Below are 239,883 nucleotides of genomic sequence, written 5' to 3'. Positions count from 1 at the left end.
GAAAATGGCTACATGATGTCCTGGTGTGAAGGTCTCCTAAACATCATGTGAATTTTACACAACTCTGTGCTTATGAATATTTATAGTTACTTCACAAGAATTCTTTTTTACTCTACAGAAATCCTTAGCCTTCAAAACCTTCCCAGGGGGGTATACAATGCTTCCAGGGTCATAAATTACAAATAAACTGGATTCACCCTGATTGGAAGTCTGAAGAATTCAGCTGAGTGTAGGATGACATGGAAATGGCAAAGAATGTAATATAATACAAACTCTGACATGTTAACTTTTCATAGATTTTGGACACAAACTAAAAATCAATTGTGCTCACCCCTCCTACTTGCACATGAGGGATAACCCATGAGCTCATGCTGTTGCTGGCAGAAAGAGAGCAAATGACGAGAGCATTTAAAGAATGAAGAAATAGCTGCTGAACCACATAGCATTGGAGCCCCTCCTCACACACACACACACACACACACACACACACAACGCACAAAGACATCCATACAATCGGATGCGTGTGTACATATGAGGCAAGACCGGACCCAACGTGCCCTTTGGCAATGATTGTAGAAGAGATGAATGTGTGTGTTGTATGGAAGTAATGTGTGTGTAGCGGGTAGTCCATCACATGCATTACCACGTTGTTAAAAATGTGACACATTGCATTAAAGGTGCTGTTTGTAAAGTTTATTGCTTATAGTCCTGTAATAATCGTATAAATTATAAGCATACCTCAGAATAAATGTGATTTAATGTGTATTAAAATGGAATGTATCTGATGTATCTGTCATTTTAGACCTTTTCTGGCCCAGAAATTAGCTCCGTCCACTGCCATAAAAGCTCCGCTCAGCGCCAGGGATTAGTAGTTTAAATAGAAGGGATGGGATACATTGGTGGAAGGGAAGACTTGTCAATGTTTTCATTGTATTTCAATAAGAAAAGTATTATATATGGAGCATGTAATGTTTAATGTTTCTAGTACTGTATTAAGCGTATAATTTATAAGCATACCTTTAAAGGACCTTAGAGATTTTTTTTGTGATATTACAATGGAAGGTGTCTGAATAGTGCCTTCATTTTAGATCTTTTCTGGCCCTGAAACTAGCTCCACCCACAGCCAGAACAGCTCTGCTCAGATCTGACACTTCTTCTTCAAAAACCAGCTCACCAGGCATTAGCAGTTTCAATAGAAGGGGTGTGGTTGATCATTTTCATTGTAATTCACCTTTGAAACAGCATGGGGCTCTAGAAATGATAATCAGCTCCTTTAAATTCAGTACACGAGGTCTTTATACATGTTATATCTGCAAATCTGCTGCTGGGTCCTTAAATGTTCTTGATTAGCCAAGGCATGTTTTGTGTCTTCATTAGGGAAGCTTAGCCTCATGCAAACTGCATGTCCAAATCATATGACTCACGTCAAGCTTTGCTGATGTGTATCTCAATCAGGCATGATCATAAAGTTTCTGACACTGTATGACACACTGTGATATACAGGTATGCTGTGGAGCTCACAATTAGCCAGGCAGCCATCATGAAGCGGGATTCACCTTCTTCCTCAGCATAGCTAGCAAACTGAGATAGGAGATGTGTCCCAGAGTTTGAAAACAAATCTGAATTGCTATTCTTGTACCTCACAAACTCTCTTGGGATGATGGTTTCGGCATACAGCATGCACAGTGCTAAACTGGCTATTAGCTTCCATTATCTCATGACTACATTAACATGGTAGCTCCAGTAAACACTAAAGAAGCCATTTTAAGAGACCAGACATGTCCCTGCTGATCAAATCACTTAACGTCGGCCTTCAACATGTTTTACACTCTAATGGGTGACTCTTTCTATCACACACACACACACACACACACACACACACACACTCCACTAAGGTAGTGTCCATTTCAGAAGAATCTGAAGCACTGATGTGTACACTGAACATTTTTCAAGGCTGTTTTGGCTCTCCATCCTCTCCTTCGTTCCTCACAGGTTTTCCAGTTGCTTATTACTTCATTGCTGCAGGATGTCAGCTTACTCTGGGCAAGTGCTCAAAACACACTCCGGAATTTCCTGGAAGTTGGTCATCCTGCCAAGCACAGCACTGGACGAGAACTTTCCAGAAACAGTGACTCTTAATACACATACACACACACACACACACACACACACAGAGATAGAGAGAGAGAGAGAGAGCAACCAGTGACCCTAATACTGCCAGTAGCAAATTCTTAGTGGATTCTTTGCTAATTCTTAGCTAATGGTGGAGCTTGCTAACTAGGTATTGAGCAAACTAGCTTGTTTGCTAAATAAGGAGGTATTTGGCAAAACACAGTACAGTCCAGAATTACTGACATGAAAATGAGCAAAAATTAATATTCAATACAAATGTAATAAGTGATATGAACTCTAGTATAAAGTGACAAATAGTTGCATTTAAACATGCAATTTTTTGTACATTTATTTATTTATTTTTTACAAAATCCTGCTTTCAAATTATCAATACCATTACCATGAATATTGCAACTCTGAAAAGGTCCCGTCCTCCAGGCAGAACGTTTTAAGTTACATTATATTCTTAAGTTTGTGCATTTGAACTTCCGTGTTCAGTTCAGACCACATGTAAAACATTGATTTGTGTTTAACCATTTCTGTGTTTATTTAAAAGTTTATTTGGATCATCTTGTTTAAAATGCTCTATCATTATCCAGGAGCTGAAATATCCTGGTACTTAGCAGAATTGATTGTTATTGACATGTAAAAATGAGGTCCTGATCCACTTTAACTGCTTACGTGTATGTGTGTGTGGTGTGTGTGGTGTGTGTGTGTGTATATATATATATATATATATATACATATATATATATATATATATATGTATATATATATATATATATATATATATATATGTATGTATATATATTTACCTGATTTGTGCAGGTCAAACATTATTTGTTTTTTCCAAAGGTAATGAAGGACAATGGAATTTTACATGTGTGCAACCTCATATTTCTACCTCAGGGAAACAGGATATAGGAACAACAATTCCTGGGGACCAACAGCAAATTAAAAAATAATATATGTTTTTCAAGAATGATAGTTTGTTTCCATTTTATAGCATACACTCCTTAGTTTCATCAATAATTTGTAGCATATACATTTTGAAGAGACAATATTATTATTTAAAGTGTAGCTCTAATGAGAATTTTTTTTGTTAGGATATATTCTCACCTTACACCCAGTGTTTCAGGCTCAGGATCCACCCTGATCAGGATAAAGCGGTTACTGAAGATGAATGAATATGAATGATGATTTTGAGGTGCCAAGGTTAACAGACTTTACATGAGTTAATAAAGTACTGGAACAGCCCTTATAATTATAATGATGATTCACCTACAGTATTGCCAAAGGCGGAAAGAAGCTGATGAGGGTGTGTTAGTACTGGAATGGGTTCATAGTGTGTGTTAGGCCCTATTGCCACCTGGAGGACACTGATGTACATTACAGACTAAAATGTTTGTATTATGGCGCAAGTTTGACGTTGCACGGTTTGGTTATTTTAACTCCATCATCTTAGCACATCTTTGAAAACACTATGCAGTGCAAGGATTGTCCAGGTACAGTCAAAGTTACATTACTGTGACATTACAGTATTTTATTGTTATATCCGAGTGTCCACTGACACTCACTGGCTAACACAATACAGAAACTTGCAATTTACTGTGGAGTTAATTCCCAGTGTAAAGCAATCATACGTGAAAGCAACACCGAAGATGGCAAATGTTTAAATGAATCTGTAACAAATTTCATTCTTCATCAACCACTTGCAGATGATCGTTTAGTTTGTAACGTACATCTCACTTTTAACAGGTTTACATGTTACCATTTTACGTGTTTTACTGGAAACTAGCGCTTTATAAAGATCAAAGCACATAAATTTGATTTGTGATCACAATATATCCATTGTAAAGACATAAAACTATGATTTGTTTTTGTAGGACTGCACTTGTGAACTGAAGTTACAGTCCCAGCTGCAGAGTTACACACCTGTTAACAGAGTTTTATGGAAGGAATGAAGTGTTGCTTTTAAGTACAATTCCTTTTGTCCAGGCGTAAGATCCATAAAGTTTAATCTCAGCAGGGACAAAGAGAAGACACGCAAAAAAAGCATTTTAAAACATCGACATGACATCACGTTTCTACAAAAGTAAAACTTAAGTAATTCAGCATGCTGTCCACATTCAAAACCGACCTCAACTTTCATTTGATCTGAAATACGCTCTTATCCAGAGCAGCAAACACGTCAAGACTACCAGTGGTGTGTCAGATACATGTTTTAAGAGGTGGACGTGACATACAGTACATGGAGCTCGATAGTTCGTACACACCATCTTGGCGGCAGTCTTAACTTTTAGTTAAAAGTACCTCAAGCTGGGAAAGAAAGATACAACGGCTAAATTGCTAACCCTATTTGCATGCAGCTCGACATCACATGATTGCGCACCAAGCGTATGACACAGAGGTAAAAGAAATTAAGATGGCAAAACACCATAACCTAAAAATAGCGCTACATAAATCACTCGCACAAACGGCTGACAGGATTAATATACACACACAATATACAGTACAACTAATGCAGAATTTCATTGTAAAAACAAGTGGGTCCACAAGGGGGCAGTGTGCTACAAACTGCATCAACACCAAAGCACATGCAGTACAGGATTGAACTAAATACCACTCTCTGTGTTATTTAATTATAACTATGTAACGATGTGGGAAAAGTCTAGTTGTAGATTAGCTATTTCCAGTGTGTGTGATTAGCCTGGCTTCAGTTCAGCCTTTTTTATCGCTACAATATATGATTCTTAGAGAAGTAACGGACCAAAATGTGCAACATTTGCTTTGAAAAAATCAACAACTCTGCTAGTGATTCTGATGCAAGTGGTATTTTTCCATCATATCTATGGAAGAATCTGCGCTTAGTAAGTCCCGCTTTAGGCTTTAACAATACAGTTTACGTTGATTAGTGTCTTTATCCCTGGTCTTCATCACTGGCAGTGTTAGAGCGCTCCTGAAACACATAAGCAGGAGATAATGTGAGTGACATTTGAATGCAAGATACTATACTTAAATTTGCAGGTGTTCGATATTCCAGGTTTGTTTAATCAGAAATAAATGGTTTAGCAATATACTTGTTCAGGTCTAAGACTTCCATTTAAAAGAAAACGCACTTAAAAGAAAAAACCACACTGAACAAAACAGAGCGATGCAGCAGAGCTTTAGTCCTTTAGTCTGTTCAGCTTTCTCATCTGTACACTCTGCTCAAAGCCTCCAAAGCTTCAACTTTCATGCTAATACCACTGATGATAATAACAGTGTCATCATGCTTGTCATCTTGTAGATCGCTAACTAGCTGAGTTATGTCTCTGCTGTAACTCATATAGCTGCACTGCAATCTGGAACTTTGAGTCCTACTTTTGCCGTTAGATTTCTTATTAATGTGACTCTGAACGTTGCTAGAAAATGGTGAGTGATTAAAGAAGCTCTTGCTCTTTTGTTTTTAGGAGCTAACAGCGAAACATTACTGCTATCACTTGTGTTTGAGAATGTTGATTTTTTTTTTTTCCTTTTTTTTAAACTCCATTGTAGTCCCCTTGTGACATTAGCGCAACACACAACTGCTAATTTGTCATGAGAATAACTAACATACAGTCTCAACAAACAAATTAGCACCAGAATTGCTAAACACATCACAGATATTTCAATATAAACATATTTAATGTGGTTCTGGGTGGAGTTTTACGTTAACATTTCGTGAAAAGTCTAATTTAAGGAACTTAGCTAAGACACAGTTTAGCTTTGCACTGAAGCTACAAGGGTAATGTAGCAAACAAGTAATGAAAGTCTATGAAAGCCAAAATTTCTAAATATTTACCAACACGCTATAGATGCCGGCCTCAGCCGATATTCTTCAGACATGGTTTAACATAGTCTGATTTACTGTAACCTATAGACTTAACCAAATCTTTACTACGTAGCTGAACACAGCAACATTATGATGGCAGCCATCTTTGTTTTTCTTAAGTAATCCTGTGTCATTCAGTCTCTTAGAATGCAGCCTCCCAAAGTCTGACAACTGAATTTTACCAGAATATACTATAACCCAGCTATTTTACAAATTAATTTATTTAAAACTAAGACTATGTAGCATAACAATGGCATTTGATGCAAGAACATGAAGATTTTAGCATTTCTTTCTAATTCTATTACATGTCAGCTACATTAGCCTCATAGTGCAAAACTAAATAAGCAAACACAAGTCTTGGCTGATGATTTACATTTGGGGTAGAGGGAGTGTTGTATAATGTGTGTAATGTATGTGTGATGTGTGTGACTCACCTCCTCTCGTTCGTCCTCGGTGTCATCATCACTGACGACAGGTTTGGCTCTGGTTCTCCCTCCCCTCCTCCTGCCTTTTCCTCTTTCGGCACTGCGCTCCTTTCGGCCCAGTTTAATTTTTACCTTCACTGAGCGAGCTGCCAATCATCAGACACACAAACACACACACACAAGTCATAGTCACACCTTCTCTTTCTCGGGCACCACAGATCACAGAGGTGCAGCCTCTGGTGTTGGTTGAAAGCTACTCTGGTGTTGGTTGAAAGCTACTGAGAAGCTCGTTTCTACCATTATAGCAACATACACCACATGGCCAAAAGTTCGTGGACACCAGCTCGTCACATTCATATGTGCTTGTTGAACATCCCATTCCAGATTTAGTCCCCCTTTGCTGTTATAATAAACTCCACTCTTCTGGGAAGGCTTTCCACTAGGTTTTGGAGCATGGCTGTGGGGATTTGTGTTCATACAGCTACAAGAGCATTAGTGAGATCAGGCACTCATGTTGGATGAGGAGATCTGAGGTGCAGTCTGTGTTCCAGTTCATCTCAAAGGTGTTCATTGGGATTGAGGTCAGTTCTCTGTGCAGGACACTCGAGTTCTTCCACTCCAACCTTGGCAAACCATATCTTCATGGAGCTCGCTTTGTGCACAAGGGCATTGTCATGCTGGAACAAGTTTGAGTCTCTTAGTTCCAGTGCAGGGAAACTGTAATTCTACATCATACAAAGACATTCTAGATAATTATGTTCTTCCAACTTTGTGGCAACAGTTTTGGAAAGAACCACACATGGGAGTGATGATCAGGTGTCCACAAACTTTTGGACATATAGTGTATAATGTATGCTGGTCGCTGCAATCCACAGCTATCGGCAAATCAGTCACTTCACAAGTGCAGATGAACTTGCAGGCTCTCCATGAAAGAACGTGATCACATGACCAGGGTGCTCTCTATATATTTTAACTCTATGGGTTGTACAGACTGGGATCTCTGGTGGTCAAACAGTGCAAATGCATGAGATTGGAAATGCATAATTAATAGAATTCTGATATCGCACATTTACACGATGCACATCATCACATTTTTGCACTGCGATGTATCATCACGCCCCTAGCTACAATGCAGACTCACACTCAGACTCTGAGCCTTCGTCCTGTTCCTCCTCCTCTTCCTCGCTCTCCTCTCCGTCGCTCTCCTCCTCCTTCTCAATCTTTTGTCGCAGGCTGGTGAACACCGACTGCAGCACAATGGAGTCCTCATAAATCTACACACACATGCACAAACATGTAAAATATACAGCGACACACACACGCAGACGGAAAAAATGAGATGAAGGTTATGAGTAAATATTTGTATCAGTTTACATAATGTGCATGCATGTGTGTGTGGGTGTGTGTGTGTGTGTGTGTGTGTGTGTGGTTTCCCACCAATGAGCCCTCCAGGTTAAAGGTCTGAGCATTCTGACACAGCAGCATCACGTCTCTCTCCAGGTCATTCAGACTGCGATAGCGGTGGCTGCGGATACGCTCCTGCACAACACACACTTTATATCAGCTTTCAAAACACTTAACCATTTGTGTCATATTACTAAACCTAATTCATTATTTCTAGAAGTTTAGATTATAAAATTATAGAAATACACTCTACTTCAACTAAATTCAACTATTAAGAACACAGCCTACCTTAATATTATAGAGTTACATGTTTCTTTACTATAGTTCTAGAGTCCAGGTTTCTAGCCTAAAGCTCTTGAGCTTAAGATTTTAGGTTAAAATTCCTGGGTTTATGTTTCTAGGCTAAACTTTCTGGGCTTAAGATTTTAGCCTACAATTCCTGGGATTAGGTTTCTAAACTAAAGCTGCTGGGCTTAAGCTTCTAGGTTTGCACTACTGGTCTTAATTTTCTAGGCTAAAATACCTAGTCTTAAGTTTCTAGGCTTAAATTCCTGGTTTTAAGCTTTTAAGCTAAATTTTCTGGTCTCATGATTCTAGATTTAAATTCCTGTCTTAATTTTCTAGGCTGAAGTTCCTGGACTTAATTTTCCAGGCTTAAATTTCTGATCTTAAGTTTCTAAGCTTAAGTTCTTGTGTTTAAGTTTCTAGGCTAAAAATCGTGAGATTACATTTCTAGACTAAAATTCCTGGGATTAAGTTTCTAGGCTAAAATTCCTGGGATTACGTTTCCAGACTAAAATTCATGAGATTAACTTTCTAGTCAAAATTTCCTGGTCTTAGATTTCTAGTCTTATATTCCTGAGTTTAGTGTCTAGGCTAAGCTTTCTGGATTTAGGTTTATAGACGTAAATTCCTGAAATATTTCCTGGTAAGAAGTTTCTTGGCTATAGTTGCTTATCTTAAATTCCTGGATTTATATTCCTGGTTTAACTCCTGAGTGTAGGTTTCTAGGCTTCTGGGCCTGAGTGGAAACAAGGCTATAGTTTCTAGTATGTAATTCAATTATATTCCAAAAAAGTATCAGAGTACATATAATCCTAGGTTAACATTATTCTCCAGCATGAAAGTGATGAAATAACACTTATAGAACAATGTAAATGTTAATCCTGAGTGACTGTGTGGTGCGTAGTTAGGAATTAATGCATATGTGTTCATATGTGCAGGTATATGAAGTCACCTTGATCTTGCGGAAGTCGACAGGTCTGCGGATCAGCTCATAGTACTCAGGGAGCTCTTTACGAGACGGAAGCTGGATGAAGACTTCACTCAGCTGCCGGCCATTACTGCTGCGAGACCAGGAAGAGTGTATGGAGAAATATTCAAATATGGCTGACTCAATCATTTACCATCAGGGTGTTTTTACCAACATGAAACTGCTCTATTATATATGAAATTAAAACATGTCTGGACTTCTCTCTTGCTCCACTTTGAGGGGATTTTCTACCAGAACAAATTTCAAAAGTATTTATTTCTGGCCAAACTACAGCTGGTAAGAGACAAGCACAGGTCAAAGAACAGGAATTGACCAGTTTCTCACCTCTCTTTGTATTTAATAACAGCTTCCACAATCTTCTTCATCTTCTTGGTGAGGCTGGGTGGGTTTGGGGTTATCTTCTCTGCTGGAGGTCGTCCACGCTTCTTCTGTCTCTTACTGTCCTCGTCTTTGTCTCTCGCTCCACGTGTCCCTGATGTAGATGGACCAGCATCAAGGTCACGATCACGCTTCCTCTTTCGCGTCGTCTTCTTGTGGCGCACTTCCTCCTCGATCTCGTCCAGTGTGCCTTCTTCTATAGCCTACAAGGAGGAAAAAGTGAAGAGAAAAACAGTGACGAATGAGTTCTTTGCTTTCTAAACTGTAGCAGTTATAACTGATCATTTTAAAAATTTAGCTAGAGTTGCTTCCTTTTTTTTCAGGCACAGTAACCTCTGACCTTGAGCCATTGTTTCTCAGTGAGCGAGTCGCTGTAGTCGACTTCCTTCCTCTGGCGTGAGCCGCGACCGAACATCTTCTCCGCCTCCTCCTCACAGGTGAGCCGCTCGACCTCAGCGTCGTCCTTCATGATCCAAGTGGGAAGCTCATCTTCCTCCATGAGCCGAGGCCTGCGCTTCGGGTTCCGAGCCTCTTCACGACGCCGGTCCAAATCCATACGCTGCACATAGGGTACACTTCTCTAAACTATGCCATTTTTGCAATTTTAAAGGTGTAGCTTGTAACATATACCTATCATAATCATATAATTTTAAAGAGACCATTGGAAAAAATGTTCATTTCATTTCAGACTGTTTGTATTTTTCTGGCCCAGAAATTAGCTCCGCCCACAGCCGGAAGCTCTACTGTGCACATTTTTCTTGTGAAAAATCAACAACTTGCAAGGCAAGGTAGCTTCAACAGTCTGTTGATAAGCAGATGTTATTTAACTACAAATGCATTTTTAGACTTTCTTAATAGACTGACAACTCTTTTCTTTAAAGGAGCATTTTTGAGTCCTCTGCTGCCTTAGAGTTTAATTGTAATTGCAATACAAACACAGACCAGCCTTCCTCCTTCCCCCACCCCTCTGCTGAAATTACAAATGTCTTACAAGTTGCTTTTTATAAAAGACAGGCAGAGCAGAGATTTCTGGGCCAGAAAAATGAACCGAGTCACCTCTTGAAACCCTCTTTGCTCATTTACGATGAAGCTGTAGGTGTATAAAATTACCAACCATCTGAGTGGCACCAGAGGAACAAAAAATAGAAAACAAGGACAGGAGATTCGAGGCATTTTCACTGCTAGTTATATTTTCACTGAGTTCAGAAGTCTAAAATTGATTTGAACTACATGCAATGAGAACCTTCTGATTTCATAAGAGGAAGGCAAACCATAAAGTGATCAAACTCCTCTTCGCTCCTTGCGATCATTTGATTCACAGTTTCATCATCTGGAACTTCGTCCTCCTCCTGAAGAAATAAGGACAGAGAAGAAGAATGAGTGAGAACATTAATCACTCCGGTCACAAAGCGCATGAACTGCACTGACGTATAAGTAGTATGTCAAAAGATGGAATGAAAAATAAGACCAAGAGAGAGAGCGTATAAATATCTGAGACCTCGTCCTGCTCCTCATGCTCCAGGATGGCCTGCAGGAACGCGCGGCGCTCGTGACTGGATGATTTCTGGTCGAACATGCCTGCTTGGATGACCTTTTGGTCCACGTTGAGCTTGTACTTGGCAGCAGCGAGGATTTTCTCTTCTACACTGTTCACGGTGCACAAGCGTAACACCCGCACCTCGTTCTGCTGCCCGATACGATGAGCTCGATCCTGTGCCTGCAGGTCCTACAAGAGGGAATGAGAGAGAAAAAGCGGAAAATTTTATTCATTTAGAGATAAGTATGGTATTCTCAAAAATACTTTCTGTATTCAGGAATTTCCATTCATTAATAATAAAATCCACAGATTATAATGTACAGTTACCTGGACTCCATGTTATGTTATTTAATGTCTTTTAGCAATCGAGGACTCAGTGTTCAGGTCAGTGTATTACCTGGTGAGGATTCCAGTCACTGTCGAAGATGACCACCGTGTCTGCGCTCTGCAGGTTGAGGCCAAGACCCCCTGCCCTGGTGCTCAGCAGGAAGATGAAGTACTGCGACTCAGGATCATTAAATGTCTTCAGGAGCATGCCGCGGTCCTCTGCCTTAGTCGTACCTACATATAAAACACCAAAACAAGAAGAGTTACTCCTGTAAGATCACAGCCAAGGGGAAAACACACTGGGATTTACACACACACACACACACACACACACACACACACACACACACACATATATATATATGATTTCTTCAGGAGAAGGACAGTTCCAAATGATGAAACTGTGAATCAAATGATATATATATATATATATATATATATATATATATATATATATATATATACACGAGATTATAATCTCAATTTTAGATTTTATTATTAATTGTTATTGCAGGATGATCTCATTGAACATGTTGATTTTATGCATTTGTTTATCTTATTGCTTCAATGAATGCCTGTGAGATGTTGTCTTTTTTGATTCATGTGTTGAAATAATTATGTAATTATATTATTATTATTATTATTATTATTTATGAATTATTAAAGAGCATCTCTAAGGCTTATGTGTTAATGGGATTATCTACAGTACGCTATCTCCCAGAGATGCATTCGCCTGGCAGAGATGACGTATAGTCTAAAAGTTATCATGACCTTCAGTGTAAGGGGTTAATGTGATATCTTGGGGGTAAATTTGTTAGACAGCAAAGGTACAATTAAAATAAACCCGTCAGATTAAAATGCATATTAATGTGGTAATGTGGTAAGGGCTGTGCAATTCATTGTACTTTAATCATAATCCATTTTTTCTTGCTCAAATATTGACTGGCTTAATATTTAATATATCTTTATTGCTACTTTTAAATATAATATATAGATTAAATAAATATATATTATTGTGTGGCTTGATTGTTGATGGAGAGAGACAGAGTATGAAATATTACAAAGAGAGAGAGAGACACTGAGGAGACCATGTTCGCAGGTCTAAGTGCTAAATAAATCTAAGGAATTGAATTGTAAATTAGCCAAGAATTCCTACCCTTCGTTACCTTCACACCACTAAAAAGAAAAGGGAAAGACAAAAGAAAGAGAGAGAAGTCGAAAGGGAAGCGGGATTAGCTGCTGCTCGTACCATCCAGACGGAGGTATTTAAAGTTGCGGTATGCGAAATAGTCCTCCATGATAGTCATCAGTGATGTCATCTGGCAGAAGAGCAGAACTTTGTGATTGGTCGCTCGGAGTTTGGGAAGAATCCGGTCCAGAACCTCAAACTTTCCAGAAGCTCGATACAGGTCAGGGCTGGTTAAAGGTCAAAGGTTAAACAAAAAGGTCACTACAAGGCCTAACTCAATTATTACTTTATAATGTTAAATCTACTTAAATCTTCATGAGGTGCTGAGAGACTCACCCTTGTACTATACCACCAGAGAAGCCCAAGTGCTCAGAAAAGGACTCCTGCATTAAGTGAAGTGTAGCATTAACTTTAAAAAAGGCTAATGATTCACAAAGTGCTTTCAGATGTTTAAATATTGAAAATATAAAGACTTTTCAATGTAGAGGTGCTTTGTAAGAACCTGCTCCTAAAGAAGATCTGACTTCACATGTTACAACAGAGAAGCTGCAAACTACTCTTTCTATTTGACATTAAAAAAACAGATTATAGATCATGTTGGTAAACAGAATGATGATTGCTCTAATGCAGGTATAGTATAATGTACCTCAATCTGCTGGAACATGTAGGGATGATTACAGATCTTCCTCAACTGCATGATAGTGTTCATCAGAGTTTTAGTGCCGCCTTTACCCTGAAACACACACACACACACACACGGAAATACTTCATACTTCATACTTTCATAACTCTGATCCAAAACCTGCATTCAGATCCAAAGCAATTGCAGAATCAAGTGATTTATTTTTATACCACAGTGCTACTGAATTCTCAAATCTGATTGGTCTCAAGGTGTTGATTAATTTCTATAATTTCTATAGAAATTAATCTATAATTTCTATAACAGCGGCTCTGACAATAGTGCTGGCTGCAAGGCAAATCACAAGGTGATATTAATGAGTCGTTCTAACACATTATCATTTCTATATAAATGGATCTCAGAAGCGTTTTATTAACTAAATAAAAACATCTAATCGTTAATATGATGAACTTTTCCGTGAGCAGATGTTTATTTCCCATTTTGGAAGGAGTCTCCAATGTCAGTGCTTTATAACAGTCACATACAAAGCCATGGGACAGTCTTCAGGACAGTTGCTTTTTGTTACCCGACAAGCTGCACTTATTTTTTTGTCATAGTCTCTTTTAATAGAAAGAAAAAAGAAACAGACTGTTTATAGCTTTTATCACATAAGTGTTATCACATAAGTGATAACAAGTGAAAACAGATAATCTGTTTTGGAGACGTTCCACAACATTAAATGTAACTATAAACAGATAAAATGTATGTTGTGTCATTCTTTAATAAATTTGTCATTCTCGGCAAATCATTTTGATATAAGAAGAACAAAACATTTCAGGACGTGTTGTTGTTGGTGTCGACTCTGGGTAGTAACAGTAACTCAGCTCAGCTTCGGGCCGCATCACACACACTGTTATTGATCATTTTCCTACAACAGTGCACCACATTGTGTTTTATTCCTTACTTATATATCACTTGCACATATCCTTTTTTATATTATAGATTTCAGATACAAGTTTTCCATCATACTAAGGTCTGAACTAAGGACCTGACTACTTACCTTCTTGTCTTTTTCAGATCCGTCAGTGAGCAGAACCCCTTTGGCCTGCATGTGTCTGTATAGAACCCTCTGCAGCGCTGACATATCACACTTTATCACATATTCCACCTGCAGCAACACACAACGAACCACCAAAAGTTCAGAGTTTTCATCAAAAAGTGCAGTAATAGGATTCCTTTTCTTATACTTGTAAGCGCTTCTTAGCCGATATTAATTTAGGAACCTCACCGTGTGAAGTGATCTAAAGAATGTTATCACATCTATGTGAAATGTTATGACTTTGGATGAACCTGGACAAAATAATTTAAAGAAATAATTTTATTGTGAGTATTAATTTCTATTTTTATGTTTTGTAAGTCCCTTAAAGTTCTGCCCAAATCTGTATACTTTCATTAAAAAGGATGTTGTTTAGCTACGTAATCTCATTTTGTAAAATAGTTCAGCTGTGCCTCTTGTCATCTGGTGTGGAAATGATACTAATTTTTGCCAAGGTTGTCCAACATAGCTGTTTTCAGATCATTACATCATTTGGCTATTTGGTGACTTTTTTTTTTTCATGTTTACAGATTACAGTCAGCTAGTCAGTGTGACATCACTGAGAAACTGAATGAGTCAAGCTTACCGACATGTATTTCACATAAATATTTTTGGGTAAGATTATCCACTTTTGTGTAAAATGTGATTGCTGTGTGTGAGTGTATGTGCTAAAGGCTCTCCTGACCTTCTCGGGTAGCTGAGCTTCCACCTCCTTCTTCAACCTACGTAACAGGAAGGGGCGGAGCACTTTGTGGAGACGGCGAATAATCAGGATGGTCTCCTCTTCGTTCAGGTCCACCTGTGTGTGAGAAATAGGTAGCGAGAGCAAGAAGAAAAAAGTGAGGGGTTTATATTACGATGATTACAAATTCAAGAAATACTAACTTTATTAAACCATGTTTGGTGGCTATGAATAAGTTTTGTTAATATCAGATTGAATGTCTCTTTTTCAGGATCTCAAGACTTTTTAATCTAAAAATTTGTTTACACAGTTCTAAACTGCTAGCTATAAGCTTCCTGTACTTGTTAGCAGTCTTAGACTCGTACATTTCTCGTCCAACTACTTAGTTGTGTAACTTTTGTTTTTTGGAAGAAATATTTAGAAATATTTAACACTATTAGTCACTGCATAATTCCATCTGTGTTATTTCATAGTTTAACAATCTGATAAATTGCCCATGTATTAAAATGGCATAACAACACATTCAAAGGTGAAAAAAATAACATTTAAGTAACTTTTTGTGTGCGCTAGTTGTTCTCGTTGGCTCTAATGAGTTCACATGTCAATCAGACTCTGGAAAGCATTAACCTCAAGCCTTCCACACGTGTACGTTATTGCACGTCAACAATACCGGAGATTAAAAGAGGTGAGATGCACTAAAAAACAAGACATAAAACACAATATGACAGTAAAATGAGTGCAGTTGTGTTTGAGTGTGTGTTAATAATCTTTATTTAAAGAAACCCTTTTCACAAGCTCCATTTGTATGGTTTTGGCATTGGAGGTGTGACTGAGCAGCAGTTATGTAACATAAAACCAACCTAAACTATAATTTAGTTTCTTTCTCAAGAATCTTTCTCATTAGAAAATTATAAAAAACTTTTAAAATAATTGCTTTTTTGTGTTTAAATGGTAGAAATGGGTTTATGCAAATTTAATACCTGCACTTTGGTTGTATTAATTTGTACATGCAGTCTCTGTTCCAAGGAGGCGTTGAGGCTGTAAATCATACTGTGAGTGCTAAATTAATCTATTTGCATAGACTCTTCCCTGTGTTTTTGGACTTTTATGTAGAAATGGCCCAAACTCTATAGTCATTAAAGCAAATATGCAAAATAACATGTCTTGTTTATTTTGCGTGTTTACTTCAATGATTATATAAAAAACGTCCATAAACTCTGTTCGTAAAGCCGTAAACCAGCTTGCATTTTTTTTTTTATTATGTCAGGCCCAGGGTGAATACAGGGAAGACTCAGACCTTCTCTCCAGTCATGGCGAACGGGGCGTTGAACCACTGTTCGAAGGTGCTGCAGCTCTTGAAGATGGTTGGCAGCAGGAAGTTGAGCAGGGCCCACAGCTCAGGCAGCTTGTTCTGCAGCGGCGTCCCCGTCAGCAGGACACGCCTTGGAGCCAGGTAGTGTGTGTTCAGTACCTGAGTCAGCTTACAGTGGTGATTCTTCATCCGGTGGCCCTCATCCACGATCATATACTTCCAGCGAATCTGGAACCACAGTCACAATGCATGTGAACGAGTTCAATGCAATGAGAGAAAACTGAATCAGCCTCTAATCTGGACCTGAATGGAAATTAGATGGACTCTGTCCTTAGTGGCTGTAACCGTGCCACTTCCATACTGTATTTATGCACCTACCTGGTGCCATCCAGGGCCAAATCACATTTGATTACATGTAATGAACAGTGGACTGCGACCGTGCGTCAAATCTGTCCCTTGCTAGTCAAGTGCGCCTATGGAAGAGCACTGAAATGTTTTTTTTTGTTTTTTTAAGAGTGAGGCTGATCAGAATGGGGGTATAACTCAATTTTACTGATCACTAATGAGGCAGAAGTGCATTAAACAACCTCACTATACTCACATGTTTCCTGATAGATGTGATTAATATCAAAATTAATCTAATTGTGTAAGTGTAATGGTGGGAAAAGAACTGAAAGAGTCCTGCAAAACCAGATTTGACCAATCCAGATATATATATGGTAAGAAAGTAGATCACTGATCAGCTGATCTTTATCATAAGTCTATCTGGGCTTTTAGAAATCGCACAGCATGCAGAATCGCAGAATCAGATGTTCCTGTATTACCTTCGCCAGTACTTGCTTGTCTTTAATGATGTACTCGTAGGTGGTGAGAAGAACATTGAATTTGCCACTGCGGAGCTGAGGAACAAACGCCCGTCTGGCTGCGGGAGATCCCTGAGCACATAAATATATTTTCAAATCAGCGTGAAGATGTTTCCATAGTAAGATCCCTATTTTTGTGATCAAAAACAAGGCTTGTGTCCAGCATTTTGTGCATTTGTGTGCCGAGATGCAGGTCCCACTCACCTTGTACGAGACTTTCACTACAGACGGGGCCCATTTGTCAAACTCGTAGACCCAGTTAGAAAGAGTTCTGCCCAGAGCAACACATACTTTACAATCAAGCAAGAAACAGAGAAATAAAGTAAAGTTTTGGAAACAGCATCGTGTCACTCACGAGAGCGGTACAATGATGAGATAGGGCCCGTTGAGGCGTTTGTACTCCATGAGGTAGGTGATGAGCGCGATGGTCTGGATGGTCTTTCCTAAACCCATCTCATCAGCTAGGATTCCATTCAGATTATTATTGTACAGAGACACCAACCACTCCAAACCTTTAATCTGTTAGAAATGAAGAGAATTAAAATTGAATTACAGCTTGGATTATTGCCATTTAGGGAAAAAAGGGTCAAAATTTCAAAATTTTGAAATGTGCAGTTGTATATGAGAACTTGCATACATTAAAAAAAAAACAAATGTGTACAAATATTTTAGCCTAACGTTATAGCTAACTTGCTAGTGACCTCATCTACCAATTTATTTATTATGCAATATATGTATGTATCCAATAGATAGCCTTATCTGAACAAATGTTAGGATTATGTCTTCTGACATTTTTTTTATATTTTGATAATTATTTCCCTTCTGTGTTTGGATTTCTGTTTCCTCCTATATATCATAATATTAATTATTCGAGGTATTATAGAGATTTCTATTCACACTCATTCGGATGTAGATTTTAAACACAGTGTATCATATTAACAGCACTTCCTGTTTTGCTATAATTGTAGTTAGATTAAATTTAAATGTAATTTAAATTAAGAAATAAATAATATTTCTTAATATTTATATTTGTTTTCTGAGTTTTAGATTAACTTCTTCCATTTCAAGTGAGCAGTCAGTTAAACTAACAACTATAACTAAATGATAACCATAACAACTGCATTACAAGTTATTTCCATTTTGTTATGTATGGAGATACATAGTAATCGTCATCCAGTGATAGAGGGTTGATTCCTGAAATGAAAATGAAGGTGGTGAAAGACCAAAAAAGTGACACATCGTGCTTTTACCTGATACTGTTTGAGCTGCCCGTTGACCATCAGGGACGACTGTCTGTCCACCTTTTCAGTGACTGCATGAGCCACTGAGTAGTACGACTGCAGACCGCGTGTGAACGCAGCACCACCATACTCATCATCTACATCCTGCTTAGCATGCCTACAAAATACACAAACACACACACACACACACAAGACTGATTTACGGCTAATCATATTAAATTATACTTAAATCATCCAAGTGCTTTCTTTTCAGGTTGCTCCCATCTAAGGGGTTTCTTACTCAATGATGTGACGAGCGTCCACTTCTGACACATCCTCGCTGTCCGGATCTGGAATCTTCTTCTTCTCTTCCACAGTAGTCTGTGATGGCTGGGGCTGCTCTTCCTCTTCCTCCTTCAGTTAGGAAATATGCAAACCAGCAATCAACATTAGAGCTAAAAGTGTTACAGGAGTCTTAGTGGAACACACTGAACCCAAAGAGTTTTTTCTACCTATTAGGACAAAGTGCTTTATGTGTGAAACTTCTGAAACAGTTCTGTATAGAATTAATGATGATTAATCAAACATTTATAATATTTTACTATATGTATTTGTATATATGAAAGCACATAATCTACTTTTAGTCAACAAACATCAGTCTATCAAAGCAAGAGTTTGGACTAACTGACCCTTCTTGCATGATGCTAGACTCTGAATGAATGAATGTTATTTATCTTCTAAATTTCTAATTGGGTATTTTCAAATTTTCAAGTTTTCTACGTATGTGTCTTAAACGTGAGTAAACGTATGTAAGTTGCTAAGTTTTCAGCAAACACTCAACGGTGCCATCAGAAATTTTGACATTGTCTTCTATATATTGTTCTGAAAACAACAGAATATCCAGAACCGATGTATGTTTCTCTTTCTCAACCTCTAAAGCTCTAGCATTTTAACAAATCTGGTTACGCCTAAAAGTGAAAAGAGAGGAAATTACATTTAAAGATTCGATTCCAATTCTACTGAAAGACACTAACACACCGATTGCCTAAAAGCAAGTGCTGTTTACTGATTTCAATTACATTTAATTATTACATCTGCTTTTATATCTGCCTTTCTTTATAGCCTAGAGTGTTTCTTAAATTGACTCCTTAACCTTTACATACCTTAATCTTAGGCTTAGGCAAGATTAGAAAGTGACTAAAGACATTTCTACATTGTTTGGATGACATACACTTAAGCTTGCTTAAAGATGACATATGTTTTAGACAGAATTTTGGTCAAAAGATATATTTTTGCCATTTTTCTTTTGTCACATATATATATATATATGATGGAGAAACATAAATAATAAACATTATTCCTTGTTTTAAGACAAGCTGAAGATGATGGATCTCAAGTATACATAAAAAATGTACAACTGAAGTGGAAAAAAATCTGAGAAAAATCTGGTTAAAAAAAAACAAAAATGTTCATAAAATACGATCATTGCCTAATCATGATTTCAACCGCATTCGAATATTTAAAAATAGTTGTAGTGAATGTGAATGGACATTTAAAATGGATTTTACCGCTCTACTATAAATAATATATATGTATTACAAGCGCATTTGTGTTTTGTTCTTTTCTTTCTTGTAAAATAATTTTAACGTAATACATAACACCACCACTAGCTGCATCACCTCGTCCTCCTCGGAGCCTGTGTCCTCGCTGTCTGATCTCGGCGCCACCTCATATCTGCAAACAAAAAGAGAGCAACCTTTCAGAACAATGACATCCCTCTATAAACCCAGCTATGTGAGAGAAAACCCTCAGGCCAGGCTATCAGATGCTCACCCAGGATTCATCTCCAGCCAGGTATCCAGCTGTCCCGCTTTGGGAGCGTCCACTCCGCTCAGGATCTTCCCGCTGTCCACATGGATCACCTTCACAGGCAGGTCGCTCATCTGACTCGTCTCGTCCAGCGGCTATGAGAAAAAACAGGTGCACAGATGCTGACGTTTCAATCATGACGTGTAAATTTAACTTCATGCTATAACACAAGAGAAGAATAACATCACAGCAATAAGCAATAAGACCAGATACAAATCAGAGAAAAAAAAAAACTTTTCATACATTATTTCAACTCCTTAAAGTCTCTTCTTATTACGTAATCATTTTTAAAGCATATTATTCAGTAACTACTAATAAATGAATTATTCAATACATGACAATCACTGAATGAGGAACATGATGAGTCATGCTTGGTGTTTAACACCAGCTTGTCCAAATCTTTATATAATTAAATAATTACATCAAACAATTTCATTCAGTTACACAATCTTTCAGAAATTAACGATATTGTATCCATATGTAAAATGTGTACAGTATTTTTAGAAGAACAGCCATCCGCATTAATTCTATTGTTCAATATTCTGGATTTATAATTTAATTCTACTGTTATCAAAGTAATTATTATTCACAGCTCACTAGTGGTAGTTTCTAACACACCGAAACTAAGAACATGGCTGGGTTCTTTTTTGGAAATGAACATTGTAAGCTGTAACATGCGAATCTTTCACATACCTCTCCATCTGGTCCCAAAGCTAGCGGCTGCCCCTCTGCGTTCTCCAGCTTCTTCTTCTTTTTCTTCTTCTTCTTCTTCTCCTTGAGAGCCTGGGCCGCCTTGTGGGCCCGAACCAGCTCGGTCAGGTTGGCCACGTACTCATCAGTCTGCTGCAGCAGGTAGGCCAGCCGCTTATCCTTCTTCTGATCGATCAGCTTCCTGTAACCCTCTTCATCTTCAGCCTGGAGAGTGAAGAAGAAGAAGTTTGTGGGGGATTGTGTTTGAGTATTACTTGGTATATATTAATGCTACTCTGTTGACATATTTGGAGTGTACTCTATGCTCTGTGTGTTTGTGAAAAGGTGTGTATCTTTCTCCTTACCATCAATCTCCTCATCCTCTCCTTCTCGATGCGTTCATTCTCTTTTTTCTGCTCTCGCTCCGTGTTGGCGTGGTACGTGGCCACAGCTTTGGTCAGCTTCTGGATCTTTCCAGTGATAGAGCGATGGTACTCCTTAAAGTCTTTGGCATGCTGGAGGATGCTGTTCAGATATTCCTGAAAGAAAACAAGAAATCAGTACATGGAACTTCGGAGTTCACACTAAACATTTTATGTGTATGTATACGTATATGTATATATACGTATAAGTTATCATTTAGGAAAATACTGTAATTTAATTTTTTGGTAATTCATGTGAACTTATTTTTAGTTATGGATTGAATAAACAATAGTCAGTGCAGGTTAACATTGTAACAAATATTAATTAATACATGTGTTAACGTACTTTGCTACTCTGTTAATGTTACTTATGGTTTATTAATTCTGATGTTTATGGTTTGGTAATGTTAACTAATAAATGTGCAGTAAATAATGTGTTTGCTGCGATTGTTTTGGTTGCTTACCTGGTGTTTCTGCCGACGTTTGCGTTCCTGTTCGATCTTTTGCTGTTTCTCCAGTTTCTCTGTAATGCGAGCCTCTCGCAGGGATTGTCTCTTACTGCGTTTATAAGCCTTCGCATCCAGAGCCGTCTCAAGAGCTGCATCACGCCTCATACACACCACCACCTCTTGACGCAGCTACACCACATGCGCATACACACACACACACACATTTGAATTTCTGTTTAGTTACTACATTAGTAATAATCACAACACAAATAAATAAACTAGTTCATTCTGAACAATGAACTGCCTAAGGCAAACACCTGTCTCTGAAAGTTGAGCAGTCGGAGAGCTTTGAGCTCAATGGTGGCCTTGGTACGCAGGTCTCCAGCTAGTGATCCCGGAAGATTCTCTAGCTCCTGGATACGGTGTGTTATACGTGCTTCAAGCCTGATGAAAAACACCATTTTACAAAAAAAATACATTGACTCTGTTATTGTTCAGATAAATAATGGGCTTTATGTGAATTGTAAAATATAAAAAAAATATATATATACAATGTTAATACTGTATAATAATATAAGAAGCCTGTCCTATACCTGTACTCTCTTTCTTGCAGGATCTCCACAGGGTCCAGGCCGCAGGGTTTCTGCATGGGAGTGATGCGGTTGTGTTTCTGATGCAGCGGGATGGTGGGTGCCGGCTGGGCCGAGTGCCCCGGGTGTCCAGGAGACTGAGTCTGAGGGGGCATGACTGGGGAGGCAGCAGGGGGCACAGAGGGGGGCACCGGAGACGGGCGGCCAGTGGGCTGTGGAGGAATCAGCTTCTGTGGGGCATTAGAAGGTGTGGCTGCGTTCACCATGGGACCTAAAAAGTAATTAGAAGGGCTTTCATATCTTTAGAAATGTTACAGGTCAAGCTTTAAAATTATTTTTGGTTTGCGTAGAGTTCTGAGAATAAGAAAATACAAAATATTAATATTAATGTCATGCTCCAAAAGCAAAAAAAAAAGTTCCAGGTGTTTTGCATGCTATAAAACATGCTATGATTTTTTGAACATTTGTTTTTAAAGTTTTTAAAGTTTGTTTAAAATGTAGTCTAGTAGCTTCCCTAACCAAACCATTAAACATGGCAAGTAAAAAGGGAAAATGTAATCTGAGTTTTCAATACTTAATTACTTTGCTATCTATAATAACTATGTTATTAAATAAAAATAAAGGTGTCTTACCCTCAGGCCAGGTTTTTGGTGGCCCGTTGGCAGGGGGAACAGCATTTGGGCCAGACGGGGGCACGCTGGGACCACTCAACACTGCGGAGCATCCAGAACACACTGAACCTTTACTTAAGTTACCACAGTGGACCGCAGTGAACTAAAATGCTCAGTGCACTTACTATATACTATTATGTTCCTCTAGTATATGTCTAAAATACAGTAAATAAAATAAGCAACTTAAAATGTGTGTCCTATTCAGTGCCTTGCATAACAATTCGCCCCTCTTAAACTTTACCACATTTTGTAGTATTATAACTTGGAACTGAAATGGACTTAATTGGGGTTATATGTCATAACACAAAAGAGCGCATGTGTTATGAGTGGGGGAAAAAATCAATATAGTTAACAAAAATATTTACAAAAAAAAAAGTTTTCACCCCTCATGATTGTGAAACCAGTTACCGTAAACCCCCAGAGTGAAGCATGGTGATGGTAGCATCATGTTTTGAAGATGCTCTTAATTAGCAGTGAATAGGAAACTTGTCATGGTTTAGATGAATTGAGCTAGAGCCAAATACGGGGCAATCCTCGAAGAAATCCTGTTCCAGTCTGCAAGAGACTGGAGAGTGGGGTGGAGGTTCACATAATAACAAGACAATAACCATAAGCTCTAAGTGGTTCAAAACCAAGAATTTAAATGTGTTAGAATGGACCAGTCAAAGGCCAGACATCAACGCGATTGAGAATCAGTGGCAAAGCTTGATAACTGCTGTTCACATAGTCTCCATTCAATCTGACAAAGCTTGAGAAACTTTGCCAAGAAGAATGGGAAAAAATATCAGTGCCAAAATAATATTTTAATTGCAGGTTGTAACATCACAAAATTTGGAAAAGCAAGGGGGAGAATCCTTATGCATGGCACAGTAGTTATTTTAACATTTTAATATTTGAAATTTTGATATTTTAATATTACAGTGTATAGCATCAGAAATTTGCTCACCATGCCCTCGACTGTAGTTGGGTCCCAGAGGTCCTGGACCTGTCCCTGGTCCTCCTCCACCACCAGGTGGCAGACTTGGCATGGCCTGGCCTTGCTGCATGCCTGGCATGGGCCTCTTGCCCTGTACTGCCATCTGTAGGTGGTCGGGAAGAGGCTGTCCGCGTGCCAGCATCTTGTAGGCCATAATTTGTGCCCTAAGCTGGTGCAGCTGGTTTTGGTTAAAGGGTGTCGGGTTGGCGGAGGATCCAGGGGTGTTGCTCTGAGCCCCAGAGCGGCTCGGCTGGGAGTCAGCGCCCTCGAGAGGACTGGAGGAGGTGCAGGAAGAGGAAAGGAGAGGACCGGAGGTAGGAGGGGCTCCGGCCGGGAGAGGACTGGAGACGTGATCCGAGGAGCCCAATGGAGAGGGGTAGCCTTACGGTGCAGCGGAAAGAGACTATTAACTTTTTTTTATAAATAAAATAGATCACAGAAACTGTTTCTTCACTGCAACTCTTTGGTGTATGTTTAGTGACGGTCTAGACTTTCGGTTGGTTCCTTTGTCCAGCTCTTGTTCTAATCGGGTTAGAACAATGACTGCATTTTTCAGATTTTAACCTTTTCATTTCCAGCCAAATTTAGCAATGAAAGAAAGCATAATATTTCTATGACATAAAACAAACAAAATTCCCTATGCTTTCTCTAAAGCCAGAAAGCTCATTGGTGCTCTTCTCTGCACTTAACAGAAGTAATAGTATAGTTAACCCTTTGAACTCTCTGCTTATGGTTATTCAGTTATTCATTTTAAAACCTATTATACAGTAACTACAGTGAAAGTACTTGGAACAGTATGTAGTTACAAGAATTGATGAATATAATAGTGAATTCTCAAATCACTCATCTCACATCATCTCACACAAATATATGGCTTTTACCCTGGGAGTGCTGGTCCATAGGACTCGGTGGAGGCCCCATACCAGCATGTCCACCTGCTCTCATGGACACAGCTTTCATCTGACCAAAACGAGATTCCTCTCCTACGTTCTTCTCGTGCAGACCCTCCAGAGACTGCACAAACACACACACACAGACACACACAAGTGTACATTCATTACACACACTATGTAACATCCTATGAGGTAAGGTAAGCACCATATTTCATCCCAGTGTATGTAAAGACTGTTTAAATGGGATGACAACAAAAACTTACCTGACATGAGTTTTAGCTCTTCTATAAACCCAAATATAATCCGAACACATGTACTGTGGTCTTACTTTGTGCATGGGGTGCATACTGTCCTGCTGTGTGTATCCAGCTGCTCCTTGCTGAGAGACAGAGTGACCAGATGTGGTGGAGGGTCCAGGACTTGGGCCCATCATGCCATGGGAGGATCCAGGTGAGGGTCCAGGCCCCATCATTGGCCCAGGAGAAGGCCCGGGACCAGGGGAAGGGCCTAATGGAGGGTCTGGGGTGGACATCCCTCTGCTTCTTCCTGCCTGTCAGAGAAATATAGGATTTATTATCTAAATGTCAAATCTTTAGGCTGGTTTGTATAAAAAGTAGCTCTGTCACCATTTTACCCAAAGGTTTGCTACTTAATTTTGCTCTAGAGCTACAAGGCTAATATAGCCAAGGTGTTTACTGTTATTCAACACTGCACGTCTAAATCATCACATGCACAGGAAAAGACACCGGTTGGCTATGTAACACCAGTTATACATAAACACTTTCATAAAATAGCAGGATAAGTCTGTATAGGAAAACTAAAATTAAGAAACAAATCAGAACTTTTATTATTATTATTATTTGAATTACTTCCAACAAACTATTCAGCCTTTTCAGTTTGATCCACAACTCCAAGATGGCTGCCATTGCTATTCTTAGCTATGTGACATCTTGTTGCCCATTTTTATTTGAACTCACCATGCTTTGTGGCAGGTATGATCATTTTTGAATCATAGGTACAACAACAAAATTCATACAATTCATTTTTTTTTTTTTTATTAATTTATTTTCAATCTATAATTAGGGTAAAGGGTTATACTTTCAAAGTTGACACTCGATATCACAATATCATTAGAAACAAAAAACAAAGAAAAAATGACAACTTAATTTTCTTCTTCCTATGACCTTCATGAAATTTGTGTGATGTAACTTTCTGTTGAACATGTGACTTGGGGAATATTCCAAATAATTCACAGGAATGAAATGCATTCAGGTAACATATTACTGTCATATTAGTATCACTGCTGAGCTGAAAGTGGTGCAAACAAATAAAATCTGGACAGCAGTATTTAATCATGTGTAGGAGATACAAATCAGGGAGATCTGACAAATCAGTGAGTAACTGCACCTATATGTAGTTCAACCTGGTTAATGGCTGATGCATGAATGGCCAATGCAAGGTAGATGTACATCACAAACTGGCAACCCAGTGTATAACATAATAAACACCAACGTTATGTTATAAATATAATCAATAAATTGAGCGTTGCTGCCTCACAACTCCAGGGTCTCCGGTTCGACCCTGTGCTCGGGTAAGTGTTTGTGCGGAGTTTTGTATGTTCAACCTGTGTCTGTGGGTTCTCCAGTTTCCTCCTACCTAACAAATACAATACAATTAACATATAATAAATTGCTCCTAGGTCTAAATGGGTGTGTGTGTGTGTGTGTGTGTGTGTGTTTGTGGTGCCCTGTGATGGACTGGCGTCCCATTCAAGGTGTATCCCTGCCTTGTGCCCAGTGTTCCTGGGATAGGTTTTGGACTTACCAGTTACTGAATATGAATGAATGAATGAATGAATGAATGAATTAAAAGGCACAAGTCTGTGTAAATATGGTACAAAAGAGTGCAGATAAAATAATAGCCCATACAACAATGATGCAATTATCGTGCGACATCAGGAATGGCAGGTGATGATGATGAAGGTGATGATGGTGATGATGATGATGCTGGGTGTTGCAGCTGGATGAGATTCAGGTTGAAAGGCGTGGGATGTTTGCAGCTGGATTAAAAACCTGACGCGAACATAAGCAACGCTGATCTGAAATGCAGAAGGCAGATCTCTGATCCCACACCTCGACTAGGTTTCATCCAGAGCAGGAGCACAGCCTGCTGAACGAAGATCAGGGTTTAACAGAGAAAATGTCTTCCACCTTGTCCTTTTTCGGCTCGGCATAAAATGGCCAAACAACAAGACAGCAGCGTTGTGCTTCTGTTCGGAGTGAAAGAAGGCGGATGGATATTCATGTAAAATAGACCAGACTTACCGGCGAATTCGGACCTGGAAGTTTAAGAGCAGTCGAGCTGTGGCTGTTGCATGGCTCAAGCAGATGACTGGTTTCTCTCTAATTACCGGAAAGCTTCCTAAGCAGGGATGAGTGATTCGCGAGCGAATCGGCTCCTTTATGAACGACTCTTTTCGACGAGTCGGTTCAGTTTGCAAGCACAACAATTCTAACCATAATAAAAAAAAATCTTTAACTTATAGTGAATTCTTACTAAAACTTAGCTTCAGTCTTAGCTTTATTGAAGCCTTTATTTTTTTCTGGCATAATTTTCACAGAGAACTGACTTCATGTTAAAGAACAATAAAGATCTCACCATAATAATAAATCATTTATTTTAGTTACTTATTGTAAAAGATGGATCTGACATGTTCATTGTTTTATATATTATACACCATTTGCATAGAAATCAAGAGTTTTAATGAAACAAAATTATACAAAACAATCTATGCTATTAATTGATTAATCAGTAATTAATAATAAACTGTACATGTAAACTTTGTGTCTAAATCTTAACACCGTAATGAGCAATAATATAAAAACACTTAAGAAAATTAATTCATTACTATTTTTAACACATTACAGTTCAATTAACACAATTTCACATTTTTATATATTTATTATTTATATTATTTATTATTTATTTATTGTTTTTTATATATATATATATATATATATATATATATATATAGATATATATATATATATATATATATATATATGGATATTATATATAATGAATATTATATTAATGGATATTATATATTACATTATATTAAATTGTATTATTGTGTTTATTTATTATGATTTTTTTTCCAGTGTATATCTCCCAGGATACATTGTATACATTATACACTGTTTAGTGTATATATTTTTATAAGACTAGTGTTTTTTTTTTTTCGACTATACATTTCTGCCGAATTTACAAAAGTTTCAGAAAACACAGATTTTCTTCATACTCGTGTGCCTACGTCGATGAATGTCAATCACCCGTAAATTACCAGGCATGTACACAGGACAGCTGATTTGCATTTGGTGACGCCCACCAAACTCCATAAAAGGCAAAGCTCACAGAGCTGATATGACTAGTAAACAACAAAAAAAAGACTTTCTCTGAGGTAGAAGTGGAAGTTATTTTCACGCACGTCCATTCCAATAAAAAAAACAATGATCATTCCTTATGATGTGGCCACACTTAATTATCTTGTTCCCTTCTGTTGCTAAGTCATGTCCACAATTTAATTAGCTCATTCCCATGAGCTAAATCTCATTCTCACACCTTACGAAGTCACTGCCACAAGATATTTTTATTAATTACGGATGTTACCCGCAGGGTTCTGTACAATTTGGTACAGCACAGGTGTGTTGGAGCAAATATTTTAGATAGACTCTCTGTTCTTTTTTTTTTGTTGTTATGAATGTGTTTTTAAGGGGTACAAACAAAGAGACAGACACTGTGTAGCCATTTTATCAGCTACACCTACCATGTAAGATACAATTACTGAATCTAGGTCAACCGAGTCCGCTGGGTTTGCAAGAATGATACACTACCTTACAGGTTCCCAACCATGGTTGTGGAGTACCCCCTGTCCTGCACACTTTTAGTCTTTTCCAAACACTAATTCAGAGCATCGTTAGCCACAGATAATGCATAACTTTCAGATGTATGTTTTTCACTAAACTGGGTGGGTCATGTGGCATTTGTGTCGAACTAACCCATTTTGGTTTCAAGCAGAAGCCAGTACTGCATACAATCTCATTTTTACAAGGTTTCAAGTAAGAGTGTTATGTTTTTCAGCATAGAATTAGCAAATGCACAAGTTGTTATTATCTAGCATTCATGCTAAAGGCACATGGACATTTATTCATTCACTTATTTCAGACTATAATTTGGGTAGTCAGTAATACACTGTATGGCCAAACGTTTGTGGACACCTGAACAAAACACCCATATTCACATTTTTGAACATCCTATTCAAGATTTAGTCCCCCCTTTTGTTATAATAATTTCCACTCTTTTAGAAAGGCTTTCCACTAGATTTTTGGAGCGTGGCTGTTGGGATTTGTGATCATTCAGCTACAAGAGCATTAATGAGGTCAGGCACTGATGTTGGGTGAGGAGGCTGGGGTGTAGTTGGCATTCCATTTAATCCCAAAGGTGTACAGTGGGGTTGAGGTCAGGGATCTGTGCAGGACACTTGAGTTCTTCCACTCCAGCCTTGGCAAATCACAGGGGCAGTGTTATGCTGGAACAGGTTTGGGTCCCTTAGTTCCAGTGATGGGAAATTGTAATGCTACAGCATAGAAGTCATCCTATACAACTGTGTGCTTCCAACAGTTTAGGGAAAGCCAACATATCAGTGTGATGGTCATGCGTCCACAAACGTTTGGGAAAACGAATGAGAGGTATTTTCTTCTTAATATTATCTTCAAGAAATTCAGATGATGTAACTTCCTGTTGACTATGTGAATTGTGGAATATTCCAAATATTTCATAGAGGTGAATGTTTTCATTTAACAGGGTTGAGTGAATATATTAAAATATACATTTTTCATGACATACTTATGACGACTTGTGGAAAACGTTCTCTCAAATGGATTCATACATTACTTTGAAAATATATTTTGAAGTGTTTTAATGATTATATTTTAAGGTAAAGTGTAGCTATAGTGGGATGGGATGGCATGGGCTGGGGAGGGATGATTTCAAGTTTTATTAATATTTTAAGATACTTATCTGAAATATTCACATAGGTTGTTGTGACACCTATGTTTACCTATGTTTAAATGTCTTTTGTCTTTAAAAAGTCAATTCCCAATCATGGAATTGCTCATACACAGTTTTCTTTCGGCGAAGTAGCATTAGGCTATTTGGGTTAGTTTCTAGTTCCTTATTTTTTAACGTTTATATTAAAATGTTCTGGTTGTTTCTGCGCTGGGGGCACAATGGCTTAGTGGGTAAAATGTTTGCCTCGCACCTCCGTGGTTGGGGGTTAGATTCCTGCCTCCACTCTGTGGGTGCAGAGTTCGCATACTCCCCCTGAGCTTCCGGGGTTTCCTCCGGGTATTCTGGTTTCCTTCCCTAGTCCAAAGACATGAGTAGTAAGATGATTCGCCTCTCTAAAGTGTCCATAGTGTGGGAGTGGTTATGCACCCTGTGTAGGATAAGCAGTACAGAAGATGGATGGATATTTCTGAGTGGTTGTAGCTTGGCGTGTGGCTGTAGCTTGGTGAGTGGTTGTAGTTTGTTGAGTGGCTGTAGCTTGATGAGTGGCTGTAGCTTGGTAAGTGGCTGTGGCTAGGTGAGTGGTTGTAGCTTGCTGAGTGGTTGTAGTTTGGTGAGTGGCTGTGGTTAGGTGAGTGGCTGTAGTTTGGTGAGTGGCTGTAGTTTGCTGAGTGGCTGTAGCTTGGTAAGTGGCTGTAGTTTGGCTGTAGCTTGGTGAGTGGCTGTGGTTAGGTGAGTGGCTGTAGCTTGGTGAGTGGCTGTAGCTTGATGAGTGGCTGTAGCTTGGTAAGTGGCTGTGGCTAGGTGAGTAGCTGTAGTTTGGTGAGTAGCTGTAGCTTGGTGAGTGGCTGTAGCTTGGTGAGTGGCTGTAGCTTGGTGAGTGGCTGAAGTTTGGTGAGTGGCTGTAGTTTGGTGAGTAGCTGTAGCTTGGTGAGTGGCTGTGGTTTGGTGAGTGGCTGAAGTTTGGTGAGTGGCTGTAGCTTGGTGAGTGGCTGTAGTTTGGCTGTAGCTTGATGAGTGGCTGTAGCTTGGTGAGTGGTTGTAGCTTGCTGAGTGGCTGTAGTTTGGTGAGTGGCTGTGGCTAGGTGAGTAGCTGTAGTTTGGTGAGTGGCTGTGGTTTGGTGAGTGGCTGAAGTTTGGTGAGTGGCTGTGGTTTGATGTGTGGCTGAAGTTTGGTGAGTGGCTGTAGTTTGGTGAGTGGCTGTGGTTTGATGTGTGGCTGAAGTTTGGTGAGTGGCTGTAGTTTGGTGAGTGGCTGTGGTTTGATGTGTGGCTGTGGTTAGGTGAGTGGCTGTAGCTTGATGAGTGGCTGAAGTTAGGTGAGTGGTGGTGGTTTGGTGAGTAGCTGTAGTTTGGTGAGTGGCTGTAGCTGGTCAGAGAATAAACCCTGGTTCATTTCGCCTCCACACCAGCAGGGGTCAGGGTTGTATTTGCTTTCTCTGGGCGCTGTCTTAGTAAACACAACAGAGTTCCGGTGAATATCAAATTTCTGCCTCTTCGCCTGGTAACCGATGAATTTCGTCGATAACTTAAACAAATGGACGAGTAGGGTGGATATGGTAAGTGAACATGTTTTGCGACTGTCTAAATGATCAAATAGCATGTTTTTCTCTGATAATAATGTCTTAGCCAAAAAGAATTCCCGTGTCGAGTTAGCGCTCGCTTTGCAAAGCTAGCCATCTTAGCCAGCCAGTCGTTCGCTAGCGTGGATTGTGCACGAGCGAGTTTTTTTCTTCTCCCACCCAATTTCCGAGTAAATCCCGCCTCCTTTGATAAGATTGGCTAATCGAGTCCCGACCACTGCTCTGTGATTGGTTGGTAGTTGATACTCACGGTCGATCCACCAATAGAACGGTTGTTTGTGCTCATAAAAGACTGATCAATCTAGCGCTGGAGGCGGAATTTGTTCGGAATACGAGTGGGAGAGAGAAAAAAAAAGGCTTCTCACGCAATAGACAAGACAATTCTCATTTGGTTGAATGGATACGGCTAGTATGTAGATAGACAACTAAAGTCGGTTTGCGAAGAAAAAAGTTCGTCGAATTCTAGTAAAAATAAGACGAGTTGGCTTATTTGCAGTGTTTTGTCTTCGCGGTGGTGCCCCGAAACCGCGCAGCTGCACAAAATGTCCGTTTTTGTGTAGCTCGCGAGACGTTAGCTGGAGAGTTAGCCCCCCCTGGCTAACGCGGTTAGAGCAATGATGATTCCCACCTCTTGTTTTTAGGACTACGGGAACAAACTGAACCAGGCTCTCTCCTCTAGCACTAAATTTCTGCCCACAGCAGGACTGCGCGGTGCTGGGCCGTTTCAGCACTACGGCCGGCCCCTGGGCCACGGCGTGAAAGTCAAAGAGGAAGACGAGAGTGTGGAGGATTTCTTCCATTTCGGTGAGTCGCTGCGGGTTTAATGATCCGGGCTTCTGCGCAGGTTACACAGCTTTCAGGACTGAGCTGCATGAAGGCACAGGGTTTTACAGATGCAAAACTAAAACTAGACCAAACAGCTGTTTAGAACAAGATGCATTTATTACATCAGGGTTACAAACTTTCTCGTGATCTGGGATCCACTCCATCAGCCAGGGAAGTGATCGACTCATGAGTCAGTACAGATGATTCTCAGCATTTGATTCTCAGCTTTAATGCTATAATTCATGCTGTAAGAGCGCAGGCGCCCTTTCCTCGCTAATAGCAATATAATAATACATTACACTCTACTGTTATGTATTAAATATAAATTGCTATTTCGTATTATCCTTGTTTTTATATTCATTTTTGCATCAAACCCGTTTTTAAGGCCTCCCACGCTGTTATTTAGACATTGAAATCATTATTATTATTGTTTTTTACAACCCGCTTTAATGGAGTTCTATGCAGATTAAATTAACACTGAAATATTTCAAATGATTTCTAACATTTAAAAAATGCATTAAAAAAAAAGGAGAGCGTCACTATTCCTCCTTATTTTCTGTGACCAATGAGCGTGGACGTTGTACCACGTGACCTCACGCACGTATCTGAAGCGCCGCGACTCGACAGAAGAAAGAGGAGAAACAACGTCGGAGAAAGAAAGAAGGCATCTTGAGTCATGGCACCACAAACTAAACTTTTAAGCATTTATAAAATACAATACTCTTATCAAGAACAAAAAGAAACAGTGACAATGAGTGAGGAGTCATGAAGGAAATGTTTACTCGCTTTTATTATTTGTGAATATTCAAGTAGTGATTTTAAAACAAAGGACTGTGAAGGTGGACAAACAGTGGTATTCAGTGATTGGCCGTTGGGATACGGTGGTGATCAGTGATTGGTCGATGGGATACAGTGGTGATCACTGATTGGTCATTGGGAACAATGGTGATCATTGATTGGTTGATGGGATACAGTGGTGATCAGTGATTTGTCGATGGGATGCGGTGGTGATCACTGATTGGTCATTGGGAACAATGGTGATCACTGATTGGTCACAAGCGCAACACAGTCAGGCATTACACACTGACGGTGAGTTGCGTGAACCTGTTCTCTCAACTCTATCAGCAGCTGTGAGCTGGAGAGCCGTATCGAGTTCACGACAGTCACAAACTTCTGCTCAGAAAGTTGCTAGATTTTTGTCGCTAGGCTCATTTTTGAGTTGTTAAAGGGGTCTAAAAGGTCACCAAATCTAGCGACAAAGTCTCTAAACTGGCAACAATGGGAACAAATTTATCCTAAACAAATGTTTAATATTAATATAATTTAATAATCTCAGCTAATATTAATATTAAGTTCTCAGTTACTGAATAAGCGATGACTAAATGTGTGCAATGAATGAATGGGATGAGTGAGTCATGGCTGCCTGGCTTCTCGCTCAACACTTTTTAGCGATGCATTATGCATAGTGTGTGTTTATGAAGACAGATTTTCACCCACAAGGGGCTCCGAGTTGCTCTCAGCAGAAGAACAGAAACAATGACTAATTATTTAACCCATTGTTAATATTGCTTGTATCCTTTTAACACTGGGAGGACACATTCTTAGCACCCTGATATGATTTCATACTAAATCGCAGTAATTTGCTCAGCATTTTGCTTATTGCAGTACAAATGTGCAGTAAATCAGTAATTTGAAATCCAGATGAGCCATCATTCACAAACATCTGCTTGGAAAATGTAACTACCACGATTAGATTACTGTTACAATACATATTCATACTGTTCCTTACTAAATTGGTCAAAGAATCATGAGCCAAAATTGTGATATTGACCTACAATATAAAAAATACGAGTGGAAAATGCTTTTTCTCTCTTTTGCGTGTGTCTCAACATCGATGCATACATGCAGATTGGAACATTATGCATGAAAGAAAGGAACAATGAAACACTTTATGAACAAACAAACTTTCTGGAAGTATCTTTTCCATGCCCATTTTAACAACTTGTGCTTTTAATTACAATAAAGTACAATGATTCCGCTTATCCCATGGTTGAAGTGAGATTTGAGGCATTCTGATATCCAGAAAGGTTTGTAAAGTTTTCCAAAAAAAAAAAAAAAAGTTTAATGCATCATTAGTGACACATTTGACCCCAAAAGAGTTAGTCATTCAAAACTTTTAAAGGCAATAATGTTTTCTATATTAGATAACATTTATTGACAAAGTGGTTTCACAAAACAAACACGTTGTTAGGCAACAGAAAAGTCTTAAAGTTTCAACATTTTTATCATCAAGAAAATAAGATGCTAGTTGGAAAACACAAATATCAGTTGCTTACTGTTTGTTCTGTTGTCTTTTATAGCTCAGCATCTTCAGCAGCAAACAGGCGAGTGTCTCACAGCGTGCTGCGGTGGAGCAAATCCTAAAAGTATACCCCTCACTACCACTCTAAGTACCTCACTTACTGCCTCTCTCACTTCCCCTCTGAATACCCCTCTCAGTAGCCCACCACCCAAACCGAGCAGCCAGCCTTCAGCCGAGCGGCCGTACCACTGTCAGGACTGTGGCAAGTATTTCAGAATCAGCGACATTAAGCGCCATCAGCGAATCCACAGCGGAGAGAGACCATTCCCTTGCTTCCAGTGCGGTAAGAACTTCCCCACGTCGGGCGATCTCAAAAGGCACGAGAGGATCCACACGGGTGAGCGGCCGTACCACTGTCTGCAGTGCGGCAAGAATTTCTCTGACTCGGGTCACCTTAAGCAGCACGAGAGGATGCACACGGGCGAGCGGCCTTACCAGTGCCCGCAGTGCGCCAAGCGCTTCTACAGATCAGGCGACCTCAAGAGGCATCTCCGCATCCACAGCGGCGAGCGGCCTTACAAGTGCCCACAGTGTGAAAAGACCTTCTCCGATTCTGGTCACTTGCGGGGCCACCAGCGCATCCACACGGGAGAGCGGCCTCACCGCTGCACGCTGTGTGAGAAGAGCTTCTTCAGATCGGGAGACCTGAAGCGTCACCACCGGACACACACAGGAGAGAGGCCGTACCAGTGCTACCAGTGCGGGAAGAGCTTCTCCGAATCGGGTCACCTGAAAGAGCACCGGCGGATTCACACCGGAGAAAAACCCTACCACTGCAACCAGTGCGACAAGAGCTTCTCACGCCTGGAGCGACTGAAGGGCCACCAGAGCATCCACACGGGCGAGAGGCCCTTTCACTGCGCCCAGTGCGGCAAGAACTTCTTCAGATCCGGTGAGCTCAAGAGGCACCAGAGGATCCATAATGGAGAGAGGGCATGAAATTGCTTCTTAGAGCATTAGGGCCAGGTTTTTAGGTCTCTGTTTTTTCAGGGTGTTTATTTTATTTTTGCTTTCCTGCTTGTGGCCAATCTGACTGCTAATCTCTTCATGTGGCAGAATAGTTTCTGCTGTGCGAAATGAATAATTCCAGAGGGGCTGTGTTAGTCACCGGGGAGAGAAAGGTTCACACGTACATTTTGGCTATTGAGAAGGAGGTTCGGCTAACAGATTTTAGTTCTTACTCCCAGATAATAACAGAGAGGACATTTACCTGGCCCGTGACATTCCCTCTTAAATAAAAATTCAAGCATTAGGGACTCCTACTAGGATGTTTATTCTATTTTTAAACAAAAATAAAATATTGTAGAGCCTCCCTGCATGTTAAAGGTTCCTTGGATGGCTTACTTAGTGATCCAACCCCTGACCCATTCCAGATCATTTTCTTAAATCACTACCTCCACATATCTTCATTTGCAGTTAAACACAGACAGAGAACAGCCTGTTGAAATATTCCCTGTTACAATCTGCTCTAAGTTTAAAGGAATGATTCAGCAAAAACATATTTGCACATTTATTCCCCTTACCCCAAATGTCACCTGGTGTTGGCTTCTTTAGTTTGGCACTGGACTGTAATGTAGCTAAAGGCTGATTTATACTTGCTGTTAACTGCGCGTACGTGTACGCAAGATGGCCGCTGCGCATATCCTGCGGTCATTTGGCGCATCGCTCGTGCATGTCCTCAGAAATTAATGTGACGCATTCGTGTGGTGCAATACCATTGTAAATAGTGGAGGCAGTATAGCACCATGTGATACTGTCTGCAACTGACTAAACAAACTAGTAGACCATTGTAATGTAGGCTACCGACACTAATGCTTTTCCTATTACAGTTAATGTTTGAATTTTAAAAACCTACCAAAAGGGCTGTTTTGAATACCAGTTTTCTGGATTTTCTAGATTAGCAAATACTTTTCAATGTACGGTGAGGGTTTTTGATTTGAGACGCAGCTCATGACAATAATCACACCCATGACAGAAAGTTTAAAGAGACAGAGTGTTTAACATCACAGTGCATGAAATCACTGAACATTACAGTTCGACTTGGAAACCAGGGATGTTTCGGCTCTGACGTGCCATCAGTTGGACGCCACTTTTAATTCTCCAGATGTAAATCAGATAAGCAAGCAAGACTGTGAACAATGCCGCTCACGTAGCAGCTGCATGTGCGCACGTACGCGTGGGGAAAGTGAAGTATATCTGTGCCTTAACGAGTATTTGAAATCTTCCCTGCTCTTTTACAAAATAATTTTGGTTTCCTCCCCCCCACACAAAAACATACCAGCAACCCTAAATTGCCCCCAGGTGTAAATGTGTGTGTGCATGGTGCCCTACGATGGACTAGTGTCTCATCCAAGGTGTATTCCTGCCTCATGTCCAGGATAGGCTCTGGATCCACCATGGTCCTGACCAGGATGAAATGGTTACTAAAGAGGAATGACTGATCAATTAATTTATTTAAAAATGGGATTATGTTTTGTACTGCTTTGATTGGAGTAAGTACATATAAAAAATTTAGGCCTAAATATATGGGAAAAGATTTTGAGTGAGACTTCTATTGCTTATGAACATTATCTCCACAAAACTAAAGAAGCATATCAGACAAAAAATATGCCTTGTCTAACGGACAACATTTGGAGTAATGGTGGGAAAACTCTGTGAAGTAGATTTTTTTTGTTCTCCCTGAACTATTCCTAGTATCTTTTTCTTTTTTTTTTTTTTTTTCTGCCGCACCAATGGAACTCCATATTTCCAACTCCGTTACAAAGTATGTATTGTACAGTACAATATTTGTATATTGTAGCAAGGTATAACGTCAAGTGAAAGATCCTGTAGAACTGTATATTAAAAAGATGTGTATGCTTACATTCTTTGTATTTGCAATATTTTTTTAATTTTTGCTCTATTTTTTACAAGTTTGTGCTGTATACATTTGTTACGGTGCAGAGACGGTCAACTCAGCATGTGATTTGAACACGTACATGACCCTGACCTGACAATGGACTAGAGCTTTTTGCAAATTGTCTTATCTCTCTCTCTCTTTTTTTTTTTTCTTTTTCTCTTTCTTTTCTCATCTTTGTTGTATCACTGTATGTAACAGCACACAATGAACTTGTGATTGCTTCATGCCACTGTTGTGGCACTGTAAAATGCTACTGTACTCATCATGTAAACAACACATGGGGAAACATTCTTTGTTAGCCATGACGCTCTTGAGTTGTCAGTGTATTAGTTATTAGATTGGTAGAGCTAATAAACAAACAACTCTGAGTATATGCTGAAGGTGTGTACACTGAGTTGCTAGTTGTGTAGGTGTACTAGTCTAGTAACAAATTCACTGGCAACTCGGTGTAAGTTGTCACCACTATGTTGGAAGTAGTGTGTACCAGGTTAGAGTGTAAGACGTCTGTTGTGGAAACACAGTTTATGATTCAGTTACTTAGGATCTGCACTTTTAGGTAATGTATTAATCAAATCTTTTACAAATCATATGAATTAGATTTAGTGTCTTAACTACATTTTTGTTAAAACCATGTTGTTTTCCATACTGATGTCTCTTTTTTTTTTTTTTTTTTTTTTTTTTTTTTTAAAACCATATGTATCTATTTAACCATTGGGTGTGTTTAGTTTTATAGGCTTTGATTCAATCAGAATTATGACCTTCAATTTCTTAAAAAAAAAAAAAAAATCATGATAATAAATAAACTGAAATGCCCAGTATTTCTAAAAAGTAAAAAGACCAAAATATATGGGTACAATGGTAGTATTTAATACGTCTTTCTGATTGAATCCAGGCTGTAGAGTAGGTGTGGGATTTACAAACCCTGGGATGCCTTTTCTTTTGCCTGTGCATGAGTGTTTTCTTTATATGTTAATGTAATTATCCCTTATTTGCACAAAATAAATACATAATCTCTACTCACAGATGTACTTTATATACCCATAAAAAATGTTACTGCAGGTGTTTATTAAGATTTTGTTCTTATTTAACATAAAACACAAGCTAGCATATAAATATAACACTGAGGGAAATGTTAATTTGTGACACTGACTGTAAGACACACACACACACACACACACACACACGTTCTGTCTAGTGGAGTGCTGTCAAACACATCGGTCCAAAATCTCCTATAGGGTGACTGGGTTGATATCTGGTAACTGTGAACGTCCTAGCATATGATTTACCATTCAGAAAACATTCCCCACACCATTACACTACCACCACCAGCCTGAACTGTTAACACAAGGCAGGTTGGGTTCAGTTTGTCCAGTCTGGGTGAGCCTGTGCCCACTGTTGTCTAAGATTCCTGTTCTTGGCTGACAGGAGTGGAACCCAGTGTGGACTTCTGCTGTTTTTGCCCATCTGCTTCAAGGTTCAACATGCTGTGCATTCTAAGATGCTTTCCTGCTCATCAAGAGTGGTTATCTGAGTTACCATTTAGACTTGAGTGAGCCTTGCTGCTGTCAGCTTGAACCTGTCTGGCCGTTCTTCTCTGACCTCTCATCTGCAGAATTGCCAATCCCAGGATGTTTGCACTATTCTGTGTAAACTCCATGAACTGTAGTGTGTGAAAATCCCTGGAGACTAACAGTTTCCAAAATACTCAGACCAGCCCATCTAGCACCAACAACCATGCCATGGTCAAAGTCACTGTCCCTTTAGTTCCTGCTACAGCATACAGAGACATCCTGTACAACTGAGTGCTTCCGACTTTGTGTTAACAGTTTGGGGAAAGGCCCATATTTGGGAGTGATGGTCAGGTGTCCACTTACTTCGGACCGCATAGCATACATCACGACGATGATGTGATGATTTACGACAGCTGCCGACGTGTTTACGACAGAGTTTCCAAGGAGACGTCAGGAGATAATTCTTTATTACTACGCGGTTGGCGCGAGGACCTTCAGGGGTGCACTGTGCGCGAGAGAGAATGGGTGGAAGGTAGAAGGTAGAAGGTATGTGTGTGTTTATAGGCTAGTCAGTAGGCTAACGAGACAAAATAGCATTTAACAAAAGACGTTTATTTTTCATTCGTGAGGAAAATAAGGCTTAATTTCCAGCTATCTGAATAGCAAGATACTATGTGTAACTGTATGCTCTGCTCTCTATTAACGTGCTAAAATAGCTAATACAGTTAGCAGTCTAGCTAGCTAAACAACAGCACACCAGTTTGTGTTTTGTACGCAGCTTGCTAAGGCCCATACACCTTACAAACACCGTCATGTTGGATAAGTTTCACGTATATTTCTTAATATTATTATGAACAAGGTGTTTAATCTCTAGCCACTGGCTTTGGTCTTGTATTCAGCTTATAACTGCGGAACTGTTTTAACGCTAGCTAATATAAATAAGGTTATGGAGCAGAGATTGTGAGTAAGCTAATGTCCTTAACGATACACATCTGAACGTCTCCTCGTCTAATTATCTGGATAAATAGCTTCTTTCCCCTGCTTCTAGTTAGCAGTTAGCAGTAGGTCTCTAGTGGAAGTCAGTTTGGTGTCTTAATTTGTCACCTTCTAACAAAGGTTTGTAATCCAGTTGTGTTCCTGTTCTCAAGGCAAGCATGAGAGAGAAGACTTGTGAAACATCGGTGAGATGTTTGGGAAGGTGGTATGATGGAAGGTTCGGGAAAGGAAAGGGAAATATGTAATGGAAGATCCTTCCCATGGCTCACTCGCACAGACAGCAGGTTTTGGAAACTCACCGACTGCTTCTCTTCCCTCCAGCAAACTACCCCGACTACACACCACCAGGTGAGCTGAGCTGACCTGACCTGAGGAGTGTACTGATCTAACAACAGTCATCTGCAGGAGCTCACAGTACACCTGTTGGTCTGTTTGGCTAGCACCATCTCTTTTCTCCAATCTTCTCATCAGTTCCAAAGCACTGTTGACTTGATTCTCTCGATTCTGATTGGTTGATTAGTTTTCTATAAACAGGAGCTTGGACAGTCCAGGGTGTCCCAAAAGTCTCCATACATAGAGGAAATTAACACTTTTTTTCCCTGCAAAATGTAACTTTATTTACAAAACATCCTCTACATGATTGCCATTTCTTTGTAAACACGCACAGAGTCGTCTCTCCCACTCATGATGATCTCGTGTTAACACATCTGTGTTATGCATGTAACCTGCATGTCCATCTCAACCTTGCGATCCAGCCATGAGAATGATTTCAATACGTTCTTCTTTCATCAAAGGCATTCTTAAAGGCTGAAAAAAAAATATATATATAATATAGTATAAAATTTTGGAAGACTTTTTGCTAAAAAAAAAAAAAAAGAGTGTTAATTTCCTCTGTGTATGGAGATTTCTGGGACACCCTGTAGCTCCACCAGTTCATATTAATGCGTTCATTCTCATGTTATAGTTTCTGTAATAACAGCTTACACATAGATTTCGATAGCTGTTATAATTTAAGGGATAACAAAAATAATTGGATTTGCTCATGTTCCACAACATTAAAACGTAACAATAAATGGACAAAACGTACGATGTTCTTTGATGAATAAAAAATTTTAGGCAAGGACTGACTGTTGAAACTCCTGTTATGTACTCCACTCTATTTACTGCTTATTTAAAACGCTCTGTGCTATTTTTTAATCCCTAGAACAATTACATGGAAGTCCGTAAGCCAGTGTTGGAGCTGAAAGATGTCCCTCCCCCTCCACTCCACAGTGCCTCTCAGCAGCCTCTTGCTCTGGCCCCCCAGCCTGCGCCTCCTCCCTGTCAGCTCCCTGTTTCAGACCCTCAGCTCCCCCAGCAGCCGCTTCCTCAGCCCGGTAGCCCTAAAGTAAGCTTGTGTTCCCGTTGTGAATGCAGCCTGCACATCCAGCCGCACTCTGGCTCACTTGAAGCCAGGGCCCACAGTTTCGGTGATAGTTTTGGTGGCGGCTCTAGCATTAGCAACACCGTTAATGCTAGCACTGGTGGTGGCATTCCTGCACCTTTTCCCCCTGCACAGCTACAGACCCCACAGAGTTTTGGGTTCCGGGTGGCCTCAGTAGCCACGTCTCAGCCCATGGCAGCTCACACACACCCGTCCTGCTGCGGGCGCCTTCACACTTGTTCCTCTGTCTCAGTGGGGTGTCTGCAGTCAAAACACGTGTCTGGCTCTGCACCCATCCACGGGCCCTGCGTGGCCTTATCTGGGTGCTGCCACTGTAACGAGGAGCATCGGGTGGAGCAGCACTACCATTCACACGGTGACACACCCTCCTCTACTCACCTCTGCACTAACCCTTTGTACCTCGAGCACAACACAGTCTGTCAGAAGGGAGCACACTACTGCCATCAGTGTTTAAGAAAGGTTGGTCTCTAGGCAGCAACACAGCTTTACATACTTCAAAGGGGTTGTTGAGTTTATTGCAGTCCTTCAGGAGTTATAGAGCTGATTTATACACATCAAGACTTGCGTACATGGGCACTTGCATAGATGTCTGCTTTCCTACTTGCACATAACAAGAGTTTGTGCTCTAGGGGGCAGCATAGCAAGAAATCAGTATTAACAGAAAAGGGAAAAATGGAAAAAGCCATTTCTGAGCCAAAAACAAAATGTTCCGTATTTCATTCTAGAAATAAATAAACAAGACAACATGGGCGTAACAGTTTCGCAAATTACTATAAACCAAGTAAGTTCTCATCGAAAGCATTTCACAAGTGTTTTCACTTCAGCTAGTGTTTAAATTCACAGTTCCAGCAATCACGGAATGATTGATGCTTTAGATTTTAGTAAGTTGTGTTGCTGTGTTTTTCATCACTTACATTGTGCCTTTACTGTGAGTATGTTAGAAGAAAGAAGAAAGGAAAGTGTATGATCTTGCAGGCTGATTAAATTGGCTATTACAACGAGAGCTAGATCCGGTAGAAAGTCTCCCACTGTACTATGATATCATAATTGTAGTTTTTTTGTAAATAAACCCATTACACTTTAAAAAAAGAAATAATAATAATATAAGGGCTGGGAGAGAACATCCCCAGCCTATAGGAGAAAATAGAAAACTTTGAATGCCATAAAGGGAAAGTTTGTTTAGGCGACTGAGAGCATCAATGTGTCTCTGAGCCCCACAGTTACCCTAAAACCTGCTCTCAACTCTATATCGTGACACAAATATGCAAACATGCTTCAGTGCAGAAGTATAAATCAGCCCTTAGGTGGACCATATTGTTTTGTTCCATGTATCAGTACATCAATTCAAGAGCCATTTGTTATCTGCCAGTGAGAATCTCTAGTTATTGAATGGACATTTAGTACTTAATCCCTATCAACTGCATCGGTAGTGCTTTTGTGTTTACCACAAACAATAACTGCAGCATCTTTAACATTAATGTTGGTTAGACTTTGACCTATTATTGTGACCTATCTATTATTTGAAACGGAACCTGAATAGTTACTTCAGAGACTGTCAGATGAGCTAATGAAGACATTTTGAGGCAATTGTACTGATCATTAAATGGAAGTTAAACCCTAAATATTTAACAGCTTGTTGTACTTGTATGTAACTATGTGTGTTCAAGAAGCTGCACATATGAGGCTGATGTTGATACGAGTGAATTGTTTAGCCCACGCAGGGTTTGGGTGCTGCTGACTCTGAGAAGGTTTGGCCAAACATCCCCCCTCCTCAGCCCTGCTCTGCTACTGTACCTATATGTAATGGCTGCAGAGTTCCTGGAATCTCCAACGATGGCATTCTGCACCCCACCAGCAAAATCAACCAGAAATATGGTCAGTGCACACAGATGCATTTATTATGTTATAAGGCATTAGACAGAGGTTATAAATGATAGGTGGACACGTTAGCTACATTTGCAGCGTTCTTAACTTTTTTGGAAGCACACAGTCGACACGCTGAATAAAAGCAGCGTAGCAGTTTAAGGATTTTCTGTACTTCAAATTTAATGGACTTGCTTTTATATGAAAATTATTTGAAATGCATCAGGTGACCACGTGCATAGTCATACAGCAGGTTCTGTTACTCAGAAGTGGTTTCCTTGTGCGGCAGCTCTAATTGTGTGTGTGTATATTAGGGTCAACTGAAGGTGGCGGGCAGGAGTCCTTGCCCCCAGTGGGTGTGTTTTGGGACATAGAGAACTGTGCTGTGCCCAGTGGGCGTTCAGCTGCCACAGTGGTGCAGCGACTCCGTGAGCGTTTCTTCCAGGGACACCGCGAAGCCGAGTTCATCTGTGTGTGTGACATCAGCAAGGAGAACAAGGCTGTCATTCAGGAGCTCAACAACTGCCAGGTACACAGGAACATGCATGCACACAAGCTCACTAAACATCAGCCATCATTTGCAAACACTTCCGATTTGAGCAAATATATCCATCACGTGCTATCCACCTTATTTTGCAAGGCAGAATTATGTAATAGCATGTATTTTCCCTTTTTGTGCGAGACTTCAGGTTCAATTCAGAAGCACTTGCTTGTAAATATAGTAAAGTAACAAAAGTATTGTAAGTTGCTGTTTATTATTATTATTATTATTATTATTATTATTATTAATTTTGTTCTGTTAAGGAGACCTGTGTGGGGGAAGGCTTGAACAGCTAACTCATGTCTGCAGTCACTCATGTTACCTTAACAGAAACTGTCCATTTCCTCAAAGTACTTGGTTACCCAAGTACATTTACAAATATTTTTGTACTTTAACTCAAGCAGACATATGAATAGAAAACCTCTACATTTTTTCAGGTGCAAGATTTTTTGTGCTTTGTGAGCTATGAACGTAGCTACTATTATATATAGCAAGCTACTATTATGAACAGATGTAGCTAATGTTAATTTCCTCGCTAGCCTCACAGTTATACCTGTAAACATTTAACTTTGTTCATGCGCAGTTGAATTTATCTTTGCATTGATATTCTCGTGACAAGATGCCGCCTCAGAGTTTTCATTGGCGCACCAGAGCCTAAACACTTTCTTGGACACGGATGTTCCTCTGAAGGTTTTCTATCTGAGTGAAGAGCGTGCACGTGCAATCGCTTCAGTGGCTTCTTTATATTCAAATACTGTAACCAATACCGAAGGGCTTCATGCTTTTGGGGAGGCGTCTGGAGATCGTATGGCGTCTCGCATTCACAATTAGGTCTGGTGTGTGGTTTATGCTTAAAACACAACTGCTTTAAGAAAACTTTGCCAGTTATTATGCCAACGCCTGACTGCACAAACAATACCAGTTTTCCATGAATTCATAATTATTAATGTTAACTATGAGACGTGAACTATGAGAAGTGACAGTGCCGGTAGATGCTCTGATGTAAATATAAACTAGTGAGCACAAACCTTGTGTCCTTTAAAATGAAACTTTAAATATACTTGTTCACTTCATTATGTGCTCTCCCATATGAAAGTCTGATATTTTAAATTTCTGTTTTTTGGTTTTCTGTGCACACCTTCTTTCAGCTCAGTTGTTGCATGCTGTATTTTTACTAGGTATTGTGACAGGTCTATTTTTTTTCTTTTTACAGATTGCTTGATAAATGTCCTTAGGTTTTATTTTTTATGTATATTGATTTTTTTTTTTTTTTTTTTTAATTTTTTTTTTTTACTGTCTATCCTTCTCACAGGTCACTGTTGCTCACATAAATGCCACAGCCAAAAATGCTGCTGATGACAAACTCCGACAGAGTCTGAGGCGCTTTGCTGAAACACACACTGCTCCTGCCACAGTCATCGTAGTTTCTTGTGAGTTTATAACATAAAATTAGTTCTATTGACTTCTGTTGCTTTCATGAAGATGTTGAAAACTAGGTGTGTGCACTGGTAATCGAATACCTAGTTAAGTGTTTGCGGTGCCACTATTCCAATACTGAAATCACTGTTCAGGTATTCATTATGCCCATATGAATTCAGTAAGAAAATATGAAAAAGGAAAGCTGCCTTTGATAGTACTTTGATGCAGAGAGCAGCATTGTCATGATTGGCATCTTGGGAGTGGGCAGCCAGATATGAAGTTCACGGGAGAGATAATACTTTTCCCATAACATCCAGTGCAACTCTATTTGTCTTAAATGACACAACCATGGACACAAATCAGGTTTGCAAATCAGGCCCATTTTCAAGACAATTCCTTTCAGTTTTTCCACTTGTTCTGTAAATCTGTATGAACCTTAAGATTATTATAAACATGCATTGCCACAGCGATCACATGATCATATTAAATTTATTAATCCAGTGCGGTTTTCAGACATGCTTCCTACACACAAATATGACAGTGATTATTGTCTTGTAAACTGTTAAAGTTGGAACTGTCACAAAGTTTGGATTATCCCCAAAGTGGTTAAATGAATATCTGTTACAGATATCTGAATTATAAAATTAGGCAAAAGACACTCTAGGCAGTGGCTTAATTAATAAATTGTCCTTGCTAGTCACATGCACTTGGCTAATAGCATGGTGCATTTAATTAGATGAAGAAACATTACAGTGCCTGTGAGCTACTGTCATTTGATTTCCTTTTTTCACTCATACCCTTGTCGATTTGTAGCTGATGTGAACTTTGCCAGTGAGCTGAGTGACCTGCGTCATCGCCATGGCTTCCAGGTCATTCTGGTGCACAAGACTCAAGCCTCACCTGCTCTGCTGCAGCACGCACACCTGCACGTCCTATTCGAGGACTTTGTCTCGGAATTGCCTCCCAGGATGCTAATCAAATCGCAGGTATTTATCTTTTCATCTTAACCCTGGGGCAGGAATATTTAGTCAGCTAAAAACATTTGCAAAGTCTCATAAGAAGATATATATTTTATTTTTATTCATTGGCCAGATGTTACTAGAGATACATTATGCCTATATTTTATGAATTCTAGCCTACTCTGGCCTTTGTTAAACTTATGGCCCTCTGTACAGGAGTGCAGCCTTGCCCCAAGCTACAGCCATGACGTGCTACTCCTGACAATGTATTGGATTAAATACAGGCTGTAGGTTGTGTACAATTATTTGCATTTTTTTTTATTCAAGCTTGGCGTAGATAAAGAAATCAAACCAAAAATTCCTTATACATCTCAAAGCCAGTAACTAACCCAGTAGAAGAGTCCCAGACAACCCAGAGTGCTCCCTCTTTCTTTGCTCCCCCAGCCCTGTTTCAACCTCCTCTTTGTGCACAACCTCCCCACGCACCGCGACTCCAAGTCCGTCAGTAGCAGGCTTCAACGCCTGTCCAATAACTGTGGTGGGAAAGTGCTGGGCGTGTCAGGTGGCACCGCTGTGCTCCGATTTGCCAGTGCAGAGGCAGCTGAGCGCGCCCGCAAGCGCATGGAGAACGAGGACGTCCTAGGCAACCGCATCACTGTGTCATTTTCCCCTGATGGGCTACAGGAGGAGGAGGTGGAGCGGTCTCGGCCTGCTGCCTCTTCCTCCTTTTCTAGTGCCCTGTTCCTCCCTGTGGAGAAGCCGCGGTCACCACGTCGCCCCAGGCGGGCATTGCGAGCCTCTCAAAGTGGCAGAGACGCTGGGGTAAATGTTCCAGAAAGACCTTACAGCCCTAGGAAAGTGGGTCATGCTTCTTCCTGCAGCCCAGTGTTGAAGTCCCTTTCCCAGGTCAGCGGTGTAACCGTGCCTTGTGCCTCCATTCTCCCTTCATCCTTCAGCCGTTAAGATGCTTACACCAAGCCTGCTTTCCAGCTTAATAAAATTCTGAGCCCATGTGTCCAAGATTCTCCAACAAACCAAAGATTCTCACAGAGAATGTTCCTCACAATTTGGCGTGTCAGTTCGTACTCACCAGGCGAAAGCCAAGTTCCAACAATCAGCTTGCAAGTTATCAGATGTGTGTTTGGAGAATGTTGAGACAGTGTGCCAGGGTTTAACAAGTCTGTGCTTACCCCATTTGCTCATAAATCCAATCCTATCTGCCTACCTACAGCTCCCAGAAGACCCTTCTGTCCCTGCTGTTGCCTTGCTGCAAAAACCGTAACATGGAGGACTGATTTATCTTCATGTGACATATCATGGATTAAACTATAGTTTTGCATGAGTTAAGATTTCTTTAACTGCTTTTTGTCCTTTCCATTATCATTCATATCTTTGCTCATCTACTCAACTTTATTTTTATGTCTTTTGCTTTGTAGCTCCATTTACTTCCATCCATTTTGCAGAGCATACTATTGCAGGAAATTCTAACTCCAGTTAAACTGATTACTGCTTTACCTTTATGCCCATTATGCATTTTATTGTTTTAGGAGCTAAGAATCATCTCTAAATTCTAGTGTTTTTTAAATTGGTTGGGACAGAACTTTACATCTTTACATCATTACTTTTTGTTAGAAAGTTTTGGAGTTCGACTTTCTTGCAACAGGACTGAAACATGGCAGCTACCTTCTTTTTCCTTCATCAGTAATATTTACCGTTTGTGAGAGATTCATGTATTACTTTACTTAAACCCAGGACGTGAGTGGTATGGAGTCTAAGCCCAGGACAGGTTTCCCTCTGGAGAAAGTCCGTGCTGCATCTGCATCTCCACAGAGCAATGGCCTCACCTCTCAGCTGCAGCCTGCTAAACCAGCCTTCCCTGCAGAGCTTCCACAACGGGGCCGCAGGTACTTCTCTTACCCCTTCCTCTTATGTTAAAAATGGCATATTTGACTTTTATCTGTATTGGATCCGCATCTCTAGTTCACTGTGAAAGCTGCACCTTGTGCTGCCCTTTTGAGTTTAGCACCAGCCCTGATCCTGAGCCCATAATAAAGGACTTTAAGAGCATTTAGATGGAGGGCTTTTGCAACATTAATATTGCAACATTTAATATGTAAAAATATCCTACCCATGGTACATTTAGATCTCTAGCAAAATTTACCCCCAAGGTCATGGATACAGATTAAACATTAATTTACCTTGCTGCTATAAGGTTTATAATCACTCAGCTTTTGTTTTGTGTTTTTACCTTGTTGGTTGCAATTGATAATTTGGCAAAAATACCAAAAAAATGTAATTAAAAAGATTATATTTTAAGGTGAAAAAGATGTATGTGTTAAGATAATTCAGGTAAAATTATTAAAAATTGAGTGACTCAGCCTCAGCATTCATAAATTGTATTATTCCTGTGATGACCTCAGTTGCTCATAATCAGGATGCATGAAAAGGGTCCCTTGAATGTCCCTGTAGCTTGGATATTGCAGCACATGAATGTGCCTGGCGGGTCGTGGATATTCGTGGTAAGGGCTTTGAAAATAAGCTGGTGATGTAAGAGTCAGGTTTTGTGTGCATAGGAGAGACTCATGCAGCCTGCGCAGTACTACAGATTCTCCAGCAGAGTCATTTCAGGTGAGCACTCCATCAGCTTTCAGCAAACTCAACCTACACACTTCCTTCAGCCCGCTGATGTTCTCCCAGGGATCCTGGTCCTCAAGGTTTGTGTCTTTGGCAAAACATGCACAATATGAGCTCAATTGTCCAGATACTTATCCACATGCAGGTAATCAGTGCTACTACACATCTCTCTTTCAGGAGTGCATCTCCGTGTCTGTCTAACCGTTCTTCACCGCTGAGTGTTCCCTCTCGTAGCCCATGTCCTGACTCTCAGCCTGAGCCCTTCTGCGACGGTGCAGACATCCAGGTAGCCAACCTTGACTACAGGATGTCCAGGAAAGAGCTGCAGCAGATTCTGCTCGACACCTTCGCCAAGCATGGCAGGGTGAGAGAACATGCAAATCCTTCTCTATCCTCCTATAGCATATACATTTCAAAGCCTGATATCGAATACTACTCGATTTTCCATAATATTTACGTATTCAATGGTAAAAACATCACATTCTATTTTTAATTTTAGTACATGATCATTCTGTTTATTGCCATGTATTTTCCATGTTTGCCCTTCAGGTGAAAAGTGTTGAGCTCAGTCCTCACACAGACTACCAGCTCAAAGCTAAGGTACAGATGGGTTCTCTGCAGCAGGCTATAGGAGCCGTCAGTATTCTTCACCGCTACAAGATTGGCAATAAGCGTATTCATGTCTCCCTCATCACTGGTGCAAATAACAAATCACTCACCTGCCTCAGGTACTGAACTCTAACATGCGGCAAGCATTAATCATTACAGTACAGGTTTATATCTCCACTGCTTTTATTTGCAGTGAGCACACGGGACGTTATTGACGTAATTCTCTGTTTCCCTTTCATACAGCTCAGAGATAATCAGTATTCTTCAGGATTCCCCAGCTAACTGTCTTCCACTCTTCAAATTCACTGAAATTTATGAGAAGAAGTGAGTCACTTTATATAGACAGTACATGTGTACACTGATTGCTCTGGGTTTTTTGAGGTGTTGGTATTAAAAAAAAAAAAGTCATTAATTGTTTAAAACATGATTGTATGAGAATGCTAAATGACCATGTTCAGTTAGTTAATTACTTTAAGTCATTCATTACATTACATTTTTTTAAATTTCAAATTATTTAAAATATAGAATAACTTAATGGATAGTTTTCCTTGGTGAGGATGGGTTCAAAAGTTCAAAAATTGCCTTTGTGGTGAAAGAATTAATTGAAGTAGATTTATTCTAAACAATTCACTACATTTTAAAATGTATATTTTACAAAACCATGTCACAGTTTTTGGCCCCCCTCTGCATTTAGTACTTTGTGCAACATAACAGTAGAGTCTTCTCCTATAATGCTTGATGAGAGAGGAGGGTACAAAGCTAGCTATATGTAACTGTTACATCAACTGAACAGCTACCATTAAACACATTGCTATCAATCTTTTAACACTGCAGTTTCTGCTGCTAGATAATCCTTAGATTGCTCAGGAAAAAAAGAGTTTGAACAGTAGATGCTTTACAGGCAAATTACAGTTTTCCAGCAGACTGCATAATTAATCATGTATTTATTGTGATTATGTGATTATGATTTTGACTCAATCATTTGCCCATACTTGACTAACTGTGCTTTTGGTTAGTTTATCTATAATTAACTAATTGTTGTGCAGTTGAGTAGCAGTAGTTTAATCATTTGTGGTCTGGGTGTGTTAACCTGTTGTGCAGGTTTGGCCGTAAACTGGTGGTGAGTGATCTCTACAGATTGCCAGAGGTAGTGGCTGTGCGTGAACAGGGTGGAGGACGCTTGGTATGTCTTCTCTCCAGCAGCCTACCTAGACATAGTCCCCTGGGCTCCTCTCAGTCCCATGACGGCTCCTCCACCAGCGGCAGTCCTGTGGTGTTTGAGGAGCTCGAGTACCACGAGCCTGTCTGCAAACGTCACTACACACAGCAAGATTTCAGGTAGGACCATTAAAAACAGGACTACAAGTATGTGTTTGCAGCATGGATCGTGGTAATAAAATGCATGGCATGTTTTCTGGAAATCAGTCCTACCTGTCATTTATCTTAGTCTTTATGTCCATGTGTGTAGTGAGGCAGATTACGACCCTGACACATACAAGATCCCTTTTGTTGTGGTGTCTCTGAAAGCCTTGTCTGCTCATGTGCACAGTCTGCTGCAGTCTCATGAGGGTACCATCCCCTTGCTCAGGTAACGCGCCTGCCCTCATTCACATGCTAGATACAGATGCTAAGTCGAGTATTTTTAATGCTGAGGGAAAAATGGACATCATTTTGTTTGAGTGTGAATTACATGATATTTTCAATCAGTTTCCCAGAATGTTATGCGTCAGAGTTCAGTCCGTTGACAGTGGCCGAAGAAGGGAAGCTGGAGGGTAGTGTTCCACTGGAACACCTCATTACCTGTATACCAGGCATCACCATTGTAACTGCACAGAACGGCTTCAAGGTCATCAAGTGGATCCACAACAAACCCCCGCCACCTAATGCAGGTACACACATATGACTGAGTGACATGAGGGAGAAGCATCTGGCTGAAGTTTATTACATTACTATTGAGTCAAAACATTAACTCGGGTCTCGGTGCCCTTTCAGGTAATCTGCTCTTTGAGGTAATAGTTATAAATGATTGTCATTTAGTGACATTTAAGTTACTACTGATGGTGCTTTATGAGAATGATGGATTGGGTGCATCTATCAGATCACAGTAGGCTGACGCTGTAAGTTTATATTAGATGAAAAATTGTAAGAGTTTGTGCACACTGCATGCGGCATGAATATCACCCTCCTCTCCCAGTGCCTTGAGCTAGCAGCTTGACATGCCTACAGCCCGCAGTGCTTCTTAGGTAAGGCGTGTCTCTCTACAACAAGGTTTACAAATGAAATTTTTAATTGTTAAATTATGGTCAAGGCAACAAACAGCAAATGCTGGTGCAGTTTGCCAAGGGCACTGATAGTTTTGGGTAACCTTCTGCCAGATGACCTTTTTTCTATTTTGTTTTATTTTTTTCACCTTTTCAGTCATGCAGATTCATGGTCATACATTATAAATAACTTTTCTTGTATGCATTTTTGGGAGAAACATATGGCAGATGGAATTATCTACCCAGACCATCACTCGCAGCTAGGCAACATCACCTTGCTTGCTAGTTCTGCTTTGCATAATGTTGAATCCAGCTCAACTTATTTTGCCACACTTGCTGTTCCACATTCCCTTGCTCTTTTTTCCCTTTGAAAATGAATGGGCACAAAATGTCGGATAGAATTGTTTAAATAGGTCTTCAGTTCCAGTACACCGAAGGAACCAAGACCATTATGTAAAAGAACAGGAGTTACCCAAATGGATCCAACAGTTTATTAACTAACTGTTCATTGCATGTGAAGCGCAGTTTCAAGCCTGTTGCGTGTGGGGGTTTTTCTCTTCTCTTTGTGAGCATCATTCCACTAGAAGTGTAAACAAAACAAGCATGTCCATTGTGTTTTGGCTGTGTGCAAACAAAAGCAAGGTGGAAACTTTTCTGCTTTCCTGGTCGTGATATAAAACACAGACTAGTTGGCTAAATGCACATTTTAAAATTCTGGGTAAGGTGGTCTCATTCAGTAAAGCTAGCTTTTGACCAAACAGCTATGTTAAGTAAGTTCCATTCCAATTTTTTCTGGTCCACAGAAAAATACCTACAGGATTGTTGTCAAGGTGGAATTCAAAAACAGCCACCTTCAATCAGCATCTCTAGGAGCACATCCCAAATTATTGTTCTAAAAGAAAGAGGGACATATGCAATGACCTTTTGTTATAACGTTTTCCTTTCTTTCTTTTTTGCGGGCATGGATTTGCACAGACCCGTGGCTACAGCGCTGTAAGAGCCCAGTAGGAAATCCACAGCTGATCCAGTTCAGTCGAGAAATCATAGACCTGATGAAAAACCAGCCCTGCTGCCTGATGCCCATCACTAAATTTATCCCTGCCTACCACCATCACTTTGCCAAACAATGCCGAGTCTCTGATTATGGCTACTCCAAACTGCTGGAGCTGCTGGAGGCTGTACCACACGTACTGCAGGTTGGAGTTTTGTAATACTGTCGTTGATTTTTTGCATATGTGTTTTGGGTTATTAGTGCTTTTTTTTTCATCGATTTATGCAGGATTATTTAAGAAAGTAACACCAGAAGAACCAGAGTTTAAGTGAAATAGTGATTTGTTTTATTTTTTATTATTATTTTTTAATTATATAACTACAGTACTCTTTTCTGGACTACATAACATTTGTTGGACAAAATTGAGCCAAGTATGCATCATACATAGAAACAGTCGATGCATGAAATGAAAGCACATGCTTAAATAACTATCACCCAGCTGTAGCCTAGTGGAAAATAGACATGGTGCTATTTTAGGTAAAGTTTGTGTGTATATGACTCTGTAGTTATCTTCCAAATAAAAATGCCTGGTACTCTAAAGTGTCTTGTCCAACAAAGCTGCATTTATATGGGATATGTATTAGACATAAACTCGTGTTTGCCAGGACCATAAGCATTGTCTTTTCCGCTGCAGATCCTGGGCCTGGGCTCTAAGCGGTTGCTGACCCTCACACACAGGGCGCAGGTGAAGCGTTTCACTCAGGACCTGCTCAAACTGCTCAAGTTTCAGGCGAGCAAGCAGGTCATCATCAGGGACTTCATGCAGGCCTACCACTGGTCAGTCACCTGCACGATTCTCTAATCTCTTTTCTGTCTTAGACGTAATTAGTATGCACACTGAGATACACCGGTGCTACTTGTATTGATCTGATACTGCTCTGTAATTATGTTTATTATTCCCACTTCATAATTTATCAGCATCATAATTTATTGCTTGGAGGTAGGTGTATGCTGATGTAATGGTGTAGTTCTTAACACCTGCTGTGAAAATGCCAGCAGTTGCTAGTACCACTGCTAGGGATTTCTGCAATAAAGCATCACTTGCCAGTTGCCAGTGTTAATGGTGAACTGAGCAGTCAGGTTATTAATTCATTCCTTCACTTCTGTGAGAACATTCAGAATGTGAAAAGAACACAACTACTCAGATGGGTTTGCTTCACTTCTACTATTTTCTCCTAGAATAATAATGAAGACGTTAACATTATGAAATAACACACATCATGATATGCAGTGACCAAACAAATATTTTTTAATCTGTATTAAAAACTCCTATAAAGTTTCCAACCCGTTGTAAAGGGGTTGTCTGCTTCCCAGTGAAAGATCATAGAGTAATCAATACAAGAAAGGTAACAACTAAATTCCTCTCACATGTATTAGTTTGTCTGCTTATTAAAAATGATGTGTGTGTCCGTGGTGACAGGTGTTTCTCCAGAGACTGGCGAGTGGTTGACTACGGAATGTGTGACTTGATGGATCTGCTGACTGAGATTCCTGACACGACCATCACCATCACACAGCAGGAATCTGACACGGTCATATCCGTACCTAAGAGAGGTGAAGATTCTCAGCATGTACCCACATTTCTTCAAAGAGCCTAGAGTTTTTAAATGTGTTACAAAAGTTAAACTAAAAGCTTATTAATAAGACTTAAACTTCTACGCACTTCAATTCTTTTTAATATTCTTTTTAATATTACAGACTTCTGCAAGAGTTGGATCACCTCCCTTTTATACAAACAACCTTTTTAAACTAAATTATGCAATAATTGGATTGTGCAGTAGACTGCTGAGCAAAATTGTAACTGTTTTCCATGTTTTGTTTCTTAGAGCGGACCGCAGAGGAGATGGAGCGCACCAGACAGTTTGGGAAGGAGGTAGTGGATCTGCTGCGGCACCAACCACACTTCCGCATGCCCTTCAGCAAGTTCATCCCCACTTATCACCACCACTTCGGCCGCCAGTGCAAGCTCACCTACTATGGGTTCTCCAAGCTCATGGAGCTGTTCGAAGCCATTCCTGATGTCCTTCAGGTGAGTGCTGATCAACCTGCCATCGCAGCTCCACATCTCAGCTTTGCATCCGTTAGCCATCTGTTAGATGGCTTGTTCATAATGTTGCTCAGACTTGATTGTTTTAGTTAAATAATTTTTTGCCTGACATGATTTACATTCAAATATGCAACATTTCAGTTAGTAAAATTGCAAATACAGTTTTAAGGAATTGGACTGTGCTAGTTATACATCATGAACCATTTCACAGATTGTAGAGAAGAACAGGTTCAGAAAAGGTGAAGCTATATGTGTTTTAAATAATAAACAAGAGTCAGTGATTGGTGAGCAAAGTGTTGTGACATTCTGTGACTTAAACCGGCATACCTAGAGTTGCATTTCTTCAGCCTCTGATCTTTGGGCCTGTGTGCAGGTGTTAGAATGTGGTGAGGAGAAGGTACTGGCTCTGACTGAGGTGGAGCGAGTAAAGGCTCTGGCAGCTCAGCTGGTGAAGCTCTTGCGTGCTCAGAGAGACTGCACACTACCTGTTAGCCAGCTGCTGGCTGAGTACAGCAAGACTTTCGGTTACGGCCTCCGCCTACAGGATTACGATGCCAGTACACTGCCTGCCCTTCTCGCCAAACTCTGCCATGTGGTCAAGGTAAGCAACTTGGCAGCAGGTGATATTTCAGCACAGCATCAACAGTATTCATAGTTGCCCACAGACAAGTAGGTTCAAGAAAAAGAAAAAACTATTTCTTACTGACTTTTGCAAAACCCACATTTTCATTTGGTATTGTAGCTATGTTTAATACACTTCACAGCGATATGTCGCACCTCAATGCTGTAATTATAGTGTAAGCTACTACTTTTTAGCCTAGTCAGTTAGGTTTCTGGGCAACCAAAGCATCAGAGTCTGGGCAGTAAACTGGAGCTTTCACATGCCAAATTTATGATTTGTCCACCCCTGATTTTAATATTCAGAATATGCATTATTTTTTTTTACATTTTAAACGTGTGTTGTAATGCTTCACTTTTCCTTCCTGCTAATATGGCCTGTTCATTGGCCTGTTCATTTACTTTTTTTTTAATACCTTAACAAAGGTAGTAGATGGAGCTGAAGAAAAAGAGGTCCAGCTTATCAACAGAAAATCACTACGTGCACTTACGTCCCAGTTGCTGGCTGTAATGATGTCACTTCCTGATGAGCACAACTGGCTGGGAGTAGAGGCACTGCAGAAGCAGTACGAGTCGATGTACGATCAGCAACTCAACCCCTGCGAATACGGCTTCGTCTCGCTTACTGAGCTGCTTAAGAGCCTGCCTTACCTAGTGGAGGTGTGTATGTGTGGTTGTGAGGGAGAACCTGCCACTGGAGTACTAACATATTAACATGTTAACATATTAAACCTATTCAGGTCTGAATATTCTATTAAAACCATTTCACTGCATTTATAGGTCATCTGATCTATTTGTGTGCTTGAAGCAATGAATCTTGACAGGAAATATTAGGATGTCTAGTACATACAATTGATAATTTGATCATTCTCTGTACAGTTGTATGAAGGTGAGGAGGAGGATGATAAGGCCAAAGATCGAGTAAGGTTAACTCAGCTGTACCAGTTTGCCCGAAAAGTCCGAGCCCTCCTGCACACCTACCACTATAACCAGATCTTCCTGTCTGAGTTTTGGGGTGCCTTCAGCAAGTACACGGGCCGCGAGTTCCAGCCTCGTGACTACGGCTACACCAGTCTGGATGAGCTCCTGGCTGCTATACCACAAGTCAGTTTTCAAATGTTTCCTTCTATTTTAAGAACATCTGAATGTTTAATACAGAATACTCTCTAGGGGAAACGGTAGGAAAGGAAGGCAATGAGTTTCCTGTTTAGTGTTTTCCTTAAACTCAAAATGCTAAAGTTAAATATTTTTCATTTAACTATGTCATTGAGAGAGCTGCTGCTTTGATGCTGCAGATTTAACGCATCACATTACAGCTTGTACTTCTAACTGACTGACTGGTAGCCAGTATATTTGGGTACAAAGCTGACTCTGTGCTGCTTTTTCCCATATCGACACAAAAGCACTCTGTGCAGCACCTTTTCCTACTCTAAAAGTGCTCTCTGTTTAAACTAAACATTATGTAGCTGTCCACTAAAAGGATGGAAGCAACATTGATTGGAAATATTTTTTTTTCTCCTTCATTACGGACAGCACATGAAGCCACCCAGCATACTTAATGGCAGGGGAAACAGTGCGTGCATGGGGGATGATATTGATAGTGCTGTTTAGATTTTCCACCCATTTATTTCTATTTATAGTTAAATTTTTTCTACAGGTTGTCTGGATCAAAGGCCATGGACACAAGAAGATTATAGTCCTAAGGAATGATATGAAAGGTGAGGGAACATCATTATACACACTGTATGAACGCCTTATTAAGGGCTTTGTTACCTACTGGCACAGCATACCTGAGATTCTGTAAAGATTGCCCAGGTGATGAGATTATCATTTTATAAACCACTAACAAGGAAGGCATCAAGAAAAATTTGTGAAAAGATCTAGATTTCCTACACGATGAATACAAATTTGTATGTGCTAAAATAATTTTATGGTTAAGTTCATACCTGCTTCATCATTAGTGAAAGGCTTACCAGTCAATTACTAGCATATGCTCCTAGATCACTTGAGTTTCAGCTGTACCTCTAATGGAATAATGTTCACCTGGACTCATGTATCGAGTGTGTTGCTGCTATTTCTGCCTTTCATTAATGTGTGTGCGTCATCAGCCCGTGGCAGCCCTGCCAACACAGAGAGCCCTCAGCTCGAGGAGGCCCGAGAGAGCCAGAGCCCTGCCAGCACACACAGCCCAGGTAAACACACACACAGACAAAAAAGTGCTGCATCAATAAATTGTACATAGCTGATGTGCGGCAGCATCTTGCTCAGGATCAGGTGATTATGGTGATACTGAAATGCAGATGACATGAGGTACAATACACTATGTGTACACAATAACTACAACTACACAATATGTGCTGGTGTGAAAGGAAATAACTCCCTATACCCTTTGGTGCATGTATTCACCATAACAATAAAAAAAACAGGCTTGCAGCAAAAAATTTGCTCTAAATTGCTGTAAAATAGTATGTCTATAATAGTACACCACCTACCATGATCAGTCTCTGTAGTGGCATACTGTTTTAGTGTGGGAGTATGGTGGTTGAGGCATTGAGATTTCTAGTTTGCTTGCTTGTTTTTGTACTCTTGCACTAAACAGCCAGTCAGAGGACTCTCACCACTAGCTTCTATTTAGCATGCTTAGTTGTTGCTGACTAATCCCAGCAGGGCTAATAAAGACAGTGGTTGATTGCTCAACAGTGACTGCCAGCTTTGTTAAGACCCTAAGATTAAAAAATAAAGTTGTGTTAAAGGACAACTAAACTTTATTCTTCCTGGCCTCAGGTGGCAGTACTGCTGAGGCGGAGCTGCTGTGTCTGAACTCCGGTTCTCCCGTGGACCTGCTGTGTGGGCCGGTTCCCTCCTGCCTGCCTTCCCCTCAGCTACATCCTGACCCTGTTCTGCTCCAGCAGAGAGACCTCATCCGCTTCGAGGAGCACTTGCACAGCCAGCCCACAGGAGGCACCAGAGAGGATCAGCCCGTCCACGACCGCCAGCCTCAAGCAGCCCTGCCGCGCACTGAGCCCCGCACAGCTTCAGATGAGGTGAACGAAACGGAGGAAACATCAGTGTCCAGTGTAGGTGAAGTTCCCACCAGTAGTGTTGAAAAAAACACAGAATGTCAGAGTGGGAATGCTGAATCTAACGATACACTGGACTCGGTGGTTACCAAGCCCTCGCAACCTCCCAACCTCAAACCATTGGCCACAGAAAGCCCCAGCAAAAGAACCTACCGGAATAAAATAAAACTTGCAGCTAATTTTTCCTTCTCCCCAAACCCCTCAGTCTAAGGTTACTCGTTAATCAGATCAAGCTCTGGGAAGTCGCAGTATTTTATTTAATTTTTTTGCTCTCTCTGTTCAAATAACTTGAAAAAGGCTTTATAATCATCCAGTGAAATAAATCTTTGTAACTCTACAGAGCTGTGGCTGTGAAGGATTTGATCTGACTAACAGTAGCCTGAAGGTTCGTACCTCTCCCTGTGCTTCTTCTGCTTCTGTCTCTTAAAATGTTCAATGCACTTGCTCATCATTAGTTGGCTATATTCACAGCCTTTGTTTAGTTTACAATCCCATTTTCCATGTTGGTTTAAATCCTGAGTATTTCAATATTCTGAATTTTTATGTTCTACTGAAAAATCACGTCTTCTAGAATATGTTTAAGGAAACATGAGTTTATATAAAACAAAAGCGTACCTCCAAGTTAGCTGTAACTAAGGCAGCTTCCGTCCTTTCAGAATATTATTTCCTCTTGTTCTGTGCTGTTTTGAGAATCATGGTTTTCACTAAATGAAATTATTAGTCGCATTTGAAGTCCTCTGACCGACCCTGCTCTTTATGCACAGTATATTATAACAAATACAAAGGAGACATCATCTCCTATTTATACACAGGATGATTTTAAATAATATTAAGTTATTGAAGGAGGGCATTGATTATATTAATTATAATAATCTTTAACCCAGAATGATGCAAATTCCTTTGTATTTGTAGTATTTCTGTAATTATTTGTATACTTTAGAACTCTTGAGAGTTTAATATCTAAACTTGTGTTTTTCTGTAAGGTTTTGAGTAGATTTCTGGTCCATGCTTTAGTGCACATGTTTAACAGCCTGAGTTTTAATGGCATTTTGTTTGACATCTTAACAGTGCAGTTGGTTTCACTTTGTTGGAGATTAGAAGATGGGCAGGTGTCAGTCTGGATGTTTGAGCTAGGTACAGGACATGCATGCAGGATAAAGTCGAGGTTGTGTTACGGAGCTCTTTTCTAGCTTGAAGCGCGCCATTCGACAGCTGATGTCGACAGTAAAAGTTGAGTTGGCGCGCACACAACTCCGCGGTTCTACTGCTGGAGTTCAAGCAGAAGCTCCATTTCAGTTTTAGCCACGTATGCAGCTTTTGCTTTATTTCGATTGTTTGGGGATTTTTGTGTGTGGAATTTTATATGCACGTAGTGCATAGATAATTTCCTGTGTGATGTGATATAGAAGCTGTAGAGTTTTAATCTGTTTGCTTCCTGCATTTTCACGGCGGTTCATGATGGCAAGAGCCAAGGTTGTTTTCTTTAACCTTGATCAGTTTCTTTGGATCGGTTGACAGTCTGTGCTTATTCTTAATGCAAGACTTCAGCATGTGTGATTTATAGATGGGTTTTAAGGCACTGGAGTCGAGGATGGGAACTGCTCAGAGTGAAACACCATGGTATCAGGGGGACACACACAGGCCCTCTGATTTTTCTGTGGACCGAGCCGGGCTTTTTACAATGGCTTGTATCAGCCTTGGCACCATGGGAGACGAAGCGAGAGAGAGAGCTGCTAGAGCATTCCCTCCTGCACTCCCTTAGCATATTGTTGTTTGTAAATTTCTTTTCTGTTGTCTTGTTTAGTGTGTTTCTTGGGACTGAAGACTTATCCTGCATCTGTTTGTGCTGTCTGGGTTATCCCAGGACAAAAAACCTAGACTGATCATCTGACGAGCTGCCATTAGGATCTGTATTTGTGCAGAGAGAACCATGTTTTGGGAGAATCTCCCTGTAAAATGGCTTCCTGTTTTTATTGTGAATATACGCGATTCATTTTGAAAATGTGACGATATCTGGGCTCTGGCCTCAAACCTGACGGTCATCAAAATGACTGCTGTTTTAGTTTAAAGAGGTCCTGCTGTAAGTTTAATGCCAGTCGAGTCCAGTCTTAGTCAAGTTTACAGCTCATGTTCCTAATTTCCTGACTCGCCATCAGTGTGGCTGCATTACGTCCCAAATTATTTACTTTCATCCCAGATTAAAAGAGCTGTTTTTTTTTTCTTTTCTTTAAAGATTATCAAAGGCCTGATATTTATTTAATGGAGGGAACGTTCGAGCTGAGTCACACTGGCTGTAATGAGTCCTAATTTTGCTGCTACACTTTCAGTTTGCCGTTTTGGGGAGATAATTTGGTTACAGCTAACTCGGAGGACAAATCCGGAACATCTTGTTTGTTGCGCTACAATGAGAAACTAATCTTGTTTGCCTATGCACGTTTGCATAGTTTTGATTTATTAAGTATCATTCTGCTGGGGGTGTAATGTTAACGAAGTTAAATGTACAAGGCAGTTATGAGCATTTAGTTGAGCAGCGGCTCTTTTCCAGCATGGAGTGTTTTGGTTTATGTGGTTAGGGGTCAGTTATGTGTTTTTACATATTGACCTGGAGCAAGTGCAAAGGTATTAGATGTGCTGGATTTATCCTGATTCCATCCTAATATATCCAACCAGTGATGTTAAATGTTCTTGTCAGAAATCCAGCAAGTAATTACACTAATTTGGGAGATGCTCTTTGGTGAAATGATGCGCAGATTCAAGACGACTGTACAGTTATTCTCTCATCAGAAGCAGAATGTTGTCACGTTATCCCGAAACTCTGTGTCGTGCCCCCTTTTGGTTCTTTCCGATGTAATTGAGTTGCATGTTCTTTAATGTATTGTACCTTCTGCCTCTGCTCACTTGGTCACTCTCACCCCCATCATTAAGCCATTATAACATTCACTTTTATGTGAAGTGCCCAAAATATTTCTGTTAATAAATTTCACAAGCATCAGTTCTGACTCTGACGTTTTACTTGTTAATCCTGGAGGGTATTAAAAATTTCCACCCAATATTATGGCTGTGTAACTGTATAAACACTCCTTTTCAACCCCATACAATCATAAAGAACAAGAAAAAAACTTGGCCTGCTCAGTCTTGTTTGTTAATGTAGCAGCTGCAGTTATATGGATGGATCAAATCCAAACTTGCCTTTCTTTAAAATTAGAGACTTTTGTTTTATGCCAGCTAGCTTGTTTAGAGATATTCTCCAACATTTGCTAAATATATAAGGAATAAAACCCTTCTGCAGTGTGCTGTTATAGGAAAATAATGGTGTGATGTGGCCCAGTGTGAAGTGGAGTTCCTGTTACCTCCCTGAAGTGGATTATGTTCCAATAACATGTCCTGAAGCATATTTCTGTTATACCACAGAATTTTGCTAACAATTACATTTGTTTTCATTTGTTTCAGAAGAAAAGCAAAAAGCCAAACTGAAAGTTATATTCAGGTGAAGTAATGTGCCATGGGTCTTTCAGAGATTGACACAATTCTATAAACAAATTCTCTAAATGAATCTTATATAATATATAAGATATGTATATAATCTCAGTATGCACTGTTTACATCTTCAGTTATTTGTCGTAATCGTAGCATGTTTTAAGGGACACGAACGCAGAATAATAGTTTGACATTTATTCTAGTAGCATGCTCCATTTCTGTTGGTACAAAAATGTTTATTCCATGCGCAACAAGACTCGAATAACAATATCCAGAAAGATGCTTTTATTGGAACATGTATTTACAAATAATGTTTAAGTGCTTGTATTTATTCACACTTTACATAAAGACCTTCATAACAAACCACTGCAAATCTCAGGAACGTTTCTACTGTGGTTTTCTGTAACAGTCCTGAAATTTGCAGTCTGATCTTTTGTGACGGAAAAGCTCACAAACACTAAATGTGTACGATGAGTACGGCAACAACATGAAGAACTTGCAAGCAAGAAAATAACACATTAACACCCTGTGTTTATGTGAAAGTGTTCTGTTCACAGGCAAGGGAACTAAATCTGACATGGTCGTTGCTTGGGTCCACTCAAGATTCAAGATGTGTAAAGAACCACAGCAATTACATGAGAGAAAGATTTGCAGTAGTCTTGAGTTTCTTGGGTAATTTGTAGCAGTAAAAGTAGTACAGTGGGTGTGTTAATTTTTCAAATCAAATGCACAGTACTCCTGATCTTAAAGTGAAAACGTCCGTGGGTCTGTCCGTGGGTCTGTCCGTGCTGGTTACTGACTTCTAACACGAGTAATGTCCTGTCTCAGAACCAGTGTGTATTTTGCTTGTAGAGCTCTTCTAGGCAAACATGCAAATTAGCATAAATCTTTGTACGGGGACAGCTGATTAAAGTGAAGGACTAAATTATAGAATCATTAAGAATCCCCTGTTGAACGTCCTTCATAGTCTGATGTAGCTCTGTCTGTCTCTCTCTCTCTCTCTCTCTCTCTCATGCATCACACTCGTGAATACCTTTGTGTGCATACAATTTTTATGACCACATGCACTGATACTGCTTGAGATTTTCTCCGAGCACTGTTCCTGTCTGCTTTGCTTTGATCATGCATCGTGAAAGGCATCCAGATTGCTGTCGTTTCATGGCAAAGTTGGTATCTGAGGAATTTTTTTTTTTTAACAAATAAATAAGCATGGTATTGGTGTAATTTCCAAAACATATTTCATGTGTACATGTATATATCAGGGATGTGATTCATTTTTTTTTTTTTTTTTTTTTTTACGGATTTCTGTATTTTCTGACCTGAGAAGTAGGCTTTGACCCATGTGAATTGCATAAATCCAAATAAATAAATTCATCATGCACGTTGGAGTTGAGACCGCGCCAAACGGAGGCTTCATTCAGGAGGTAATTCGACTTTATCTTCTTGAATCCAGAGAAATAAAAGCTTACAGTTTAGCCTCTGCAGAAAGTCCAGACACTATACTGGAGTTTTTGGGGAATTGAAATGTGTAATCCATAAAAAAAAATAGCCACCGAACATAGATGGATTGGCACTCCTAAAAACATGTAGTGTCAGTTTTATTCATAGTCATTTTCACTTAAATGTGGAAAAACTGACAGCTGAAAAGTGAAAGTGCCACTTGAGGGAAAGTTGAGGGAAAAATCACCAAAATTCTGTGAAACCTTCACATTTTAACATTCGTCATTCATCAGTACGATCTCCATCAAGACAGTGTTATGGACTGTATAAAGACTGAAATCGTGAAATGGCCTTAAACAATTACTAAACAATCTGCAAAATGCTGCGTTTTCACACACGTTTATTTCATGCATGGGTTGCTTCCCACAGCACTGCACACGCTAGCAGCGCCATCTAGCGGCTGTGTGCGGGATACCCTTAGCATCTCAGCTATTTCTGTAAGTTTGGCGAAATAACCCCTTTCCAGCTGTTCCTTCTTTTTTTGTCCTTAGCTGATCACATGCCTGATGATTGGTGAGATCTGAGATTTGGTGTAATGATACACGACCAGGTAAAGAAAATTGTTATGGCCTGTTTGATCAAGCAGTCTGTTCACTTCATCGTCTCTTGCTAAAATTGAAAATACTTGCATAAAAAGACACATACAAACTCCTTAGACTATATACATGTGGACAAAGCTAAAGAATCAACCTGTGTTTCCACTGCGTTCAGAGCCAAACCATTATGTAATCACGTGTGGCTGTCTCCTGCTGCACGGCATAAAAATCACAACCCTTTTACTATGAGAATATACAATGTTTAAGTTTGTATGGTCAAATCCTTTATCCTCTAAAACACAGCACAAAGATATCGTTGTCAAAAAACCATTGGTGAGATGATACATGATTTACTTAAAGAAATTTTTAGCATAATTATGATTAGCTTATGTAACTTCACTTTTGTTGCAGTTGCTAGGAAAACTGTTTTCCCTCCACTGACCATTGATTCATGGTTGTGATTCATGGCAGTAATCTTTAAAAGCTCCACATTGTTCAGATCTGTTCTGTTGTGATGGCCATGCATATAACTTGAGTTGTTGCCATAGCAATGAAAAGCCCCTGCCCCAGAGCTCTGATGCTGAAGATACTGTAACTTCGTTCCAGTCCACCAGCTCTTTAGAGATGAAATGGAGCAGACAATTTTGTGGGGAAAAAGGGCAGTTATGCACTGCATCCAGCTCTGTGTCTGTGAAACACACATTAAAGGATGCCACAGATCCTTATTGAAGTAGATTCTAGAATTCTCTTTAATTCTAGAATTCTACAAGGAGTTCAAGAATTCACCAGAGCTTCAGATCCTTACTGAAGTGGATTCTAGAATTCTCTAAAGTTCTAGAAGGAGTTCCAGAACTCCACAGAGCTTCTAGAACTCCTGTGGCTTTGTGTGACTGGGACATCTCATAATGTTTCAGCCAACACATTTTTCAAATTAGAGCCAAATTACATCATCTGAGGTTTATATACAGCAATAAAACTGCTTTAATGCAGAGAAAATAATTTATTAGATGAGTCATGGCACTTCTAAAATGAACAATGGCACAACATCTGCTACGCAAAGACAAAAAAAAAAATCTATAGCAACCTGATCAACCCCAAATAAGATTATGTCTTCCTGAAACATACTAACTGTAGCATGGAGAGGTTTTACATGATGGCACACTGCGTAGCTCCACAGCAGTCCTTTATGATGGCTACGCTGCTCTTGGTAATGGACGGTTTGTTTGGCGGAGGTTCTGGGGTCGGCTTTTTCACTTTTGGAGGACCTGCGAAGGTACAAGGAGGAAGATGATTCACAAATGCTTACGGACTGTCATCAGTAGCAGATCATCAGTTTTATTTCTTGTATCCAACTATCATTACACCAGGTGAACCACCCATAATCATTCCAACAGTGTCTGCTTATTGTCTCTAAATGCCTTGTTAATTTTAGATTAAACTTAAGCTACATTGTTTTTAACACCTTCAACATTCAAGCAATTAACACATTGGCACTCTGAGAAGGAAAGTCAACTCCTTGGACACTATGCAGCATGGTTATATACAGATTTTGCATTCATTTATCATTCAAGCTCTCCTACCAGCTAACATGCAGTTCTGCAGCCCACTGTGTAAAATTTGCATACTGTAGCTTAAGTTATGCTTATATACACTGTATGGCCAAAAGTTTGTGGACACTTGATCATAACACCCATAGGAGGGTCTATGAATCTGTTGCCACAAGGTTGGAAGCGCACAACTGTTTAGAATGTCTTTGCAGTAGTATTAAGATTTCCTTTCACTGAACTTAAGAGGCCCAAACCTGTTCCAGCATTAATCTCCCATTTCTCTCTCTTGAAGCTAATAGGACAAAAACTCAGCCCATGTTATAATAGCTTTATCTCTGACTGTTATGAAGAGTTGACACCGGAGACTCCTTCCAAAAATGTTAAATAAGTCTCCTCACAGAAAAAGTCACCATATCAACAATTACACTTTTTTTATGAGGAGTATACACAGTATAAGTCCCTGTGTAAGTTGCTACTATAGAAAATGAAAAATGCTTATTAGCAACTGGAAGACATATGTGTGCATTCCACCAGAAAGTGGGATCTCTAGCAGAAAGCATAACCTCACCGGAAATTGATCCTCTGTTGTCGTGTGCAGTTGTCCTTGCCAAAGCCTCTTAATTTTGCAGCCTTTATAATGTCATGTTGTGCTGGATAGCCCCATGAAGAGACCATGTTAATCTCTGGAAAGTGCTTTCCTCAATGTGATTAAACACACAGTGAACACGTAATTGCTCATTTCACCAGAAGGCATGGAAGTGTGGTGAGTGAGGCGCAGCAAGGCTGTGGCCAACCGCTGACTCATTTCAGACCACAGTGATCGTTACAGCATCACTGACCTTTATGGGAATTTGTTAACTTGCTGTGTGGCATGTAAGAGTCTGAAATACAGCTCATGCCACTTGGTAGTAAGGATTTACATTTACAAGAAAGCCCATGGTGCATGACGTGAGATATTCACTGAATGTTTGGGAGATACACCCATTAGAGACCTACATGGCCATCAGACTGTGCAGACAAGAGTTTGGAACTGTAGATCTGCAAGCTGTGCTGGATCATTAGTTGGTCACATGACCATATCTTGTATGTTGGCTTTACCTGTGCTAGGAATTCAATAACCTACCTAAAGCCCCCAGAAGCATCGCTTGTCTGACAAATCCTTTGAAACATCGTCTGTATATGTTCTAAACTTAGCCAATACTTGGATTTGGTGAGAAATGAGCACTTACTGGAGTGCCTTATACTGACAAAAAAGAGCAAATCCTCTTTTCCCACAGGATATAATGGAATCTTTACCACCATGTCAATTTGGACCTTAATAGGAAAACTTGTACCCCTGCTCATTAAACAGCCCCTCATGTGGCCGCATCGCAATACATAAAATCATGCAGGTGATTTTATAGACATCGCCTGGTCCAGCTTGGGTGAGCCTGTGCCCACTGTCGTCTCAGGTTCCTGTTCTTGGCTGACAGGAGTGGAACCTGATGCGGTCTTCTGCTTTTGTAGCCAATCTGCCTCAAGGTTCAACATGTTATGCATTCTGATATGCTTTTCTGCTCAGCACAGTTGTAAAGAGTGGTTATTTGAGTAGTTTTCCTGTCAGCTCAGACCAGTCTGGACATTCTCCTCTGACCTCTCTCATCAACAGAGCATTTTCATCCACAGAACTGCTGCTCACTGGATGCTTTGTGTTTTTCGCACCATTCTGTGTAGAGACTGTTGTGTGTGGAAATCCTAGATAATCAGCAGTTTCTGGAATACTCAAACCATCCCATTTGGCACCACTGACTATGCTATAGTCAGTCATTGAGATCATATTTTTCCCCATTCTGAAGTTTGATGTGAACATTAACTGAAGCTCTTGATCTCTCTCTGCATGACTTTATGCATTGCACTGCTGCCACATGATTGGCTGATTGGATAATTGCATGACAGTGAAAGTGTACTGGTGATTGTATATAACCTGGTGGTAACTCTTATATAGAAGGTAGAATGGGACATAACCTTTCCAGATGCATGCACTCATGTAAAAATTATAGACATGACTGATTCGGATTACTCCACATCCCCATGTAAATCTACAGGGTGTCCCAAAAGTCTTCATACTTAGGGAAAATTAACATTTTTAGCAAAATGTAACTTTATTTACAAAACATCCTCTACATGATCCTCTACATACAAAGTCATCTGTCCCACTCAAGATGAACTCGTGTTAACACATCTGGTGTTATGCATATAAACTGCATGTCCATCGCAGCCCTGAGACAGCTTCCTGATCCGGCCTTGAGAATGATTTCAATACGTCTTCTTTTGTCAAAGGCATTCTTAAAGGCTATCTGAAAAAAATATATAATATAAACTAAGTGAGTTTACTTTACTGAAGTGTGTTAATTTCGCCTGTGTATGGAGACTTTTGGGACACCCTGTAGTCCAGTTTGAATAGGGCTTTAGCTAATGATTTGTCAAGTTATGCTAGACAATACATTCAAAACCTTGCGTTTTTTTTTGTTTTTTGTTTTTTTTTTTGTTTTTGTTTTTTTGTAGTTCTTGTGTTTACAGTGGATTCACAGCCATCTGTCCAGAATGATGCTATCAGCTCTCTAGGTCTCTATGTATCTACAGGAATATGTACAGGTAGATCCCCAAACCCCGACCTTTGGTCTCTGATGCCTAATATCTCACAAGAACAGCAAATGACTGCATAGCTAAAGTTCTGTGTCCATGTTGCTTCATAAAAAATGTCTGTGAGCCCCAGTTAAAGATGAGTAAGTGTGTCGTTGAATCAGGGTCACTCACTCTGTGTGACTCTGGCCAGTTTGTCCAGCGGCATGAGCTTGAGTCTGAGGAACTCGGCCATCTCTTTGTCCTCTTCCTGCTCCCTGCACAGATGGAGAGCATGTTTGTGAGTCACAGATATGAGTAAAAACAGGGAAAGCGGGACAGACTCAGAATATCGGGAGATGGTATATAAAACAAGGATATGACACAAAGAGAGAAAGAGGGAAGGGAGAAGAGAAAATGAGTGAAAGAATGGCAGGAATGAGTCATAAAGCTGCGAGAGCTGTGGCTGGGTCACAGAGGTGTTGATGAGCTCTCACTCCGACGAACACTAATGAGTGTCAAAATTCTCACTGAGACTGAAAAACATTTTCTCTGTGATTCACTAATTAAATAGGAAGCATTAAAATACAATGATGATGGACAGTCTGCCTATTCAGAGCTGTGTTGCAGTTTTTATATTCATGCTACATACACTGTGCTGTGCTACTGACTCGGTTTTAAAGGTGCAGTTTGTGCAGCTTTGTATTGTGTTGTTCTCTAATTTTTTCTCCCATGTATTCATTCCTGTTTTGTCAGATTTTGTCTTGTTTTTAATTTATTAATGGGTATAGGCTCTGTTTTTTTTTTGTTTGTTTGTTTGTTTGTTTGTTTTTTTGGGGGGGGGGTTGTTTTCTGTTTTTATTTTTTATTTTTTTATAAATGTGGTATTTGTAGATGGGATTATGGACTTATACATAATATTTTTACTCTTATTTTCATAATTTTTAGTTTTTCTTATTTTAATTCCTTTTTCTGCTTTTCTTTTCTTTATTTTATTTTTTGTCTCTTTTCCTTTTCTTTCCATCCTCTTTTCCACTTATGAGTGGCTTTAATACTTACTTTTAAAGTAACTTTATATGTATTTAAAAAAACGGATGTTTGTTGATGGGATTATACACATATAGATAATATTTTTATTCTTTTCTCTCCTTTTTTATATTTTAATTAAAATTTATTTTAAATCTGTCTTCTTTTGTTTTCCTTCCTTTTCTTATTAGGAGTGCAAAACAGTCACTTTATATCTATCTATCTATCTATCTATAATTAATAAATATATAACAATTATAATAATTATAAATATTATATAACAGATGCAGTTTTTTTGTTTTTTTTGTTGACTGGCTTTTTTCCCCCCCTTTCTTTTCCTTTTTTTCTTAGGAGTGATTTTAATAGTCCGAAACAAAAACCATAATAATTTATATATATGTATAAAACAGAAAAAACATATCCAGTGTTTTTAATATTTTAAAAGTATTTTTAGAACTATAATAATATCATTTCTAAGACATGAACACTAATGCCACAGCACAGAAAAGCATTTTCCACTGTATTATTTCCAGCATCTTACCTCTTTTCACTATGAATAATTAATAAGCTAGACAGCAAGGCGTTGTGCCTATGACATTTGATCGATGTGCCATGGAAGTGTATCATTCTCAGGTGTAAGAAAGTGATTGGGTTTAACTGAGTGTATGGAGGTCTGGGATGTCCTGTGGTTTAATTAAGGAGGCATTTCTTCTCCACGGGGAACTCTGGGTTTCATCTAGTTCTTTATTTAACTAAACAAATCTTTACATTATTAGTTATGTGGGTCCAATATGCAAATATCAAGCTTTGGTGAATAATCTGGGAACAGTCAGTCTCATAAATATGCAAGACTGGGTATGTCGATACAGACTGGATGTCAGATAACACACTTGTTCATTTCATTTCATCGCACACTCATTCTCTCACACACATAATCAGCTTTGTTGTAAAATAAAAGCTGTACTGTGTGATTCTAGCAGTATTTAGCAAGAGCTTGTTTACTGCTAAAAAAAAGGGGCTTTCAAGTGGTGCAGGGTTATTCAACCCGAAAATATGTAAAGGTCCAGTTTTTAAGATTCCTTGCTTACAAAGTTCTGGCTTACATAAGCGTTTAATATGACTGAATTCCAGCAACAGTTTTCTGAATGTGTTTTGAATGCGATACAGGGACAATAAACACATGCTCTTCTGTTCATTCTATGTTCTTTTCTCCTTTTTTTTTTTTAAACAAGCTATGTCATCAGTTCGCTTATCAGGCAAGGGAAGGTAAATAATTATGAAGTTTTGTGAAAAGTCTCCTCTTTCCTAGGCTAATGTCTCTAGTTCTGTGACTAGTCTCTGACACTGATGGATCTGTTTAACATAATGTCTGATTATCTGACTAGCTAGCTAGCTTACACATTAACAGCAACTATGTGGGCATGCTGTTTTTGTCTATGACAAATTCCTACAGAAAACAAAAAATGGATACGAAACAGTACCCGTCCAGCAGCAGTAAAGTTAGCTCCATCAATCTTTTAACGCTCTTCTCACTTCTCAGCTCTCTCCAGCAGTGAAAATCCACAACGATGATTATTCAGGTCTTCACTCTTAATCATTCCCAATCATCATTGTCAAATTATCAAAAAACATTATCAAAAGTGGACATTTTTATTTTGCTGCCTGACAGCTGTGACTTTTCTTATTAGCATACAACTGTCATCTTCCGGTATGTTTGAATTTCCCAATGAGCGCTGTGAATGCATAAATAATTGATATGCATGCAATGCCTCGGTGTGCTATCGGTTAATAGATTTGGGTTGATAAATGTGCCTGGCTCTGTCACAGAAAGCAAATTATTTCTCATCAGAATGTAAAACAAGCTTAAACTAAATCAAGGGTGTGTGATCTTATCGACAAAGGACCAGTGTGGCTCCTGCTTGGTTAGAACAAAACCCTGCAATTTGAGGATACGCTTACACACCCTTGACCTAAATAAAAATCACACAATGCAGCTTTTCACAATGTTTTGCCAAGAGCCAATTTGTCAGACTCAGGTTTAGTCCAGACCTGGTCTGACTTGCAGTGTAAATAGGGATTGAATCCTCTTTGAAGCCACCAAACACTTTTTTGTTTTATACTGAGTGTGGGCAAGTGCAGAGTGCAAGCTCCTTATTATCTCTGGAACACAACGTGTAGGAGCAGAAGATAGCGGTGTGACAAATCAGCACCTCCAGACACCACTTTTCTCTGCCTTTACTTTTCTCTTTAGTTATTTATTTGATCTCCGTCTTACACACACCTCAATCTCTCCACCTCTGCATCATCCACCAGGAAATCCCTTTTTTCCACCAGCTTATGGATCTTCTGAATCAGCTCCTCCTCCTTCTGCCGGTGCTTCTTACTCTTTTCCTTTTCTGGGTTGAGAGAAAGAGGAACAAAGAAACAAATGGGATCAGCGAATGTAACCATTAAGTCAATTTTGTATTTAGATGAGCAGGGGTACTCCAGCATTATTCTTTTCTTGTAGATTTTCTTTTCTCATAGCTATTATTCAGGATTATCATACCTGTTCTATCTTCATCGCTGTCCTGTTCTCGCAGTTATTCTATTCTCATAGCTACTGTATTATTGTTCTATTGTCGTAGTTATTGTATTCTCATACCTATAATATTCTTGTGGCATTTTTTTTTTTTTTTTTTATTATCCCGTGATTTTCTCTCTAATTTAGTTGTGATTGATAAAGAGAGGACGTAAACCACCTGTCCATCCCTGAGCCAATTTTGCTCTCTTGGACTTCCGGCCACGGATGGCTGTGTATTATCATATCTGTTCTATTCGCATAGCTGTCCTATTCTCGTAGCTATTGTATTCTCTTCGCTGTCCTATTCTCGAAGCTATTGTATTCTCTTCGCTGTCCTATTCTCGTAGCCGTCCTATTCTCGTACCTGTTCTATTCTCATAGTTGTCCTATTCTCTTAGCTGTCCTATTCTCGTACCTGTTCTATTCTCGTAGTTGTCCTATTCTCGTACCTGTTCTAGTCTCGTAGCTTTTGTATTCTCATAGGTGTCCCATATTCATAGCTGTTCTATTCTCGTAGCTGTCCTATTCTCGTAGCTATTGTGTTCTCGTATATATTGTCTTCTCCTAGCTATTGTATTATCGTAATTATTCTATTCTCAGAGCTATTCTGTTCTCGTAGCTGTCTTATTCTCGTAGCTGTCCTATTCTTGTACCTACTTTAATTCTTGTAGCTATTGTAGTCTCATAATATACCTAATCAATCCTGCATGACCAATCAGCTTGTACTATTGGTTTTGCCTTCAGAATTTAGCTTCAGTATATCTGTTTATCCAGGTCATTCATATCTGAGGTTTGTTTATCTTCATTTTTTTTTACCTGAAATGCAAACATACACAAATTGATGGAAGGTGAAGGGCAGAGCGTGTGGAGGACAGGAAGTGCCAGCTCAGCTCTTTTCACACGGAGAGAACACAATCCTGAAAGCATCTCTGAGAAATGAAGGTATGCACACAGATGCTTCTCTCTGTCTTTCTCTGACTCCCTCTCCCTCTTAGACAAACACACAATGACGCAACACACATGGTCCGTATCGACAGACACATAAAACTCTGTGTCACAGAAGCCATAACGCCCACCAGCTGTGCTTGAGAACTGCACCATTCAAACCTGCTACAGCTGTGTATTTCAATCAGTTTCAGGACTAAACCTTTGTGAATGCTCCATAATAACAGTGGTGCTCCCTACCCCATATCCAGCATCAACCCAAACAATGAAATATAAATGACAAGCAACTGTCATATCATGTGATTTAAAATGTGTTATTGAAGGTGAGGGTACAAACCTGGCACTGTCACAATTTTACGCAGCTCCTGCTTCAGGGCCATGATGTCTTTACACAGCTGAATATCATCCATCCTGAAGAAGGAAAAGAAGACTTTCTGAGAAAGAAGTAGGACTGGGCAAGATGATAAAAAGTTGCAATACAGTACATCATGCGAGACACAATGCTCAGTCTCGGCAAGAGTAATGTTATGGAAAAATTTTTGTATCAATCTTCTCTTTTTTATTAATTGTATTTTTTTTCCAAATGAAAGATACATTAATTATTATTATTATTATTATTATTATTATTATTATTATTGGTTTTTAAGTGAGTAGAATTGTTGTATAGTAGCATCCTTTTCAATAATTTTTGCTGCCTGTGGTTACTAATTTTTCCTAAAATGTTAAACCTTTATCATTTCTTCAATGTATTGCAAATTGTAGGCCCAACTACAAAACTACTAAACTTGCTAGTTTTGGCTCATGAACTATCCAGTATAGAGTGGCAGTATGACAATGATGGGAGTAAAATGGTATTGTAATTTTTTTGTTATTATTATTTTAATAATATGCACCGTCAAAGACTGCTCGCTGTATGTCCTCACTTTGATAATGTCAGCAAAGTACGGACTTGGAGGAGGACCTCAAGGCCTCAAGACAGATTGGGACAGGTCCATAATCAGCTCCCTTGTCATGTAGCCCTGATTAATGACAACCTCAGATAAATATTTAAATGTTGTTTTTGCCATCCTTGATCGGTTGATGTCCGGCTTTCTTGGATTATATATCTTGTATTTTGAGCAATTCTACTTTGCTTCCTCTCAGACATGATGCTGAGAACTCATTGGTTCACTGGCAACACACTGGTTAGAATAAAGTTAAATCAAATAAACATAGCAAAATTAAATAAACCCGTTATCCAGACTCAAATATTTTCACTTGTGATGCAAGGACAGAGCACTACATCTCATAGCTGAGAAACTTCATCCGCAGATAAGGACTATGGCTACACAGTCATCCCTTCTCCGGGACGTTTCCATTAGTCTGTTAATAATGCACTTAACTAGCTCTCCGTATATTTTTACATTATAGTAGCTACCAATTTTTAACCCTTTAGGTTTCTGGGCAGAAGCTTTGAAGCATAGACGGATGTTTAGTGCTATTGTTGAACTCATAAAGTCTTGGTCACTATGTCAGAACTTTAACTGCTACTAGTTCACCAGCAATCCTTGAGAGCCAAATAAGAGTCTTGCACAAAAGTGAACTCCAACCATCAGAGCTCTCAGAGCTCTTTTCTTCATTCACTCCTCAAACCAACATCTAATAATGACTGTGGTTGCACAAATGAGTAAAACTGATCAGTAAGAGGAAAGTATCAGTTATGTAGCAATATTCTCACTATGACCAACATGCTGATATCAATAATAAATAATAAAAATAAAAATTCCACAATAAGACTATAATACATAACATGCTGCCAGCTTCTCTACTGTTATGTAATGCTGTTTGTCAGCCGTGGCTGGAGGTCGTGGGTGGACATCAGAGCCGTGACTCACCGCCCAGTCTTATTTCTTATTTAACCTCTGTATTACCAAAGCAATCACACTGGGATTGCTGCTTCTTTTTGGTCTCTTCTTTTTCTCTGTTTGACACTTCCCTTCTTTTTTCCCCTCCTTTTCTTTTCTCCATTCTCCTCGCCTCATCCTGCACTGCAGTGACGGCTACCAGGCGCTTTAATCCACAGCAGTAGATGACTCATCTGCTAGCTATTTCTCTCACTCTTTCTCCACGTAGTTCCTCTATTTCTCTCTGTCTCTTTTTCATGACATTGAGTCTTGACTTCTATCTCTCTATCTTGCTTTTTGTCCTGACATATTTTTCTACCTCTCCTTCTTTGTCTCTTTGCTCCATCTCTTTCATTCTGGTCCTCCATCTCCATCTTTTTTCGTGTGTGTGTCTGTGTGTGTATGGATGGGTGTGTCTGTGTTAGAGCTTTGCAGTGTTTTGTGACGCACTTATGCACTGCCTGCCAAGAAACATTTACTTTGTATCCTCAGGAGTCCCCTAGACACCGCGACCACACCGAAACCCTTCATGTCCCCATAACCCACAGCAGAGCCGCAGTAAACCCAATCATATTAATCTGATGCAATTTAGCCTCATTCTCTGCTCCACAGAAGGAAACAATTAATTGAAGCAGAAGCTCAGACAATTCGTGACCTCAGCATTACAAGGATAGAACCTTATAATACTAAGTCTGATTGGTGGGCAGTTCTACAAAAATATCACAATACATAGATATTTTTTACAATGCACTATGCCTATTTGTGTATATACACTGCTCAAAAAAATTAAAGGAACACTTTGAAAACACATCAGATCTCAATGGGGAAAAATATCATGCTGGATATCTATACTGATATGGACTGGGTAATGTGTTAGGAACGAAAGGATGCCACATCGTTTGATGGAAATGTAAATTGTCAATCTACAGAGGGCTGAATTCAAAGACACCCCGAAAATCAAAGTGAAAAAATGATGCAGCAGGCTAGTCCATTTTGCTGAAATTTCATTGCAGCAGCTCAAAATGGTACTCAGTAGTTTGTATGGCCCCCATGTGCTTGTATGCATGCCTGACAATGTCGGGGCATGCTCCTAATGAGACGACGGATGGTGTCAATGTCAGTGGCCTCCACCTGTAAAACCATTTCTGTTTTGGGGGTTGTCTCATTGTTGCCCATTTAGTGCACCTGTTGTTAATTTCATTAACACCAAAGCAGCTGAAACTGATTAACAACCTCCTCTGCTACTTAACTGACCAGATCAATACCCCAGAAGTTTAATTGACTTGATGCTATACTCTGATTAAAAAGTGTTCCTTTAATTTTTTTGAGCAGTGCGCATATATATATATATATATATATATATATATATATATATATATATATATATATATATATATATATATATATAAACAATATTTAGGGTTGCTAAGAAACCGCCGGTGAAAGTGCGACCTTTTAAAAAACAACCACATCCCACAATACATGACTACAGACTCTGTCACATGATCCTTTAAACAGCCCAGACTTTTAATAGAGCATTGTGCAGTCTTGCTCCTAGTTATTCGAGTGTTGAGTCTGATCATTTGTTTGTTTATTCACTTTGATTTTCGTTTGCCTACGTTGCTCTGCTTGCCTCACTCATTGCTTATTTTTTGATATCAATTTTGGTTTTGCACTTCTGTTTTTGTTTTGTTTTTTTTGTTCTGTGGACTTAACAAACCCCCACATTTACATCCAACTCTGTGCATGATTAGTAACATGCTGTCTGTTTGGAGTTCTTCATGATTTTCCTCCATGTTCTCTGGTTTCCTCCTATCTCCTAAAAACATGTCAGGAGGTGGATTGGCTACTCTAAATCCCCCCTAAATGTGAGTCAGTGCCCTGACGTCCCATCCAGGGTGTGTTCCACCATGACCCTGACCAGGAAAAAGTGCTTACTAAAGACGACTGAATGAATGAAAGAGGATCTACAAAAGAAATTAAATAATGCAGAGAAGCTGGAAAATGAAATAATTCACACTAAATTTGAGTTTGACATCCAGTCAGCTACTCCATTGTGTGGTGTAACAATGGAGTTGGTCACGGTTATAAAAGCAATGCTGTTCATAGCTTTTAGAAAAAACTGTTTTCTGATTTTAGAACACTATTGATATCATACTGTCTGGCCCTAGTCTAAACTAAACAAAGGAAAGTAAAGAAATGCTACATACATCAAACACTAGAGTGTCATGGAACTACAGCACTGCTTAAAGGAACACTCCAGCATTTTTGATCTAATCTTTATCCACCCCATCTGTAGCGTATGTGCAGTTATCACAGACAAACATTTTGCACATCTATTTGCAGTGAGAAAACACAGAAAACTTATAATGAAAGCTTAGCGGCAGGTGTTGAAATATTTGACTGACCGACCTTAAATAAACAATTATACAATGTGAATTCAAAACAACTTTTCCACGTTAACAATAAGTGACCTAGGATAATACAGACTTAACATAAAGCAGTCTTATCAAAGCAGTTCTTCTGAAAATTTTGTGAAAAAATTAAGCCCAAAACATTTGTCACACATAAATACAAATTATTCCTTCTGAAAAAGTAGTCCCTTCTCTGAAGGGGTGAATTAAACATACAGATTACGTGCTTAATATACAAATACCTCTAAGTGAAGAATTTGTGATAGTGTTCTACCAAAATTATGTTTTGTATAAATATTTATCGATTTTTGACTCAAAATTCTTGTTCATTGGACTCGTGATGTGGTGGATAGAGATAATTTATTTAAAAAAATGCATTTTATTTAAAGTAAATGTGATGGCAGCCTTTACAGGCAGGCTTTTTCTGTCACACTCAGTTTAAACCCTGTTGCTCTCAGTTTCTTCACATAACAACAGTCACGATCTTGCCCTTCTTGCTCTTGGCTTGGCTTCTGCAGCAACAGCGCCATGTTTTTTTATTTTAGTTCCAGTTTTGGTTCCTCTCTCCATCTTCCTGCCTTTTTGAAACACAAAGCTTTGTGCTCATTCATTCATTCATCTCAGTAAAACCAATTTTTTTTTCTCCATAATTCAATCGCTGAGATTTGTAAGTATATAGCCTTTAATATACATTATTAGGAACACCTGTATACGTGCTCATTTATGCAGTTATCCAATCAGCCTATCATGTGGCAGCAATGCAATATATAAAATCAGAGGTAGTTCACAGGAGAATGGTCAGATTGCTTCAAGCTGACAGGAACGATGTGTCAACTCAAATAGCCACTCTTTACAGCTGTGGTGAGCAGTAAAGCACATAACAACACACAACTCATGAAACGGTGAGGTGGATGGGCTTCAACAGCAGAACATCAGACCACATCAGATTCTATTCCTGTCAACCAGTAACAGGAATCTGAGGCTGCAGTAGGCCCAGGCTCACCTAGACTTGACAGTCGAGGACTGCAAAAAGACCAGGTGTTGTTTTTCCACTTGAATCTTGTCACTGTTCTCTGACCTCTCTCATCAACAAGGCATTTCTGCCCACAGAACTGCCACTTACTGGATGTGATTTTTGTTTTTCACACCAGTCTGTATAAAGAGACTGTCGTGTGTGAAAATCCCAGGAGATCAGCAGCTTCTGAAATACTCAAACCAGCCTGTCTTGCATGGTCAAAGTCACTGAGATGACTTTTTTTTCTCAATTCTCATTTTTGATGTGAATATTATCTAAAGCTCTTGACCTGCATGTGCACGATTTTATGCACTGCACTGCTGCCACACGATTGGCTGATTGAACAGGTGTAAAACAAGAGTACAGGTGTTCCTAATAAAGTGGATGTTGAGTGTAAGGTGTGACTGTCTTACTGGGTTTAAGTAACATGTATGAAGGTTCCCTTTGTGCTCTGACAGCCTACAGAACTGCTTTCAAAGGTACTGCAATTAATTCCAGTGAGTTTTCTTGTTATTTTTCTTGGGAAGCGCTGGGTTTTGTTTAGGTCTCTCTTTAATGATCTGGGAACATTCAATATCATAAATATGCTAATGGTCTTGAACAGTTGTTCATTTCATTTCACGGCACACACACACTAACTCACAACCATGCATATATACATGTAATCAGCTTTGCAGTACAAACTCGATTGGTAACATGCTGCATAATTAATTCTCATAGAGATTAAGTGTGCTTTTGGGCTAAATTAGGTTGTAAATGGGAATAAATAAATATTCTTTTACCTCACTAATGCATAATTAATGAATAAATAAAATAGGAGTGGCATTAAAATAGCATTAAAACCAAAATATAAATGTCTAATGTTAAACTTAATCTGGGTCTGGAACTAAGCAGCAGTAGTGTATCCATCATGTAGTGAGTTATGTTTGAGGGAAATGACAAAATAACATATCAGCTTTAAATCCTCCGTTAAATTGATTAGTGCACACTGGAGATAAACATCCACACACTCAAGACTCACTCACACACACTTACACACACTCAGAGACAACTAGCAAGCAGGCAGTGATTTGTGTTTCTCACATAAAGCGGAGCTCTGACTCCCTTCTGACGAGCACCTCCCTGAGCCTCTGGATCCTGGCCATCTCAATCTCGATCTCATCCGGAGTCATGGAGCTCTCTGCCATGGACACGTCCATCTGACCTGCAGGAGAACAGAGACACTCAGTGTATCTGTGTCCGAAAGACATGCCACTGACAGTGACAACATGTATGTCCTGTATGGGTGTTTACAAACAACATGGTGTGTATATTCTATCTAAAGATCTTCATCTGATTTACATGTAAGGAATAAAACACTTCAGGAAGCGATGTTATAGGAAAATAATCAACAACAGAGTGGTATGATGCACATGTAAAGTAGAGTTACTGTTACTACCCTCAAGTCGATTGTTTTCCAATAACTGCATGTCCTGTGTTGGAAAACAATCAACAGTCAGTGTTTTATTCTTCTTATACTACATCATTTTGCCAATTATTACAATTAAATATTAATTAAAGAACATCACGTCACATGTTTTATCCATTTATAGTTATGTTTAATGTTGTGGAACGTCCGCAAAAAAAGTTAGTTCTATAATCTGTTGTTCCCTCACCAAACTCTTTTTTCTCTCACATGAAGTTAATAATACAAAAAAACCCTTCCATTCTCAAGTCTTTCCCGTGTCAGAAAATGTAAAATTACAACTTTACCTTGACTGTTACAAAGTGCTAACACTGTAGACTCCTTCCAAAACTGTTAAATAAATGTCTCCTCACAGAGAACTTCACCCTATAAATAATTACACAGCATCCATCATACACGTCCCTGTGTAAATTATTACTATAGAAATGACAGTATTAGAACATGTGCATTAATATAAACCGTCTTGTATCTGGAACTACTAACTGAGCTGCTGTTATAGAAAATTCATCAACACCTTCTGACCAATCAGAATCAAGTTAGTGTTATAAATGTAATCAGTTGTATGATCAGAGTAAGGAACAGCAAATGGAGAAACTCCAAACACCCAGAGAGCAGGATTACAGAGAATTACTGTGTGTGTGTGTGTGTGTGTGTGTGTGTGTGTGTGGGCGTAGAGCAACTTGCTGGCAGATCAACTTTCACACTTCATCATGAATCAGCATGAGTACAGCAGAGTTTTTCACCCTACTGTTTACAAATAATGATGAGGTAAGACAGGTGATGATATCATCACTATACCCATTGCGACTAAGGCCATATGGTCACTACTCTTATTAAAACATACGAAATATTCAGTTATCTCAAACAATTGTAAGACAAGATATTATTAGAGTTCATTCAAACTACCGCAGTCCGCTGATCGAGAAGTCAATCACATCGCCGTAGCAACTAGTGACGCACCGACACCCAGATATCTGGCTGATACTGATAGCATGGTGCATCTAATTCCATCATTTGTGGCTCCACTTACCTACCAGTTCAACACACTTATACACACATACACAGGGGTAAACAATGACTTTCCTCAACCTCCTGTGACAGAAATATATTATTTTCTATATGACAGGTCAATGAAAACTAATACTTGGACTCTAATTTGAAAAATGGATGGAATTTTTTTTTTTTTAAACATTTTCAAACCTGATCACTGCATAGATTAGGTTTGTAAAATTCCAGTAAAGATGCTTTCACGTGTACTTATTTAAGAGTTGGGTTCCCAATCCTTTCACCTGCATGGATCAGAGCATAGCCATATTTCACAGACTAGTGTTTAGAGGGGGTAATGAGGCAGATATTTTTTACACAGGCTGCAAAAGGTTTGGAAACCCCTGTTCTAAAAGACAATGGCTCTACAAAACTCTCAGAGGTGGTTCTAATGAAGCAAAAGCCAGGCATGAAATCCCTTCTTCAGCACATGAAGCATCATGAAAATATCTACAGTCATCTTTGTGCTTGCTAATTCAGCAAAAAACAGGCATTTTTGCAGCTATTTACTGCATTTTAAATAGCTAAGTGGTGCAGCACCGCAAATCCATTACAAAGCCTTTTTTTGGGAGTTTGGGAGTTAATGAGCTGCAATCTTTTCATTACATCCAGGGAGACCACAGTGATTCCCCTTTCATACCAACACTTACAGCAATGCCGATATTACAGATAATTATCCAAGCTTTGAAAGAGTGTGGTATAATTTTATGTTGTTCTTGGCCTTGGCTGTCAGATCAGAAGCCTCTTTACAGCTACAGTTATCTTGTCTCTCAAGGTACTGGAGCAGAAACTTTGTAATTGGCCATAGGGGAGATTTGCGAGGGAGGCATGGTCCTGTATAACTGAAGCTCACAGGAGGAGTAAATTACAGAGAGAGCATGAGAAACCCTGCCAGCATAGCAGCTTTTACAACGGCTGATTGCTTTATAAGCCAGCACGGTTGGGAGACGGAGTGTATCAGTATTATAAGATGCCATTTTTGATAAGAAAATCTTTTTTGCTGCCTTCATTGCTATGGACTGTTGAGAGGGCACATGCTTTTCCAAACTGAATACAAATCAAATGACCACCGGCATGATGTAAACATCTCCCTGGACTGCTGCATGAATATTTAACCACTAGCAATGACTCGCATCAACCATCGCTGACTCACAGCGCGTCAACAATCTCAAACTGCCAGGGGGCGGGGGCTTCTTGTCTCAGACTAAATCATCTGACAACTGGCTATGTGCAGAAGCAGGGAGACTTCACACACACAAACACACACACATTGTTAGAGAAAGCAGCAAGAAGCTCTTATGTAAGATAAAGCCTAAGATAAATTTGTCATATTATAGCATGCTGGCATGCACACCAAATGTAGAGTAGTGACCTTTAGCTCTACTGTATTAGATATCTTTAGTATAAGTAATAAAATTGAGATATTTATCTTCTGGAAAAAACAAATACATAGTCTCAATGGATCTTCATCTCACAGTGAACACTGACTGATCAGACATTCCTGGATGTCCATTGTAGGACTCTCTTGGTGTGATGTCATAAAAAGACATTGTTATTGGTCCATTTTAAATTGGTCCTGCTCTACAGCTTGAAATGAATTTCAGAACTCACCAGTCACTGTGGCTTTTCTGAACAAAATTTGTTTCAGTTTCAGTTCTAGCATTTTATAGTCTGTTTTACCCAGCTCGTTTGTTAAACTCGCTCCTTATCTTTGCAGGAAGATAGCCAAGGTGTGCTCACTTCCTCATTTAGCTCCATAGAGTATTTATATTTTATTATATATTGAGTAGTCAAAAATGGGAACTGCAACAAGCACTAATAGAGGCCCACTGGGGCACGAATAACGCTGCCCCATGTTCTCTTTACGAACATTTTCAGTAGAGGAAGAGCAGTGAACAGGACAATTAATGCCAGGGTTTTTAACTTCAAATAGGGCTATATACTCCATGGCCACCAAGATCTGGTTTTATAGCAAATAATCAGAGTTAAATTGAAAACATTTCCACAAACAAAGGGAAGTTAAAGTGCAGGCAGTGTGTCTATGATGTGCAGAAACATTTCTATTGTAATATACACTTCAAAGATTACAAGATGGAAAGGAAGATTATAGAGTGGATAATGTCTGTATAACAGAAGTGCATGTGCCAATATTTCCCAGGAAATGGCTGAGAAAACAAAAAAAGAAAAATGCATCTACCATTTTCCAATAACCAAATGTTTTGGGCTAGTTTCAGGTCTTTTGTGTGTTTTTTAAATGTAGTTGAGCTGGAAATTTGTTTGAGGTCATGTTGTTATTTATGTCCTGCCACACCAAAATCTATGGTCATGAGCCATTGATGAGTAATTCTTCTGTAAGGCACTCTGTAATAAAAGCTCTGACAAGCCTTCCCCTTCTGTGTTGTTGGAACAAACGAGAAACAATTCATTACTGTACAAGTGTGTGCAATTTTATAGTAGCTGATTTGTATCCAAGCCACTCGCAGTGTATCCAACACTTCTTTCCTTTTTTGTGCTCTCTTCGTCATTCGGTTTTCAATTACCGCATGCTCTCTGTTCCATTACTAATTAAATGTCTTTCTTTACCAATTCCACATTCAGCCTGGCTAGGCTTCTGCAAGTTGTCAACAGATAAATCCAATGGAAATCACAATTTACATATCTAGCTGGGAGATAAACCAGGATAAACCAGTCATGCTGAGTGAATAAACAAATATGGAGTACATAATACACGTAACACACTTTTCCTCTTAAGCAGCAAACACTGAGTGGGACGGTGTTCATTTCAAGCCCTGACCCTAAATATACATCTTGTTTTACTTGATATTAACTGAGTCTATATTGCACAGTGAGGTTATTTCTAGATGCTACCTACTTTTAATAGATTACAATAAGAAGAATTGTATTTTATATTGCTATGTTACATAAAGTACTGAACGCTACAGGCAATCTGAAGCAGATTTCCTTAGCAAATCATTTCTTCTTTGTTAATCTCGTTGAAACTGTGAAAGAAATTATATGCAGATACTAGGATGTATTATTATCACACTGTGAATTTTTCATAACTGAGACCCCCCAACCACACACACACACACATATTCTGTCCTTTTTTTTTCCTTCTCTTTTTCCATCTGTTGCTCGCTGATTAAATGAAGCCACGGTGCATTCCTGGGAAAACAGTTGTTAGTGGCTTACCACTCCCACTCCTCCTTTTTTAATGAAATCCCGCACAAAAGACTGGGAATGTGCCAGCTGCTCTCAGCCGAGCACGCCTTTCTCACAGAGGACAGTTAACAAGGCTCGCTAGATATGCACGACCGGCGCCAACCTGCCAACCTGCAGCTGAGGCTGTTCACACATGCAACATGTTAAATCCATTTCCTGTACTTGAGTGATCTGATAAAGCTCATTCACATTCTGCTTTTATGTATTGTAATGAGGGCCTGAGCTTTAGTTTGGTGGCTGAAGTGCTGATCTCAAGAGCACCATTCAGGCTCTTTCACTGAGTAATTTGTAGTTACTCATTAAATGGGAATTCCGGCATAAAAGTAGTGTTTAATATGTTATCATGTTACGTAGCACAGGAATAAGGTACTTTAGTTATTTCTCTACTTTAATTTGAGTTTAGTTTGCCTCAGCTTGCACTACTAACTGCCACAGTTCTTTCTCCTTATACTCTGCACTGTACAATGGATGGATGACACCATGCCCTTTTTTCCGGGTCCCGTACAGCTGTTTTCAGTGTTTTAATTCCTCAACGGGAACCTTACTTGGCTGATCAAATTGTTCTGACATCCAATATGAATTAAAGACATCTCACACAAGTAAAAATAAACCTTTTTACAGTGCTTGGCTAATTTCGGCTGTGCGTCAATCACGTGAGCAACAAGGAACACAGACTTCCTCCAGTTTCAGCCTTTTTTTAGAGTAGCAGCACTGCTCTAACACTCCGGATTCAGTTCAGGAAGTGTTTTATAATTAGCGGTTCAGGCGTCAGCGATGACGGCCTCAGATGTAAACCAGGTCATAAGAGAATAATCTTCTCTCCCTTAATTAAGTTACAAAAAATGCAACTTGTCATGTTTTTAGTCACATCCGGGAGAACGGGAATTTACAGCGATTCAGCCGTAGTACTTGCTGGTTAGTGTCATGGTGGTTTAAATTAGACTACTAGTTTGTTTATATTTTAGGAAACTTGGACAACTAAATGTGCTAGAAAATGTTGTGGGCAGTTTTTTTTTTTTTTTTTAAAAAAAAAAAAAAAAAGATAACTGTGCAAGAAAGATTAAAAAAAAAAAAACAGTCCCAGAATCAGTACACATATCTATGTAAAAAAAAAAATTCTGGCTTAGACCAAGTCCACATCGGGTTTAACAAACACTAAACAGATTTGTGTCAGAGACACTTCTGTCTATCTTATAAGTGACACTGAATCCAGTCCAAGCACAGAGATGAGCCTTTCTCAAGGGCTTGCACCACAGTCTTGGGATTTGAACCTACATCCTTTTGGTAAACAAGCACTTCTTTTCTGAGCTACCGCTATCAAATGAAATCCAGATGCTCAGTGCTATCACCGTCACTGTGGAGTTTGATCAGTGAGATGAGTCGTGTATCAGCACTGCTGCTGCTGCTGATGCTTCTGCGCTAATACTGAACATGGCCGGAGCTAAAAATAGAGCCAGTTTCTTCTCGCTTCATACTGATGGACTTAACTCCCTTCAACAATCTTATAGTCTTCCCTGCTGCATGCGCCTACTCAAAAACAAAACAAGCTTTAGTACCACCAAAAAAACTGTTTTGTCTCAGTTTCCAGACAGACTGATATCAGAGTTTGGAGTGTGATATTATCAAACATTTTTCATGAGGTGTATGTGTTGGTGTGCTGTGATTCCTCGGGCATGATCAGCTGAATAAATCTGAAATTTCAAGTATAAAACACGAAAATACTTTAATAAACTCGACACTTTTTAATTTTTTTTATTATTGACATAACTTGTCCTGAAGTGTTTTATTCCCCTTACACCACAGCTGCCTCCCATCAATCACATCTTTTTCATTTATTAAAGAACGACACATACTTGTTATCCATTTATAGTTACGTTTAAGGTTGTGGAACGTCCATGAAACAATTTCTTGTTGTTCCCCTTACCAGCTTCTTCTAATGTTAATAAGAATAAAAAAAAAATAGCTTGTCATGTTACTGATTACAGTTTTTTACAATCACCTTGATGTCATTTTTCAAAACTCTAGACACAAAACTCACAACTGATGATCAAAATATACATTTTTCAAAACTCTAACACATCCAATTGCTTGGATACAATACACATGAAACTAAGATCATTTGTTCATTGAACTAAAATCACCTGTTCAAAATGACACAACGTCTAAGTATTACAATTTCAAAATGTAATTCACACGTTACATTTGAGATGACTGTCTAATCATTTCATTACAAAGATCTAACTATCAGTTGATACAACTTCTCAAAATGATAAGTAACTGTTGCATTACTCTTAATGCATAGTTTTATCGAAACTGAAGAACAATATTCCATGTTTAGATCATGAAAGTTTCAGGACAACGAGATCCATTGACACCATTTACCATGGAACATGAACTGGACTACATTATCTATGGATGTAATCTTTCATTATCATTCTTTATCAGACACTGTTTCTATGGTCCCATGTACCACTTTTCCAGACCATGTTTTCAGATTTGACATTACTGTATGTATGCATTGTATTGTTCTTCTTTCACCTGCTCCCGTTAGGGGTCACCACAGCAGATCATTGGTCCACGTATTTGATTTGGCACAGTTTTTAATGTGTCCTTCGTGATGCAACCCGTCCCAATTTTATCCAGGCATGGGACTGGCACTGAGAATGCACTGTTGCACACAACTCCAGTGGCTGGGAATCAAACCCAAGTCACAGCGATGAGAATGCTGTGGCCTAATCACTAGTCCTCTAGGGGACATGCAGGCCCTTGAGTTACTCTTCCAATAAGGCCAAATCATTACTGATGATTGATTTCACATTGTGGTAGGAGTATACAGTGAAATGAGTGGTGTCCACCTTCAACAACATAGTGATAACATGGAGCCGGCAGGTAATCCAGTTCACAATAGGGGTCAAGCAGTGAGAGGAGGAAGACAAGGAAGACTTGGTGGTCAAAGGAATGGCAGGGGACAAGCAGCCCTTCTGAGAGGTGATCGTGGGCCTCATCATAGGAGGGTTTAGGCCTCACCAGAGAGGTGGCCATTGGCTTAAGGTGCTCTCACGAACAAGTCACCCTTCTCCAGGCCATGGATGATGCATCCAATGATATCACAGCAGACCAGAGTCAGGCCTGGATTTACCAGGTGGATGGATCAGGGCGCATTATTCTGCTGAAAGAGGCCACTGCCATTATTGAATACTGTTGCCATGAAGGGTACTTGGTCTGCAAAAATGTTTAGGTAGGTGGTACGTGTCAAAGAAACACCCACATGAATGCCAGGACACAAATTTACCCAACAGAACATTGCCCAGAGCGTCACACTGTCTCTGCCGGCTTGCCTTCTTCTCATAGTGCATCCTGGTCCTATCTCTTCCCCAGGTAAGCGATGCACACACACCTGGCCGTCCACATGTTGTAAAAGGAAACATTGTTCCTTAGACCAAGCCACCTTCTTCCATTGCTCCGTGGTCCAATTTTGATGCTCACATGCTCATTGTAGGCCCTTTTGGCAGTGGACAGAGGTCAGCATGGACACTCTGACTGGTCTGTAGCTACGCAGCTCCATACACAGCAAGCTGTGATGCACTGTGTGTTCTGACACCTTTCTATCATTGCCAGTATTAACTTTTTCAGCAATTTGCATTTACCCTGTCACCGGTTCACCGGTTGTCCTTCCTTGGACCACTTTTGGTAGGGACTAACCCCTGCATACCGGGAGCACTGCACAAGACCTGCTGTTTTTGAGATGCTCTGACCCAGTCTTCTAGCCATCACAACTCAGTCGCTCAGATCCTTACACTTGCCCATTTGTCCTGCTTCCAAAACATCAACTTCAAGAACTGACTGTTCACTTGCTGCCTAATATATCCCACCCCTTGACAGATGCCACTGTAATGAGATCATCAGTGTTTTTCACTGCACCTGTCAGTGGTTTTAATGTTATGGCTGATGGGTGTAATTTGGACAGTACTATTTCTACACGGTTGAATTTCCTCGCATTCTAAATCCCAGATATGGAATCTGGTTTAATCTTCAAAGTCAAAAAAGAAGAAATGTAAAATGCTATCACGTGTCTCACCTCTCTCTCTCTCTCTCTCTCTCTCTCTGTGGATGAATACATAAAACAAATCTATGCAAAAAAAGAAGCTAAAACCAAGCATGCTTTAACCTTGTGTTCACAACTGAGCAATGGATGTTCTGTCTGAGCAGCTGAGACAGAATTTAATATTTGAAATGTTCAACCTTGAATACATATATATTTTTGGGGAACAATAAAAACACAGAGAAGCATTTCTCACGCCTGGGGTTGTTCCTACCAGCAGGTATGAGCGCAAATAAGAAAAGAAAGTAATGTAACGTTGCGTGAATTCACCAATTTAAAAAATATATATATATAAAAGCAGTTTGTGTCACCAATTTTTACAATCTGATTTATTCCCTAACATAATCTGTGTAATATAAATATGAAGGGGGGTTATATCAGACACACCAAAAGTATTTTTTTTCCCCTTTTCATAAGCCAAGCATATGAAGTTGCACTGTAAGTAAAAAAGGGAGATATGGAGATAGACCAAATAGGAATATATATTGTTTATGATTATGGAAATGTTATTTATTAGAGATTTCTTTTTCTGGTTACATTTTTAAGCCAGTGATTCTGTAAAAGAGGCATATCTCCAGGCTTCATGTCTACATGCAGGGTATAAATAATAAAGGGTGGTGTTATTGTTCAGCCTATAAACTGACTGTTTTGATAACAACGTGCTAACGCCGTGCTATGTCAAACAGACAAAAGCGTAACAAAAGCGCTTGCTGTTGTGGAAAGTAGTATTATATTCATTTCCATAAACTATTCTAGACACCAGGTCGGCTTTTTTTTAGCAAAATAAACCTCCTAATTCACGAATTAAGCATTGTCCTGTACAGCGCGAGGTGTGTTTACAGTTCATACCTTCGTCTTTGCCCCATTTGGTCTCGCGCACGGCGCCGTAGCTCCTCTCGTTGTCCACGATGGACTTCTTTAATTCCATTACTGATTTTGTTTTTCGTATTTAACTCTCGAAACGCTGCCGTTTACGACGTAAATCTGTGATGTGTGTGGTTTAAGTTGTTTTTGTTCAGTCTTCCGCTGTTCCGTTCAAACCGAGTGGGTTCCGCCGAGCCGTGGTGCTGCGCATCCTCCTTCACAGCGAGACTGAGCACAACGCTCCTGACTGGGCTGCTGAGGGAAGAGCGCGCGAGGGATGCAGGGCGCATGCGCAGTACGAAGAACGCGTGAGGGATGCAGAGCGCATGCGCAGTAAGAAGAACACGTGAGGGATGCGGAGTGCATGCGCAGAGAACGCGTGAAGGCGCATGCGCGGTATTTACAACAAAAGGAGCCACGTAACAGGAAAAGTAGACAGGCTATGATAGGCTATATCTAAATTATAGTAAATTATATTTCTTTTATATAATATAAATATATAAATATATAAATGTTATTTCGAAATGCTATACATTTCTATATTAAAACACTTCATTTTAGATTTTGAGCCTAATATAAAAAGATTACATTTATTATTCTTATTCTTATTCTTATTCTTATTCTTATTCTTATTATTATTATTGTTGTTGTTGTTGTTGTTGTTGTTGTTACTCAGGCATAATATATCCTACTTATTCTACACATCACGATAAAATGTATCTGGTGTTTTTCTTTTTTGGCGCCCCCTGCTGCCTGCTAAGTGAATTGCAATGAAAACAATAACAAGGCAATACTGTGAATTACTTTTTCTAAGATATCTTTAAAATTAGATAATTGTCATAAGTCTAGCAACAGTTTTCAATATTACAAACTACACTTTTAATCTTGACTTTATCAGAAGTTTATCAGTTTGTCTCCAGACACAAACAAAAAAGAATGACTGTCTCGTCACTTTATTATGAGGTAGACTCAATGCAAATCCTCAGTACCTGTTTTGCAGAAGTAGTCACCAGCACATGATCCAGAATGAAACATTTGTTTAAAAAAAGTTTTGCTCTAAAATACAGCATATTTGTAATATTATAACAGAGACATTATCTTTTTCATATTTGGCAGTTAATACAGGCCTCTTACATTTTACATACAATCAGTAGTAACATAATTCTCCTGCCTCAGAGGTAAAACAATTCTTTGTTAAAATAATAAAATTTTAACAGACACTGACATTAGAAAACATTTTGATACATTGTAAAGGCTGGTGTTTCCATGAGAAAATCCTACACGCAAATGACTACTCTACCATTTTAGAACTATTGTACCATAATAACATTTTAACTCTTCACAAGATACATCTCAGTTCCAGTTAAGTTCATTCAGTGACCTGCAATAACAAGCTAGCCTGAAAACACACACTGCTCGACATGGCTCACTGATGTGACCGTAAACTATTTGGAAGACATCTTAATTTTTTCTTTTAATAAGCATATACCCAAGATCACATAAGAACATTGTGATGGTGTGAGTATCAATATCAAGAATATCAATAGCTGTTTCTTACAGATATACAGTATTATACACTATATGGCCAAAAGTTTATGGACATCTGACCATCACACCCATATGTGCATCTCCTCCAAATTTAGAAGCACAGAGTTGTCTAAAATGTTTTTGTATGGTGTAGCGTTACAATTTCTCCTCACTGGAACTAAGAGGCTGAAACCTGTTCCAGCATGACAATGCTCCTGTGCACAAAGTGAGCTCCATGAAGACATGGTGTGTTAAGGTTGGAGTTCTGCACAGATCCCTGACATCAACCCCACTGAACACCTTTGAGATGAACTGGAACACCGACTGCACCCCAGACCTCCTCACCCAACATGAGTTCCTGATCTCACTAATGTTCTTGTAGCTGTATGAACACAAATCCCCACAGTCACGCTCCAAAATCTAGTGGAAAGCCTTCCCAGAAGAGTGGAGCTTATTATAACAGCAAAGGGGGAATAAATCTGGAATGGGATGTTCAGCAAGCACATATAGGTGTGATGGTCAGATGTCCACAAACTTTTGGCCATATCGTGTATATAATACAATATTTAATGCAAAATCTTTTTTATCTGTTAAAACAATAAGTTCAGATTAAGCGCTTGTTATAAAAAGAATAATGATCCAGTGATGTTGCTATGGAGGATGCTGTTAGTAACAGAGCAAACTCTTAAACCCAGCTCAGAAAATGTGTTTCCTTGCCAACCAAACTGCACCATATAACTATATATATATATATATATATATATAGTTATATAGTTATATAGTTATATATATATATATATATATATATATATATATATATATATATAGTTATATAGTTATATAGTTATATATATATATATCTCACCATGCAGTATACCTTATCACCCAGTTATACATATATATTATATCAGATTCTTTTTTGTAAAGTGGACATTTTTAAGTAAGTTTTTTGATCATAAAAAATAGTATATCCACTAACAATAATATATATATATTTGGATAACAATAAAAAGTCTCTTTTTGGTTACGTACAGAAAAAGCACTCCCCATGAAGCCTACTTTTAAAAATTAAGCTCCAAGTTTATATTTAAAATCTATTAAAGTTAAACATTTTCCTGATTAATTATTCTTGAACGAATTAAATTAATGATTTTTTTCTTTTTTTGCTAAGGGCAGGAAAAACATTACTCTCCAGTGACATGTCTCATGTAATTAACTAACCAAAAACTAATGTAACTGCATTATACAATTTTTTTCATAAAAAAATATGAAATTCAATGAAAGATAACAAGTCCATGAATACATTACCTTTGTGCAACAGATTTTACTTCTGGAGTTGGTGCACTAAAGTAGGACTGGGCAATATGAAACTATAATATCGATATTGTGATTAATTACGTCACAATACACATTTCTGTGATATCATGGATATAATGATCTCTTTTAATTTTTTTTCTTTTTTAAAATAAATTTAATTTCAAACTGTCTAGAAGCATTTAATCTTAAAAATAGGAAAATATAACATTTTTATTTTTATTTTTTATTTTTTTGTACATTTTTACGATTTTTTTAAAACACTCCTTTGCAGTGTTAACAGATGGATTCTTTGGACTAAAAAAACATTTTGAAATGAAACCAGGCATACTTCATTCTATGTTAAAATGCATGTGAAGCTGCTGCATTTCTCTTTCATGGTGTAAAATGTAAGCAAGAGACATAGCAATTTGTTGATGACAGCATTTGAATAAGACAATACTTTCACTGTTAATATTTAGTGAAAATAAAGAGAGCAAACTTTCACTTAATGGATGCCCACACTCCCAAACATAGCCAAGTGTGACAATACTTGAGCTTATGAGATGTTAAAAAAAAAAAAAAAAAAAAAGGAGGCAGTTGTGTTTCAGTTCTGGGGCTGAAACTAAAATGTCTATTATTAGTTCCACTCATACTGTACCTTGGCTCAGCTTGCATGGTGCCTGAAACTTGGTAGCGAAAATAGGGACAGCATGGAGTATTATGGGTAATTTGTCGAGCCGTGTCACACTGTCTGTTTTAAAAAGCCATGTGACCTTTTTGCATTATTTGCTCCTTAGTGTGAAGTTCTCAAGTCCCCCAGTCAGTCCACATTTTAGCTCTTTTCCAGTTCCTAAGGGTGCTTTCACATAAGCAGCATTTAGTCTTTTGGAGTCAAACGCTGGTGTTTGACATGTATTTTGGGTTTCAAGCAGCATTTCTTCACAAATGTGAGCTGCTAAACTGAGCCAAAGGACAGAGCTGTAGAACTACAGAAATGCAAGAAATGCAATTTCTTCCCCTTTTTTTCATTTGTTTAATTACGTGCACTGTAAAACAAAACCAAACAAAAAAAAAAGTATGGTTCAGATTCAAACAAAACAAATGGACAGTATGTATAAGTATGTATAAGTATGGACTGTATAATCAGTATGAAAGCACCCTAACATTCCTGAGCTGTTGTTAACGCTGTAATAATACCTGCCTTGCTGGTGACTAACATAAATCAAATTACAACATGAGTGTGCGTCTATGACCATATATGGAATCAGGATGAAGAACCTTTCTTGCTGTGCGTTCACAGAATCACTTGCTCTGACTGGATTCCTGAACCTTCACCTCACTGTTCAGTTGGCGTATCCAGTTCATAGCTGCCTTCAGGGTCCCATCTCCACGCTGGCGAGAGAAGCAGAGGAAGGTAGCCCAGACAAAAGCACAGCAGCCAGTGAAGGTTGTTCGCAGGTACAAGGGCACCAGGGCAAAGTTCAGGCACTGGGAATAAGAGCAGACATTACTTTTTTTCCCCAAAACACATTCTGCACATAAGTATATTTCCTGTTCATTGATCATTCAGCGCTGCATTTTGTGTGTACCCAGCATACCGGGAGCATACTTTTCAGTCTAAACATGCTCAGTCTTGCTTGAGAGAACAGTGTAGATTAAGTGATTTAAATCTGAGGGGGTTGCATATGTGCAAATGCCATATCCCTCAGTTTAAAAAAAACCCACAATAATAATAATAATAATAATAATAATAATAATAATAATAATAATAATAATAATAATACTTGAAAAACTGGCATCTTTTTAACATAACCCTTGGATTTTTGACATTATATTACTTACTTCTATAAGATATACAGTGGGGTCCAAAAGATATACAATGGGATTCACATTGAACATGTAGGCAACTCATTTAAAACATGAAGTAAACATTTTTTTTTAATTTTGAAAAAAATAAAAAATAAAACAAAGAAAGGAGGTCTTCAACATCTTGAATATTCAATATTAAAGATTCTGCACTAAGTCACTATTTAAATTTAGGATCTTGACCATGTTAACTGCACAAGAGGTCAGATTTTCCTTGAGTCTTATCTCTTCCACTGAAGAATGTATTCAGACGACATTTGATCTAACATGGATTGTCAGGTTTTACACAAACTTGTGGAGCTCAAGCCAGCTCAAGTGCACACTGTCATTAAAGCAGAAGGGGACGTACCAGAGAGTTCTACTTTTCACTCAAGTTATTACTGATAATATGATTTGTAATAAAAAGGAAATTATTAAATTAGAAAAGAATGCAAAATAGAAGCATTTTCCATAGTGGTCTCAGACCTTTGGATCCCACTATACAGTATTATCAATATTTTAATTCCATCCATGAAACTTAGACATGCACTGATTTGTGTTGAACCAGCAACTAAAGTGTGTGTAAACCTACTGAGAAGGTGGTTCTGTACAAAATGCCTGCTTTTGTTCAATCAGAGGAGTGGCTGCTCTGTAGTGCAGTCTTTAGAAATGGCAAAGAAAACACACTGAAGTACAACAATATCTGTGGATTCTGTGGCTAAGTAAAGAATAAAACATGATGGAACATGAGGTTATAGGAAAATAGTCAACAATGGGGTGGTGTGATGCGGCCACAGGAAGCAGAGTATTATTTTCCAGAATTTGGTCAATGATTACAATTTTTATTTATTAAAAACGACACATAATTTTTATGCATTTATAGTTATGTTTAACATTAATAATATTATGAGTTATGTCATAGCAGCTGGTCATGTTACTGAGAAACCAGAAAGCACATAGTCCTCTGTCTCGGAAATCTTACTAACCGTTACAGATTGCTTTAAATAAATGTTAAATACGTCGCCTCACAGAAAGATGCACCATGTCAGTGTTTATGTACTTTTCTTTGTTAAATAACACATTTTTTTCATCCATTTGTTGTTAGTCTTAGATTATGTAGAGCATCTGCCATACAAGTCCCTGTGAATTAGCTGTCAATATAGAAATAATAACATATTACGACAAGCTCATTAATATAAAACTGTGCTTTGAATTACAGCCGGCACTAATGTCAGGGCTGCTGGTATAGAAAATTAATCAACATCTTCTAACCAATCAGATTCAAGAATTCATTAGTGTTATGGTATAACCAGCTTGTCCAGCAAAAGATGTCAGAAGTTAATGTCAGTAAATTTGATATCTAATATTAGAAGATTGTCTTAAGATTTAATTTTGCTATGACATGTTACCTAAGCTATTACATTATTGGGATAGCTAAGTGACTGTTTTATATGGATTTTTGTGGTTTAATATATTTTATATCGATTTTTCTGGCGTAAATCTATAGAGTCTGTCTTTATTTATATTTTGATGACAGGTATTTCCTGTGTGAGCATGTTCTCACATAGATAAAACCCAAATTTATAATATAATATATTTTTTGAAATATTAAGTCACTTTTTTGGCTCCTTTTATATTCATAAGCAAATTGCTTCATATTGCAACACCTAGTATAGTCAAGTTCATTTCAAGACTTCCTCTGACTCCCAAAGGTCTTCTAATGAACTTCATTTAAGCTAATAAATTACAGCAACAGCTCTTAAAATGGAATTGGGAAATTGCTTATGGGGATCTATAAAACAATATCGAAATACAAAATGAGTTTTGTGTTCATCTGCCACTAACAAAAATCATTTCAAGCCTAAAAGGCTTTTTTTTAGAGAAAGGAAAATCTAACACTGAACAGGAATGTTTTAATAAAACTAATTGTTGAATTTGAAATGCTGGTGTAATACAGCTGTGTAATAAAACCCCTAAGGCAAAGTAAAAGGGCAAACAGTGCTTTGCAGCCAAATGAGACATTATACAAAACGGACAGAAACAGTGATAGGGTGTTGTATTTTAGAGAAATGCTTAACTTTACCTGCGCAAACGGCCAGAACATGAGTCCTGTCTGCAAGAAATCATGAAATGAGGTTTTAAACATCGTGAAATTCAAAATGTCGGTGTTTAAATCATGCACTTCTTTAAATACCAGGCTATTACAAGACTTACTGTGTATGTGTTTAGGAACTTGTTTCTCCAGTCCTCCAGTATGTCATCTTTACCCTCTAAAAGACTCAAACCTGAAATGATCAGTAATAACTCTTTAACCTCAGTCAATAACAACTGTACACCAACAATATGCAGCTATAGGGTGAGTCTGATAAAGTGGCCAGTGGTTGTATAATAATAATAATAATAATAATAATAATAATAATAATAATGATAATAATAATAATAGTAATAATAATAATAATAATAATACTAATAATAATAATAATAATAATGGCACTGTCGCTTCACAGTTGCAGAGTCCCTGGTTCGATCTTGAGCTCGGGTTTCTGTCTGAGTGGAGTTTATCATGTTCTCTATGTTCTCTCTGTGTCCGTGTGGGTTTCCTCCGGGATGTCTCGTTTTCTCCCATCTTCCAAAAGCATGCTGGGATGTGGACTGGCTACTCGAAACTGCCCCAAGTGTGAATATGTGTGTATGGTGCCCTGCGATGGACTGGCATCCCATTCAAGTAGTAGTAGTAGCAACAGTAGTACTAGTAGAATTAGTAGTAGTAGTAGTAGTAGTAGTAGTAGTACAGGTGGTAGCAGTACTAGTACTAGTAGAAGAACTAGTAGTAGTAGTAGTAGTAGTAGTAGAAGTGGTAGTGGTTGCAGTTGTAGTAGTAGTACTAGTAGAGATAGAGGTGGTAGTAGACGTAGTGGTAGTAGCGGTAGTAGCAGTAGTACTAGTAGAAGTAGTGGTATCAGTAGTAGTAGTAGTACTAGTATAAGTGGTAGTAGTAGCAGCAGCAGCAGTAGTACTAGTAGAAGTAGTGGTATCAGTAGTAGTAGTAGTACTAGTATAAGTGGTAGTAGTAGCAGCAGCAGCAGTAGTACTAGTAGAAGTGGTAGCAGTAGTAGTAGTGGTGGTAGAAGTAGTAGTGCTAGTAGAAGTAGTAGCAGTAGCAGTAGTACTAGTAGACGCAGTGGTAGCAGTAGTAGTAGTACTAGTAGTACTAGTAGAAGTGGTAGTAGTAGTACTAGTAGTACTAGAATAAGTGGTGGTGGTAGTAGTACTAGTAGAAGTGGTAGTAGTAGCAGCAGCAGCAGTAGTACTAGTAGAAGTAGTGGTATCAGTAGTAGTAGTAGTACTAGTATAAGTGGTAGTAGTAGCAGCAGCAGCAGTAGTACTAGTAGAAGTGGTAGCAGTAGTAGTAGTGGTGGTAGAAGTAGTAGTGCTAGTAGAAGTAGTAGCAGTAGCAGTAGTACTAGTAGATGCAGTGGTAGCAGTAGTAGTAGTACTAGTAGTACTAGTAGAAGTGGTAGTAGTAGTAGTAGTACTAGAATAAGTGGTGGTGGTAGTAGTACTAGTAGAAGTGGTAGTGGTAGTAGTAGTACTAGTAGTACTAGTATAAGTGGTAGTAGTAGTAGTAGCAGTAGCAGCAGCAGTAGTAGAAGCAGCAGTAGTGATCTCACCTGTGTAGAAGGCGCTTATGGCCAGAGGTAAAGACATGGTCTGGTCCATGGCGAGTTTCCGCAGCACTGTGCTCACGGAGCTTCCGGGAAGTCTGCGCTCCAAGAAGCGCATCCAGAAAAAGTTGAAGTTGCCGTTAAAGCAGAAAGCGACGATCGCGACGTTTCTCGTGCGCCTCCAGTCGATCTTTCTATCTTTCTTGTTAGATAAATACTGCTGCATCAAGTCCCCGCCGGCGTACAGCCCCGAGTACAGAGTCACGTTAGTCAGCCACGGATACCTCCTGATGGGGTTCCGCATTCTCACGCACACTGAGAGCTGCTCTCACTGAGAAACACCTGCTCCTGATGCCCGAGCTCACACTGACGGAAAAGCCAGCATTCCTGATCCTGCGATCACCTTCTCCGAATCCAGCCAAGAGTCCCTGAAGCTAATGATGTGAGTTAAACAGCCCAGTGGGACGGAGCTGTACTTCAAAGCCGGTTTCACTACCTGCTCCGCTCCACAGCGCGCATGCGCGTCACTCTCAGCCTGGGAAATTCCTGAAGAATGAATGAGATGTTGTCAGGGGTAGAAAAAGTACAGAGAAACAATTATACTGAAGTGAAACTATAGATCATGTGTCAAAATCTTACTCAACTAAAAGAGGAAATGTGATAAGTAAAAGAAAAAAAAAACTTTTTCATGCAGCCAAGTATCAAAAAGTAAATGTTTCAAACTGATGAATCTGTTTATGTGATTTTTTCATGTGAAAAATAACTTTTATTTCTAATTAAGACAAAAAAAAATGCCTAAAAACATCATTCAGTCTGTGTAAGTTTGCAGGAATAACACTACATAATGAATTAATCAGAAGTATAAAATCCTGTAAATAACTAATATTTAACATTAGCTAGAATTTGAATTGCTGTCTAGCCAGTTATGAAATCAATGCAGTCTACTCTGGCATTAGCAAAGAAACAAGCTTACTAGCCAGTAAATTTAACCTTAACATGCTTTTTTTGTTTAAATTAGAAGGAGTTCATGCCTTCTGATGAGGTAAAGGAGATGCCTCATTTTATACAACTCGTTACTTATTCCAGCACACTGAAACATTTCGACTGAGGTAGGGCCAGGGCGCTCATCCTCAAGTTCAACACTGCAGTCTTAGCCATCCTCAAACACACATGGATGGCGCTAACACACATGGATAGTGCTATAGTGCTAACTATATTGCGTAGCATGAGAAGGTCACCGCAGATGATGTATTGGCACGATTCTTAGTTTATTTTTCAATATTGATGAACTTGATCGGATGTTAAACTGAAATACAGTTGAATTCAATTTTATTTGTATAGCGCTTTTAACAATGGACATTGTTACAGAATTATTTATTTACAGAAATAAATACATTCAAATTAAATTAAACCAAAATAAATTGTAAATATGTGAATTTATCCCTAATGATCAAGCCAGAGGTGACGGTGGCAAAGAAAAACTCCCTGAGACGATATGAGGAAGAAACCTTGAGAAGAATGAGACTCAGAAGGGAATCCATCATCATCTGGGTGCAACGGATAATGAAATTATAAATAAATCCCTTCTATAACTGTGTACTATATGGACAAATAGTGCAATTGTGCAACCAGTAAATTCATCACAGTTTTCACATGAAGTCCGGTCTGTTAAACCTATCCACTGTCCACTGATAGAGTACTGAGTACAAAGCTGCTCGCGGCAACCGCAGCCCCAAAGCCACCACAGCAACTGCAGCACCAAAGCCACCACAGCAATCACAGTCCCAATCCATCACAATATAATTCCCCATATGAGATCCCCAAGGCATCACCACGGCCCCCAAGTGACACCATCCCCAGCAATCCCAATGATCTTCAGGCCGTCCATGAGGGGCCACCGCCAGCAACAGTGAGCGATCTCAACTGATTAGAACAAGACCAGAAGTAGGGCATCAGGATGGATCAGGCAGGATGAAATGACTGGATGCTAAACTGAGGCCACTCGATTGATACAGACACTGTAAAAAAGTTACTGTAAATTTTACAGTAAAGTTCTGTATCATCTTACATAGTACAAAATATTGATTCAATTTAGCGTGAATTAATTCTCTAGTAGAAGTGGTTGAATCAATGCAAGTTGGTCGAGCTAGTTGTGGTGATTCAGTGGTTAAGGTTTTGAGTCACACATTGGAAAATTGTAAGTCTGAATCCCAGCCCTGGGAAACTGCCATGATTGGGGCCTCGAGCAAGATCCTTAACCTTCAACTCAGTTGTATCCTGGATCACTTGTAAGTCTCTGTCTTTTAAAAGCATCAGCCAAATGCACTGGATTATGTGTTAATTTATACTATGTAAGATATTACAGTACTTTACTGTAAACATGTTTTAAAGGTTTAAACCTTGTTGCCAGGAAATTACTGTAAAACTTACAGCCAATTATTTTACAGTGTAGCATACAATCATTAGCTGGATGAAAGAAGAAGAGAACTCTGAATTTTGTAACGAGCCCTTTTTGCAAAAGTAGTTACATAAGAGTACAAGTATTCCATTTCAGTAATACTCAACTAAAGTAAAAAATATGCCAAAATAATACTTGAGCATAGTAATGACGTAAAAGTAAGTAAAGTAAAAGTATTTTCCACTCCTGGACTTTGTGACATCATTCAAATACTTAGAGGTATGCATCCCAAACTGCACACTACTATATGTACCAAATATATCAACAAAGGTGACAGTGGAAGGGGAAAGGTGTTGATTAATTTTCTATAACAGCAGCTCTGACAGCACTGCTGAAAAATCCAGCTCAGTCTGATCAACTATACCAGCTATCCCAGGTCAAACTGGTAGAGCGTCTTTGCTAACTGGTAAGTTGCCAACTGATAAATTGGCAAGGACTGGTAAGATTTTCCAGCTTCTTTATTACTCAACAAAATTGATCAATAATAACGCCTTCAATACCAGCTGGCAAAGACAATCTGCTAGTTTGACCAGCTCAGCCTGTGTTTTAGCAGTTGATCAGACAAGCTGAATTTTTGCAAAGCAAGTCCCAGCTTTATATGAATGCACTTCCTGTAACATATTATTGTTTCTATAGTAACAGCTTACGCAAGGACTTGAATGGTGGATGCTCCACAAATACACATTTAAAAAATGTGTGTAAATATTGATATGGTGAATTTTCGCCATGGTGAAGAGTCTCTAGTGTCAGTGATTTGTAAAAGTCAGAGGTAAAGCTGTAACTTTAAGTCTTCTTTCATTTTGAAGATGTTGTTTTACTCTTTTTTTTTTTATTATTTCTTTATGAGCGCTGTAAGTGTTTGTTTTGTTGCATTAGTCAAGTCAGAATATTTGCTAAGTGTGTGTTACCTGTCTAAAATGTTGTTACCTGTGTAAAAAATCCTCAGCCATCACATCAGGAAGTGGTTTCTAAGGCTTTGGGCTACAGATTGTTGGGTCCTTAAGCAAGACCCTTGGCCCTCATATGTATCTAGTCTCAACCGTAAGTCACTTCGGATAAGAGCATCAGCAAAAAGAACAAATGTAAATTCAAATGTATAGATTAAGCTGTTGAGCCCTCTGATTGTTTTATTACATATTACATATTTATTTTGTGAAATAAGTTTATATCAACTCCAGGGTGAGGATGTATTTGTTTGGATTCGGAGCTTCAAAACAGCTAACTGCGGCTAACCTCTGACAAAATCACTTACTGCACCTTTAAACACAGTAGAGTTGTGAATGTAGCATGATGTGAAACTGCTTATCACACATCAAGAGTATGAAAATGTAATAAATTGCCCGAAGATCACCAAGACATTGGTGTAAGGCAAGCTGGAGATAGCACATGAGCAGAAAACAACATTGTGACAAAATCTTCCCAGTTAGTAAACAGGTTATTATCCTGTGCTCATTGTGCCATTGTCACAGTTACAGCAATGCATTTGTCAATAAATACATATCCACACATGCACAAATGCCCATGCTACTATTTAACATGTTTTTCCAAGCCTCCAAAAGGCATCTCTCACTGCCTCTAGCCTCAACCTTGCTATTTATATTTTAAATATAATTTAACTGCCCTTTGACCTGCTGGGTTATTTACTGCATTACGTGTATGCACTTTCAGTTTGTGCTGCTCCCTGTCTACATCTGTCCTGTAGATGCTGCTGTTGGATTTATCTAGAGAGACTCTGTGAATTTCACTACTACCTTCATGACATTACAACTCCATATTGTAGATTGCAGCACATACATATTCTAATACATATTCAGAATAAATTACAATTGAAGAGTACAAAAAATTAATAGGTATGACACTTCTGGTCTGGAAATGTTTGAAAAGATCTGATTTGAAGGTTCACAGATGTGTCCGATTTTGAGGTCATCATCACTTCTGTATATATACTGTATATTTTTTAATCGTTAAAAGCATAAAGTATATTTTTAAAAGTGACAAATGAATAGTTATTAAAATTGTATAAGGACAAATATAGACAATTACATTTTGTGCCATTTTGTGCCATACTGAAATATTTCCTTACATATTAGCAGACTTATAAGGAACAATCTTTTTTTTTTTTTTGGTAATTTTTTGTTTTGGTTTGGATTTTTTTTTTCCTAGAAATCTTGCCAGAAAGTTTCACAGGGCATCTAGTAGTTTAGACAGGAGGTGTGCATTGGAACTGGGACCCCTTGGAACGCAGCAAAAAAATTAAAGCAAACATGAAAAAACACAACTTAAATATGTCTTAACAAAGTTTATTGTAAGGAAAAAATACCAAAAATAGAGTGAATTACAGAACAGGACATGTTTCTCTAAATCATCAACATGATTCAACATTCAACATCAACATTCAAACCAACTTTATAGAGGTTGAAAACTCAGTGGATCTTATTCATCCAAGTTCTGTATAAACAAGCACAGATTTGAGTCCCAGAATGACGTATAAGCAAATTTGCCAATAAATATATATATATTTAAGAAAGAAATATATATATATAAGAAGAAAACTTATCAGGGAGGCTGCCAAGTGACCTACAGCAACACTAAAGGAGCTGCAGGAATAACTGGCAAATACTGGTCACTCTCTGCATGTGACAACAATCTCATTATTTTTCACATATCAAATGTAACTGTAAGTGGATAAAAACATAACTTCCTTTAATAAATAAAAATGTAAATAAAACTTTAGAGTGATAACAATAACTGTGCTTTGCATGGGGGCCGCTTCACACCACATCATTAGTGTTTTTTTTTTTCTACAAGTGCCCATCTTATCGTGTTTTATTCCTTCCTATTGGCACCTCCAATTTGCACACAATTTTATATCTCACAGTTGTAGTGGTTAATCGATGTGTTCAGATTTTCTCTCTCCCACAAGAGTTGAACTCTGTTGCGCCAGGCTTGCAGCGTTAATCAGCCATAAAGCCAGTGGAATTGTTACTACGATTCCAATGACGATCCCGATACTAGAGCCCAACACTCCATAATTAGATCCAGCCACCGATCCAATAAGAGCGCCAATCACAGCCAACACCAGCAGACCTACAGGTTTGAGGTAATATTTTGCAAGTGCCAGAAGATCATCCCGATACTTGCGCTTGATGTCATCAATATCCACTGCCTGGTTTTCATCTTCATTGACTGCAAAAATTTAAACAGAGGAGAAAGTCAAGGATAATACAGTGGCTGTGCATAGATATAATCTGAAATAATATAATGGTCTTGCATTGACAGAATTATGCTTACAAGATGGACGAGTTGCCTGGGCACTTCCACGTCTCTGCTGAAGCACAGTTTCTTCCTCAGCCTGTTTTTTATACACACTAAGTCTTTTCTGATATCCTTGTTTCAGCATTTCCTCTCTGTCCTCGTACATTTTTTTCAACTCTTTGATATCCTGTGATATTTTGCTCTGTATCAGTTCATAGTAAACCTGTGGCAGGAAGAAATCACCCAGATTTTCTTCCACCACGCTGTCTATCTCTGTAAGGAGTCCATGGACCTGGGTTTCAGGTTCACTCTGCCGCATAACATAGTGTCTGCCTCTGCACTTTTCCAGCAGTTTTTCTGCTTTCTGAATGTGATCTTTGATTGTGGATTCCTCTACATCTTCATCACACAGGAAAAGCACCATAGTGTGATTCCAGACTCTCTCAGAGAGCAGCTCCATGTGCTGAATTGCTGATTTAAGTTCATTTAGAGAAGGTCCATCACCAGTGTTTACGGGCAACACCAGAATCAGAGCATGGGGACCTGGAGGACAAAGTGTCACGCTTCGGGTGATTTTATTTTTAATCTTCATTGCAGTGCACTCTATAGAAACTCTGTCCCATCCTGGTGTGTCCACTACACAGATCCTCCTTCCTGCCTGTTCACCTTCATATAAAAAGCACTCTTCACTCTCTTTATTCAGCTTTGTGTCTCTCAGGATGACTCTGACTACTCTGTTCTTTCCAGCTCCAGCTTTTCCCAGCAGTACAATCCTGCGGTCTGAAATAGGAGGTGGGCCTCCTTCGGTAACACAAAAACACAACAGATGTTATGGATTAATACACCTTTTCTCGATGTACAAATGTCATTATGCACAAGAGAAGCAAAATATTTTGAAAGATATCTAACCTGGAGCCGTTGGTGAGAATCCACTTGCCATGGCTGTATTAAAGCTGTTGAAATTTATCCAGCTGCCATGAAACGTTCACTTTGAATTTCCGTCACAAATGTTATTATTTGAGAATTGTGGAAGGGAAGATCGAGTTCTGTTCATAGAAGCAAAACACAGCAAGTCAGCTCAAATGTAACTAGGACAATTACAAAGAATTTCAAAGAATACAAATTAGTTGACAGTGCAACTGTTCACCCTGTTGGTAGGTTGGGGGGTTGTTAATTGACCTGTGTGCAATTGACCTGTGTGTAATTAAAGTATCACATGTGTGCAATTAAAGTATCACATGATCTCAATACAAACACACCTGTTCATTTGTTACAGAACATACTTAAAGAAACATCATCATTAAGACTAAGGAGCTATGAAAACACACCCGGGACAAAGTTTTGGAAAAGTATCAGTCGAGATTTGCTTATAAAAAATATTCAAAACATCTGCAACAACACTATTAAATTCATAATTAAACAATGGAAATAACATGGCACAACCACGACTCTGCCTAGAGGAGGCTGTCCCCCAAAAGTCAGTGATCAGGTAAGGAGAACATGAATCAGAGAATCAGTGTAACAACTGTAATGCTCAACATGATGCTACTAACACCATGCTTCACTGTGGAAATCAACCTCATTCATCTAGTTGTGTGACGTCTGATATCAATTGGTTGCACCAGGACTAATTTTTCGGTTTCCACAGCAATGGGACGAATGCTTATGCAATCACGACTTTTGCATTTTTTATTAGTAAATAATTTTTCAAACTATATTTTGCTAATTATTTTGCAACCTATAACTATATTATGTCAATATTATGGGCTACTGTTTGTAGAGTCATGACATAACATCCTAATTAAGATCATTTCATCCAGTTCCAGGTTGTAACACTGTTAAAACTGGAATAGTGCAAGGATGGTGAATACTTATGCAAGCCACTGTATAATGCAACTTTACACACAAGTGTAGAGAAGTGTAGAGAGTAGTACTAGTAGAATATAGTACTGAACAGAGCTAAAATATAAAATGGATTTCTTACTATCATTTGTCAGGGATTGCTAGTTAATTATAAACATTTTGCTTAAACTACTAGTATAGCTATAAAAAAAAAATCCAAATAGACACTGTTGTTCACATTAATACACAAGCATTAAAACACAAAGAAATGTTATTGCATCATATGTGCCTACAGATAACATGAAAGCTTCTTATAACATTTTTTATAAAGTTTTATTCCTTGCTTATTGTATTGTATTTTTTCCATATTTTAGATTAATAGTAAGCACAACAAAACTATGAACCTGTCTAATATTCTTGCACAACCTGGACTAAAAGAAGTTCTCATATTCTTAAATTTTAAATGAAACTCGTTCAAGGGAAAATGTTTTAGTTTGAAATATTTGTTTTGTAACTTCTAGCATAACCTGGCAAAGAAATGCTATTGCGTCATACGTGTAAACTGAAAATAGAGACTTGGTTTATGAAACTTTAAACCTTTTATTCCTTTTCTGTTTTGATCAAGAAATAACACTATTGTATAAGATTACTAAAATGAGAAGAAATTACTTACATTATTTTTATGATATGTTGTCAAGTAGGTTATTTCCGGGTTGTGTGGATCTGTACGGTTGATGGCTTCAGTTCAGGTAAGTCAGGTGCTCTATCAGGCCATCGAGGGCGTACACTTTTCACTAACATACCAGGAAGAACATCATTAACTCCTCAAGGTCCTAGAGAGTGTCTATTGCACAAAGTTATGACGTTTTATCATACGATGGTATTGTAGTGTAAAGTTTAACTTAGTTCACACAGTGATTGCTCACCTGTCCAGACCTGTGGACTGGATTAAAAAACGTCTTGAAATAAGATATGTTATCATAATCCATATCAAATGTTGTGTACAACTATATATTGTCCATCAAAACACTGGACACACCTCCTCATAGAAGCATATTATTGTATTTATTTGAAATTGATGAATACCACAGTGCTGTTGATTGCTCAGAAGGTGATTATTTTCCTATAACAACCTATAGCTATTCCTATAACTGTAAGGCAATTCGCAGGTTTCTGATAATACACTCAGCCTAATACGTTATTTTTCTTACAGTTGAGTCCAAAAGTTTATACAACTATAAGTTTATAAACCTAAGGTAAAGATATTCAACTCCACACATACATTTCTTCTGAGAGTGATTCACTCAGCAGCAACAGAAAGCAGCAAGAATAAATAATTAAGTGTCAGTTACAATTTATAATCCTCTTTCATTGACACAGCTCTACTTACAGCATTGCAACAGCTTTAATATTACAAATAATAACTAATAAATGAATAATGAATGCACTGCAAAAACTGACTTAAATCTTACCAAGTGAAAATATATTGAATATAGTCAAATTTATTTCATAATTCCTATTGTAAGATTACAGTAAGCCAAATATAAGATTATTAAACCTATTTCGAGACATTTTTGCTCATTTTAAGTTTTACATTTTCTTATTCTATTGGCATATATTTGCTTCTTTCTAGAAAGAAATGCTTAAAATGAGAAAAAATATCTAGCAACAAGACTATTTCAAGCTTGAAATTAGTAAAAAGAAAATGTAATAATCTTATATTTGGTTTATGGTAATCTTATAATACGAAATATTAGATAAATTTGACTATATTCAAGAAATTTCATTTGCTAAGATGTCATTTTTTGCAGTGTGTTGCTTTGCATCTCACTTTACTATACTATACTAGGCAATAAATATGTTATGACCATCATTTGCCTATCATGAAGACAACTTTGTAATAAAGTGAAACACATTACTAATGAGTGAGGTGTTACTGTGTCATTCTTCACACATTAATGATATGGAACAGTATTGTAAATTGAAACCCATAGTAAATTATTACTAATGTCTCAGGTGTTACTTTGTTTTTACCTAAAAGTTAAATTAGGAATAAAACACAGGACACAGCAGGAAGTAAGTGGATGTAAATCTTGTAATGGATTCATGAAAGAAAAAAAAAATCCATGCACTGATGTCTGAATAAACCAGTTGTGCGAAAGGTGTGTTCAGACTTGTAAAAGTGATTATGTGAGATGTGGAGGACTATTAGGTTCACAGCTAGAATATATCTTTATTTATTCTCCTTTTGCTCTATTTCTATTTGCTATACACAAAAGAACCAACAAGGTTAGAGAAATGTGCAACGGGGCAAGTATGTTCTTGTCATGGTAATATGATGGCAGTGAAATGAATCTGAAAGTCCTGTGGATTTTTACTTTATATTTAAGGATACTCTGTTCCTTATTTGTATGTTGGGAAATGTGAGGACTCTGGATGTTACTTCAAAGTACAAATTTCAAGAATCAACAGGTTAAGCAAAAATGAAATACAAAAATATATTTTTTTCCAAAAGACATTTTAATCCAAAGTCTGTACCATTAACATACAGAGATAATATCTAGATAGATTTCTGGCAAATTGTTGGTGTGTAAGTTATTGACACTAATAGAATATTGATTTGCTACTGTAGTGTCTCTGATGGAGATTATCTTGTTATTTAAACGACACACACACACACTCACTGAAGGTCACTTCACACTTGATGCAAAGGCATTATTTTCAATTTACAGAGTCCCTATTTTGCAGCGTTTTTAAGTACACCCTTTGAGAAACCCATCAGAAAACCTGTGGTAGAAGCTATATAGTAGAAATTGTCATTTGACCAGGTGAGAATTTTCCCAGGCCACACCCCAATTTCACTTTTGAATTTGAGCGCTGTATGTCTATATGAAAGCATTAATACTTCATTAATACTACATAGCGTTTTCTATATGCAATCTTACCTAGATTTTTTTCTCTGCTGATGCCTATCAATAAACAATAAGCAATAAACAGTCTTCTATTTTTCAGCATAGATGGGGTAGCTCCATTTAAAAAATTAATCTACCCAAGAAAAAGAATGGTGCTGGCCAGCTATAAAGGGATAACCATCTATCTAATTAACAACTAATTAAACGCTCCATAAATACCACATGCCCTTATACCACAGCTCAGGGTGCTGCTGAATTCTCAAATCTGATTGGTCAGAAGGTGTTGATTAATTTTCTATAACAGCAGGGCTCTGAAAATGGTGCTGGCTGCAATTCAAATGATTATATGAATGTGCTCATTTTATAGTACCAATACACTGACAGGGACTTGTACGGTCCCTCCACATAATATGATAACATAATATTAACATAAAAAGGCTTATAATAAAGGTTTTCTGTAAGGAGACGTATATATAATATTTCTGGAAGCTGTCTCCAGGGTCAGCCCTTTGTAATGGTCAGTGTCCCACCACAGAAACGTCCCCAGGACAAAGGACTTTGTACTTTCTGGTTTCTCGACAAGCTTTTTTTGGTCATAGTAACGTCAGGAAAGAGAAAAGGAGTTTTAATGATGGACTGTTTATAGTTGTTATAAAATAAGTGATAGCAGAAGCTAAGGTGTCTTGAGGACACTCCACAACATTGAATGTGACTATAAACACTAAAAAAAAAGTGATTTATTAATAAGTTCATTAGCAAATATCTGTAATATAAGAGGGAAAAACACTTTGAGACAAGCAGTTATTGGAAAATAATTCACTTCAGGCTGGTGACAGTAACATCGCATTGGGCTACATCACACTACCCTGTAATTGATTATGTTTTTTTTTATAATAGCACACCCCCATGTGTTTTATTCCTTCTTTATTATAATATCTGTTATTATTTACTAGGAAGGCAAAATCTATTAAAATGAATAAAATGCAGCAAAAAAAACAAAGGTGGTGGTTCCAACCACTAGCCGCCCAAGATAAGTTACAGTAAAAGTGAAAAAAAAGTGAAGTGACGTGTGGCCAAGTATGGTGACCCATACTCGGAATTTGTGCTCTGCATTTAACCCATCCAAGTGCACACACACACACACCGTGAACACACACCCGGAGCCTTTTTTGCTGCGGCGCCCGGGGAGCAGTTGGGGGTTCGGTGCCTTGCTCAAGGGTCTCACTTCAGTCGTGGTATTGAGGTATTGAGGGTGGAAGACAGTACAGGATAAACAGGGATGAGCTTCAAAGTGACTTACATGAACATTGTGTACATTTACATAGCCACTAACTTTTTATATACAAACGTGAAACATAGGAAAACAAGGGCTAAAACACCAAAATCTATTCTAAAAATTCAATTCAATTTATTTTGTATAGCGCTTTTAACAATGAACATTGTCTCAAAGCAGCTTTACAGAACATAAGGAACAAAAAACATGCAAACAGAAACAAAAACATGCAAACAGTCCTAGATGTTAGACAAAATTATCCCTAGTGAGCAAGCCCAAGTGACTGAGGCGACTGTGGCAAGGAAAAACTCCCTTAGATGATATGAGGAAGAAACCTTGAGAGGAACCAGACTCAAAAGGGATCCAATCCTCATTTGGGTGACACTGGAGAGTGTGATATGAACAATGTCCTTTCTGTATTTATTTTTAGTGGGAGCTAAACCATTTAGAGCCTTGTACGTAAGTAGTGCTAGTTTATAATCAGTTCTAAACTTAACAGGTAGCCAGTGCAGGGATGATAATATTGGGGTTATGTGATCATCTTTTCTTGACCTAGTAAGAACTCTGGCGGCTGCATTCTGGACTAACTGTAGCTTGTTTATTGAAGATGCAGGACAACCACCTAGCAATGCATTACAATAGTCCAGTCTGGAGGTCATGAATGCATGAGCTAGCTTTTCTGCATCAGATACAGATAAAATGTTCCCAAGCATGGCAATGTTTCTAAGGTGGAAGCAGGCTGTTTTAGTAATATTGGAAATATGATTTTCAAAAGACAAGCTGCTGTCTAATATTACGCCCAGATCTTTCACTCTCGAGCTAGTAGTAATAGAACATCCTTCTAAATGCAAGTTGAATTGTAAGAGCTTTTGTGTACTGGTTTTTGGACCAATAAGTAATATTTCTGTCTTATCAGGATTTAGTAATAGAAAATTATCAGTCATCCAATCTTTTATATCTTTAACACACTCAGTTAATCTAGACAATTTATTTATTTCATCTGGTTTTGATGAGATGTATAACTGGGTATCGTCAGCATAACAATGGAAACTAATCCCATGTCTTCTAATGATGTTACCCAAGGGAAGCATGTAAACTGAGAACAGCAGAGGTCCTAAAACTGATCCTTGTGGAACCCCATATTTCACTGGCATTACACTGGATAGTTCTCCATTTAAATCTACAAAATGGTATCGATCAGACAGGTAGTATCTAAACCATTTTAATGCCTGTCCCTGAATACCTATGTGTTTTTGTAAGCGATCTATGAGAATTTTATGATCTATAGTTTCAAATGTAGCACTAAGATCAAGTAAGACTAATATTGAGATGCAGCCTTGGTCCGAAGCTAAAAACAAGTCATTTGTGATTTTTACTAGCGCAGTTTCTGTGCTATGATAGGGCCTGAAACCTGACTGAAATTCTTCAAGGATGCCCCTGCTCCCCTACCCACCCAATTATAGCATATAAAACTGTATTATATTATCCCAATATAATAAATATAATTATTAAATATATATCATTATTATATAATACATATAATATATAATCCCAAGGTTGTTTCAGAGAGGGAATAGATAATCAGACATGAAAAGATCAGACATCAACAGATCAACAGTGGTTAATATAAACCTGGGGACAAATAGGAGTAAGAATGGTAAGAAAGAAAAAAAAAATAACGGATGAAATAACAAACCAGAATGGAAGAAAATTTGTTATCAGCAGAACTTATGAAGTTTTGTATAGTGCAAAACAAGAGCAGCATAAAATCTAGACAAAATACTTGCCAGATTAAATCATTTAAGTCAAAGTTAAAGTCAAAGTCAAAGTCAACTTTATATGTACTGGACACTTTATATGTACTGGTCAACTGCTATATGTACAGGACACACAGAGGATTGAAATTTCGTTTCCCTCAGACCCATGGTGTGAGAAACCAACATAACAAGACAAGCAATTTAAAAAATTAAAATAAAATAAAATACAATATGTACACTATAGACACTCACGGCATATGTGAGTGTGTAGATATTTACATTTTAGTGCAAAACAAGAGAGAGCAGCAGTAGTAAAAGTAGCTTGTGCATTTGTGTGATTTGGGGTGTGTGTGTGTGTGTGTGTGTGTGTGTGTGTGTGTGTGTGTGCGCGTTGGAGGGGTTACAGTTCAGTGACTCTTAGGGCAGCAGAGGGCAGAGAGGGGAGAGAGTTCAGTTTTGGAGAGAGTGCTATGGAAATCCTAGCTTATCCATCCATGCAGCTATAAATGATCAATATTTTCCATTCAGTAAAATATCCTGGTGTGTCCAAGTCGCTGCATCCTTCAAGTCAACAGAATCCTTGTTTTCTTTTTTCACTGGAAACACAGAATAATGCCACATCACTATACTCTGAATTTATACATCTAATATACCGATGCTTCATCTCTTATACTATACATTTATACAGGAAAATTCTACTTACTATCATGAAGTTTTCCAGGGAAACTTTCAGTTCTGTGCCTAAACATGTCTTCGTCTTCTTCCACCCTCTCTAGAAGTGATTCATTCCCTTTTTTCTGAAGCACCCGCTTATCCTGCTCCTGCACATCTGCACACATTTTTCCACCTACTGCTGGGTTTTGCTTCAGAATGCGTGCAATGAGATCAGAAAGTGGCATGATCTTGCGTAAAATGACAAAAAGATAATAAAAAAACACTGAGGACTGTGGATATTTTTGAACAAGCACATGATCATACACGACAGAAATGCTTTGAAAGCCATTAAATCCAGTGTGACTGATATTTTCACCACTCACTAGGAGCAGATGGAAGTTGTCTCTGTACTCGTACTCTGACAATGGCAATAAAGTTGAACCTAATCTAACCTTGAGAGCTCTGAAGTATGTATGGGAAGAGAGCACTAATATTTCTTTTCTATTATTGTAGCAGTCCTTCTCATAAATCCTTATACACTGTATGGCCAAAAGAATGTGGACACCTGGGTATTAAGCATGGGCATTAATATTAAGTGCATCATTTGTGACTATAATAACCTCCACTCTTCCACTAGATTTTGGAGCATGGCTGCAGGGATTAGTGACCCATTCAGCCACAAGAGCACAAGAGGTCAGGCACTGATGTTGGGCGAAGAGACCTGGTGTGCAGCCGTCATTCCAATTCATCTCAAAGGTGACCAGTGGGTTTGAGGCCAGGGCTCTTCCACAGTTCCACTTTCACTCCAAACTTGGCCAACCATATCTTTATGGACCTCACTTTGTGCACAGGAACAGGTTTGCTGGAACATGCTGGAACAGGTTTGCTCCCTTTCGTTCCAGTAGAAGGAAATCTTAAAGCTACAGCATGCAAAGACATTCTAGAAAATGACATTCTTTGTGGCAACAGTTTCGGGAAGACCCTCATATGGGTGTTATGATCAAGTGGCCACATACTTTTGGCCATATAGTGTATGTTTTATTCAGGTTCAAATTCATTTATCTTAAAAGCAATGTTACAGTACTTTTTGTAATCATTTTTTGGAAACCAGCTTTAGAAGCCTTGGTAATTAGAGAAAAAGTGGTAGAGATTAGTTTAAAGCTACACTTCTGTAGGTAGAGCTCAGGCTTTGAAATGCTCCATTTCTAAAAATTCAGTTTTTTTTTTTTTTTTTTTTTTTTTTTTTTTTTTTTTTTTTTACGTTTGTAGACATATTTTTATGATTTCCCCCTATTAGAACATTATAAGAAATTTAAAAAAAAACTCAAAAAAAAAAAAAAAAAACCCACAAGAAACCCAATTCATCATAAGCTGAAACTTTGGAGGTTGTAGCTTGAAAGCGGTGGTAGCCAATTTTTATGGTTACAGTTTGAATATCACGTAAGCAGCACAAATGAAAACTGCAACGATGCTAACAGATATCCATAGGGGCAGGATTTTCTCTGCCCCATGCTCCTCCTATTGAGGAGGAGGACAGGACAGTAAATGACAGGGTTACCAAATTACAAAAAAAAAAATTAAATACTCTGCAGCCACCTACATCTTGTTTTATAGCAAATAATCTGAATTAAACCTAATACATTTCCACAAAACGCCAACATGTACGTGTATGTATGATGTACCGAAACATTTCAATTCTAAGATAAATTGCAAAGATTTGGAGAGGAAAAGTTTTTTTTTTTTGTGGCATTTGAGATGTAGTTGGGGGTGAAAGTTTTGCTGAAACCTGTCAACCTTGGTTAATGATATTACCTCGAAAACAATTTAAGATACATCTAATTCCTCTCAAAACAAGCTGCTAGACTGTATGTTGGATGACTAATACTGTAAATACTGTATGTTGGATGACTAATACTGTAAAAATTCACCAGATTGTAGCCTATAGCATAAGTCATGCGACAGCCTCTGAGCTTACAGTAATTAAGTTTGAGGCCGTGTCATTATTAATGTCGACCTGTCCCACCAAAATCTACGAGCCACTGCTTATTTTACTGTATACTGTAATACAGATATGCCATAATGCAATCACAGTAAATAAGTGTGAAGTGTGAACTTATTTTCTGAAATAAGTTTAAAACTTTTTAAAATGTTTTATAAATGATTCGAATATAGAAATATTTATTTACAGTTACAATTCTAATACTATATCTTATTTATTCTTTCTGCCAGAGAACATGTAAAAAAAAAATCACTTTTTGCTCAGTTACATATCACCACTACCCTACACTGTACTGATATATATATATATATACAACCCTATCATTGATTATTTTTCTATAACTGCACACCCCCATGTGTTTTATTCCTTCCATACTATAATATCTGTTATGATATTATATATATATATATTTTATATATATATTTATATATATTTATATATATACACACACACACACACACACACACACACACACACATATATATATATATATATATATATATATATATACACATAATGCTAAGTGCATTTACACTGCTTGGCTTTTGGTGACGTATATTTTTCAGCAATTGATTAATTTACCCTTATAACCATAGTGCTGTTGAATTCTCAAATCTGAATGGTCAGAAGGTGCTGATTAATTTTCTATAACAGCATGTCTCTGACAGTAGTGCTGGCTATAACTCAGATAATTATATCTTACATGAATGCTCTCATTCTATAGTAACTATTCACTGACAAGGACTTGTATGGCGAACTCTCCACATAATATGATAACATAATATTAACATAGGAAAGCTTAAAATAAAGTTGTCCCACCATATGAACATCTCCAAGACAGAGGACTTTGGACTTTCTGGTTTCCTGACAAGCTTTTTTGTCTTATTAACTTCAAGAGAGACAGAAAAACAGTCTAGTGAGGGAATGACTGTTTATAGTTGTTATAACATAGGGTGGTAAGAGTAACTCAGCTTTTTTATGTCAGGCTATATTACACCACCTTGTCATTGATTATTTTTCTATAACAGCACACCCCCATGTGTTTTATTCCTTCCATAGTATAATATCTGTTATGATTTACTAGGAAGGCAAAATCTATTAAAATGAGTAAACAGACAACTAAACGGAGAACTAAAATCAAATAATTTTATTTGTAAAGGTAAGGTACAGTACAGTATAAACACTGATACAGCTTGCTCAGCTGCTCAATGACTTAAGCAAACATTTTTTACATTTAGTTAACCATTAGCTTTTTACATCCAAGGGAACATGACATACTGTATATAAAGTTTAAAATGAAATGTAGGAAAGCAGAGGCTTAAACACCAAAACCCTTCTAAAAATTTAAAAAACAGAAAATGAAAATAACAAACTTGCCCCTGCTCCCCCACCCATTCAGTGAAAGCATATATAATACCACTTTATTATACTCCGTAAGAAATTTCAAAAATTTAGGAGTATCTGTCATTTTCAGTTCAATTTGAATTACCTACAAATACCTGTGCATAATAAAATTGTTATTAAATATTAACAACAGTAATATGCCTAAAGTTGGTGACAACTCTGTCAGAGAGCGTGAGTATGTACAGGAGTGTAGGAGATCTGAAATGTAAGAATGGTAAGAAAGGAAAAAAAAAACGGATGAAATAACAGATCAGAATGGAGGAAGTTGTTATGAACAGACCTGATACAACCTTTGTAGCTTATATAGTGCAAAACAATAGCAGCAGACTGGCAAAAAGACATGGGGAAAATACTTGGAACGATGAAGAGACTCAGCTGAAAGTGCACAGTTATAAACAGTGTTCTGTAATATAGTGTGAATGTTTTGATGGAGCAGTAATACTGACCAGATTAAATCATTTGTAATGCAGTTGCACCAAGACTCAAAACGCTTTGAGTGCTACGGAAATCCTAGCTAATTTATCTTAATTTATAACGTGTTTCCCATTTTAGCACATCTGTTGGATTAGTGTTTCTTTTCTGTCTCTTTCATCAAATACAGTAATAGATGATCAATTTTTGCCATAAAAAAATTCCACTAAAGTGTCCTGGTGTGTCCGAGTCTCTGCATCCTTCAAGTCAGCAGAATCCCTGTTTGCTTTTTTCACTGGAAATAAAAGACTGAATTTAGCAAATTATATAACACTGGACTATGAAAAAAGGTTACATCTGTAAAGTGAAATTACACTTACTATTAGGACGGTTCCCAGGGAGACTTTCAATTCTGTGCCTAAACATGTCTTCGTCTTCTTTCATCCTGTCCAGGAGTGATTTATTCCCTCTCTGCTGAAGTATCGGTTTCTGCTGCTCCTCTCCTTCAGAGTGCATTTTTCCACTTATGGCTGGGTTTTGCCTCAGATTGTGTGTAATTAGACCAGCAAATATCATAATCACAGCAAAATCACATAATCACAGCAAAATAAAAGCACAAAGAAGGGGCATTGTGACTATGCACAGCAGTAGAATTAATGAAACCTCGAAATGTGTGGAATTGTTATACAAAAAAATTGAGATTCAGTGTGTATTTTAAGGAAAAAGAAAGAATACCTTGGAATGCTGTGAAAACTTCTCAGGCACTGTATAGGTTCTTCGTGCTTATACGTTTTTGTAAAATGGAGTCAGACAGCTGGCTTCATCTCTTCAGAAATCTGGCAAACTTCCTCCAGAGAGGTTTCTCTTCCAGGTTCTCTTCCAGGAGTCACAGACAACTTCCTATATCAGCATAAAAGACCCTGAAAATAGTTTAAAGTTTATTAAATGAATGTCACACAGGCTTGCAAATGGTTTAGAACAAGGTCCTGACAAAGCATGTGTTACTATAATAAATATTTTTTTTTAAAAAAATAAATAAAAAAAGGAATTATTTTTCTGCTTAGCACAGTCTGGGATCTTTCCATCCCAAAGATATCATCATATTGTAGAGCTGGATATTATGTGTATTCTAACGTATTCGACCTATTTCTGTTATTTTTCAAAAGTGTGTGTTTAAAAAAGGATTTTGTAGCTACACTATAAAATTGTCATAAGTTGGAAATCCAGTACTACGTGTTGTAGTTGTGTTAGGATTTTGACCAGGAATATTTAGTAGATTTTTTTAACCCAGTTTATGGCATGTCGTATTAGCAGGTTTTTCCATATCAGCAAAAATGGTAAAAAAAAAAAAAAAAAAAAAAAAAAACTCGATATCATATGTGTACATTTTGAAATCAAGCGTGACGAATATCACACACAGGCTTGATTAACTTGACTCCAGTCCTAACTGCTAATTTTAGATAATATTACAGGTTAAAGCACAGGGTACTTTTTAACTAGCTAGAAGTAACAACAGCTACTGCATGTTGCAGCACAAAATTAGGTAACTTAACATTAATGTAAATATACTCATGTAAGAATTTACTCATCTAAAATCTACTCTTTTCTTACGAATAAAAGGTAATTTGTCATTTTTATAATGAGAAGCCAACTTTGGCCATATTCTCCCCTCAAACAAGGTTAGCTAGCGTATTTTTGCTAACTACACATTAAAAACGTTACTGCCTACATACTGTAATGTCTAGTTAATATACAGTAATATAATTTTTAAGGGTTCAGCTAAATTCTGAATTAAATGTGAACAAAAGCTTATATTGTTTGTAGTTGCAGATGATGTTGCAGATGACTTTTTCTGGTTGCTTTTGTGTCTCAGAAGGCGCAGTGGAAAATTCCAGAAAATGAATCTTCATGCAACAACGTGCCTGTTCTCTTTCAGGTCTGCATCCCCAACCCATGTTAGGTTACCCATTATTATCCACCCAATTTGGGTCACATCAACCCAACTACCTGACCCAACATTTGTAGAGTGTATCGCATGACAAACGTCCAGACAAGAGTTCAGATGAGAGGGATTTCCAATACTTTTTAGTTCCGGTGCAAAATTAAAGAAGCAAACTTTGAACAGGAAACACTTCTGAGATAAACTATTTCTTTAACAAACAATAGTTCAGAGTTGGTCTTGACTTAAATACAGATTTATCCATTATTTGTTTAAGTCTCAACCTAAAAGTATGAGAATTTTCTAAGCCATCCAACGTATTGTACAGAATAAATAGTTCAGTAAAAGGCTGTAAGTCTGAAAGGCAGGTTGTAAGCAGGAAACATCAGATTCCTTTAAAAGTAAATGAGTACCAGTTAAGAACCACTGTGATATCAAGTTGAATGTTTATTATACCGTAAATCTGTTTAAAAAAAAAAAAAAAAAAAAAAACTTGCAGGATTTCTGAAGGATATGCAGCACTTTTTTTTTTCTTCATAACTCAGGAAGGGTACACAACACTCCAGTCACAAATCATGCCACATTTATGATACATATAAGAGGAAATAAAGTCACATAATACATTTTTTCATCACTGTACAACACTGTACACTGTATAAAACAAGTCCATATCCAGCTTTAGGAGTCCATAAAAGGGCTTTTTTTCTGTACAGTCTCTAAAATTTCAACTGATGCATTACTAGATAAGATAATCCCATCTATCCATTCCAAGTAGAAGTTTCCCTTTTATGATAATCCAAATCTCTGCTAAGCACTTGAACTGATCATCCTAAGAGAAATAGATTATCATGAAAGAGCAACATGTACAGCCAGTAAACGCTTCTTGTAAAGGCCTTTGGTTTGGTCACAGTGTTGTTGATTGTTAAGTGCAGAGATGAGTGTTAAGGGCAGACTCTCTCCCACTCTCCCTGCTCCGATCGCTGGAAGCGCTGCGGCTGGCCTCCGGGAAACAGAGCGTCGGTGTTCGGGTGTTCCAGCAGGAAGCGGATTGTGGACTTGATGTGTTGGACGAAATGAGGTGGCTCAGCATAAGGAGACGTGGACAGGTACTGTTAGATGGAGAGATCATCAAGCAAAATGTTAGTCAGATTAAAAAAATTATTCAGGTAAAGAATAATAAATAAATCAAATTTTGTAGTTACCTGTAAGATTGTTTCATCATCTTCATCCAGCCAGAAGGCGATGTCTGTGCTAGGTGCCCATCTGCATGGGCCGATCTTCAGCTGCTCTTTACTACAGTCGTACACCTCGGCTAGCTGGTAAAATTACATTTTAATTTTTTACAACTGTAATTTCTATATGTGACTGTAGAAACTATATAAATTACAGTGATTTCAGTAATATACACTACAGAATTAAAAGAAGTCTGAATTTTTGGGGAGCATGATATTCCATGGATTTCGTGTTTGGTTTTAATGGGCCTCATTTATCAGTCATTTAGTACAAGTATGTGTAAACGTTTTTTTTTTTTTTAAGTATCCTGCCATATTTACAAAATAGGGCTGCATGATATTGAAGATATTGTGATATGCGATAACTTGTTAAATAATTCGATATGCAGTACGATAATGCTATAAGTGTGTAAAGTCAGTGTAAATTATATATGTGTATGTATGTAGGTATGTATGTGTATATATATAAACTGAAAATGACATAACCAACATACATGTTTCATGATCTTTTGGGGAAAAGTAAGCATTCTCTGCTATCTGCGTTGCCTTAACTTTTAGAAGTACTAAAATGATTCAGTTATCGCAAGCCCTTGCTATACGCATAGTGCAATATTTGCATTTGCGATATTTCGATAATTTCGATATACTGCGCAGCCCTATTACAAAAGTTTCACTTTTAACGCTGATTTTCTGCACACTCACGTACATATGGTGATTACTTCAATCCAACTAAAATAACCAATCATATTCCCATCACAGCTGATTTATATTTACTGACTCCCACAAAACTCCATAAAAAGCAAAATATGGTGAGCTGAAGATGACGAAAACACACTAAATGGTGAAAGAGTGCCTCCTAAACAGCTAGTGCAGCTCAGCCACTGCAGCATATCGCCTACCAGATACACACACTAACTCTTCCTTCTTTAATAGGGCACCATTTCTTTTGTCCTAATTAAATATTTGTCTTAATTTATGGATTTTTTTTAAATTGCTTTCTTTCAAGTCATTAATTAGAATTCACTCATGACAAAAATTTTCATTAAATTTACGTGTAGTTGAAATAAATAACCTATTTAAACTTAACAGCATAATCCATATATAAACCTGCAGTCACTCATTGCCAATTATACGAATTAAAGTCAAACAATCAAGGTTCACGTTAGTGAGTCTCCTCATACATAAATTCATGTTAATTTAAAAAAAAAAAAAAAAAAAAAAAAAAACCTCTGAAACTCTTCTTGGATGGGAACATTTTTCTTTTGTGGCATTTAAATTGTGGTAAATGCTCCTGCGAACGATTTAGGAATAAATGTATTCATACCCAGCTTGATAAAAAAGGCCCATTGTTTGTATAAAAGCGTTGTGAAAATTACAGATGACAACATTAGACTAGCATGAAAATTACAGCATATAGGTCATGTCACTGTATGTTTTTTTTTTTTGTATAAAAACATTATAGTCTGAAAAATACGGTGTTCATAAGTACATAAAAGACAGAAGCTGCTCCAGAATTAAACATGATTGTGTTGATACCTGTCCACCTGAGAAGCTGCGTGCAGACCTCAAGTCCTCAGCAGGTCCTCTTTGTGGAAACACGGCTGGGAAAACATCGCCTGTTTTAACGTTCACACCTAACAAGCACACACACACACATTTATATCAGTATCACAAGTGTAATCCGTTGTGTTGTGCTACTGTGTGTTATACAGTGCATTAACAGAATATCAGGTTTACCCTAACACTTGTGCATACAGCAAATGCAGATAAAGATCTGGCACTGATACCAGATCCTTCGACTACATTGGTGCATCACATTACAGTGCTGCTTATTCTAAATTGTCTAATAAATTGCCACTTTGGTGTCTATAAACAGTGTTTAGCTAGGTCAGAGAATATTCTATGTTACCTATTCCATAGATAATTGGTCTGTGAATCCCATCTGTCACAACATCATTCATATCTATAAAACACAGAATAATGTCAATAAGTGTCAGTATGATGAGGATACTGATGCGAAAAAAAAAAAGTTATTCAAGCATGTGCATATGATACCAAATTACCAGTAATGCAGCAGGTTTCTATGTGAATTTCTTCCTTTTGTTTCTGAAATGCCGCTGCAAAATAAAAACGCACAATCCTTACAGACACACACATTTAATAACTTGGCAAAATTTTAAAGACTGTAGGTAAACTCTGATTTGGTGCAAGTCTCCATACCGAAGATTTCCCGGCTGAGGTTATGTGACGTCTTGTTGTCATCATCAAACCCCCCAATGAGATGAAGCTCTAACCTGAAAAAAAATATATACAGTATATTTCTTTATAAAATGAACATTGTCACTGAGAACAATGTAACGAACCAACATGGTGTGGTTTCACAATAAGAAGGCTACAAAAGTCTCACCTGCCTGCTTTAGCTGGGTTGCTTAGTGACGTGACGGCATTAACTAAGAGAGGAACTTCAGTCCGCGTGCTCGAGCCGTCCAGGTGAGCCAAACAAGTCGCTCCGCTTCCTTTAAAGGTGGAATGAACAAAAATGATACTGCCACAAAGACACAATGTTAAAAATAAAACACTGATTTGAAAGAGAGTACAGGTGCTCACTGTTACCTGTATGGCGCAGGACTACTAAGTGACATGTTGTTGCATCCCCAGAGCCAATAACTGAAACAGAGTCTGCAGAAAGATGCAGATTTAATGTTATACAGTTAAATAGCAGTACTGTTAGTCTGAGCATTTCAGTATTACAAAAAAAATTTACAACTCCACTTCCACTTCCATTGAGACCAAATAAAGTCAATCAGCCAAATCATGTTTGGTGTTCAATAGTGGCTGTCTTTTTTTTTTTTTTTTTTTTTTTTTTTTAACGTAACACTGGAGCTACACTCCTGGGTCCCTGGAGGACTAGTGTTTAGGCCACGGCGCTTTCATCGCTGCGGCCTGGGTTCGTTTCCGGCTAGGGAACCACCTCCAGCCACTGGGGTTGCAAACAACAGTGCACTCCCAGTGCCGGTCCCAGGCCTGGATAAAATTGGGAAGGGTTGCGTCAAGAAGTGCATCTGGCGTAAAAACTGTGGCAAATCAAATATACATGGACCAATGATCTGCTGTGGCGACCCCTAACGGGAGCAGGCGAAAGGAGAACAACAACTGGAGCTACACTCCTAACGTAGCTATCCAGTGATGGAAGTCTCACACAAAATCATTTCTGCTTAAAACCATACTAAATTTATCAGTAATGTCACACTGTTTAGGAGTGTAACCTGTATAAATGCACAACGTTTCAAAGTTGGGCTTAACACAGTAATATTAATGGGACAGCCATCCTGAACAACTGGAAACTCTTTCTCCTTCATGTTATTTATGGAGGGTCGGAGGGGACGGGGATGGGGTGTGGGGGGTGTGGCGGTGGTGACGGGGGGCGGGGACTAAATGTGGAATGGAATGTTCAGTGAGCATATATGGGTGTGATGGTCAGGTGTCCACAAATTGTGTTTACTGTTATTTGTGAGTTTTCTAGTAAAATAAACAATGCAGAAGTAAAGGAGCATTAAGACTCACTGTCTGCCGGCGTTGTGGCTGCAAATTCCCGCTGTTGCACATAGAGCAGGCACTTTGAATCCACTGTCACAAGGGGTTTGGAGCGAAATACTTTGGCATTTTCCTTCAGGAAGCACAAAAACAATCTCATATATTACTAATTCCGCTTACAAACTGTGTAACACACACAGGCCTCAGTCATCTCACTCACCTTTAAATGGGAATATTTCGAGAACAGCTCAGTTGTTGATATTACACGGTCGATTCGTTTGTTCTGAGTCAGGAGTGGCATTTTTTTTTTTTTTTTTTTTTTTTTTATTCCTCACCTACAAATACTCCAAATATCAAGTGTTTATTCTGTGATATTTATACACCAGGAAACTCTGCCTGTGAGCACGCGCACTTCCTGTATTCACCCGCCCCCAAATCGTCATCGCGGCTGCGCTCCAATCCACGCACGTGTGTGCTAATTAGTGCTCTTCTAAGCTCGTGCTGTAGAATTCTCTCCGCCTTTGCCCGTCGTGCTCGCGCGCGCCAAGTCCTCAAGTACGCGGATTGGAACACAGCCCGTGCCCTGATGACGCCGAGATCAAACGTATGCAAATTTGAATGATACATATTTAATGGATACTTTTAACATCAGTGTCTCTGGTCCTCCAGTGGAATATTAATAATAAGGTGAAAGAAGTGTTTTTCAGAATACTACACAGGATTTACTACCCACTGAGACAGATTTGAGTTTGAGTTTGGGTGAGATTAAGAGGGAATTCTGTGGGATAATGAAGGAATCAGGTGTTGATGGTTTCTTTTATTATATTTATACTGGAATGTTTTGGATTGGTGTTTCAGATTTATTAAGCAGAACAATATGGACAACTGAAGTCCAGCTACTTGATTGTTTTTCATTACAAACCAGACCGAATGAACAGAAATGCCTGTTTTCTAACACGGTTCTTTATCTTCATGGGTATATTTCACATCCATAAGCCAAGAGTAGGCCAAGAATCAACATTCTTAAGAAGTAAAATAGTAAAGCAACCTGTTATGGTCATTAAAAATAAAAAATAAAAATATTTAATTTATTAATAACATGTTACTACCCGTCAAGGTTTTTATTTTATTTTATTTTATTTTATTTTTACATTTATACCCTGTTGTCATCTCATCTGACTGTAAATTTGTTAAACGTCTTTGCAATGGAAATGTAATTTGGATTATTTTAAATTTGAATGGATTCAATATGAACAATTATACAAGTAAAAATGACCGTAATAACAGTGCATTAGAAATATTTTGTGTACTATAACAGTGTTGCAAGTTTTTTGGTTCTCACCAGTGACTCTCATATACAGTATACAGTCATCGATTCTTCCTGATGACATTTAATGGGGAAAATTGTAGATTTCTAAAACAAATACTGTATTAACAACGTTAATCGCGGCCTAATGGATAGAGAGTCGGACTTACAACCCGAAGGTGAACCTGATGTTTGTGGGTTCGAGTCTCAGGTCCGGCAGGGATTGTAGGTGGGGGGAGTGAATGACCAGCGCTCTCTTCCACTCTCAATACCACGACTGAGGTGAGACCCTTGAGCAAGGCACTGAACCCCCAACTGCTCCCCGGGCGCCGCAGCAAAAAAGGCTGCCCACTGCTCCGGGTGTGTGTTCACGGTGTGTGTGTGTTCACTACTGTGTGTGTGCATTGGGATGGGTTAAATGCAGAGCACGAATTCCGAGTATGGGTCACCATACTTGGCCACACGTCACTTCACTTCATTAAAGAATTGTCGTAAAGAATCTATTGAGTGAAATATTAAAAAAAAAAAAAACATGTCATTTGAATCTAATGTCTTTGTGTTGTTGTGAACTCGTGACCCTTGTAAATGAACTTGTAAATGATTTTAGCATTTATTTGATGTGATGTTTTGTTTTAGATATGATTATCTGAATGTAAATTGAACATTCCTTGTACAATTATTACATATGTTATGGACATTTCAGATTCAAATAGCCTCCCCCTCCCCCAACACACACACACACACACACACACACACACACACACACATGCATGCACACACACTTTTTTCACTTTTTTTGGGTCATATTTTATTCTTGACCAAATTACAAAATTATTTGTGTCAATGTACAGAAGACTTTTTAACAAAAAAACAGGGTTACCAAGTTTGCAAACGTGTCTTTCTGTCTATCTATCTATCTATCTATCTATCTATCTATCTATCTATCTGTCTGTCTGTCTGTCTGTACAGCTCATGAAGAACATTTGTTAGAAACTTCCTGTATAAATATAAAAAGTAAGCAAACGGTTCAGCCTAAGAGTCACAGTACTTCTACATGCAACTATTCAAGATCTTCCACTTCTAAATTTATTAACACAGCCACTAAAATCACAGGCCCTAAACGATCAATTTTTGCCCTCCATCACTCCGTGTGTGACATCATACGTACTGTTTACTGTCTCTCTTCTAAGCAATTGGTTGTTTATACATTGCAGAAACCGAGAGGACACTTGCTGATTGTTTTGTCAAGGACCTTTGGATGGTCCAAAGGCAATGGACAGATCATTAATGGCATCTCTGTTAGTGTTGCTAGTTGTTGATTAGAAACAATGAAATGGAAACACTGTAGAAATTTGGAAACCCATAGAATGACTGTCATATTTTCTCTACATGATTACATCATTAGTGGTTTAAATTATCTACTGGTTACACTTCCTACAGCCTCTGAGTCATCTGCTGAAGGACTGTTTTCCAAAACATCTTCTTTCTCTGGAACTTTATGTACTTCACTGAACATTTACTATCTTTACCTCATTACTGAAGTACACTGCAGTTATTACACATTCTATCTATCTATCTATCTATCTATCTATCTAGTTGTATTTTAACAGTATTGTTCAAACTGTTTACTAAGGGAGGAGACCTGTATTGGGAGTGTATATTTTTTAATTTGGCAAAATTTCTTTTTAATCTTAAAGATACCATAAATGTGGTAAAATTAATTATATGTAAAACTATGTATACGTAAATTGTGTTTTCAGGTTTTCAGCCTTGCATCAGCTGGCACATAGAAGTCTTCATACTTCTACTATTTTATAGACAGTCTCATTTGGGTTTCAGTGTGTTGGGATTTATGTGATTGATTTGTACTAATGAATGAATATATAAATATATGAAATGTCTTGTCAGCTTTCTAGGCTTTTGCCAGCTGGAGCATGGGAAACCCCAGTGCTAACATGAACAATGGACACCTTGGCCACTTCCAGGCTGACAGGTTTCCTTCCTCTAAAACACAGCCCCTGGAAAAATTCAGAGGCTTCAGACCTCTCCTGCATACAATACAGGAGGAGAAAGAAAGTAAGGAATGTGCTGAGGTAAGGTTGTGAATCTTCTGTATGTGCTCCAGAGCATTCACCAAAACTCTGATTAATAATTTTCTTCATTATGATCCTATTATGAGAAAGAAGAAGATTATGAAGAGAAGGAGGAGATGGAGGTAGATGAGATCGGTTCTCCAGATGTTTGTGATCCATCTGCCTCTGTGAGTTTATCAGAGAGGCAGGGCCAAACCTCCGGATCCATGTCTATCAAACGCACCAACACTGATGTGGAAATGGAGAAAGAGGATCACAATCAAAGCAAACATAAACCTTCAAATTCAAATCACTCCTTCCATAGAGATGTTCAGGATTAATAGTAGCCTTAAAAATTATTATGCAGAATTGTCTCATCATGGCTGTGGTGTGGTTCTTTCTACTCTAAAAATATGTAGCTCTGATTTCCAGGCAGTATATTGGCTGGATTAATAGGAGCCTCAGTGGCAGAATCAGAGCTCTTACCTAACCTTCTACTGGTCATTTTCCAAGCAAATCCCACTTACACAGGGTAGAAAATACACTTTATCATTTAATTCAAGTAAAAAAAAAAAAAAAAAAAAAAAACATTTTTACTTGAGTTAAAAATTTCAAAAGACTAAATAACATACAAGTTGAAATGCATAAAACAATGGAAAATAATACCCAAAGAAAGGTATACCTAGTTACTGTAAAACAGCTAATTGAATTGAATTTTTTATGGAGAGAATTCCACAGTTTGGGCCAGAAAGTGGACTCCCTACATTTCAGTCTGGATGAATTGGGTGTTGTACTAAAGGAATAAAACACGATCGCAATGATGTGCTGACACGAAATTACCAACAATTAGATTTTTTTGTTGTTTTTGATTAAAGAACAGCATGCAATTTTTTTATCCATTTATAGTTACATTTGTGGAACTTCCACCAAAAATGCTATCACTTACACTATAACATCTGTAAACAGTCGTTCCCTCACCAGACTCTTTTTATCTCTCTCCCGAAGTTGATAAGACAAAAAAAAAAGTCTTTTTATTACAGAGTACAAAGTCCTCTGTCCTGGAGACTTTCCAGTGTCAGAAAACTTAAATTCACAACTATACCTCTGTTATAAAGTGCCGACACTGGAGACTCCTTCCAAAAAATGTTAAATAAACATCTTCTAAAAACATCACCACATCAACAATTATATGTTTTACTTTGTTAAACAACATGTTTTTTTTTAAATCCGTTTATCATTAGCCTTAGATTATGTGGAGCATCGTTGGTCATACAAGTCCCTGTGTATGAGCTGTTACTATAGAAACAATAATGTATTAGAATGAGCGCATTAAGTGAAGTGAAGTGACGTGTGGACAAATATGGTGACCCATAGTTGGAATTTGTGCTCTGCATTTAACCCATCCAAGTGCACACACACAGTAGTGAACACACACCGTGAACACACACCCGGTGCATTGGACAGCCTTTTTTTTTTTTTTTTTTTTAATATTAACCTATTGTTCATGCTACTGCAGGAACTACTCTCCGAGCTGTGCTGTTATCAGTAAATAAGGCACACCTTCTGATCAATCAGAATTGAGAAATCAGCAACTGTGGTATAAAGAAAATTATTCACCAGCTTCTGACCAATCAGAATTGAGAAAATTAACAATACTGCGGTATAAAGAAAATTATTCATCACCTTCTGACCAATCAGAATCCAGAAATCAACAATGCTTTTGTACAACTAGAGCAGTACAACTTTTTTTTTTTTGATCACTGAAAAGGGAAAGAGTAAAGACCAGGTAGATATTTGAAAGCTAGATGAGGAATCTTGGTAGGACGTGGAAATATATTTAGATTGGTGTAATCCCTGTCGGAATTCCAGGAATTCTAAAATTAACAAAATTTACAGCTTGTTTCCTACATTTGCTACAAAAATTTGAGATAATTTCAGCTGTAACCACGACACGTGTTTGTGCTAGACCTGGCAACCCTGACTACAGCGCTAATCGGTGGTGTATGCATGAGGAGGCGGTCCGAGGCCTACATCCAAACTGCTCTCGCTTCGGATAATTCATCGACTCGGCTGTGTTTTATAGACAAAAAACAACATTTGACGAGTTTTTTTTAATTAGTTTATCACTCTCCTGCAAGTGTGGCATTAAAATTGCTGCACTTTCTTCAATTTTGAGGATTTTCTTTTGCAAACTGCGCGGAGTTTTGAAAGCTAGCCAAGCTAGGTTCTTAGCTAGCAAAACAAAAACAAACAAGAAAGAGGGGTTTTCAGTTTAAACACTTTCTAAGAAACGTTTATAAATGGTTAATTGAAGTATTTCAGGATTAAAGCGAGTATTTCTCTCTGAATAACTGTTAAAAGGTATAAGCGTCATTTTATGTTAGTTTGTTTTTGTTTTAGCTAAAGTAGCTAACTATCTAGCTAGATAAGGTTAAGCAGCTACGGCTGCCTGAGAAAACATTTTGTTGGAGAAATAAGTGTAAATTACAGTTTAATTTACAGTTTAATCCCTTAAACATCATTCATTTGTAAAGGATACGACGTGAATTGCAATTTAACCCTAAAATCACAATTTTACATTAAAAAAAGCTCAGTGTAAGTTTAAGTAAACAACATGAGAGGCAGCTCTTCGTACGGGGACAGAGACAGAGACCGTGGACGGGACAGAGGGTGAGGACTTCATTTCTCTTTATTTCACTATTCCCTTAAATTTAATATCAGCTTCTTGAATTTTTCTCTTGGGTGATATGATGATAAACAAACATGGACTGCTCATCAATGGATCATCTCTATCCAGCCATGTGTCTTTGAGTTTGCTGCAGTCTTAAGCAACAGGAACCAGAAAATATTTTTGGATTTCCGAGTTAATAATAAACATGTGACGATCCCGTGTTACTGCATCATAAAATATAAGAGCCAATCAGGTACCAGTATGCAAATTCAGCCCTTGTAATGACTCATATTGGGTTGCACTTATAATATTAAATTATTAATATTTTTTCATGGTTGAGGAATGATTGGTTTGTTTGGCCAAAATAAAGCTAGCTGAAAGTTTTACATAGCTTTAGATTCAAAATAGTGGTGAACTGCTAGATAATGAAAAGAAATTTAGCCTTTGTATCACATTCAGATAGTTTCTTACCAATATTTATTAAAAAAAAAAAAAAGAAGAAAAAGTATAATGTTAAGTCATAGTCAAAAACAACTTGACATTTTAGAAAGTTTAGAAATTTTCTAAGAAATGTTTGTAAGTGGCTAATTGAAGTATTTCTCAGTTAGTGTATTGGTATTTCTCACTAATTGGCAGTAAAAAGGCAAAATTTCCATTTTTTTAAGCTAATTTGTTGTTGTTTTTTTTTTAGCTATAGTAGCTGTTGAAATCACTTTTTTTCGCTCATGGATTCTAATTGATTGGCTTCAACTCCTGTTTTGTTGATTACTTTAAAACTAGAGATAACTATTCTGATAACATTCTAGTTTGAATTCAGTTTCATCGTCTTGTTTTATGTGTTAAAAGCCCCTGCCTCCACTACAGTCCCCCCCCCCCCCCCCATTTCATAAATTAACACTCGTGTGATTGCTGAATCACAATAACCGCAAAGCATAGTCAAGGAATGCTACTGTGAGAAAGTAATAAATGAAGTGCTTTGTTTTGTGCCCTCCAGACCCCGCTTTGGATCCAGTCGTGGAGGTCCCCCTCCTCCTAAGAAGTTTGGGAACCCTGGAGACCGACTGAGGAAGAAGAAATGGGACCTTAGTGAGCTGCCAAAGTTTGAGAAAAACTTCTACAGCGAGCACCCAGAGATCCAGCGCATGAATCAGGTGGGAAAGAACTTAGTCATATAATCACCTGTAGTATACAGTATAGTTATTCAGTAAGTATGCTTTGAGGCAGTTAGGTTCCCACTCGCAGTCTTTGTTCTACTACCTCTGGTGCTGCCACCTAGTGTGTAAGAGGAGGTTGCCCTCGTAATGAATGTTAAACGAAAATATCACGATACATGTCACAGAAACAAAATTCATCTTGTCAGATATATCACGATATTCGAGACATTCATATTCGAGATATTTATGCCTATTACTAATGTGTCCAACTGTTCTTTGCTCTTATATGTTTCACAGTATGAGGTAGAAGAGTTTCGCAGAAAGAAAGAGATCACTGTCAGGGGCTCTGGGTGCCCGAAGCCAGTGCCAAACTTCCACCAGGCACAGTTTCCTCGTGAGTAAACTCAGCATTTCAGACACTTGTAGATATTACACTGAAATGCTTACAGTATACACTTATCACACAAGTGTCAGCTTAATTGAGCTAACAGTATAGATTAAGGATGGCTTTTAAGTAATGCACATGCTAGGAATAGACAGTATAAAAATAATTACATAAAACCATAAAATCTCCAGGCTTTTAAGTATCTTACTATTGTGTGTTGTATTTTTTTTTTGTCCTAAGCCTTGTAATCATGTTTTTATTGTTAAATTTATTTGTGACAATTAGATTAAGCAGACAGGCAATTATTATTCTATCGTAAAATGACTTAATTATGCAGGCCATGAAACAGTAGTTTTGCAGGGAAACGGTATGAACAGTTGAAGGGTTAGGCTTTTATTATTATTATTATTATTATTATTATTATTATTATTATTATTATCATTGTTATTATTTTAGCATTTCCTTAATATATGTCTCAGAATTTTCATACTGTGATGTGAAATATTTTAGAGGACCTGTAATTTGACATTACCAAGAATATGTTGTTTTGATTTTTAAAATTTGCAAAATGGGGATGTGTGTGCGCATTGTAGAGTATGTGATGGATGTACTGCTGCAGCAGAATTTCAAGGAGCCCACAGCCATTCAGGCACAGGGGTTCCCACTGGCTCTCAGTGGCAGGGACATGGTGGGCATTGCACAGACTGGATCTGGCAAAACGCTGGCCGTAAGTAATTGCTCCTTCACTGCAAACTGAAGAGAAAACAGACAAAAAAAAGTGATGGTGGAAAAATACTCAGTGACTGAGAGCATGAAAATGATTTGAGCCCAGAATATCCAGACCGTTTGTATTACGTCAGAGGAAGTTATTGTTGACTTTTCTCTCCCACAGTATCTGCTTCCGGCCATTGTGCACATCAACCACCAGCCGTACCTGGAGAGAGGAGATGGACCCATCGTGAGTGCTTCTGTTTGTTTTAATAAATGCTTCTTATATTTAACTAACAGTAGCAAAGACTGTCTCTTAGGAAATAATTAAACTTCCTCAGACTCCTCGTCTGTCTTTACTGTTGGTAGTTTGATCCTGTTATTAATTTTAATTCTGATTTTTCATGAAAATTCTGTTGTGTCAAGAACTAGAATGGCTCCATGTTTCTTAATCCCCCCTGTTCTCCTCAGTGTCTGGTTCTGGCTCCAACACGTGAACTGGCACAACAGGTGCAGCAGGTGGCGTATGACTACGGCAAGTCTTCCCGAATCAAGAGCACCTGTGTGTATGGAGGAGCCCCTAAGGGTCCACAGATCAGAGACTTAGAGAGAGGTGAGCACAGATGCCTGCAGTGACATTAGACAGCATGTTAAACTTTGAAGTAGTGGTCTTCCTGTACAGTATAGTCTGATTTTGAACTTAACCCTTGCTACTTTTTCATGCAGGTGTTGAGATTTGTATTGCCACCCCTGGTCGTCTGATTGACTTCCTGGAGGCAGGGAAGACGAATCTGCGCCGATGCACCTACCTGGTGTTGGACGAGGCAGACCGCATGCTGGACATGGGATTCGAGCCCCAGATCCGCAAAATTGTAGATCAGATCCGGGTAAGCCACGCACTTCAAACGGTGAGGTATTAAAGGAGCCTGTGAGTGAACCATGTTTTCAGAATTTTACAGGAATCACTAGTTATTACAGATCTGAGTTTATTAAGACAGCAGGGAATTTAGACATATAAGAAAGGAATCTGCTTCTTGCTACACAGAGTTTGTCGAGTTGAACTTTAACCGTTTTAAACCAGGAAGTGTTTACCAGTATGCAGGGCAGTTTGGAGAATCATACTCCTGAACTCAGTAATGCTTTCTTAGATGATTATCATCACAATAAAATTAGATAAACATTGAGGAACAACACATTCTATTAAACTACCATTACAGAAAATCAAAAACACAAAATAAGTGAATTTACAAGGAATTTACAGTATATTCTGGAATCCTCCACCCTCCACATTAACCATGCTCTCATTGCAAATGCTGTAGACATGGACCACAACTAAACAACACTGTAATATTTTAAATTTATGTCACTGTGGTTATTTAGCAATACATTTTTTTCAATACATTCCTTTGTACCACTGTTCTGGTTTTGTTAATAGTTTGTTAATACCGTGGTGACATTTTTAACCAGGTTTTTAGTACTCTGAAAATCACAAATCCCCATAATGGTGAAATCTCCAAGTAGCCTTCATACATATAATGATATGTACATTCATAGAAAGCTAAAAAGGAAGAATGTATTTCTAATGAATTAGGATTTTGGTTGCAGATCGATGTGCTTTTGCCTGGCGGCTATTGAATAGACTTTCTCTGTGTCTGACTGCCTTTTACAGCCGGACAGGCAGACACTGATGTGGAGCGCTACCTGGCCTAAGGAGGTGCGTCAGCTGGCAGAGGACTTCCTCCATGACTACATCCAAATTAACATCGGGGCCCTGGAGCTCAGCGCCAACCACAACATCCTGCAGATTGTGGACGTCTGCATGGAGAACGAAAAGGACAATAAGTGAGACGTGTCCTAAGTGTTAATTTGAGGAAAAAATCCTTTCAGACCGAATGGCTATGAATTGGCATGGGATAAGCGAGATACCCATAAAGCATAATAGTATGATCATGTTATAGCATAAATTAATTTATAGAAAACCATGGTCATGATACTGTCGTGCATGATTGGCTTTCTTTTTTTCTTTCTAAAGATTTAGTAATGACAGTATGGAAAGGAGAGAATGCAACCCATAATAACTAATCATTTCGAGACTGACTTTCAAAACCTTTATTTCATCAGTGCTACAAGTATTTAAACATTCTCTTGTTATGCACACAACGACAACTCAGTATGAGCTAAAATGGGTCATCTGAAGTGTCTGTCCTGGTGAGACTAAAGTTAGCAAACCACCCTTGAGTCAAAAACAGTAGGTATGTTGTGCTGAAGTTTGGAGTTGGAGAGAAACATCAAAATCCCGACAGAAATTAATTCGCTGAGAGCAGCTCCCTATATAAAATTACGTTTGTCTGAAAAGGGTTTAAATCATCTGAGGACATATTTTAAATTAATTACATGTAACCTAAAATGACCAGCTTTTGTAAGCATACATTAGAAAACATTATTTAGCTGTAAGCAAATTCAGTATGTCTTTTTTGATGGGGTTTTCGTAAGGATTTACATTCAACAAGAAAAGTCAGTGGGGCTTAAAAAAAAGCCATTACAGTTCCCTCTTTTTTGTGTTTGGCTTTATATACACATGGCTGCACTGTCTAACAAAATCCCATCGTTTGGCGGTGAACTCCAGGACAGGGCCGAGTCAGTGTCAGTTGAGGACAGTGCATAAGGGTGTGGAGGGGACAAACTGAACATTTCCCCCAACCCCAGTGTGCTATGAGAAATGTCTAATCTAATTACATCTTGTCTCTTTCTTAACAGGCTGATTCAGCTGATGGAGGAAATCATGGCAGAGAAAGAGAACAAGACCATCATTTTTGTCGAGACAAAGAAACGCTGTGATGAGCTGACTCGCAGGATGAGGAGAGATGGGTGAGAGGATGATAGCAGAGCAGAAAAGTAGGGCTGAAACAAAAGTAGTAAATCAGATGTTACTACATCAAGCGTTTTTGTGACTTTAACAACCAAAATTTCCAATCCAAGCAAAAAACCTCAACACCTAAGTTGAGGCTGACTAACAGTTGCTAGTTGTGTAGCATCTTATAAACCTGTGTCAGTAACTCTTATGATTGATATATAATCCATATACATTGAATATGGGAAAATAGGAGCCATTTTCAGAAAAAGATTAACATGCAGCTGAAAAATTAGAGCTGTTTATGTTGTAATAGTGGTATTTAATCACAAGGTGAAATACCACCAACACAGAAACCATGTCTTACAATACCAGCTGTTCACTGTGTGGTGTTCTGTTTGTGTAGATGGCCGGCAATGTGCATTCACGGTGACAAAAGTCAGCCAGAGAGAGACTGGGTCCTTTCGGGTAATGATTTAAAGAATTTCTATCATTCCTTTTATTATCCAGTGCAGTCTTAGAGCTCTGTAAATAGGTGCGTTTCCACCAGTGTTAAACAAATAAAGGTTCCAAGACAAGACAAAAAAAAAAAGCAATGCTGCAAACATTGAGAAGGTTGAGATGAGATTATAATTTTATCCTTTGTTCTGCTGGTTGAATATGATGTACATTCAGTGGAATTGACCCTAAAGTTCCTGAGTTTTTGAAAAGGTTCCTGTGGTGGAAGCCTGCCTAATCAAAGCTCTCAGTTTAAACAAGGAAACAATTAAAGGCTGTACTTCTTGTATGATTGAGTGGGGATGCAATGTATTAAAGCATGGCTGTGTGAGCTTAGTGCCTCTCGTCTGGTTTCAGAATTCCGCAGTGGTAAAGCTCCCATCCTTATCGCTACAGACGTCGCCTCGCGTGGACTGGGTATGTGCTCAGATTAGCGGGGGGATATTTACACAATCCCTGTAAATACACACAAGCACACATAAATATCTACGTTGATAATTAAATCGCATTTCACCCCAACAGTAATATAGATTTATTTGTGAGCTGTTTGCTATGTCCTTTTATTTTTGTCAGTTTTGAGATGTAATCCTTTCCTTTTTCCTGTCCTGTGTCTGGAAAATGCCCCTCAGGAACAATTCTGAAGCCTCCTTTGTGCCTCTGATATGATTATTTTTATCACTGGTCTCTTTGTCAACGAAAACAATTCTCCATCTTTCTTTCTCCCTCCCTCCCTCCCTCTCTCTGTCTCCCTCTTCCTCTCCCTATTCTTCAATCCCTAACACTTTAATGTACACTGTCTATTTTTGTGTCCTTTTATGCTCCTTTCCAGTTGTGCCATTTTTTTTAAAAGTGGCAATTTAGTAAATTTCAGATGTCCGACAGCCTTGTGGAAGACCATGATTGCTGGATCCTTCTTTAGTTTACAACCCCCAAGCCACCATTTACTCATTAAGCCTTATTGTCTGTTTCTTGTTACTGCTGTTAAAAAAAAAAAAAAAAAAAAAAAAAAAAAAAAAATCGTCCTTCAAAAACGGGGCTCGCTGGCTCACTGTTGACCCTAACACGGACCTGGGGGAGATGTTGGGCTCCCTTTTTCTTCCCTGGGTCTTAATACCAGTCTCCTTCTTGACCGAACTGTGTCCAAACATCCTGTGAAGTAACAAAGGGAAGTCCAAATGCCGCAGATGATCAATGGTTTGTTTTCTAGACTCTTTCCTATTGACTGTGAGAGGCGTGAGCTTTGAAGCAGGTGTGTTATTTGTGTCTGTTCTTTTATGGAGAAACCTGGTTTGAAGAAGAGGAAGTGGGTTGTGTTGAGTTGCCAGATCAACAGTACGTCTCACTCTTTCATTGTTCTCTCTCCCCCCCTCAGGCTTTTTGAACTCCCTAAATGGCAACTCAGGCAGGCTGTGCTAAATTGGTACAGCAGCTGCCATCTACCATGTAAGCAGAGCCCTGTGAGGCGATAGCACAGAGCCTGATCTGGATAAACCCACTCCTCAACTTCTTCCATACATCACCCTCCGCTTCAAGACTGCAGAATCTTAGAACTGGACTGCAGCATTATAACCGGGGGTCTTCAGGACTGTGGCATCTCTCATAACCTTTCAAATCCGTCTTTGATTGGACCACAAATTTTCATGGTTACAGCATTCTGAAAGTAATTGGCCAAATAAAAACTGGGACACCAAAACAACCAGTTGATCAAATTGCATGATGCCATGGCCCTTTTGGATATGTTAGGATAAGGCACCTGTTAAGTCTGACCTGGGCTAGCTCCAGGAGAGATGGAGAGGGAGAAAGAAAGATGCAGAGAGAGAGAAAGAGAGGGAGAAAGTTGAGTGCTGGATCCAGTCCGGTCCGGTTTGTGGAGGCCCTGCAACCCGGCGAGAGAGAGAGAACTGGAGGGGAGCCGGTTCTGCTCCCGCCAGGCGTTGCTGGTGTCGTGCCGAGGGTGAAGGGGGGGCAGCTGAACGCGTGAGCCCACATATACCTCTTCCTCTCGGGCCTCTCCACTGGACCTGGGACTGATCTCAGTCAAGACTAACCTAACATAGGGTAAGTATCTGACCATGCCCCAATAATGACCGCTTTGGTACAAGAGTCATAATTAGTCACTTCTGTAATTCCTATTTTTTTTTTTAATCCTAAGCTTTCTTTTGATTTTATCTTTTACACAGTAATACACTTATCTTAGTTTGATCCTGTTTACACTTGGTCACTTCATGCATCATGTTTCTGGATTGTATCCTGATTGAGTTTTTGCCACATGTATTCACACTTGTAGACTTAAAATGTGTTTCTGGTTAGCAGAATTGATAAATTATCACTGTATCATGTATAATAGATTCAAATCAGTTCCTACCACTTACCACCTAACACCCAATCACTTGTGTGGCTCCTTCCCATTTGTGTTTCTCATTCTGTGCAGTAGTTAAATTGTAATTTTGCAAGTTTTTAATCCCTTCAAAACAGGGGACAACACTAACTTTAGCAACTTCTTAAGCACAATGCTATCTTTGTTTTATACATCAGTTCCCTCAGTTGCAGTCATTGTAAATGTTAACATGGCCCATGGATTGATTTGGAAGATGATCATATTGATCATGACACATTGGCTAAATTTTGAATGTGTTGTGCAACATTCAGTTGTGCCGTTGTCTGTTGGGACGGGTTAGTTGTCGAACATGTAAATATTTACATATCTACAACATCTAGTTAAAATATGCCTCAGCCTCCAGACGTGGTTTGTTTGATCTGATTTAAATCCATTTTATATTCTTTAAATGAATTGTTGTGGATAATCTCTATCCAGATATAATCTTGATATTTGCAATGTGAGAATGACCAGGTGTAAAGGGGTGAGTTAGGCCTGATATGATCATGTATATTAGGCCCAAATGTTATGAGATTATTTGCCAAGTTTTAGACATTATCACCCATGTGTGAAGCTGTCAACCACTGCCCTCAGCCAAAAGGAGACGGTACTCGATAGGGTCATTAACAGTGTTGTCTGAGCCACCTCTACCTTTGTAATGAGAAACAGACTTTTCATAGAGTTGGTTATCCACATGGATGTGCCAAGACTTCCTCCGTTTGTGGATCTTTTTTTTTTTATTTTTTATTTTTTTTAAAACACTTATTAACCTTTACATCTGTTTGAAAGTGAGCATTTAAATTGATTACTAATTTGCACATCCAACTGGTAAAAGCTTAAGTACTCACTTGTTTGATAGTAGTTTAAATTAACCTTAATGCTTCAGGTGCAAGATAAACAAAAACTAATTTAATGATTTCTGAATATTTAACAGAATATATTATTATGTATTTTGTCGTCATGGCATAGTTCCTGCAAACAAGATGTTTACTTAGTAGGTGTACTTAAATCTATTGCCACCATTTTTCATGTAACAGGTAAGTCACATAGTAGCTTGTAGGGTTTTTTTTTTTTTTTTTGGGGAACGGCCACCAATAACTAAGATGTGTTGCACACTGTTAATCTGTAATACTGCACAGTACGGTTATTATGACTGTAGATTGAATCGTCATACCACTAAAAAAAAGGAATAATTCTTATTTCCACTTTATTTTTTTTTCTGATAATCCTCCGTTTACACCTTTACACTATCCTTTGCCCATTACACTTTCTAAAGATGTGGAAGATGTGAAGTTCGTCATTAACTACGACTACCCAAACTCTTCAGAGGACTATGTGCACCGTATCGGGCGTACTGCCCGTAGTACCAACAAAGGCACAGCCTACACATTCTTCACACCCGGAAACCTACGGCAGGCCCGTGACCTGGTGCGGGTTCTGGAGGAGGCCCGGCAGGCCATCAACCCCAAACTTCTGCAGCTGGTTGACTCTGGACGCGGGTCAGGAGGTACAAAACTTCTTGAGTTTATTAAATCGACTTAGCATGGTGCTAGTTTGTGTTTAGCATGGCTGTATTTGAGCTTTGTGATCTCAAATGAAAAAATTAATTCAAAGCCATTACATCATTTAGGAGGAAGGATGCGTTACCGTGGCTCCAACTCCAACAACCCAAACCTGATGTACCAGGATGAGTGTGATAGGCGCATGCGCTCTGTCGGTGGAAGCGGAGGCAACAGTAGCAAGGACAACCGGGGCGGCAGCAGCTACAGCCGAGACGGGCGCTCAAGCCGTGACGACAGATCTTCCTCCTCGTCTTCGTACCGAGATCGCAGCCGGGACGGTCGGAATAGCTACAGCTCCGGCGATCAGTACCAGAACTACAACAGCAGCGGCGGGGGAGGCTACAGCGCACGGGCAGGTGGAGTGTCACAGTCAGGTGGTGGCAGTAATAGTGGGCCAGGCGGAGGGCAGCAGAACCAGTCGGGACCACCACAGGGCCCATTTAATCAGGGTCCTCCCCCACCACCACAGTCTGGGACCGGACCAGGACCACAGCCCCTGATGGCCCAGCAGTTTGCCCCGCCTCCACCACCTCAGCCCATGATGGGATTTATGGGTCCAGGGCCGTACTCGTTCGGTCCCCCTCCACCACCCCCACCTCAGCAGCAGAGAAAGTAAAACTTTTTATTTAAAAGAGAAGTCAGATTGTGTCACATTTGTCTAGTAGTGGTTGTTAATCACTCCGGATCTACTACCAGAATGAAGAAAGCTCAGTAGAGTTAAGTGTTCGTCTTTATTTGTAGACCTTTCCTTCCACTCTGTCTTGAAGAAGTGTTTTGGCTTCATGTTTTGAGCAGGCCAGTCATTCAGGGATTGTGGAGGTAAGGGCTACGCATATTGCATTATCTGTTCGTGTATCAGCTACATATTGCAAGCTTTTGTGCTTTGTCTGTGGAACTGTCTAAGTGGAACACAATCTCAGATGGAGCAACATTTTGTTTAGTTAAGAACCAGGTTTGCATAGGAGAATAAAACTTTTACCAGCATTAGGCTACTAGTTAGTACTTCTGCATGTTGCTTTTCATTTAGCATATTTTGCTTTTACAGCTTCTGGGTAACTATGATTTTTACTGCTCTAACTAGTCCACTGTACTGTATAATCATTTCTCTTATTAGCTGGTTTAGGCATGTTGTTTTTGTTAGCCCAGTAGTAGTACAGAAATTTACATTGATCATTTTGATGGCAGCCATTTTTGTGAACATGCCACTGATGTACAATAGGTTGAATAAGCTAGTTTGGGATTTGTATCCTGCTTTGATTATTTCTACTGTTTCATTTTTAATAAAGGGTGTTAACCTTAAAAAAAATGTGCATGAAATTTCACTGTGTTCTGATGATGCTGATGACTTAAGTTTATATAGAAGCTTTAACATTAAAACTAGTCGAAAGTCCCACAATTTAATGACTCAACAACTTATTTACCAAGGTAAGGAAATGGGGGTTTAGGTGTGAGTGTTAGATCAGTGTGGGTGCAAGTGATTAAGGAGAGGTGTTTGGAGGGGGCACTGATGGCAAGATTACAACCTTTACCAAAAGAATGTTCTTCCCCCAGTACAGTTGTGAGCTTGGGTCACTATCTGTGAGTTTCACATGTTCTCCACTACAATGTACAGGACAGCAGGTACTCCAGGATCAGGGTTGGGAACCTGTGCTCTGAGTGGATCTGATGACTCTAAATTGCTCCTGAATGAGTGTGCAAATGTGTGCATGGTCCCTTCAACTTGAGGATGTGGGGAAAAAATCCATTGTTAAACCCCCAAGAAAAAGAATAACTTTATTTCCCTTAAATACATATTTGCACTACATTCTCTGTTCTCTTCCATACTTATTATTCGTTCTCTGTAGTTTTTCATTTTTGGCAAATGTACATAATTGCAATACGTATACTATTTACAGTCAGACTCAGGAAGAAAACTGGGTGGCGAGTGTGACTTCAGGCTGGATGTGTAACCTGGACCGTAACAGGGTGGCTGAAACATGACATTAAACTTGCAGCGTTTCTCCTGCCCTTTCACAACCAGACAAATCTGTCAATGTAACAAATTTTCTTCAGATTTTTTTTTTATGATTCCCGTTCATTTCATCTTATCAGAGGCACAATTACTTCTCCATCACTCCATGTGCTGTATTTGGGGAAAACACTGTTTTAGGTTAGAATATTTCACTTAGAAGTTACAAAGACAAAATAAATAGATGGTTGTATCATCATTGCCATGTAAAACTAAACCCATATCAGCATTTCAAATCATTTCATCAAAATAAGAAAACCTACATAAAACAGTGTTAATAGCTACTGCCAAACTCTGGAGCCAAAACAAACACAGACAAACAGAAATGCAAATATGTATGTACAGATCAGCATTTAAGAAAGGAGAAGTACAGGATGAATGTAAAACATTAGATTAGGCACATACGGTCAATTTAAACAAGACTTCAGCATCAATGTCGAAATGAATTCAGTCTGAAAAGGGCAAAACAGCAGGTTGGAGCACTCACTTATTAAGGAGGGGGGATTTTTCAATGATATACACCAGATCTTATCCTTTATAGGCCAGTGTTTTAACCTGATCTCTGTCAGCTGCATTTCTAGTGTATGTACCCCAAACCGTTCTCAATACAGGGGAAATGAATGAAAAGCATATATAAAAAAAATGATTTGCTCAGAACTCAGTTATGGAAGTGGAAGTAGAAGGGCAGTCTTTGAAAGTAATAACCATTTAGGTGACTTTTGTATGTGAATTTAAAACTGCAACCTTTCTCTCTTGTCTGTCTCAGGAAGTTGTTCTATGGTGCTTTCATATATGCAGCATTTAGTCTGTTTTAACTGAACCTCGGTGCCCTTATTCAACTATCCAACATGGGAGGGATACAGCATTTAATTCAATTTATGTAGGATTTGTCTTGTGTATTTGCCATCAGGTAGAAACCAGGGCACTTGTGTTGACCAAGTTGGTAAATGTTACCACAAAATCTTCACCCAGAAAAAAGTTCCACCTCTGAACGGACAAAACAATATGGATTTGGGGCTTTAATTTACAAACAGTTTACCTCGAGCTGATCAAATAGTTTAGTGTAAAAGATTATTGGCCCAAAAACTGCTGCATCCTCGAGTTTTAAGTAAATGGATTGAAACTGTGCAAAGATTTCCTGTTGATGTCAGATTTGGTCAGTCATCAAATGATACAAGCTGACATATCAATGCTGATTAAAAAAAGAAAATGTGCAACTTTGGTATTTAAAAAAAAAAAAAAAAAAAAAAAAAAAAAAAAGTAAATGACCAGAATCAACACCGATATGTAGAGAGAAATCAAATGCAGCTCTTATCCTAACTCTAGATGTGACAAGGATACAGTGCTCATCAGACCAAAGGCAAAGAGGGAGAGACTGGACTTCCATCATAGAGGATCAACAAACACATCACAGCTTAGAAACAAAATCCACTTCACCATTATTCAAACTCTCACACAGATCCGCTCTGTGAATCATAAAATACGCTCGCACACACACACGCACAGTTCTCTCTGCTACAGACAGCACGATGTAGTATTTATGAGTGACGAGCATGTATACACGCCTCCCTTTTCAGGAAGGCTGATATTGCATCAACAGGTTCACAAAACAGGACAAAGCCAGAGAGGCAGCAGAGGAAGATGAGCGTTAAGATGAAGATGGAGATTAAAACTGTTCGAATCAAAGACAATGAGACAGAAGGAAAGCAAGGTGAAAAGGAGAGCATAGGGTTCCAAGGCAGATCCTTTTGACTTAAGTCTGACTCCAGTTTGAAAAAAATGAGACCCTCCGTCACTACACCTAACCTCTACCACTCACAGTGGTCATTCACACATGCTTCTATTCAAATTACTACCTTTGTTTAGCTTTTGATTTAAAATGTCATGAGTATTACGCTGCTGTAACTTCGTACCGACATCAAATATTCAGGAAAGTGAGGAGGGGCTCAATTTTCTTTGGATCAGAAATGAACCATGGATTTGCAAGAGCTGTTCCCACTGGGCAAGACCAACAGGAAGCAGAGGGCTAAAGCAGCAGGAAGTCAGTGTGTCCACCTAAAGGTTCCCCCAGGACTCTGGAGGTGGGAACTGTTCAATGTCTCCACTCTCATCATAGGACTCGTCGGCTAAATCGAATGTCAGCTTGTATCGCAACCGAACCTTTTCCTGTAGGGGAAAAGACACAAATGATGTCAGAAGAGAAATATATAATTAATCTATTCAAAGGAATACTCCAGTGTTTTTAACATAATCTTGGCTTTCCACCCTATACTGGGGAAAAAACCTGATGACTCGAAACTCTAAAGGCAGCTTAGGTGGAAAATTTCTGTTAACTGCCTTTCTTCAGTCAAAGGTTTTTGTAAATAAAGCTCAATAAGGAATAAAAGACTCCGGGGCATGCTGTTCTAGGAAAATAATCAACAACAGGTTGGCTTGTGAAGCAAAGCAGAGTTACTGTTATTTGATTGTTGAATATGTGATGTTAGCTGATTATTTTCCAATAATGGCACATCCCGAAATGTTTTATTCCTCTTATATTACAGCAATTTGCCAACGATTATAACTTTTAATTTATTAAATAACGAAATCGTATGTTATCCATTTATAGTTACATTTAATGTTGTGGAATATCTGCGAGACAAGTTAGTTCCTGTTATCACTTACATTATGGCGGCTATATACACCAGCCTCTCTTTTTTCACTGCTCTCTTTAAATTAATAAGACAAAAAATGCAGCTTGTGTTACTGATGAATGGAAAGTGTAAACTCCTCTGTCCTTGCTGTTACAAAGCGCAGACACTGGAGACTCCTTCCGTAAATGTTCAATAAACGTCTCCTCAAGAAAAACTGCATATATCAATGAATGAGTTGTTACTGTAGAAACAATAATGTATTAGATTGAGAGCATTAATATAAACCTGTGACTTGAATTACAGCCGATACTGCTGTCACAGTTGCCATCATGGAAAATTAATCAACACCACCTAACCAATCAGATTCGAGAATTCAGCAGTGCTGAGGTATAAATAGCTATGATTTGTCCTTTTATTCATGGGGCTGCTTTTTCAAAGAAATGATAATGGTTATGCATTATCTGCTCCTTTCTCAGTACAGGGAAACGCCAAAATCAGTGATTAGGTTACAAAACGCTGGAGTATTATTTTAATGTACACACTACAGTGAGTCTTTTAAACACCGGAGCTATAAGGTGTCTGAGAGTGTGTAACCTTTTGAGGGTTGGCCAGTAGCAGGACTTGTGTAATCGAAGCAGGTGGGAGTATGGGGTTGAAGGCTGGCAGGTCTGATCCAGAGGGCGGCTGCAGTTTCACTCTCATCGTCTACACAGATATGAGACACAAATACAAAGCATGAGGAAACCTGCAAACCTACACAAACAGCACTTCTTTATGGTTTAAAGTAAATTAGCACTACACAGAGACAACGTACCTTAGGGACAGCGGCCTGGAAGCGGATATTCGTGACAGGCATGGGAGCAGACGACAGCATGGAGATGATGACCACCAGAACGTCGGGCCGAGACGGAGGACACTCGCATGCAAAGTGCAACAGGACACGCAAGCTGTGTTTGTCGAAGATCGTCACAGGCAACATGCTACCTGTGAGGCAGGAGAGAAGAAGAGACAATGAGTAAGCGAGAGAGAGGGAAAAAAAAAGCCATAATCCACAGCAGGAAGTTGAGTCAAAGACATGTGCATTTCTTACTAGGCTTGATGGATTCCAGGGGCACAATGACACTGGCCAGAGAGATCTCATCCTGAGGAGTGGAAGCAGCGCCAATGCTCAGTGCAGGAGCCTCGGTGCTGTGCTGCGAGTTCAGGAGATTAGCAGGCTCAGAGGGAAACGCTAGGATAGGACTTGGGCTTGCAACTGGGGTTGTGTTCAACTTGCTCTGGAGATCTCGCAGGGTGGGCTTGGACTGAGGCTGAAGTTTGTCCCTGCAGAGCACGCATGAACATCACTTCTTGTCATCTCACATCCTGTGTTTAATCATCACAGCTGAATATAATCCTTAATCGTCTATGCTACATTTAACACCTCTGTAATAAAATATTTAAACACAGATCTCAGGTTAGAGTCTTTACCCAGTGCTTCATTTGATGGTGAAGGTAATCAGAAAAAATGAATGCTGGCGATTATTCTTTGAATTTGAAATCATACATTATCTCTATTACTAGTTGAAATTCATTACAATTTTATTTGGACTGTACCATTTGACCTGCAGGCTCTCAGGGGGGAGCGATTGCTGTAGCAGAGTCTTCCCCAGCACGTCCAGTTCATCCAGGGCCTTGACAGAAGTGGTGGGGGCGCTAACAGGGGCCTGGGGGGTGGTAACTGATGGCAACAGCACTGCAGCTGGTACTGGGGGTATGGGTGTGTCTACAGTGTCTGAAATCTAAAACACACAGACAAGATTATAGTTAACAGGAGCGAGAACAGCCAGTTGTAACAATCTAGCAAAATTCTGAATGTCGTTTCTTAATTTCTTTCTCTCACCTGAAATGAGTTCCATGTGGAGGCATCACCAGACTGGGAGGAAGCCAGAGTAGAACTAGGAGTGTTGTCAGTTAGCCCTACAACAAAATTAAATAGATTAAAGCTCATCATAAAAAATATACTTTGTGCATTTAATAGAAATGTGCAATCATAGCCAAGACATTTGGTGTCCAGTGTTTGCTTCTTTAGTTCAGTTCTTTAAAAATGTCCCTAACAAAAGAGTCTCATCCAAAATCTTTACAAGTACGTGCTCAAATCTTTATATACTTGCTTCAAATTACATCAAGTTACGTAATCTCTCTCTCTGTCTCTCTCTCTCTCTCTCTCTTTTTTTTTTTTTAGATAAACCGTTTTGAAGAGTGGCAGGGATAGTGCATATTTACACATTTAAATTCAGCATGTACACGTCTGTATTTTAACTCTGGGAGGTGAGGCCTAACATAATAAATGGGGATAATGTAGGTTAACGCTAAAAATTAAAATACGCCATAAATACACACTACTGCCTCTATTTTACTTAAAAATGATATTACGTAGCTTAACTATGTTTTATAATATACAAAGAGTTTGATGTGTTTATAGACATTTGGGCTCTTTAATTACTTAATTACTCAAGTGCAAAACTAAATCACATCACAAGCATGTCGTGGCTGATCGACTACATGAATTTTTTTTTTTCCCCTGGAACTATTCTGTTAAGACTCTTTGTCAACTCTTACCCAAAGACATGAGTTCATCATCCAGCAGGCTGATGCCCAGCTCATGTGATGGTGTGGGCTGAGAAGGGAATTCTGGGAAAGTGGGAGCTGAAGGTGACGTGTCCAGTCCAGTGAGGTCCAACAGGGCTGTGCTGTTCCCTGCCAATGAAAGTACAATGTCAGTAAAACAGGGCTGAAATGACTACTTGTAAGTATGGATTTTATTTACTATTTAAAATGTGTTTTAATGAATATCAGGCATCTAGAAGTACAGCAGTGGATCTTAAACATTCAAATGTAAATTTTTTTTGCCCCTGAATGTGTCTGTATTATCATAATAACAGTACCGAAATAAACAGTAGTGAACAGTATAATTTCAATATATTTACTTTAATGTGTACAGTGTGTGTAGCAGCACTATTACCTGCAAGCGCATGTTTGTGTAATGTGGTGCTGACACCGGAGTGTGTGTGTGCAGTCAGGGTGTGTGTGTAGTTTATTGTTGCAATTACCCTTAAGTGTTGGCGTAGTGCTGCTGTCTCCATTCACCTCCTCTCCCTTCACAAGCTGCCTATAGAGGTTAATCACCTGCGTCAGACTGTCATTGGCCTGCAGGATCTCCGCTTGAGAGAGAGAGAGAGAGAGAGAGAGAGAGAGAGAGAGAGAGAGAGAGAGAGAGACACACACACACACACACACACACACACACACACACACACACACACACACACACACACTGTTCAACAGTCTAGCCACTTAACCCTACACTGCACTGTTTGGATTGGATCCAACCTTAGTTGTAACAATATATGCACAATGAAAGCAAATCTGATATCCTTTCATTTCAATTTGGAGTAATATAAATACATTACTGATAGGATTGATCTCTTCTAGTGTAACCCCGCCCACACCCACAGGCCATGAGGGCTCACTGAATGGTTTGATGAGCATGAAAATGATATAAATCACATGCTGTGGCCTTCACAGTCACCAGACCTCTCCCCAATTAAACAACTGTGGGAGATTTTGAAGCAACCTGTCAGACAGCGCTCTCCTCTACCATCATAACAACACTGAGGGAACACCATCACACCAACTGAGGGAATATCTTTTGGAAGAACAGTGTTCATTCCTTAAAGAATGCTTGAAGACTGACAGGTTCATTTGAAAAACCTGTCCACGGACTTCTTGGCTTTCAAGCACTCTGCACATCAAGCAGAGAGCTAAAGAGGAACAGAGTAGAGGGAGATATATGATCCATGTACTGTTTGAAAAAGACTGATACTGCAGACAAACCAAAAGATCAATTAACAGTAGGTTTGTAATTTAACTTAATGTAACTTAATCTAGCAAGTTCCTTCACCACCTGCAAATAATTTTAGCTCCTGATTGACACAACAGAAAAGTGTGATTCCTATCATACAGATAGCAAGTTTGAATCCAGACAATGCCACAGCCATCTGGGGCCAGGAGCCAAGGGAACAAAATTAGCCATGTTCTCTGGGTGTGAGGGGTGGCGTTCTCACTCTCTCCCCTGTCAATCAGAGCGACACTAGCCAATCGCAGGCGTCTGTGAGCTTATGTATGTGGAAGAGGACAGATAGCGCTTTCCTATGTGTGTGTTACGCTGCTCTGTGAGCAGCAGTTCGAAAAGATGGGGCTTGTTGGCTTCACGTGTCTCTGAGCTGTTGTATACGGGAGAGCTGGCTGATGGGTGGGAATTGGTCAAGACCAAATTAGGGAGAAAATTAATCTGACCCACTAATGAAATCTTTTCTTGGATTTTTCTGTTGGTTGTTACCTAGAGCTTCATCATTGTCTTCTGTGTCACTGGCCAATCTGAATAGTGTGGGCCTCATCTTCTCACAGCGCTGGTACAAATCCTACAAAATACACAGTCAAAAGGGGTAACATGAAGCACCACTAAGAAACAAAACATAACCATAAACAAATCACTAATAATCACTAATTAAATGATTACTCTTGAATGATAACTCTTGTCACCGTTCAATTCAATTTTATTTGCTTTTAACATCAGACACTGTCACAAAGCAGCTTTACAGAAATAAATACATTCAGGATATAATTTTTTTTAAAGTATGAATTTATCCCTAATGAGCAAATCAGAGGCGACGATGGCAAGGAAAAACTCCCCGAGACGATATGAGGAAGAAACCATGAGAGGAACCAGACTCAAAAGGGAACCTATCCTCATCTGGGTGGGATCACTAATCATCAACGGATAGTACAACTATAAATAAATCCCTTCTCTAACTGTGTACTACATGGTCAAATAGTGCAGTTGTGTAATCAGGAAATTCATTAGTTTTCACATGAAGTCTGTTTTGCTGAACTTATCCACTGTTCACTGATGGAGACTTGGGTGCAAAACTGTTCGTGGCAATTGCTGTCCTAAAGCTAGCATAACTGTTCATATGAAATGTTCATCACCTTGATTAGCTCCTCATTGTCATGCGAGCTGGTGTCTTTGCTGTAGTCTGCCAGTAGCTGTGTGAGCAGCTTGACACTCTCCTTCACTTCCTGAATAGCGTTTACTCTCTTTGACACCTTCTCCATGCGCTTCTGATCCTGCAGGATAAACTCAGATTCAGTATTTTGCAAACAGCCTGGATTTTAAAAGATATTATCTTTGAGTAGTGAACAGGCATGTCTCTTTGACTACGGCTATCAGGTTCTGAGAAATTAAACTAGTGAACATGTCCCAATATTTATTACATGCCAGAATAGACAATAACCAGTGAATCTTTACATGATGCAATCACTTTATCTGCTAAACCACATTCCTGGACTTGTCAGGTACAGGAATGTAGTACAGCATGCTACAAACAGTAGCATGAGAAACACAATAATACTAACAATACTCTAAACAACGTACACAATTGTTAAAAAAAAAAAAAATGTATTGTCTCCAGTGTAGCAGTTGGTTCTGGTGTGGTGCACAGGGTGTAGAAATAATTACAGCAGCCCTGGGACAAAGAGTGTGCTTTGCTGAGCACCACAGAAGCAACCAGGAGGTATTAGAGCTACATGCATTTAACTTCAACATCATTTATTTAAATTGCAAGCATGATGGTCATTGCCCTTCATTAGAAATTAGAAATATTGAGCTGAGCTTCCTTAGAGGCATTAGAGGTCACAACAAAGTCAATCTGCTGCTTTTAAGGCAGGGCCTGAAAGAGCAGAGTAACTGAGCCATAACTACAAAACACACACACATGTTCTCTCTCTCTCACACTCACACACACACACACACACACACACCTCCTGAACCATTTCCTTAATAAGTTTGTTTGCTGCTCTCAGGTCCTCCGGGTGAGTGCTGTTGAGCAAGCGTGACAGCATCTAGAGAGAGAGAGAGAGAGAGAGAGAGAGAGAGAGAGAGAGAGAGAGAGAGAGAGGGGAGAGGGAGGGGGAGAGAGAGAGAGAGAGAACAAGTGAGAATAATTTGAGATGGATGCTTTCAGGAGAGGATGCTAGTTCAGCAGAGGTATGGCATTTTGAAAAACTGGCATGAGGCAGTCCTTGCTGGCTCGATTCAAAGTTCTAGACTGTTATGTAATGGTTGTTTATTATGCTGTTATTTACTGAACCCCTCCTAGCCCTACAGCAGCCAGAATTCATAACCAACACCTTATACTTCAGCAGCCCTTATTCATCAAGCTGTGTATAAACAGGTCCACGAGAGAGCATGTTAATGCGAGCATAACGATCTGAAAACACCTTAAACTTTTTAAGGTGTTGTAACAGATTTTAACAGTCGTAATTTGTGACTAAACGGTCATTAACTGTGTCAACATTATCAGTAAATGCAATACAAGCAAAACATAATAATAGCCATTAAAAGCATAATAATAATACATAAAAGCTTAATAATAATTAATATTATTATAGCTGCTCTTAATGGCAATTAGCATAATAGCAGCTTTATTTAGGCCATGTTTAATTTATATGATATGCGTGTGATGGTAAATTAGGTTGAGTCTTATCATATGATTTGTAAATAAGGGACTGGCGAGCAAGCTGGCATCCACATGACCAAAGCTGATTCACTGACTGCGCTCAAACGTCACATGACATTTTCAAGAATCAGATAATGAAATTATTAAAACACTATTCCCAGTCAAAGTTTGGTCAACACACTATTCCCAGTCAAATGCGTCACAGCAAGACACTGGCTTTGAATCAGCTCCACATGTTTATATGGCAGTTTGCCGAGCCCTGCTTCTGGAGACGTGCCACCTTGCAGAGATCAGTGCCAGCCTTGATCCGACCGAACTGACGAGAACATCATGTTCTCCAACAGCAGCTTATTTGATTGTGTTGACAGAATTAGTTACATTAGTGCAGGAAAGGCAGGGACTGGTCCTTGATTCTCATAGCCGCAAGTTCGGTTATTTTTACCTTTGACTTCTCTTCATCCTCAAAGATGGCGTTCTTGGGTCTAGGAGGGGGAGGAGGGAGTGGCTTATCATCCGGAAGAGCGGGGTCCTGTTTCACAATACCTGGAAGAGAAACAATGAACTGTTGTCACTTGGCAACACGCAGAACATAAGCTGGGACTTCCTGTGGTGTTCACATCCAACAGAACAGCCCCGTTCTGTTTAGAATCACAGCACAACTGAATGATTCAGTATTCATATAGGATGTAAATGCCATCATCAATAAAAATGCATTGTTTTAACACGAGAATTTTGAAAATTTAGATTTTGCAAATAATTTCATTGTGTTTAAATGTATGGAGGAGAGAGAGAACTTGAAACATTCATTGTATTGATCTTATTTCACCTAATCTCATAGTAAAAAACAATCAAAAGGCAGATTGCTTTTTAAGAATTCTTGTAAGGAGTGAAAGTAACTGCTCATTCATAAGGTCTTGGTAATAATTCTGAGAAGCCTGAAGATTGAGTTCAATGTAATAGGAATGACGAAACAATGCGCCTTCAAGAAGAAAAGAAGAAAAGAAGGAAAAAAAAAAAAAAAAAAAAAAAAAAAAAAAAAAAAACAGTACGGTTTGAGGCTGTGATTGGACAGTAATACATTACAGTGTGGCACAATTGCAATGCACTGATGAAAAATAGAGTCATTAAATCTTTATAAAGCAATTCCTTGCTATTCAGTGTGGCATGTTGTCCTCACTGTTGGAGAATTTTCCCTATTCCCTAAATAAATCCAGCAGACCATCTTATAGATTGAAAGGAGAGAAGAGCATTAGAGTATAAGAGCACGCCTTGGCAATACAGCAGCAGTGAGTTATCACTTCAGCTATACCACAGAAGTGAGACCCTGATCAGAGAAGGCGTAGCTCTTTTACAGTGAGGTGTAAACAACTGAACAATTTCTCATCGCTTACAAAATAATGAATATACATAATTACATAGAAAGGGAACACAAGTTCCTACTTCTCATTATTAAGCTCCAGAAGGTGGTTCCCTATAACCTTAAGCAACTAATCTGCACAGGAACACTCACTGATAGAATCATCATATAAAAAAAAAAAAAAAAACGTGATTAAGGAGATAACACAGAGAAGCAAAATTCTCCAAAACTCATGTCACAAATGAAGCTGTACCATCTGTGTTCTGCATTTCAAGCTGCCCCCACCCTTTAAATATTTTTACATTTCCTTTTGAATACATTATGCAATTGGGTCAAAAACAAGAACAAAAACAAACAAACAAAAAAACTGGAAAGGCTCATTTTAAATCTATTTTTAATGAACATACCACATTTCTAGTTTGCTTTTTTTAATGTTTGATACACACCTGTAGTTAGAGTGAAACTAGCCAATAAACCACCACTAAAGTACATGAAAATGTGACTATTTATAATTATGAGATTTCTTGAAATCCTAGAACAACGTTAATCTGATACAAGATACTGTATTCTGTTGTTAAAATAACCACTTGAATAATCTGATAATGGCTGAGATCAGATAATGATGTAAACACAGTGTGTAGACTTTTCTGGTTACCTTGTTTCTTCAGCATCTGATAGGCGTCAGATATTTTGGTCTCTTCAGGAAACCCCACAGTCCAACTGTACATCATTTCAAGCACCTTCTTCTTCACGGGTTCTGGCGCTCGAGAGCCCAGGTACTATAACAGAGCACAGAGCAATAGGAAATACAGGCTACACCTAACCCAGTCACCAGTTACACAACACTACCTAAATACTCACTATGACCAGAAAACATTTTAACATCTGAGAATTATACAAACAAACAAACAAACAAACAAACAAAAAAAAAAAACACAAAACAACTCCAGTCTTACCTTTGGAGAAACCACCTTGATGAGCTCATTGAGAAAGCGGAACTTCCCCACTTCGTTATGGAACCTCTTCCCACAGTTCTTCATGCATGTCTCCAGAACCTTCACACGTCATCACACACATATTACACTGCCTTCTTCAAACGTCAGTTTTAAAAGCTACTGTTAATTAGCGTCACTGTGTTTCACCATTAGGAGGATTATAACAGAAACTATTCCCTGAGAGCTTGCTGAGAGATTTAATAAAGGAAGAAGATATTTGGGATGCAATCTAAAGCTTCAAAGCTGAGACTGAATCTTCCTACTCAGTTTTTCAGATTTAAAAATATATGCTTGGAAAATATTGCTATGGCTTATGAAGGCTTATTTTGTATAAGCAACATAGATAAGTGTGGGTGATTTCAGCCAATTAAGCCGTTCCAATTGAGGGGTGGTGTTATATTCCGGAAATGCTATTTACAGGATGTGTATGTACTTGCTGAAATCATTACATAGGTCATTATGTAATATGTATTAAAATTATACCAAACATGATATAGATAAATATAGGTTAGACATAAATACAGATGGTCAGCTTTAATCTTCTGATGAGGAAACTTCATTCTCTCTGATTGCACTGCTCACTACACCATACACAGATGGGAAACTACACAGATGGGAAAACATGATATTCTGACCCCGAACTTCAGATGTACCTGGTTGCCCCAGAACTGCATTATCTTACCGTGAGGGCCTGCATGGCTTCCCATTCCTGCGGCGACTGGATCTTGTGGGCCAAAAGCCTGGTGGCCAGCTGCGGACTGTAGAAAAGAGAAGTCCACATTACAAAAGCCAGCAGATAAACAAGGAGAAACAAGCTGAAGTAATTCCCAAAACATATTAACTGGATTAAAGTAAAAAAAATGATAAGATGATTACAAATTGGGAGTATATTTAACTCTTGAGACACAGGAAGGATAATGAACTTTGGTGTGAATTTCTATAACTGCAGCTCCGATAGAAGTCGCAGGTTTATATGAATACATTATTGTTTCTATAGTAACAACTTACACAGGGACTCATGTGGTGGACTTTCCACATAATCTAAGCCTGATATTACATGGATTTAAAAATCTGATGTTAATTAATGTAAGAAAGACATCTAATCGCTGATAGGGTGCGCTTTTTCTGTAAGGAGACATTTATTTGACGGTTATGGAAGGAGTCTCCAGGGTCGGCACTTGGGAAAGTCTTCCAGAGAGAGGACTTTGAGCTTTCTGTTTTCCAAGTAACATGGAAAAAGTCTTTCCTTATTAACAAGACGAGGGGGGAAAAAAAGAGGCTGGCATAGGAATGACTTTTTATAGCTGCTTAAGATATCATCTGTAAACATGCCTAAATGATTCATACAGTGTTGATGCCGAGGTCTCTACAGCAAGCTTTGCCTGTGTGAAAACTGGGAAAACCCCCTCCTGATTATTCCTCTTGGAAGTCGTAGGAAATTTTGAAGAACTGTTTGGCAGTGAGCTGTTTTTACCTGCTAGCAAATACAACTGAAAAAATATCTTGCTGAAACTGTACAACACTGGCATGTAAATGACACAACGCTTAGGCTCAGAAATTAGGTAATGTGGTACAGAATACTACATAACATGATTAAACATACAAAACAATATGCAAATGTAATAAGCAAAATGGAAAATAATATTCTATATGATGGAAACACTACGAAGAAGCTATGAATTTTAGCCTACAGGCAAGAACGCCTGAAAACATAGCACTAGGACCCAGTTAAAGTGGAACTCACCCTTCAGGTTCATTGCTCAGCTGTTCACAGAAAGCCTTAATGCTGTCCCAGTCCGTCTCTCTGTTTAAAGGGTTGGTCGCTTTGTCTGCAAGTCAAAAGCATACAGAAAATTCACTATGTTATCCCTGAGGCTTCATTTAAAATGCATGATCAACAAAGCTCTTGTTTAGAGGGCCTGGGAAGCATTACAAAGACACTAGAAATGATATTGCTTAACCTTGTGAATAATTAGTGTAAAAATGATCACTGCAGCAGTTTTGCCAAAGGAGCTAAAAACATTATTGAAAATTGAGTTAAAGCGCAGCACAGCTAATCATCTGAATCCAAACCTATGCACGTGTGTGTGTTTCCCACTGCATAATGCCACCTGTGAAAGTGGCATTTCCTCGTGGCTGTGATGTGGTGACTAGTGAGGTGACTAGTGTTTATATACACCATTCAAAATGGCTAATGGCTGTTTTAAAGATGCATAGCAATGTCACTTGTCTACCTCAGTATGCTCTTACCAAGCATGAGCGAGTTTGTTTTAATGGCACTGAGTGCACCAAAAGCAGAGTGTGCCAATACTTTACTCTTGTTGAGAACATTCTGGATAGATGTTGAGTACAAACTTTATCTCACAGCGAAATACAAGAAAATTCCAAGGAGTAGTTCCTTTTCCGTGGCTACATCTAAAAAAAATTTAAAAAATACTAACTACAAACATTCTACAAAGCCTTTGTTATGTTTATTTTTTTATACTATAAATGTAACTATAAGCTAATAAAAAAGTATGAAGCATAATTCTTTAATAAATAAAACATTGCAATTGTTGGTAAATTGCTGTGGTATAAGAAGAATAAAACACTGCGGGAAGTGCTGTTATAACTCTGCCTCACACTGTTGATTATTTTCCTACAACAGCATGTAATGTTTTATTCCTTACATGAAATATATACGTGTGCAGGTCCTGCAACAATGGTTTACTAGTGGAAAGGGAGTGAGTGTGTGTGTGTCTCTGTGTGTGTATGTTTGGGACATTTCCAGTTTGCATATTTATAGAATCGGGATTTCCTGATGAGGGTAAAGCATGGGCACTCACGTGTTTTTTGTGTTGTCATATAATAATCCCACATCAACAAATTATTCAATTTGTCAATTTGTATTATTCAACAACAAAATCTTCTTACCAAATCTTGGATGCCTAGAACTTTTTCCCAGTTTAGTCAGATCACAAGATCTAATACTTCACATGAGCACTAATATTCTCAAACTTCTACCAGTTTCCAACTTATACAGAAATAAATAAATTAGTAAGTAACGTGGATCTCCAAGAATTCATTAGACTGAATGTGAGGGCTGAAAAATTCTACTACCTATCAATAACTCTTTACTATTATAAAGCCATTATGGCTGAGCCTTACAGCACAGCGTCTGATCGTAGGCATAAAAATGATTATTCATACACACAAGCTCAAAACAGACATCATCATTCGTGTTCGTGTAATCATGCAGCAACTCTTCCAAATAGCAAGCATGGCAAACAGCTCTTTCATTCGAAGCACACAAGACAAACTCTCGTCTATTATGTTGATTAGACAAGGTTTGCGTAGTCTTTTCTAGTTTCGTGTCTAAAGGCGTTTTCAAAAATCAGTGCTTGAGAAAGTAATCCATCTCATTCATATTTAGTACATCCAGTCTTGTATTGCATGTGTGCTTTCTCAGTTACTGCTGATGATGTTATGTGTCAGTGAAGCAGGCTGAAATCTGGCAGGCATTTCATCTGAAATGACTGTCACTGATAGGCTAAATTAATATACAGTCTGGGCTAGAGAGAAATCAGCCCCAGCCTCACTTCACCGACGAATACAGCAATACAGTGACTGTCCTGCACTCGAAACGGCTCTCCAGCTGGTTATATGAGTTGAGAAAGCTGGTTTGGTCCAAAGGACCAATCACTCATCACCATTGGTCCAAAAGAGCAATCACTAATCACCACTCTAACCAGTTTCCACCATGTCTCTCTCCCGACTACTCACTATCCCTGTGTGACTGCGTTCGTCATGTGTAATATGAAATTATAATACTCTACGAAATACTATTTTGTAGTATCTTCTTTCTATAAGAGTTACTAAGTTATAATTATTCTATTCTATTCTATTCTACAATAAGTGCCTTCAGAAAATCTTCCTTCTACATATAACATTTTGATATGCGAATGACCATGATGATCTCATACATATGCAAACTAGGTTGTGACGTCATATGGTGACTTCTGGCCACTTCTTGAGCATGCATTATCTACTTTCCCCTGAAAAGAGTTGGCAGGACTGGCCCTATTAGCCAGAAGGGTGTTTATGTGTTCTCAAATTTGAACTTTTATTTATTATTTTTTCTATTTATTTAGAAAGTTTTCACTGATGTATGAATACATTAATGCTCTATAAACATGCAAGTCAAACCCTAATCTCGACTGGACATCAAGTAAAAAACTAAGAAAAGCTTTTTTTCCTTCTGAAAAGTTGTTCTGAAGAGGCTTTTACAGTATATCTATCTATGGCTCTCTATGACTAGTTGCTTAAACACGGTTCAGAATTCACACACAGCAGGTTTGTTGTCAGTTTTCTTTGTCAGCTAGTTAGAGGACTAGTTAGCATGTCATGTGAAATGATCCCTCCCTATTAACTTACACTGGAAGTGACCGCGCTTCTGGCTAGCGTAGTAAGCTAAACCATCTTCCATCGAAATGTCAGCTTAGAAATGACAAGTTAAGAAATAGTTTTAACGCATAAGAAAGTGTTTTAACACTAACCGACGTCTGTATTGAATAAAGAGACGTGTTAATGTGATTACACTCGCTAATTCGCTAGCATGTTTAGCTTAGCTTGCAAACAAACTGCCAAGCTAGTTAGCTATCTAGCTAGCTTCAAGTCTTGGCACTGATAAGCCTTATGCAAAAAAAAAACAAACAAAAAAACGACAACTAACAACAAAGCCCTACGTTTGATTAGTACAAATAGGCATCTTTATATATTATAACGTGTCAACCGTGCATTATAAAGCTGCTTAATTAAAACTGTGCTTGACTTACTGATGCGAGACTCCAAACTCCCCTCATCAGGCGGAGCCGCCATCTTTCGGTGATTCCTTTCCAAGTGCAATCCAACTCTCGCGAGATTCCACACCAAGTATAACGCGGTTCTCGCGAGATTCCTTAGGGCTGTAGTCGCAAGTCTCGCGATACTCTGCTTCGTGTTGATTTTTACACAACACAGACGATATATGTTTAGATTTCCTCTCTGAGCTGAGATCCTCCCACATGAGTGTGAAGTATGACTCAGAGCCAAGTGTGAGTCACTGTCACACAGGGTGCGACTAGATCATAGTCTCATGCACCAAATACTATCATATTTGTGCATCTTCTATTACACATTCGTGAAAATCACATTCATTCATTCATTCATATGCTGTGCTCACTTACACTACAGTCAGGAACTGTATTTTCCTACCCCCAAGAGCAAACACAGATTAACCCCTTAAAGGAAAACTACACCCTGAAACACACTTCATATGATGATATTGAAATATTTATGATGTGTTTAGTGGTTCTGGTGCTGATGTCTGTTGATGCTGGATTTTCGTTATTCTCATGTGAAAATAGAGTTTGTCACTCGCAGTGACATCACAGGGGTACAAGTCAGTAAACTCATGCATAAGAGGTCAGATTTCACTTTTAGCACCTAAAACAGAAGAGCAACAGCTTCTTTTCTCACTCACCATTTTTCCAGCAAAATTCACTGTTATATTAGTAGTAGCAGTAGCAGTAGTACTAGCATTAGCAGTAGAAGTAGCAGTAGCAGTAGTAGCAATAGCAGTAGTAGTAGCAATAGCAGTAGTAGTAGTAGCAGTAGTAGTAGCAATAGCAGTAGCAGCAATAGCAGTAGTACAAGTAGCAGTAGCAGTAGTAGTAGTAGTACTAGCAGTAGCAGTAGTAGAGGCAGTAGCAATATCAGTAGTAGTAGTAGCAGCAGGAATAGTACTAGCACTAGTAGTAGAGGCAGTAGTAGTAGTAGTAGCAGTAGGAATAGGAATAGTACTAGTAGTAGTACTAGTAGTATAGTAGTGGAGATAACATACATTAAACTGAGAGTTCCAGAGGGCGGAAACTCACCAGGCCAGTTTATAAATCTACAAGATGACAGGCACGATGGCATTGCCAGCAGTATCAGTGTGGAAGTTGAAAACTTGGGAGCTGATCAGTTTGAGCAGAGTGTACAGATGAGAAGGTGAGATTGTCTGTTTCCACTGCTATTGGTGCATTGCTCTATTTAGGAAGCTATAAAGCAAGGGCGATAGTTGAGAACAGAACTGTGGGTAATGTGGAAGACCATTAACCAAAGTGAAAATAGACCAACATGTTGATGAAAGAAACAAACAAAAAAAAAAAGTCAACTGTTATTGCAAAATAAGTCTTAGATGTCACTGAAAATCACTATAGATTAATATACAAGTTGTTCAGGATGTATTTTTTTCCTTTAAAGCCTTAAATTAGTCTGTTATTGTTTAATAACTACTATGAATTATTCAGTACCTACAGTGAAATTAATAGGGGATTTACATACTCTAATACATACAGTTATTAGAGTCAGACTCACTAATCAGATTCGATTATAGTATGCAAATGTAGTACTATTCAGACAAGACACGAATTCCAGACGCATGTTTGTTAAGTAATATTGCCAGAGATTGTCTGTAGTAATTACAGTACGATTGATTCATAGAGATGAGTGTGACTTCACAATGTATGCACGCTTGTTGCACTAAAAATTCCATGCACAGTACATGCACATCAATTTACAAACTAATTGCTTTGACCTTTATTGCAGTCACTTGTTTTAGGGCTTGTGGCTACACAGTTTGTGCTTGATAATGAACAGGTCACATGCCCATAACATGTATGTAGGCTAGACCTGTATATACTTGGTTTCACTTTGGTTTCAGCGGGAGGTAATAAAAAAAGAGAGAGACAGAGTAAGTGAGTGAGAGAGAGAGAAAGAGGGAGAGATTGCACTACTTTCTGATGTGTCTTTATACTTAAGAAAAACCACAGGATATAACAGTATCTTTACCAACATTTACCATCATTTCAGACTGAATTTATATATATATATATATATATATATATATATATATATATATATATACACACCAATATATATATATATGTACATACATACATACATACATACATACATATATACAGTAGTCTATTTTTTTAGTACAAACTTTGTTACAGATTTTTATTTTATGACTTCTACATTACTGATTCAGTACAAAAACATTGTAGATTCCAAACATTAGTTTTCCAGCACAAAATTAAATATTACCAAAAAATGTTTGTATGTCAGTAAAGAAAGCAGCATGTTACATAAGAGACACTTTTCAGACAAAAAAACATAATGAAGGCTGCTGGGTTTTTCTGCAACAATAAGAAGCAAGTGTGACAATCAAAGTCTCCAGAAGAACTGTGGCTGCTTCTGCAAGATGCTCAGTAACACTTACAGCTCATTTCCTTATAAAACTGCACTAATTGTACCTGAGACTACTATTTTTTTTTAAAGTGAAGGATCGTCACACCAAATATTGACTTTGTTTCATTTATTACTGTTTATTGCTCTTTATAGTATTTTTTTAATGTAGAAACATTTAATTTCATTACTTTTGAAGGCATCTTTGCTCTACAGCATTTCTTTGCATGTGCCCAAGACTTTTGCACAGTACTGTATATATCACATTCCTGTCTCCACTCTGGAGCTTGCATGTACTCCAGTTTCTGCTCCCAGTCCAAAGACATGCGTTGTAATTTCCAAAACTGTCCGTAGTCTGTGAATGTGTGCAATGGGTTGGCACCCTGCCTTGTTCCCTGTAATGGGCTCCAAGTTCCCCCACAACCCTGTGTAGGATAAGCAATACAGAAAATAGATGGATATATATATGCTACCTGGGGTTATTTCTACTGGTCATATTATAGAGGGTTAAATACTCAGAGTATTGAGTTTCTGTGCACATTCTTCCCATGTCTGCACAGGTTTCCTCCAGGTTGTCCAGTTTCCTCCCACCTCCGAAAAAAACATGCCGGTAGAATCATGCATGCGCAGTCTACAGATAATGACGGCTATTCTGGATTCGGACGGGTCTAAATTGTCAGAACTACTTCACTATTAATGAGACACACATACACACCTCAATGCAAACAACATCAGAGACTACAGATTAACTACTAATACTTGCACACATACATCCTTCTCAATGCAATAAGCAATATGGACTCTTCTACCTCTACAGGACTTTGCACATGCATGTCTTCTTTGTTACATTGCACACAGTACACTTTATACATGCAATAATTTTTATCTCTTGGATTTTTTTTGCACTATTAGTAATTTTGTAATTGTAAATTTGTAATTTACGCCTTGTGTATTATTTTCTTATGTCCGTAATTTATGTCATAGGCTGCTGGAGGATTCACAGAGTAAGAATTTCATTGTAGGGTGTAACAGACTGTTTCCTGTACATATGACAATAAACTCTTGAATCTTCAATCTTGAATATTGAGACCTGTATCTTTGCAGCCCAGGTCAGCTCCAGTTGGAACAGCTCCACTCTATTGGTTGTCCCTAACCCCAAGCCTAACCCCTCCCACTTGGGGTGTAAGCCCCTCCCACTCGGCAGAAATTGCTATTAATTACATTACACCACCTTCTCCTGTAAATAAAACTGGATTCATTTAACTTTTTTCAAATGTCCACAAGAGGGCGCCAAACACTCCTGTACTCCACAAAACAACATGGCCGAATATCAAATAACTCCTCATTGGACATTTCGGCCACTACGTCGAGACTTGAAGTGGTTGTACAGAGGATACTATATAGTGCACCTATGTAGTGAGTAGGAAGTGGATTTGGACGTGTAATTCCTGACTCTTCAGATTTGCACTCTGGGTGGACAGGCGTGTGTTTTATCTTCTGTGTCATGAAGTGGATTGAAACAGGAGCTGGAAGACGTGCTTTCTTCTGTTCATCTGCTAGATTTCAAGGACAAATCCTAACATTATAGATGTGTTTATTTCGGAAGGAGCTGCAGGAAATACACTCTGAAACAAACAAACAAAATCAAACCAGTGTCAAGATCAAGAAGAGTCGGAGATTTGGCTAATTAAAAAAAAAAAAAAAAAACAGAAAAGAAGAGTGATTTGCTGTATTTGGTCATGAGGATGGAGAGGCTAACTGCTGACACATTGGAGGAACATTCACAACAGTCTTGTGGTGGAGATTTGAAACAGAAAACCGTTTTGTGAAGAATTTCTGGCAGACTTCTCCTATGGAGCTGGCTAGATAACAGTTAGCCGGCTAGCTAACTAGCTTGCAGTGCTAACTGTTCGAGTCTTGGGTAACATGGATGTTCATTTTAGTCAAGTTAAGCCGAAAGGAGAAATAATTATAGAGTTCTACAGCATTTAAAGGACATTTTAGTGAGTTGTTGGCTTAAAACTGTTTTAATAGCGAGTTACTGTAACTGTAACGGTGTAACTGTTAGTTTATGTAGCGTGCCTGGAGATACTTTGTTTTCAACAACAACAACAACAACAACAGCAGCAACAACAACAGCAACAACAACTAATAAGACTTTCTCAAACCCCTTCTCTGGACTGTGTTTTTTAAACCATGGGTTCATTAAAAGCCCTCCAGGAGTGGTGTAGGTTGCAGTGTGAGGGATATCATGATGTGGACATTAAGAACATGTCAGTGTCCTTCAGAGATGGACTGGCTTTCTGTGCTCTGATCCACAAACACAGGCCTGATTTAATGTAAGTAAAGTTATATTCCTTTCTGCATCCGGTTTTAACCTGTACGTCACATTTCACAAGGTTAATGAATCACTACTAACACAATATCAGAAGCTTGTAGAAAGATGACTCAGTGTCAGCTGTGATTCAGACTCAGGGCATGTCAAACCAGATGTGCTTTATAGCTGTAATCATCTCTAACAGCACAGGGACAGACCAAGCTGATCCTCCTAGCCTGTGCAGAAATGATGTGTTCGATCTTTAGAGGGAGTTGAGTTAAAAATCCGGCAAATTACAATGTTGTGACATCACAACTTCTTCGTCAACTTCTTCGTCTTCTTTCGGCTGATCCTGTTAGGGATCGCTACAGCAGATTGTTGGTCTACGTATTTGATTTGGCATCGTTTTTACACCAGATGCCCTTCCTGACACAAACCTCCACAATTTTATTCAGGTTTGGGACTGGCACTTAGCTCTTGGAGTGCACTGTTGCGTGCAAACCCAGTGGCTGGGGTTGGTTCCCTGGCCGGGAATCGAACCCGGGCCATGGCGATGAGAGCACTGTTGCCTAACCACTAGTCCTCCAGGGACCCTTATGACATCACAACTTGTTAAAAAACAAAAAACAAAAAAACAAAACGCTCTGATACCGACATCCGACATCAAGTAGTACATAAGCGTAGTGTATGTTGTCATGCTAGTGAACAGACGACTTGATTTAACAGCGATCTGGACTTTTTTCACGATGGCAGTCAAAGTAAGCCAGACCACATCCGCGGAAAGATAATTAATCCAGAGTATTAATCACTTCATCAGTTAGTTTACTTATGTCATATACATGTCATATAAAAAACACGTACTCTGTCTGAAAACAACGGTTCCGATGCATCCTTAGGCACAGCCTGTATGGGTTTACATTTTTTATTAATTAACAAAGGAGAGTGTACTTTTTTTTATCCATTTATAGTTACGCTTAATGTTGTGGAACATCCATGAAACAAGTTATAACAGCTGCAAACAGCTGTTCCTTCATCATCCTCTTTTTTCACTCTCTTCAAGTTCATTTTCTTTCTTTGTAAGTTCTTTAAGTTTATTAGACAGTTTAAGAAAAAAAATAAAACAGCTTGTCATGTTACCGAGAAACCAGAAAGCCTCTATTCTGTAGAGTTTTACAAAGCGCTGACACTGGAGACTCCTTCCATAAATGTTAAATAAACAACTTCTTACAGAAAACTTCACTGTATGAAGTATTAAGACTAGCCTATATGCTTTTCTTTTTAAAAAAATCAACATGTTTTTAAATCAGTTTTTTACTCTTAGATTATGTCTAAGACGAATAAAAAAACAGCCAGATAAGTTCCTGTGTATGTGGTTACTATGGAAACGATAAAGTATTAGAATGAGCACATTGATATGAACCTGTGATTTGTCTTGGAGATGAAGCTACTGTCAGAACTAATCAGTACCAACTCCAGATTTTCCCTTTGAGTTTCTTTTTCATGTCCAGGGTTTTTAAAAGAAAACACTTCGTGACATTTTCACCAGTCTGAACACTAACATTTTGGAAATGAACATTTCTTCCTAAAACGATTTAATCTTAAATATGATTCATAAAGTTTGGGGTGACTGAAAACCTTTGCAGAAAATTAGATTTTTCTCAGGCGATTATAATGATTTATTAGATTGTTATAATGTTATAAGGTGCTGTCACTGGGTTTGTGCTTTGTGTAGATTATTATTTTACATTCTCATACACAAATACAGGAACTGAAAGATCTAGCTGGACATGGTTTATCTGGTAGCTTTCATTTTTGAAACCTGACACAAGGACAAGTGACTATTTTAAACTCAGGACTGCCCACTTTAAAGATTTAAAATAACCCACTAAACTAAGTAGTAATAAATTTAACTTATAGCCTAATGAGGTTTGCTGAAGGACGATGGACAGCTGGCATGTGCCGATAGTGTGATATATGATGTTTCTATCATACTTCTGTGTTTTATTTGGAACGTAGTTGACTAGGTAGCAGTATATTTGGGCCATGTTTGTGCTCTCGAGATAAAATCTGTCTCATTCAGGAGGAGGCATAAGGGCATCTGTATAATGTGCTGAATTGTTTATGATGATTTGTGGTGATGATGAAGATGTGTGCTGTTATAGGAACATAATCAGTGATGAAAGCAGAAGTCGGTGTTCTATAGAAGATTGACTCATTGTAATTTTTATTCATTTACTATTACATTTAATGTTGGGGAATGTTCGTAAAACAAGTTAGTTCCTGTTATCTCTTACGTTATAGCAGCTATAAACAGTAGTTCCCTCAACAGCCTCTCTCTTGATGTTAATAAGACTAAAAATTGCATTTCCTTATTACTTAGAAACTGAAATGTCCCCTCTGTCCCTCTGTCCTGAAGTTACAGCTTTACCACTGACCGTTACAAAGCACCGATATTGGAGACTCCTTCCAACAATGCTAAATAAACATCTCCTTATAGAACACACATTTTTAAAATTTGTTCATGCGAAGTGTCCACCACACAAATCGCTGTGTAAGCTACTAGGAAAATGATAACGTTCGAAAGAGTCGTATTGTTATAGAAAACTAATGAACACTGTCCAATCAGAATCGAGCATTCGGTTGTGCAGTGATATAAACCATGATAAATGGTTAAGCAGTTATTGTGATATAAAGATTTGACAATTTGCTATTGCTATTCACTTTTCTGATAACATCACTGATATTTTAAATACTTTTATAATCAATTCGATTGTAACTCCTAGTAACAGATAGCTGATGACGTTAAAATTTCTTTTTTACACACTTTTTTTAAATGTCAATTAAACAAAACAATTTTATAATTTTTTATAATGTGACTTTGAGTACATAAATGAGGCGTGTGTTCATTTCTGGATAACTCTGACTAGGTATTGCATGCAAGCATGCAAGTGACTCAAGCTGAGTTGTCCTCTTCTGTTATTAACACACACTTCTCTGTCTGTCACATTCAGAGACTTGAGGTTAGTGTTGTGCATGTGATGTGGATCGAAAGAATGGAATCTGACTGTAACAGCAGTCCTCTTTTTTCTGCTCAGTTCTTTTTTCCTCCCTCTCACCTCTCTCTCGCTCTCTCATTCCCTCTCTAAAGACTAGATCAGTTTCTTTCTAGATCATTTACAGTAAAGGACAATTACACCTTTTTTTTTAAAAAAAAAACAAAAAAACATGATCAAACTGGATCAAATTTAGAAATATGTGGAAAATCTAATACTAATCATTGGCATTTATTTCACATCAGCAAGTGGGTGTAAATAAATTTAAAATTTTGTGGCTCAATAATGTAAATTTATGCAAAACCAGACATTTGATGTTACAGGTCCAATGTTATACAGCATTTTATAGACTACTCACTTTCTTTAACAACTTTTCATTGGTTTAACTTGGATTTAACAGACCTGTCAATGTAAGTCCATATTTATGAGGGGAAAGTTAGGTGTATTCAGAGACGGCTTACGCACATGCTTAAGCTGATTTTCTGCTCTCTTCATTCAGATTATGTAAATGACCTGCGTGTAGTTCATACCTCCGATGTTGCCAGATTTTTCTTGAGTAGAAGCCTTCGAGATTGGGTTTTTCTAGATCATCGCTTTTAAACGCAAGCACTCACCTATAAGCCTGAAAAAAAGGATAGAAAATGCAGACTGAAGAAGGAAATAGCATTTAATTTATTTATTTATTTATTTTTGCTGTGAATATGATAATATGACAACTTAAAAATGAAAAGTAAAAAAGACTAATATGATGATGGATGAATAAAAAAGGTGAATAGTCAACAGAATTGTAATGATCACATTAATCACTGCACAGTTGGTTTTGTTTAAGAGCCTTCCATTGTTATTATTCGGAAGGTTGTAAAATAGCACTTGATCCAGCACATCCTATTATTTTGCTTTTTTTTTTTATTGCTGGGTGCCGATAGTTCAGTTCAGCAGTACTAAGAGAAGACACTAATACAGAATCAAGAGTTGTATAGTGAGCTTATTATAAAATACTGTGTATAAAAAAATGCTTTTAAAGAAATTAGTAAAATCTAGTATTATTAGTTTTATTACTAAACTAAATTTAGTAGTAATTAGTAGATGCTAAAACTGTATTCCTGAATGCTATATAAAACAGAACTGAAACTATTAAATGAAAACAGGACACTATTATGTCTCTTTGTGTGTTTTTCTGCAATATGTTGACATTTTGCAGTGCAGCAGTACAACATCAGACAGTGAAACCTTATGCTAGGATTTAGAATATAGTCTCGGTTAGACACTGTCTCGGTAGACACTGCCTCATCGTTAATCATAGCACAGGACCCATAGAGTGTGTGTCACAGGGCTGCTGTGTCATAGCAAACACTCTGAGAAAGTGTTGGTAATGGTTTTGCTTGGTTAGTTTCGTCTGTGCAATTTTTTGATGCTTACACTTCCTGAACTTGGAGCGTGTGAGGGAGGTGATGCTTTAAAACAAGCAAACAAAAAAAACTGCAGCGCACATTTAGACAAGGTGATGTTTCCTGTTGCGATGTCTTTGAATGTCTCTCTGTTTGTAAGGGAAATTCTTAGGGAAATTCTTAATATACAGTACCGTGCAAAAGTCTTAGGCACATGCAAAGAAATGCTGTAGAGCAAAGATGCCTTCAAAAATAATGAAATTAAATGTTTCTACATTAAAAAAAATACTATAAAGAGCAGTAAACAGTAATAAATGAAACAAAGTCAATATTTGGTGTGATGATCCTTCACTTAAAAAAAAAAAATAGTAGTCTCGGGTATAATTAGTGCAGTTTTATAAGGAAATGAGCTGTAAGTGTCACACTTTGACTGTCACACTTGCTTCTTATTTTTGCAGCAAAACCCAGCAGCCTTCATTATGTTTTGTTTGTATGTAATCTGCTGCTTTCTTTACTGACATACAAACATTTTTCTGTAATATTTAATTTTGTGCTGGAAAACTAATGTTTGGAATCTACAATGTTTTTGTACTGAATCAATAATATAGAAGTCATAAAATAAAAATCTGTAACAAAGTTTGTACTAAAAAAATAGAGTGCCTAAGACTTTTGCACAGTACTGTACGTCTATAAGAAATAATAATAATAATAATAAAAAATAATTTTTTATATTGATATTATATGTTGAAATGCTAGTCATTCAAGTGCAGCTCAGGTATAAACTGTCTGAGACTAAATAGCTTTCAGAGTCTCGTCATATATCATTGACAGCAAGAAATTGAGTTATGTTTATCTATCATCAGCCCCCATCTGGATATTCTCTCAGTTAGTGTTGCTGCTGCTCTGCTTCCGCTGACCTTGTGCTGAATTCATGTCACCGCCAAAGTCGGAAATGAAATGCGTTGTTTTTTTCTGAACAAATAAACGTTTGGCCCGTTGCCAGTATACCTGGTGCCTCACACAAGTATGTGTGGGAACCACTGCAGGAGTGTATGAGTAGCTGCAGTGCAGTGTACTGCGTGAAACTGTTTTTGTGTGTGTGTGTGTGTGTGTGTGTGTGTGTGTGTGTGTGTGTGTGTGTGTGTGTGTGAGAGAGAGAGAGAGAGAGAGAGAGAGAGAGAGTCTTTGGTGCTGATGCTAAATGCACCATGACAGACTGAAACCTTGGCTGCAGATTAACCTGACAAATCGTCAATCTGAATCAAGGCTTGAGAAGAGATGAACAAACTACATAAAAAGTATTTACTTATCACTCCCTTGGCTCCTTGGCTTGGCCCCCTGATACTCGCCTGACTGATTTTTACTTTTGATCTTGGCTGTAAATTGGTCCGGAAGTCTTCTCAGTCAGACTTGTTTGATTAGTTTGAGCGCTCTGTCTAGTTCACTGTTAAACTACCCAGACTGGAAGTTTGATAAATTCTGTATCGTGAAATTATATGAAATAATGCAGTGTTCAAACCAAGCCCTGAAGACCAGTAACGAACAGCTTGTTAAATATTAACCTAGTGCTGCTCAAGAGTGAAACTATTGTCCCCAATGTCAAAAGTACAGTTATTTCTCATAAATATTCAGCTAACTAGGGAACATTAAATCACCAGAAAGCAGCACTGTACATTATATGTCTATATTCCTTCAAATGTATAAATATTTTAGAGGGTAGATCAATTTTTAAACAGTCAAAAGAAACTGATATAGGCATGAGGAATCACATACAGATACTTTCACTTCCTGCTGATTTACTGGTATTGGCTTATTTCTGAAGTTCCGGAACTCTCAGGTGCTTGGAATAAGCTGTTAAAATTAGGAACTGAGCATTCTTGATCTATTTCTATTTCTCAATTTCTATTCTTGATTCTGAGAAGTCTAGAATGTGTGCAGTTTGATGGTATGATTGATGGAAACTTCTAGAACTCCTCCATTTCTGTTCTTGAGTCTGCGAACACTAGAATGTGCCAAGCTGATGGAATGTTCTAGAAATCTTCAATTTCTATTCTAGTTCTGAGAATTCTAGAATGTGTGCCGTTGATGGAACATTCTAGAACTCCTCCAGTTGTGTTTTTGATTCTGCGAATTCTAGAATGTGTGCACTTGATGGAGCATTCCAGAACTCCTCAATTTCTATTCTTGATTCTGCGAATTCTAGAATGTTTGCATTTGACTGAACATTCTAGAAGACCTCCATTTCTATTTTTGATTCTGAGAATTCTAGAATGTGTGTGTTTGACAGAGCATTTTACGACATTTCTTTCCTTGACTTTATTAACATTGACAAAATATCTTTCCTTTTTTTTTTTTTTTTGATTCAGAGAATTTTAGAAAGTGTGCAGTTGATGGAGTATTCCAGAAGCCTCGATTTCTGTTCTTGAGTCTGAGAATTCTAGAATGTGTGCTGTTATCAGAACATTCCAGAACGCTTCCATTTCTATTCTTGACTCTGAGAAGTCTAGAATGTGTGCATTTGTTGGAACATTCTAGAACCCCTCCATTTGCAGTGCCTGGTTTGTATTGTAGAAAGCTTCAGGCTGGACAAGAGTACAGTAAATCCCGTTTCCTTTTAAGGACAGGCCAGTATGAGCCTCGAGTGGCGTCATGGCCGTATCCGCCAGCTCCCGAGGCAACTGCAGCCTGCTGCTGGCTGGCGTTACGTATTGCGCTGGTGTGGCTTTACTGCGTCTGCAGTCTCGCACCGCACGTTCAGTCACACACACACACACACACACACACACACACACACACACACACACACACACAGGCCATTGTTTAGCTCCTGACACCAGTCACTCTGATACCAAGCACAGGACATGACCTTCCATCTGCTGCAGTGAGACACTAGCCTTTCATGGAAATTTTTTTTTTTTTTGGTATGGTGCGTGTATTCATTTGTCCAGGGCTTCGTCAATTGTTATTTAATTTGTCTGTGCCTGTCATGCCTTCAGGATGCAACAGGTTTTATCTAGAGAATGCAAACACTACCCCAAAAGGTTAGCTAGATATTTCATACAATAAATATTGCGTCGTCAGCACCATCAGACAGATCCGAGAGTCACAGTGACGAGTACTGGCTTGGTATGTAATCAGTTAGCGAAAACATTTGGTGTCTGACGTCTGCTTTTTTTTTAGTTTTGTGCAGTGAGGGTAATATCGACAGACTTCCATTACTTCTTAGAGATGTTACTACATCTACAGTTTAGCCATAGCATTTCCTAAATTTCATATTTGACCCCTTGCTACACTGGAAACACCTGAAAACTTTTCACCTTTTCACCTTTCTCAGCTAAAGAACCGAAACACGAATAATATTTCCCCAGCAGAAATCCATTCGTGGGATGTGAAAGATGCACATTTCTGGGTTTCTTTTGCTTTGCACCAACTTTATCTAGGTGAACTGAGAGCTGGGAATTCATGACCATGGTCTTGTGAGCCAATTGGAAAAAAAAAAAAGAAAAGGGCGAGGATTTTGCATTTCTGTGTCGATCAACAGGTCGATCAATAATAAAAACGCAGGGTAGACTTACCTAATATAGCCTACTCATATATAATTTGTTATTACGTACAGCGTAATATGAACATGGAGTCGACTGCAGATGTACTTGTATTAATTTTGTAGAAATTATGTAACATAATTATTTAAAGATTGCAGTTAAATATCTGTTCTGCACATACATGTTTTATCATTTATGCTGTCAGCATGGAGCTGTTCCATCCACCAACATACACTAGGGATTTTGTGGTAAAATTTTGGTTTTCCTCTTTGCTAGGATTTTCTTGTTAGCAATGTTGGCACCTCTGTAATTAAACTAAAGAAGTAAATGGCAGAAAACAAATCAGCACTGGCTGATTATTAGGTGTACATTGGAATTTTCTCCATCCTGTTCATTTTTTGTACTTATTCTTCATGTGTTCCTGTCTTATACAGTTCTCAGTAAAATGTGGAACAGTGTGGGTATCATATCAGCCTGCTAGATTGCAAAATTCAGGTTGTGTGATGAGTGTGGGCTTTCTGAGTGGAAACAAGTTGGATTCTCTCCCACAGCAGAGACAAATAATTTCATTGTTCCTCCGCTAGTGGTGAATTTCTGAATAGCTTAAATCTCATGAATTTACCAACCGAAACCTCTCTTGTATGCTGAGCACTTTGCCAAAGTTACCCACAGCATTATACATTCCATCCACACACAGCCGAGTGATTTATCCTTACTGTTACAGAACTTCAGCAGCACGTTGGTGAAAGATCACGTCTCGTGTTTCTAATGCCGATCGTCTTTTCTTCCCTGTTTTGTTGTGCTCTAGAGACTTCGACTCCCTCTCCAAAGAAAATGTCTACGAGAACAACCGGCTGGTGAGTATCGCCTTCAGCTAGTTATTTTGTAGCTTTGGTTGTAAATGATCTGAAAATTAGAGGGTGCCACAGACTGACATTTTAGCTGAGCTCGGGGGTTTAGGCTGTTGCTGTTAATGGCTCGTACTTTCTGATGTTCCACTGATCTTGGCTTGGCTGGAGCTCTCAAACGGTCAGCAATATTTTAGCAAAATAATGCAAGTTTAATCCTATTTGGAAATTTCCATTGAGGGAACATGGAAGGAGACTGATGGTGGTGTACATGCTGGTTAATATTATGCTAGCTAACACATCAGAATCAACCAAACAAAAATTTTTTTAATACAAGTATGTTTTTGGGTGAAAAAAACTAGGCAATATGACACTATATAATACTCGATATAATACTAAAATTTGGATATATTTTTATCATGATAGACTGTTCTCAGTATGGGGAATATCATCAGGTATCAGATTTTATACATTTACTGTAACTCATTGTAACAAGTAATTGATTGGACATTAAAATCTATTTTTGTATCCATCCATCCATCCATCCATCCGAATCATCCTATTCCTTGTTCAATGTTAAAATTTTTTCCAAACCTTTGATGGGTGCATTGTTAATAAAATCTCAGCAATATCTCAGAAATATTATCAGAAATTATCAGAAATAAATATATCAGTAATACATTTTGCATATCACGAGGGTGGACAAATCATACATTCATTAGCCTATTAGACAAGTCCAAACTCTCATATGATGCCCAGACCCATGTTTTGGTTGCCCAGAAATCTAAGTGACTAGGCAAATTTTTTTTTTTTTTGTATTTTTCCTTGATACATTTAACAGCAAAGTGATTGCATGTTGTGCTAGCAGGAAAGTTATATAACAGCTTTGCTCTGCATTGTATTTTGCTCAGTTTTGTCTGGGATTCTTATTCTGATCTAATTAATCCAACTAGTAAATGTTTTACCAACAGCCAGATCACCGTGGCAGATGTGTAAAGTGCAGCAGGTGTTGGTATTGGTAAGCATTTGCTATAGTTACAGCATCGAGGTGCCAATGTTTTGTTTAAATAAACATACCAAATTAAATAAAGTATTTCATGAAAGTCAATAATGACTGTTAGCCTATTGAGTTGCCAGGCAACTATGAACATACGTAAAATTAATAGACCAGACACATCATCATCTCGTCCCAGACACCCGGGCTTGTGATTTGTCCACACATGTATTGTAAAGGTAATGTCAAGCAGCCTATCACAGTATGATACTTTTGTCATATCAGACACCTCTGCTCTGTATTTAACAGTAACACCAGGTATTGGCCAACTGACAGGCTCAGATTTGTCTGTTGGTACTTCTGTGTAAGTAACATTTAGCTTCAAGTTACCACTAAACCTGCTGACCAGCTGACACAGCAGTTGGAGCCTGTCATTATCAGAGCTAAAGAGCTCACCTGTCTTATCGGCTCTCTGGAAAATATTTTCACCTTTGCAGATAAACGTCCTTTTGTTCCAGTGTGAAAGGTGCAGAGCATGCTAAAGTCCAAATGAAATCAAACAATGCTGTAGAGTTAAAACTAAAAATAAATGAGAATCCTGAGCCAGCACTGCTCAATGACTATATTAATGACTTATGTGAAACACAATATGTGAAATATACTGCTGAGATTTGGGATAACAGTGTATAGGTGCAAAAAATGTCTATATTTTATATATAAATGTACACTGTGCATATATGTGTTTTTCTGTACCTACAAACTATCACACCGAATCCTCTTTTCTGTTTTCTCTTTCTCTCTGTCACTCCTCTCACTGTCCCAGGCGTTTGAGGTGGCAGAGACAGAGCTGGGTATTCCGGCCCTGTTGGACGCTGACGACATGGTGTCTATGAAAGTGCCTGACCGTCTCAGCATCATCACCTACGTCTCTCAGTACTACAACTACTTCACCAACAAATCTCAAGGTGAGTGGACACCAACATACAGAGCACACACACGGCTCAATGTGAGGCCAGGCGAAGGTTAACCCTTTGAGTTTTTTTTTTTTTTTTGGCTATATTGTCACAAAAAATAAGCAACGTTTACATTATATTCACATTATATTCATTATATTCAACATTATATTCCTTTCACAAATATTTCTGTGAAAGGAAAAACACTTGAAAAATTTAGATTTTTTTTAATTTAAAAATATGAATTTAGTGAGGAGAGTAAAAATGCAGGTAAAACAATTTAGAATGATGATATCATTGCTATTAGACATTGCTCAACCATGTCCTAATAAGTGTATAAACTTATTAAAAAAGGATTTTAATACTGATATGCATCATCAATACCAATCCCTTATTTATACCCACATATACAGTAGTGTGTGTATATAGTAGATAAAATTCTTATTCCTCTTCCTCCACTGGAGTTGTTAATAATGCTGTTCTTTTAATCATGCAATATTCAGTCTTTTCAAGTCGCTCATAAAAAATAAAAAAAATAAAAAAAAAAACACACTATTTTAATAGAAACATGCTGTGTAAATAACCAGTATGTCTATCATACAGAACGGCCAATTTCACAGTAACATGAGAAGCTGCCTTTTTTTTTTGTCCTGATAACATTAAGAGGACAAAAAAAGGAGGTGAAAGGACTGTTTAATAGCTGCTGTAACGTAACATTATTTGTTTCATTGACTTTCCACAGCATTAAGATAAGATTAGACTTTATTCATCCCGGTGGGAAATTTCTTTCCAACAGTTACTCTATGTAGTTACAGAAACAGTAACTATAATTGGATAAAAAGTTCACAGCATCATTCTTTAGTAAATACTAAATTGTAAAGTAGAATAAAACACTTCAGGGTGTGCTTTTATAGGAAAAAAAATCAACTTTACATCATACCACCTTGTCGTTACTCAAGAAGGATGATATTTAGAGGTTAGTGAAAGCCACTGCATTTAAATGGAAGAGTAGAAAATTGTCTTTCAAGGGATTGATACTGATCAGTAACCAGATAAAAAGATATTGCTTTGAGAAATGATGGTGCTGTTTTTACACACAGAGCAATTTTAATTCATTTTCTGGCACACGTAGTGGAATGAGCTTAGGGATACATTTTTTACTTTGTTCAAATTAAGAAGAAAAAAAACTGTTTTTCTATTTACAGCTAATCCTCCCTGTATGAAGAGACCGGGCAGTTCAGGCCATATTGAACCAACAATAAAGAAACCACCCATACCCCTAGAAGACAAAACCGCGACATCTGAGGTAAGAAACTGCAATATAATATTATAGTCATATACGACTCCCCCATTTCTACAATTCTAACAGCCTTTTGCATGCATGCTCATGGAAAAGGCTTCTAAATCTAACAGAATGGTCAAAAGTACAGATTTGTTATTATGCTCTTAAGAGCTTAAGCTTTTTGAAACATGTCCCAGGAAAGATGCAGTGAGAGACAGACAGAGCCCAAATCTGGCCCAAGTCCATGTCCTCAATCAAGACTAATGCATCCTGAAAGCCTACGCAGAAGCCTTGCGCGCTAATGAATCGGCCTCTCAGGGTGTGGGAAACGGCAGAAGAGAAGAGCAGTGCTTTTTCTGCACCGAAAAAACATTTGGTTAAGGGGAAATGGATCAAAAGTGTTTGGCATCCTGCGTGGAAATGTGAGAGCATTTTGAGTTTCAGTCAGAGGATTTGAACATTTCTAAATGCGCATCAGATGTCTCTGAGCATTGTGTTAGAATCTTGTTAGTATTTCAGTGTTTTCCAGAAATGTTAAGCCTCGCCTTCTGTCACTGTAGACTCCTTGTATGGAATAAACCCACAGATTGGTTTAGTCTTTGTCTAGAAATCTGTCCAGTACCACAGGGCCCCAAATCAGCCCATGTTTTTGCTTTACTGCAACATCTAAAACACCTGAGGCAGTCCTATAGATCAAACGATATGGTAAAAATCGCCCAATACTAGTTTTAAAGACTATAAAACATTCTATATTGGACAGTAAATCGCATGATAAATTCTGAAAGTCATTAGACATGAGGACATGGCACGACATGGTACTTGTACCCTCTTCAAGAAATCCAGATATATGAATATGGAAATTAGAAAGAGGGCTGAGCAATATGACATTTCAATACAAAAATCATATTCAGTGCAAAAAGTTAACTCAGCATTAACCTGAGATGTCGATCATGTGATTCATTTTTCCTGTGTGGTGAGTATTTCTTGTTCTGAAAAACTTCTGTCACTGGAGTGCAGAAAGCCAATCAGATTGTATCTGAGGCTGGGATTAATTTCGTGTCAGTGTTCTGACAGTGTCTATTATTTTGGTCACACCCTGGTAAACCGGTGTTGCCTAGCCTCCCGTGTGATGGGCTCTTATGTTTCACAACCAAGTCACACTAGCCTGTGGGGTTCAGTACTAACTCTGATTCATCAGCGAGATATTCAGCTCCCTCTGTTTCTTTAAAGAAAGCTGCAAACCTACTGTAGTGACCAGTGTCACACTGTGACCAGCCTGTGCACTCAAATTAATAAACAAGATTAGTTTCCTGATCATTGGTCTGTTTTGCAATATTGTTTATAAGAGAACATCCTCTCTCTGCCCTCTTCCGTGTTCCTGCCGCTATTCTTGGTCTTCTTCAAATGGAACTTTGTTCTTCTCCCTCTTTCTCTTCCTTTTCCTCAAGTATCTTTGACCTCACTGCCCCCATGTGACCCTTTACTTAGGTAGTAAAATGGCTGGGGTTTATGATCTTTAGACTTCTCAAGCATTAAGCCCTTAGTTCAACTCTTTATCTTTCAAATTAATGGTAATACATCTTTACTGAACGCACTATATCATGACTGTTGTGTGTATTTTATGATTTCCTTTCAATGTAAACAAAAGCATATACTGATATATAGATTTTAGACTAAGATTTTGATCCATTCATGATTCTAACTATTAGCAATTTGGTCTTCCTGCCCCTTCCTTCTCCCCATTCCCTTTCCCTTACTGGTTCCATACACAGCCGAATGCAGACAGCGAATCAAAACGCAGCAACCTGAGCAGTACGTGTGCTGCCTGTGAGAAACATGTTCATCTGGTGCAGAGGTTCCTCGTTGATGGCAAACTCTACCACCGTAACTGTTTCAGGTAAGCCATCAGATGCCTGAACATCTGCCTTATGGTTGAAAGACAAATGCTAATGCTCATTTGATTCATCAATGAATCAAACTGTATGTATTTTTTTAATAAGTAGTCTTTACTTAAGATTAAATTATGTCCCCAAATGAGTAGTTCTCATTTAGAACTTAGGAGAAACAGCAATCAAGTTCTTGGAAACTATGTGGGAAATTTAAGAAAAGCCTCCTGGGTGAAGCTCCCTCATGCAGCTGGTTGAGAAGATGCCAAGATTGTGCAAAGCTTCATGAAATATACTGTTAAGAATTTAGAAAAGTAAAAGTTTTGATTTGTTTAACACTTTACTTATTATTGAATAATTTCATATGCTATCTCAAAGTATCTTTCTTCTTCTTCTTATTATTATTATTATTAATATAAAATAGTAGAAAATTGTAAAAATAAAGAAAATTCTTCTTATAATCAACCATCCTCAGGAGACAGAATGCTTTCTTATTTCAGAAAGAGAATGTACCACTATTTACTCTGTAAAATGATGAAGCCATCCCTGTGTTTAAATTTCAGGTGTATGGAATGTAGCAGCACTTTACTGCCTGGCTCTTATAAACTCATGGGAGATGCTGGGTCCCTGGTCTGCACACACCACTTCACCAGGATATCTTCAAACAGCCAGAACGGTCGTCCAGATCTGAGCAAGCAGCTTAGCCCAGTATCATCGAACGCCAGCCCTGAATCCCTTCCAAGTGGGGGAAGTTTGGAAAAAGCACTGCCAGGTTGCGATGCCAATGAACACATAACTCCATCTGATAACTCGCCCAAAACACACTCTCTGGAAAGAGAGATCAGGCAGAATGAAAAAGGAGGGGAGGAGATAAGAGAGGAATTTGAGAATAGTGCGAAAGAAGAGATAGAACCCTGCCCTCCCAGTCCGCCAAATCCTTTTGAAGAATCTGACGAAGAGGAACTAAAGGAGCAAGAGTCGCCACAGCCAGCTGCAGAAGTCGCTAATGGCGTCATTCCCCTGACCCCAGTAAGGAGCACCGCAGGAGAGAATCGACCAATACCTGCCCCTAGAAAAGTGTCTGACCCCTCCCCTAGTGTGCGTCCTGTGCCCAAGCCACGGCCACCAAGACCCTTGCAGAGTCCAGCAGTCAATGGTGGGTGTTTTTCTCAGGCATTAGTTGAATTCTAAGTTGAGTTAAACTAATTCCTTTGGTTTTGTTTTACTTGGTCTAATTTATTTTAATTTAGTTTTTATATTGGACAAGGAATAAAAGTGGTGGAAATGTAATTTGTTGTCGTTGGACATAAATATGGTGAAGTATGTGTAGAACTCAAACATCCACAGAGAATTGGTGTTAAATAATGATAAAAATACTGACACAGATAATGTTTAAAAAAAAAAAAAAAAATTGTCCCCAGTCTTGGTAGTTGCCATGTTTACTTTGTGCGGTTAAATCTTAATAGGGTTCCTCTGAAGCAGTCCTAGATCACTTTGATTTTTTTCTTTTTTGGGGGATTTTTACCCCATTTTCTCCCAATTTGGTCATATGCCAATTCTCACCCACCAGCTAGCTTTCCCCATCACACGGCAGCTACCAATCAGTGAAGGTGAAGACTAACACCTGCTTCTTCCGAGACAAAATCTTTTTTACCTGGTGCTCAGGCTATGCCACAGGGCAGCTGAACACACTTCTAGGAAAGAGCTATCTACCCTCTTCCTTATACATACACTCACAGACACCCAGGATTGGCTAGTGCCACTCAGATTGACTCAGGGGAGAGTATACCATCCCTCCCACTTAGGGAGCACGGCCTATTTTGCTTTCTCAGACTCCTGATCTTCCATTCTGCCCTTCTTTCTTGCTGAACTAGAAAATGAAGGTGATCGCAGACCAGTTCCACGTGAAAGATCCCGGTCACCTGCAAGGTAAGCCATGTACCTACTCATTCGTCCAGCGATCCATTCTCTGTTTGTCTGTTTTCCTGTTTATGAATGTCTTCATGTGTCACTGTGTCTCATCTCCCTGATCACCATTGCTCCCACCTCCTAATCAGCTCCGTTCAATCCAGTGACACTCCCAAACCCAAAGACCCTCCCTGGCTGGCTCTTGTCAAACAAGAGTCCAAGAAAAAGTTGGCTCCTCCTCCTCCCAGACCTGTAGCCACTCCGCCGCACTCTACGTCCACTCCTGCCAAGATCGAGGAGGCACCTCATCCAGCCACACCCCCTAATCCTTTTGATGATGACAACAATGAGGGGGCAGAGGCTGAATCTGCAGAAGCACCAGTCCCGTCTTCTGTGGTTGCAGTCCATCCGTGGTATGGAATTTCCCAGACTGGTGAGGTCAACGCTGAGAGCCCCACCCACTCCGAGAGTCCAGGAAGTGGCAGGGGCAAAAAACGGCCAGCGCCCAGAGCCCCAAAATCTGTCCCTACAGGTCAGTGACATTTACTGACCAGAAGCTTGGGATTTTCCTATCACACATTCGTGAGTTGTGAAAGGCTTAATTAGTCCAGGTGTTAAAATATCAGAACCTTAGACGAATGTAGGTCTAATGATTAATGACATGCTTTATTAGACTTAGCTTTATGAAGCATTAACAGATTTTATAAAAATGCTTACTAACAAAGTAGATACTGAATACTGTGAATACTGGCTTGATAGAAAGTGTTGCTGTATGGTATTTGTCCATAAGTCCTGTGCTGTTCCTCTTGTCCCTCACTCTGTACATTTTTGTTCTATCCATTTCCACTTGTGTTCTATTTCCTTCCTGCTCCTCTTTCAGCTCTTCCTCCTTCTCAGTCTTCCTCTGCCTGTCCCTCTCCAGCTTTGAGCACCGAGAGCCTCTCCTCCTCTTCATCAGACCACGGCTTCCCCCGAACCTCTGCCACCGCCGCTGTTTCCCAACAGCCGTCCCTTAAGGAACAGGAACATCCGTTCACCAAAAGCGTGTCAGAACCATCAATCAACAGTCCTGGCTCTTCCCCCTCAGCTCTTTCATCTGAACCTAAGTCGCATCTCTCACCTAGTTCCTCCTCCTCCTCTCAGCCCCACAGTAATACTTGCTCAGCGCCAGCCACACCAGAGACAAACAGGAGTGCAGGGAGCAAGGCAATGAGACCGCCCCCTCCCCGCCCACCAGCTGCTCCAAGTCCTCTGATTGGCTCTCCCTCCTCACAGCAAAACACGCCCAATAAGGTGAGCAGTTTTCAAAGGTCAGAAGTCCAATAATGTGTTATAGGGGGCTGCTGTCATAAAAAAAAATACAAATTATAAAATACAAATATAATTTGAATTTACATACATGTTAATGTATGCAAAATAAACAAATCCACATTATATTGTTTTACAATCACACATTCTAATCATCTAATGCTTGTGAAACATGATTCATAATCACTACATATAGGAAAAGGGCTCTAATTAAATCTGTACATTTAAAAAAAAATATATATAAATATAAATATATATATATATATATATATATATATATATATATATATATATATATATATATATATATATATTTGTAATATAAACATGCACTTCCATTCAATTCCATTCAGTTTGTATGCTGCTTTTAACAATAGACATTGTCATAAAGCAGCTACACAGAATTCCAGATGTAGATTTCTGTGGATGTGTATCATCTTTGCTTAAGAAAGCAACACTATTTCCACCTTCAAGACCTACTGAATATAAACGCTTTGTGCAGGACTGCTGCTAATGCTTGCTCTGTCTGTAGCAGTACAAAATTACAGGCTAATTAAAATTTGACAAGTTTAATGTTTTTTCCCCTTCCTATGACCAATGCAGCTTTAGTAAAGCAGTTCATTTGTATAATAGTTTTTTAGGAAAATTGGCTGAAATGTTTGATGTAATAATTTGTACTTTTTCATGAAAAATCCTGCAAATCATTCAGTTGCTAAAACAGAAGTTGTGGCTGAACTGGCATATAACGGATAAGATTTGAAGGTTACCATGACATCATTCTCGCAAACAGTTTTAAGGAGACTGTGATAAATAATGTGGGTATGCCTTTTGGCTAACCGCTATAATCTCTGTCCTCTCCTCTTCTAACCCTTTTCCTATAAATCCTTCTCCCTTCCTCTCTCTCCCACTCCTTCCTTCTCTCTCTACTTCCTTCATGTACGTTCTCTCCAATTTTCCACCACACTTTTTTTTTTTTTTTTTTATAAACTTTCCCCTGTCTTTCTAGAGGGTAAATCCTTTTAATCGGAAGGCCCCCCCAACAGTCACCTCCCCACAGTCCAGACCCCCCAAAGGCCCTCGACCCGCTCGCCCTCCTGCCCCCGGACACGGCTTTCCTCTCATCAAACGCAAGGTGCCCTTCATCTCCACGTTGTTTGAAATATCAACACATGGATTAGAGCAGTGCTGAGTTTTCCTTCACACTCCTGTCCATCGTCCTGTTCCAGCAACTCTAATTACTCTGTCTCCTGTCGCTGGCTGTGCAGGTGCAATCAGATCAGTACATCCCTGTTGAGGACATTCATGTCGAGATGGGGACACTTGAGAGGCAGTTGGACGAGCTGGAGCACAGAGGAGTGGAGCTGGAGCAGAGACTCAGAGACTGCTCTAACGGTGAGGAATATATTGATCTGAGCCAGATGGATTTGTCTTGATTGGATTAATGATCCCTTTGTGATATTACCAATATTAGCACATGGCTATATTGTTCTGGGGGAGAGGTATAAATGATTGAAACCAAACACAAGATTAGACACAGACAGTATTTTGGGTTAAAAGTCTTAATTAAAGTGTTGTCACGTAAAGGTTCTGATAATTGCATGTAAGTTGAGAATAAAACAGAATCTAAAAGGAGAACAAACATCTTCTGTAGTGTCCTCTGCTGTTTATGTTTGGTACAATGTTGAGCACAGCTCAGAAAAGCCTGAGATGTTGAGCTACTTTTTTAAAGAGTGGTTGCTTTCCTTACTGATATGTTGACTTCATGTTTCAGAGGAAGAGGAGGAGCGGCTGCTGGTGGACTGGTTCACTCTGATTCATGAGAAACATCTACTGGTACGCCGAGAGGCAGAGCTGGTGTACACGTAAGTTTTCAACAAGGCAGAGAATCAACGCATCCTAAATGTTGTATAAGAATTAAGGCAGATTGGGAGTATCTTACAGAGGAAAAGCTCATGACTGTGTCTGTTTTCTTGTCAGGGTGAAGCAGCAGCACCTAGAAGAAAGGCAGGCTGACGTGGAATACGAGCTTAGGTGTCTCCTCAACAAACCAGGTGTGCATTGATGGGTCCCACCCAAAAAAAAAACACAAGACACTGATTCAAGTATCTGACTCACTCACTTGCTCACTCATGCCTATCTGTAATAGCGCATTTTCAGAACGAGGCTTAGCACAGCTTGCTAACAAATCCAAACCCAGAAATATCAGTGTCCAAGCTGAGTGTGTGTCAGTTTCCCATGACATAACTCTACCTGTGAAAGTAGTAGGAGTTCTCAAAAAAAAAACACTCATAAATTATTTTGAAATATAACCAGGCATATCTCGTTTAATATTAAAATGTACCTGGTTCTGCTGCTGTGTTTTTCTCTTGAACTAATAAGTCACACTGAGTTAGTCTTAATGGCATGAGCACCAGTTTTCGGTGGCTGAATCTCTGAAAGGCATTCTACACTAGGCATGAGTGCACTAGGTAGGGCATACAGTCCTCTTACATTGTACCTTATATAAAGTGCAAGCAAAGTGAATAGGGTGTTATTCAGGATTCAGAACAATTTTAATTTAAGAAATCCTGTGAAATAGTTATAAGAAAGCATTACTGTGTGTAAATGAATAAAAAATAATCAGAGACATAAAATTTTTGGATCATAACTGTGATGTTGTCTCAAAAAAAAGAAAATTGGCACAGTTATTTGGATACAGCAAAGCTCATGTAGCTGTGAAAATACCAACAAAATGCAATATCATGGGTAATCTGCCAAGATGAGGTGCGCCATCTGGTGAAAAAGCCCAGCACGGCCAAGCTGCCAGTGTTAACCCTCATCTGTTCAATAAAGATTTTGAATAAAGGCAACCACCGAATGAGCAAATGAATTGAGTATTTTCGAATTTGGTACATTTTGGTACCTGCCACCCATCTTCTCATTCTGTTCTGTTCTCTCATTCATGTATGTTAGAGAAAGAGTGGAATGATGAGGATCGAGACAGGGAGAAGCAGCTGATGGACGAGTTGGTGACCATCATTGAGCAGAGGAACCAGATTATCAACAGCATGGATCAGGACAGACAGAGGTAATCCACTGCCTCAGACTTATATGCTTTGTACACTTAAATTGACATGGATATATATATAAGAAATGTAAACTAGTCTTATTATTATACCACATTTCTCAACCTCAGGGTCATAAAGATGTCTGTTTTTCTTTAGGGAAGAGGAGGAGGACAAGCTAGTGGCTGCCATGTTAAAGAAAAAAGGTACGGACTCTTGTTTCTCATAGTTTTTATTTTGCACTGTAGTGCCTGAAAAATTACATGAATACACCCACAAATACACCCAAATCTTCATATATTTGCTTCAAAGAATAAAATTTATAAAAGAAATAATTTAGTAGAAAAGCAAGGAGAGCCTGTACTTAGAAAATTATGTTTTGTCTATATGGTCATCTCCATAAACGTCAGCTTTCCAATACTGCCTAGGTTTCATGTGTGGATCAGTATCAAATTACACTTAAAAAAGTGATTCCTGTTGTCCATGCCCTATTTATAGATGACATTTGGGGTAAGGGGAATATTTTTGTACATTTGATTCTTTACTAAGCAGCCCTTCTCTTCTTTCAGAGTTCCATGCCGAGAGTGAACACAGGAAGAAGCCTGGGAAGTTTAAACCCATGAAGGTGTTGAAAAGGCTGAGCAATAAAGGCGACGTGGCAAAGAGCCCGAGTCCACAGAAAGAGAAAAGCTGAGCACGATACACGAAAGGACATATTAACTTAAAGATAAGGCTACAGAGAGTCCATGTTGAACTCTGTAATGACTATACGGACAGCACATTGGCTGGATGTAAACTGACACCCTGAACACAGCCAGTTCTCATTATAACTTACCTTTGTACATCAATGCAGTGTCATTAATTAATGAGGAACACAAGCCTAACAATGGCTCTTACCCCATACCTTTTCATTAGTAAATACAAATCTAAAGAAAAAAAATGTAATTTACCCTACATAGTTAATCAGCCAAGACACGTCTGTTGTCTGCCATTTACATTTTTTAAGTTTTGCACTGGAACCTGTGTGTGGTGGCCTGGGAAACCCTTCTCATGGTGAAATTCTGACATTTTCTGCTGTAATGTAGCTCTGAAAACTACACTTTCCTCAACTGAAATATGTTTTTGATTTGCGTGTATCCGAACCACAAGTAGTTATAGCATTTAAAAAAAAAACCTACCCCGATTTTCCGACATGCCCAAACCACCACACAGAACTATTCCTTTAAGATTGGAACGTTAATCTTTTTGTCAAGAAGCAAAAATGCAAGAATGAAAAAAAATCAAGAACTGTTAGAATCAGGAATGAAAAGCTTTGCTTGCTCATTCATGCATTTTAGGTACTTATCTAATCTCTTAGCGTGTTCGGGTGCTGTGTATAGTGTACTCATGCGGTTTAGGATGTCTACCTAGATTTAAAAAAAAAAAAGTATGAGGCTTGGAGAATACGTGGACAAGCAGAACCTGGAGGCTTTTAAAAACCTGTATACATGTATACAGTCTGGTGCTAGGGGAAGGGAAAGTTACTAACATATCTGATGCAACTCTTATGCAGAGCTATAACCCATCATGCAATGCGCTTCCTCAGTGTAGTTTTCCCAGCAACATGGGGCATGCACAGTATATTGACAGTGTGATATGATAAAAATGTCTTTGGGCAGGAAGAGCGTGACAACCCTTAATTGTATTCAGTGGTCATGTGACTACAATGTGCATCATGGACCTGGAAAAATAGCCTAACCAGTGAAGTTAGCAAGGAAAGGAAGACGTCATTACTCATGAATATGAACGCTAATAATGCTATTATAATACTTACTACGGCATTTACAGTCAGTTTCATGTCTGGTTGTGTAAAACTGGGCTCTAGCTGTTTCTAACGTAAAAAAAGAGGCCACAGTTTCTTAACTTAAACTAGCTATTTCTTAAACGGTAAAAAGACAACCTTTACAAAGTGACTAACTTTTTAAATGTAGGAATATTTTATTACCATGCGGTATTAACTGAAATTGCTCACCATGTTTAGGAAGCCCTGTAAAAGCTGAATTTGCAGTACCATGTTTAATCCATACTCTGACATACCTTTGCTTGTTTTGAGTGGAAATTTAGTGTGAGGTTCTGTTTTAATTCTGAGAGCCCTGAAGTGAGCGTCTGTCTTAAAGTGTACTGTTGTTTATGTATTTATAAAGAAAGTCTTGTTGTAGAATATGTATTTGTGTCTTGATATAATTGTTGACATTTCCGTTTGTCTTTTGTCTACTATTGTGTTAATATCCTTACTCTGTCCTTTTTTTGAGTCTTTGTGCCTCTAAATTTAAAAAAAAACCAAAAAAAAACCAAGGGCTTTTGTTGCATAAAAATGTGTTACAAATATGCAAACACATTTTGGGCGGGAAAAAGAATAAAAAGGATTATTGTAACTAAATCAACAGCAACACAGGTATAAACTTAATGTCTGACCTTTACCCCAGTGAAATAAATGGTTCATCATTCAAGCAATACAATAAACAACATACATGACAGGAAATGAAATCATGTATTGTCTTAGACTCTTAAATAGGCAGTATTGAAGTGTGTGTCTGTAACATCGCCTGGTAGGTTAATTGATGAATACATTGTGTTTCCTCACTGCTACTCTTCACTGTTCTCCTTTTTTCCCTCTTTCATCCTTATCGCCTTGCTGCGTGCCCTGTCAATCAGCTCTAGCTCGCGGATTTTCTGTGAAAGCCAGACAGAACACAAACATCCCAAAATAAAAGGTTAGTATGAGTGGTGATGGGAGAAACAAGTGAGATTTTTTTTTGTTTTATTTCAAACTAAAAGAGAGGTCTTGAGATTGAAAGCATACATCTCTGCAGAGGTTCTCAAGATTTTTCCAAAGTCCAAAGACCTCCAACAATAAAATATTAAGATGATTATATAATTAATAATATAATAGAGTCATAGAGCTTTCTATTCCTGAACTGTCCACCAGCGGAACACATTAGGTCCAAATTGACACTATTTATAAGCCCGTTTGTTTTTGAGTGAGCTTTGGATGAAACTCATTCAATTATAGTGATCAGTCAAACAGGCAAATAACTATAAAAACTCCATAATACGTAAAGTATATTAGCTTTAACAGTGATGGTTTGTGATTTTCACTAGTGTAACCAAAAAAAAAAAAAAAAAAGAAAAAAACATGGACCCCTTGGACATACTTCACAATCCTCTGGGGTCCCTGAGCCCCACTTTGAGAATGACTGATCTATGGTCAGGAAGTGTAATATGCTGCACATTAAACCAAGCTCTTAGTTCACGCTGCATACATTCTGATACTGCAGGCCCGGTTCACCCCTGGCATTAACATTGTCTATGTCAGGTCATGTGCAAAACTCTGGTTTCAAAACATTAAATCAGTTAGAAGGAAAATGTTTAAATGATGCCTCTACTAACGTCCATTCATTGTGAGCACATACTGACTGAATTATACTGGTCAGGTTTCAATACACCCAGGACTGATGAGATTTGCAAATGACATTTGTGAGATGTTGAACAGGAAATGATGTGTGAGTTAGCTTTGGTGAAGTGTTAATTTCTTGCTGGGAATATATGTACACACTGTATTACCTGAGATATCTCGGTGTTAATGATATGATGGTACTGTTTTCCCCTTCCAAGAGCATTCATCTCCTCCAAAAACTGCCTTCTCTCCTCAATCTCATCCAGAACTGTACAGGATGGATAAAACAGGAGCTGTGTCTCAAACTACATACTACAAACAAATAGTTAAAACGCCCTAAACATTCTAACTCTAAACATTTTTAGAGCCACTTGGCAATTAAAGTCTAGAAATTTAACAGTCAAACAGCTTTGGATTTATACAAGATTTAAAAGGTTCATAAATATGCCTTGTATCGGTAGTCTTACCCTCCTGGAACCTGTCTCTCTCAGTGTCCTCCATTCTGTTAGCAGGCCTTGTGTGGGACCTCGAAGGGTGCGTCTCCGCCTGGCCTGTAGCGAGGATGTTCTGCAGCCTGCACTTCTCTTTTTCCTGGTCTCCTTCAGCCAGAGACGTCAGGGAGAGAAGAGTGTTATTTATCTTATTTATCTTAAAGCATACGCTTCAGGAACTCCAGTGAAACTAATAGCACAATGTATCTAGTGAGGAGCAGTAACTGTAACCTTGACATAAAGTCTTTTCTATTTAAAAACCTGAGTAAGGACAGGGATTTTTAACCAAATTTGAAAACACCATTAAGTGATTTTCTTGGTGACAATAGCAAAAGTAACAATAGCACTAAAGATTGAAAAAAGATCACAGATCTTTAATGCTGCTGCTCTTTGTTTTTTTTTTGCCGTTTTTGCCATATTATAAATGTAGTTGATTTATATTGTAGTTCCCATCGTGGCATGAGACCCTGTCATGGTGAAGGGACTTGTCTATTTTGATAAACCTCAGGGCTATGTCATTTGGGTAGGCCCAAGCTTGGTGAGCAGATCAGAGGGGAGATAGACAAACAGCGATCCTAAAGACATCTATGAAATACACAAAACAACTTCAGAGACTACAGACTAACTCTGCATACTTTGTGTACACACATACATCCTTCTCAATGCAATAAGCAATATGGACTCTTCTACCTCTACAGGACTTTGCATATGCATGTCTTCTTTGTTACATTGCACACAATACACTTTATACATGCAATAATTTTTGTCTCTTGCATTTTTGCACTATTAGTAACTTTGTAATTGTAAATTTGTAATTTATGCCTTGTGTATTATTTTCTTATGTCCTTAATTTGTCATAGGCTGCTGGAGGATTCACAGAGTAAGAATTTCATTGTATGGGATAACAGACTGTTTCCTGTACATAGGACAATAAACTCTTGAATCTTGAAATGAAGGATTAGGATCCCATCCCTGCAGCTAGGACTGGGGGTCGTGTCTGCAGACGATCATGAGGCTACTCACATATCCCACGTAACCTGAAATGGCAACATGGAACCATCTTGTGGGCTCACCACCTATATGAACGGGGGGAGTCAGGTGCAATGCCTGCTGGGTGTCAGTTATGTCATGGACAGGCTTTGGGAACATTTAAATGCTTATATATTCATTTACCTGGAAATGATTGAATGAACCTGATCATTGAATGGTGGAACTGTAAGAATAGCTGATGCATACGTGTGGCGCTGGGCTGAAATCTCTCACGCGTGTAGCTGTCCCCAGCACTGCATTTCTCCGCGCTGCGTTTCTGTGGTCTGGATGAGAGAACTGGGCCTTTGCTGACTCTTAGCTCTGGTTGTGGAGGTGCCGTAGATGATGTGGGGTTACAGATCAGTGGTAAGGCGCCGCCTTCTGGCACACCAACAGAATGGGAACTAGTTTAGAAAAATGCATGCTAATCTGGATTCCAGCATTGCATTAATGAAAAAAACCCTGTGATTTGAATTACAGCCAGACTACCCTCAGAGCTGCTGTTGTGTAAGGAATAAAACACTTCAGGGAGTGCTGTTATAGGAAAATAATCAGAGATGGGGTGGTGTGATGATACCACAGCAATTTGCCAATAATTACATTTTTAAAAAATTTATTATTGAATGAAACACTGCTTTTTGACCATTTATAGTTACATTTAATGTTGTGGAACTGTGTGAAACCAGTTCCAGTTATCACTTACATCATAACAGCTATAAACAGTTGTTTCCTTACCAGGCTCTCTTCTTTCCTTTTTCTCTCTTAAAGATAATAATAATAAAAAAAAAATGCAGCTTGTCATGTTACTTAAAAGCTTTCTGGAGGTCCTGAAGATTCTCATGTGCCGAAATACTTACTAACTATTACACGCTGGCACTGGAGACTCCTTTCATAAATGTTAAATAAACATATCCTTACAGAAATCTCCATCAATATTAAATAAACATATCCTTACAGAAATATGCAACTATTATATGTTTCTCTTTGTTACAGAATGGATAACATATTAGAATGAATGCATTAATACAAATCTGTGACTTGCATTACAGCCAGCACTACTGTCTACTGTTATAGAAAAAAAACACCTTCTGACCATATGAGAACTGAGAATTCAACAGCACTGTGGTATAAAACTTAGTAACATTGATGAAGTAACTGATGAAGGCTTCTGATTTTTACACAAATCTGTGTCTATCTCAGACAAGCCCTGTCATTAATAAAGGTGAACAAGTCAAAGATGAAGTTGATGAGGACTTCTGAAGAACATGTAATCTTACTCTTCAGCTGGTTGTTGATCTGTCGCTGCTGAAAGTTGGTGAGGCGTGATTCTCGCATCATCACTGTGGACAGACAGTCAATCAATCAATCAATCAATCAATTAATCAATCAATCAAGCAAGCAAGCAATCAAATGACAGACCAGCTCACACAAACACACCTTGCATTAGTTCCTGAGTGTCCTTGCTGTATTTGAATCGAGGACAGTCCCACAGTCCCTTATTGCTGTTTCTGCCATGTGCTGTCCCACTCTTCATCCTCTCCATTTTGGACTGCAGGGAGTAAAACAAAACAAAACAAAAACAAAACAAAACACAACAAAACAAATTCAAAACAAAACAAAACAAAAAACAAAACACAAAACACAACGAAACAAAACAAAACAAAACAAAACAAAAAACAAAACCAAACCCCCAACACTCACTCTAAATCTGGATGCAGATATTGTTGACTTTTGATGATTGACATTTTTTTTTTTACATAAAACACTACACAGACATAAACGCAGCTTGATTAAAAAAATTAACATCAACCTCAGCAGATATAATTAATAAATCTGTTTGAAAAGTAACATACCACCAAACACACCACCTCGTTTGTCACACAAGCAGAGTAACATCCGGTTAAGTTGCTATGGATACAAGAATACAATCAATTCGGAGAAACGCCAACAGATGGCGACAAAGTTAAAAAAAAAAGAAAAAAAAAGGCTAGTTCATATACACTGATCAGCCATAACATTAAAACCACCTGTCTAATATTGTGTAGGTCCCTCTTGTGCCACCAAAACAGCTCTGACCCATCGGGGCATGGACTCCACAAGACCTCTGAAAGTGTGCTATATTATCCGGCACCAAGATGTTAGCAGCAGATCCTTTAAGTCCTGTAAGTTGTGAGGTGGGGCCTCCATGGATTGAACTTGTTTGTCCAGCATGTCCCACAGATGCTCTATCGGACTGAGATCTGGGGAATTTGGAGGCCAAGTCAACATCTTGAACTCTTTGTCATGTTCCTCAAACCATTCCTTGAATAATTTTTGCAGTGTGGCAGGGTGCATTATCCTGCCGAAAGAGGTCACTTCCATTAGGGAATACTATTGCCATGAACATAACATCCACATGAATGCCAGGGCACAAGGTTTCCCAGCAGAAAATATTGCCCAGAGCACCAAACTGCCTCTGCCAGCTTTCCATAGTGCATCCTGGTCCTATATCTTCCCCATATAAGTGACACACACACCTGGCCATCCACATGATGTAAAAGAAAACATGATTCATCAGACCAGGCCACCTTCTTCCATTGATCCATGGTCCAGTTCTGATGCTCACATGTTCATTGTAGGCCCTTTTGGCAGTGGACAGAGGTCAGCAAGCTGTGATGCACTGTGTGTTCTGACACCTTTCTATCATAGCCAGTATTAACTTTTTTCAGCAGTTTGTGCTACAGTAGCTCTTCTGTGCGATCGGACCAAACGGGCTAGCCTTCCCACCCCACGTGCATCACTGAGCCTTGGATGCCTATGAACATGTCGCAGGGTCACTGGTTCTCCTTCCTTGGACTATTTTAGGTGGGTGCTAACCACTGGATACCGGGAACACCCCACAAGACCTGCTGTTTTTGAGATGCTCTGACCCATTCGTCTGGCCATCACGATTTGGCCCTAGTCAAAGTCGCTCAGATCCTTACGCTTGCCCATTTTTCCTGCTTCCAACACATCAACTTTGAGAACTGACTGTTCACTTGCTGCCTAATATATCCCACCCCTTGACAGCTGCCACTGTAATGAGATAATCAATGTTATTCACTTCAACTGTCAGTGTTTTAATGTTATGGCTGATCAGTGTATTTCTACATGCACATAAGTATTTCACTTTACTTTGCACATGTACAGTTTTAAGCATATATATTTATATTTCTATATTTTTTTTTCATGAAAATGAAGAATATGAAAAATGCCAGACTGTGCACTTAAAGGTCACTGAACAAGAAAGTACCACTCTTATATGCACTATTGATGTGATGATGGTTCTATTAATAAGCTATTATAAAGATAACATGATAAATACTGTAAACTTATGACAGGAGCATCAGGAACCACCCACAACAAGACCTACCACTTCCACCTGCCACACAGAGATCCATCCCTTACTGTAATTCTGGGCATTATCAGCTGACCAGACCTTTTTGATCTGATATACTTACACAAGTATGGTTGTATATTTCCAACATATCAGAGATATTTAGATCCAAGGCCATTAAGTAAAGTATAAACACTTTGAAGTCACTCCCGTAGCTGACTCAGAGTTAGACTAAGGGTCTAGGTAATGGAGTTGTGTGTACACATCTTTTTGTCCTAGTTAGTATTCTGGCAGCAGCATTCTGAATGAGCTGCATGCGTCTGTTGAGCTTCTGAGAAAACCATTAAAGAGGGCATTATAATAATCAGATATTCCAGAGATTAAAAAAAGTTTTTTTTTAGGTCTGTTGCTGACATAAACACTGTATTTTGCTGCTATTTCATGCCGTAAAAAGCTAAATTTGTCTTTGCTTTAATGTAACTGCTTAATTTTGAGTCGATTAAAACTATTTTTACTTGCTTTGTGGGTTTCAAAGTGATTGGAATTCTTCTTCTGAGACATGTGAACACCTTTGCTTTGTTTTAACACATCTGATTATCAATGTTCTCAACACATTTACAAACTATTATTAGTAGTAGTTTTAGTAATAACTGTCATTGAAAAATATGTTTAGAAATCTGTTGTGATTCAGAATAGTTCGATTCGCTGCTGGGAGTCTGATCAGAACGTCAGTGCAAGGTTAACTGGTCTGGGAAAGAACCAGCCGGATCCTCAATTTAAAAAAAAAAAAACTTGTTTAATAAGGTGAGGTTTTGTAAACAAGCACAACAAAGAAGGCTAGAACTAGAGGAAAGAACTAGACATTACAAATCTAATGAAGTACACTAATACACAGATCCAAATACTAACATACATGCAATCAGGTGTGTAAAAATACAAAGTCAACCTCTAAATACATAAAATATGCCTGGTATTATTAATCTTTCACTTTAGCTTTCTCTATAACAAGGAGTGAATCTCTAGCAAGCTGGTTTAGAACTGCTCTATAACCATCATTTCCGGTAATCACTTTACAAAATGATAAAATTGTTGATAGGGGATAAAGTATCACAATCCTTTCGCTAACATTAGCTAGCTGCATTTCTAGTTAAATGAGAGCTGAGTGAGTGAGAATGATGAAAGTTTTTGTTTGTTCAGTGTCGTAGTAGAGCCAGATACTTCCAGACAATGAGCAGGAGCGAAGAGCCACACACACCTGAGGTTAAACTCTGCTGGTTGGCTTGAGAGTCTGTCAGATTGCCCAACCATCTTTAATCACTTCTGTTGCAGGTCATTTCCGTTTATCAAAGAGTATACTTGCACTCATATTTCAAGCCATTTCTTTGATTTCACTGCAGTTAAGATTAAGAACAGGTTAAGTACAGGTCTGGAGTTTGTTAGTGGAATGCACGGAGCCTGAAGTCGTCACTTGTCTGGCTAGTTTAAGTGAGACTATTTCAAATAAGCCTGTTTTTTTTTTGTTTTGTTTTGTTTTAAAAAAAGGTTGCTTCATGGAATACCATACAGGACATTTCATTGCACCCATAATGCCAAGAAGGCAATTCACATTCATTCAAAAAAAAGCAAAAATGAATATATAAAATGAATAGCATCTAACGGGTGGTGCTTTGAGCTTCAACATTTGGGGGCAGTGATTCTGCTTAATGATGACATGACAATATGTTTGCATATGTTTTAGAAATAAAATTACAGAAAAAAAAGATAATTATTTTTTGTTAGACTAATCACTAACTGTTTCTTCTACTCTTTGAAAGTAAAAATTTGAATAATTGAACATGCAATAATTTTGCCCATTCTACTGAAGGGTGCCAAAACAGGAAGTATGACCATGTGTCACCGATGCGACCTTCATTAACAGGACAGTTCAGCAAGAGCAAAGTAAATGCTCGACTCGAAGGGGTATGTGCTCATTATATTTACAGCTGCCTATAAGAAGCATTTAGAGCACTAATAATGCTTCTTTCTAGAGTGTATCTCAGATGCGCTTTGAGGCTGTGGGACACACAGAGAAGCAGCATGGCTTTTCCCCAGTGTGTATCCTCTGGTACAGCTTAAGGTGGCTGGTTGTTCTGAATCCTTTGCTGGCAGGTGAGGTGGCTGTAAGGCTTCTGTCCAGGGTGCAATAGTTTATAAACTGTACGATGCTATGATTGAGTCTGAGCTGCACTGAGAGTTGATGTGCTGATTGTGTAAACAGTTTTCCACAGGAATCACAGTGGTAAGGCTTGTGCCCTCTGTGCATTCTTTGGTGGACTATAAGATCTGAACAGTGAAGAAATGTCTGATCACACTGACAGCACTTGTACGGCTTTACTCTGGTGTGTAATCTTTAATCTGGTGCTCCCGCAGTTCTGATCCCTGTGAAACGTATTTCCACACTATGTGCACTGGTAAGGCTTCTCACAAGCGTGCACTCTCTGGTGTCTCCGCAGCTGTGATCGCTGTGAAAACTCTTTCCCACACTGTGTGCAATGGTAAGGCTTCTCTTCTCTTCTTTGATGTCTTCCAAAGTTTAATGAACTACTGGATCTCTTACTGGACCGATACACCCTTTGTCCCTTACAAAGTGCAATATGTTTGCCTGAAAGATGTAATGCATAGGAGTTCTTCACAAACTTTACTTTCCTGGGGGACTTTCTTTTGATCATTTGTTCTTGTGAAGTATTTCCATCCTCTTGATCAGAAGATGACTGGCTGGACTCGCCTGCAATTTCATGAGAGAAAAATACATTTACAAATTTTAAATACCCTAAAGGTGCACTCACATTATGTAGCGACAAGGTGCTAGTGGAAAAGGTGTAGCGACAAAGCGATATGTGGCCATTCATTTTCTAAGTTAAGTCATGGGGAAAGAAAATACACCCTCCTTCAATTCTACATCTTTTATGTATCAGGGCATACATTTTTTTTTTGTTTATAGAAGTTGGTGAGGACAATTGCATGGTCCTCACCAACTTCTATAAACAAACAAATAACCTCAGGTGACAACACAACAGCTCTCAATATGTAGTCATTTTTTCCCAAAAAGTAAACCAACTTTCAGGGTGGGGAAAAAAAATAAGTACACCCTTCCTACTTTTACATAGAGTAAATAGAGTAATTAGTGGTAAGGTGTTACTAAAGAAATGCACAAGATTATTTAATCATCAAGAAGTGTGACTACCTCTATAAAAGCAGAACTTAGCCCAAGCACTAATTCACAAATGGCAACCAATTTACAATTACTGCCAGTCTGGCCATGAATTCCATTTGAGTAACTTCTTAGCAGCAATGTCTCTACACAATACATGATGTTCATGTGTTTTAAAAATTTCATGACAGCCAATTGTTATTGTAGTAAAACAGAATACCCAACATTCTTTTACAATTTAGGAATTATAATCAGAGTTTATCAAGTTTTGTGACAACTGGACACTGCGTTCACAAGCTATTGCTCATTTAGTCCAGATGTTCTCTGATGGTTTGAGTAACAGATTGCCAGGCTCATTGTGAGGTTTCCTGGGAAGTAATCAATTTGCCAAAATGCCACATCTAGGTTCACCTTCTAAGCGATTACTACTAGTATTTGCATTCATATCCGCAATACAACCACTATATACTCACTGCGAGAAACAAAATTGCTGTAGCTGGATTCATGATCATAAACCCCGTCTTCTGGTTCACCTTCAGCTGTTGCTTTCTTGCTTTGAATTTTTCCACAATCCACCAGTCTCACCAAACACACCTTTAACTGAGCCTCCAGTGTTTGCTGGTCTCCATCAAACCTGCTGGTTTTACCTGGAAACACAAAGAAAACAGCTTCAAAACAAGATCAGGTTGCTAAAGCAAAATTAACTTTGAGAAGACATTCAATGAAATAAAGTTTCATTTTTTAAAAAAAAAAGTTAAGAAAAACCTCCCATATCCCCAGGGGTTAGAAACTTTATGACGCATGATATATAGTTAAAAGTGTCTCTCGTTATAATTAATTCTAATCTGAGTATAAAGTATATATAAAGTACTCTTTTTTAATTCAGTTTTTTATTTTTTTTTTAAACTTTATTTTGTCTAGATGTTTATTTTATGACTTCTGCATTATTGGGTCAGTAAAAAAAGCATTGTAGATTTCCAAACATTATTTTTTCAATTAAAATTAAATGTCAGTAAAGAATGCAGCATATTACATAATGGAACACTTTTCATACAGAAAAATGAATGCTGGCTGTCAGGGATTATCTGCAAATACAGAAGCAAGTGCAACAGTCAAAGTCCTCAGAAGAATTGTGGCAGATTCTCTATGATGCTTAGAATAAAATTAATATCTGATTTCTAAAATCTATTAATATCTGATAAAAACTGCACAAAATGTTCCTGAGACTACAGATGCACCTTCAAAGGTAAACTGTTAACCCAGATATTGACTTTGTTTAGTTTAGTGCAGCTTTCTGCTCTTTATAGACATTTTATGTATACAATGGTTAACTTCATTATTTTTGAATTTCGTCTGTATTTAATACACAAGTTCGTCTACAAATAAAGCAAAATAATGTCTTCTAAGCCACGTGTGACAACTTTTAGGACAATCATAAACTTCAGGGTAATTATAGGGAACAAGCTTTGTTTACTTTTTTTACAGACAAGTACAGACTTGTAGACCAGACTTGTAGCTCCAGTAAAATGCTGAAGTAGAAAACTTCAGACACCAGCTGAAATGACTGAGCAACAATGTTTGGGGTAAGTGGAAAATTGTATTATTTTCAGATTTGGACAACATTTTTTGTTGCTTTAAATGTTGCTGAAATTATTTTGCTGAATAATACTCTATCTGCTTAAGCTAAAATGGGCTGAAATACAAAACAAACCCCCATACTATTAGACTACTACATCTTAAATCCAGTTAATCTGACCCACACTAGCTTCACTTCCATTGCGCCCCATATACTTCAAAGAAGTATGACCATTTGCATTCAGATCCACATTACAGCTGCTATATACTCACTGGAAGGAATACAATCATTGTTCTTGGATTCATAATCATAAGTCTCATCTTCTGGTTCACTCTCAGCTGTTGCTTTTCTGTTTCGTATTTTTCTGCAATCCACCAGTCTCACCGAACTCATCTTTAATTGAGCCTGCAACGTTTGGTGGTCTCCATCAGACATGCTGGATTTACCTGAAACACAAAGAAAACACTTTCAAAAGAAGAAAAGGTTGCTCAAGCAATATTGCAATTTACCAAGTAGCACGAAAACCGGACATTTCATTCACAAGCTACAGCTCATTTAGTCCATATGGTCACCACTTTAATATATCATTGGACTGTATCAGCTGCCCAAAACCCTGGATGCTGTATCAGTGCCCCTGATTTGCCCAGTGGGTCATGCTGCAGTAAACCACTGAGAGCCCACAAGTGAAGAGCTGGGTTTGCCAGTGACAAGGGGTTTCATGGCTGAAAACTTCACCTGTTAGACAGTTACTACATCAGATCAGTGGGTCCTGATGACCTTGCTGCAGGGGTACAAACTTCAATTCCAATTTCAGACCCTGAGAAAGTTGCTGCTCTGACCAAAGAAGTTTGTTCCCTCTGTTCAGTGATTGAAAAAGTATACCCTGCCATTCAGAACAAGCTGTTCAATGTATTTTCTTGGTGATATTAGAGGAGTGAAGTGGTTCCTGAAGTCTTTCGCTTTGGCATGTTAAAGTTGTCCAACAGTCATTGCCCCAGAACACAGGTTCTTCTTCAAGTCTGCCTTCCTGGGACAGGCATACCAATTCAAGGTTCTACCCGTTGGGCAGTCTCTAGCCCCACGGGCATTCTCGACATGCATGCAGGCTACCTTGTCAATCATAAGACTCTCCTGTCTATCCTCATGAGCCTTGGAATTTGTAACACATAGCAGTGGTTTGCTTCCTACCTGGAGGGATCAGGTGACATGGAGGCGATCCACATCTGCTCGACTCAGACACTCCACTGGTGTCCCACAAGTCTCAGTGCTGTGTCCTCTTCTGTTCTCCCTCTATACCCGCTCTCTTGGATATATCCTCACATGGGTTTTCATACCATTGCTATACCACCGACACTCAACTCATCCTCTCCTTTCCTCCTTCCAACACCCATGTTTCTGCACGGATCTGAGTAAGTCTGGCAGAAATTTCATCAGGGATGGCAGCTCATCAGCTGAAACTTAATCCCAGCAAACCTGAGTTGCTGTACATGCCTGGAGACACTTCCCCATGTCAAGATCTTGTGATCTACCAGGACAACATTCAGACCTCGCCATCTGTCACTGCATGCAACCTTTGAGTAGCCATGGACAACCAACTTTGCGCACAAAAAAAAAAAAAAAAAAAAAAAAAAATCATACCAAGGTTTCTTGGAAATGAATCATTTTGCCAGGATCTAACTTCACTTCCAATGCACACTACATACTTTATTAAATCATGACCACTTGCATTCAGATCCAAAATACAACAACTAAATACTCACTGGAAGAAATAAAATCGCTGTGTTTGTATTCATGATCATAAGCCCCGTCCTCTGGTTCGCCCTCAGCTATTGCTTTTCTGCTTTGTATTTTTCCACAATCCACCAGTTTCACCAAACTCATCTTTAATTGATCCTTCAGTGTCTTCGGGTCTCCAGTGGACCTGCTGGATTGATCTGGAACTTAGAAACACAAAGAAAATATCTTCAAAACAAGAAAGGTTTGCTAAAGCAAAATTTTCATTGGAGTTTACTATGGTTTGTAAAAACTAGACATGAGTTCACGATCTATAGCTCATTTAGTCAATACGATCACCGCTCTAACATTTCAGTGGACTGTATTAGCTATACAGTCTGGTCTGTCAAAAATAATTCAGTACATGATCTCTAGATGTAATTTGCTGAATATAGCTCAGATAAATGCAGCAGAAATGTAAGCTTTTTTAAAGACCTGTTGATGGTTTGAGTAACAGACTGTCAATTTCATAGTGAGGTTTCTTGGGAAGTAATCAGTTACAGCTTCGCTTACAATGCACTTTCCACATACTCTAAGAAATTATAACCATATGTGTTCAGATCCGCAAGAAAGCCATTGTGTACTCACTGGAAGAAATAAAACCGCTGTTTTTGTATTCATGATCATAAGCCCTGTCCTCTGGTTCGCCCTCAGCTGTTGCTTTTCTGCTTTGTATTTTTCCGCAGTCCACCAGTTTCACCAAACCTATCTTTAACTGAGCGTGCAGTGTTTGCTGGTCTCCATCAAACCGGCTGGATTTACCTGGAACACAATGAAAACATTTTAAAAAGAAAATAGGTTTACTAAAGCAAAATTTAGTCTCGTTTAGTCAATATGATCACCGCCCTAACATTTCATTGGACTGTATTAGCTGTACTGTCAAAAATAATTCATCGAACATCAAAAAGTCTCCATGAGACCTGCTGGATTTATCTGAAACTTAGAAACACAGTAAACATATTCAAAACAAGAAAAGGTTGCTAAAGCAAAATTGTCCTCAACTCATTTAGTCTGTGTGTTTGCTGGCCTAACATTTCACTGGACTTTTTTTTTTTTTTTTTTTAAATCAGCTGTATGATTTGGCTTGTCTGAAATATTTTAATTACCTTTTTGCCTACATGATTTCTAAATGTTATTTCAGATGACGTTAGCAGTAATGTAAGCTTAATTAAGACCCATTGATGGTTTGTGTAACAGACCGATGAGTTTGCAGTGAGTTTTCTTGGGAATACTGATGAACACCGAAACTGCTGATGGCGGTTTTTCCTGATCCCCAGGACTACCTCGAAGAAGCAACATGCAAAACATCTACTTGATCCGAAAAGTAGTTGCCGAGAAATATTTTAGGTTTGTTCGAATGCTCCTTAATGGAAAATGACATGGTTTGAGTACCAAGCTCCCAAGTTCATAGTGAGGTTAGAAGTCATTAGTTTGCCAAAATCCAACATCTAATTTCAGTTACAGTGCCCTCTACACATACTTTAGGCAACTATGACCACTTGCATTCACCCACAATACAACCATCATATACTCACTGGAAGATATAAAATCACTGCTGTTGTATTCATGATCATAAGCCTCATCTTGAGGTTCAGCCTCAGCGTTTGCTTTTCTGTAATCCACCAGTCTCACTGAACTCATCTTTAACTGAGCCTGCAGTGTCTCCTGGTCTGCATCAAGCATGCTGGATTTATCTGGAAACACAAAGAAACTATATTAACAAACTAATAATAAATAAATAAAAGGTTTGCTAAGGCAAAATTGACACTATAATCATCCTGGGATATGTATATGTGTGATACCATTACGATCATCTTTCTGATCATAATTACCTCCAGTAAGAAGATGTTCTTCTGATATTATTTTAGAATTCAGTCTCTGTATCTTCCTGAAGTCCACCAGTTTCACTGCACACAGCTTTAACACAGTCTGATCTGTGTGCTGAGCTTCTCCATCACACCACAAAGCCTCTGAGATGAGACTGGGCACATCCTCCACATCCTGCAGCTGCATGTGCAGCACATCCTCCACATCCTGCAGCTGCATCTCTGCCTCTGCACGCCTTAAAGCAGCTGCTGGGGGACAAACACAAAGCATACGATAGAAGAAACATTACTAGAAAATTAAAAGTTCCACGCTTCCGACACTCATTCAACCCGTATATGTAGCTTCCTGGAAAAGAAAGAAAGAAAGAAAGAAAGAAAACCCTAACCTCTTTTTAGAATGTAGTACTCCTCTTCTCTACTGGAACAAGCAGAGTCTCTAACATCTCAATTTCATTTGCCTCCAGCAACAATAGGCAAATTAGCCGCTTTTACTTCCGGGTGAATTTCGAAAGGATGTCAAAATAAAGCTCTCATAGCGCAAATAATGATAATAATAATAATAATAGTAATAATAATAATAATAATCCGAACGCAATAAGCATACGTAGCATTAAAATACATAATAAATAGATAACACACGAGGAAAATAAAATCAAAATTTACAAAAAAAACAAAAAACAAAAAAAACCTCAACCAACCAAAAAAAAAAAAAAAAAAAAACCCTTTAAATATTCCCTTATCCTAATTAAATTAACTTTGTATTAATTATGTTCTGTATGGACCAACATTTTTTTTGGACAATGTAAAAGGAATGAAAGATGAACTGTTTTTATTAACTCTTTTTTCTCAAAATAAAATTCCTCCTGAACCTTCAGAAAGCGAACATTAAGATAAAACCGACATTTAAAACGGATTCCTCAGAATGATAATATTTATGCAAATTTGTGCACACATGATAATCTATTAACTTATGCATATTTAAGTAAAAATTAAAAATAAACTGTCATCCTAAAGATATTTAATCGCTAACTATATTCTTTTTTAAAAAGCCTATTATTATGCTACCTGTCCTTTACATGGCGTTTTAAATACTTAATTTAATTATTTAAATGCATTTATGTTATGAATTTGCCATTTTTGACATTATAAATATCTTCTGACCAATTTTAAATATGGTTATGATCATTTTCGTTGTTCTTCGAGCCGTAAAACTTTTAATTTGACTTAATACTCAACCAGTTGCTTTTACTTCCTGTCCCTGTTACTGCATTTCCGCAGTTACTGTTGTTACTATAGAGACGCAGCGGCCCAGTCTGTACCACGCATGCGTTAACGGTAGCGCCGCTCAGTTCGCCAAGGGTTTTTTTTATTATTATTATTTTTTTATTTTTAAATTATGCCAATAAGAACACAGTAACACAATATCAACAAGCCAGGAGAACAGGGGGAAAGAATAAATAAATAAAAAGTCTTTAAAATATATAAAGTTGTTCCCAGACACTAATATTAGTCCCAGCTGTTCCCAGGTCTTTGTACACAGCAAAAGTTCTTGTTGCTTTTAAGTTTTCTGACTGTGAAATACTCAAAATAACTTTTAAGCTCACATTTGAAGACCAAAAAGAGAAGTTTGTACTTTTTAAATTTACAGTTATGAATATGGTGCTTTGCTAATTAAAAATATAACAGTTATAAAGAAAAAGGTACCATTTCTTTTTTCATATTCCATAACACAAAAAATTATATTTCTATAAATAAAAACAGAATTGGGGTTCACATAACACTGAATGAATTCAAGAATGTCAGAGCAGAATTTAACTGTGTGGGTCCAGCACCAAAACAAATGCAAGGAAGTTTCCGGTTTATCCAAACAAATGAACAAATTATGTTGATATCTTGTTTAAGTCTTTTAAAAGAGCACTTATCCGTGCAAAGTCTATAAATTAGCTTAAATGTTACTTCTTCACTTTATTAGTTATAAGAAATTTGTGCGGTAAGGATCATATCTTCTTCCAAGGAATAGCGTCTACAATCCCATTCCTGTATGAAATCACATAAGGAATGGAGACAAGTTCTTCCTGAAGCAAAACTCTGATGTTATGTTATTTTTTGAATTAGAAGAAAGACAGTGTTTACCTCCAAATTCACACATGTCCACAAATGGAAAAGAAAGAGTCACAGGACAAAAGCCTTTGAAAAGCATAATAACTCCCTGTGGTACTGCATCAGCCACAATGGCAAACTCTTTTGGACTAACAGGAATTCCATGTTTTAATAAAAATTCAGAATAATTACAAATTGATCCATTTTGATTAAAAAGTTGAGCTACAAAAAAAGGTATGAAAAGATTATAATGTACAGATGTGACACAAACCCTAAAACATGACAACATAAAAGGATATTATGAATAGTGTTGAATGTGGTGGTCAAAAATTCTTCTCTGTCAAAAATACATTTAATCGATTAAGATTATTTTTTGAATAAAGAAATCTATAAGCCCACATGAGCCTTGGCTTTGAAGTAATAGGTGACGGACTGGGGTTGAGTTGAATGTAAATAAATAAGATCATGCGTGTGTGTGAGCGTGTGTGTGTTTGTGAACAGATTAACTGTAACTATAGATTTAAGATTAAGTTTATTGACTTTGAACAAGCAACAGAGTTTAGTTTAGTAGCAATCTGACCAACATGCAGTTACATGATACCATGATGCCACACACAGTATATTCCAAAACAAAATAAAAACACATTATATAACATAAAAGAAGAAGAAAAAGTGTATAATATACAGTTTTTAGTGCAAAACAGTCAGTGTGAAGATGAGGTAGTGCAGACCTAGTAGATATATTGATGACTGTAGGACCATGTTTACATGTGCAATATGTAGTAGGATGTGTCGGCAATCATAGAATACAGATTGTGCAAGATAGATTAATGCAAATACCATTGTGTAGGTGCTACATCAACGCCAGGTGTGTAAAAGTCATGTAAACAATGAGAATGGGACCAGGGAATGTCACCTGACACCTACTGCACTGGGTGTTTATCCTTATTTTTTGGATATGTAGATGGGTAATCACCTGACCAGTGGTTACGGTATGTAGGATAGTACAGGAAGTTTAAGCTTGCTTAAAATGAACGTCTTTAGGGTCGTTCAAATTGGGGAATTTTGGGATTATTTGACATTTTTCCATGATTATTTGTTAAAGAATACATGATTTATTCATTTTAAGATCAATTCATTTTAATGTGATTTCTGTTACTGTCTTTCTTCAGTCATGATTTACAAGTGTCTGTTCCTTTGGTCATGATGTTCTGTCCTTGCTCATGTTTTTCTCCTCTCTTAGGCTTGGGCATTATGTAAATGATCCTCTTGCATGCACAAATCAGTATAAAAGCCTACTCTGCCAATTTTCGTTTAGGCTATAGAATGCCCAGGTTGACCAAATGGGCCAGGAAGATCAGCAACAGTGCTGGGGAAAAAGCTGTTCCTTGTGTTGTTGTGTGTATGTGGATGGGCCTGAAGCATCTCCCCGATGGCATGGGGATGAACAGGCAGTGTCCAAGGTGGGACAGGTCCCTGATGATACCGAGGACTTTCTTAAGCTAGTGGCTGGTGTGGATTTCTTCGAGGCTGTCTGCACCACTTGATGCAAATTTACAGAAGGTTGAAACTGTTGCAAAAGACAGGGAGAGGTTGAATATACGTGTGAACACAGCCACACTCGTTCATCAGCAAACATCTTGAGCACCCATCCAAAAAACTTTGTCTGGTCCTGCTGATTTATTGATGTTGAGCATCTGGAGGGTGTGCCTTAATTGGTTGGTGTGAATGGTAGGTACTTGCTCACCATCAGATGGTATGCACCAGGTGGTAGGTTCATTGTTTGTTCTATCCAAGTGAGAAAAGAACTCACTGTACTTGTGAGACAGTGTGGCATCTATTTTGGATGGAGGGTGGAACTGTTGCCTTTGTAGTCTGTAATAGTCTTCACGCCTTGCCGCGTGTAATGGGGGTTGTTGTCGCCGAGTGATTTTCGATTGATTGTAACGTTGGCAGTGCAGAGGTTTATGTAGGATAGCTCCATATATGCATGTTCCTCATGGTCAGCATTTTTTGCAAATATGTCTCCATCAGCACAATCAAAGCAGTCCTGAGTTCTGAATCTGGTGTCTCAGTCCCAATTTTCGCTGTCCTGATGGTTGGCTTGGTTCTGCTGAACAGTGGGTTGTATGCAGGGGTCAGAAACAGGGACATATGGTCTGATAGTCCTAATGTAGGGAGTGCCTTGCTTTGTAGACTTCCTGGACGTTTGACTTGTGAAGCATCTCTCAGATTACTCATTAAGCATCATTCTGGGCCTTTTTTAATAAGGTATGGGAAAAAGGGAAGCTTCCATCCTCCTGGAAACATGGAGTTGTCGTACCTATAGCAAAGCCTGGGAAAGATCATTCAAATCCTAAGAACTGCAGACCCATAGCTTTAACATCTAATTTGTGCGAATTAATGGAAAGAATGGTAATTTCTCGACTGATTTATGTTCTGGAAAGTAAGGGGCTTTTAAATTCACACCAAAACGGTTTTAGGAAGGGTCGAAGCACAATGGATTTGGTTCTCTGTCTTGAGACTAATATTAGAAAAGTGCAAGGGAACAAAGAAGTACTAGTGGGCGTGTTCTATGATGTAGAGAAGGCCTACGATATGATGTGGAAGGAAGGGCTACTAATTAAACTAGATAAAATGGGAATAAAGGGGAGATTATATAACTGCATTATGAGTTTTTTAATGGAAAGGACAATACAAATGAGAGTGGGAGCCTCAGGGAAGTGTTTCAAGTCCCATTCTTTTTAATATAATAGGCCTGAGATAGGAAGATCATTATATGCGGATGATGGAGCTTTAGGGAAGAGAGAAAGAAATGTAAAAATGTGGAGGAAAGAATGCAGGAGGCAATAGATGAAGTTGGAAAGTAGGCAAATTGCTGGGGATTTAGATTCTCAGTAACTAAAACTCAGGTAATATGCTCCTCAAGAAAGAAAAAAAGTCCTAAAGTTAAGTTAAAAATCTATGATCAGTTATTAGAGCAGGTATCAGTGCTAAGGTTCTGGGAGTATGGATGTATTCGGAATAGACATTTGGCACACATTAAAAAAATAGTTGACAAATGCAAGAAGGGAATAAATATTTTACGGTGTTTGGCAGGGACAGCCTAGGGTGCAAGCCGTCAATCACTAAGGAGAGTATACAGTGCACAAATCAGATCTATAGTTAATTATGGAAGTTTCGTATATAGCTCATCATCAACATTATGGAAGAAAAAGATTGATGTAATTCAATCTCAGGCATTAAGAATCTGCAGCATTTAGAACATCAGCAGTAGCATCAGTACATGCGGAAAAGGCAGAAATGCCTTTAGCGTTGAGACGATTACAATTAAAAATGGTTTATTAGACATCAGTAAAAGACAAGCAAACAGTCACCCAGTAAAGAAAGTACTGGAGAAATGCTGGGAGTACAAGTGCTCTAAGTTGGAAAGCTTTGGATGGTCTGCAGGTAAAGAGGCTCAGTGTATGGGTATTATTGATGTTGATGTTAGTCCAACAGTGGCTATGCAAATTTTACTGCCTTGGTTATTTCCAGTGCCTTCAGTCGATCTCCAGTTGCTGGATAAAATTAATGACAAACAAAGGCGTATCTCTAAGCAGATGGTAGTGAAGCAATACTTAGACCAGAAGTATTTCTGTTGTCTACAGATGTACACAGATGGTGCAAAAGATCCAGATTCTGGGCGAACTGCTGCAGCAGTGGTCATTCCCCAGCTCAAATATAAGACAAGCAAAAGGACTTCAAATCATAGATCTGTTTACACATCAGAAATGATTGCAATTCAGTTGACATGCCAGTGGGTGGAAGAGATTCAGCCATTAAATGATTCTTTTTCTAGTCTAATGAATGGGAAATCTACATCAAGACAAGACATACTACTAGAAATTCTTTAGACCCTATACAGGTTACTTCAACAAGGAATAATAATTTTTTATGGGTACCAGCTCATGTAGGGGTGGAAGATAAAGAAAAGAAGCAGACAATTTGGCCACAAAAGCTCTAAAGCATCCAGAAATACCATTAAGCATCCAGGTATACCATTAAGCAAATCAGAAATTAAAGGAGCAGTAAAGGGAATGTGGCAAGAAATGTGGGATAAGGAGGGTAAGGGAAGACATCTGTATAGTACCCAAAGGGTAGTAGGGCACAAGAGAGCCGTTTGTGGCAGTAGAAGGGGTGATACTGTTATTTCACGTCTACGGATAGGGCACAGTGCATTAAATCAGACACTAAATATCACTGGTAAACATGACACGGGCTTGTGTAACACTGTGGAAGAATTTTTCTGTTATCTTTATCAATGTTATTTGTTGATCAGTATTGTGTCGATCAGTATTTGTGCAGCAGTGTTGTGGTGTGGTCTTGTGTCAGGCCATGACCTTGAATCGCCTCATGTATTCAAGCGGGTGCTTAGCTTTCAGAGTTTTACTTATATACTACGCTGTATCATTTCTGATAACTCTTAATTAAAAATATAAGAGATTTAGTACATTAGTGACTTTATGCAAGGATATTTCTGTGTATGTGAATCAAAGACAACAAACTGGTGTGACCTTGCAGGTGGTGTAATGAAGGCTAATGTTTTTTTTTTAAAATAAACTGACTGACCTCTCGCCACGAATAAAACTAAGATAAAGGGACAGTGAAATAATTGTGGCGAGAGGCAGGTGTGTGATTAAAACAAAAAAAGAGAAACTCCATCCAATAAGACCACTGTTTTAGAACTGTATAAAAGCATGAGCCATGACTATGTAAGTCAGATGCTCTGCAGACATCTCGGCTTTGTTGTTTGATTCAGTAAAGTCTATTGATTTTTGGCATCCAAAACCCCTTGTCTTTGGAAGTCTTTTTTCTTATTTTGAATTGAAGTGTTTTGCCACGACATCATGTGGACTTCCAGGGACAGTGGAGAATGTGCTTTTACAGTGGATTGGATATAATAGTGAAAGAGGCCGGCTTGCAAAACAAGTAAAGTCCTTAGGTTTAAGTGGCTTAACACTGCAGCAATTTGTTAAGGAATAATTCAGTAGTTTCTAAGGCTCTGTTAGACTATTTGAAAGCAACAAATCTGACTAAAAGAATTTAGTATATGAGAGTTTTTTCCCTCTCTTTTCCTCAACGTTGATGCTCCGCACTCCAGGACAGTAGGTGGCGGAAATACACCAACAATTTGTTTGCCAACCGCCATAAAACCCGAAGAAGAAGAAGCTGAAGAAGAAGTGAAACTTTCAGTTTGCTATCGCTTTTTCCAATCGCAGGTTGTGGTTGAGTTTCGTGTCAATATTTATAACTGAGACGTTACAGTTACTCCAAGCAAACATTAGAGACTCACTGGTTCCTACATGTGTGTTATTTCTAATAGTGGAGGTCAAGGAGGAGAAATACTGTACACCATGAAAAGAGGTGAGTTTCTTTTGGTTTTATTTTTGTCAGGAAGCTACATATAGTGCTATTGCGGAAGCTAGGAGCTATCAAGTTTCCAACATTTTTTTTCTTTCCAAATTGCATTCGAATGTGAGAGAATGAAAAACTCATTATTTGGGTGATAAACAAATTTCCTCACTCCTTCACTAGTTTTTATCCAGGTTTTTATCCAGGCTTTTATCCAGTCTGTAATGAGGCGCTAGTCAGTATATACTGAATTCACACAACAAGCTAGTGACTGCAGGCTCTGGCAATACACCACTGAAACCACTAAATTACACAAGCATAATGAGCAACTTTCAAATACAGCACTAAACACTACCTGCTGGCTTTAGTGCTTGTTAAAAGCATTTTTATTTTCATTTATTTATGAATTTGGCAACTTCTTCCTAACAGAAAGAGTCAGGGGAGGAGATGGAAAGTGTGCTGGCTAAATAATACACATTAAAACTACAGTAATACAAATACAGTATTCAGAAATAAGTAGAATATAAAAAATTAATAATAATAATGCTGAAAGTACTGTGAGCAGAACCTGGCTTTTATCCCCCACATAGCAAATTCAGAGGTCTGAAATAGTTTTCTTCAGTAGCTTCCTCCCTGTTTGAAATCTACAGCGTGTCCCAAAAGTCTCCGTACGTAGGAGAAATGAACACTTTTAGCAAAACATCTTCTAAAATTTTCATGTGTAGTTTATATTATATATATTTTTCACTGGATAGCCTTTAAGAACGCCTTTGACAAAAGAAGAAGGTATTGAAATCATTCTCATGGCTGGATCGGGAAGCTGTTGCAAGGTTGTGATGGACTTTAACAGGAAACATGGCAAGCACCTTCACACACGACACTGTTGCCAAATTTATTAACAAATTAAAAAAAGAAGTGTTTCGGGCCAGCCGAGAAGTGTTTCGGGCCAGCCGAGAAGTGTTTCGGGCCAGCCGAGAAGTGTTTCGGGCCAGCCGAGAAGTGTTTCGGGCCAGCCGGGAAGTGGACGTCCACAAACATCCACTGACGAAGGAACAACTGACGTGGTGCTGGCGTACATAGTCCCCTATGTATGGAGACTTTTGGGACACCCTGTATTTTAAGGGTATTTGAGACAAATTAGTAACAGGAAGGACTAGACTTGTTAGTAGTAGTGGCATTCTCACTGAGTTGTTACAGTGTTGCTTTTTTTTAAAACCATTGATTGCTTCTGTGGATTTACCCTTGTATTATTTCAACAACACATATAATTGTAGAAGAATAAGGATTTGACATTGGCCACAGAATTTGTCATTTAAAATCTTTGGCTCTGGTAGTAGTTCCAAGCTACACAGGATAGCTCCAAAATCTCCAAAATCCAGCACAAAAGGCGAGTAGAGAAAAAGAAAAAAAGTGACCTGGTGTAAAGGTATTGCAAATACTACACTTCTCTCACTTTGGACTCCACTGCCCAAGCCTGAGCTCACTGACTCCACTAATCCGCCGAATGAGAGAGGAGCAAATCTTCATCCAATGGATTTTGCAAGTTTTTTACAAGTTTTTCTGACCCCAAAATCACCCCACCTGAAAGCGAGCTGCTAATGTAAAGCACATAATTTTAACAGAAGAGGTGGCGTCGCCTGGCAGGAAGGGGAAGATTGTGTATTCATTGCAATGGTCTTACGCCTTACATGCAGCAGAGGGATCTAAAAATACAAATGTTTCCTTGAAAAATTCCAGGTTTGTATTTTAAATGAGTTTTTTGTGTTTGTCTCAAAGCAACAGCTTAAGGACGTGCCCTGTTTCTGCCAAGAGGCAGAGATAATCCCAGAAATGCAACAACTGCAGAATGTGGAGGATGTGCCCAGTCTTATCTCAGAGGCTTTGTGCTGTAATGGTGAAGCTCAGCACACAGAACAAACTCTGTTACAGGTGTGTACAGTGAAACTGGTGGACTTCAGGAAAATACAGGGACTGAATGCAAAAAAAACATCAGAAGGAAATTTTCCTACTGGAGGTAATTATGATTAGAAACATGAACGTGATGATATTACACCCTAATGTAACGAAAGTGTAATCTGCCAGTTTTGCTTTAGTGTCCTCTTCATGTTTTGAAGACATCTTGTTTGTGTGTCTAAGTTCCAGGTAAATCCAATTTTTATGGAGACCAGCAGAAATTGCACGCTCAGTTAAAAATGTGTTCTGTGAGACTGGTGGATTGTAGAAAAATACAAGCCAGAAAAGCAACAGCTGAGGGGGAACCAGAAAGTGGCGATTATGATCATGAATACAACAGCAGTGATTTTATTTCCTCCAGTGAGTACATAATGGTTGTATTGTGGAGCTGAATGCAAATTGTTATAAATTGTCATAAATTTAAAAAGTCTGTGGGGTGCATTGTAAGTAAAGGTAGATGTGGTATTTTGGGTCATTTGTGAATGTCTGGCCTCCCTCTATGGGTTTAGGCGCTTGAACTGGTAAATTTGTAGTGATTCACCGCTGTAGTGCATCTGTTTGCCTTATCTCATTTTCAACTTGTTGTGTGATCTTGAACGACCTTTACCTTGGTGAGTAATTTAGACTGTGACATAGGTAGTAAAACGAGAACTCGATTTCTCAGGGCAAACTGATGTTTACAGGCAAATTTCTTATGTCAGTTACAAATAACAGGGGTTCAGGCCACTTATCTCAGTTTCATGCATCATCATGAACACTATGTAACACTCCGCAACACTGATTGGTGAGAACTAATACAAAGCGGTACCATCATATGTTCTAGTCATTTAGTCTGGGTCTAATGGCCCAATGAGGTCCATGCCAATTCTCTCAACAGGAACCCCAGTTAATGGGAGCAGGCACAATGGAGCTAACCCTAACCCTAGAAATCCCAGAGGAATCTCTCCATTCCCCTGCTCTCTGTGGCTTGGAGCGGCTGTTGATGGCCCAGGCAGCACCTACCCAACAAGAACCACACAAAACTCTCATCCAATATCACCTAGTGGCCCTAAATGCGTTCAGCCGTCCCCTCGAGGCAATTCTTTTCATTTGTGAAATGTTACTAGACATTCGTGACATGTTTTAGCTAGAGAAGCTAAAATAAATAAGTAGTTAACAATTCTCTCTCTCTCTTCCTGTCCCTTTTTGTCCCTCTCTCCTGAATCAGAAGAGCTGGAATTAATAGAAGACTATATTCTAAAAGACTATATTCTTTTTCACTCATTCTTACACATATTATAACCAGATCAATGCAAACTGTAACATTTTGCTAAACTTATGCAATACAGCATTCATTTGCTAATGCTTTATTGATGAGTGATTTTGGTCATTACACAAGTAAAACACATTTACCCCCAAAAAAGGTTAATGTCAATCCCTGCATAAAATTTTGGATCTTTTTTTTGCGTGTCATGTATTGTCTATAGATCTTGCTGCTAAGAAATTGTTGAAAAGGAATTCAGTGGCCAAACTGGCAGTAATCGCAAATTGCAGCCCATTTGTGAATTATTGTTGTAGAGTATTTAAAAGTTTAAAAGTTATTTTTCTCTCATGAAATTGCAGGCGGGTCCAGCAAGTCATCTTCTGACGAATGGGATCAACCTACCTCTCAAGAACAAACGATCAAACGAAAGAGCCTTAGAAAAGTTACGTTTGTGAAGGGCTCCTTTGCATTACATCATAGAGGCAAACATACTGTACTTCCAATGGGACAAAGGACGTATCAGTGCAGTCAGTGCAACAAGAGTTTCAGTAGTTCTTCGAGCTTGAGAAGGCATCAGAGAGTGCATGCAAAAGGGAAGCCTTACAACTGCACACAGTGTGGAAAAATGTTTACACGAAGATCACGCCTGCAGATTCACCAGAAAGTGCACACTGGGGAGAAGCCTTACCAGTGCACACAATGTGGAAAAATGTTTAGACAGAAATCAGGCCTGCAGATTCACCAGAGAGTGCACACTGGGGAGAAGCCTTACCAGTGCACACAATGTGGAAGAACCTTCTCACAAAGTACACAACTACAGAGACACCAGATAGTGCACACCAATGTAAAGTGTTACGGCAACTCTCAGTCCGACAATTCGCAGGTGTCAAATATTAAAGCGCGTGAGGAGTGTTTACGTTGCAAACAGTGTGGAAAACAATTCTCGAGCTCATTAGGTTTACAGAGGCATAAGTATGCACATACTCAAAAGACGAATCAGTGCTCTGAGTGTGGTCAACAGTTCCGACATTCTTTGTCCCTTAAAATTCACAAGAGAATACACACTGGGGAAAAACCGTACAAGTGCTCTCAATGTGATAAGACATTTCTAAGTTCTTCATGTCTTATAGTACACCAAAGGCTACACACTGGACAAAAGCCTTACCACTGTGACCTGTGTGGAAAACAGTTTTCACAGTCAACACATCTGCGAACCCACCAGAGGGTGCACACCGGAGTCAAGCCTTACATCTGCGCTCAGTGCGGCAAGTCTTTCACTCAGTCATCACATCTTAAAGTGCACAAGCTATTGCACACTGGACAGAAGCCTTACTGCTGCTCCACCTGTGGCAAAGGATTCAGAACATCCAGTCACCTTAAGCTGCACCAGAGGATACACACTGGGGAAAAGCCGTACCGCTGCTCTGTGTGCGGATGGTGTTTCACTCAGTCCCACAGCCTTAAAGAGCATCTGAGAATACACACTGGAGAGAAGCCTTACCAGTGCTCTAAATGTGATAGAGTATTCAGAGAGTATAGCAGCCTTAAATACCATGAATATCTGCACCACTGAGGTGAACCTTACGTTTGCTCTTACCTTCAAGTGTGAGCTGAACTATGCTGTTAATGAAGGTCTCACCAGTTATGTATGGTGATACTTTGTGTTTTGAAACCCTTCAAAAGACTGGGCAAAATGATTGTATACCCAATTATTAATATTTCCCACTCAAGCAAGTAAGAAATTTCCCACTGTAAGAAAAATAATTGTCAATATAACCTTTTATGCTTTATAATTATTACTTTTCACATTTTTTTTTTACATAAATGCTTTCAACTTGTCATTAAGCACAATCATGTTTTAAAAATATTGTGTTAAACTATTCATTTTAGTCATAATAACACTTTCGTGTGTAGTGGAAAATTTTATTTGCATGTATCATTAGTTTTTATGTCTTGACAAGTCACGAAGAAAAAGATGTTTTGTGAAAACAGTTGCTGTTGCTCATGGAGGAAAACAAGAAGTGAAATAAGCCCAGTTCTTGTTATCGTTAGCACAAAGTGTTTCAAAAGTCAGCTAAAACAGAAGAAGAAGAATATGCCAATGCCTAGTAACTGGGAGTAAAAGAATGACGCACGTAAGCATAACCAATAAAATTAGAGCAAAACACTTAACAATAATAGGCAGAATTATAACCTTGTGTAATTATGTCCATAAAAGGTGATAAAATGCTCTAAAGGGATGAAAAACAGTGTATAAAAGGAGCACCAGAAAGGGGAAGCACCTCTTCTGAGTGCAGGACTTTTGTATTGTATAAATAAATAAATTTTATACTCTTGCTTCTTCTGCTCAATCTTGTCTGCTGAATTTATTTACCTCTATTTCTTTATTTCCACGACACATGTTTTATAAATAATTCTGAAAACCTGATTAAGGATTCAGTGCAGTAGGAATGAAGAAACAGCGAGCCTATAAAGGATGGATCTATATGGACAGCAATGCCTCTAAGAAAACAATGCTTTCAGGTCTGTCTTCGATTACCTGCAACGCACTGATGAAAGTGAAATGCAATGCAACAGGGACATTCACATCTGTCACAAAGGCAGTGTTTTCCTCTTTAAAAAAGCAACACCTGCTGATTATTTTTCACTGAAGAGATAATGCAGTGTAAGAGCAGTGCAGTGAAGCTTTGTTCTGTTGTTTTTATTTTATTTTTTTCCCTCTTCAGTGTGGCACATTGTCCTCATGCCAGAATTGAAAAGCAATATTGCCTTGGAATTACATTTTATGTTTTTCCTCTACTGTGATTGGTTTTCCAGCTGGCATTCTGTGCCATGCAGATCACGGCACCAGCAGCTGGATGAAACCGAGATGTCAAGAAAATCGTACGGAAACAGCTGATCTTTATTTGGGGTTAATCAGAATTACTTCACTGATGATATGAGTATGATAATTACTTTTAAACATGAGTTTGACTGTGATGCTGAGCAGTCATATGCGCCATTAGAAAAGGGTGTGAATACTTATGCAGTTGTAAGTTTTTTCTTTTTGTCTCTTTCTAAGAGACACTTTTCAGATGAAAACATAATGAAGGCTGCTGGGTTTTGCTGCAAAAATAAGAAGAAAGTGTGACAGTCAAAGTCTCCAGAAGAACTGTGGCTGCTTCTGCAAGATGCTCAGTAACACTTACAGCTCACTTCCTTATAAAACTGCACTAATTGTACCTGAGACTACTATATATTTTTTTTAAAGCAAAGGGTCAACACACCAAATATAAGCTGAATGCTCACTAAAAACTAACAGTCATCACGTTTTCAGGCCATTTCAAATTTTCATTTTTGACGTGACACAAAGCAGTGATATCTAAGCGGGTGAGTTGTTTACTTACTTTATAATTAGTCAGTAACGCCATCATTTTGTCCATTCAGGCCGAGAGCTCGCATGAAAACAAGAGGCGGGATTTATCGAACGAACCTATCACATCCAATCATAACCTATCACATCCAATCATAACCTATCACATCCAATCATAACCGATTATATCCAATTATAACCTATCACATCCAATTATAGCGCGATGGAGGCATTACTTCCTCTCACGTGACTTTCCCCCATTCATTCTCAATGACCCCCCACTAAACCCACGGCACGTTATGGGGTCTCTGTTATAAGTCAATGGGCTGAGGGGACTATATACTTTTAATGTCATTTTTAGTAATATTTGCGTCGTTTTATTTTTGTAATATCGATTATTTTCTCATCCAATTTTATGAGGAGACGCTGCCCCCCCTTGCCCCTGATATATATATATATACACACACACACACACACACACACACACACACACAGTACTGGGCAAAAGTCTTAGGTACATGCAAAGCAATGCTGTAGAGCAAAGCTTTTTTTCTAGATATGATATTATATTGGAGTCCATAATACTAAAGAAGACAATTTTTACTTTAAGAGCACCTTAAATTTGTTGATATAGAAATCCCAAAGTTACCAAAACAATAACCGCCCGCTTAGCTGCATTTTGCAGCGCGTGCACGTGACGTCACCGGGGAGGCGCGTGCTCGTGGCAGTGTGCAGACGGACTCCAATACGTCATGACGCAAAGAGCGCGCGCACGCGGCTGTGTATTTTTATTTATTTATCTAATTTATTTATCAGACGTGGAGAACAAGCGTGCAGTTAAAATCTTTTTTCTAATCCGGTTTCAAGATGACAGCTAGACGAGAGACGGAGGAAGACTTCATAAAAGAGGTCGGATTTTTTATATATATATATATACTGTATATATTTTTTTTACTACACCCAGGAAGCTACACCTAGTCCAAACGCATGTGTGCAGCAGTTTTGCTGTATTTGCTAGTTTGGTCTGTGTTGTGTCATAGAAAATAACCAGCATGCTTGTTTACTCCTGCAGCATCTAATGTAACGTGGGTACGAGAGGGAAGAGAAAGAAGGGTAGTGTTTCATTGCATTGCTTTGAGCCGTGTTCTTGACATTTAGCAGTATTAAGGATGCTCAGAGATCTGAAACAGACAGACATGTCACAAATCACACTACACACAGTGCACTCCACTCTATCTATCTATCTATCTATCTATATATATATATATATATATATATATATATATATATATATATATATATATATATATATATGGATAAGGATAGAGAAACTTTCTGCACCTGAAGTCTATCAATCATTTAAATTTATGCAGATATAATGCATCATTAAGGTATACCATTTTTTTCAGGCATTTTTATAGTATCTCTGAATATCTATGAAACATGTATATATGAAACAAGTGATTTCTGCCTCTCCATGTGCTATAATGACCTTCAAGTCAGCATAGCCATTCCATAAGTTTCCTCCATGTTTAACTACCCCAGACATCCAATGAACTCGTCTTTTTATTTAATTATTTAATCACATTTTATTAACAACCAGCCACAATGGTTATATCGAGCTTGCACATTTCCCCGATTGCCACGTCACAGCTCCAGCGTCCTGGGTTCGATCCTGAGCTCGGGTTTTGCATGTTCTCCCTGTGTTCGTGTGGGTTTTTTCCGGGTTCACCGGTTTCCTTCTGCTGTTCAGTAACATGCAGGTAGGCGGACTGGCGAGGCTAAATTGCCCGTAGGTGTGATTGAGAGTGTGAATGTGTTGTTTGCGTGGTGTCCTGTGATGGACTGGCTTGTTGTTACTGGGATAGGCTGCGGATGCAAAGTGAACATGACCAGGATAAAGCTATTGAAAGTGAGTGAGAGAGCTGCTCATGAGCTATCAACATTCTGACTTGAGCATAAGGATATTGAGGTGACAGCCAGCCTAAAATATCATTTACCCCCTACTTTTCTTTCTTATGCCTATTAATGTTATTAATATGGCAAGATTGGTTGAGGGTAGATCATGCCTTAAATATTACAATGCCAAATTCAGAATTCACACTGATATTTAATTGTACAGGTTAATTATAAGATTAATTGTATGCGGACATTATTTTTAAGTATTTCCCCCTGAAATTAATTCCTGGCTCTGCCACTGCATATGTGCAGAACCGGGTGGGATTGGTCAAACTTTCAGCAGGAATGGGTCAGATTGGTCAAGAGTGTTGGCAGGTGAAGATGAGTTTGGTGAAAGTGTCATTACGAGCAAGCAGCAGTGGGACTGAAAATAGTCCAGCACATACCTCTAGAGTCTCCCCTTTTAATTGGGGAATGGCAGTGCGAAAAGTGTTCACTGGTCAACACTTCATTTGTTTCTTGAAGACAAACAACTGGGGACAAAAAATGGGAATTTTATTGGGAATTGGGGATTTGGTATTGGGTTATGCCATATATCACCGTAAGGCAGCAGGAAATGTGAGAAATGTAGTGTTTATCTGAAATACGAAAGGTTTTGATTATGACAGAACCCCAAATGAGGGCAAAAAAGGGACTTCACAGAGACAATTCAGAGGGATTATCATGGGGCCTGAGACTGTCACCACTGATTCAACCAAGCTTCTGTCACTCTTGAGTAGGCAGTGCCAGCAAGAGCTTCTCAAACTAATTACAGGTGTAGTTTGTAATGTTAAAAGTATTTCTAAACCTATAACACCCATATAATGTCAAAGATACTAATGCAAACTATAATGTACAATATTGCCATGCAATGTATATCACTTGTTTCTTCACTTAGAGGTGCAGTAGTGATTATTTTTCATTTCTTACTAGTATATTACAGTACTAGTAATAATGTGGAGAATTTTGCAGAAATGCTAAAAAATAATAGGGTAAGCCATTGTCTCAGAACAAGTGTATTACACAGCTAAAAAAAAAAAAAAAAAACACTTTGGAAGCCTGACTTCTTGTCTGGAAGATATGATTGTATTTGGATTGCCCAGTTGTCAATCATTTTATAGACACGCCCCCAATGTCCCATCACATCCTCATAAATCATTATGAGGCGAAGTTGCACGTTGATTGAGTTTTAACTTGGCTTTCAAACAGTTGAATGTTCAAGTGCGCTTGAAAGTAATGTCATGACAGTCCTCGGTAATGGTAACTCTAGTTGAACCACCATAAATCTTGGGGGCGGAGCTTGGTGTGCGTGGGTGGAGGGACAGTCTCAATGAGTAAAAAAAAAAATTCAAATTTTATTCAGCTTCACCCATTTAACCTTTAGAGACCTTCTTTCCCCCCACAAATCTTACCTAACTCACCTTTAAGGCTTCTGTGGTTTTCTGTTTGGAAATAGGCTCCGCCCCATCTGAAAGCAAGCTGCTAAGCTCTGCACCTTTTCCCTAAAAAGCAATTCACAAGGCACATTCTTATCGCAACTGTGATTTGCCTTGACTCTGAAAATAAAATCGTTTAAACATTGTCTCAAACTTATTTAAGTGCATTTTTTTTCTTTGTATTGAAGGAACAGTTCAAATTCTTGCACCGTTTCTGCCAAGAGACAGAATTAATGCCACAAATGCAAAAACTGCAGGACGTGGAGGATGTGCCCAGTCTTAACCCGGATCCTGACACGTATCCCACGCAGTGTTTGTGCTGTAATGGCGAAGATCAGCACACAGAGCGGACTCTGTTAAAGAGGTGTACAGTGAGACTGGTGGACTTCAGGAAGATACCGGGTCTGAGTGCAAAAATAATATCAGAAGGAAATCTTCATACTGGAGGTAATTATGATTAGAAGGATGATCACAGTGACATTATAACCTTGTGTGACTAATCTGACAGTTTTGCTTTCTTCTTTTGAAGATGCTTTCTTTGTGTTTTTAAGTTTCAGGTGAATCCCACATGTTTGATGGAGACAAGCAAGCACTTCAGGCTCAGTTAAAGATGAATTCAGTGAGATCAGCAGTGGATTGTGGAAAAATACAAAGCAGAAAAGCAACAGCTGAGAGACAGCCAGAAGAAGGGGCTTATTATCATAAATACAACCCCAGCAATTTCATTTCGTCCAGTGAGTATATAGTGGCTGTAAACTAAACTCTAGGCCTTCCAGGAACGTGTGTATTTATATTGATCACATGACCCTTGTAGTTGCAGTCCATTCGAGTGATTATGTGACTTTTGATGACAACTGGTTGCAAAAGGCATCCTAACCGATCATGGTTCATCAATTATTTTACACACAGTTAGACTCCATCCAGCTATTTATATGACTTCTGATGGGAGCTGGTTGTGCTAATTAGGGGTTTCAGAGTAATGGGAGTGAATACTCATGCAATCACACCTTTTACGCTTTGTTTTTTAATCCAGTCTAATGGGCCGACAACATTCATGTGAGTTGTTTTGAGGAGGATCTTGATAAGAGGAAGAGATTACAATGGTACATCTGGGATAGCCAGCCGATTCACCAGCTGACATTCATGTCAAGATGCACACCAGCAATGTACATCACTATGAATGCATGGATAATAGTAACAGGCCATTAACTGGTAAAGAGTTTTACCCCGGGTATCCCCAGATACCCAGCCATGGGGTTATTATGAGTTTCATGGAAAGAATTCTGTTTTTAGGACCAACATTTGGGACAGTTTCTCCTGTTTGATTCACTAAATAGAGCTTGTTATGAATAACTGATAAGTGGGGAAAGATTAGTGTGACCCCAGCTTTACACTTCAACCATCTATCATTGTGGCCTAGTCAAAAGTGTTCTTTAATGTATTGTAGCATGACGGCTCCATTCCACAAGGGGCACAAAAAGAGAGGGAACAATTAGAAATATTTGTTACAGCCATTAAAACAAACCTGTGTCTAATATTCAGTGGTTTACTCTGTTAGGGAGACAAGAGGCAACATCATTCATAATTTAATTTAAAATAAGAGACGCCTGGTTTCATTTCAAAATCTAGAGTAGTATTTCACTAGTTGTGTAATACTAGGCACCTGATAGCTGCCAGAGAAACTCATCTAACTTCATAGGGAGTGTAATGGAAATGCACTTAGCGAGGGTACAAATAGATCTGGGTTCAGATTTATTGGTGAGCTGTGCTGTGCTGTTTGGTGGAAAAATATAAATATAATTTTATATTGCAGGACATTTTGACAGTAAAGGTTGCTCACAACAGCCAATTTAGCATTAGTTGTGAATGTGTGAATGCATGTTTGGAATCTGTACATTGCTGCTAAAACATTTGAAAGAGAAATGATGGGGTCTGTTTGCTAATTTATGCTTGGGTCCTGAGGGTATGTAGAATTTTAATTGTTTTTTCTCTTTCATCAAATTGCAGGTGCGTCCATCAAGTCATCTTGCGATCCAGATCAAGAAAAACTTATCAGAGGAGAGAGCCTTAGAGTAGATAAGTTTGTAAGGAGTTCCTTTGAATTACATCGCTCAGGCAAATGTATTGCACCTCGTACGGGACAAAGGGCTTATCAGTGCAGCCAGTGCAATAAGAGTTTCAGTAGTTCATCAGACTTTACAAGACATCAGAAAATGCATGCAAGAGAGAAGCGTTATCATTGCACACAGTGTGGAAAAAAGTATTTAAAAGGCTCATATTTGCGGCGGCACCAGAAAGTGCACACAAGATTAAAACCTCATAGCCGCCCTGAGTGCGGCGAGACTTTCACTCGGTCATCAAGCCTTACAGTGCATGATCGAGTGCATACTGGAGAAAAGCCCTACATGTGCACACAGTGTGGAAAACAATTCTCAAGCTCATTAGGTGTTCGGAGACACAAGAAAGTACACAGTCAAGAGAAGCCTCATCAGTGCTCTGAGTGTGGTAAACAGTTCCGATGTTCCAACACGTTAAGGATTCACAAGAGAACACACACCCAGGAGAAGCTCCATGAGTGTTTCGAGTGTGGTAAACAGTTTGTACATTCATCAACCTTAAACCATCACAAGAGAATACATACACAAGAGAAGCGTTTTCAGTGCTCAGAATGTGGTAAACAGTTCATACAGTCTTCGTCTCTTAAACATCATAAGAGAATACATACTGGGGAAAAACCATATAAGTGTTCTCAGTGTGATAAGGCATTTCCTCATTCTTCAGCTCTTATAGTACACCAAAGGCTACACACTGGACAAAAGCCTTACCACTGTGACCTGTGTGGAAAACAGTTTTCACAGTCAACACATCTGCGAACCCACCAGAGGGTGCACACCGGAGTCAAGCCTTACATCTGCGCTCAGTGCGGCAAGTCTTTCACTCAGTCATCACATCTTGCAGTGCACAAGCTATTGCACACTGGACAGAAGCCTTACTGCTGCTCCACCTGTGGCAAAGGATTCGCAACACCAGCCTACCTTAAGCTACACCAGAGAATTCATACTGGCGAAAAGCCGTACCAGTGTTCAGTGTGTGGATGGTCCTTCACTCAGTCCCACAGCCTCAAAGAGCATCTGGGAAAACACTGGAGAGAAGCCGTACCAGTGTTTCAAGTTCAGTAGAGCATTCAGAGAGTTTGGCGACCTTAAATACTAAACTTGGGATGAACACTTTTCCCTTCAAATTTGAGCTGAACTGTTCTCTTAATGAAGGTCTCACCAGTCACATGCTTCATGTTTTTATCTGGTACAGTAAGATTAAGACTTAGCACTCCAAGAGAATGGGCAAAAATGATTTGTATAATCAATGATTCAAAATTTCAAACAATAAGACAAACTGTTATACTGTAACACAACTAATTAGCATCAGAATCTTTTCAGTAGTAATATTTTCTCTTAAAACCTATGTGGCATATTCAAAATACAGTACTCTGCAAAAGTCTTAGGAACCATACCTTTTTTTCTATAAATTTAGTCTTGCATGTGGAATTCATGCATACTGTATTAGTGTGTCATTATATCAGGAAAAGCGTTCCATTATTATTTTCACATAAAAGTCGGTGTTACAGAGAAATCATGGGTTTTATTAAATAAGAACCATATTAAGTAATATGTTAAAACATCACTGAGGCTTTTCAGGAATTTTACCTCCAAAGACAGAAGAACAGATATCCAAGAAGCCTGAAACAACCAACCAGGTGATTTCTTTAGAAAACCGCACCACAGTGTAAATTTTGGTTGAAGGCATCTTTGTTTACTTTAGATGTGACTTTTGCACAGAACTGTATATGCAAACAAATTGTCATGTCAAGACTGTGTTTTCAGCTATATTATATTTGAATAATATAAATCCCCAAATCTTTAAGTTTAAAATATGAGCCAGTAGATTAGGTTTATTCATTTATGTATTCAGGTTATATTACATTTTGCTAAAAAAATCTCTTTTATTCAGTAAAAAATGCAATAATATTATTTTGTGTCTTTGTTTGGATTGATTTAAATAATTACAAACAACTGGTTTAATGCAGTTCTCTTAGATTAAGCACTACAGGACATGCTATTAAAGAAGCAGAGGAAGGCATAAAATATATACAGCTTTAGTTAAGAAAGGAGCTTTTGTGCCATGTCATTATTCACCTTGCAACAACCCATCCCAAAGCTTCATCAGAATGGAAATTCATTCAGGACCTTAGACTAGTTGATTCTCTGCACCTGCCAAGCAGCCTACTCCAACAGTTTAACAACTAGAATATAAAAGTTTATTATTATTATTATTATTATTATTATTATTATTATGTGAATAAAAACAGTTTTTTCCTTGGAAGTGTAATGGAAGCAAACAATTGTATAGGATGTCTGTGTATGCTGTAGCATTACAATTTCTCTTGCCAAGGTTGGAGTGGAAGAACTCGAGTGGCCTGCACAGAGCCCCGACCTCAACCCCTCCGAACACCTTTTTGATGAATCGGAAAGTCGACTGCATGCCAGGCCTCCTCACCCAACATCAGTGCCTGACTTTATTAATGCTCTTGTAGCTGAATGATTACAAATCCCCACAGCCACTCTCCAAAATCTAGTGAAAAGCATTTCCAAAAGAGTGGAGGTTATTATAACAGCAAAGAGGGACTAAATCTGGAATGGGACGTTCAGCACGCACATATGGGTGTGATGGTCAGGTGTCCACATACTTTTGGCAATATAGTGTATCTTAATGGATGTCAAAGGCTTTTACAGTCAAATCCTGACAAAATAGAACTATAATACATTAAAAAAAACAGGGAATACCTGCATGATAAGCTTGATTTTCTGTCCCAAAACCCAGAATCCCCACTATACAAGTATACGGATATTACTGAAATATTTCTTACCCCTGTAACAGGCAGCTCAACCACACGGTCACACACATTTATCATTGTAATTCCAATATATAGTGTTCATGAATTTGTCTCCAACTTTTCCCTCTATCTCAAGGGATTACAGTGAGTGTTCTTGACATAAAAGCTTTGAAATCAGCATGAAAACCGGATGTTATCACCAGAGCTACTCCTCATTCAAGTTACCCAGCTAAAATGTCAAAAGTTAGTAAAAAGGTAAAACACATAATATTACACTCATGTGCCTGTATTTAGGGGCAGTCGTGGCCTAATGGTTAGCAAGTTGTGGTCATGGGTTCAAGTTTCAGGTACGGCAGGGATTGTAGGTGGGGGGGAGTGAATGACCAACGCTCTCCTCCACCCTCAATACCACGACTGAGGTGAGACCCTTGAGCAAGGCACCAACCCCCAACTGCCCAGGTGCCGCAGCAAAAAAGGCTGCCCACTGCTCCAGGTGTGTGTGTTCACTGCTGTGCGTGTGCACTTGGATGGGTTAAATGCAGAGCACAAATTCCAAGCACGGGTCACCATGCTACATGTCACTTTACTTCACTTTATGTATGAGTTGTATTAAAATGTTACCGCATGGTCACTTAGTCACCAAACTGAAGTGACTTAAAAGGAGTTCACTGCCAGCTTCCAGTCAGTTGTGACCTAGATTTATCAGCAATTTTATCAAGATAACTTGTTGTTTTACACCAATTATGATATATTTATAACAAAAAGATGTATATATCAATAAAAGTGAAACCCACACTCATGAAACACAGTCATCAGGGTTTATTTCCCATATTTAAAAAAAGAAAGAGTGACAAATTAGGCAATTTGTATAAAATATGTAGCATAAAATTCCCCACTATATGTTTAGGAAATGTAGTATATTTTATTTTGCTGTATTTATAAAAAAATTATATTAATAAAAATATTTTTGAACAAGTATTTCATTGTGTGCCTGTTAAAAAGAAGCCATTTATGAGGCATTATACAACTGGAGCTGGCAAAGACTACTTGGTGGATGTGTGCATGTATGTATTGTGTACCTATATACAGCATAAGTATTAACCCCCTTGAATATTTTCACATTTTGTAGTGTTACAACCTGGAAATGAAGGGGACTTAAGTGGGAATTAATTGGGATAAATCTACACAAAATGGTCCATTATATCGAAATCTGGGGGAAAATCTATATTGTTAGTAAATGTATTTGTACATAAAAAAACAAAGTTGTGATTGCATAAGTATTTACCCCAATGACAATTATGTGAAACCCCTTAAATCAGGTATCCTGCAACCAGTTGCCATGATAAGTCACATAATTATTTGAACTGAGTGCACATGACCTCAATATACAAATACACCTGTTCATTATGGAAAAGTACAGAGTGAAGCCATTTATGAGGCATTATACAACTGGAGCTGGCAAAGACTACTTGGTGGATGTGTACATGTATGTATTGTTGTGTACCTATATACAGCATAAATATTAACCCCCTTGAATATTTTCACATTTTGTAGTGTTACAACCTGGAAATGAAGTGGCCTAAGTGGGAATTAATTGGGATAAATCTAAAATGGTCCTGAGTGCACCTGTGTAACATGACCTCAATATACAAATACACCTGTTCATTATGGAAAAGTACAGAGTGAATCCATTTATGAGGCATTTACATAAGTATTTATTCAATTCAATTCAATTCAATTTTATTTGTATAGCGCTTTTAACAATGAACATTTTCTCAAAGCAGCTTTACAGAACATAAGGAACAAAAAGCATGCAAACAGAAACAAAAACATGCAAACAGTCCTAGATGTTAGACAAAATTATCCCTAGTGAGCAAGCCTGAGGCGACTGAGGCGACTGTGGCAAGGAAAAACTCCCTTAGATGATATGAGGAAGAAACCTTGAGAGGAACCAGACTCAAAAGGGAACCCATCCTCATTTGGGTGACACTGGAGAGTGTGATATGAACAATGTCCTTTCTGTATTTATTTATAGTCATGTAGGTTGTTATCTTCCTCAAAGTCCTCAAAGTCCACATAGGGTTGGCAGCATTGCTTTAAACACCCAAATCCTCACGAGGCAGAAACCGGCTGGAGCAGGTCCATCTCTGGATGCCTCAGGATCCTCATAGGGTTGGCCTCGTCTACTGGAGCTGGCACAATCTCTATGTGCCTCGGGGATGGGCAGAAGAAGGGAAACAAGTGGAAAAGGAATAAGCGTAGCTGCTGTTCAAATATTAGTAAGCCCTAAGTCATAATTTGCAATTAATCCGATGTACTGAAGTACAAGGTTATGGTGTGTGTTAAGTGTATGCCTGGCTAAAGATATATGTCTTTAATCTACGTTTGAACTGGGAGACTGTGACTGAGCCCCGAACACTGTCAGGAAGGCTATTCCAAAGTTTAGAAGCTAAATACGAAAATGCTCTACCCCCTTTTGTAGACTTTGATATTCTGGGAACTACCAGAAGTCCAGAGTTTTGAGATCGTAAGGAGCGTGGTGGATTGTGACGTGTTAGAAGACTGGCTAGATACGTGGGAGCTAAACCATTTAGAGCCTTGTACGTAAGTAGTGCTAGTTTATAATCAATTCTAAACTTAACAGGTAGCCAGTGCAGGGATGATAATATTGGGGTTATGTGATCATCTTTTCTTGACCTAGTAAGAACTCTGGCGGCTGCATTCTGGACTAACTGTAGCTTGTTTATTGAAGATGCAGGACAACCACCTAGCAATGCATTACAATAGTCCAGTCTGGAGGTCATGAATGCATGAACTAGCTTTCTGCATCAGATACAGATAAAATGTTCCCAAGCATGGCAATGTTTCTAAGGTGGAAGAAGGCTGTTTTAGTAATATTGGAAATATGATTTTCAAAAGACAAGCTGCTGTCTAATATTACGCCCAGGTCTTTCACTGTCGAGCTAGTAGTAATAGAACATCCTTCTAAATGCAAGTTGAATTGTAAGAGCTTTTATGTACTGGTTTTTGGACCAATAAGTAATATTTCTGTCTTATCAGGATTTAGTAATAGAAAATTATCAGTCATCCAATCTTTTATATCTTTAACACACTCAGTTAATCTAGACAATTTATTTATTTCATCTGGTTTTGATGAGATGTATAACTGGGTATCGTCAGCATAACAATGGAAACTAATCTAATGATGTCTTCTATTGATGTTACCCAAGGGAAGCATGTAAATTGAGAACAGCAGAGGTCCTAAAACTGATCCTTGTGGAACCCCATATTTCACTGGCATTACACTGAATAGTTCTCCATTTAAATCCACAAAATTGTATTGATCAGACAGGTAGGATCTAAACCATTTTAATGCCTGTCCCTGAATTTATGAGGTATTTACATAAGTATTTACCCTAATGACAATTATGTGACACCCCTAAATCAGGTATCATGCAACCAGTTGATATGATAAGTCACATAATTATTTGAACTGAGTGCACCTGTGTAACATGATCTCAATATACAAATACACCTGTTCCTGGAATGCCCCGGAGTTAAAGAATATAAGTAAACAAACAGCTTCATGAAGACCAAAGAAGACGTTTGGGACAAACTTCTGGAAAAGTATCACAGGGTTTGGTTATAAAAAATATCCCAAACTTTGAACATCCTGCAAAGCACCATTAAATCTATTATTAAAATACATAGAATAAGCCACAATGACAGCTCAGCTTAGAGGAGGCTGTCCAACAAAAGTTACTGCGTAAGTGACTGGGTAAGGAGGGCATTAAACTACCGAGAGGCCAAGAGTAAGGCTCAATATGATGCTACCACCACCATGCTTCACTATGGGGATGGTGTCCTCGGGGTAATGAGCAGAGCTGAATTTCCACCAAATGTAGCATTTTGTGCCAAGTCCAAAAAGTGACTTTTTTTTTTTTAAATACTTGAATAATTGTAATTCATTACTATGCTTTATTATTTGTACTCTTAATTACATGTCCAAGTAAAAAACTGTGTATTTCTGTACATTTTAATTTAGATTTTAATAATTACAAATCTCAGTGGACTCTTCTTTTATTATCCAGGCAATATCAATTCAGTGGGCTCAGTTTAGCATCCAGTCAAGTTCATCAATGTAGACAAAAACTATCAAGAATCGTACCAATTGGTAATCTGCAGTGACCTTCTCACGCTACACAATGTAGTTCACGTTATCACTACAGCCATCTGTGTGTGCCTGAATATGGATAAGCCACCGGACTTCAGTGTTGAACATGAGGAGGAGTGTCCCTGGTGCTACCTCAGTAAAATTTTTCAATATGCTGGAATAAGTTAGTATGTTTTCTTAGCTGATGCCAGGTAAGACTAGCATCAATTCTAGTAGCTAAAATAAATTGTCTAAACAGCAAGCCAAATTCAAGTTAATGGAAAATATTGGTTACATACAGTAGCATTAGTCATGTATATGATCAGCAAACTTAAGGAGACTGAATGATGTTTTCAGGCAAAATGAATGAATATCATCTTCTGAAAGTTTTGAATAAGTTATAAAAGTTACTTTTCATATTAAAATGTCATCTGTTAAAACACTTTCCACTTATGGTTATTATTATACCAGAGAACCTTTTTCCACATATTTGTGGAGTCTCCAGCATGCCTTTTGGCAAACTTCTAATGGGATGAATGTTGATGTCTGTGTGATATGGCATGGTGTGGAAGGATACACTGCTTTCAAGGACACAAGTTTGAGAATTGCTATGCATGTTCTGCAATACGTTGGAAAAATATTAATATTTTGTTAAAGTATAAGTTTTACAGGATTAGTCCATCTGTTACTGGAAATGTAATCAACTTCTTTAAAAAGAATTATACAAAAAAAATGAGTCAGGGCACTGATTCAGAGGATGTACCATCCCAGATATTCGGTCAACTTCTTCCACATTGGAGCTATCACCGCCCACAGGAAAATATGTTTCACTCAATCAGCATCATACCATTTCAACGATGTATCCTTTTAATGACGTACCCTTAAAGGTAAATCAATTCAGATAGCATACAATTTAAAGAGAACGTAGACACACTCTTCCAGTTATTACTTAAGGAATGGTTTTTGACCACTACTTTTTTTTTTCCCCCAGAACATCTGAAGGTCTCTGCCACTGGTATTGCTGCTTCAGCCTGATATCTCCATTTCTTCAGCATTCAGCATGTGTAACATACCCTAGCTGTAACAGAACACTGGTCTTCATCCATCTCAGTGTCATGCAGACTCAGTGTCTGGAGCAGTACAATGAGGTCATCAATGGCATCATGTGACATCTAAAAAACACAACCCAGGAGAGAAAGAATACAACTTTGCTTTTTTGCTAGTAGGTACCCAGTCTTATTACTATAATAATAATAATAATAATAATAATAATAATAATAATAATAATAATAATCATCATCATCATCATCATCATCATCATCATCATTCATTCATCTTTAGTAACCCTTGACAGGGGTAGTGTGCTGTTTAAAATGGGCGTATGATTGCAAACAGGTTAACTTGAATGTGGGTATTGGCCATGTGATGGTGTTTAAGGCTGATGGGAAATGGAGTTGAATGTGGAAGCATTATGCTGTGGAGGATTCATGATGGAGTTCATGGTGGAAGCTGATGAAGATGTGACATAGAGTTGAGGGGCAGAGACAGCAAATGCAACTGAGTTTATAACTTTGGGACAGCAAACAGATTTTTTTTTAGGAAGACCTCAATGATCTTTGGCCAGTTGAATTTGATAGTAATTCAAAAATATAAAGAGGGGCCAAACCATTAAGAGCTTTAAAAAACACATAGGAGCACATTAAAATGAACTCCATAATGAAATGGGAGTCTATGAATATATTATTATAATGATAGTTACTGTAATATATGTATATTGTATATGAAAAATCTTGCTATTTAACTTTGATGCATCCCCTTTATGATTGTATGTAAAATTCCTTTTTCCTTTTTAGATCAGTGAATACTTTTCCACATACAGTTAGGAAAATGGCAGGATGAAGAGAATTGAAGTTCCATCCTCTGCAAACGGAAACTCCCATCTCATGGGAACATGTGTGAGTGGAAAAACAGGAAGTTCGTTTTCTCAGGGACTTGACTTATTATAAAACTATGAGAACAGCTCTGTGGATGTGAGGGCTAGACTGGTAAAAATCCAAAGAGAAGTGTTTTGCGGTTGATTAGTACTTAATCCTTGTGGCAAAAGACAGTCAGTCTGTTCTTTCCAACAGACAAGAGGATGAATGGAAAGACACTGAAGCAGTTGGTTTTTGAAACACCAAATGTTTCTGCATTATGGATTACTGAAGTTTGATATTTAAAAAAAAAAACTTGGTAAGTATAATGTTTGTTATACTCTGAGCTGCATATTATTGTATATATATATTATATTATATATATATGTTATTACAATATTCTTTGTTATTTAATTCACTTACAGTCACTAGGCTTCATATTATTGCTTCTAAGGATCTTATTTACTATGCTTTGCTTAACTTATTCAATTAGATTGTTATTTTAGAGAGTTATAAAATGTCAAGGCAGACATGTTTACTTAGCTTTAACAGCAGAGTCATATTTACTGACTTCAGAGGAAAAAATGTATGTGTATTTATATACAATATATATATATAGTAATATAAGTACTACTAGTAGTGTAATCTAGACTTTGTTTACAATAAAGTACGACATTTCATTTCATTAAACCATCTTTACATCTTAGCTTTTTTTTTTAATTTTATTTTATGTGGGGTGGGGGGTGGGGGGGTGGGGGTGGTCGGGGTATGGGTTTTTGGGGGTGGGAACATGATCACTTGGTGCAGAAGTGCACTGTGGCATCTCTAGCACCAGGAGGTTGGTGGGGTTGTGCCCCCTGCTTTCCATTCAGCTGCAGTCCTTCTCTGATCTTGCAGAGGAGTTTTGTTCAACCCCAGTGGCAGCTAACATGAAGCAGTTGTTGAAGCAGAACAGAAGATTGGTTGAAAATTAGCAAATGCTTGCTAGTATTCCATTCTAATCTTTATTTTCTAGTTTGTATTCTTTAGTTAGTTTAAAACAAGAAGAGATGTCAAGGTTAGTATTGTAGCTATTTTATATTAAAAGAATAAAAATCCCTTACAACAGAGCTAGGAGTGACCATAGAAATGGAATGAGTGGAAGCGGGGACAGAGGTGCTCGGAACAGCCGGACACATCATTGCCTAGAAAGAATAGGAGAATATAATGAATTTCAAATTTCAAATTTCAAATTAACCCTAGTTTTAACTATTTAAATGTTTTTACTGTCTAAATGAAATTATATTAGTGATATAAGTAATACAGTGTAGGGGAGAGCCTGCACTACTGCAAAACACATTTTTCTAAATGCATGCATGCATTTAATGATTTCATTACATCTGCATATGTATTTATTTACAAAAAAAAAAAAAAAAAACAGCAGGATTTGTCCACCTGCAGGAGATTTTTTGTGAAAAGTTTTGTGCCATATTTTTATGAAAACTGATCCCAGATCACAGCCTGCTTGTGCTTACCTCATCAACATCCATGTGGATGTCTTGCAGACTCAGGTCCTGGAAGAGGTCCTCAATGCCATCTTGGGTGACCTGGGTAAAAAAAATAAAAAACAAACAAAAAAAACCCACACACACAACTCATGAGTGAAAGAATGAATCTATGTTTATTCACTAATAAAATGTAAACAATTTTGAAAAGAGGATGAAAACTGATCCCAAAACACAACCTGCTTGTTCTTACCTCATCAACATCCATCTGGATGTCTTGGTCGCCAAAGGCAGCTTGAGAGACCTGGGGAAAAAACACAACTCAGGATTAAAAATGATTAAATTAAATTATGAAAAAATAATTAAATTATGCTAGGAACCTGTGGCATAGACTAATGGCTATATGAGTATTGAAAGGTAGAAACAAAAAATTTTTCTACTTCAGCGAATCCATTTATTTTTACTTCTAAGTTTACTTCTAAACTCATTTACTCTATAGTCAGTACATGCAATTCTATAGTTTAAGCTTGGTAAACATGTCTACTTGTAACCTTTATAACACAGTAGAATATTACAATGAATAGAGCATCGATCTGATTTAAAAATGGTATTATGAGCACTGTGAATGTTAGACAATGTATATGTTGCAAATGATCTTGACAGATTAAGCTAGGGATGCCAGAGTTATATGACTAATTGATAAACTCCATGATACCATTATGATATAGTTCAAAGCTCGGAGAGCAACACTTAAAGTTTAACAATAAACTATCTATTTAATGTGTCTGGATTGGCTGTACTGCTTATAGACATTAAAACGTCAGCACAGACAACGCCCAGATATTTTGCATGTGTTTAATCCTCCTACCAAAAGAGAATACTTCCTATTTCCTTCCAACAGACAAAGCTGAAAGGACTTTGATGCTGTTGGTTTTTTGAAGAGCTTTATTATTTTTTTTTTTTTACACACAATGGATGATTGAAGTTTTATATTTTTGTATTTTTTTTTCAGGAGACTAATAATGTCTGACTTGTGAGTATATTGTTTTTCATTGTGCTGCATTTTACAGTCAGTATGCATTATATTTATGGTTCTAAGGTTTTATTTTGTATGCTTTGTATTATTTATCTTAGGACCTGTGTTAATTTACCCAGACTATACTGTTATTTTTGCTATTAATTAGTTAATTTTTGAATAAGGTGTGTAATAGCAGGGAAAACACTAAAATGTGCAGGAGAAAGCATACTCCAAGACGAGGGCTGGGAACCTGTGGCGTAGACTAATGGCTATATGAGTATTGAAAGGTAGAAACAAAAAATTTTTCTACTTCAGCGAATCCATTTATTTTTGCTTCTAATTTTACTTCTAAACTCATTTACTCTGTAATCAGTAAATGCAATTCTATAGTTTAAGCTTGGTAAACATGTCTACTTGTAACCTTTATAACACAGTAGAATATTACAATGAATAGAGCATCGATCTGATTTAAAAATGGTATTATGAGCACTGTGAATGTTAGACAATGTATATGTTGCAAATGATCTTGACAGATTAAGCTAGGGATGCCAGAGTTATATGACTAATTGATAAACTCCATGATACCATTATGATACCATTATGATATAGTTCAAAGCTTGAAGAGCAACACTTAAAGTTTAACAATAAACTATCTATTTAATGTGTCTGGATTGGCTGTACTGCTTATAGACATTAAAACGTCAGCACAGACAACGCCCAGATATTTTGCATGTGTTTAATCCTCCTACCAAAAGAGAATACTTCCTATTTCCTTCCAACAGACAAAGCTGAAAGGACTTTGATGCTGTTGGTTTTTTGAAGAGCTTTATTATTTTTTTTTTTACACACAATGGATGATTGAAGTTTTATATTTTTGTATTTTTTTTTCAGGAGACTAATAATGTCTGACTTGTGAGTATATTGTTTTTCATTGTGCTGCATTTTACAGTCAGTATGCATTATATTTATGGTTCTAAGGTTTTATTTTGTATGCTTTGTATTATTTATCTTAGGAACTGTGTTAATTTACTCAGACTATACTGTTATTATTGATGCCTTATTCGTGGTGTTATCCTACAGTGTTCTAAATGTTACAAGGTAGACACTTACTTAGGTTAAACTGCAGAATTGCTTTTAGTGACCATAGAGTAAATGAGTTTAGAAGTACAATTAGAAGTTAAAATGAATGGGTTCAATGAACATATAATTAGTAGATATAAGTAGATATAATAAACATAATAAGTAGATATACTAGCATAAAATCAAATTATTACTAATATATTCATTTACAGGGGTGTTTAATGGTATTAATACCTGTTCAGGTGTCTTTTTCTTAATTTTTAAAATTTTTTTAAGTTGTATATAAAAAGTCTCCTCTATGACTATATTTGCATGTAGGCGACTATTTGCATGTTGGAAAATGCAAATGTTTACGTACTTGTAACAGTCGGGCCTTCATCTCAGTGGCCAAAATGAGTTAAGTGAAATGCATAGAGTAAATGTATTATTAGCTGGTATTTCTGGTTTTGATAAAATTTTTGGCATTTTTAAAGACAATTAATGATTGTCTTGATCAAACAAATAATGTTTCCAGTCTCTTTTTACAATATTTACATTGTAGCTATTCTGAGAACAACACTAATGCAACTTAGGTGGCGCATCATGGCCATGGACGCTTCCTGTTTTATAATTACTCTAGATCTTGCATCTTTGCATTGATTTGTTTGAAGCTCAGCCTAGTTTGTTAGATAGATAATTTTCTAAGAAGACGAGTCTGTACCACTCTTGTAAACGTTAAGACAGAACATGCTGCTTAAGGTTCAGTCTGTAAGTTAAAAAGCTGTTGGAATGGCTGTCCTTACCTCTTCGGTTTCCATGGGCTCCTGGAGAAGGGACCTGAAAAAGTACAATAAATGTATGAATAACATTGTGTTAAACCGAATTCACTGTTAGGCCGCGTGGTTGCACATGGAGTTCCATGTTCTGAGCTTCAGCGTTCAATGCCCCACGTGCTGCCACAAAATGATAAAAATCTAAGCGTCACTTAAAGTTATCAAAAAGTTAAAAACAATTTCTAGTTTAGCCATGTATTATTTAACATATATATTTAACAATGTGGACAAGTAAATCTTAAGAAGTTACCACTGTTGAGCTGCCATTTTTTTTTGTCGTGATGAGACCATGCGTGTGCGTGATGACGTTTTACACACCTGTGCCTAGGTGTGTAAAACGTCATCACGCAGACGTTTTACACACGTGTGCCTACGTGTATACATAAATGTTCACCAATATCAATTTATTATTATTATTGCTGTTGTTTATTTTTTTCTTTCAGTTGTAGCATCACAATGTGTAATCTTTTTAAAATTCTATAAATTTTAAGATGGTCACCTTCATATTTTATTATTAGTAAATCACCCTGAAAAGTGAATAAGATTACAGAAAAGTGCTGGTACACTGCGGCTCAATTTTAACAATATTATTATTCCCCTTAAACGCTGCTCTTTACACTTAAAACAAATGCATTACAGTCAACTACATATCTTACATTAATTTAAATATTTGTTTAATTTTTATTTAGAAGGAACAGGACTGACAACTCATCATTACAGAACTTCCTTTTTATTTGTTCTCATTCTGTAAATTAGCTAGTGCTATTTTGCTTTATTTATAAAGTTGTACAAAGTGAATCATTAGCTCATATGGGTTGTGCTTACTCTCCATTAAGACTACCTTCGATGTGTCTGGGTGTTCCTGCAGCCGAGGCGGAGAGGACGCTCACATTAGGTGAAGCTCCTCAGCTGATACTGATTGGTATTATATAAAGAATCCATTTATTTGTCTTCAGTAAGTGCTTTATCCTGGTCAGCGTCACTGTAGATTCAGAGTCTATCCCAGTAATACTGGGTAACAAGTAATCTATGGGTAATCTATTGCAGGACACCATGCACACACACTTTCACACCAATTCAGCATAACCAGTCCACCTACCAGCATGTTTTTGGGAGGAAACCTATGAGACCACAGAGAGAGCATGTGAAACTCCATACAGTAACTTGAGCTCAGGATCGAACCAGGAACCCTGAAGCTCTGAGAAAGCAACACCATGCCACCCTACAAAGAAGTGACTTCAGTAGAAAAGTCAATATTCAATCAAAGCACAACTAAACTTATTAACTAAGTTTTTCTTTGTTAATTTTCAGGTGAAGGAGCAGGAAGTTGTACTGAACATTTTATGATCAGCAGTGAGAGACACCCAACTTCACTACTAAGAACAAACCACATGCACCATATACATTCAGGTCCAAAGTGACACAATTTTTGTAATTTTGCCTCTGTATACCACCACAATGGATTTGAAATGAAGCAATCAAGATGTGAATGATTCTTTAATTCTTTAACCACTTCTTTATTACCTCAAGATGCAAACCACTGGTAACACTCAAGAACAGAAAGGCCAGATTAGACTTGCTAAAAACAAAAACCCTGCCATCATATTGATGATGTGACTGCTGATAGAAGTAGCAGGATGAATTGTGAAATGTATAGACCTACTCTTTCTGCTCAGATTCAGTCAAATGCTGCAAAAGTGATAGGACAGTGCTTCACAGTACAGATGTGTAATGACGCAAAACATACCATGAAAGCAACCCAAGTGCTTCTGAAGGCAAAAAAATTTAATGTTCTTAAATATCCGATGATCTTAACCCAACTGAAGAAGCTTTTCAGAACATCTCGAAGGAGGAAACTCATCATTTGGTGATGTCCATGGGTTCCAGATTTCAGGCAGTCATTGACTCCAAAGGATTTGCATCCAGGTATTAAAATTAATCCTATTATTTATGATTATGTTAGTTTGTCCAATGACTTTTGAGCCTGTGTAAATGGAGGGATTCTGCAAAAAAATGGCTGTAATTCTTTAATGGTTAATGCAATATTTTTGTTAAACCCCTTGAATTAAAGCTGAAAGTCTACACTTCGATCACATCTTGATTGCTTCATTTCAAATCCATTGTGGTGGTGTACAGAGGCAAGATTACGAAAATTGTGTCACTGTCCAAATACGTATGGATCTAACTGTATATAATATATTCAAAGTTCAGACACTAATTAACTCACAAACTATGTTTCTATTTTCTCTTTTTACTTGTATGCTGAATTTAATAGACATTAATAGGATTGGGACCAGTTGAACTAAATAACAAGAAAACATAAAAGTTAATATAAAGGTTATGTATTGCATTTTACTGTTTCTTTACTGCTTACATAGACTAAGTAGACATTTTCCATCAAATTATTTTCATGTACTTTTCCATGTATTTGATGTTTTGCTAGTATAATCAAGACCTTGTTTACAATAAAGTAAGAAATTTTGTTTAATTAAAAAGGCAATGCTTCTTCTTTTTTTAAAAAAAAAATTAAGGTAAAAATGTTTTCAAGGCCATCTGGTATAAATGGACCAACAGTGCTAAATCAAGTCAAGTCAAGTTTGTCATTTCAACCATATACAGCCAGTTAGTACATAGTGAAACGAAACAATGTTCCTCCAGGACCAAGGTGCTACATAAGACAAACACAGAACAACACAGAAGTACAAGGGACTACATGAATTTATACATAAAGTCTACAAGTGCAAACATGTGCAGACAGCACAAGACAGTACAATGACTACTGAGATAGACAATGGGTGCAGTAAGTCCCAGTGCAGCGCCGACCAGTACACAGTTCTATTAGAAAGTGAATCCAGTGACAATAGTGCAAAAAAAGTACAATATAAGTTGCTGTAGGTGTAAACATAAGAAGTAGCAGCCTAGTAGAGAGTATAAATAAATATTTGTAGCAGCATAATGTAATCATGAAGTCCATCCATCCATCCATCCATTCTCCATACCATTATCCTACACAGGGTCACGGGGGAGCCTGGAGCCTATTATCATGATGATGTCTTACCTCAGATGATTGTAGAAATGTCTTCAAGATTTAAATCATTAATTACTTCCACTTTTATTGAAGAAATAATTTTAAAATACGAGTAAAGGAATTTATATGAAAGGTTAATTCATGGAAAGGGGTTATTTCCTGTCACACTCCATATACACCGATCAGCCATAACATTATCACCTGTCTAATATTGTGTAGGTCCGTCTTGTGCCACCAAAACAGCTCTGACCCATTGAGGCATGGACTCCACAAGACCTCTGAAGGTGTGCTGTGGTATCTGGCACCAAGATGTTAGCAGCAGATCCTTTAAGTCCTGTAAGTTGTGAGGTGGGGCCTCCATGGATCGGACTTGTTTGTCCAGCACGTCCCACAGATGCTCGACTGGACTGAGATCTGGGGAATTTGGGGGCCAAATCAACACCTTGAACTCTTTGTCATGTTCCTCAAACCATTCCTGAACAATTTTTGCAGTGTGGCAGGGCATATTATCCTGCTGAAAGAGGCCACTGCCATTAGGGAATACTGCTGCCATGAAGGGGTGTACTTCGTCTGCAACAATGTTTAGGTAGGTGGTACGTGTCAAAGTAACATCCACATGAATGCCAGAATCCAAGGTTTCCCAGCAGAACATTGCCCAGAACATCACACTGCCTCTGCTAGCTTGTCTTCTTCCCATAATGCATCCTGGTGCCATCTCTTCCCCAGGTAGACAACACACACGCACCCAGCTGTCCACATGATGTAAAAGAAAACACGATTCATCAAACCAGACCACCTTCTTCCATTGTTCCTTGGTCCAGTTCTGATGCTCACGTGCCCATTGTAGGTGCTTTCAGCAGTGGACAGAGGTCAGCATGGACACTCTGACCGGTCTGCAGATACGCAGACCCCATACACAGCAAGCTGTGATGCTCTATCTGTGCTGACACCTTTCCATCACCTTTTTCAGCAGTTTGTGATACAGTAGCTCTTCTGTGGGATCGGATCAGATGGGCAAGCCTTCGCTCCCCACACGCATCGATAGGTATTAACCACTGCATACCGGGAACACCCCACAAGGCCTGCAGTTTTTGAGATGCTCTGACCTGCTCGTCAAGCCATCACAATTTGGCCCTCATCAGAGTTGCTCAGCTCCTGATGCTTGCCCATTTTTCCTGCTTCCAACACATCAACTTCGAGAACTGACTGTTCACTTGCTGCCTAATATATCCCACCCCTTGACAGGTGCTATTGTGACGAGATAATCAATGTTGAGGGCAGTCGTGGCCTAATGGATAGAGAGTCAGACTTGCAACCCGAAGGTGAACCTGAAGGTTGTGGGTTCGAGTCCAGCAGGGATTGTAGGTGGGGGGAGTGAATGACCAGCGCTCTCTCCCACCCTCAATACCATGACTGAGGTGAGACCCTTGAGCAAGGCACCGAACCCCCAACTGCTCCCCGGGTGCCGCAGCAAAAAAAGGCTGCCCACTGCTCCGGGTGTGTGTTCACGGTGTGTGTGTGCACTTGGATGGGTTAAATGCAGAGCACAAATTCCTAGTATGGGTCACTTCACTTCACTTCATCATGTCACCTGTCAGTGGTTTTAATGTTATGACTGATCAGTGTATTTTCCTTCATATTTACTGAAAGCCATTTTACTTTCACAAATAAATGGTGTTTAATTAATAAATGTCTTTCCATTTATTCTTTTAGGGACTTATGCAGAGATGGTGACTTAAGTCAAGTTACACTGATAATTATGTAAATGTTTGGCTATGCAAGTAGGCGTAAGGAAATATGTTTTTTGGGCTCCCCGATCAGATTATTAAAATTACCTGTGCGCATTTCACACCTACGAGGAGGGCAGATTTTCCTTGAGGAGAAGCATCTGAGACAGAGTTTTCAGTAGCACCTAGAAAAGGGCCTGTCTTTAAACCCAAACTAACATCAAGGATAGAAAATGAGAACTTAAGAAGGAAATAGCATTTTTCCCCTTTTGCTGTCAAATGCTATACGATGTAACATAAAAGGAAGAGACAATTATAAAAAAAGAAAAATAAAAAAAGACTAATATGATGATATATGAACTGGAAGATGACAAGCATTGAAAGCTAATAGAAGTCTAGTATATTGCCAATATATTGCTGCATGAATAGTCCTAGCTGTCATTATCACATTAATCACTACAAATTTAGTTTAATTTAACAACATGGCTTCCACCATCTTTAGTTGGCAGCTTATAAAATAGCACTTGATCCAGCTATTATAAAAATAGATTAATAAGCAAAATTAAAAAAACTCCTTGAGATAAGCAATGTCTCTAATTAAGATGCTGTTTCCACCAGTGTGTTCTGTAAGGAAAAAAAATCCTGTATAGTATTAATTAATTAATAATTTCATATGTATTTAATATTGGCCTCAATTGGCATTCCGTAGTATTTTGGAATGTTTTTACAGACCAATTTCAGTAGTTACATGAAAATGTCAGACAGTGGTACTAGACTTCCTACTGCTCCTTGCATGATTTGATATCACTCAAGAAAAATGGGCTTGAGTCCAAGGTCTGAATTGCATGAGACTGTTTTAGGTAAACTCCGCCCCACTGTCTGAGTGTGAATATCAATGTGCCATATTACTTCCTCACTTTACACACATAACTACGGCCCTTAGTGAACATGTAGATAACTACTTTTTGAGGTCTTCACCAATCCAATAATAAAGAGAATGCACAAAATTTTCAGTTCAACTGCTGACAAACTGGCAGTGACATGAAATTACTTTAAATGTATCAATGACAAGATACACAGGATACACAATGACAAGGTTACAATGACAGGAGAAACTTTGAGCCACATGCATTTTATTAGTTTCACTCTTTTTTTAAACCCATGCCATCCACCCCCCCACTTTGGAGGACTTAAACTTTGTTTAAATTTAATACAATATAGATTAAATAATAAAGCAAAGCAAAGAAGTAACATATACATATTTACAATAATCCCCAGACAAGACAGAAGTTATATTTGTGTATTAGTATAGATGCGTGATTAAAGAAGACGTTAGATATATACAAAAGTCCAACATGTGCCAAATATATAGAGCTTCTGAAAATGGAGAGTTGCTGTTTCAGTCGCATATCTCCAGTTGTTCATCCATCAGATCCTGGCTGTGATGATCTGTCTGTTCATCTGTCTGTTCATCTGTCTGATCATCTGTCTGATCATCTGTCTGATCATCGGTCTGATCATCTGCCAGGGAGAAAAAGCTCTGTTTATTATGTGTTCAGAATCAAGTTTTGTGTGTATTGGTATTATTTTATAATTGAGTTTTTATTTGGGTGACAAATAAAAATAAAAATTTTGGGATGTCAGATAAACTGTAACTCTTAGGGGTGTAAAGATTGGATGATTTGGATCAATGCATGGATTAAAGGGCAATCATTGAAATGAATTGGGAAAGTCATAACGCAATTTTTATCTGAAAAAGACAGACAACTGTTGTGTAAAAACAACTCAGATTTTAAACTGACATGTGAGTAATTTAATAGGCTAGCAAGGTGATTTACCTGAAACTCTGATACTTCTAAAACAGGCCTTCTCTACGTCATCATCATTTAGGAATTAATGGTAAGTCTACTGCAGGTCACATTCTGATTGAATCGTTCCGTATTGTAGCAGATTCAGTGGTATGGTCAGTTATCAGATTGTTGTCTTTAGAACCAAAATCGTATCATAACGTGTGTTACACTGAGTTTAACACCCCTAGTAACTACACCCTTAAGAAAAAAATCATGTGATCATGTGTTATTATATGATCACATGCGAACAACATGTGAAAGTGCATTTCAACATGCCTTGACACCACAGCACAAAAAAACCTTTTCTGTAAGGGTGAAGTATACCATTCATATTATAGGACTATTTATCATATTATAGGCCATGTTTACCTCATCCATCTTCTCTACATCCACATCCACATCCATCTTCTCTACATCCACATCCACATCCATCATCTCTGAATCCACATCCACATCCATCTCTTCTTCCCCCAGACTTAGTTTCTGGAAGAATTCACTGATCTCAATAATGTCATCATGTGGCATCTGTGTAAATAAACACATAGTGTGGGTCTTCTAAACAATCAAAATAAATATAATAATTTATTATAAAATATGATTGATTATACTTAAGTTTAACTAGTACAAATTCAGTAAAGAAAGATAAAAGAAAGATCCCACTTAGTCATTGTTGGGTTGTTTCACCCATGGTACTTTGCTGTCAAAGGCACGTTCTGGCTTTAAGCTGCTTCAGCATTCTGTGAATTTCTCCAGAGGAGAAATAAGAGTGGGAGAATGAAAGAGTAGTGTGGACAGGAGGGAAGGAATCCCACTTCAGTCAACCACAACTGCTGTATGAGTGACTTCACTGTCATTGTCTTTCACATATTTGTGACCAGAGATCAAGCTCAGTACAGTTTAGTGGATGTTTCGTGGGGGGTGGGGGAGGATGGATGGAGGGAGAAGAGATTAAGAAAAAGGCGGAGAGAAAAGAGGGGAGGAAGGACACAAAGAGAGAGAGATGGTTAAAACAAACAGGAACTTCATTTCGTAACAAAGTATTCACTTATCACAATATAGAAAATGGCAATTTAAAAAAAAAAGCAGACAGCTCACCTTCATATGCATCTCCTCCACATCCAGACTTAATTGCTGCAGATGCGCGATGAGCTGAAAAAAAAAAAAATAAGGCATGTAATATAAGGCATAAATACATAAATACCTATATACATACATATATAAATGTTTAATATAGAAGGATGCAAACTTGATATGTAAAGTAGCTGTGGCTAAAGACTAAACCTAATGTCCACACACATCAATATAAAATTGTCATGACCACTGAATGATGATGTACGTTGGTTTGGATGTTACCAGTAGTGCTATTAATAATAATAATAATAATAATAATAATAATAATAATAATAATAGTTCTATCTACATACATGTACTTATCCAAATAATACACTGATCGTTATCGTATATATTTTGATAAAACTAAACTTGCATCTTGAAGCAACAGTAAAATTACTGATCTGGGATCTGGCTTCTCTTTTCCTGTTTTAAATGAGCAGATTAACACTTGAAGGAGAGAACTGGTCTCAGATCAGCATTTGCACGTGTTTACCTCCACAAATAAATGAATACGCAAATATATGTGAATACCTACGTACAGACATTTCTATATTAAGCTAATAGTAAACTAATGCTTTCATTATTAAATGAATTAATACATGCGCTAATCCTTAGCATTTCAGGAAATAATGAACTGTACACAGTATCATCCAACCAATCATCTATGAATAGCTATTAATACTGGTAAAAGTTAAAGTATTGACATCTTGCTAACTCATTCTGTTAATTAATCCCATGATTACAGTATTAATAGAAATTGGTTACATTATGGTGGGTGTATTTGGAAACAACATAGGTTAGCTCAAATTACAGGCCATAATAAAGGTATATTATATGATTAAGACAGAAAACAAGTCATCACTTTGATAGCAATCTCTCTAGTCACGATATTTAATGAATAGAAGCCTCATCATTGCTCTTAACTCAACTGATGACTTAAATAGGAGCTGAAATAATTGCTAATTTATTCAGACCACCATACATTTATCACATACTGTATTTTTCTGTACATTTAGTAGCAACAGTTATTTAAACCTCTTCATAATTACCTCAGAGTGTTCGGGCCTGCTGCTTGCCATTGCTGCTTTGAAGAATTTAATACATTTAATACGTACAGTAGAAAACAAAATTGCAAGAATAAAAATAAGGAATGTTGCATTTGAGCATTTAACAGTTTCTTAATAACCACTACACAAAAGTCCAATCTGCAATTTACTTCACTGTTTGAGCATTTTTTTTATTAATAGGACCTACCTGTGACTTGATTTCCAGCTTACTAATGTGTCAACTAAGAGCTTACATGCAATTATTTAGCCTTCAGACAAACCAGTACCTTGCTCCTCCTTCCCTGTTCATCTCTGAGTAAGTGTGTTGTGATGTCACACTTGAGAAATAGAAACTGTTGAGGAGCATGAATGCTTGTATTTTATTAACCTTTAATTTCATAACACAATTTTTTACAATTATTTGTAATATTATTGTATTGTTTGTACTGTTAATAAAATATTGCTGTACTGTTAATAAAATATAATTTCCTGGCTTTGGTTGTTCGGCAACAGCAACAACAGCAACAACAACAACAACAACAACATTATTACTATTACTATTGGTAATTTTTATTGTTGTTGTGGTGGTGATGAGGGTTGTTCATAGTGTCATAATATTATTATTATAGCTAGATTGTTGGATATGATATTTCACTGGCAGCAAGTTTGTGGTTTATCAACATTATAAACATTTCCTATTCAAACTGCCACAAATTGTTTGTGCTTGCAGAACAGAAACTTAGCTGGGAAACAGAAACCTAACTGTGAAACAGAAACTTAAGAGTGCACATATGTGTTTGTCTGAGAGTGTATAAGCTGAAAAAAGCTTCTTATATATCACTGCATTTTAACAGCCCAAGAACACACACATACACACACTTACTTGTATTGCTGCACTTGTGGCTGCTGTAAATGATCCCTGTGCAATAACTTAACAAA

General features: G+C 38.4%; 14 protein-coding genes and 3 long non-coding RNA genes across 33 annotated transcripts; 7 read left to right on the top strand and 10 right to left on the bottom strand.

Annotated features, from left to right (window-relative positions):
• Nucleotides 1-3,618: 3,618 nt before the first annotated feature.
• On the bottom strand, nt 3,619-27,294 carry LOC113538376 (transcription activator BRG1). Of its 4 annotated transcripts, none has more exons than XM_026933389.3 (33): nt 27,175-27,294; nt 25,179-25,400; nt 24,839-24,971; nt 23,928-24,338; nt 22,943-23,023; nt 22,314-22,581; nt 22,038-22,164; nt 21,736-21,909; nt 21,215-21,388; nt 20,853-21,074; nt 20,124-20,254; nt 19,970-20,024; nt 18,592-18,704; nt 18,321-18,468; nt 17,426-17,589; nt 17,275-17,341; nt 17,032-17,142; nt 16,193-16,435; nt 14,899-15,012; nt 14,178-14,285; nt 13,145-13,231; nt 12,835-12,881; nt 12,559-12,725; nt 11,380-11,543; nt 10,944-11,171; nt 10,717-10,794; nt 9,786-10,004; nt 9,392-9,648; nt 9,032-9,140; nt 7,828-7,929; nt 7,532-7,664; nt 6,400-6,536; nt 3,619-5,071 (listed from the first exon to the last, which is right to left on the bottom strand). In XM_026933389.3, the coding sequence occupies exons 2-33, from the start codon at nt 25,380-25,382 to the stop codon at nt 5,033-5,035; spliced, it is 4,815 nt and encodes a 1,604-aa protein (XP_026789190.1). In that variant the 5' UTR covers nt 25,383-25,400; nt 27,175-27,294; the 3' UTR covers nt 3,619-5,032. The 4 variants fall into 4 exon arrangements, with proteins under 4 accessions (XP_026789190.1, XP_053088018.1, XP_026789188.1 ...); XM_053232043.1 differs by lacking the exon at nt 27,175-27,294 and adding an exon at nt 26,983-27,069; XM_026933387.3 differs by lacking the exon at nt 27,175-27,294 and adding an exon at nt 26,779-26,963.
• A 4,046-nt stretch (nt 27,295-31,340) lies between these two features.
• On the top strand, nt 31,341-38,602 carry LOC113538357 (zinc finger protein 239). The gene is made up of 3 exons (XM_026933349.3): nt 31,341-31,476; nt 32,142-32,304; nt 34,686-38,602. The coding sequence occupies exons 1-3, from the start codon at nt 31,429-31,431 to the stop codon at nt 35,624-35,626; spliced, it is 1,152 nt and encodes a 383-aa protein (XP_026789150.1). The 5' UTR covers nt 31,341-31,428; the 3' UTR covers nt 35,627-38,602.
• A 760-nt stretch (nt 38,603-39,362) lies between these two features.
• Nucleotides 39,363-61,611, top strand: LOC113538351 (meiosis regulator and mRNA stability factor 1). 4 transcript variants are annotated; one of them, XM_026933338.3, is made up of 26 exons: nt 39,363-39,636; nt 40,246-40,441; nt 41,298-41,996; nt 43,250-43,412; nt 43,715-43,929; nt 45,254-45,371; nt 46,174-46,346; nt 46,764-47,225; nt 48,072-48,223; nt 48,893-49,033; nt 49,131-49,317; nt 49,503-49,681; nt 49,806-49,886; nt 50,664-50,900; nt 51,031-51,150; nt 51,270-51,451; nt 52,799-53,019; nt 53,509-53,651; nt 54,295-54,428; nt 54,701-54,903; nt 55,295-55,522; nt 55,966-56,199; nt 56,419-56,643; nt 57,197-57,257; nt 57,648-57,731; nt 58,324-61,611. In XM_026933338.3, the coding sequence occupies exons 2-26, from the start codon at nt 40,301-40,303 to the stop codon at nt 58,827-58,829; spliced, it is 5,289 nt and encodes a 1,762-aa protein (XP_026789139.3). In that variant the 5' UTR covers nt 39,363-39,636; nt 40,246-40,300; the 3' UTR covers nt 58,830-61,611. The 4 variants fall into 4 exon arrangements, with proteins under 4 accessions (XP_026789139.3, XP_053088159.1, XP_026789141.3 ...); XM_053232184.1 differs by having other exon boundaries at nt 39,363-39,643; XM_026933340.3 differs by having other exon boundaries at nt 39,364-39,636; nt 41,298-41,480.
• Nucleotides 61,612-62,366: 755 nt separating this feature from the next.
• On the bottom strand, nt 62,367-89,102 carry bmerb1 (bMERB domain containing 1). The gene is made up of 6 exons (XM_026933352.3): nt 88,809-89,102; nt 79,210-79,330; nt 73,152-73,225; nt 71,588-71,702; nt 68,476-68,558; nt 62,367-65,397 (listed from the first exon to the last, which is right to left on the bottom strand). The coding sequence occupies exons 1-6, from the start codon at nt 88,885-88,887 to the stop codon at nt 65,279-65,281; spliced, it is 591 nt and encodes a 196-aa protein (XP_026789153.1). The 5' UTR covers nt 88,888-89,102; the 3' UTR covers nt 62,367-65,278.
• A 658-nt stretch (nt 89,103-89,760) lies between these two features.
• LOC113538361 (mpv17-like protein) lies at nt 89,761-97,683 on the bottom strand. The gene is made up of 4 exons (XM_026933353.3): nt 97,163-97,683; nt 95,706-95,776; nt 95,575-95,604; nt 89,761-93,134 (listed from the first exon to the last, which is right to left on the bottom strand). The coding sequence occupies exons 1-4, from the start codon at nt 97,458-97,460 to the stop codon at nt 92,949-92,951; spliced, it is 585 nt and encodes a 194-aa protein (XP_026789154.2). The 5' UTR covers nt 97,461-97,683; the 3' UTR covers nt 89,761-92,948.
• A 4,215-nt stretch (nt 97,684-101,898) lies between these two features.
• LOC113538358 (GTPase IMAP family member 4) lies at nt 101,899-105,604 on the bottom strand. The gene is made up of 4 exons (XM_034298167.2): nt 105,385-105,604; nt 103,779-103,915; nt 102,906-103,670; nt 101,899-102,800 (listed from the first exon to the last, which is right to left on the bottom strand). The coding sequence occupies exons 2-4, from the start codon at nt 103,807-103,809 to the stop codon at nt 102,502-102,504; spliced, it is 1,095 nt and encodes a 364-aa protein (XP_034154058.2). The 5' UTR covers nt 103,810-103,915; nt 105,385-105,604; the 3' UTR covers nt 101,899-102,501.
• Nucleotides 105,605-114,438: 8,834 nt separating this feature from the next.
• On the bottom strand, nt 114,439-115,992 carry LOC113538362 (uncharacterized). 2 transcript variants are annotated; one of them, XR_003403842.3, is made up of 3 exons: nt 115,857-115,992; nt 115,502-115,662; nt 114,439-115,416 (listed from the first exon to the last, which is right to left on the bottom strand). It is a non-coding gene; the product is annotated as an uncharacterized LOC113538362 (long non-coding RNA). The 2 variants fall into 2 exon arrangements; XR_003403841.3 differs by lacking the exon at nt 115,857-115,992 and having other exon boundaries at nt 115,502-115,850.
• Nucleotides 115,993-117,504: 1,512 nt separating this feature from the next.
• On the bottom strand, nt 117,505-122,272 carry ntan1 (N-terminal asparagine amidase). Its single transcript, XM_034298165.2, has 10 exons — nt 122,047-122,272; nt 121,857-121,959; nt 120,906-120,971; nt 120,700-120,808; nt 120,513-120,586; nt 120,356-120,409; nt 120,202-120,255; nt 119,829-119,926; nt 118,263-118,376; nt 117,505-118,169 (listed from the first exon to the last, which is right to left on the bottom strand). Exons 1-10 carry the CDS (start codon nt 122,125-122,127, stop codon nt 118,002-118,004), a joined length of 921 nt encoding a protein of 306 aa, XP_034154056.1. The 5' UTR covers nt 122,128-122,272; the 3' UTR covers nt 117,505-118,001.
• A 4,754-nt stretch (nt 122,273-127,026) lies between these two features.
• On the top strand, nt 127,027-138,716 carry ddx17 (DEAD-box helicase 17). The gene is made up of 13 exons (XM_026933344.3): nt 127,027-127,874; nt 128,870-129,026; nt 129,327-129,423; nt 130,008-130,141; nt 130,307-130,372; nt 130,594-130,735; nt 130,849-131,009; nt 131,792-131,964; nt 132,880-132,990; nt 133,380-133,441; nt 133,829-133,888; nt 137,125-137,355; nt 137,479-138,716. Exons 1-13 carry the CDS (start codon nt 127,819-127,821, stop codon nt 138,024-138,026), a joined length of 1,998 nt encoding a protein of 665 aa, XP_026789145.3. The 5' UTR covers nt 127,027-127,818; the 3' UTR covers nt 138,027-138,716.
• Nucleotides 138,717-139,170: 454 nt separating this feature from the next.
• gga1 (golgi-associated, gamma adaptin ear containing, ARF binding protein 1) lies at nt 139,171-155,912 on the bottom strand. The gene is made up of 17 exons (XM_026933345.3): nt 155,778-155,912; nt 152,708-152,792; nt 151,646-151,721; nt 150,925-151,023; nt 150,624-150,747; nt 149,054-149,154; nt 147,914-147,994; nt 147,083-147,220; nt 146,433-146,514; nt 145,144-145,254; nt 144,653-144,790; nt 143,934-144,010; nt 143,648-143,832; nt 143,142-143,374; nt 142,866-143,035; nt 142,646-142,756; nt 139,171-141,584 (listed from the first exon to the last, which is right to left on the bottom strand). Exons 1-17 carry the CDS (start codon nt 155,818-155,820, stop codon nt 141,474-141,476), a joined length of 1,965 nt encoding a protein of 654 aa, XP_026789146.1. The 5' UTR covers nt 155,821-155,912; the 3' UTR covers nt 139,171-141,473.
• Nucleotides 155,913-159,636: 3,724 nt separating this feature from the next.
• On the top strand, nt 159,637-182,939 carry micall1a (MICAL-like 1a). 3 transcript variants are annotated; one of them, XM_053232186.1, is made up of 16 exons: nt 159,637-160,553; nt 169,323-169,371; nt 171,180-171,321; nt 172,515-172,615; nt 174,364-174,488; nt 175,041-175,633; nt 176,352-176,406; nt 176,550-176,917; nt 177,266-177,678; nt 178,700-178,825; nt 178,959-179,085; nt 179,465-179,555; nt 179,671-179,744; nt 180,646-180,760; nt 180,897-180,943; nt 181,307-182,939. In XM_053232186.1, the coding sequence occupies exons 1-16, from the start codon at nt 160,411-160,413 to the stop codon at nt 181,429-181,431; spliced, it is 2,694 nt and encodes an 897-aa protein (XP_053088161.1). In that variant the 5' UTR covers nt 159,637-160,410; the 3' UTR covers nt 181,432-182,939. The 3 variants fall into 3 exon arrangements, with proteins under 3 accessions (XP_053088161.1, XP_053088162.1, XP_053088160.1); XM_053232187.1 differs by having other exon boundaries at nt 176,535-176,917; nt 177,308-177,678; XM_053232185.1 differs by having other exon boundaries at nt 159,639-160,553; nt 176,535-176,917.
• A 97-nt stretch (nt 182,940-183,036) lies between these two features.
• On the bottom strand, nt 183,037-187,987 carry c2h22orf23 (chromosome 2 C22orf23 homolog). Of its 2 annotated transcripts, none has more exons than XM_034298175.2 (7): nt 187,547-187,987; nt 187,131-187,242; nt 186,971-187,033; nt 185,901-186,071; nt 184,641-184,772; nt 184,341-184,441; nt 183,037-183,449 (listed from the first exon to the last, which is right to left on the bottom strand). In XM_034298175.2, the coding sequence occupies exons 2-7, from the start codon at nt 187,234-187,236 to the stop codon at nt 183,363-183,365; spliced, it is 660 nt and encodes a 219-aa protein (XP_034154066.1). In that variant the 5' UTR covers nt 187,237-187,242; nt 187,547-187,987; the 3' UTR covers nt 183,037-183,362. The 2 variants fall into 2 exon arrangements, with proteins under 2 accessions (XP_034154066.1, XP_026789152.1); XM_026933351.3 differs by having other exon boundaries at nt 185,901-186,074; nt 187,547-187,709.
• Nucleotides 187,988-190,322: 2,335 nt separating this feature from the next.
• On the bottom strand, nt 190,323-211,558 carry LOC113538356 (zinc finger protein 354A-like). Of its 3 annotated transcripts, none has more exons than XM_034298156.2 (8): nt 211,490-211,558; nt 197,420-197,662; nt 197,123-197,281; nt 196,176-196,349; nt 195,575-195,754; nt 194,087-194,260; nt 192,712-192,885; nt 190,323-191,812 (listed from the first exon to the last, which is right to left on the bottom strand). In XM_034298156.2, exons 2-8 carry the CDS (start codon nt 197,631-197,633, stop codon nt 191,487-191,489), a joined length of 1,401 nt encoding a protein of 466 aa, XP_034154047.2. In that variant the 5' UTR covers nt 197,634-197,662; nt 211,490-211,558; the 3' UTR covers nt 190,323-191,486. The 3 variants fall into 3 exon arrangements, with proteins under 3 accessions (XP_034154047.2, XP_034154039.2, XP_034154042.2); XM_034298148.2 differs by lacking the exon at nt 211,490-211,558 and adding an exon at nt 197,800-197,912; XM_034298151.2 differs by lacking the exon at nt 211,490-211,558 and adding an exon at nt 197,800-197,910 and having other exon boundaries at nt 197,420-197,659.
• Nucleotides 204,702-210,454, top strand: LOC128316995 (zinc finger protein 883-like). Of its 3 annotated transcripts, none has more exons than XM_053232190.1 (4): nt 204,703-204,919; nt 206,690-206,921; nt 207,044-207,220; nt 208,463-210,454. In XM_053232190.1, the coding sequence occupies exons 2-4, from the start codon at nt 206,738-206,740 to the stop codon at nt 209,674-209,676; spliced, it is 1,575 nt and encodes a 524-aa protein (XP_053088165.1). In that variant the 5' UTR covers nt 204,703-204,919; nt 206,690-206,737; the 3' UTR covers nt 209,677-210,454. The 3 variants fall into 3 exon arrangements, with proteins under 3 accessions (XP_053088166.1, XP_053088165.1, XP_026788867.3); XM_026933066.3 differs by having other exon boundaries at nt 204,704-204,919; nt 206,684-206,921; XM_053232191.1 differs by lacking the exon at nt 207,044-207,220 and having other exon boundaries at nt 204,702-204,919; nt 206,684-206,921.
• A 416-nt stretch (nt 211,559-211,974) lies between the features above and the next one.
• LOC113538188 (zinc finger protein 883) lies at nt 211,975-220,503 on the top strand. Its single transcript, XM_053232189.1, has 4 exons — nt 211,975-212,364; nt 215,018-215,276; nt 215,381-215,563; nt 216,837-220,503. The coding sequence occupies exons 1-4, from the start codon at nt 212,323-212,325 to the stop codon at nt 218,006-218,008; spliced, it is 1,656 nt and encodes a 551-aa protein (XP_053088164.1). The 5' UTR covers nt 211,975-212,322; the 3' UTR covers nt 218,009-220,503.
• Nucleotides 220,504-225,639: 5,136 nt separating this feature from the next.
• On the top strand, nt 225,640-233,901 carry LOC113538261 (uncharacterized). 2 transcript variants are annotated; one of them, XR_008301374.1, is made up of 3 exons: nt 225,640-226,105; nt 228,283-229,200; nt 231,492-233,901. It is a non-coding gene; the product is annotated as an uncharacterized LOC113538261 (long non-coding RNA). The 2 variants fall into 2 exon arrangements; XR_008301373.1 differs by lacking the exon at nt 225,640-226,105 and having other exon boundaries at nt 226,582-228,575; nt 229,180-229,200.
• Nucleotides 233,902-236,051: 2,150 nt separating this feature from the next.
• On the bottom strand, nt 236,052-239,255 carry LOC113538242 (uncharacterized). Of its 2 annotated transcripts, none has more exons than XR_003403820.3 (4): nt 239,153-239,255; nt 238,948-238,979; nt 237,155-237,934; nt 236,052-236,456 (listed from the first exon to the last, which is right to left on the bottom strand). It is a non-coding gene; the product is annotated as an uncharacterized LOC113538242 (long non-coding RNA). The 2 variants fall into 2 exon arrangements; XR_004579526.2 differs by having other exon boundaries at nt 238,948-238,982; nt 239,153-239,191.
• Nucleotides 239,256-239,883: the final 628 nt, after the last annotated feature.

The sequence above is a fragment of the Pangasianodon hypophthalmus genome, chromosome 2, assembly GCF_027358585.1.
Source record: "Pangasianodon hypophthalmus isolate fPanHyp1 chromosome 2, fPanHyp1.pri, whole genome shotgun sequence".
Classification (NCBI taxonomy): Eukaryota; Metazoa; Chordata; class Actinopteri; order Siluriformes; family Pangasiidae; genus Pangasianodon; species Pangasianodon hypophthalmus.
This window is presented reverse-complemented; position numbering and strand designations above follow the sequence as displayed.

Coding starts and splice junctions, on each gene's coding strand:
- LOC113538376 (XM_026933387.3), bottom strand. CDS start 26,805: ATGTCGCACGATAATTGCATCATTGTT. Junction 18,469..18,591: donor GACGCTCGTCACATCATTGA/GTAAGAAACCCC, acceptor TGTATTTTGTAG/GCATGCTAAGCAGGATGTAG. Junction 6,537..7,531: donor CGAAGGCTCAGAGTCTGAGT/GTGAGTCTGCAT, acceptor GATGATTGGCAG/CTCGCTCAGTGAAGGTAAAA.
- LOC113538357 (XM_026933349.3), top strand. CDS start 31,429: ATGAATTTCGTCGATAACTTAAACAAATGGACGAGTAGGGTGGATATG. Junction 31,477..32,141: donor GGACGAGTAGGGTGGATATG/GTAAGTGAACAT, acceptor TCTTGTTTTTAG/GACTACGGGAACAAACTGAA. Junction 32,305..34,685: donor GGAGGATTTCTTCCATTTCG/GTGAGTCGCTGC, acceptor TGTCTTTTATAG/CTCAGCATCTTCAGCAGCAA.
- LOC113538351 (XM_026933338.3), top strand. CDS start 40,301: ATGATGGAAGGTTCGGGAAAGGAAAGGGAAATATGTAATGGAAGATCC. Junction 46,347..46,763: donor GGATGCTAATCAAATCGCAG/GTATTTATCTTT, acceptor TTGCTCCCCCAG/CCCTGTTTCAACCTCCTCTT. Junction 50,901..51,030: donor TACACACAGCAAGATTTCAG/GTAGGACCATTA, acceptor CCATGTGTGTAG/TGAGGCAGATTACGACCCTG.
- bmerb1 (XM_026933352.3), bottom strand. CDS start 88,887: ATGGAATTAAAGAAGTCCATCGTGGACAACGAGAGGAGCTACGGCGCC. Junction 68,559..71,587: donor GCAGAGGTGGAGAGATTGAG/GTGTGTGTAAGA, acceptor CCATCTGTGCAG/GGAGCAGGAAGAGGACAAAG. Junction 65,398..68,475: donor ACTGGCCAGAGTCACACAGA/GTGAGTGACCCT, acceptor GTACCTTCGCAG/GTCCTCCAAAAGTGAAAAAG.
- LOC113538361 (XM_026933353.3), bottom strand. CDS start 97,460: ATGCGGAACCCCATCAGGAGGTATCCGTGGCTGACTAACGTGACTCTG. Junction 95,605..95,705: donor AGTTCCTAAACACATACACA/GTAAGTCTTGTA, acceptor GATTTCTTGCAG/ACAGGACTCATGTTCTGGCC. Junction 93,135..95,574: donor TGTTCTGGCCGTTTGCGCAG/GTAAAGTTAAGC, acceptor TCTTATTCCCAG/TGCCTGAACTTTGCCCTGGT.
- LOC113538358 (XM_034298167.2), bottom strand. CDS start 103,809: ATGGCAAGTGGATTCTCACCAACGGCTCCAG. Junction 103,671..103,778: donor ATTCTCACCAACGGCTCCAG/GTTAGATATCTT, acceptor GTGTTACCGAAG/GAGGCCCACCTCCTATTTCA. Junction 102,801..102,905: donor CCAGGCAACTCGTCCATCTT/GTAAGCATAATT, acceptor AAATTTTTGCAG/TCAATGAAGATGAAAACCAG.
- ntan1 (XM_034298165.2), bottom strand. CDS start 122,127: ATGCCACTCCTGACTCAGAACAAACGAATCGACCGTGTAATATCAACA. Junction 121,960..122,046: donor CGAAATATTCCCATTTAAAG/GTGAGTGAGATG, acceptor TGCTTCCTGAAG/GAAAATGCCAAAGTATTTCG. Junction 118,170..118,262: donor ATGATGAAACAATCTTACAG/GTAACTACAAAA, acceptor TCCATCTAACAG/TACCTGTCCACGTCTCCTTA.
- ddx17 (XM_026933344.3), top strand. CDS start 127,819: ATGAGAGGCAGCTCTTCGTACGGGGACAGAGACAGAGACCGTGGACGG. Junction 127,875..128,869: donor GACCGTGGACGGGACAGAGG/GTGAGGACTTCA, acceptor TGTGCCCTCCAG/ACCCCGCTTTGGATCCAGTC. Junction 132,991..133,379: donor CGCAGGATGAGGAGAGATGG/GTGAGAGGATGA, acceptor CTGTTTGTGTAG/ATGGCCGGCAATGTGCATTC.
- gga1 (XM_026933345.3), bottom strand. CDS start 155,820: ATGGCGGCTCCGCCTGATGAGGGGAGTTTGGAGTCTCGCATCA. Junction 147,995..149,053: donor AGGATGAAGAGAAGTCAAAG/GTAAAAATAACC, acceptor CTCTCTCTCTAG/ATGCTGTCACGCTTGCTCAA. Junction 144,791..145,143: donor CACTACGCCAACACTTAAGG/GTAATTGCAACA, acceptor TTTCATTGGCAG/GGAACAGCACAGCCCTGTTG.
- micall1a (XM_053232185.1), top strand. CDS start 160,411: ATGGGTTCATTAAAAGCCCTCCAGGAGTGGTGTAGGTTGCAGTGTGAG. Junction 178,826..178,958: donor TTCCTCTCATCAAACGCAAG/GTGCCCTTCATC, acceptor CTGGCTGTGCAG/GTGCAATCAGATCAGTACAT. Junction 179,556..179,670: donor GAGGCAGAGCTGGTGTACAC/GTAAGTTTTCAA, acceptor TTTTCTTGTCAG/GGTGAAGCAGCAGCACCTAG.
- c2h22orf23 (XM_026933351.3), bottom strand. CDS start 187,236: ATGGAGAGGATGAAGAGTGGGACAGCACATGGCAGAAACAGCAATAAG. Junction 187,034..187,130: donor CACTCAGGAACTAATGCAAG/GTGTGTTTGTGT, acceptor GTCTGTCCACAG/TGATGATGCGAGAATCACGC. Junction 183,450..184,340: donor TTAACACCGAGATATCTCAG/GTAATACAGTGT, acceptor TGGCTTTCACAG/AAAATCCGCGAGCTAGAGCT.
- LOC113538356 (XM_034298156.2), bottom strand. CDS start 197,633: ATGCAGCTGCAGGATGTGGAGGATGTGCTGCACATGCAGCTGCAGGAT. Junction 195,755..196,175: donor CAGCGGTTTTATTTCTTCCA/GTGAGTACACAA, acceptor TGTGTTTCTAAG/TTCCAGATCAATCCAGCAGG. Junction 192,886..194,086: donor CAATGATTGTATTCCTTCCA/GTGAGTATATAG, acceptor TTGTGTTTCCAG/GTAAAACCAGCAGGTTTGAT.
- LOC128316995 (XM_053232190.1), top strand. CDS start 206,738: ATGCAACAACTGCAGAATGTGGAGGATGTGCCCAGTCTTATCTCAGAG. Junction 206,922..207,043: donor AGGAAATTTTCCTACTGGAG/GTAATTATGATT, acceptor TGTGTGTCTAAG/TTCCAGGTAAATCCAATTTT. Junction 207,221..208,462: donor CAGTGATTTTATTTCCTCCA/GTGAGTACATAA, acceptor ATGAAATTGCAG/GCGGGTCCAGCAAGTCATCT.
- LOC113538188 (XM_053232189.1), top strand. CDS start 212,323: ATGACAGCTAGACGAGAGACGGAGGAAGACTTCATAAAAGAG. Junction 212,365..215,017: donor AGGAAGACTTCATAAAAGAG/GTCGGATTTTTT, acceptor TTTGTATTGAAG/GAACAGTTCAAATTCTTGCA. Junction 215,277..215,380: donor AGGAAATCTTCATACTGGAG/GTAATTATGATT, acceptor TGTGTTTTTAAG/TTTCAGGTGAATCCCACATG.